A 259,968-nucleotide genomic window follows, 5' to 3' on the forward strand; every position below is an offset into this window, starting at 1 on the left:
GTTTTTGCAGTGCAGGTCGCAGCCGTACGGTTTCTCGCCCGTGTGTCCGCGCTCGTGGACGACGAGGTGCTGCAGGAGGCGGCACGACTTCCCGCAGTGGGAGCAGCGGTGCGGTTTCTCCCCGGTGTGGATGACCCGGTGCTTCTTCAGATTGTTGCGGTCGCTGAAGGCCTTGCCACACAGCGAGCACTCGAAGGGTTTCTCCCCGGTGTGGGTGTAGCGATGCGCCGCCAGCGACACTCGGACGCGGAAGCTCTTGGAGCAGACGCCGCACCGGTACGGTTTCTCTCCCGTGTGGATGCACTCGCACTGCAAAAACTCAAAATCTTACCAAGAATATTTGTCTTATTTCTAGTTAAAATGTCATTTCTAGTCAAAACAAATCTCATTCTACTTAAAATAAGACTCATCACATTAAAAAGCAGCTTGTTTTTAGACACTTTTTAACTTTTTTCAAGCAGATTTTCACTTGAAATAAGTAGAAAAATCTGACAATGGAGCAAGTTTTTCTTTCTTATTACAAGCACAAAAAAACTTGCTTTCACTGGCAGATTTTTCTACTTATTTCAAGTGAAAATTAGTTTGGAACAAGTGAAAATTATCAAAAAACTAGTTCATTTTTAGGTGATGAGTCTTATTTTAAGTGGAAAGAGATTAGTTTTGACTAGAAATGAGACATTTTGACAAGAAATAATACAAATATTCTTGGAAAGATTTTGAGTTTTTACAGTGCGTGCTGCTTCAGCTTCACCGGCTGCTTTTAAACTTTTACCTCCAGACTCAGACGCTCCTCGTCGCTCCGATGTGATGACGTGTTTCTGTTTACGCTGTGATTGTGTTTTCCGAACCCACTCGTCCTCATCTGAAACACTTCCTCTTCTTCTTCTTTTTCTTCATCACAGGAATCGATCGATGCTCCGAGCTCACCGTTCAGACCGTTCAGCCCTGGGGTTTTCATACAGTCCACCAGGAGGACGGAGATCTCCTTCAGAGCGAGGAGCGAAGACTCTGGAGGTTAAAAATAAAGATAAAGTTAATTTATGAAACACTATGAAAGCTGCAAAGAGGTCGACATTGGGAGTTGATAGTTCAGCATTTAGTCAAATCCTCCTCTCACCATAATCCCTATAGTCATAGCAGTAGGTTCATTTCCTTTAATTATCGGTGCATGTTGTTTTAAGATCGGCGGAGCAGAGACGTGAGCTGCTCAGTGAACACAATGGAAGTCATCAAACTCATCAAACTACACAATCCAACAACTCCAAAACACTCTGGTGGACAAGTTGTGACCTGCACATTCACCATGCTATGAAATAATCATTAGACAGAGTTGTATTATGAGACAAGAGTTGTTTTAGAAGCAAATGCAGCCGGGACTACATTCCAGACACGGCTGCTGGGCGGAGGGATTTCAAAAGTGAAAGTAGTTCTGAGTATTTGCTTCATGTTAGGTTAGGTTAGGTTAGGTTAGTTTATTAGTCTCCACCAGGGATAAATTTGTCGTGGAGACAGGGAACATGCTGCATACATAAAAACACATACAGTACAAAAAGAACATCAAGTTAAAAGACTGGTGGAGTAAACAGACCACTGGACAATCCTGCACATGCAGCAAGCCGACAAACGTCACATGTGTTGTAATGTTACACAGTTATACATGATGATTTCATTGTGTGGCAAATGTGCAGGTCACAACTTGTCCACCATAGCATTTTGGAGTTGTTGGATTGTGTATTTGATGAGTTTGATGAGGGAAAAGCAAAAGCACCACACGCCGTGCAAAGCTCACGTCTCTGCCCCGCCGATCTCAAAACAACATGCACTGATAATGAACCTACGGCTACTGTATGATGACTATAGGGATTATGGTGAGAGGAGGATCTGACTTTAAATGTTGAACTATCCCTTTAACCTCCTGCTGAAACCAACCACAACATGAAAACAAACCAAAACGAACCTAATCGGCCTCCGTCGGCTGGTTGCCTCGTTCGGTCCATCTGAAGGACGGACGGTCCGGCGGCGGGAGAAGAAGCCGCCATGATGCCCCGCTGCTCTGTGAGTCCGACAACATCCCTCCCTCAGGTGAGTAACAGCGTCAGTCCTCGGTTATATAAATCTGTGCAGCCAATGTCTTTGTTTAAGTTTAAATGGATTTGAAGCTCACTGTCGCTTCACGTCAGATACAAACATCCTCGGTTCGTAGTACCAAACCAGAGTGTGGCTCGTTTTAGGGTCAGAAATAATATCCCCTTGTGCTATTTCCTCTTTGTTTTTATCTATTAATGTTGTTTTTCTTTGATTCATGACGTTTTTAATTGAAGACGAAGCTCCGAGAAGCTGGAAAAAACAAACACATACAAACAAACGAAATATGTGCGAGAGGAAAGAAAAGTGTTTGTTTTTATTTCCGGGTTCAGTTTGACGGACAGATCCCGCTCAACCAATGAGAGAACGATGACGTGAAAAGGGGGCGGGATCTCTCGTGGATTTAGCACCAATCGGGTTGTCGTCTGGTTTTCAAAGAAACAGCAACTGTGTGGGACAAAAAGGATAAAACATGCGATTTTTCCTTGTATTTTTCAAGTTTTATTTTTTCAACTTCGTGTTTATTGAAAAAACAAAATGTTTTAAAACTGATTTTATCAAGTGATTAGTGATACATTTTAAGCTTTTTATGCCTGATAACTCAATTTGTAACATCACTTACTAACTGATGTTTTATTTAATTTTTTTCTTGCACTTTCCTTCAGAATTTAAATTTCACGGCACTTTATTATGCGACAACAATTGAAGAGATAATTAAGCTTTTAATTATCACTGCTTTTAATTGTAAACTAGTTAAATGATACATTAATATTTTATACTCAAAAATAATATTAATCAATAAAACACAATGTTTTGAAAAGTTTGAACTGTCCAACATTATTCACATTTGTAACTGCTGCTAAAATCTTATTGCACTAAAAGTCATTTTACTTTTCATGATTGTATTTTTGCCACTTTCACTTCTAAGTGAAACTTCATATTGATATTATGTAATGACATTTAAGTATCACAGCAGAAAAAGATATATTACAATATCAGGGGTGTTGTATACTGAATATGATAAACTTTAAATACTCATTTATGGTGTTTTCAGGTTTATTAATCTATTTAATATAAAGCACATCAAACTATAGACTTAATGACCCTGTAGAAAAAAACAGACAACACATTAAAAAAACAGATTCAGAAGAGCTCAGATGTGTCAGGACAAAGATAAAATGAAACAAACTTGTGTTAAATAATAAACTTTACTTTCTATCCAGTTGCTCTGTCTCCTGTGTGTCACTTTACCTCCAGACGACACTAGATGGCGCCACATGACAACATCTTTCCTCCTCTCTCCTCAGTGAATTTCAATCAACTCATATTTTGTGACTGTTCATTATTAAAAACCCCAAGTTTAGCTTCATGATATTCACAGTGAGTGAACGGATTCCGTGTGTTTGGATCTGTAAAAATTGTGTCATTTTGCGCGAACGTCGGTGTCAGCGTTCACGGTGAAACAAAGCATCTGTCGGTCAGTGTTAACAGCTCAGCGCCGCCGCACAAATATCTCTGTACCCAGATAAAAAACAAAAACAACAAAGGCCTGAAATAGATTCTGAGCCTTGGAGCGAAGCGACATCCAGCAGGTCCTCAGGCTGATAACGGATAAAGATTGGAACAATCATTACAGCACTGCAAGACCAACGACACACACACACATACTGTACATATATATAGATTTATACATATACACCCACAAACACAGAAATCTGTAGACTGAGTCCTTTGATAATTTGCTCTTTTGAACGTGGACATTTTTTGAAGTCCCTTTGAAGTGACTTTTACTGATGTTGTTTTTCGTTTGTGAGCTTCAGTTAATTGACTCAATTATTTCCAACTCAAACACTAGAACTGACGAATATGATGAAGAACCGGGGCAGAGACGAGCCGTCGCATCCGCGTGCCGTTAATCCTCTGGCCTCAGAGACAGTGGCTCTTTGTACGTAAACGACACATCAATCACATTTCAAGTGAGTGTGTTGTTGACGCAGAAAAGCTCCTACAACCAGATTTTATCATAATTGCTGCACTGCGTTTATTTAATCCAGGTGCTGGAGTCTAATTATCTTTTCTTTTGAATTATTTTCTGTTTTTTCTTTTGAAGCTGTCAAGTAGTATAAAAGATGAAAAACAATGAAATCCTGAACACCACTCGCAGTGAAATGCCAATTTATCAGTCATACATCACTTTGTGGAACATTTGTATTAAAAAAAAACATGTTTGAATCTATAAGAAATGTCAGAATTAATCCTTTGGTTGTTTCCTCCTCCAAGTTTCCTCTTTATCCAGAAAATATGAACAGTTTTCTGACATTTTTGATGTGTAAAGTTTGTGAACATTCGCATCAAATTTGAGGAAATGTCCTTTGAGGAGTTTTGTGCGGTTACATAAAGAACATAAACATGTCATATAAAACTGTCTTTTTTATCCTCAAACCGTTCAAAACCAGTGCCGGTCGTGCACTGTTTACATTTAATCATTTATTCTTTCCTCCCCGTATCAGAAATATGTGATCTCCGTGTGGTCACAATTATGATCCCTGCTGTCAACGTGGACGGTGTTTACACGTCAGAACCTAGTAATTACTGTAACTCCCACATGGCACGACCGTGACAAACCACTTTCACAACATGTCATCGACGCAGCGGTGAAACTGGAAAAAAAAGGAAAAAAAAGGTGACAGTCCAATGAGTGAAGGCTGCGACAGCTTCCCCTCCCGATGTTGGGCATCTGATGAAGGACTTGATGATGTGTTGTGGGAAATTGCCGTTTCTAGGTAAATCTATTTTTACCCCGTGTGTGTGTGTGTGTTTGTGTTTCTGCTTCAGCTGTGGCTTCGAAGAAAAAGAAAACATCTACTTTAAATGATTAATATCTGCATTTAATTTACATTTTCCATTTCTTCCCCCCATGTTGTGGTTGGAGCAGATTTCTATAATGGGACACGGAGAATCCTGCCTGGTGATATCAGTGAAGTGCACAATTCCATTTTCTTCAAATTGCCTCGATCAATCACTGTAAACACAGCAAAAGCCTTTTTTCGCTTTGTTGGGTTTCTGATTCATTTTCTCTGACAGGCAATGGAGTAAAATCAAATCTGCTGTGTTGGACAAAGTTGGGATTTCATCTTTTGCTGACAGCGAATCTTATTGTTTATCCTCTGAGGACCAGGAACAATTCAACCAAAACATCTGGTAGTTGTTTTCACTTCAACTTCATACTTTTTGTGCTTGAGGAACAATCCTGGGGATCGATGTCAACGTTTGTACACATCCATGTGAAGGTATTCCTCAAAGCCACCTGGGATGTAGCTTCTGGAGACCATGAATGTGTGGAGAAGACTTCAGGACTATCTTCCCATGAGTAGTCATATCACTCCAAGTTACCAAGTGTCAATGTTATGGTGGCGCAAGAGGGAAGGCTCCTTAAACTCACTGGGATTCATCCTCTGGGAACCATGAATCCCATCACAGTCCATCCCATACTTGTTAAAGTGTCAACGTAAAGGTTGTACAAGAAGAAAATGTCAAGATATCACCAAAGTCATATGGATTCATCCTCTGGGAACCATGAATCTGAACCAGAATTCATACCAATCCATCCCTTCGTCGTTGAGATGTTTCACTTTTGAGCTTCAGCTGTCAAATTCATTGGGATTCATCACCTTGGAACCATGAATGTGAACATGGATATGTCACAATTACATCCCTTATTTGTTTAGATATTTCACTCTCCTCTACAAGTGTCAACTTTATGGTTGTACCAGGGGGAGAAAATGTCAAGATATCACCGAACTCATTGGGGTTCAACCAGCCGGAAACCATGAATCTGAAACACAACTCCTCACAGTCCATCCAACATTTGTTGATATATTTTGCTCTGAGCTGAAAGTGTCGAAATTTTTGTGGAAATGGTTGTCAAATTCATTGGGGTTCATCCATGTCATGGGACTGCTCTTTAAAAATGGCATCTCTACCCATTCATTTTCTCATCTAACATCTGAGGAAGAGCCACAAGACTCGAAACGTCATGTAACTTCAATAAATCTATTTTTGCATTGGAGCTCTTTTGGTGTTGCGGACTTTTCTTTACCCTCTTGTTATGTTTTTTGGTCCATCACCCACCCAGCATTGGGCTACGAGGGTATGCATGCTGTTATTCACTTTTGTTCATCCTTGGGAACCATGAATCTGAACCAGAATATATTAGTCTATCCCTGACTCGAACCCAGAACTCGTACCAATCATTACTGATCGATTTTACCCTGAGCTCGAAAAGTCAACTTTATGATACAGAAAGAAAATGGCAAGCTAAGGTATAGCCAAACTTGATGAGCTTCAAACCCTTGGAACAATGAACCAGAATTCATCACAGTCCGTGTTGACATGTTTCAATCTGGTCCTCTAAGATCTATGTCCCTGGGACCAAACTCCCTTTCAGATTTCCTTTTCTCATTTCTCTCTGAGACGTTGATCCACAACTTTTTTTTCCCCCTGCGGTGAAAAGAAAGCACCACCAACTTGTGTCTCTCTTGCAAATTGAGCAGCTCTCCTGTGTCTTAATTAGAGAAGATGCTGTTTCAGTCGGTGAGTTTATAGAAACCTTATTCATGTAAAACACTGATTCACTGATCGACAGGTTCTCTGAGCCTTACAAAATAAAAACCCACACCTCAAAACTTAAGAACGATGTTATGAAAAGTAACTTTTTGTATAATTTTCTGATGCTAGAGTCAGAAACAAATACATAAAACCACAAATAGGTGTAAATAAAAGTACATTTCTTTCTAGAGGACACTTCTGCTCTCGAGTTTTCAAAACATAAGTACCATTAGTCTCGCCTTGTTCAGTTCCCCATGCTCATTATGGATCATCCACTTCGGTTCATTTTTATTTTGGTTGTGGGCTGGGGTACGTGGGTACACGGTGGTTTTGGCTGTTAAACACAATGTTGAGTTGGTTTGGAGATCTCTTCAGTTTATCTCATACAGAATAATGGGTTGTTGTGCTGCAGACGTCACCTCAGGAGGTTCGTCTTTGTCGTCTTTCGCAAACTTCCAGCTCACGCTTTGCTGTTTTTTCACAAGAGGTTTGAGGTAAAATAATAATGAAAGAATTAAATGAAATAAAACAAATAACATCAGAGTCATGTGATTGTAAAACCAGAACTCATCTGCTCCACTGACAACAACCACACAGTCAACAGAAGGGTGTTCGTGCACCGTTTAAAGTCACTTTTTAGTATTCAGCCTGTAAACTGAGTAGGTGGCAGTGGTTCAACACTTTGACCTCAATTTCACACATTCCCCAGTGAACATTTAGTGCACACACATCCATAAATACACACACATACTCACACACACACACACACTAACAAACACACTCACAAGCCTTCCTCGCCTCTGGTGCCCTGCAAGATTACAGAGGTTTACGTCCTCCTCCTCCTCCACCACCATCAAAACCCTTTTACAAGTTAATACCTCAGGTACACAGCAGCTTCAGCACAAACACACACACATACACATGCACGCACTGACACACACACATACATGCACACACACACAAACAGGCAGGTCAGCATTTGCACACAAATTGCCTCCTCGGTTTGTGTGTTTTCCCGAAGCCCAAGAGGATTCTCGACTTCACCACACGTTTGCAGGGAGATAGAGTCCCAGCAGGAAACCTCCTCCTCCTCTTCCTCCTCCTCCTCTTCTTCCTCCTCCTCCTCTTCTTCTTCTTCTCCTCTCAAATCATGTGAAGAACACACAGGAGAACGTCAGCTTCCTCTTTTTTGAGAGGACGGTGGATATATTTTAAGGACTTCTATGGGCTTCGTCATTTATTTGTTTGTTAATTTACTTATTATAACTTAATTACCGCGAGTGATATTTTTACAATTGTTAGGATCGATCGATCGATCGATCGATCGATCGATCGATCTATCTATCTATCTATCGTTCTATCTATCGTTCTATCTATCTATCGTTCTATCTATCGTTCTATCTATCGTTCTATCTATCGTTCTATCTGTCTATCGTTCTATCTGTCTATCGTTCTATCTATCTATCTATCTATCTATCTATCTATCTATCTATCTATCTATCTATCTATCTATCTATCTATCTATCTATCTATCACTTGTCATGTGGACTCGTAGGTAGCTCTGTGATTGGTCATTTTTGGTGATGTCATCCTAAATTATCTCTTTAAAGCTGAAACTCCTCTTCCTTTTCCTTCTTTCCTTTCCTCTCTTTCATTCCCTCCTCTCTCTCTCTCTCTCTCTCTCTCTCCATCCCCTTCTATCTGTCCTCTCCACCTCCCTCCATTTCCACGCCCCTCTGATGCTAATTGGCTTCTGATGCATATTTAATGTGTGTGTGTGGCAGATAGATTGACTTGTGTGTGTGTGTGTGTGTGTGTGTTGCTGCTGCTGCCGTCCTTTTCAGTCTGTGCACGTTGTCATGAGTCGTCTCGTCACAGGAAGTCAATTTGTCGTCCTCTTGGGTCCCGGTGGACGCTTTAATGGCAGACGGAGCGAGCAGAGGAACAGGAAGTGAGAGAGGAGAGTTATTTTTTGGCGGCGGCGGCGGCTGATGTTCTGATGTTCTGATGTTCTGTGGCGAGAAGCTTTTCCCCAAACTGTGTGAAGGCTCCAGCTTCATTAAGTGAAGTCGCAGCGTTGCTGTTGTTGTGCTGCTGGCAAACTGGGTCAGTCCTGTGTGTGTGTGTGTGTGTGTGTGTGTGTGTGTGTGTGTGTGTGTGTGTTTTCACACTAAACTGTCCTTAAAGGTCCAGTCTGTAAAATGACAAGGTGAAAATCTAAACCATTTAGATCAGCGCAAGATGGCGACACTCTCTGAAGCAAGACCCTTGTTATATGTAGATATAAAAGAAGAATTATAAGGCTACAAAAACCAAAGAGATTTTATTTTATAGCAATTATACACTGATACTAATATATTAATGGGTAGGATGTTCAGATTTTGCCAATAAACCTTGACAATTAATATGAACTGGACCTTTAAATGTGAAGAGAGTCCTGCACACAGTGACAGTGCACAAACAGACTGATTTATTTTTTCAGAGTCAGACGATGTTGTCGAGCCGTACGGCGACAAAACGACACAAATCAAAAACTTTTAAAGGAAATATTTTTATATTTTAAATATTGAGAAACCTCGTCCTCCGTTTTCTATCAATCAGTCGTCAATGTTGTTGATTTTATAGTCGACAGTTTACAACCTCAGCTCCAGTTCAATCTGATCGACAGGTTCAGTAGGTGTGTAGGTACGGTGGCTCGGATGGGACAAAACTCGGCTCTTGCTTAAAACGATGAATACTGAGTCAATTTCTACTTCTGTGATCTATTAGTGCAGTAAATGAACTTCAGTTTCACTTCTGTTGAATAGATTCGATTTGTAAATAAAGTTGACTTTTAGGGTTTACAAAGCGTGTAATTTTGATCAAATTTCCGACACTAGTTTTTCAGAATCAAAACTTTTGTCTCAATTTTCACTGCTTAAAGTTTTTAATGACATTTGTATAACCCTGGACTCAGGATGTGCAGCAATGCTAATGACCTTGGATTTAACTGCAGCATTTGACACTGTTGATCATAGGACCTTGCTGTCACGTTTGGAGCGCCATGTGGGCATAAAAGGGTCAGCCCTCATGCTGATTAGGTCATACTTGACTGATAGGAGTTTTTCTGTGCAGTTGGGCAATTTCTCTTCTGTTATGGCCCCTCTCACATGTGGAGTGCCACAGGGTTCAATTCTAGGCCCTCTGTTATTTTCATTCTACATGCTGCCTCTGGGATCTATCTTCCGTAAGCACAACATCTCCTTCCATTGTTATGCGGATGATGTGCAGATTTACCTCCCTCTTCAGCTGTCCTCTAAGGATCCTCTGAAATCTTTTCTAGCCTGTCTAGCTGACGTCAAGAGCTGGATGAGCCTGAGTCATCTTAACCTTAATGAAAATAAAACCGAGGTCACCGTATTTGGCCTTCCAGAAGGCAGCTTACAAACAATTGATGGTCAGGATGTCCTTGCTTTTAACACCACTCCTTTTATAAAAAGCCTTGGGGTAACTTTTGATAGTAAACTTGATTTTAAGAAGCAAATCAACTCAGTGGTAAAAGGGTCTTTTCACCAAATTCGTATTTTATCAAAAGTCAAGCCTTATTTATGTTTTAATGACTTGGAAAGAGTTATCCATGCCTTTGTAACATGTAGGCTCGATTTTTGTAATTCATTATATGTTGGTCTAGACCAGAGCTCACTCCGTCGCCTGCAGCTGGTGCAAAACGCTGCTGCTCGCCTTTTGACCGGAACTAAAAAACATCAACACATCACCCCTGTTCTGGCCTCCCTCCACTGGCTTCCTATCCGCTTTAGGATTGATTTTAAAGTGTTATTAATGGTTTTTAAGATTTTAACTGGTCTGGCTCCTCTATATCTAGCAGACCTTATAAAAATCCGAAATCCAGCCAGAGATCTACGGTCATCCAGTGAGTTGTTGCTGGATGCACCGAGGTCAAAATTAAAAACTAAGGGTGATCGTGCCTTCTCTGTGGCTGCTCCCAGACTATGGAACAGCCTCCCATTACATGTTAGACATGCAGGATCCATGGAGAGGTTTAAGTGCGCCTTAAAAACGCACCTTTTCTCCTTGGCCTTCGGATCCATAAGGACTTCTGATCCTGGCTAGTTTTTTGTTTAAATATCTATGTGCACTGTTGTCTATGACTACTGTAGCTGTGCACATTTGCATTTGCGTATGTGTATGTGTATGTATGCGCATATGTCCGTATATGTACTGTATATGTACATACATCTGTGTGTGAGAATGTGTGATAGTATGCATGTCATTTTTGTTTCTTGCACATGCATTTGTCTTTGTTTCTGTCTCTGCTCTATGAAGCACTTTGGACGACTGTCACAGGTCTTTTTAACTGTGCTATACAAATAAAAGTGAACTTGAACTTGAACTTGAATTTTCTTTCACTTAGAAATTAATGAAAATAAATGATGTGGTTCATGCAGCACTGGTTCTAGTTTGCACATTATTATTATTATCATCATCAAGCCCCCTGGTTGTTACCATGCTGCTGTTTTTGCTTCTTTTTTTTTATTTCCCCATAAATCAACTGAGAGAAACGTTTATTTGAATATTCAAGTCAAGTCAAGTATTCAGTCAAGTGTAAAAAAAAAAAAAATGCAAGAAAAATGTGAATTGATTAAAGCTCAACACATACACACTCACATACTCATCCTGTCGTTCGTCCATTGTCTGTAATTTATCTTCTTCTTTCTTCTCTGCTCATAAAACAGGAGAGAAATATTCAAGAATAATTAATGAGATGAGATCTTAGTCCACACTCATTCATCTTCCCTCCATCAAACACACACATACACAGCTAATTAATTTTCTCCAAGGAGCTGTACTGTACATATAACCGTCCTGCTTTCAAAGGGTTTTGTACATCTGACGCCACACACACATGAATGCACACACACACACACAGTTCATAGACAGTATAATATGTAAGATAAGGTACAATAACTTTATATAATAAATAAAGACAGGAAGTGAGTGTGACTTCTGATCGTCACACACACTCAGAGATGGACGAGTACATTTCTCAGTTAATTACAGTATGAATAAGAAATTGGTTTCAGTTTCCTTTATCCCCTCCTCCATGTGTGTGTGTGTGTGTGTGTGTGTGTGTGGGAAAGCCAGACACACACATTATGTTACCTGGAGGCCATTCAGAGATAGTTTTTTCACTTGACTACCTTTTTTTATTCCTGTGTGAGTATGTATTTAAGTGTGTGTTTGTGCGTGTGTAATGAGTTGAGGGATTTCAGAGATAACGGTGCTGATCGAGCAGGTTTTTATATTTCAAGTATAAATGTTTCTTGATTTCACACATGGCTTCGCACACGCACACACTTTCCTTCTATACTGTGTGAAATGTCCCCGACTGTTCTCAGTGTCCAGAAATGCAAAATGAAAGGAGGCGTCCATTGACTAAAAGTGTTATTCAAAGCCTCGTCGTCCCACCTCGGCGTCTCCACTCGTCATTTATCCAGGTTATGATGGTTAAAGTTGAATTAAAGTACGATGTTAGGAAGTGGAGCAGAGCTGCAAGAGAAGAATCCGATGAACCCGATGAAGAGTTAAATAAATAATAGAAACTCTCCAGGTTGCAGGAAGTTGCAGGGCGCGGTCAAAGTTCAAAGACTCCACCTGAATAATTCATGAGTTCACATGAAACCCACCGAGCTGTGATTCGTCAGATTTTGGGGGCCTGAGCGTTGATACATGGAGACGAGTTCAATCCCCAGCAGAGCGACAACAAAACAATACACACACACACTCTGCTACACACTGTGACCTACATCGTTAAGACACAGGTGGTGGTTTCACTCTGAGAGATTTAATGATTTCCCAGGGAACTGTGGGAATTTGGAAACAGACTCAGAATTTGCTGAGCTCATCAATTATGAATGGAGTGAAGAGAGAAGAGCTGAGCGCACCGCCGAGGATCGTCTTCTGCCGCCACAGCTTTTCCACTGAGGAGCAGAGATTGTTCATCTTAGACTCCAAAAACAGTGGATTTTCTTTTTTTCTTTTTTCTTTTTTTTTTAACCAAAAACGTGATGTTACTTCTCATCAGCAGTAAATCGGGCGGGGAAGCTTTGATCGAACAAGTTCAATACAATCATTGCATTATTGATCACCTTGGAGGCCTTGTGTTGGCCAGAAAAGGTGTAAAAAAAAAAAAAAAAAATCAATTTCCTCTCATTTATTCAAAGAATCAACGTTTTTCAACCTCCCCCTCTGCAGGACCTCGCTGAAAACGCTGCTTCACACTGAGCGAAGACTTCCGCAGAAAGTGAAAGTGAAAGTAAAGTCGAGTTCAGGCAGAAAACAAACAACAACACTAAACATCATTCTACTGCTGCAGGAAAAGGCTGAAGACATTTCGCATAAAACTCAATGATGGTGCGTTCCATGTATGTCGGAAGTCAGAATGACGCCTCTTCCCAGTCAGAAAAGAAGTCAGAAGTCAGAAAATTGGACGAGTAATTCAACAAAATGAATACATAATGATTTCATACTTGTAGATGTTCGATTTCATTACTAACAATTTATAACATTTTTAAAAAGCTGTGCAAACACAAAACAAAGACATGTAACAAGCCATTAGCCACTGGTAGCAACACTATTTTGATAACAACACTGTCGGGTGTTTTTGCACATACAAGAAGCATAAAGGAACCAGTGAATAGTGATTTGTGCACAGCTGACTACAATGTGAACCAATAACCAGAGAAATAAAACTGCTCAGTGTGCACCACTGTTAGTGTGAGCAGCAGCCATCATGAATTCTCATATTGGTGCTGGTCGATTGTCCAACTTTCAGAGTTGGAGATCCGACTTCAGGGGATGTTCAAGATTAAAATTTGTACTCTGAGGTCAGAAATTCAGACTTTTCCGTACAACTAGAACGCACCATGGGATCATTGGGCTTCACCCTCTGGGGACCATGAATGTCTGTCCTTCAGCCTCCTGGTCCAGGATCAGCAGAGTCATCAGGACCTGTCCTCTGGGGACCACGAATGTCAGGAATTTCAGAACAATCGATTGGACAAGTTGTTGAGATATTTTTAAAAAGGAAAAGGCGCTGGATCGAGCGATCAACTGGCATCAGCTTCTATCAAACGACTGCACAGGAGGGAAAATGTCATTTCTACATCTTGCTAACACAAGACTGGGAACATGGAAAATGCATTTTTCATTTCATGGGGCCTCTAACTCTAAATATGTCTGAACATCATGGCTCAGTTGTTCTGTTGTTGTGTGTTTAATAACTGGAACAGCCTCCCCAAGGAGAACAGAGGTCCTGAGTTCAGCGGGAACAACACAGCCTGTCTCTTTACATTATCCCGACGTCCTGAGCTTTAACCAGGCCACGGCCTCGGCTCTGTCTCCGACTTCCCTCTGCTTCACTTCTGTCTCACAGGCCTGTGGACATGCGTCTCTGCTTGTCTCTGTTGGGAGTGCATCTGCAAAGTCATTGCTATATTTAAACTGGCAGCTTAAAATTTGGTGTAAATGTGGATGAATGGTGTTAATCTACTAGGTCTGACATTACATCCAACCAAAGACAGCATCACTGATAGAGGTGGGTTGGATGAGAGAAAAGTGAGATATCAAACCACAAAGAGACAGCACTGATCATGTTATAATCTACAATAATGAGAAAGGATAACTTATATACATCCTTACTGGCTGAATCTACAGCTCATTTTCATTCATTGAGCTTTAAAGTGCTTCAATTGCACTGGAAACTAATGCCGTTAACTAATGGGGATCTATATCTATAATTTGATTATCAGGCTGATGTGTATACCTGAAAAGTCAAACCAGTTAATAAAGGCTTGTTTTAAATGGTTTTTCTACTGTTGTTACCTAGCCAATGTTAGCATTAGCAGCCATTGTTGCGTTCAGATGTCAAGAGGTTGCAATACGATCTTTGAGTAGCTACAGACCGAGGTCTGCAGCGCCTCTGTATCGGAAAGTGGAAATAACTGGTTTGCATGCTATATCTGGTTAGCCTCGTAAACCAGCCTCTCGCGGAAATGCATTTCATTTCATTTCTCGGGAGAGTCTGGCCTCATCCCCGTTGTAAGTGTTTGGAGTGAGCGGGAGCTGAGCGGGAGTAGTAGCGTTGACAGACAACCCCATTCAGACAACCCCATTCAGCCAATCAGCAAGTTGGTGTAGTGACGGGGCTTTGCACCAGTCAGTCCCTGACTGGCCAACGTGCTGTGTCAATCACAGCGGCGACGCTGATTGGCTCGGCCTTCTCAGGGTTTCAGGCCAAACGCTTGAGGCAATGAGGCCAGACTCTCCCTCAGAAATGAAATGAATTGCATTTCCGTGAGCGGTTGGTTTACGAGGCTAATATTTGGTAGAAAGAGTTGGAGAATTGCAGCTAGGGAACAGTTTGGGGGAAAGTTTGATCCTAAAAATGATGTAGCAAATCGTCCTCTAAGGCCATCTGCAGGTTTTGAACAATCAATCACATCGACTGTACAAAGAGAAATTATATTTCCCCTCCTATTTCAACAAGAGATACACCATTTTAGGAAGGTAATGATACCTTTAAAGTTTTCATTGAGTCAGCAGCATCAGCACCTGTGGTGTTCAAGGACGCTCTCCAGGATCCGGTTTCCTCTTGATTGTTATCAGGTCCAAATGCACTTTATCACAAGCGTTTCTTTTAAAGTCTCTGAGTTGAATAAAGCAACAGAGGGAAGAAACTTTTAATGACTCTCAGAGCGAGCTGACAGACAAGATAATATTGGGACAGGAAATGTGTCTCATCCACTTGAAGCTGCAGCTAAGTAGTCGCTAATATGAGATCAAAACAACTCTCACACACACACACACACACACACACACACACACACACACACACACACACACACACACACACACACACACACACACACACACACACACACACACACACACACACACACACACACACACACACACACACTAACCACACACTCTGTTGTCTCTCCCAACATCTCAAAGTAATTTAGAAGAAGAATCAGCAGTTGCTGCAGGGAAATAAAAGCAGGATGAAAGGAGAATGTTAATGATCTCATGATCTGTAGAACGTCAGCACCTCTGAACCAAACCTCTGATAGATAAAACACCTGACTTCACCCTCTTTTACAAATACAACAGATACATTAGTCGTTAGTGACTATTATCACCCACATCTCCAGTGGGTCTGGTGTTTGTTGGATGGAGTACGAGGACGTCGTCTGTTTTCATAGATAGTGAAATAAATCCGCCTCATCGTTAGGTCCAGTATAGACTGGTTTCTTTGTTTCATATCTGGTCAGTAAAATTGCACCAGAAGCTTCTTCACATTCAGATTTGAGATTTAAACAGCTTCATTTGCAGCTCACACAAGTTAAAAACTCCCAGGCAAAGTTGTTCTAGAGACAACAGATCAATACAAGTCGAATGAAATTAAAACTTTGGATTCAAGTGGATGATTTAAAGTGAGACGTGTTTATGTTTAGGAGCCTGGAAGTAGAAGTTGTGAAATACTTGCACAGAAAGTGGAAAGAAAAACAGCTTGAAGCCGCCCAAACGTGGAAGTATATCGGCAGAAGTTTTATGTTTATATCTTGTTAGCTTGCTGTGTTCATGGTAAAACAAAATTGCCGCAGGTCAAGTCAGGTCAACAACAAACTTAACAATTTTGAATCAATTCTGACTGGAACAACATATTGATTGACGTCTATAGGCGTTTACTGGATGGAGCTGCTGTGCTAGGTCCAACCACAGCACCCACGGGTGGCCAATCATGCTGAAAGCTAATTACAGTCATATTTCTTTGGAGAACAGCATGTACGCTAAATCTTGTTGGTAGAACAAAACCAAACACTGCAGAACGAAAGCAGTATTAATGTAATTTGAAGGACATATGGCACCATTAGAAAAAAAAGAAAGTTCACAAAAAGATTGTTAATTGTGAATTTTAGTGATAAAGTTTAATTTCACACCAATGGAAAGTCATGATTTCATGTAAACAGAGTACAAACTGAAGCAAAGACACAACTGGAACACACTGTGCCAGCTGAAGCCTGCGGCAAAAAAAATAAATAAATTGGTTTAAATTTGCAGTTTTTCTTCAAAGTTGTTTGTGAAATTGGACAAAAGAAACAACAAACGCTGACGTTCTTGGTCCCCCTCAGCCAAAAAACTTCCTCAATCTGTCAACAACTGGGAAAAAATAGGGAACAAAAGCCGATCTCCCCCGTCTTGCTGTTAAACTGTGTTTGAATAACTGATGCCGCTGTTTGCATTGAGCCTGTGTAGCTGTTTGAACAGATCAGTGTGTGTCTTTGTGTTTCCAGCGTGCGATGCAGCAGGGAGTCTGGATCCTCAGTTAGAACACACTACAGTTCAGTGTTTGGTGTTAACTGCATCATTGGGGACGGTTTCTGATGCTTCGCCTTTAATATTTGATTATTTCAGTGTGAATAATGGATCACTTCAGCCCATTTAAACAACATATTCCATCACTTACATCTTGTAGTGTCCATTCACACACATGTTCAGTTTTGACTGTCCACCTTCTTTTCTTTTTCTTTTAGATATCTATCAAAATTTATTCATCTAGTGTCTTTACAATTAACAAAATTAATGTCAGTCTTGGATATGGAGTGAGATATAAAGGTAAAACCAGAAGCCATGGGCGCAGATAGCACTGGGGACAGGGGGGACATGTCCCCCCCCAAATTGATCAATAAACATTACAACGATTCAAGAAGGGGGAATGCTGGAGCCTGGAGCAGATCCTTACTGAGTTGGGAAGCAAGTGGTGCGTTCAGTGCGTTCAGTTGTACTCATAAATCAGAGTTTTAAAGTCGGAAAAGCATTTAAATCTAGCATCTACAATCATAAACGTTGGGGTTTTTGTTTCACTTCATTAACTGTACATTTTTTCTAATTCAGTGTTCTAGTGACTAGTTGGACTGCAAAAAATGCCGGAAGATGTGAGAGTTACTAGAAAGAGCATTTCCATAAGGAAAATGCGTGTGAATGCTGAAGCCATAGCTGAAGCCATGCTGAATTAGCAGAAGAAATTGACAAAGAGAGGAAACGTAGGAATGAGGGTCAGCGTCAGAAGCTGTGGAGAAGTTGTGGATACTCGTGGATGGAGCGAGGATGATGCTACAGTTTTCTCTGCTTCTACTATTTATTTTCTTTTTTCTATTTTGATTCACCAGTGCAAACACGTGATTGGATCTCAACGTGGACATGGAGACGCATGTTAACGCCAGGTGTAACTGACTCCGGGGCAGTTTGTCAGCAGTTGTCTCACCTGCTCTGAGCCTCGAGGCTGTGATGACATCACCTGCCTCCATTGGTCCTGGAGCACGAGGCCCCGCCCCCTAAACCCGGCCAGTCCAAATATGGGCAGAGAGGGAGACTTCAGTTCACACAGGTTAGTGGTAGTGGTAGAGCTGCCACCTGCTGATCCGGTTCTAGTCGCTACAGCCACTGATACAAAGAGCAGTGAGGTGTTTATGGCTCTACAGATATTCTGTTGGTCTCAGGTGCTAATTATTTCCCAACACCTGGTTGTAATATGAAGCCAAAGCTAGCAGCTAAATAGCCTATCCTAGCTCGTTGAAAACAGCAGCGATACGTGCTTTCACATTGGTTTCTCCAAATCAGAAACGTTTGTAACAACACTGGAAAAAGTCTCTAGATTTGTCGCTAGTCACTTTTCACAAAAAAAGTCGCCAAGAGGGTTTGGAAAGTCGTCAGATTTAGCGAGAAAGTCGCCAAGTTGGCAACACTGGCGCCAAGTGTCGCAAATCCCCAAAGCTGCACAACCCTGCATTGCGCCACAATGCGCTGAAATTAACAATATGCAGGTGACTAGCACAAAGAGTGGAAGTCAATGGGAACGGTTAGCCTGACAGAAATTAGCATTTGAAGGTAAAACAAGCAGCAAACTGGCTCATTTTAGTAAAAACTGAGGGAATAGATGCGGGACAGAGGTGGAACCTCCAGTCTTTGTAAGCTAACCCTCTCATTTCATTAGCAGGCTATAGTCTACATCCTGAAATCTCAGTTAATTTGCAGGTAAAACTTTTCCTCCTCAGCCTCGTTCACTCTCTTCAGGGTGTTTTTGTCTTCAGAGCAGATTTACGTCAGAGGGAAGTCTAGACTGCACTCAAACGCAGCACAAACACACTCAGGGATTCTTTTATTAAAACTTTAACACTGTGTTGAATCAGTCCTGAGAAACACTCGAGAGTTGCTTTAACTTTTATTTGGGGGAGGGAGGGGGGGAGGGAGGGATGGGCAGTGAGTTCTCCCTTAGCTGATAAGACGAAGGCTTGGTTTTGGATTTTCTTATCAGCCCTCAGAAGGTCACTCTCGCCTTTTCTCTGCTGTGATTCAGCCGCCCTCAGGTTCCTGTAAGTCGGTCTGAGACGAACCCTCCTCCAGGTCCCGATGAGGTCATCATACCCACATGTTTTAAATGTCAGGTGTCATGTTCTCATCCAGAGCCGGAGCTGATAAACCCGCAACAACTGCAGATTCATTTTACCTGTGAGTGACCAGCTTTTCATCCACACCTGAAAGTAGTCCCTGAAATTATGTCCAGTGACTTCTTGTTTGAGTTGTTTTTAAAGGTTTGCACCGTCAGTAGAAACATGAAGACACAGGTAGATTAGGGAGGTGCAGAATTTGTTGTTTTTTGCGTAAAGAAGATAAACACAGAGTCCATCAGTCTGATCCTTTAATGGACGCCACCCGAGCACAGGTGTGAAGCCCCGGTGGAAACTATGTCGTCTGTCGTCTGGATTAATGAAGCTCAGGAAGCAGCGTTAAAATGTTTTGCACAAACTGTAAAAACTATTATAGCTCCAAAACCTGGTTGTAAACTTTAAGTGTGTGTGTGTGGAGCTAATGTGAGGAGGAAAGAATGAAAATGTGGTTTAATAATTCATACGGAGACAAGGAAGGAAAAGGGAAAGTGTGTGTGTGCTGAATTTTTCATCCCCGTTAGCAAATAATTGTTGTTGTTGTTTAGTTAATGAGGACAACCGCTCACAGCCAAACTTTCTTAGTTATTCTGTCGTGATGTTTTGTGAGACGTTGAAACATTTGCATGAATCTATGTTATAAAAATCACGTCATGTGGCGTGTTTCTCTACGTCTGAGCCTCTGCTATGTAAATGTCGCTGCGCTCGCCCGTGGGAGAGTTTTCCTGGCGACTCGTTTAGTCGTTGATTTGAGTCAGAACGAGTGGAGCTGGAGCTGAAACATGTTGGCAGACATGGAGCTGCTAAAACACATCTGACATCATTATTTATTTATTAATCTATTTTAAATTATCTTCATATGTTCTTATTTTTGGGTTTGAACGTCCTTCCTCCATCCAGAATGCAGAGAGTCAACATAACGAGCATTTGAAGGAGTTTATATTTTCTTTTCTTTCAGCTTCTTCATCATTCACTCATTAATTTATGTTTCTTAAGTGATGAATGAAAAGGACAAGTACTATTTACATTTATTCTTAGGATGATTTTACACAATATTACATAACTGGAGGCACCAACCAACCAATTCATTTACTCACCTTGTTCCTGAAAGATAAACCCTGTTAAAGCAGAAGTAAGTGATATATTTGTGTTAATATAAGTCTTAAATAGTTATATCTTCCGACAGCAATCACTTACATAGAGTGTTTGGACTGAAACACGGGTCTGTCAGTCACTCTGCTCTGCTCTGAGCCGAGGAGAAAACATTTATCGTATCCTACAGTTTTTATCCAATGAGGAGAGAGAACGGCATGCAGGGCTGTGTGTGCAGCCAAGGGACGCCGTGAATGTGGTGACGTAGGGACGAGGACTGTTATGGTGCGTTCAAGGAAACTCGTAACTCCGACCTGTGAAGTTGTATCAGTTTGATCTGGTACGAGTTCACGGGTCAGAAGTTACGAGTGGCCGTTATGGTGACTTTCACGGGTAAAACAGGTCAGAAAAACACGAGTGGGTTGCCTGGAACGCTACAAAGTCGTAAGTTGTGACTTGAAGCTGCAATTTATGATTTCAAAAGCCTGCCTGGAACGCAGCATTAGCGAAAACGACCGGGTCGCTTACTTCTGCTTTAATTGCATTTGTTATATATTATAACAAATGTATTAATACAGCACCACACAACCTAAAAAACAAACCCAGAGCTCGCCCATATAAAATACAGGTCAGGTCAGGTCATAGATAGAACTCCTTACCACATACAATAGGAACAAAAACACACTGTAAGAAGGTATAAGTGTGGAGCAGAATAATAAAAGAGTCATAAATTATTAAAGAGAGTAAATCTACAGCAGCAGCAGACACACACACAGTAAAAAATTTCACTGTAATGTGAACAGAAATGATGCTGTGTCTGAATCACGGCTGAATATAAAACAGTGCAAAGGTTCAGTTAGATGTGAAATCAGAGACTGTTACTGTAGCTTTTAGCATGGAGATGGGAAACACAGGAACAGCCAATAATAGCAAATATATTTATTATTTCTTTGTTTGTTTATTCTAATCTTTTCTGATCATGTTCATATTCTCTGTTCTATCCTTAGAAACTTTGTGATGTCACAACGAAGCAGTCACCAAGCCCCGCCCCCTCACCACCTGGACCCACCACCCAACAACTTGCAAGATTTGGTTTCTCTGAGTGTTTTATTCTGAAAACTGCTCTATTTTTTCAATTGTATCACTCACAAAAACTGTCAGCCAATCCGGAGAGATGCTCAGGTACTCCTCTCTTCTGATTGGCTGACACCGACCTGTTCTTACTAGAGGTACAAAGAGAAGCAATGGAAAACTACACTGAGATGTTTTTTCTTCTCATGGATCAACCCTTCAAAATAAAAGACAGGAAATGTGCGAGCTATGTTAATTCTCCGTCCAACAGAGTCTGACAGTGTTAATGAGTTTAAACTGTAGGATTACATCACTAATGAATTTAACTGTGATGTATTAAACACAAGTGTCACAGGAGCAGCTGCAGTTAATCCTTAATAAGGTGACCTGAACTCCCAGTGGGAGGCTCAAGTCTTCACCACACTTAATCTCTCTCTCTCTCTCTCTCTCTCTCTCTCTCTCTCTCTCTCTCTCTCTCTCTCTCTCTCTCTCACACACACACACACACACACACACACATCATTATCACTGTTTGGTTAATTTCTCATATAATATACATGCTGACCTTCTGCTCTTAAGGTGGAACTAATTACCTCCCAGCAGAAGAAACAATTTCACACCTTCAAAGGCCGAGACGAAGACGACAACCGGACCCGTCGACCGTCCAATGGGAACCCTCACAGTCATTCTTGCAGCACAGCCAATCAGCAAACAGACATTTAGGAGTGTTTTCATAGACGAAACGGTGCGTTCATGGTTTCCTGTTGCCTTCAAAGTCATGTGGCATATATCTGGCTGCAGTATTAACACTTTTTACACAACTGTAGATTAAATATCAAACATGTACTGTACATGAGTGTGTTTATGCAGTTTCCTTCATGAACCACGAAGAAACATGCTGCAGGTACCGTAAAGGTCTCACAGCCATTAGAGGAAAGTTTGCATGGATTATTTTCAGGGTGGAAAACGTCAGAGGCAAACAATGAGTCACAGCAGAGGGCGGACAGACTGGTGGAGATAAATGTCAGACGCCAAAAAGAGAAACAAGGACGGATGGAAAGGGGGGAGGAAGAGATGATTTAGTGTTTACAGACAGACGACAGAGCAACGTCAGAGGGAGTGGGAGGACGACGAGTCTGAGTTACAGAGAGAAAGTGTTCGACTGCTCTGGATCAGACTGTGTTGTGTTCAGAGTCCTAAATATAGACCTTGATCTAGACTTTAACCAAGAACCTGGTCTGGATCCTTTAACTGGTCTTTGAATAGTAAAATGTCTTCACCCAACGACAAAAAACCACTGTCCAAAGGTAGAAATGGTCCATGCCCCCTCCCCCAACATCAAATCACTTCACTTCGCTTTTATTTAACTCACGACCACATACATGGTATGGAGCACAAACAATGAACAATATCAATAATCAAACATAAGTGGCTGTACATTTTTTCCAGCTCCGATAATAATCTTCAAAAAGGCACCTAACTTACAAATAACTTTTAGTTTATCAGTTTACATCAGCATACAATTAGTTTAAACTTTGATGGGCAATTTACATAGCATTTTGGCAAAAACTACATCTGATAAACATCTGTACTGTGAGGAAATATCCTCACTTTGAATATGTCCCAATTCCCCAACCCCCCAAAAATAAAGAAAAGAAAATGTTCCTTATTTATACCAAATATCCAATCTTAATCCTAACACAAAACCATATCAACCCCCCCTCCCCACCAAAAAAAGCTTCTTACAGTATGTTTTCCAAATGTCCTTATTCCCGTCCCCGTAGATACCAAGATGTCCCCAGTTTATATAAATAATCTGTGTTGACAGTACAAAATGTCCTAATTCTCCAGATACTCCCACAAAAAAAGAACAACCCCAATTGTACCATTTCACAAACATCCATACTTTTATAAAATGTCCTTATTGTCCATAAACGTCCCCACTGCACATACCAATGGTTTGTACTTTTTAATTTTTTGCTTCCATGTTTTTCATAATGTCCTCTACTGTCCATAGAGACAAAAAGACACCAGTGATGTCCACATGTTCTGAAGTGTCCTGATTTCCCCTTTAACCAATTTCAGAAATGAACGTCCATCAGACTTGTTCCCAGAAAATGTTCCCTGTGGTCAAATGTCCCAATCCCCCAGTGTCCTTACCAACGTCCTCACTGTCCAGCTCTACAACAGCAACATCTATCTCCCGCAGGGACTCAATGGACCCTTTTTTTTAATCTGCTTTGGACAAAAAATTCATTAAATGACTTAAATCACCCGTAAAAGACATTTAAATGCCCATTAAGCTCCAGGACCAGAGGAACATAATTAACATATTGATGGTTTTTCCAACATGGTCAGTTTTTAATGTTTCAACAAATTAAAAAAGAAAAAAGTTGAATATTAAAAAGTGAAATCTGAAAATGGACAGTGTGATGCCTTCCGGGCCAGTGAGTCAAACAGAAGGATAAAAAAACTGTGTTGTCAGTTGAACTGAATGTGAATGTCCGTCCGTTTTCGCGTTGCGTGGTGTACAGACATCACTGAGGCCGTAGGTGCTTCAGAAAATCATCCGTGAAACGTTCGCTGACACGGATGAGCCACTAGCTGCAGGAAATTGATTTGAAAATTGGGCTTTTTTTTTAAAGCTGGAGATGACCTTATACAGTCTGAGTGTGGAGGTTGGTGCAACACACACACGCGTCTGTTCATGAAAATAGATGCTGTGAGTGCCAAATTTGGTGGACATGGTCCCATATTTTATACGCTCTGGCAACAGGGTCAAAGTTCAGCGGCTCATAAAGATACTAATATATTGAATTGAATTGAATTGTGTCAGATTCACAATTTGATCAACAGGAATATTGACATCATTTGTAATGTAAACTGTAAACAAATCGATTTATAGAAAAACAGTACAGCTGAGGTTGAAGGAAGTTCAATATGACTTCACATGAACATCAAATCTCTTGATAAACTGGTCTTGAGTCACTTTATAGTCATGAGTCATTAATGATTCACAGACTTTACACCCGTTGTCAGTTAAAATGAGGAACACATCCAGCAACAGGTATGTGATGTTTTAATTTTGCCTCTATTTTAATCTTCATAACTTAAAAATGTATCTATAACTCTTCACTATAAAAGTCTAAAGTTGTATTCATGCATTGAACATTTATACTCAGCACAATTAACAACTACAGACCTCTCCACAGGTCACAATTAATTCTGGTAAAAAAGAAAAAAGAAAAGAACCATAACTTTGACGTTTCATGTAAATATAATGACAAAATGTTCATGTCAGTCCAGGTAGTTTAGGGAAAAAAAACATTGATAGACTATCTTCTCTGTTTTCAGGTCAGTCTCAGTTATTTGGTTCATCTCAGCCAATAGAGGCAAAAATTGGTGTTGACATAATTTTGCCGTGTCACCTTGTTCCTGTCGAGGATGTTACTGCCTACATAGTGGAGTGGTCGAGGTCTGACCTGGATCCTTTTTTTACACAGAGACCAGGACGAGACAAAGGGATGAAGCAGAAAGAGAGTGAGAAAATCTCACTGTGTCAGAGTTACAGGTAGAAGAAGAAAAAATCTTTTAACTAGAAAGAGCATTTCCTAACGGAAAATGCGTGTGAATGCTGAAAGCCATTGCTGAACCATGCTGAATTAGCAGAAGAAATTGACAAAGACATGCTAAGGCAGGAATTGAATCCATGACTTCATGACTGGTAACCTGACATGCTAACCACATGGCCATAGAACACCTGAGTTACAATGAGCTTTATGTGGCAAGGTGAAGAGGGCCCGGGCGGGGATTGAACCCACACCTCCCGGGTAAGAGTCATGCGCGCTTGCCAGTCACCCAAAGGGACATCCCCTTGGCCAAGGGGAGAGATGTGACAGTTGAGGTTCCTGTCACTATGCCTCCAATTGATCATGTGCCCTGGCTACTTGGCCATGGGGATGTCCCTTTGGGTGACTGGCAAGCGCGCATGACTCTTACCCGGGAGGTGTGGGTTCAATCCCCGCCCGGGCCCTCTTCACCTTGCCACATTCATACTATCAGGAATGAAAGACTGTCCAATGACAGCTGAATAGTTGGAATTAAAAGTCAAGCAATGATGTGACATGACCAAGGCAGGAATCAAACTCATGACCTCATGATTACTTAACCTTTACTCCACCACAAAGAGCACACACTTATCAATACTTTTGTCATTCATTGTAATGTGATGATGTGCTGCAAACTGTGGTACGAGCAATCAATGAGTCTCTTAACGAACACCTGTAGCTAATTGAAAGCGGGGGAGGGGAGGTGAATTCTGCCTGTGACGTCCATTAGTGGGCAGCGCAGGACAAGAAATGATGGATACAAATCATTCAAGACTTTAGAAAGAGGTAAAGAGGAAAGGTGGGGGGGCATATACTGTATATTATCAAGGTTGCTCATGCAAGATTTGAAAATAAGCCAGACAAAGTGGTATTAGTTAAAGTTCAAAGAGGCTGACATACTAACATGACTGCTCAGGCAGGATTCAAACCAGTGGCCGCGGGGTTGGCAAGCAGCCACCTGAACCACCGGACTATAGCAATAGCTGAGGATGCTGGAGGTTGAGACTTTGATGAATGTGAGATCATTCAATGATAGCTGAAAGCTTAGCAAAATAGTAGAAAAAAACAATAAGTAGAAATAGGGGACTTCTGTACACAGTGTGACTACTCTGAATGAATTTAAACAAAGTATAATGCCACTTACAGCGAGTTACAAACTGGAGCTCCATCTGCTTGGCTCTGAAAAAAAATGAACTAGCTCCCTAGCTGCATTTAAAAATATTTAAAATTGTTCTCTAAGTCTCTGTGCATTTTTGACGACATTTTGAGACAGAAGACAAGTGTGGCTACAAACTGTTTCCAAAATAGTGTGTAGAGTGTCATTTGTAGCTTTGGTGGCAGTTTAAGAAGAAAAGTTCCAGTCGCTTTTTTGGCTCTCCTGCACTCTAGCGATGATGTCACTCACTCTAGCCAACGCCATACACACTCATTGAAAAGTGTGAAATTGGTCAGAAATGTGCATGTGCTTTTAAAGGATTTATCTCAAAAACGGTACAAGATATGAAAAAGTTGTACACAGGTTGAACAACACATTAGAAGTTTGTCTACATATCAGAATTTGAATTAAGTCTGTAGGTGAAAATATGTGGAAGCAAATGAGGTTCAAAGTAGCTTTCAGCATTCACACTAATTAAAAAAACAAAACTTTTTTCAGTGAAGGTATGAAAAAAACACTAAAGTAGTTCCAACAAGAAGGGAACAAGAGCAGCAGAGCAAACCAAGACCAAGGAGAAGCAGAAGTTCTTGTTCGGTTTCTCTTTCAAAATGAACACAGTGATTTTAAAAGCCTCACAGGAAGAAGAAGCATTGGTTCGTTCCTTGTAAATAAGGGATTTTCTTAGTTACCTCAAGTTCACGTTTGTAACAATAACGAAAGACAACTGCGTGTCACCACTCATGTGTCACATTCATGTCTTGTTGAAGACAAAAATGGTCCAACACTGAGTCTCTGTCATTATTCTACAACATTCACTGATTGATTGATGTTGCAATTCGAACATGAACAATTACAAACATCAAACGTGTGAAGACAAGAAATGTGTGTTTCCCAGTAGAAGCTGGATTTGAGCTGAGCTTCTCCTTTATCAACAAGAAGAAACGCTTAGTGAAGTTTAGTCTCATATTGTCACATCCTGTTTGACATGATCCACTTTCCTTCAAACAGAAGCTGCAGCTGAAGAACTGGACGTTACAACTGGAGTTCAGCAAGAAAAGTGGGACCATCACATTCAGACAGTCTCTCTCTTGTCAGCCAGACCAGACGCTCACTGTAAGTTTCACTTGTTAAAAGTTGTTTTATATTACATGATGCAGCTCTTCTCTGTTTTTTCCTCCTCATTTCCTGCTTAAAGGGACATTCTGACTATTTACTGCTTCACATCCATGAAGCTGGGGAAGTGATGGACGGTCAAACCTCTACAAACACTAGACTCTACAATTTCCACAGAGCAACAGAAACATGATAGGACTTTCCTCACAGCCTGAGCTGTACTCTGTGTGACAAACACACTTCATATGTCAAAGAGCTGCAGGTGAACACAGGGTTTCTGTCATGGAGAGAACAATTCACAGCTTTCATCTTCTCTAACTCTATGTTCACAGCTCTGGAAGAAAGACAGAGACAACAAAAAACCCCAACAAACTGGAGATCTGGTTAAAGCAACACCTATAAACTCCAGTGGAGAGGTCTGACATCATGTTACATTATATATACTAATATGTTATTACATCATGTTATATTCTATTTCATCCACAACCTCTAAATGCTTTTTTTTCTTTTTTCTTTTTCAGATTCTGGCGGTGCATACTCGTTGATAACTCTGAAGACGTTTGCTGATGTAGTTTAATATTGTATTTCAGGTTTTTGTGAACTTCCACACACACAAACAACACAACATACTGTGACAGTAAGACATTACATTAAAGTCATTACTGCTTATTCATGAGAAATAGATCAAAATAAAAACTGATTAATCCGTCAATAGAATATAATAAAGACAACTGTGACAATAGTTTATACAATAAAAGCTGTTTTTATTTTGGCCTCTGTTTCAGTCCACTGTCCAACAGATGGACAGAGTCTTTGGAGCTGATTTAACACAGTCTGGGGATTTTAGCAGCATTTACAATTGTCATCATCAGCTAATATTAGTTACTAAAGTTAATATTAGCACTATAGGAAATGTACAAATTCAGTTTTATTACAAATAAACATAATTACACTTTCTTATTGGTCATTTCTTCTTGAACAAACCAACTCTCTCTCTCTTCAGTCTTCACTCATTCTCCATTTGGGAGCTGTAAGACAAAATACTTAAATTTTATATCTGTGGTAAATTATGATAAACTCAATGGTCACTTTCTTCAGTAGCTGCAGTTTAAATGGGTCTGATGATGATCAGATGATGAATAAAGATCTCCCCCTGAGCTTTAGGGAACTGTAATATTTTCTAATAATTGCCCATGATTAACAAAAATGATCAATAATTTATAATTTAGGTTCGACCATCAGTCTCACCTGGACAAGTGTATAGATAATTTTCTCCTGTGGTTCCTTGGCTGCTCTGAGGTTCTGGGAAGATGTGGATCTGGATGATCCTGCTTCTGCTTCAAGACAAACAAAATTTATGTTTCATCCTAAAATATAAAATAATGTGTAAAATGACAACATACGTAATAAAACACATTTTGGACTCAGTCATTAAGACACAAAGAAACAGTTTGAGAGCTACAGAAGCCATCAACAGCCATCTATTTTTAAAAAAAAATTTTTATTGCCATTTTCTCATGATAACGGCTTATCATTTTGTTATTTTGATGTAAAAAGACATTTTCTAGGAATACAAATCATTTATTGTAGAATGTGTTGACATGGTTGCCTAGCAAAAGGGTTCACAGGTGCAATCACTCCTGTTTAAAGGAAGCTAGCAGTTGGTTAGCCACTGTATGTTGGTAGCAGGAGGCAAGCGAATCTGTCACCAGTCAACTAACGATGACTCTTGAAAATGCTACACACTGGCAGATATAACAGAATACTTTTTATTGTTTGTGGGATAATTGTTCAGAGCCATGTGTAGAACTCAGATCATTGCGAGGTGGTTCATATGATCACATCGTCCCGATTTCAGCCTTCTAGAGTTGCCAGTAGCTGTCTGTTCTGCTGCACTGAGCTGTAAACAATGACTTACCGGTAAGTTAGACTTAATGTTAATTTGTTTACTGAGCTGGACTACATTAGCCTAAACAGATGAGAGGTTGACCAACTCCCATCTATCCAGCAGCTTCAGCCAAGCTAATATTAGCTACCTATTAGCTCATAAGCAAGTTGCTATCTTGCTAAACTAACGTTAGCCTACATTTACATTTACTGCACCATGCTCAAACTGAGCAGTAGGCTACACATCACTACAGTCACACACATGCGACTTCCTGTGTCAAACCAACACAAGTCTTCTGTTATAAGAGGGGAATCGAAATAAATTAATGCATTGTCAGGAGAAAACAGACTTTATTTAATTGAAATTACAAAATAATAGTTATCGCAAGAATACTGCAATGAAATGAAAATAAATAAATACATGGCAGTTTTAATCTTCCGTAGAGAGCCTAACAAAGGTCTTTATATGTTTTAAATCATCAGTGTGTTTGTAAAGGAATTGAAACCCACATGTCACATGTTGGTGTAACTGACAGCAGAGGTCTACTGCTTCTATATCTGGTTATAAATATACTGGTGCTAAAGGGCTGAACAGGCCTCTTACCGTTCTCTGTCTGTGCTTCTCTGCTGTGGTTTGTCTCAGTGCAGACGTTCAAACTCTCACCAGCGTCAGCAGCGTCTAAAACAACAGACCACAGAGAGAGGGAGCAGAAATCATTCAGACGTTAGAGTCGACCGCTTCAACTGCCACTGACTCCTCTTCTTATTTTAACCTCCTCAGTGGTCGATGAATACGTGACTGTGTCAGAATTAGCTGCATGAGAATACAGACGTGTGAAAAGTCTTCTTGTTTTTTTAAATTGTTTTCAAGAAAAACAAGTTCACCATTGTCCTCTCTCCCATTTGTGACGACAGCATATGTCAAACTATTTAGATCATACGCATCATCATACGCAACTCCAGAAACTGAAACACAGAGAAAATGTATGAAATTGAAGGCTGACAATTGGACAGGTTAAGCAGCGCATTCATCCTGAGTCATGTTCGATATAAAATTCACCTGAGTGTGATGTTCTTGACGTCTTTGAGCAAACTGATGGAAAGAAAAGTAGAATTATTGACATAGGTAGAAAAAGGCTTTAAATCATTAACATAGGGAGAAGTAGCTGCTTCTCTGTACCTCTGTGTTCCCTAACATGGAGAAACCCAAGAAGAAGCAGGGCTACAGTTAAGATGACGATGATGACCCACTGCAGGCTGTGGAGGTTCGTAGAGTCAGAGCATTTGCAGACGAGTTCTTTCTGAGCTGGTGGACACATGATGGACATCACATATGACACATATTGTAGGACTTCCTAATAAAGTTTTAACCACTGCATATATCTGTAAATATTAACAATACAGAGGAAAAGTTTACATTTAAAATCAAATCAGCCAAGATTCTGTTTGGAAACATAAAATATATCATCAATAAAGAAAATATATTTATGGAATTTTTTCTATTTACATATTTTCAAAATAACACAACACTTCAACTTGCAAAACCATGTTGGCCCAGAAGTGTCAAATAAATGTAAAATATGACATTAATGCCTCTATATCACAATATACATTGTTTAAAGATGTAATGTATCAATAAAACATATTGGGGGATGTACTATTATTGCATCTATACATCCTGTTAAAAGTATAAATATATAGTATATAGTATTCAGTATCTTAAAAATAATTATATATCAAATGTTACATTTACATTTATTAAAAATATCTAAAACACAAATATTTTGATGATATTGAATATTTGTTGAATTTCAGGTGTTTATCTCTGATATGTTCACTTATCATGACCTACACAGATCATCTGTTTTAATATCTATAAAATACAAATGAGGAATTTTGTAAGTTGACATGCATATATTAAAAATTATTTATATTGACATTTGTTGTATTTCAGATTTCATAATTTGTATTGACTTAACAGTACAGTTTTACATACAGTATGTTAGTTTGAAGAAAAACAAAACAAAACATAAACCCAAATGGATTTTGGAAAAGATTTTACAATTCTAACAGTCCAATACGAATGATGAACATAAACAGTTCAGTCTCACCTGTGACAGTCAGTCTGCTCTCCGGTGACTCTCCAGCTCCCTGGATGCTGCACTTGTACAGTCCTTCATCAGACCTGGAGATTTTATTCATTCTGATCTCTTCTGTTGGATTGTTGTTCACTGGGACGTTGTCTTTGTAGAAAACAGCTATGATGTTGGTGGAAGTCGTCTTGTTTCTGCAGCGCAAAGTCACAGTATCTCCCTCCATCACAGGAAGAGCAGGACTCTCCAGGATCACTGAGCCACCTGAACATGTTGAAGAAGAGGAAAGTTTGATGAACAGACTTGATGTTACTCTAAATAGTAAACAAAAGAGAATTCATACAGGTGAGTTAGATTACAAGTTCAAAATAGATATAATGGCCTAAAGAAAGTACCAGTGATGGTGATGTTGATGCTGTTGCTTCGTTCTCCTCCTTCAGTCTCACACCAGTATTTTCCACTGTCTAATGAATACAGTGCAGCAGCTGTGCAGGACAACCCTGATGATGTCCTCTTCATGTCACATGCTGTAGTAAATTTCCCATCATCCCTGATCCCTCTTACCTGAGCAGAACCATTAGTTCCCTCACAATGAAAAGAAATTGACTCATGTTCAAAGAACTGCAGACGGTCTGGATCAATATGAAGAGAAGCTGCACCTGAAACTGAAAAAATAACATATTTTTCGTAAAAATGTTCCAAATTAATCATCCATATTGAGTTTTCTTATTCAGAGAAGGGATAACTGAGTAAAAAAAAAGATCAATCAAATGAATCAAAACTTAGAGATTAAAACATTTTTAATGGTTTTCCCTGTCCCTCACCACTTTGCTGAGCATAAAGACTCTGAACTTGTCTCTCCAGCAGAAGAAATTCAAGCATCACTGGAGAAACAAAGGAGCAATGTTGTAAATCAGCAACAGATGCTTTGATGAGCAGCAACATATAAAAGTGAGGGCAGAAAGAGAAGAAATGTGACACTGAGTACTCACACAGTCTGAAGCAGAGAGCTGTGACCTCCATGTCGTCTTGCTGCAGACTGAGCGTTGAGCTGAAATACAACTGAAGTAGAACGTACGTGACAACTTCCTCTTCCTGTGGAGGTTATTTCTGATGCTGCTGCAGAAGGGGGCAGAGTCTCAGAGGCTGAGATGGTCTCTCAGTCTGACATACAATAATACTGTTCTCATGGCAAAATGTAGTTGTAGAGACCAACTGTAGCAGGAAGTGGCACAGAGGGGTTTTCAAGTGTTTAATACGTCTGTGGACGTGATCTATCCAAGTCTGATAATGATAAAAGGTTATAATGATGTATAATATGCATCAATTATCATCTACCATGTCAGCAGAACATACCTGAAAGACGTAACATTGCTGATACTTGAACTGAACTCTTTGCTACTGTTGTGGACTTTTTATATGTCTTTTCATTCAGTTGTCTTACCATCACTTTATTGGACTGCTGAGATCTGAAGACACATTTCCTTCTCTTCATGTAAATACATATTTAGGATGAGTTTGAGAAACCTTGAGTTCTTCCCTTAGGTTAGAGAAGCAACACTTCAATGGATAAATACAACAAGACAAGTGAAACTCATGCACTCACAAAGTCATACTATCATATCAACTTTCATTCATATTATTGAAAGGCCTGATGGGTGTAAAAGGAACAAAACGCCCCCTACAGTAAGAGCAGGTAAAAACAGCCACGTCATGAAGCTGTATTGTTTTATCAGCTGGCAACAGGGCAAAGTTCAACTGCTCATATGATACTCAGTGAAATTGAACTGAACTGAGCTGAGATCAATGCTGAGATTTCTGCTCTTGATAAACTGGTCATGAGTCGCTTTATGGTTGTGAGTCAGTAAATAATTTAGCTACAGACTTTACACCAGTCAGTTGAAATGAGCAACACAACTAAGAGCAGGTATGTGGTGTTTAACTTAAAACTAACTCAAAAGTGTATCATAACTCTTCACTGTAACAGTCTAAATTTGTATTCATGCATTGAATGTTGATTGTTATTTAATCTTTTTGTAGTGAATCAGCTTCTAATAATAGTTTGTTAACTGGAACATTAAGTTTGGAGGTTTGACACAAACCGGTATGAGTCATTATCGTCTCACATTATGAGACAGATGAGACCTGGACATTAACAGACCGAAGCATGGAAATTATAGTCCACAATAATTTACTCAACACAAATTAAGGTACGTTTTTATGTGCTCCAATTTTTGAAAGTACAAAACTGCTTCATTTACACAATGCACAGTAGTAAGACTGATTTTTATTTTTATTTTTTCCTGGACATTTAAACATCTCTAAGAATATACTGTCAGAACTGAAAGAGTGAGTATCTGGAGTAATGGGGGGGGGGGGGGGGGGGGGGTCTTACAACAATATTTTTTTATTTTGAAATGATTTATCAATAACACTAATTTAGGTGAATTTGATGCACAGTTATGATTTTCATGTTTTCACTATTTCTCTGTGTTTCCAGACCTGTATAATGTTTCATGGGATGGCTGGACTCTCCACTCAGTCTCCACTCACAATCATCAGTGTCCTGGTCGTCCATCTTCTCCTGATGCCCTTTGTCGGAGGTAACCTCATACATAAAATATCAAAAATAAGATCACAATGATATTTGAACAAATTAAATGAGAAGTGTGAAAGGTTTAGTATTGAACCCATGAGGTCCATGAGGTTTTGCACTGCTGCTATTGCTCGGCGTTTGCGGCTGTTGCTTGCCGGTGCTAAATGCTGCTCTGGCTGCCTATGAAGATTCTTCCCATCGTTCGGATCCATGTGGTTCTGTGTGCTGTGGCGTCTCTGCTCCTGCTCCAGCTTCAGCTTCACGCTGCCTCGGTCCGTGGAGCTGTTCGAATTTCTCGTTCTTGGTGCTTTCGAGGATACAGAGCCGGGATTTTGAACCATTTCTCATGCGCTCAGACCAGGATGTTGTTAATAAGCAGCTTAGATCCTGGTTTGGTTTCTTTTAAGCATTTCAAGTTGATGGCGCTGTGCTTGTTTGTTTTATCAAGGCAGGATGTTTATCTTTTAATTTGTGCTTCCAGTCCTCATCAGATAAGAACATGGTGGACTGTTGTCAATGAGAGTCTAATCTCGTCTCTGCTCCCCATGTCTGCAGAACATACCTGAAAGAAGTATCATTGCTGATACTTGAACTGAACTCTTTGCTGCTGTTGTGGACTTTTTATATGTATTTTCAATTCAGTTGTCTTACCATCACTTTATTGCACTGCTGGGATCTGAAGACAAATTTCCTTCTCTTCATGTAAATACATATTTAGGATGAGTTTGAGAAACCTTGAGTTCTTCCCTTAGGTTAGAGAAGCAACACTTAAAGACCAATTTAACACCCAAACCACTTTTTATTTGGGTATGAAGTAGTGTTGTCGATTGATTCTGGTACAACTCTTGACATTTTAGTCAAAATATTTCAATTTGGTGTATATTGTAGTAAAAATGTAAGAGTGACTGCCCTCTATGGGTTGAAACACGGCTATTACAATCAAATTTTTCTATTGGCTGAGATGGAGGTCGATGACGTTTTGGAGGCAGCTTTTGTCACTGGCCACCAGCTCCTCAGCCAATTAGCACCGGCTGCTGCCTGCGGCTAACGGCTGCTAACAACAGGAACACACCTCATATTCCGCCACCGGAACACCTAGACACAACCATATATGGTCAGCACGTGCATATTAATTAGCCATGTGCGCTCTGTGGAGCGGCTACAAGTAACAACAAAGTGACAACGAAGACAACGGGCGGAGGGCGGGGGAAAGAAAGCGAGATACACGGCGACATCGGGCAATAAATCAGTCAGAAAAATGATCTTACATTTTAATAAGCTACAATAAAAACAAAAACCTCCCAAATCTCAACAAAAGGGAGCAGAAAGAAGAATAATCTTATGTAATCTGCCACTTTATCCCAGAAAATCTTTTTTCTTCTTCTTTTACCTAGATGTTAAAACAATGTAAAGCAGGATTTCCAGAATAGTTACCATTACTTTGCACGCCTTTCCACTACACAGTTACAGCTCTACTGGACTCGGTTTAGGTAATTTTCCATTACAGCTGAGTCCTTCACAGTTCCTCCTCAGGGCCGCGTTGTCTCGTTTTTATTCTCTCCTCTCGTCAGCTCCAAACACACGTGCACCTCGTTAACTCAGGTGACAGAATAATAACACTATAACGTAATCAATGTCGGAAAAGCGGAATGCTTGAAAAAATAGTAAAGTGCTGCTACTCCGACAATGAAAATAAAAAAGTCAGAAGAGTGGGACGCTTGAAAAATAATATTAATACCGCTATTCCGACAATTAGAAGTCAATGTCGAAATAGCGGCATGTCGGAATAGCAGCATGTAACCGGGTGGGCCTTGTCTCTGCTCCTCATCGTGGACCAGTCCCTAGCTTTACAGCCATCCCTCTCGTTCCATATTGCTCTGTTTGCTCCAGACTGGGATGCGAAGGCTCTGCTGTCAATGAGTTGCAGCCTCCCTTCATTAAGCCTCGATGGCTGGCATTCAGCCATCTCCATTATGAAGTTGCATCCGATTTCCTGCACACGGCCTCATGAGAGCGACTTCCAGCTTTACTACTGATACTGAAGCTGAAGCATACTGAAGCTAACGTACTTCTTCTCTTGGGGTTGTCATATGCACCTACAGCTGTTGTGATTGCTGATTGTTTAGGCTACATGATCAAAGGCCTACTGATTTTGCGCGTTGTTCTGTCTGCAGCCTTTGGCAACTGTTGGTCCTGAAGTAACGTCTGTGCAGCAGCAACTTTGTGCCAACCACTGTTTAAAAAATCTCCATTTGGGGCGCAGAGTGGCACAGTGGGTTAACCAGGCGCCCCATATATTGAGGCTATAGTCCTTGTGCAGGCGGCTCCGGTTCAATCCCGCATTTGACGGCCCTTTCCTGCGTGTCATTCCCCCTCTCTTTGCCTCCCCATTTCCTGTCTCTCTCAACTGTACTGTCAAATAAAGGCATGAAAAAGCCAAAAAGACTACGAGCTGTGAGAAGTTTCAGAGTCCTCCGTCCCTTCTCTGAGTTACGGGGGGGTCTGCGCAGCAGTATTTGCCCATATAATGGTTGTCAATGGATACCAACTTTCTTCGTCCAAAAAGACACACCAAAAAACATCCAAATACCTCCATACTGCTCGTCTGTAATGCCCCTCTTGTCATGCCCCGACATGAGAAATTGTTCCGCCGGTCAGTGCAAATCACGAGAGATTTGCATTGACACAGGATGAGCAGTGAACCGAGACACTGGGAGCTTCCGCTACAAACGAGCTTAAAATATAGACTTATTTAATTTTTTTCGGAACAATTTCTCATGTCGGGGCTTCAATACAAGAGGGACATTACAGACGAGCAGTTTCTTTTTCTATAATGACGTATCAAAAAACCTACACTCAAATCACATTTTCCACAAATGCTGCTCTCTCTGTTGGTTTCAGGAGACTCTTTTAAAGAATGGCCTTCTAGAGCCTAAAGAAATGCTTGATCTGCCTCAAGACAAAGGTCAACTGTGCTGTTGAACTGTGTCCCATGGTGGGGCAGTAAATGGTCTCGTAAACAGATTGTAGTTGCAGGTGTCTTGATTAATAGGAGTGCTTAAACATTCACTAATTGCTGGAATATTGTGTGTAATTTAGAAAAAAACTAATGATAAAATATCCTCTCTTTTCAGCTCAGTCTCAGTTAATTGGTTCTTCTCAGCCAATAGTGGCCACAATTGGTGGTGACATCATTTTGCCATGTCACTTTGAACCTGCTGAGGATGTTACCAGCTACGCAGTGGAGTGGTCGAGGTCTAACCTGGAACCAAGATATGTCCATGTGTGGCGTGGAGGACAGGAGCTGATAGAAATTAAACATCCATCGTACTCAAGACGAACATCACTGTTCACTGATGAACTGAAGCACGGAAACATTTCACTGAAACTGTCCAGAGTGAAACCTGCTGATGAAGGGAGATACACATGTTTCATACCGAACAATAAAAAAGAATCCTTCGTTAAGCTTCGAGTTGGTAAGTAGTGAAATACTATGTGAGCAGTTTGGTGTTGTCTTGCCAATGAAAACTTAGGGTAATCTCAGTCAGTCAGTGATATTGGATTGTACATTTATTCAGGTTTACAGATGGTGGCTCAGTGGGTGGAGGGCTTCTCCACTCTCAGAGTTTTATTTTGCATGCTCCACAATAAAAACATGGCTGACTTGGCTTGCTGATGTTTTGGATTTTTTCTCCCATTCTGCACCGTTGAGCAGGAACGGGGCAAACTCACCGTCAAGCGACAGTGTGTACAGCAGGTTCTGACGCCAGTTTTCAAAAGAGTTCACAGTTTCAATCTTGGATAGACACCATTGCTTTGGGGCTCTGTGTGAATTAGCCATGTTGCCCACTTAGCCACGTTAGCTCAGCTGCGTCTGGTTGTAGACATTACTACACTGTGATTCCCCCGACGCGGTAGTTACCGCTATGACGTCGGCAGTTGATAATATCCTCGGGTCGTGCGTTCGGGAAGCGCTGCCACCACGCCAGTAATGGAGGACGACACATATGAATCACACAACGCAGCAGGTAACGTTCGGCAGCAGCCGTTCACTGTAAACAGGGCAGGGAAGACGACGGGCAGACCGGAGGTGACGCACGGTTACTATGACAACTACAAACAATACTGGCGCAGACTGTTCTGGTCAGTAGTTCTCTGTTTTAAAGAGACTCTAGAAGTCTTCGTCCTGAAATTTTCTTGAAAGCAACTGGTGAATTAGTAAATGTTCATGTCAATGAACTTGGCAACAGGAAGATAAATGAAGTAAATTATTGCCATGACTTGAAGCTCCATGAGCGCATTGGGTTAGTGTTAGGAGGATTAGGGTAGGAACCAACTGTTGCTTAAAGCTAGCCTAGAAATCTAGCTGCACCCTAGCGGCAGCAAATATCTTTGCTCCGTAGGTGGGTCTAGAAACGAGCCATAGGAACTTTTTGAGTCTCGAACACCGTTTGTGTTCACCAATCACAGCGCTCTATCTGTTTAGAGAGTCGTTGGGCGGGCTTAACGCGATGACGACATACATTTTAATTGGCTTGTCAGGCTAACGCCATCCTGCTCTTTGCTCTGATTAGTCGTAGCGCTACCCTATTGGTGCAGAGGCAGTTTGAAGCCTTCATCCCGCCCCCTGGATTGAGCCGAGGTCTACCGGTCGTTGCCAGACTAGACATGTTAATGATATAGTCTGGCTTGTCAGGCTAGCTTAAAGCCCCTACAAATAACTTTCAGTTTGTGTTGATTTTGGCGACCCCTGTGGACAAAAGCGGTAGTGTTATGTCGGAATGGAGACTGCATTTACCATCAGTTCTAGTGCGTATTGTCGCAAAGACACTTATCTGGCTCACGCTTCTTCAGACCAACTATTTTATGAGCAATCTTGCCTCGGCTGTCTCCGGTGGAGGAGCTTCTCACTCCGTGGCTGCAGCTGTGGAACGACACGGTACGGTAGTCTGCAGGAGTCCCCTGCTGCCTGTATTTCTGACTTATTTTGAAATGTCCCTCTTGTCCACCTTCAGGTGCTGCCTCGTCACCTGTCATCAGTTTAGCAGGGACTGACAAAGACAAGGGGGGAGTGGTGTTACAGTGTGAGTCTAAAGGCTGGTATCCAGAGCCTGAGCTGCTGTGGCTGGACGCTGAGGGAAAGCTGCTCTCTGCTGGACCTACAGAGACAGTCAGAGGTCCTGATGTCCTCTATACTGTCAGCAGCAGAGTGACTGTGGAGAAGAGACACAGCAACAGCTTCACCTGTAGAGTCCAACAGAAGACCATCAACCAGACCAGAGACACTCACATTCATGTTCCAGGTCAAAACTCTACATTTAAACACTGTGTTAGTTTCAAACAGCTGAGGTCTAGTTCTACACAAACACCATCTGATCTGATTGTGTGTTGTCTCATTTCAGATGATTTATTTAAGGTCCAGTCCAGTTTTTTTCCTCTCATCACTGGCTTGGCTGTTACTTTGACTATTTTCATCATGATCATTATCTCAGTAGTCTTTTTCATCTTGAAGAGACGAAGTAAGTCACAAATGAACTACAGTGGTTTGTCAAAGTCAAGTTTCCTCACATGTGAATGGCTTCAATGGAAAGACTGAGTTAGTGGTGGGAAAAGTGTCAATTAAACCCAATTTGATTAAATCCCCACATGTTTGATTGTTAAAGTCTTATTAAGAAAAGTGAATGTATTTGTGAATGTATTTTAAAAAAATTTCTTCACACAGAGAGCAGGGGAAACCAGAGGGATGAAAGTGATGGAGGAGAAAAAGAGAGAGAGAAGCTTGTGACAGTGGAAACTGAGGATAAGAAAAAGGTAAAATACTGTAAAGAAAACAAGAAATAAACATGACCGACAAGGTTGAACATTCTACAAAATAAAAGTCTTTGTTCGGTCTCCTCTGAGGAGAAACCACATGTTACCAACCACAAGACACAGAACAGTTCAGCAACGACCTGATGCTGCATTTGATTCGATATGAGTCACTGGACAGTCAGTTCAGTCACATGTTCTTCTGATCCAGGGTCCAATCAGAGAAGAACTGAAGAAGAAGGAGGAGAAAGCTGAGCAGGAAGTAGAAACACCAAAGTTGGAGCTGGAAACCAAGAACAAGGAGGTTCAGATTTGTCTTTTACACAGAGATTTCTTTCTAGGAGCTCATTTAGTTAAAAAATGAACACTAAAAGCCTCATTCCTGATGCTGAGTCAGGACACTGTAGGCTGCAGTAAAGAAGCATCATCTTGTTCTTTTAGGTTTTTTTTCTTTCCTCTCAGCTGAAACAGAAACAAGATGACTATATGACTATAATCCCTATAGTCATAGCACTAGGTTCGTTACCTTTAATTGTCGGTGCAAGAGGGAAATACAGAGACTGCTTGATGAAAAACTGTCCCTGAAAGCAACACACATCAGCGGTTTTGCATGAATTTCCCTCTAAAACAACTCTGTGTGGTAACGTTGTGTTATTATCTCATAGCGTGGTGAATGTGCAGGTCACAACTTGTCCACCAGAGCGTTGTGGAGTTGTTGGATTGTGTATTTGATGAGTTTGATGAGGGAAACCAAGAAATCCCATGAGCCTCCGTAGCGTAGCTCTAAGCAGCTCACGGCTCTGCTCCGCCGTTCTAAAAATAGCTTTCACTGACAATTAAAGGTAACAAACCTACTGCTATGACTATAGGGATTATGGCAATAGGCCAATTCACCAAAAATGTTGAACTATCCCTTTAAAACAAAGCTGGTCCAACACTGAGTCTCTGTCCATGTCTCTGTTCAATCCCAGCTGGAGACAAACCAAGCTGAGACCAACAGGAAGAAGGAGGAAGCTGAGAGAGAAGAGGAGAAGATGAAGAAAGAGGTGGAAGAGAAGGTTCAGACAAACCTAAATGTTGTGGGTTCATGCGCTACAATAGAAACGGTAAGACTCTGTAGAGAAACTGTTCTGTCTCACATGAAGCAGCATCATGTAATAAATTATATATTCTAAATAACAACAACAAAATGTAACACAAAGCCTGGATATGTTGAGCCTCCTTCAATGCTCAGCTGAGGGAATGTGATTTATCTGCTCACTTGTTGAGCTGAGCCGTAGGAGGTCATTATATATTACGGATGAAATACACTGGAAACGGCCGCGAAACGTGTGCCCTTTCCCTCTGCCATCGTGTAAAACTTCACTTCCCTGCCTGCCACTTCTTTCTGTAATTTTGATAAGCATACACATTTGTTTTTACCAGTTTCATTTGTCTCAACAGTTAACCAGAGTAGCCTAATATCATTCTCAAGTCAGCTGCCAATCTGCAGGGACAGCGGGTGTCATAAGCGCGAGGACAAAAATGTAGCCTAAAAAGCGTCTGCTATCTATGTAACCATGGTGAGCTCCAGAGACCGAGTCTCCCTCCTTCACTCATCCGCACACCAGCGCCTTGTGCCCGGGCAGCAGGCCGGGCCAGCCCCCCCTTTAGTTCTGGAGCTTTTTTTTTTTTTTTTTTGCTTTGACAACGGCTTACCGGTCCCGTCACTTCTACCTTTTTCCAGCCAGATAACGTCCAATAGAGGGGAAAAAAATAGGACTTAACATTTTATTGGTGTCGGCTGTAACCGTTATGTTAGGATAACTAACGTTAAGTTAAAATAACGTTAACGCCAAATACAGTTATAAATAAGCTGGCACCTGTGCTGGTAGCCTATTATTTCGACCGCGTTGTACCTCGCCACTCACCGGAAACCTTTAACTTTTACAAAATAAACGAAATAGGCCTAACTTTTCTTTTTTTTTGGCAATATATCCCAAGTAACTTACCTGAAACGCACTCCGTCGACGTCTCTGGACCAAACTGACAGGAGGTCCCGCCGTCTGTGGGCAGGTCTGCGGCCGACTTAAAGCCGACGCACCAGAGACGTTTGATGAGCTGGCACAAATGAGTATCAAATTTGAAGATATTCGCCCATGGGCCGATGCTTGACAGATGTTATAAATTATAGGGCCGACGTCCAACCTCAGGCCGACGTCGGCCAGACGTACGTGTGCTATCTGGGACTAGGGGTGTCACGATTCTCCAAATCCTCGATTCGATTTGATTTTCGATTTTAGGGTCACGATTCGATTCGATTCTCAATTTTTTTTCTTTTTCTTACAGCACAGATGCCTATGCTATTTTCAGACTAGTCTAGTCTACGATCATTGGTTTCATTCATCAAAAGTTGTACAGTAAATCTTATTTCAAAAGATGGGATACATATAAGTGATGCAATTTCCATAATGTATCACATTAGGCACTAATGGTCACATTTAAACAATTTCTTTACAATTTAAAGGTAACATGCCCCCAAAAATCATGATCCAGGGGCCAAAATTGCCCCCAAGGTTTTGAAACAAATATATTTATATCTTTACATTATCATAATTTAATTTTCATTAATTTACCGTCGTGTCTCATTATTCTCCTGATGTCAGCTTAATGTAAACGAGATGATACGCGAGAGTCATGTGACAGACAGCGGGGCACAGCTGCAGCTGCTGCGCTGCCATGGACCTGATGATCAGGTCCTGATCAGACTGGTGGTGGCCCACAGTCAATCAGTCCCGGATCCTCCACCGTCACCAGATCCCCCGAAAGCCCCCGCAAATAATATATCGACAAAGTGGCAAGTTCCACCTTTTCGTCGGCTTATTATTTGCGAGTTTTTTTTTTTTTTTTTAATCTTATAACTGCAACATGCGGCTCTCAGTGCTTGTCGGTGCTGTGTAGTTAGAGCTGCGTCTCCCTCCTGTTTCCCAGGTAGGAGGGGGACAATAACCCACCAGGGCTGGGTGATAAAACGCTATAAATTGTGAAATAACTTTTCTTTGATAGAAATATGAGACGTGGTCGATAGTTTTCATTCATCCATGTTTTGGCACGCAGAGAGAGAGAGAGAGAGAGAGAGAGAGAGAGAGAGAGAGAGAGAGAGAGAGAGAGAGAGAGCGAGAGCGAGCGAGAGAGAGCGAGAGAGAGAGAGAGAGAGAGAGAGAGAGAGAGAGAGAGAGAATTAATATTACCCTCCTGACCTAGGGGTATCAGGGAGGGTCGCGATGGCCTCTGCTGCCAGGTCAGTATAGCTGTATGTCAATACAAAGAGGCAGAACGACATCGGCTTCTGTTTAGCAGGACTGCAGAATTTATTCTCACTCGTACGTTATTAACTGTAATAAAACGTGACACTTAAGCACATCAAAACAAACCCCTTTGTTTACATTTGACATTGTACCGTTTAGCTACATGTTAGCAGTTAGCAACCAACATCCAAACACGGACCTTAAAACACTTAAAACACTCAGTTGTAAAATTACTCAGTTGTAACTCTCTGTATTTTACACAAATAACTTCGATACTCTTGACTCTTGTTTTGGGACACAGACATGTACTTTAGAAAAAGTTAAACCTGCGCTATGGTATCGCGCCCAACACCAAAATACATTACATTTACATAATAAAATGAAATAAAAAAACATATTTATAGGGGTGTCTAGTTTTCTTTCTTGGTTGAACCATTTCAAACACTATTTTTAATGCACTCAGTATTTTTTTTTAGCACAAAATGAACTCAAGGTCAAGGTCAAGGTCAAGGTTTTTTATTTGTGTGCCCGTAGGGCAATTATTGTTGCAACAAGTAAAAAAGAACACAGATACAGACACACAATTAAAAAAGGGGGGGGTGGGGTAAAATACAATGTGCTGAAACAACAACAGTGGCACGACTAAAAGAGGCCAATAAATAAATAAATGACCGAAAAAGTGCATCCTTGTGCATCAGTGCAATCCTCCATATCTACATCAACATCAACATCACGAGAAACAAGAAACAGAGCCACAGAGCCACAGAATATCATTCAAACAATCAGGTACGACTCCTACCCTGGACAGAGTTCAAGAGGGAGATGGCTGTAGGGATCAAGGAGTGCTTGTACCTGTTACTTTTTATACGAGGAAGTCTGAATCTGGAACCAGAAGGCAAAAGCTGAAATTCAGAGTGCAAGGGATGGGAGCTGTCAGAAAGAATGGCATTAGCCAACTACTTTATTTTTTGTCTACAGTATGCTGTTTTTACTAATTTCTTCTCTATGAATTTAATGTATTTTTTAAAATCTTTTTTTATCCTCTACACTCAATTAACTTAGTTTTTAACCCTTTAACAGGAGGGATGTAAAAATGTGTTGAGATAAATAAAGTGCACTCATTGACAAGGCTTGACAGCTGCAACAAACACGGTGAAGCCACATGTTGCGTCGCGTCACGTCCGTGCCTGGTGTAGCGGTAAAAAACTCCACTCTGCCCCACTGACGTATCGCGTCGCGGCCGTTCCCAGTGTAGGCTACTCCTGGCGTTAGGCTTTGTACAATATCTTTTTTCTTGAAACAGAATCAAGAAGATGAACTACATCAGCTCCAGGAAGAGAAGAAGAAACAAGAAGATGTACAACAGAGACAGAAGAAGGAGCTGGAGACCAAGAACAAACAGGTTCATTAGTGATTTTCTCCAGTCCACATGTATAAGAGAAGACAGCTGAGTGTCTCCACTGAGTCATGTGTCACATTCATGTCTTTAAGACAAAGCTGGTCCAACACTGAGTCTCTGTCCATGTCTCTGTTCAATCCCAGCTGGAGACAAACCAAGCTGAGACCAACAGGAAGAAGGAGGAAGCTGAGAGAGAAGTGGAGAAGATGAAGAATCAGATGGAAGAGAAGGTTCATCTGATCATTATTAACTCTCTGTCTCCTCTACTCTTTCTCTCTGACATCAGGGTTTCCCTCAGCGTATTACAGTTGTCAACTACCAGAGCAAAGAAACATAAACTTGTTTCTTCTGTCACTGCTGCTTCATATTTTCTATCAAATGTCTCAGTGCTAAATAAATTATCCATCTCATCTCTGCTCTGTTCTCTTTCCTCTCAGTTGAAACAGAAACCAGATGACCTCCAGCAGCTCCAGGAAGAGAAGAAGAAACAAGAAGATGAACTGCAGAGACAGAAGAAGGAGCTGGAGACCAAGAACAAACAGGTTCATCTGTTCAATCAGTGATTTTCTTAGTTTCCTCCAGTCCACATGTTTGTAACAATAAGAGAAGACAGCTGAGTGTCTCCACTGAGTCATGTGTCACATTCATGTCTTTAAGACAAAGCTGGTCCAACACTGAGTCTCTGTCCATGTCTCTGTTCAATCCCAGCTGGAGACAAACCAAGCTGAGACCAACAGGAAGAAGGAGGAAGCTGAGAGAGAAGTGGAGAAGATGAAGAAAGAGGTGGAAGAGAAGGTTCAGACAGACCCAAATGTTGTGGGTTTATGTCCTACAATAGAAACGGTAAGACAGTCACCTCTGTAGAGAAACTGTTCTGTCTCACATGAAGCAGCATCATGTATTAATAAATTATTTATTCTAAATAACAACAAAAAGTAAGTTCCTCAGTAGCACTAGAGTCTGAAACAGCCACTGTTTGTAAAGCCTGAAATTCTTAACGGCAATTATTACAGTCACAAAGTGGCTCAACCTGTGACAAGATGATAAAGTCCAGCAGCTCCAGGAAGATGAGACGGAGCAAAGAGATGAAGAGCAGAGTAACAGGTTCATCTGTTCAACAACTGAACTCCTTAATTTATTTGTTTCCTGGAGTCGACATGTTTCCAACAGTAACAGAAGAAAACAGAAGACAGTGACTAAACCCAAAGCTGTGACACAGTCACTGTTCAGACTGTGAAGGAAGCAGCTCCTGAAGTGGTTTTGGTGGTAAACATCATGTTGGTGGAGTTGGTGGAGGTTTAGGAGTCAGAGAGTACAACATGCAGATAAACAACATGACTGAAGGAAACAGACTAGGCTTCTTCCAGCTGATCTTCTCATCCATCCACCTCCACTCACTGCTTCACACATCTAACTGGATGTTTCCTCCTCCATCAGACATCCAGCCACCAGAGACAGGAGGAACCAGACAAAGACTACGTCCTTATGATTGACAGACATCGAAACTATGTTGATCTCATGAACGAGTCCTCTGAGGTAAAGTTGTTGTCAGTGAAGATCAGAGAAGAAATGTGTGTTTCCCAGTAGAAGCTGGATTTGAGCTGAGCTTCTCCTTTATCAACAAGAAGAAACTCTTAGGGCCAGATCTACTAAAGGATTGCGCGTATTAAAACGTGTGCAAACTTGATTGCACGCGCAAACACATGGTGAAGCTGATCTAATAACCGGGCGCACCGAGGATTGCATCTCTCAAACGGGCAAAGTTGCACGTGCAATCCATTTAGCGTGTTTGCCTTAACGGATATGCAAAGGGTCCATGGCACTGGTCCGACCTCCCATTAGTTCGAACTCCCACTAGTTCGGCAATCGGAGTAATGAGAGTTCGAACTAATGGGAGGTCCTCATTAGTTCGAACTGGACTAGTTATTAGCATTAGTCCAACTCTCCATTCTTACCGTTCACTATGCATTTATATAATTATTCATATAGGCTCCACCTGTCAATAAGACACACATGGAAGAAGAGGTGCAGTTTATTGTGTTTCACCAACGAGGAGCTGTCATTACGCACGACTTACGCACTGCTGCGCGCTCATTAGTGTCCATAATTAAACCTTGACATTCATATCAAATCAAACTTACATTACAGACAGGTATACAGACAAGTGGATTGGGTTCTCTCTCTCTCTCCCACTCCGAACAGACAGACGGACGCAATCAGAAAGGAAACGGAGGCTGCGCATTGATCCTTTTTTCCTTTCTGGGATCAAACGGATCATGTGAATAATTAACTGCAAAACAAGCACTTCATATTAATAACATATAAGGCTCATTATGCTTCCAGCCTGTCTAGCCTCTACCTGGTGTTTTTACTAAACTTAACCAACTCCTTTCTTCATTGCCTGAACCTAACCAAAGCCAAATTTACTTTTTTTTCTCTCAGTCTGCTGTCAGCAGCAGCGGTGGCTGCAGCAGCCTCGCGCCCGTGAAGTGAGCTCAAGCCGGCCAGGTTCAGCCGTGCTCGAGCGGAGGGGGGGAGAGAAAAAAAAGTGTATTTCTTTTACTCTGTACTCTGGGAGGGGGGGCTTTGATTATCAGTTTACACATCTTGATCAGCATTTATGATGGTTGTGCGGCGTGCGCGATCTGACATGATCTGGCTCCCTTCTGGGCCGTGTGTGTGTGATGTGCGTTTCTGTGTGTTTCTGAGAGCTCTCTCTCTTTCAGTAATTCTCGTTATTTTGCTCTCTCTCACACACAGAGAGAGAGAGAGAAAGCTGCATGCTCTAGTCAATGGAAGAGCTTGTCAGAAAGTAGCGATGACAGTTTGAACTAACGGGACCACCCATTGGTTCGACCTCCTATTGGTCCGACTTGTGGTTGATTTTGTCGGAGTAACGGGAGGTCGAACCAATGGGAGGTCGGACCAGTGGGCAGTTCCCTATGCAAATATGGGTGTTTCTGCCAGAACGCGCAAAATATTGGGAGGAGTAGATGCACATAGATTTATTTAGCGCACGCAATGTAATTTACCAAACCTGAAACAGATTGCAGTGGCAGTTTTTGCGTCTTTATTTAGCACGTTTGAAAGGCAAGTCTTAACTGCCACAGCTTTGCCACAAATGGCTGCAGTTACTGAATTGATACCTTCCAGGGCAAAAGCTCAAATACTGTATCTCTGCATTTCCTCACTTCTGGGTCATTCCAGCCAACTGTAGCAGTTTTTCAGGTGTGTTAAAAGTCCTATGCCGTTTCGCAAGACGCACCTCTCTCCTTCGTGCGCTCCTCTCCTCCCTCTCCAGTACCTGGCTGCTCAGCTGAGGGACTGAGACGTCACCGCTGCCTTCACTCCGTCTGTGATATCTCTGGTCAGGGCGTTTAGACCTGAGTGGGGACCTGCTGCCCAACACTGATCACAGCAGCTCTTCCTCGTTTGTCGAGGTTTTATGATAGACCAAAATTAATTTTGTTCTCTTCTTGTTTTACCAATCACGTGGTCTCCCACGCTGCAGCTCTACAATATGTTCATTTGTCCCTCTATTAATCCATCGGATCACATTTTGATTCTGCGTTTGTGGCCATCCAGCTCTCTGTCCACACTCTCCGTGGCGGAAACGATTACCACGCGCAAAAATCTCATTGAAATACTGTGGTTTGCGTGTGTTTTCATTTAGCGTGTTACTCTTAGTAGATCACCTATTTTGCGTGCGCTAACCAAACACACAAAATTTTACTATCAGCACGCAATTTAGCGCCCGCTATCTGGGATCTTAGTAGATCAGGCCCTTGGTGAAGTTTAGTGATTATTGTCCTTCATGGTTATTTAGTCAGTCTCATGTTGTCACTTCCTGTTTGACATGATCCACTTTCCTTCAAACAGAAGCTGCAGCTGAACAACTGGAAGGTAAAACTGGAGTTCAGAAAGGAAAGACAGACCATCACATTCAAAGAGCGTCTCCTGGGGACAAAACAGAAGATCACTGTGAGTTTCACTTCACATCTGTAAGGTGCGGATATAGGAGGAGTCGAAGGTTGCAGGTAAAAAACTTAGTTACTTTATTTTCTATACTTTAACAACGATAAAATCAGGGGAAAGGGTAGGGGGAAAAGTTCTGTGTGTGGCGAGAGTGGCTTTCTCTCAGTGGCGTCTCGCAGGTGGCGCACATCAGGTCCTAATAAGCTCTGAGCGCAGACGCGCAGCGCGCGGCCTCTCCGCGGCTCCTCTGCGGCACTGTCCAGGGTACTGAAGGTGACAGGTTAATGTGACACTCAAACCGCAACAAACTCCGGGCCGATGGACGTTTAACACGTTCATCACTCCACTTCCAGATGATAAAGCAGTTGAATAGGTCTTCTTAGAATAATGTTGAAAGGTAAACGAATAGAACATGATCTTACTTTTCCATCACGGCCTTGAAACACTTCCTCCACTCGACCCATCCTCCACATGTGACGTGGCAGCCTTTCATCATGAACAAGAACAAAAATCTCCAACCTTGAATAAAGTTGATTTCACACTTCTGGTACAGTGAGCGGAACGCAACTCCATCAGATATTCTGTTTTCCATCTGTTCCAAAACTCACCCACCAGTTTGCGGCGGTAACTCCAGCGCTTCGTCAGCTGTTCTCCATCCACCTTCCTGTTGTCTGCGACCTGAACAGGCTGAGAGGGTAAAGTGGTTATTCTTTGTCCAATCAAAAAATGAGCTGGGGTGAGGGGTGATGGATCCTCAGAGTCAGTATGCAAATAAGTAAGCGGCCTTGAATTGATCACTGCTTCCACTTCTGTTAACAAAGTTTGCATCTCCTCATACGTCAGATAGGCCCTCCCAAGGACTTTCCTGATGCAGGTTTTGACGGAGCGGACAAGACGTTCCCACATCCCGCCCCACCATGCAGCTCTTTCTACAATGTATTTCCATGTGATTTTCCTTCCAGAAAAAAAGTTTTTCATATTTTCTCCTTTCATCACATTCCACAATTCCTTTAAATCCTGTTCTGCTCGCTTAAAAGTTTTAGCATTGTCAGAATAGATAGTAGAGCAGATTCCTCTTCGTGCAATAAATCTTCGAAAAGACAGTAAAAACGCATCTGTGGATAAGTCAGAGACTAGCTCCAGATGGACTGCTCGCGTAACTGCACATGTAAACAGAGCGACATACGTTTTCTGTCTGTCTGGTTTAACAAGTAAGGGACCGGCAAAATCTACACCCACCACTTCAAATGGCTGAGCCTCTGTAATACGATCACGTGGTAATGGTGCAAAGGGTTGTTGGCCAGCTTTAACCTTACTTTTACGACATATCAAACATTTTTCCAAAATTTTCTTCGTGATCTGTCTGCCTCTTACCAGCCAATACCTTTCTCTGACTTGGGTCAAGGTGTCCTGTAGACCAGAGTGCATGACGTCATCGTGGGACCTTTTTATTAACAACTCAGAAAACTTATCCTCTGACGGCAAAATCCATGGATGTTTTTGGCCATAAGCCCAATTTGCCTTTTGCAGTCGTCCTCCAACTCGCATCAGATTTTCCTCATCCAAAAAGGGTTTCAAGGTGAGAACCTTTGATGTTCTGTCCAACTCCCTCTTTGTGTCCAGTTGCCTCATTTCCTTGGAGAAACATTTCATTTGTGTCAGTCTGATCCAGTATTTTTCTGCTGCCTCAATCTCCTGAGCGCAGAGCTCTCCTCGCTGTTTCTCTGTGTTGCGCAAATTGTGCACAAATCTCCTTGCCCACGCAGTTACTCTAAGCACTTTATTTAAACTGCTGTGATTTTCCAGTTTTAGAATGGGCTCAGTTACAGAACAAACATCCTCTTCATCTTCTATTATCTGATTTTGAGCGATACACTCACCAGTCGGTAGAGGCGTGTTTGTTTCCTCCGCAGATGTCACGGCGGCTGTGCGTAACCAACTCGGCCCATTCCACCACAGCGTGTCAACTGCAAGTACCTCTGATTTGAGTCCCCGAGTTCCGTGATCAGCAGGATTTTCTTTTCCCTTGCAGTGTCTCCAGTTTTCTGGCAGCGTAAGACTCTGGATTTCTGCTACTCTGTTAGCCACGAACGGCTTCCATTGTTTTGCTGTGCTTTTAATCCAATGAACGGTAATCATCGAGTCTGTCCAGAAATGACATTTAACATTATTCAGACTTAAGATGTTACTCAAATAATTACCAAGTCTGGCGCCGATGAGGGCTCCCAGCAGTTCCAGTCGGGGCAGAGTCACTCGTTTCAGTGGAGACACTTTAGTTTTGGCAGAGATTAAACTCACAGTGCTCGTTCCATCCGGTCCAGTCGTGCGTAAATACGCAGCGGCACAGTAGGCTCGTTCACTAGCGTCACAAAACACATGAATTTCTTGCATTTCTTGAGAGTTTTTGTTCTGGTTTAATTGTTCATCATAACGTCTGTTAATTGACACTTTACTCACATCTTGCAGTTCCTCGCACCATTCCTTCCAGCATGCGGCCAAATCCGTCGGCAGCTCTTCATCCCAATCCAAGCCTCTTTCCCACATTTCTTGAAACATGATTTTTGCTCTGATAATAAATGGAGACAAGAAGCCAATGGGATCGAATATTCTTGACGCTGTTGAGAGTACTGCTCTTTTTGTGAGTTTTTTATCCTTGACATAATTCATCACCTCCGCCATTTCAAAGACGAATTCATCCGTTTCACTTTTCCAGACGAGGCCCAGGACCTTTAATGGAGTGGAATCCTTCCCTTGTTCCTGTTGTTCCTGTGACCATTTTTGTTGAAGTTCAGGACTGTTTGTTTTCCACTTACAAAGATCCATCCCCGCACTTGCCATGATTTCTCTGGCCTTTACGCACAGCTCTTCCGCTGCGTCACTGTTGTCGGCTCCACTTATGAAATCATCCACATAAAGACATTCTTTTATTGTCCGTGCGACTTCAGGATTTTCTTCTTCGTGTTGTTTCAGATGGTGACGTACAGTAGCTGCCAACAGAAAAGGACTCGATGACACTCCAAACGGGACTCTGGTCATCCTGAGTGTTTTCACCTTTATCTCCTTTTGCGACATCAGCTTGTCATCTGTCCAGAGAAATCGCAGTGCGTCTCTGTCTCTTTTGTCGAGGGAGATTTGCAGAAAGGCTGACTTAATATCTGCCATTACAGCTACTGGATATTGTCTGAATTTGATCAGAATGTTCAAAAGGTCAGGATTTAAATTTGGACCTATAAGCAGACATTCGTTTAATGAGCAGCTAAATTTCTCATGAGAGGAGGCATCGAATACAACTCTTAATTTTGTCGTAGTTCTGTCTTCTTTTATGACTGGATGATGTGGTAAATAGTACACTGGGTCATTTGTCACATTATCATTGACTATTTCCACAATATCTTCTTTTAAATAGTTTTGAATAACAGCGTCATATCTTTCAAAAAGAGTTGGATTAATTTTAAGCCTTCTCATTAGATTATCAAATCTGCCTTTAGCTGTAACATAATTTGAGGACATAGTTACATGCTCATTTTTCCAGGGCAGTCGGACTTCGTATCTGCCATCAACAAACTTCACAGTTTCTTCAAATCTTTTCAGAACTGTTTCATCTGTCTCGGAATGTAACTCTTCCTTACCTATTCCGAGTGACTCCAGTTCCCAAAAACTGCGCAACTGGTTGGAGAGCGCTTGGTCTTCCTCCACACAGACATGCAGCAGTTCAACGTCAACAGCTTCGGTGACAATATTCAGTGTGGTGACTTCTCCTTGCACAAGCCATCCAAACACACTCTCCAGCGCAACAAGTCCGTCTTCCAGCTTTTCCATTTTGCCAGTGACAATTCTCCAGTACTGGTCTCCTCCAATTAGGACTCCCAGTTCTTCTGATTCCATTCCTCTCACGGGAACATCCGCCATAGGCATTCCTTTTGACTCCAAATCATTTCTTATCGTTTCACTTGCCATTTTAATAATTGAAGAGCTCACCTTGGGCGTCTCCAGGAGCTGAACTTCGATGCTCTGATTATTTCTGATGTTCCTTAAACGCACCTTCACCTTCTTGCACATCAGTCTTTGAGGTGTTTTGGAGCCAAATACAAAAACATTCAGTGTTTCTTTACCTATTACTGGCAGGTTAAGTGCTCTGGATATGTCTTCTCGAATAAAACTACGTGAGCTACCTCCATCCAAAAGACATCTAGCCACCTGACTTTGAGTGGGTGCGTCTATCCAAACGGTAGCTGTTTGGAGTAAAACTGTACTACTCATAGAACTACTGGGAGCTGCACTTGCTATCACTGCATCTGTTGTAAGATTTCGGGCAAGTTGCTGTGTGTTTTCTTGTCTCTCTTCTGTGTGTTTTTCTTGTCGATTGGATAATTGAGGGCAGACTACTTTGTGGTGTCTTCGTCCACATTCTTCACAGGTAATTCCCTGCGTCTTACAATTACGCGCTATATGTCTGCTACCTAAACACACAAAACACTTTCCTTCTTTTCTTAATTTTTCTCTCCTCAGTTCAAGAGTCAGTTCTGTACAGTTCTTAGATCTATGATTGTTTCCTCCACAGAATACGCACCTTGGCTCATCTCTGACGCTGACAGCGTGGAACGAGGCTGTAGAGGCTGTGTAAGATCTCCTTTTTTCCGGTATTCTTCTCTCCGCATAGGACTTTTCCCATTGTTTCTCTTTATCTGGTTGTTGCACATTCTGGGTGAGATTAGCTGTTCTTTCACGACTTTCAACCTCTTTTTGGAAGAACGTCATCAGGCTTTGGACACTGAACGTGTTGTCATTATTTGCATCATCTCTTTCACTACCGTTTTGACGGGTGAACTGCAAAGCCATTTCTTCTGGTATCATCTTCATGAGAATAGGACAGAGCAAATTGCCATAACTGTCAGAGACTACTCCCATTGAGCCTAAACTGCGCACTTGTATCTCGATGTCATCATATAGCCTGCGTAAAGCTGCGACATCCCAGGCCCTTTTTACTGGTGCCAGATTTAATAGCTTATTCATATGTGCATTTATGATGAGATCTTTACGCCCAAAACGGCTGATAAGCATTTTCTTTGCATTGTCATAATTTTCGTCTGATAAAGAAAGGCCCATAACTACATTAGCTGCTGTGCCATATAAAAACGATTTCAAATATGTAAATTTATCAGACTTGGTTAGACTTGCATTCTTATCAACTGCTGTCTCAAACTGGCTCCAAAAACTTTGCCACTTACTGACATCTCCGGAAAACTTCTCCATGACCAATTTTGGCAACTTGACTGCTGGAAATCTTCTCACCTCATTGTTTGAATATTGGGAAGTCACTGAAGCTGCGCTCTCATTGTCGTCTGTATTTCTCAGGATGCGTTTTATCCTGTTCTTTCTTGACATGATTCGGTCCATGTATTCAAAGGCTGAACTAACCTCATCTTCCAAATCATCCTCTGCTGTCTCCACTTCAATGTCATGGTCACTATCCAATAAAGCTCTTTCTCTCGCCGTCAGATGTTCCAAGTATTCGTCCAGCAAATCCATGCTGGGATCCTCTTTTCCAACCTCCCGATCAATCTTGTCCAAGAGTCGTGTCGTAGCGGCCCGTACCGCTCCCCTTAGTTTCTTTTGTCTTTGCAGGTTCGACATTGTTGCTTTGTCCTATTGTCCGCGTCTTCAGCTGTTATGCATTCTTTCCGTTTCTTCTCTCGGGTTTTCGGCACCAAAATGTAAGGTGCGGATATAGGAGGAGTCGAAGGTTGCAGGTAAAAAACTTAGTTACTTTATTTTCTATACTTTAACAACGATAAAATCAGGGGAAAGGGTAGGGGGAAAAGTTCTGTGTGTGGCGAGAGTGGCTTTCTCTCAGTGGCGTCTCGCAGGTGGCGCACATCAGGTCCTAATAAGCTCTGAGCGCAGACGCGCAGCGCGCGGCCTCTCCGCGGCTCCTCTGCGGCACTGTCCAGGGTACTGAAGGTGACAGGTTAATGTGACACTCAAACCGCAACAACATCCATGAAGCTGGGGAAGTGATGGACGGTCAAACCTCTACAAACACTAGACTCTACAATTTCCACAGAGCAACAGAAACATGATAGGACTTTCCTCACAGCCTGAGCTGTACTCTGTGTGACAAACACACTTCATATGTCAAAGAGCTGCAGGTGAACACAGGGTTTCTGTCATGGAGACAACAATTCACAGCTTTCATCTTCTCTCACTCTACATTCACAGATCTGGGACAAATACAGAGACAATAAAAATCACTGGGAAACTGGAGCTCTGGTCAAAGCAACACTTATAAACTCCAGTGGAGAGGTCTGACATCATGTTACATTATATACTCTAATATGTTATTACATCATGTCTGTTTGCTCATGATATAATATGTTATTTTTATCCACAAAATCTTTTTACTTGAAACAGAAACAAGCTGAACTGCAGATTCTGATGAAGGAGCTGGAGACCAAGAACAAACAGGTTCATCTGTTCAACAACTGATTTTCTGTTTGTAACAATAAGAGAAGACAGCTGAGTGTCTCCACTGAGTCATGTGTCACATTCATGTCTTTAAGACAAAGCTGGTCCAACACTGAGTCTCTGTCCATGTCTCTGTTCAATCCCAGCTGGAGACAAACCAAGCTGAGACCAACAGGAAGAAGGAGGAAGCTGGGGGAAAAGTGGAGAAGATGAAGAAACAGATGGAAGAGAAGGTTCATCTGATCATTATTAACTCTCTGTCTCCTCTACTCTTTCTCTCTGACATCAGGGTTTCCCCCAGTGCATTACAGTGGTCAACTATCAGAGCAAAGAAACATAAACTTGTTTATTCTGTCACTGCTGCTTCATCTTTTCTATCAAATGTCTCAGTGATAAATAAATTCTCCATCTCATCTCTGCTCTGTTCTCTTTCCTCTCAGCTGAAACAGAAACCAGATGAACTCCATCAGCTCCAGGAAGAGAAGAAGAAACAAGAAGATGAACTGCAGAGACAGAAAACGGAGCTGGAGACCAAGAACAAACAGGTTCATCTGTTCAATCAGTGATTTTCTTAGTTTCCAGTCCACATGTTTGAAACAATAAGAGAAGACAGCTGAGTGTCTCCACTGAGTCATGTGTCACATTCATGTCTTTAAGACAAAGCTGGTCCAACACTGAGTCTCTGTCCATGTCTCTGTTCAATCCCAGCTGGAGACAAACCAAGCTGAGACCAACAGGAAGAAGGAGGAAGCTGAGAGAGAAGTGGAGAAGATGAAGAAACAGGTGAAATCCATGAAAGAGAGGGGGGGGGGGCGTCACCTTGCGGCCCGGCCCGGATTTGAAATCAAACGCACCCCTTCTGCTGCGGTCGAGTTGAACCGAGTTGAAAACAGCGCCACTGAGCTTCCATAGAAGGCCGCCTCAAAATTTATAATTCAGAAAAAACCCTGCAAATCGCTGGGGGCGGCACAAAATAAGGTGGGGGCGGCCGCCACGCAATTTTGAACGCAGGAAAAACCCTGATATCTGTTCAATAACTGAACTTCTTAATGTATTTGTTTCCTGGAGTCGACATGTTTCCATCAGTAACAGTAGAATCCAAAGCTGTGACACAGTCCCTGTTCAGACTGTGAAGGAAGCAGCTCCTGAAGTGGACTCTTGTGGTTTTGGTGGTAAACATCATGTTGGTGGAGTTGGTGGAGGTTTAGGAGTCAGAGAGTAAAACATGCAGATAAACAACATGACTGAAGGAAACAGACCAGCTGATCTTCTCCTCCATCCACCTCCACTCACTGCTTCACACATCTAACTGGATGTTTCCTCCTCCATCAGACACCCAGCCAGCAGAGACAGGAGGAACCAGTCAAAGGCTTCACCTTTTGGATCGACCAATGCAGCTATGTTCATCTCAAAAACGAGTCCTCTGAGGTAAAGTTGTTGTCAGTGAAGATCAGAGAAGAAATGTGTGTTTCCCAGTAGAAGCTGGATTTGAGCTGAGCTTCTCCTTTATCAACAAGAAGAAACTCTTAGTGAAGTTTAGTGATTATTGTCCTTCATGGTTATTTAGTCAGTCTCATGTTGTCACTTCCTGTTTGACATGATCCACTTTCCTTCAAACAGAAGCTGCTGCTGAAAGACTGGAAGTTACAACTGGAGTTCAGCAAGAAAAGCACCAAGAAAAGTGACACCATCACACTCAAAGAGTTTCTCCTGGAGCCACAACAGTTTACCCCTGTGAGTTTCACTTGTTGTTAAAAGTTGTTTTATATTTCTTGACGCAGCTCTTCTCTGTTTTTTCCTCCTCATTTCCTGCTTAAAGGGACGTTCTGACTATTTACTGCTTCACATCCATGAAGCTGGGGAAGTGATGGACGGTCAAACCTCTACAAACACTAGACTACAATTTCCACAGAGCAACAGAAACATGATAGGACTTTCCTCACAGCCTGAGCTGTACTCTGTGTGACAAACATACTTCATATGTCAAAGAGCTGCAGGTGAACACAGGGTTTCTGTCATGGAGAGAACAATTCACAGCTTTGATCTTCTCTCACTCTACATTCACAGATCTGGGAAAAAGAGGGAAAGTACAAACAAGGATATGGAGACCTCAAAAAAGCAACACTTATAAACCCCAGTGGACAGGTCTGACATCATGTTACATTATATACTCTGATGTTATTACATCATATTTGTCTGCTTATGTTATGTTTATTTATATTTTATCCACAACCTCTTTTTTGCTTTTTTGTTTCAGACTGTGGCAACATGTAGGCCTACACATCGATAACTCTGAAGACGTTTGCTGATAGACAAGAGCGGCATCTTTATGCAAATGAGAGTGACTGAGGCATCCTGGGTAATTTAGGGGCAGCGCCCGGCATCCCTCCAGTGAAAAGTTCAGCCTAACTGGCTTGACAAACTAACTAACAAAAAGTTGTCTATTAACAGGCTATTAACAGACAACACTTAGCCAAAACCTACCCAGTGATTCCACCAAATACGTGTAGATGTCTGGGTCAGACATTTCTGGCCACTGTGTGGAGTCATTGATCACTGTAGGAGGCTAAAGGAGCATACCGCTAGATTCATTCATTGTAATTTTTCAAGATTGCGTGAACGGTGGGTTTCAAAGAGGGTGTCAAAATAATTATAAGACATAGTGCTACAAAAGAAACACAAAATAAAACATTCAGATTGATTGAACACAAAAAGCCACTGAGTGCAATTTAAAAATGCCGGGTGCTGCCCCTAAATTATCCCAGGATGCATCAGTCATTCTCATTTGCATAGAGATGCCGCTCTGATCTATGTAGTTTAATGTTGTGTTTCAGGTTTTTATGAACTTCCACACATAATAACACAAACAACACAACACACTGTAACAGTGAGTTATTACAGTAAAGTCATTACTGCTTATATACATGAGAAACAAAGAACAGATCAAAATAAAAACTGATTCATCCTTCAATAGAATATAATAAAGACTGTGACAGTAGTTTATACTATAAAAGCTGTTTTTATTTTGTCCTCTGTTTCAAACTAAGTCCACTGTCCAACAGATGGACAGAGTCTTTGGAGCTGATTTAACACAGTCTGAGGATTTGATCATCATTCAGAGTGTTTTCGTATCTTCAGTAGTTTCTGTAAATCATTCACCGTTTGATTGTAGAACAACATCTATGTAGACATACTATTTTATAATAAAACACGTTTGTACATGCGTCGTTGCAGTTGTTTCTTTAGTTCAGTAGTTTGAGGAGAAATCTGTTCACAGGACTTTGTTGATCCTGATACAAGTGACACCTTCAGTGACCTCCTGTCACATGTGGTGATTTAGATTTAAATGCTGAGTTATGAGTTTCACTGTAAAAAAACAATAACAAATAATCCATCAAACCAAGCTGAAGCTGCTGCTGGTTTCCAGTCGTCATCAGAGTGAGACTTGATTTCCTTAAAGCTGCAGTGTCTCAGTTTATCAACTGCTCAGACTATGAAAAGCTAAAATCGGCCCTAACCAGCCCACAACGCTACAGGTTGACTGCAGGGTAAAAATACAATCACATTGTTGGGCGGGAACAATAAACAGTAAAGTTTCAGATTAAATCTCGGATTTTAAGGAATCAAGACTAGTACCCAGTCCACTAATCATGAAACAACATGTTCATGCTGCACACTGAGTCAAAGAGGAGAACTGTGATGATACCATTTGACACACGAACACAGCTCCAATCAGGATAGTAATCAACCTTATACTGTAATCATATTGTTTGGATACATTTAACAACCCCCCCATAGTTTTACTGAACAAAAACAGCTTGAAATTAGTTTAAAAAATAAGTGGTTTATGGTGCAAATTAGTGTCAGATGGATGAAGAGGAAGATGACATGTGGCAAATACATCTGTGGATCAGGACGTCTGCGTGGTAACAAGAGGAAACCGCTTCATCCAGATTAATTGGGAATTGGATTAATTATCATCCCAAATACATTTTACGTCCACAGGAGGACGGGACAGTGAAGAAGAAGAAGAAATTGGATGAAGCCAAAAAGAAAGTGGAGACCCTGGAAGAGCAGCTGAATTGGTTTGTTTCCACTTTGCTAATAATAACTGGTTTCAGTTTGTTCTGCTGCTGACTGAGTGTTGACATGAAGTGCAGCCGTGAGAACTTTCAGCTTCCTGTCTGGTTTATTTCTGCAGCTCAGACAACGTGAGTTCACATGAACTCATGGTGTCTTATTAATATAGTTGAAAACCACATCAGCCCAGAATGACTGACCCATGACGAGAACTCAGTGTTGCAGGAAAGGTCATTTAATTGATCAGGTGCATCATCCTCAACATCATTTAATTATTTGCCAACCCTTTATCAAAAGAAAAAAAATTAAAAAACAGTTTACATTCATCATTCATCGTCTGTGCTCTATATATAATGACACAATGGAACCAGGATTTCAGACATTTTTGCGTAAGTAATTTACTGATAATGAGGATTTTTGACAATATGTGACAATGTAGCTCATTTGATAAACCCCCCATTCTGAAACCCCACTGTTCCGAATGTCACTGTTCCAAATGTCCCCCCGAAACAACGCGTGACATTAACACTGTGTTGTGGCTTGTCTGTGAAACGCGCCCTGCTCAGGGACTGGGCAGATCTGTCCCACTTGCTTTCTCCCCCACTCCATTGTGGGAGATCTCCACAGAGTAAAAGAAATACACTTTTTTTTTAACCCGGCTTGAGCCCACTTAACGGTTGCGAGGCTGCTGCAGCCGCCACTTCTGCGGACAGCAGACTGGCGGAGAAAATTTTTTTTTTTTCGCTTTGGTTAGGTTTAGGCAATGAAGAAAGGAGTTGGTTAAGTTTAGTAAAAAGCCCAGGCTAGAAGCATAATGAGCGTTATATGTCATTAATATGAAGTGCTTGTTTTGCAGTTAATTCTAATTTCGTCGGAACGACTTGTAATGACACCAAAGTTATCTGGGTGAGTAAATGATCGTATTTTATGCTAGAAATAAGGTCCAGATTGTAAAAAACGGTAATTATCCTTTAAGAGCAGTTGAAGCTGAAAGACTGGTGACGCTCAGAGGGTTTTGTATTTATGCCACAGTGCTGAGGCTTGAAGAAAAGCTGCTGCTGTGGGTTAATAACAGTCTCAGGGCCGGATTTACTAAGATCCCAGATAGCGGGCGCTATATTGTTTGCGCCCTCTAAAATATTGCGTGTTTGGTTAGTGCACGCAAAACAGGTGATCTACTAAGAGTAACCCGCTAAATGAAAACACGTGCAAACCGCAATATGTAAATGAGGGTTTTGCGCTTGGTAATCGTTTCCGCCATGGAGAGAGTGGACAGAGAGCTGGACGGACGAAGGGACAGAATGACATTTGATCCGATGCAAACAATGACAGCATGTGTGTTCATCTCTCTCGCGCTCTGTTTAGATAAATAAACACAAATCGCTACAGGGCCCAACTCGTCATATAGTGAAGAACAGGCAGCAGCTGCAGCGACAATCACACACCTATAACGTGTGTGTGTATGCCGCCCATGATCCAGTGGATTAATAGAGAGCTCAGGTAGGACACACGGATCTAAACTCTCTGACCACTGACCAGAGGGATTAAAGGCGGGTGAAGGCAGCGGTGACGTGTCTCAGTCCGGGACCGGGACTGAGAGACGGAGCTGAGCAGCCAGGTACTGGAGAGGGAGGAGATGAGAGGAAAAGAGAGGAGCGCACTGCAGGGCAGACGTGCCCCGTGCGTAACGGCGCGTAAAATACTTTTAACACGGCTGAAAAACTGTTACAGAATTACCCAGACGTCAGGAAATGCAGAGATGTAAGATCACAGGGCTCTGACAGGTATCAAACCAATAAACGCATAAGTTTTGGCAAAGTTGTATCAGTTAGTACATGCTTTCAGACGTGGTAAATAAAGACGCAAAAACAGCCACCGCAATCTCTTCCTGGTTTGGTAAATCACATTGCACGCGCTAAATAAATCTATTTGCATCTACTCCTCCCAGTATTTTGCGTGTTCTGGCAGAACGCCCATATTTACATATTCATCAAGGCAAACACGCTAAATGGATCGCACGCGCTATTTTGCCCATTTGAGAGACGCAATCCTCGGTGCGTCCGGTTAGTAGATCAGGTTCCACGTGTGTTTGCGCGTGCAATCACATTTGCACACGTTTTAATACACGCAAACCTTTAGTAAATCCGGCCCTCAGTGTCTTTATTTGACTTGTGAAAACCATCTTGACACTGTTTCCTCTTCAAACCATGGTGGCGTCTGGTGGGCGGAGCTCAAGGTCTGGTTCAGGTTCTAAATTCAGAGATGAACTTCACTTCATTTTTATGTAGTTTTACTGTTGAATTAAAATTGAGAGGATTATTAAAGTTTTAAACTTGAACATGGATTACACAGAAGCATTGATTAGATGAAGAATCAGCTGTAAAACACTGATAGAGGAGTTGTCTTCATGTCTTTATGCTTGTTTAGAAATAACATTTGTTCTCTAAACTGTGGTGGTGTCTGTAGTTTCTCATGTGACCAAATGTTTTAATGACAAACTGCATCTGTAGCATCTAAATAAAACCATGAAGACGCTCTGACAGCTCTGTGTACGTGTCACGTCTCTCTGTGGTTTTTTCAGCTTTGTGACAACAGCCAGCACAAACACCTCAAGTCACACACACAGATCTAATTAAAACACACCACAGCACCGTGTGTGTGTCCTTCAAGAGGTTTCTGTGTGTCTGTTGTTGAGTTTTTTCGGCGAACGTCCAAGTTTACCAGAATGTAGTCGTGCCAGCAGCAGCAGAAGCAGAACCATTACCACAACGGTGAAGATGATCCTCATGAGGAGAAGGACATGGATGAAGTTGTCTGAGAAGAGACAAGTGTCTCTGTGGAGTTCTGCGAAGACACATAAATAAGATATTTGACAGAAAATAAGTTCTCTTTGCAATGTTCCATTCATAGCTGCAGTCATGTGCTTGGCAGACGGGGGGCTACCCCCATTCCGAAGGACCGCCATTCTGACGGTCCACCATTCCGAAATTCTGTGGGGCCGCCATTCCAAAGGTGTCAATTGCAGTGTTTTATTTTGAAAATAGTTTTGATTTTGAAAATTGACCTGATTCTCTCGTGTTTCTTTGTTTGACTTCCTGCCCGGCTTGACGCAACCACTCGCAGCAAGTAGACGAGACACCGAAACGCTCGCTGCAAGGTGCGAGCCGACTGTGGAGGTGCGCGGTGCGTGTGGTGTGAACGACACAATCTGTCCACAAAATGGACGTCGTAAAGAAACCGGCTCTGCTTCTTGGAACTTTACGATTATTCGCGGCGCTTCCGTGTCCGTTGTGTCCCCAGCTGGCTAATAATGAGTGGGCTAAAATACAAGACAAAAGAAGTACCAGTATGCTCCCCTTCGGAGATTTGATCCCCAGTCACCCATGTCGAAGACAACTGTTCTACCTAATGTATTACTGCAGCAAGCACTTCACATGCTTTTGGCCCTTCGGAATCGTGCACTGGAACTGTGTCAGACATAGGACGTAGAGATAAGACGTTGAAATTAAGATATGACTTTCATTTGACCTTCTGGGTAAAAAATCTCATCATTTCATTTTATGGGGCCACAGTGACCTTTGACCTTCTCTTGTCAGTTTGTCCTTGAGTCCAACGGTGTTGCTGAGATCTTGTGTTCATGGGGCTAAGACATGTTTTGTGAGGTCTTTACAACCATGACTGTAACCTTTGACCTTTGTCCACATCTAATCAGTTCATCTTTTTGTTGTAATGAAAGGTTACACAATATCTGAACAAATTCCAATCTTCCTTAAAATGGGGTGCGTGGCGCGGTGGTTGGAGCGGCCGCCCCATGTGGAGGCTGCAGTCTTCGGCACGGGTGTCCCCGGTTCGGGTCCCGCGCCGGGCGGACATTTCCTGTGTGTCGTTCCCCCTCTCTCTGCCTCCCCCTTTCCTGTCTATCTCACTGTGCTATCAAATAATGGCAAAATGGCCAAAAAATATATACGTTATAAAAAAAAAAATAACGGTGACTGTTATGAAACATGTTTGTCTCTCACCTGTGACAGTCAGTCTGCTCACTGCTGACTCTCCAACTCCCTGGATGCTGCACTTGTACAGTCCTTCATCACACTTGGATACTTTGTTCATTCTGATCTCTTCTGTTGGACTGTTGTTCACTGGGACGTTGTCTTTGTAGAAAACAGCTTTCAGATTGGTGAAAGTCATCTTGTTTCTGCAGCGCAGAGTCACAGGATCTCCCTCCATCACAGGAAGAGCAGGACTCTCCAGGATCACTGAGCCTCCTGAAGAACATGTTGGAGAAGAGGAAAGTTTGATGAACAGACAGTGTTACTCTCAATAGTAAACTGGAGACAAATCATACTGGCGAGTAAGATTACAAGTTAAAGATAGATATAATACCAGTGATGGTGATGTTGATGCTGTTGCTTTGTTCTCCTCCTTCAGTCTCACACCAGTATTCTCCACTGTCTGCAGGATACAGTGAAGCAGCTGTGCAGGATGACCCTGATGATGTCCTCTTCATGTCACATGCTGGAGTAAATTCTCCATCATCTCTGATCCCTCTTAACTGAGCATAATCATCAGTTCCCTCACAATGAAAAGAGATGGACTCATGTTCAAAGAACTGCAGACGGTCTGGAGTGATACGAAGAGAAGCTGCACCTGAAACTGAGAAAATAATAAAATTAGAAAAGGTTGTACAGGGTTTTATATTATTAATAGTTTTCCCTGTTCCTCACCACTTTGCTGAGCATGAAGACTCTGAACTCGTGTCTCCAGCAGAAGAAATTCAAGCATCACTGGAGAAACAAAGGAGCAATGTTGTAAATCAGCAACAGATGCTTTGATGAGCAGCAACATATAAAAGTGAGGACAGAAAGAGAAGAAATGTGACACTGAGTACTCACACAGTCTGAAGCAGAGAGCTGTGACCTCCATGTCGTCTTGCTGCAGACTGAGCGTTGAGCTGAAATACAACTGAAGTAGAACATACGTGACAACTTCCTCTTCCTGTGGAGGTTATTTCTGATGCTGCTGCACAAGGGGGGCAGGGTCTCAGAGGCTGAGGTGGTCTCTCAGTCTGAGATACAATAATATTATTCTCATGACAAAATGTGGTTGTGGAAGTTGCACAGGTGGCTTTGAGTATAATGTGTCTGTGGATGTGTTTTATCCTCGTCTGATATTGATAATGATTACAAAAGGTTATGATGATGTCATATCCTGCATCAACTATCATCATAGTTGTCTGTAGAACACAACTAAAAGAAGTATCAATCCAATTGCCTTTGCAATGCACAACCTCTGCATCAACGTGGGGAAGACAATGAAGGTGACTGTTAACTTGAGGAGGAGCTACAACTATCTCCTCCTGTCCAGATTTGTGGATCAGCTGTTGGAGGTGGTTCCCAGTTTCAAGTACATGGGAGTGAGCATTCCCAGTGACGTCACCTGGGCCTACAACACGGCCAGCACCACAGAGAAGGCCCAACAACACCTTTACTCCTTGTAAAGGCTGAAGAGGCAGCAACCCAGTCTGGATGGATTAAGTGAACCCTCTTCTACACCAATGCTGCTGTAGGACAAACCTTGAGTATTTCCCTTAGGTTAGAGAAGCAACACTTCAATGGATAAATATTGACAAGACAAGTGAAATGCATGCACTCACAAAGTCATGCTATCATGTTCATTCAAATTATTGAAAGGCCTGACGGTTGTTTAAGGAACAAAATGCCCCCTACAGTAAGAGCAGGTAAGAACAGCCACATCATGTTGTGTACTACTACTACTACACTTTGAAGCTGTATCATAGTTTTATCAAGTGATCGGTTGCCTGGCAACAGGGTCAAAGTCCCTCATAAAGATTTTCAGATTGTGGGCGTCATGTTTTTGTGTTTAAGGCTGAACTGATTTACTGATCTGTGGTCAGATTCACATTTGATCAACAAGGCCATTCACATCATTTGTAGTACTGTAAATTGTAAACAACAAAACAGCTTGGCTGAACTTGCAGTTTAGGAAGTTGAACATGATTTGAGATGAACACTGAGTCTGCTCTAGATAAACTGGCCTGGTCAGAGGTCTTTACTTTATAATCATGAGTCAGTAAATGATTTACAGACTTTAGACCTGTCGTCAGTTGAAATGAGCAACACAACTAGCAGCAGGTCAGATCAGATCAGATGAACTTTATTGTCCCCCAAAAGAGGAAATTACGTGGAAGGTACGTGGTCTTCTCAATCATTTTGCTTCTGTTTTAATTTTAAAAACCTAAAAGTGATTCTACAATAACAAAAAGTTGTATTTATGCATTGAATCTTGATTTGGTATTTAATCAATTCATAATGGACCGGCTTCTTATTAGTTTGTTAACTGAACAGAAAGTCTGGAGGTTTGACACAGGTCATTAGCTATGTGCTCAAATGTTTGAAAAAAACTGCTTCATTAACACAATGCACAGTTGTAAGGTTGATTTTTCCTGGATATGTGAATGTCTCTTAGAATATGCTGTTAAAACCGAAGGAATGGACATGGTGATATTGATTTTGTAAAAAAAAAAAAAAAGAAAGGAAAAAAAACAGCAGAGAAATTGAGTATCTGGCCTTAGAACAAGAATCTTTTATTTTGAAGTTTTTTATCATTAACACCAATTTCGGTGATTTACTGTACATTTATGATTTTCATGTTCTAATGATTTCTGTACGTTTTCAGATATGTATAATGTTTCATCAGATGGCTGAACTCTCCATTCAGTCTCCACTCACAACCATCGGTGTCCTGGTCGTCCATCTTATCCTGATTACCTTTGTTGGAGGTAACTTCATACATAAAATAAGAAAAATAAGACACAATCATTTTTCAACAAATTAAATGAGAAGTGTGAAAAGTTTAGTGTTGGACCCACAGATAAATTGATTCTTCTCTTCAACAGCATATTTCTTTAACTGCTGAAACGTTTATCTTTTGGTGCAGTCTGACAATCAAACACCTGCCCATCATCAACTGTTGGATAGAAACAATCAGGGACTGATTAGTGCACACAACTGAGCTGAGGAAACAAGAAACTGGGCAATACATTTAGAGTGACTCAGTAAATTTAGATTTTTATTATGATGTATGTCTGTTCGGTATGTCCATAGGATTAAAAGGGAGGGGGATTAAACTACTAATATGTTCCATCCTGTTAGATTCTGGTAGTTTTTTCATTATCTTGAAATCAACTTGTCACTGTTAGATTGACATCTATACATGTTATGTAGAGCCAATTAGTAAAACAAGTTAGCCTAGCTGTATAAGCTGTGTTATAAGTTACAACTGACAATGCAAAAAAAAAAAAAAAAAAAAAACAACTAATGATAGAACATCCTTTCTTTTCAGGTCAGTCTCAGTTAATTGGTTCATCTCAACCAATAGTGGCCACAATTGGTGGTGACATCATTTTGCAGTGTCACCTTGAACCTGTCGAGGATGTTACCAGCTACACAGTGGAGTGGTCGAGGTCTAACCTGGAACCAAGATATGTTCATGTGTGGCGTAGAGGCCAGGAGCTGATGAAAATGAAACATCCATCGTACTCAGGACGAACATCACTGTTCACTGATGAACTGAAGCACGGAAACATTTCACTGAAACTGTCCAGAGTGAAACCTGGTGATGAAGGGAGATACAGATGTTTCATACCAGACAATAACAAAGAATCCTCCATTGAACTTCGTGTTGGTAAGTAGTGAAATACTGTGTGAGCAGTTTGGTGTCATCTTGCCAATCAAGACTTAGGGTAATCTCAGTCAGTCAGTGATATTGGATTGTACATTTATTCAGGGAGTACTGTTGTCTGCAGACATTTGAGCATCCAAACTACTTGTCACAGGTCTACCCTCAATATGTAGATAAGATCCTGAGGTTTTAGCTTCAATATTAACTTCAACTCAATATAACACATGTTTTGTCTTATCTCTACACATTATCTTACCTCTAGGAATAAACTAATTAATTGGTGACCACAATTATCTAATAAATAATTGTGTGTATTTATCATGGAACACCATATAGAAACACCTCTGTTTACTGTAAGTGATAAGTCATTTAACCTGAAATGATAAATACACCCTGGAACTGTTTTTAAAGGTATTCACTCACTAATTATGAAGCAAAATTCAGCAACAACATAAACTTTAATGGCGCTTTCTTTTGTTTTCCTCCTCACCAACAACAAATGTTACACTGTACACTTACAATGTTACAAACTTTTCTCTACCCAAACCATACAGCATATTTTACCAACAAATTTAAATGCACAATAAGCATTTAAATTAAAAAACTTTGAAAATTCCTATCAAGCCAATGGTACATGCTGCAGTTTTTAAACTTCACCAAAATGTAGCCCCAATACTGCTGAAACTTCTTGCTAAATACATTATCAATTAATAAAAATACAATAAAAAATGACAATATTTTGGAGTCGTGGTTGATGAAGTTAGGCAAATATCAGAATTTTATCTCGAAAAATTAATTTTCTAGAACATTTTGAATTCTGCTGTTATGGGAACAACCGCAGTCAATGTAAGAGTGGCATTTTTAAACATCAGATTTTCTCTTACGAAGCAAAACACTTATCGCAAAAAAAAACAAAACAAATATTTCTATGCTGTCTAGATGCAGTTTATGTATTATCAGATTTTTGTTTAGACAACAAAATTTCTGGCATTTTGACAATTTTTTAAATCTGCTTTGACAACTGCTACCTGTTCGGTGACTCCCTGAGTCTATTTGGGAAGCCACACACCAGGTCTCACTTCCGGACAATTAGCTCAGTGAGTTATTAGCTCGTTCTTGGTGTCAGAGATGTGGGTTCAAGTCACAGCGAGAGTGATGATGACATATCAAAATGCCAGATGTCCTCAACTAGTAGCACAAGACATATAGTCCAAATGGTTGTGTTTCAGCATGATTTTAAATTTCAAAACTTTGGAACTAAATTAAAGACCGGGTAAACCAAGAATAAATATGTGTTTTAAGTGTATAATACCACAGGAAAACATATTATTAACCACTCTGTCAAATTTGGAGTATATAAAATTCTGCATCAAAGTTGTCAACAAATGAGCAGTTTTCCCTGCTTCCGGACGGTGGGGGTGTGTCGCGATGTGGTCGTGCTGCAGGCAAAGAGACCACGCCCCATGGTAGGAGAGCTGGGCTTCACTGAACGTCCCTGATACACAACCTACACATGTACATGTTGTCATGAAATAAAAACGGGAAAGTGACCTCAAACACACTCCACTGACACAGCTGATAAACCTTCAGGAAATATTTCTTACCTTCACTCTTATGCCCTGTCCCAATTCTCCCCCTAACCCTAAATATTTGCCCTAACCCTACATTTTGCGCGTTCACGTGTAGGAGTAGGGTGTCCCATTACTCTAGTAAGCAAGGGGAAGTTCGATTTTGCCCTTAAAATCAGCCCTCAAAATGTAGTGAGGTCCGATGCGGGCTTAAAACGAAGTGGAAAATGAAATTACCCGTTGTCACGCTCGATCGCCGTTTAGACAAATCTGAAATGCTTGAAGAAACATCACTATTTCTCTCTGTGTGTGTTTTGTGTCGCTACGTGTGGTATTTATTGGGGGAATCACGGTGTCACGTCAGTGGCTGCAGCTGACAGGGACAGCTGACGGCGGTTAGCTAAGCTAACGGCGGCAGCAAAGCTAACGGTGGTAGCTAAGCTAACGGTGGTAGCAGCAGGACGTCAGCTGTTAAAACCCTCCCGTTGTCGGACACGACATGAAACTACTCCTGTTAGCTCAGTCATGTTGTAACTCAGATATCCGCTGGAGAAAATATTTTTTCACGGACCGTTTATTGAGTCACTGAGTTATTAAAGTTAAACAGGTAGCTAACGGTTAGCCCGGCTAATCTCTGATAACCACGGCTAATTACAAAAATTGTTTAGACTGAGATAAACAAACACAGCCAACGCAACAGGCAACACAACAGCGGAACCGCCGGCCGGCATTATTCCTGAATGAAAATAGTAGCACGCTCCACCGGTATAATTGTAAACATGTGACGTATGTTATCACGTTCGCTACGTTCACTACACTAGTGGTGTCCCATTTCCATAGGGAAAGATTTTCTGCCGCTTTCCCTCAACGAGGGGAATTTACGGTTGAGGGCACTCAAAACCAAGTGGAAGATTTAAGGGGGAGAATTGGGACAGGGCCTTAGTGTCTAAAACAGTCCCAGCAGCTGCAGTCATCCAGCTGCAACAGGTTATAATCCACCATGCTGCTCCTGTTTACATCTCTTTACCCGTCAGCGTGTTGCATCCATATTGTGTGAAAAAAATAAATAAAGTTTTTAGCTAACGTTAGCTTAGCTTTAGCTTAGCTTTAGGTTCAAGTGTCCTGACAGGAGAAGCAGTAGCAGAGACAGTGAATTATCTCTGGACCTGGTACCGAGTCCAGACCCGGTCCAGACCGCCCGGCGCCCATGACACACGCTAATATAATAAATCCATGGACACACGGCGTCCGAGTTCATCTCGAACGAGCCTATCGACTGTGGTCCGAGCTGAGCAGCAGCCGTGTCCTGGTGGGAGGAGACCGGGGGAAACAACACGGTGGAGCAGGGAGGCTACGGCTGCTACCGCGGCTAAAACTTTTTTTTCTCTTTCACACAATGCAAACGGAGGAAACGGGCAGACCGTGAGTAACGATCAAAACGGGAATAATATCGATCAGTGGATTATTAACTGGATGACTGATGCTGCTGCTGCCTGTTTTAGACACCAGAGTGAAGGTAAGAAATGGTTTGATGATCAGCTGTGTGTCCGCTCGGACGTGTGGTGGACTGAGACCATGGCAGAGTTTTTTTTTTTTTTTACACAGTGTTTTCTGTCCGTGATTGTACAGTATGGCTGGTCTGGTCTCCCGTGTGTGTGGTTGTGTGCGTGAGTGGAGGCTGTTTAGTGGGACAGTGTGTTAATGAGGGAGACAATGGTCAAAAGACGGTGTTGTAGCTGCTGCTGCTGTGTCTGTGTGTGTGTGTGTGTGTGTGTGTAACGTTGTGAGGGGTGTGTGACCACGGAGGATTCAGCCTCTCTCCCGGTGACGGCTGTTTATCACGGTGTGAATACGTTAACGTTAGCGCTGTAAACTCGTCATATGAAGGAACAAGACAGTAGTGGTCTCCCCTGTGTGTGAACATGAACTAGGTTTAGTTAGCTGTTGCACGTGTTTCAGCTAGACTGAAGAGCAAGTGGGACGGAAAACCTCTGAAGTCAGTTGGCTGAATGTATTTATACGTAGAGCGGAGCAGGGGGCGGGTTTATGTAAGTACGGCCATCGACTTAGGCCCGCCCATTCAAAACCTGCACACAGAACAGTCTCTGAGGCCTAGCTCCTCAACGAAATGATGAATGGGAAAAATATTTTTTACATGTTTTGAGGGACACATTTAAGGCCTAATTAATATGATAAGAAGAAAAATACTGAATTTGGTTTACCCGGTCTTTAAAGCAGATCAACCATATGTGCTACTGCTTTGCAACTTTCACTTTGATTAATTTTGTGTATAAAAAAATTGCCTGGCCCTGACCATTGCTGATTATTATTTAGAATCCCACCACTTATATACTCATACCTTTTGCCTTCAGTTTAGTCCGTGCATGAGTGTATTGCTTATTATGAATTATTATTGTTGGATCCAAATGTTCATGGTTGCTCAACTCTCACTCAAGTCCACCAACAAATAACAAAGCAGAACAGTACCTTGGATAAAGGTCATATGGTCCTGAGCAGGGGCATTTCAAGACACTCTGGGGGCCCCAGAAAAGAGGTGCCCTATAGGCCCAAATTCAAGGAGATATACAATATCTTCTTCTTCAAAATACAAATCACTAACAATTTGGACAGAAAAAGCTGATCTTGAAGTTGGACAAACGCATTATTGCACTGGGAGCAATTGACCCTTTGTCAAGGCCCCGCCCCCCACGGTTACTGTTGCTAGGTTGGACAAACAATGGTCACGGAAGGGTTAACTCCCATTGGAAACCATTGAAAATTAGGCAGATTTAAATTGCTTGTAAGGAAAATTTGAATTAACTTATACATCAGAAAAATAGTGTCCATGATAGAGGACAGACGTGGCTCAATAGCGATTGAACGGGCATTACCTGACTTTTCCGAAAAATGGGGAAAAACCATTGTTTCGGTCACTCACTAGCTAGTAGCTAACGACGCTAGCTAACGTTAGCTACTAGCTAATGCTTAATCTCCGCCGATCTCCCGTTTCTCCTCGTAAAACTTCACAAAGTTCAAAAGACATTAGCATCGGTAATGTTACGTTTGCTAGATAATTATGAAGGTATTAGATCTTCTCTGTCTATGAACACGACCAGAGAGTGGACTGGAGAATGAATGAGTTTAGCACTTCAGTACAGCCAGGGAAAACGGGCTCACTTCTCATGAGGACTGCACAACAACAACAAACAAAACTATGCAATTAACCCCTGACCTATGCGCTCCCCCTAGTGGACCACCCCCAAACCCTATTATTAAGCTCAACTAAATATACATAACAGAAGGTTAAAGTAATATGTATACAGTAGCCTACATAGGCTAAGTATGTTTATTGATGTCTTGGGTTTGGGGAATGGGATAAAAATGACTCCGGGAATACGTACAGATATTGTGAGTCGCTATTGCAGGAACCCCAGGCACATTTAACCATATTGAAAAATTATAAAGTAGTTTTTGCCGAAAAACTTACTGTCTACCAATCTAGTTTCATAGGGTTTCATGCCAGAGTTGTCCAACCTTAGAATGTTGCGCAACACGTGACATGGGGAGAAGCGCTCTGATTGGTGGAACAGCAGACCAATCAGAAGGCCAACAAAGGGTCAATTAACATTGATATTGGCAGCATTCGCAGCAATGTTCAGTGTGTACAGCCATTGGCAACACCATGTTGTCATTTATACAGACTAGTACTGTCTCTGGTGGGCCCCTTCCAGCTTGGGGCCCTAGGCCATTGCCTGGGTTGCCTGTCCTGTTGCAACGCCTCTGCTCCTGAGTAGTTACCAGTCCATAGACGGTGGACCATGTGCAGGATCTGGGGGTTTGTTTCACAGGCTTGGTTTTATCCAGTGTTGCCAGATGAACTGTCAGGTGGCTCAGAACACTAATCCGATATTGTCTCTCATTATTGTATTAGCCCCAATCCGCACATGACAAAGTTTTTAAAAAGCTATTGTAGCCAATCTAGTCGTTGACAGGCCTAAGGACATATCAATTACCTCATTGACCACTTGTTGCTAATGCTGCTTTCAGATTGAATGCTGGGTCTGGATCATCAACTTCAACTCACTCGTTTAGCCTTTACTTCTTCATAGCCCGTGTTCCCCAAGAGAATATGAAACGTTAGCACACACACAGTTCTGGTCAGTGGTTTTCCTCACTGTTTTCAAGAGACTGATTCACTGAGTCTTTATGATGAAGTTGCCTTGAATGAAAGCAACTGACAAATGAGTAAATGTTCATGTAAATGAACTTGGCAATAGGAAAATATGTGAATTGTCCGCATGACTTAAAGCTCTATGAGCCCATTGGCTTAGTGTTAGCAGGGTTAGGGTAGGAATCAACTGTTGGTTTAGTTTTAAGTTGTTAATGGCGAAAGAGGAACCGTGTTTTGATGGAAAAGACTGATTCACTGGTAAGAAACTACAAATCAGCGTCAAAACAGAAAAATCCATCCATTGTCCGCCTCATTATCCGAGTCCGGGTCGTGGGGGCAGCAGTCGGAGCAGGGATCCCCAGACTTCCCTCTCCCCGGACACTTCCTCCAGCTCTTCCGGGGGGACCCCAAGGCGTTCCCAGGCCAGCCGAGTGACGTAGTCACTCCAGCGTGTCCTGGGTCTTCCTTGGGGCCTCCTCCCGGTGGGACATGCCCGGAACACCTCACGAGGGAGGCGTCCAGGGGGCATCCTATACAGGTGCCCGAGCCACCTCAGCTGGCTCCTCTGGATGTGGAGGAGCAGCGGCTCTACTCCGAGCTCCTCCCGGGTGACAGAGCTCCTCACCCTATCTCTAAGGGAGCGTCCCGCCACCCTGTGGAGGAAACTCATTTCGGCCGCTTGTATCCGGGATCCAGTTCTTTCGGTCATGACCCAGTGTTCATGACCATAGGTGAGGGTGGGAACGTAGATCGACCGGTAAATCGCGAGCTTTGCCTTTCGGCTCAGCTCCTTATTCACTTATTTTCCGGTCGAGAACCATGGCCTCGGACTTAGAGGTGCTGATTCTCATCCCAGCTGCTTCACACTCGGCTGCAAACCGCCCCAGTGCATGCTGAAGGTCCTGGCTCGAGGGAGCCAACAAGACCACATCATCTGCAAAAAGCAGAGATGAAATCAAGTGGCTCCCGAACCGTACCCCCTCCGGCACTTGGCTGCGCCTAGAAATTCTGTCCATAAAAATAATGAACAGAACCGGTGACAAAGGGCAGCCCTGCCGGAGTCCAACACGCACCGGGAACAGGTCTGACTTACTGCCGGCCATGCGAACCAAGCTCCTGCTCCGGTCATACAGGGACCGTACAGCCCTCAGCAGAGGGCCTCCGACCCCATACTCTCGGAGCACCTCCCACAGGATGCCACGTGGGACACGGTCGAAAGCCTTCTCCAAGTCCACAAAACACATGGGGACTGGTTGGGCAAACTCCCATGCGCCCTCGAGCAACCTGCGGAGGGTGTAGAGCTGGTCCAGTGTTCCACGGCCAGGACGAAAACCGCATTGTTCCTCCTGAATCCCAGGTTCGACTATCGGCCGAATTCTCCTCTCCAGCACCCTGGAATAGACTTTCCCCGGGAGGCTGAGGAATGTGATCCCCCGGTAGTTGGAACACACCCTCCGGTCCCCCTGGTCCCCCGGTCTGCCAGTCCAGGGGCACTGTCCCCGACTGCCACGCGATGCTGCAGAGGCGTGTCAGCCACGACAGCCCCGCAACATCCAGAGACTTGAGGTACTCAGGGCAGATTTCATCCACCCCTGGTGCCTTGCCACTGAGGAGCTTCCGGACTACCTCAGTGACTTCAGCTTGGGTGATGAATGAATCAACCTCTGAATCCTCAGCCTCTGCTTCCTCGACGGAAGGCGTGTTAGTGGGATTGAGGAGATCCTCGAAGTATTCCTTCCACCGCCCGACAATATCCCCAGTCGAGGTCAACAGCTCCCCTCCTCCACTGTAAACAGTGTTGGCGGGCCACTGCTTCCCCCTCCTGAGGCGCCGGATGGTTTGCCAGAATTTCCTCGAGGCCGACCGGTAGTCCTCCTAAGAAACTACAAATCAGCGTCAAAACAGAAAAATCATAATGAATATTATAATGCATTGAATTATTAGGTTCACAGTTATTCATTTGATTATCGTATTTCTGACTCTTATTTTGTTGCTCCTCTTGTCCATCTTCAGGTGCTGCCTCGTCACCTGTCATCAGTTTAGCAGGGACTGACAAAGACAAGGGGGGAGTGGTGTTACAGTGTGAGTCTAAAGGCTGGTATCCAGAGCCTGAGCTGCTGTGGCTGGACGCTGAGGGAAAGCTGCTCTCTGCTGGACCTACAGAGACAGTCAGAGGTCCTGATGTCCTCTATACTGTCAGAAGCAGAGTGACTGTGGAGAAGAGACACAGCAACAGCTTCACCTGTAGAGTCCAACAGAAGACCATCAACCAGACCAGAGACACTCACATTCATGTTCCAGGTCAAAACTCTACATTTAAACACTGTGTTAGTTTCAAACAGCTGAGGTCTAGTTCTACACAAACACCGTCTGATCTGATTGTGTGTTGTCTCATTTCAGATGTTTTCTTTAAGGTCCAGTCCAGTTCTTCTCCTGTCATCACTGGATTGGCTGTTACTTCGGCTGTTTCCATTATGATCATTATCTCACTTGTCTTTTTTATCTTGAAGAGACAAAACATCAGTAAGTCACAAATGAACTCCAGTGGTTTGTCAATGTCAAGTTTCCTCACAGGTTCAATGTGAATGGCTTCAATGGAAAGATTGAGTTAGTGGTGGGAACAGAGAAGTTCACTGTGACACTGTGTCAATTAAATCCAATTTGATTAAATTCTCACATGTTTGATTGTTAAAGTCTTATTAAGAAAAGTTTATGTATTTTTAAAAAATGTTTTGTTTTCACACAGAGAGCAGGAGAAACCAGAGGGATGAAAGTGATGGAGGAGAAAAAGAGAGAGAGAAGCTCATGACAGAGGAGACAGTGGAAACTGAGGATAAGAAAAAGGTAAAATACTGTAAAGAAAACAAGAAATAAACATGACCAACAAGGTTGAACATTCTACAAAATAAAAGTCTTTGTTCAGTCTCCTCTGAGGAGAAACCACATGTTACCAACCACAAGAAAACTTCAGCAACGACCTGATGCTGCATTTGTTTCTATGTGAGTCATTGGACAGTGAGTTCAGTCACATGTTCTTCTTCTGATCCAGAGTTCAACTATAGAAGAACTGAAGAAGAAGGAGGAGAAAGCTGAGCAGGAAGTAGTAACACTAAGGGTGGAGCTGGAGACCAAGAACAAGGAGGTTCAGATTTGTCTTTTACACAGAGATTTCTTTCCAGCAGCTCATTTAGTTAAAAACTGAACACTAAAAGCCTCATTCCTGATGCTGAGTCAGGACTCTGTAGGCTGCAGTAGAGAAGCATCATCTTGTTCTTTTAGGGTTTTTTTCTTTCTTTTCTTTCCTCTCAGCTGAAACAGAAACAAGATGACTACATGACTATAATCCCTATACTGTAGTCATAGCAGTAGGTTCATTACCTTTAATTGTCGGTGCAAGCTATTTTTAGAACGGCGGAGCAGAGCCGTGAGCTGCTCAGAGCTACGCTACGGAGGCTCATGGGATTTCTTGGTTTCCCTCATCAAACTCATCAAATACACAATCCAACAACTCCACAACGCTCTGGTGGACAAGTTGTGACCTGCACATTCACCACGCTATGAGATAATAACACAACGTTACCAGACAGAGTTGTTTAAGAGGGAAATACAGAGACTGCTTGATGAAAAACTGTCCCTGAAGGCAACACACATCAGCGGTTTTGCATGAATTTCCCTCAAAAACAACTCTGTGTGGTAACGTTGTGTTATTATCTCATAGCGTGGTGAATGTGCAGGTCACAACTTGTCCACCAGAGCGTTGTGGAGTTGTTGGATTGTGTATTTGATGAGTTTGATGAGGGAAACCAAAGAAATCCCATAATGAGCCTCCGTAGCGTAGCTCTGAGCAGCTCACGGCTCTGCTCTGCCGTTCTAAAAATAGCTTGCACTGACAATTAAAGGTAACGAACCTACTGCTATGACTATAGGGATTATGGCAATGGGCCAATTTGCCAAAATGTTGAACTATCCCTTTAAAACAAAGCTGGTCCAACACTGAGTCTCTGTCCATGTCTCTGTTCAACCCCAGCTGGAGACAAACCAAGCTGAGACCAACAGGAAGAAGGAGGAAGCTGAGAGAGAAGTGGAGAAGATGAAGAATCAGATGGAGTCCAAGGAAGAGAAGAATCAGACAAACAGAAATGTTGTGGGTTCATGCGCTACAATAGAAGCGGTAAGACAGTCACCTCTGGAGAAAAACTGTTCTGTCTCACATGAAGCAGCATCATGTATTAATAAATTATATATTCTAAATAACAACAACAACAAAATGTAACACAAAGCCTGGATATGTTGAGCCTCCTTCATGATACAGTGCTCAGCTGAGGGAATTTGATTTTTCTGTTCACTTGTTGAGCTGAGCCGTAGGAGGTCATTATATATTACGGCTGAAATACACTGGAAACGGCCGCGAAACGTGTGTCACGTGACACCCGCAGCAGCTCGCGCACATTTAGTCAATGGAAGCTCCTCCATCAGCCATGTGGGCCGTCGTGCCGGGTCTATTTTATTCCCTCTTCGCGTGGCTACGTGGCCCTCCAACAGGTAGAAAACTACAGAGAACTGTGTATAAAACAAATATATTACATTTAAAAGTGATAAAAACAAATGTCTCATGTACCAGAGGCAAAGCCAGTAGCAGTGCAACATTAAAAGGTTTGTTTTTTACATTGTGCGATGTGGATCTATGATGCTGTAGTTAAACACTCCTGTTAATTGATACCATATAATATAGTCTGCACTTGCAAACCCTTCATAGTCAGCAAATTACCTGTGAAAAAAGTACTGTCAATCCATCTTAATATTACCCTCCTGACCTAGGGGTATCAGGGAGGGTCGCGATGGCCTCTGCCACCAGGTCAGTATAGCTGTATATAAATACAAAGTGGCAGAACGACATCGGCCTCTGTTTAGCAGGACTGCAGAATTTATTCTCACACGTACGTTATTAACCGTAATAAAACGTGACACTTAAGCACATCAAAACAAAACAAAACAAACCCCTTTGTTTACATTTTACATTGTACCGTTTAGCTACATGCTAGCAGTTAGCAACAAACATCCAAACACGAACCTTAAAACACGTAAAACACTCAGTTGTAAAATTACTCAGTTGTAACTGTCTGTATTTTACATTTACATTTTACTGTATTATTAATGTATTTTTAACATCTTTTTTAACCTCTACACTCAATTAACTTAGTTATTAACCCTTTAACAGGAGGGATTTAAAAATATGTTGAGATACATAAAGTGCACTCATTGACTAGGCTTGACAGCTGCAACAAACACGGTGAAGCCTGTTGCGTTGCGTCGCGTCACGTCCGTGCCTGGTGTAGCGGTAAAAAAACTCCACTCCGCCCCACTGACGTATTGCGTCACGGCCGTTCCCAGTGTACTCCTGGCGTTAGGCTTTGTACAATATCTTTTTTTCTTGAAACAGAATCAAGAAGATGAACTCCATCAGCTCCAGGAAGAGAAGAAGAAACAAGAAGATGTACAACAGAGACAGAAGAAGGAGCTGGAGATCAAGAACAAACAGGTTCATCTGTCCAATCAGTGATTTTCTTAGTTTCCTCCAGTCCACATGTTTGTAACAATAAGAGAAGACAGCTGAGTGTCTCCACTGAGTCATGTGTCACATTCATGTCTTTAAGACAAAGCTGGTCCAACACTGAGTCTCTGTCCATGTCTCTGTTCAATCCCAGCTGGAGACAAACCAAGCTGAGACCAACAGGAAGAAGGAGGAAGTTGGGGGAAAAGTGGAGAAAGAAACAGATGGAAGAGAAGGTTCATCTGATCATTATTAACTCTCTGTCTCCTCTACTCTTTCTCTCTGACATCAAGGTTTCCCCTCAGTGCATTACAGTGGTCAACTACCAGAGCAATGAAACATCAACTAGTTTCTTCTGTCACTGCTGCTTCATCTTTTCTATCAAATGTCTCAGTGCTAAATAAATTCTCCATCTCATCTCTGCTCTGTTCTCTTTCCTCTCAGCTGAAACAGAAACAAGACGACCTCCAGCAGCTCCAGAAAGAGAAGAAGAAACAAGAAGATGAACTGCAGAGACAGAAGACGGAGCTGGAGACCAAGAACAAACAGGTTCATCTGTTCAATCAGTGATTTTCTTAGTTTCCTCCAGTCCACATGTTTGTAACAATCAGAGAAGACAGCTGAGTGTCTCCACTGAGTCATGTGTCACATTCATGTCTTTAAGACAAAGCTGGTCCAACACTGAGTCTCTGTCCATGTCTCTGTTCAATCCCAGCTGGAGACAAACCAAGCTGAGACCAACAGGAAGAAGGAGGAAGCTGAGAGAGAAGTGGAGAAGATGAAGAAAGAGGTGGAAGAGAAGGTTCAGACAAACAGAAATGTTGTGGGTTTATGTCCTACAATAGAAACGGTCAGACAGTCACCTCTGTATAAATATTTGTAAAGCCTGAAATTCTTGACGGCAATTACTACAGTCACAAAGTGGCTCAACCTGTGACAAGATGATAAAGTCCAGCAGCTCCAGGAAGATGAGACGGAGTAAAGAGATGAAGAGCAGAGTAACAGGTTCATCTGTTTTGTTTCCTGGAGTCGACATGTTTCCAACAGTAACAGTAGAATCCAAAGCTCTGGACTCTTGTGGTTTTGGTGGTAAACATCATGTTGGTGGAGTTGGTGGAGGTTTAGGAGTCAGAGAGTAAAACATGCAGATAAACAACATGACTGAAGGAAACAGACCAGCTGATCTTCTCCTCCATCCACCTCCACTCACTGCTTCACACATCTAACTGGATGTTTCCTCCTCCATCAGACATCCAGCCAGCAGAGACAGGAGGAACCAGACAAACGCTACGTCATTACGATTGACAGACATGGAAGCTATGTTGATCTCATAAACAACTCCTCTGAGGTAAAGTTGTTGTCTGAAGATCAGAGAAGAAATGTGTGTTTCCCAGTAGAAGCTGGATTTGAGCTGAGCTTCTCCTTTATCAACAAGAAGAAACTCTCAGGGCCAGATCTACTAAAGGATTGCACGTAGTAAAACCTGTGCAAACTTGATTGCACGCGCAAACACATGGTGAAGCTGATCTAATAACCGGGCGCACCGAGGATTGCATCTCTCAAACGGGCAAAGTTGCACGTGCGATCCATTTGGCGTGTTTGCCTTAACGAATATGCAAATATGGGTGTTTCTGCCAGAACGCGCAAAATATTGGGAGGAGAAGATGCAAAAAGATTTATTTAGCGCACGCAATGTAATTTACCAAACCTGAAACAGATTGCGGTGGCAGTTTTTGCGTCTTTATTTAGCACGTTTGAAAGGCAAGTCTTAACTGCCACAGCTTTGCCACAAATGGCTGCAGTTACTGAATTGATACCTTCCAGGGCAAAAGCTCAAATACTGTATCTCTGCATTTCCTCGCTTCTGGGTCATTCCAGCGAACTGTAGCAGTTTTTCAGGTGTGTTAAAAGTGTTACGCCGTTACGCAAGACGCACCTCTCTCCTTCGTGCGCTCCTCTCCTCTCGTCCCTCTCCAGTACCTGGCTGCTCAGCTGAGGGACTGAGACGTCACCGCTGCCTTCACTCCGTCTGTGATATCTCTGGTCAGGGCGTTTAGACCCGAGTGGGCACCTGCTGCCCAACACTGATAACAGCAGCTCTTCCTCGTTTGCCGAGGTTTTATGATAAACCAAAATTTATTTTGTTCTCTTCTTGTTTTACTAATCACATGGTCTCCCACGTTTCTTCTGCTGCAGCTCTACAATATGTTTATTTGTCCCTTTATTAATCCGTCACATCACATTTTCATTCTGCGTTTGTGGCCATCCAGCTCTCTGTCCACACTCTCCATGGCGGAAACGATTACCACGGGCAAAAAACTCATTGAAATACTGTGGTTTGCACGTGTTGTCATTTAGCGTGTTACTCTTAGTAGATCACCTATTTAGCGTGCACTAAGCAAACACGCAATATTTTACTAGGAGCACGCTATCTGGGATCTTAGTAGATCAGGCCCTTAGTGAAGTTTAATGATTATTGTCCTTCATGGTTATTTAGTCAGTCTCATGTTGTCACTTCCTGTTTGACATGATCCACTTTCCTTCAAACAGAAGCTGCAACTGAAAGACTGGAAGTTAAAACTGGAGTTCAGCAAGGAAAGACAGATCATCACACTCAAGGAGCGTCTCCTGGGGACAAAACAGAAGATCACTGTGAGTTTCACTTGTTGTTAAAAGTTGTTTTACATTTCTTGATGCAGCTCTTCTCTGTTTTGTCCTCCTCATTTCCTGCTTAAAGGGACATTCTGACTATTTACTGCTTCACATCCATGAAGCTGGGGAAGTGATGGACGGTCAAACCTCTACAAACACTAGACTCTACAATTTCCACAGAGCAACAGAAACATGATAGGACTTTCCTCACAGCCTGAGCTGTACTCTGTGTGACAAACACACTTCATATGTCAAAGAGCTGCAGGTGAACACAGGGTTTCTGTCATGGAGACAACAATTCACAGCTTTCATCTTCTCTCACTCTACATTCACAGATCTGGGACAAATACAGAGACAATAAAAATCACTGGGAAACTGGAGCTCTGGTCAAAGCAACACTTATAAACCCCAGTGGAGAGGTCTGACATCATGTTACATTATATACTCTAATATGTTATTACATCACGTCTGTTTGCTTATAATATGTTATTTTTATCCACAAAATCTTTTTACTTGAAACAGAAACAAGCTGAACTGCAGATTCTGATGAAGGAGCTGGAGACCAAGAACAAACAGGTTCATCTGTTCAACAACTGATTTTCTGTTTGTAACAATAAGAGAAGACAGCTGAGTGTCTCCACTGAGTCATGTGTCACATTCATGTCTTTAAGACAAAGCTGGTCCAACACTGAGTCTCTGTCCATGTCTCTGTTCAACCCCAGCTGGAGACAAACCAAGCTGAGACCAACAGGAAGAAGGAGGAAGCTGAGAGCGAAGTGGGGAAGATGAAGAAACAGGTGGAAGAGAAGGTTCAGACAGACCTAAATGCTGTGAATTCATGTCCTATAATAGAAACGGTAAGACACATGAAGCAGCATTTTGTATTAATAAATTATTTATTCTAAATAACAACAAAAAGTAAGTTCCTCAGCAGCACTATAGTCTGAAACAGCCTGAAATTCTTCACAATAACTACATCACAAAGTGGCTCAACCTGTGATAAGATGATAAAGTCCAGCAGCTCCAGGGAGATGAGACGGAGCAAAGAGATGAAGAGCAGAGAACAAACAGGTTCATCTGTTCAACAACTGAACTCCTTAATGTATTTGTTTCCTGGAGTCGACATGTTTCCAACAGTATCAGAAGAATCCAAAGCTGTGACACAGTCCCTGTTCATACTGTGAAGGAAGCAGCTCCTGAAGTGGACTCTTGTGGTTTTGGTGGTAAACATCATGTTGGTGGAGTTGGTGGAGGTTTAGGAGTCAGAGAGTAAAACATGCAGATAAACAACATGACTGAAGGAAACAGACCAGCTGATCTTCTCCTCCATCCACCTCCACTCACTGCTTCACACATCTAACTGGATGTTTCCTCCTCCATCAGACATCCAGCCAGCAGAGCCAGGATGAACCAGACAAACGCTTCATCTTTTGGATCGACCAATACGGTGATGTTGTTCTCAGAAACGACTCCTCTGAGGTAAAGTTGTTGTCAGTGAAGATCAGAGAAGAAATGTGTGTTTCCCAGTAGAAGCTGGATTTGAGCTGAGCTTCTCCTTTATCAACAAGAAGAAACTCTCAGTGAAGTTTAGTGATTATTGTCCTTCATGGTTATTCAGTCTCATGTTGTCACTTCCTGTTTGACTTCCACTTTCCTTCAAACAGAAGCTGCAGCTGAAGAACTGGAAGTTACAACTGGAGTTCAGCAAGAAAAGCACCAAGAAAAGAGAAACCATCACACTCGAAGAGTTTCTCCTGGAGACAAAACAGTTTATCCCTGTGAGTTTCACTTGTTGTTAAAAGTTGTTTTATATTTCTTGACACAGCTCTTCTCTGTTTTTTCCTCCTCATTTCCTGCTTAAAGGGACATTCTGACTATTTACTGCTTCACATCCATGAAGCTGGGGAAGTGATGGACTGTCAAACCTCTACAAACACTAGACTCTACAATTTCCACAGAGCAACAGAAACATGATAGGACTTTCCTCACAGCCTGAGCTGTACTCTGTGTGACAAACACACTTCATATGTCAAAGAGCTGCAGGTGAACACAGGGTTTCTGTCATGGAGAGAACAATTCACAGCTTTCATCTTCTCTAACTCTACATTCACAGATCTGGGAAAAAGAGGGAAAGTACAAAGGATATGGAGAACTCAAAAAAGCAACACTTATAAACCCCAGTGGACAGGTCTGACATCATGTTACATTATATACTATGTTATTACATCACATCTGTGTGATTATGTTTAATTTATTCATATTTTATCCACAACCTCTTTTTTGCTTTTTTGTTTCAGACTGTGGCGACATGTAGGCCTACTCGTTGATAACTCTGAAGACGTTTGCTGATGTAGTTTAATATTGTGTTTCAGGTTTTTATGAACTTCCACACATAATAACACAAACAACACAACACACTGTAACAATGAGACATTACAGTAAAGTCATTACTGCTTACACATGAGAAACAAAGAACAGATCAAAATAAAAACTGATTCATCCTTCAATAGAATAGAATAAAGACAGTGAGGGCGACTGTGACAGTAGTTTATACAATAAAAGCTGTTTTTATTTTGTCCTCTGTTTCAAACTAAGTCCACTGTCCAACAGCTGGACAGAGTCTTTGGAGCTGATTTAACACAGTCTGAGGATGTGATCATCATTCAGAGTGTTTTCATATCTTCACTTTCTGTAAATCATTCACGGTTTGATTGTAGAACAACATCTATGTAGACATCATGTCATTTTTATTATTATTATTTTTTAATAAAACACGTTTGTACATGAGTCGTTGCAGTTGATTCTTTAGTTCAGTGGTTTGAGGAGAAATCTGCTCACAGGACTTTGTTGATCCTGATACAAGTGACACCTTCAGGATCACACCTGAGTTCTTCTGTCACATGTGGTGATTTAGTTGATATTTTATTTTACAGAAATGTAGCTAATATTAAACACTGCAGGAAATGCTGCTTAGTGAGTTTCAATGTAAAAAAACAAACTATTCATCAGTGAGAGTGAGACTTGGGCCGAATTCCGATTCTCCCCTTAGCCCTAGGCCCTAACCCTTCGTTTTGCGCGTTCACGTGAAGTGGTAGGGGTGTCCCAATTCTGGTTCAGACGAGGGTTAGGGGGAAGTGGTCTGGCTATCTCGCCCTCGAAACGGAGATTTTTCAGGGGCACACTACGGACCGAGGGCTATGGCAAGTTTCCCAGAATGCATCTTGTGGCAACCGGCAGCTGATTTACTTCTCACTGTAGCGCTGTTATTACGTCATTTTGTTAAGTTTTAATATTTTTTCATGCGAGAAAGTAGCTGTTTAGATCCCCAATGTGCGGTCGGTTTATCCACATGAGGCTGTTTAGACGTTTGCTCCGATGTTTTTCGGAGAAGTGAAGCTCCACGTTGGAGCCTCCACCTGTGGAGCAGATCAGCGGCTCGTCACGGAGACACCACCCCGTCCGGAGAGCTTGTCAGCCGGCCAACCTCCCGACCTCGTCCCAGTAGAAAAGACGGACGCTAATTAACTTACCCGCAGGGTTTTAAAGGTTTACCGCCGCGTAGTTACATTCTTTTTAGGAGATAAATGCTCATCTCATTGATGAAATGTAACAATTGTCGCATTAATTTGTTTGAATTAAAAGTGAAGCTTCATTTGTTTTGGACACAGAAGCAGCACTGCCTGGGGGATCTGTAGCCTATACAGAAATCACCACATTTACATCAATAAATAAATGTTTTACAATGAACCGATCATTCTTCATTAAATTTTATTTTATTAAGTTAACGTGGTTCTGAATAGAGGATTTGTGGCAAAAGCTTGTCACATCTGCTTATATGAAAGCCAGCAGAGACGACTGATGACGCATGTGATTGTTGAAGTGGTGTCCCAATTCGTAGGAGTTGACTTTCAACCCTACCCCTTGTAGCTCCGTTTCAAGGGCAAGGGTTAAGGGCTAGGGGTAGGGGTAGGGATGAAAAATAGAATCGAAATTGGGCCTTGATTTCCTTAAAGCTGCAGTGTCTCTGTTTATCAACTGCTCAGACTAAAGAGTCATTGATCTGAGTCATGATGGTTTTAATTGCAGCTGTAATATTTTACACTGGTGATCACCAGGCTCAAAGTTCACTTCAGTACAAACACACTCATAGTCAAACTGTTTAATCATTGATTGATTATTTAATGTCAAATCTGAAAATGTCTTTATGAATGAGGTTTTAATTTCTGCAGCTGTTTCATCCTCCAGTCAGTTTCTTCAGTGTTTAGAGACCAATCAGCAGCTGTTACTGATCAATATACTGAACAATTACATGAAATTCTACAACTGATAAACCAGAGCCAGAAATAAAGGTCAGTGATCTGTTAATGATTCATAAACTCTATCAGAGCAGTGGATATGACATCCACCAGACAACAGGTTGAACAAAGCTGGATGATATGATTGTTCTTATATTGGTATATGTGATATATGTGAATCAAATTCAGTTTTTATGAATAGAGCTTGAAAAAAAACACTTAAAAAATGTACAGTTTCATTACATACAATTAACATGATTTTTGATTTTGAAACTTTATTATCTTCAGTCTTCATTTGTGAGTCTTTTGCACTGTAAGACAAAAAGATTCTATCAGTGGTTAATTATGACAAACTCAATGGTCAATTACTCAGCTTTTTTGCCTTCTTGGTCTTTCTTAGATTATCAGATGATGAATAAATAAGAAACAAAAATCTCACCCTGAGCTTTTTGACCTTCTATATTTTCTATACGCATGATTCAGAAAATCATCAGTTGCTTCTACATCTGGTTATAAATATACTGGTGGTGACAGAGTGAAGGTCTGAACAGGCCTCTTACCGTTCTCTGTCTGTGCTTCTCTGCTGTGGTTTGTCTCAGTGCAGACGTTCAAACTCTCACCAGCGTCAGCAGCGTCTAAAACAACAGACCACAGAGAGAGGGAACAGAAATCATTGTTTCCTCATCGTTAGAGTCGACCGCCTCAACTGCCACTGACTCCTCTTCTTATTTTAACCTCCTCAGTGGTCGACCTAGACGATGAACACCTGAATCTTAAAATAAGTTTCATCAGAATACAGACGTGTGAAAACTCTTGTTGTGTGTTTCACATTGTGTTGAAGAAAAAACAAAGTGGAGTTCACCTCCGTCCTTTTCCTTTTTGTGACAGATGCATATGTCACGACTGCATACGTCAAACTATCCAGATCATCTGCATCGTCCACTCCAGAAACTGAAACACAGAAAATGTAAATTCTTAACAGACTGAAGGCTGAAAGATTATACAGATACACTTTATATATTATTCATCTGAGTCAAATTAGTTAGATAACTCACCTGAGTGTGACGTTCTTGACGTCATTGAGCAAACTGATGGAAAGAAAAGTAAAATTATTGACATCAATAGAAAAAAATAATTGTCATACAGTATATTAGATAGAGAAGTAGCTGCTTCTCTGTACCATCATATGGGAGAAACCCCAGCAGCAGCATCAGCAGCAGCATCAGGGCTACAGCAGAGACGACGATGATGATGACCCACTGCAGGTTGTGGAGGTTTGTAGAGCCAGAGTTTTCGGAGACGAGTTCTTTCTGAGCTGGTGGACACATGATGGAAACTGAATGTGCTGCAACTTCACATATGACACCTGCTGTAGGACTTTCTAGTTTCTTAAAATAATATATGGTTAAGACACAATCATATATTCACGCCGACAGAGAGCCGATTAAAGGACAATTCCAGGCGAATTCAACTCTGGGGTGTATTTTCATATCATTTTAGGTCTAAAAGTATGAATCTGAAGATTTTCAGTTTAATTGCTCCTGTTTTACGGTAGTTGCATCTGTCCCCGCATCGCCACGGCAGCAATGAATGGGAGTGGATGTAAGTTCCGCTGTTTAGGCTGTTTCCATCCCTCAAAGCCGCAATTTTTTTCCACAGACAGCATCAGATGGCGACTCAAACATGCACCGAGAAGTTTATTTACTTCAAGCAAGCCGACATGTTTGTAAAACTAGATCTAATTCAAAGTTTCCCGGAGTCTCGCGCGAGACCCAGTTGCCGTGCGCGGTGTATTCAGGTGCAGTGGGAAAAGCTACCGTTTGTGTCATAAACACAGGAATATCAACTCTTGACTTGCTTCAAGTAAAAAAAACTTCTTGGCGCATGTTTGAGTAGCCACCTGACGCTGTCTGTGGAAAAAAATGTACACTTCAAGCAAGTAAAGAGTTGATATTCCTGTGTTTATGACACAAGCGGTAGCTCCCACTGCGACTGAATACACCAGCACTGCAACTTCGGGCTCGCGCGAGACTCCGGGAGACTTTGAATTAGATCTAGTTTTACAAACATGCCGGCTTGCTTGAAGTAAATAAACTTCTCGGTGCATGTTTGAGTAGCCATCTGACGCTGTCTGTGGAAAAAAATTGCGGCTTTGAGGGCTGGAAACAGCCTAAACAGCGGAACTTACATCCACTCCCATTCATTGCTGCCGTGGGGATGCGGGGACAGATGCAACTACCGTAAAACAGGAGCAATTAAACTGAAAATCTTCAGATTCATTCTTTTAGACCTAAAATGATATGAAAATACACCCCAGAGTTGAATTCACCTGGAATTGTCCTTTAAAGTACCCGCAGAGGTTTACCGCCGGCTGGTTTAATTCTTTTAAGGAGATGAATGTTGGTCTCATTGATTAGTTGTTGAATGTTTGTTTGGATGTTGATTAGTTTGTTTGAATGAAAAGTGAAGCTTCATATGTTAGCTGGACAGAAGAGCAGAAATCACCACCTATAGATCAATAAATAAATGTTTTACAATGAACCGATCAGTCTACACTAAATTTAATTTAGATAGAAAATACAACAGAGGGAAATTCGGTCTAGCCAACTTCACAGGAGAGAAACTGTGTTCAAAGTTTAACAAAATCCATTAAAATAGTCTTTGAATTTAAATATACTTTTTTTGTGTTCATTCTACATTAATTTGATTATTTTATGAGCTTGAGTCTTTAGTAGAAAATGCAAATAATTTATTGATAAATTAATCAATAATCGTGATTAATTAGTTCAGATTTCATCCTTATTTTTTATGGGCTGAACCCTACATGCATACTATACTGTATACCTAAGAAAAAAAAATCAACATTCAACAAGTACTGTACATATATTCTATGTACAATTTTCCATAAACCCAATTGATGTTTAGATGACTTCTAATGTACAATGTACAATCTCCAACAGTCTCTGGCTTTATGAATAATAAACGTGTTTTGTTCATTTAGTAACAGTTCAGTCTCACCTGTGACAGTCAGTCTGCTCTCTGGTGACTCTCCAGCTCCCTGGACGCTGCACTTGTACAGTCCTTCATCAGACTTGGAGACTTTATTCATTCTGATCTCTTCTGTTGGATTGTTGTTCACTGGAACGTTGTCTTTATAGAAAACAGCTTTCAGATTGGTGGAAGTCATCTTGTTTCTGCAGCGCAGAGTCACAGGATCTCCCTCCATCACAGGAAGAGCAGGACTCTCCAGGATCACTGAGCCACCTGAGGAACATGTTGAAGAAGAGGAAAGTTTGATGAACAGACTGTGTTACTCTGAGTAGAAAACTAAAGAGAATTCATACAGGTGAGTTAGATTACAAGTAAATATAATGGCTTAAAAAAACAAAAGTACCAGTGACAATGATGTTGATGCTGTCGCTTCGTTCTCCTCCTTCAGTCTCACACCAGTATTCTCCACTGTCTGATGAATACAGTGCAGCAGCTGTGCAGGACAAACCTGATGATGTCCTCTTCATGAAACAAAATTCCCCATTGGCCCTGATCCCTTTTAACTGAGCAGAACCATCAGTCCCGTCACAATGAAAAGAGACAGACTCATGGTCAAAGAACTGCAGACGGTCTGGAGTGATACGAAGAGAAGCTGCACCTGGAACTGAGAAAAAAGTAAAATATTTCTATTTAAAAAGGTTCCAAATTAATCATCAATATTCAGATTTCTTATTTAGAGAAGGATGAACTGAGTTTTTTTTTTTTTAAAGATCAATCAAATGAATGAAAACTTAGAAATTAAAACAATTTTAATGGTTATCCCTGTTCCTCACCATTTTGCTGAGCATAAAGACTCTGAACTCGTGTCTCCAGCAGAAGAAATTCAAGCATCACTGGAGAAACAAAGGAGCAATGTTGTAAATCAGCAACAGATGCTTTGATGAGCAGCAACATATCAAAGTGAGGACAGAAAGAGAAGAAATGTGACACTGAGTACTCACACAGTCTGAAGCAGAGAGCTGTGACCTCCATGTCGTCTTGCTGCAGACTGAGCGTTGAGCTGAAATACAACTGAAGTAGAACGTACGTGACAACTTCCTCTTCCTGTGGAGGTTATTTCTGATGCTGCTGCAGAAGGGGGGCAGGGTCTAAGAGGCCTCAGTCGTCTCTCAGTCTCAGATACAATAATATTGTTTTCATGGCAAAATGTGGTAGACACCAACTGTAGCAGGAAGTGGTACAGACGGGGTTTTGAGTGTTTAATGCGTCTCTGGACGTGATCTATCCAAGTCTGATTATGATAACGGTGATAAAAGGTTGTGATGATACACATGATACACCATGTAAAGGCTGAAGAGGCAGCAGCAACCCAGTCCTGGCATTGTGTTATTGTTGTGTGGTGATGAGAGTCCTCAAATCCTGCATCACAGTGACATATGGAAACTTCTCTGCTGCTCTGCTGACAAGATGGCACTGCAGAGTGTGGGAAAATCTGTCAGATGTCCATCCCTGGAGCAGAGCTTCACCACCCACCCAGTCAACAGACTGTTTGCCCAGCTGAAGTCCTGAGACTGACAAACCCATTGCCTCATTAACTGAACTCTTTGCTGCTGTTGTGGACTTTTTATATGCTGCTGTATTTTTCATTCAGTTGTCTTACCATCACTTTTTTTGCACTGCTGGGATCTAAAGACAAATTTCCTTCTCTTCATGTAAAACATATTTAGAATGAGTTTGAGAAACCTTGAATTCTTCCCTTTGAGAAGCAACACTTCAATGGATAAATACTACAAGACAAGTGAAACTCATGCACTGGCAAAGTCATGCTATCATGTCAACTTTCATTCATATTATTGAAAGGCCTGATGGGTGTAAAAGGAACAAAACACCCCCCACAGTAAGAGCAGGTAAGAACAGCCACGTCATGAGGCTGTATTGTTTTATCAGCTGGCAACAGGGCAAAGTTCAGCTGCTCATATGAAACTCAGTGAAATTGAACTGAACTCAACTGAGATCAATGCTGAGATTTCTGCTCTTGATAAACTGGTCATGAGTTGCTTTATGGCTGTGAGTCAGTAAATGATTTACACACTTTACACCAGTCAGTTGAAATGAGCAACACAACTAGCAACAGGTACGTGGTGTTTCTTCTATTTAAACTTAAAACGGACTCAAAAGTGTATCATAACTCTTCACTGTAACAGTCTAAAGTTGTATTCATGCATTGAATGTTCATTGTTATTTAATCCTTTCGTAGTGAATCAGCTTCTAATAATAGTTTGTTAACTGGAACATTAAGTTTGGAAGTTTGACACAAACCGGTCAGATATGAAGAGTCATTATCGTCTCACATGATGAGACAGATGAGACCTGGACATTAACAGACCGAAGCATGGAAATTATAGTCCACAATAATTTACTCAACACAAATTAAGGTAGGTTTTTATGTGCTCCAGTTTTTGAAACTACAAAACTGCTTCATTTACACAATGCCCAGTAGCAAGGCTGATTTTTTTCCTTTTTTTTTCCTGGACATGTAAACGTCTCTAAGAATATACTGTCAGATCTGAAAGAGTGAGTATCTGGAGTAATAGGGGGGGGGGTCTGTTTCATCAGATGGCTGGACTCTTCACTCAGTCTCCACTCACAGTCGTCAGTGTCCTGGTCGTCCATCTTCTCCTGATGCCTTTTCTCGGAGGTAACCTCATATACATAAAATATCAAAAATCACAATGATAGGCGAGAGGTTTTGCCCTGCTGCTATTGCTCGGCGTTTGCGGCTGTTGCTTGCCGGTGCTAAATGCTGCTCTGGCTGCCTATGAAGTTTCTTCCCATAGTTCAGATTACCAATTCCACTTGGTCTGGTCGCATGAGCAAACTTGATAATGCATATATGCCCCCACCTATTCTGTTTACCTCTTTCAATCTTGGTTTGTGTTAACATGTTTCTTGTTTATACCACGGCTCTAAGATTGATTTGAATTAACCTCCCCTCCCCCGCCTTCAATTGGTTACAGGTGTTCGTTATCTCATTGATTACTCGTACCACAGTTTGCAGCACATCATCACATTACAATGAATGACAACAGTCTTGAAAGCAGTGTGCTCTCTGTGGCTGAGTGGCAGAGCAAAGGTTTAATGATCATGAGGTCATGTGTTCAATACCTGCCTCAGTCATTTCACATTATTGCTTCACTTCTGATTCCAACTAATCACCTGTCATTGGACAGTCTTTGATTCCTCATAGTATAAAGCTCATTGTAACTCAGGTCCTCTGTCGCCATATGGTTAGTGTGTCAGGTTACTACTCATGAAGTTGTGGGTTCAATTCCTGCCTTAGACATGTTTCTTGCATGTCATTCAGCATGTCTTTGTCAATTTATTCTGCTGATTCAGCATGGTTCAGCGATGGCTTTCAGCACTCACACACATTTTCCGAAATGCAGTTTCTAGTTGCCTTTTGTGCTGCATCTTTGAGATGATTTCCTGGAGGATTTTCCTGCCTCACCCCCAGCTCACAGTATTTGAACTGTAAGGGATATTTTCATCTCACGGAGTGCTTCTAGCCTATCTGAGGAATCACTGGCCTCAGCCTCTTCTGTGTCAAAAAGGGTCACCCCGAGTGGAGCTCGTCTTTCTGTCGGGTCATCCAGTGCCTGTCCGACGTTAGATTCTGGTCCCTCTTTTAGAGCAGTGAAATGGCTTTTTGTTTTCTATAATGACGTATCAAAAAACCTCCACTCGAATCGCATTTTCCACAGACGTTGCTCCCTCTGTTGGTTTCGGGGGCTTCTTTTAACAAATGGCCTTCTAGAGCCTAAAGAAATGCTTGATCTGCCTCAGGATCACAGGTCAACTGTGCTGTTTGAACCGTCTCTCATAGTGGGGCAGTAAATTGTCTCGTAAACATATTGTAGCTGCAGGTATCTTGATTAATAGGAGTGCTCTAATAAACTTGCCATTAATTACTTTGTCAGTTGTTGCAGCAACATTTACCAAACGTTCACCAATTTCTGGAATATTGTGTGTAATTATGAAAAAACTAATGATAGAATATCCTTTCTTTTCAGGTCAGTCTCAGTTAATTGGTTCATCGCAGCCAATAGTGGCCACAATTGGTGGTGACATCATTTTGCCATGTCACCTTGAACCTGCCGAGGATGTTACCAGCTACACAGTGGAGTGGTCCAGGTCTGACCTGCAACCAAGATATGTTCATGTGTGGCGTAGAGGCCAGGAACTGATAGAAATTAAACATCCATCGTACTCAAGACGAACATCACTGTTCACTGATGAACTGAAGCATGGAAACATTTCACTGAAACTGTCCAGATTGAAACCTGCTGATGAAGGGAGATACAGATGTTTCATACCAGACAATAAAAAAGAATCCTTCGTTGAACTTCATGTTGGTAAGTAGTGAAATACTGTGTGAGCAGTTTGGTGTCATCTTGCCAATGAAGTCAAAGCTGGTTTTCAAGGAAAACAAACAAAAAAAGAAACAAAGAAATAACTAAACAAAACTAACTTGACTGGAAAGAAAACAAAAATCAACTAAAACTATTTATAATCAAGACGCTAAATCAAACAAGGTAACCGAAAGTACACAAAATATATTTAAAGGGGACCTATTATGCTCCTTTTTGCACCAACTAACATAGTTCCTGGGTGTCTTAAATACATGTCTGTGACGTGCTTCGGTCAAAATACCCCAAAGATCAAACATCACACCATTCTCAAAAACAGGGCTCTGCAAAACGGTCTGTTTCAGTGGCCCCTCCCTTTAAATGCAAATGAACCACTCCCTCAGCATTGCGTTACCATGACGATGTCTACTACTAGTACCTATACTGATTTGGCCAAAATGTAGTATGCAAACAAAAGCTAAATCTGCAGTAGGCAAATTGCCAGATCTCCAGTCTGCATCTGACCAGTCTACATTGTGTAATGAAATGTGCCCATGACCGTCTCACCCTAACCAAAGATGGTATAGAGTAGTCTTTGCCATGTAGGCTACTGTAACCATGTAACATGTAATATAACTTCATAAAATGTTTTAAAAATATATGCAGACTGGTCAGTTCATTGTAAAACAGTTATTTATTGATGTAAATGTGGTGATTTGTGCACATAGACTACAGAGCTCCACAGCACTGCACCTCCTCTCCTCCTCCTTCTCACAGCTCCATTTTTCATTCAAACTAATTCAACTGCCACAATTGTAAGATTTCATCAATGAGACCAACATTTATCTCCTAAAAACAATAACCACACGGTGGTAAACTTCTAAAAAACCTGCGGGTATGTTCATTAGCGATGGTTTTCACTACCGCGATGAGCACGGACGTCTGCCCGGCCAAGGAGGCCTGCAGACGGGCTCTGCCTGTGTGAGGAGCCGCTGCAGCTTCAGAGCTCCGGTGCTCCGGTGGTCCAGCGTTACGTCGGTCCGGCGAACAACGTCGCACCGGCGGTACGTCGCTGCTCACACAGGTACAGCTTCACTTACAAGAAACGTCCTACATAAAACTCAGTAAAGTGACGCTACAGCGCTAAAACATGCAGGGAAAAAGCAGGAAGTAGTCCGCTCCGCTCTCCGCTGTGACACCAGGCACAACAGAGCAGCATGGGAGGAGGCGGGGCCGGCTGGAGCAGAGACCTCGGCATGATCATGTAGGGGAGTCGCTGTGATGTCGATGCGAGCTCATGTCAAAAAAAGTCAGCGCAACCGAGTGTAACAGGTGTGCAGAGAAATCCAAGAGAAATCCCAATCATCTAGCAGGGTTTACCTCCAAATGCATTAACCTCATGATATGACACTTCCACAGCCTCTAGAACCATTATCCAACATTTTAAACATATATAAAAGTCTGAAAAGCTGGAAAAGCATAATAGGTCCCCTTTAACAAAGGGGCAAAAACAGCAGTGGCTAGAGTTCAGACTGTTCTGGTCAGTGGTTCTCTGTTTTCAAGAGACTCTAAAAGTCTTTGTTCTGAAATTTCCTTCAGAGCAACTGGTGGATGAGTAAATGTTCATGTCAATGAACTTGGCAACAGGAAAATAGGTAAATTATTGCCATGACTTAAAGCTCCATGAGTGCATTGGGTTAGTGTTAGGAGGGTTAGGGTAGGAACCAACTGTTGCTTAAAGCCCCTACAAAGAACTTTCGTTTTGTGTTGATTTTGGCGACGCCTGTGGACAAAAGCGGTAGTGTTTTGTCAGAATGAAGACTGCATTTCCCATGAGTTCTAGCGCATATTGTCGTAAAGACACTTATCTGGCTCACGTGTCAGGGCTCCAGACAAACTATTTTGTGAGCAATTTTGCCTCACTGGTTTGAATCCCCGCTGAGCAGTCTTGTTAGTGTCAGCCACTTTGAACTTTAACCAATTCCACTTGGTCTGGTCGCATGAGCAAACTTGATAATGCATATATGCCCCCACCTATTCTCTTTACCTCTTTCAATCTTGGTTTGTGTTAACATGTTTCTTGTTTATACCACGGCTCTAAGATTGATTTGAATTAACCTCCCCTCCCCCGCCTTCAATTGGTTACAGGTGTTCGTTATCTCATTGATTACTCGTACCACAGTTTGCAGCACATCATCACATTACAATGAATGACAACAGTCTTGAAAGCAGTGTGCTCTCTGTGGCTGAGTGGCAGAGCAAAGGTTTAATGATCATGAGGTCATGTGTTCAATACCTGCCTCAGTCATTTCACATTATTGCTTCACTTCTGATTCCAACTAATCACCTGTCATTGGACAGTCTTTGATTCCTCATAGTATAAAGCTCATTGTAACTCAGGTCCTCTGTCGCCATATGGTTAGTGTGTCAGGTTACTACTCATGAAGTTGTGGGTTCAATTCCTGCCTTAGACATGTTTCTTGCATGTCATTCAGCATGTCTTTGTCAATTTATTCTGCTGATTCAGCATGGTTCAGCGATGGCTTTCAGCACTCACACACATTTTCCGAAATGCAGTTTCTAGTTGCCTTTTGTGCTGCATCTTTGAGATGATTTCCTGGAGGATTTTCCTGCCTCACCCCCAGCTCACAGTATTTGAACTGTAAGGGATATTTTCATCTCACGGAGTGCTTCTAGCCTATCTGAGGAATCACTGGCCTCAGCCTCTTCTGTGTCAAAAAGGGTCACCCCGAGTGGAGCTCGTCTTTCTGTCGGGTCATCCAGTGCCTGTCCGACGTTAGATTCTGGTCCCTCTTTTAGAGCAGTGAAATGGCTTTTTGTTTTCTATAATGACGTATCAAAAAACCTCCACTCGAATCGCATTTTCCACAGACGTTGCTCCCTCTGTTGGTTTCGGGGGCTTCTTTTAACAAATGGCCTTCTAGAGCCTAAAGAAATGCTTGATCTGCCTCAGGATCACAGGTCAACTGTGCTGTTTGAACCGTCTCTCATAGTGGGGCAGTAAATTGTCTCGTAAACATATTGTAGCTGCAGGTATCTTGATTAATAGGAGTGCTCTAATAAACTTGCCATTAATTACTTTGTCAGTTGTTGCAGCAACATTTACCAAACGTTCACCAATTGCTGGAATATTGTGTGTAATTATGAAAAAACTAATGATAGAATATCCTTTCTTTTCAGGTCAGTCTCAGTTAATTGGTTCATCGCAGCCAATAGTGGCCACAATTGGTGGTGACATCATTTTGCCATGTCACCTTGAACCTGCCGAGGATGTTACCAGCTACACAGTGGAGTGGTCCAGGTCTGACCTGCAACCAAGATATGTTCATGTGTGGCGTAGAGGACAGGAACTGATAGAAATTAAACATCCATCGTACTCAAGACGAACATCACTGTTCACTGATGAACTGAAGCATGGAAACATTTCACTGAAACTGTCCAGATTGAAACCTGCTGATGAAGGGAGATACAGATGTTTCATACCAGACAATAAAAAAGAATCCTTCGTTGAACTTCATGTTGGTAAGTAGTGAAATACTGTGTGAGCAGTTTGGTGTCATCTTGCCAATGAAGTCAAAGCTGGTTTTCAAGGAAAACAAACAAAAAAAGAAACAAAGAAATAACTAAACAAAACTAACTTGACTGGAAAGAAAACAAAAATCAACTAAAACTATTTATAATCAAGACGCTAAATCAAACAAGGTAACCGAAAGTACACAAAATATATTTAAAGGGGACCTATTATGCTCCTTTTTGCACCAACTAACATAGTTCCTGGGTGTCTTAAATACATGTCTGTGACGTGCTTCGGTCAAAATACCCCAAAGATCAAACATCACACCATTCTCAAAAACAGGGCTCTGCAAAACGGTCTGTTTCAGTGGCCCCTCCCTTTAAATGCAAATGAACCACTCCCTCAGCATTGCGTTACCATGACGATGTCTACTACTAGTACCTATACTGATTTGGCCAAAATGTAGTATGCAAACAAAAGCTAAATCTGCAGTAGGCAAATTGCCAGATCTCCAGTCTGCATCTGACCAGTCTACATTGTGTAATGAAATGTGCCCATGACCGTCTCACCCTAACCAAAGATGGTATAGAGTAGTCTTTGCCATGTAGGCTACTGTAACCATGTAACATGTAATATAACTTCATAAAATGTTTTAAAAATATATGCAGACTGGTCAGTTCATTGTAAAACAGTTATTTATTGATGTAAATGTGGTGATTTGTGCACATAGACTACAGAGCTCCACAGCACTGCACCTCCTCTCCTCCTCCTTCTCACAGCTCCATTTTTCATTCAAACTAATTCAACTGCCACAATTGTAAGATTTCATCAATGAGACCAACATTTATCTCCTAAAAACAATAACCACACGGTGGTAAACTTCTAAAAAACCTGCGGGTATGTTTATTAGCGATGGTTTTCACTACCGCGATGAGCACGGACGTCTGCCCGGCCAAGGAGGCCTGCAGACGGGCTCTGCCTGTGTGAGGAGCCGCTGCAGCTTCAGAGCTCCGGTGCTCCGGTGGTCCAGCGTTACGTCGGTCCGGCGAACAACGTCGCACCGGCGGTACGTCGCTGCTCACACAGGTAGGGGAGAGTGGGGTAATGTGAGACACCGGGTAATGTGAGACACCCCCTATATCTAGAAAACGGAACACATTTATGGTCATCTGACCATTATGTTTTCAAGCCCCTTCCATTTCCCAATGGCTATGAAGAAGAGGACCTCATGATGCTGTGGAAAGCATGTTTTTTTCACAAAAATATGATTTTTGCATGTAAAAGTAAATTTTCTTGCTGTCAACTTAATCAACTGTTGTGCCAAAGCCAATTGATTCAGGTAGAAAAACTTCTATGATACATGATGATGAACTACCAACACATAAAACCATGTGTTGATGCTGGCTGAAAATTAGCCGGAATTTCTAAGAGAGGTCATTTTTTCTAAAATGGGGGTGTTGGGGTAAAGTGAGACAAATGCTGCGGGGTAAAGTGAGACCATGGATGTATTATAATAAATCCATGAGTGAGACTGTGAGCACACCACACACAAAGATTTACACTAGAATCTCGTCCCCCAAGCCAGAAATCTCGCGTGATCAATGATCTGTAGCCACACTGCTTTGTTATGCTAGGTGCTCTCAGTCAGCTCACTTTTTTATTGGTTAATTAACTCAATTTTAGTCACATTCCACTTTGTCGGCTCCCCCCACACACAAGAGGACTTTTGATCAAAATGGTCACGATTGTCGGGGCCTACAATCTGACCCCCAGACTATCTAACAGGTTCTATCTGTCATTTGAATGTTAATTAAAACATTTTGTGTTGTATCTGATTTTGGTTTTGAGGCACTTTGTGTTGAGAAAACAAAAGTGCTTAATTGACCAATCCCCATGATTCTGCTACTAGTCCGACATTAGATCTGGGAAGTGTGGTTGTCAAGCTAGCTGTCAGGATTCTAACTGTTACAACATGTGTTGTTATGGTAGTTTCAGAGTGGAAAAAGTAAATGGATCAGTTTACCCCATTGATTTTTCTAGTTTGTCTCAGTTTACCCCTGACCTGGGGTAAAGTGAGACACAAGACCACTTTTTTTAAAACAATCATATTTTCACTGTCCTTCGTCCTAAATACATTCTGATAATTTCCATTGCTAGGCAACATCCTGAATTAATGAGAAATGTGTAAATTTTACTGATAAATCATTTTAGCTCGCTTAGAGGGGAGCAAATGTAAAAAGTGTCTCACTTTACCCCACTCTCCCCTACAGCTTCACTTACATGAAACGTCCTACATAAAACTCAGTAAAGTGACGCTACAGCGCTAAAACATGCAGGGAAAAAGCAGGAAGTAGTCCGCTCCGCTCTCCGCTGTGACACCAGGCACAACAGAGCAGCATGGGAGGAGGCGGGGCCGGCTGGAGCAGAGACCTCGGCATGATCATGTAGGGGAGTCGCCGTGATGTCGATGCGAGCTCATGTCAAAAAAAAGTCAGCGCAACCGAGTGTAACAGGTGTGCAGAGAAATCCAAGAGAAATCCCAATCATCTAGCAGGGTTTACCTCCAAATGCATTAACCTCATGATATGACACTTCCACAGCCTCTAGAACCATTATCCAACATTTTAAACATATATAAAAGTCTGAAAAGCTGGAAAAGCATAATAGGTCCTCTTTAACAAAGGGGCAAAAACAGCAGTGGCTAGAGTTCAGACTGTTCTGGTCAGTGGTTCTCTGTTTTCAAGAGACTCTAAAAGTCTTTGTTCTGAAATTTCCTTCAGAGCAACTGGTGGATGAGTAAATGTTCATGTCAATGAACTTGGCAACAGGAAAATAGGTAAATTATTGCCATGACTTAAAGCTCCATGAGTGCATTGGGTTAGTGTTAGGAGGGTTAGGGTAGGAACCAACTGTTGCTTAAAGCCCCTACAAAGAACTTTCGTTTTGTGTTGATTTTGGCGACGCCTGTGGACAAAAGCGGTAGTGTTTTGTCAGAATGAAGACTGCATTTCCCATGAGTTCTAGCGCATATTGTCGTAAAGACACTTATCTGGCTCACGTGTCAGGGCTCCAGACAAACTATTTTGTGAGCAATTTTGCCTCACTGGTTTGAATCCCCGCTGAGCAGTCTTGTTAGTGTCAGCCACTTTGAACTTTAACCAATTCCACTTGGTCTGGTCGCATGAGCAAACTTGATAATGCATATGCGCCCCCACCTATTCTCTTTACCTCTTTCAATCTTGGTTTGTGTTAACATGTTTCTTGTTTATACCACGGCTCTAAGATTGATTTGCACTGGAACTGAAAACCAAGAATGCAGCAGAGAAAAGCAAAGCTCTTGAATGATTTGTATTCATCATTTCTTGTCCTGCGCTGCCCACTGATGGATGTGACAGGCAGAATTAACCTCCCCTCCTCCGCCTTCAATTGGTTACAGGTGTTTGTTATCTCATTGATTACTCACACCACAGTTTGAAGCATATCATCACATTACAATGAATGACAACAGTCAGGTTACCACTCATGACGTTGTGCGTTCAGTTCCTGCCTTAGACATGTTTCTTGCATGTCATTCCGCATGTCAGGGCTCCAGACAAACTATTGTGTGAGCAATTTTGCCTCAGCTGTCTCTGGTGGAGGATCTTCTCACTCCGTGGCTGCAGCTGTGGCACGACACGGTAGCCTACGGTAGTCTGCAGGAGTTTCCTGCTGCCTGTATTTCTGACTCTTATTTTGAAATGTTCCTCTTGTCCAGGTTCAGGTGCTCCCTCGTCACCTGTCATGAGTTTAGCAGGGACTGACAAAGACAAGGGGGGAGTGGTGTTACAGTGTGAGTCTAAAGGCTGGTATCCAGAGCCTGAGCTGCTCTGGCTGGACGCTGAGGGAAAGCTGCTCTCTGCTGGACCTACAGAGACAGTCAGAGGTCCTGATGTCCTCTATACTGTCAGCAGCAGAGTGACTGTGGAGAAGAGACACAGCAACAGCTTCACCTGTAGAGTCCAACAGAAGACCATCAACCAGACCAGAGACACTCACATTCATGTTCCAGGTCAAAACTCTACATTTAAACACTGTGTTAGTTTCAAACAGCTGAGGTCTAGTTCTACACAAACACCATCTGATCTGATTGTGTGTTGTCTCATTTCAGATGATTTCTTTAAGGTCCAGTCCAGTTGTTCTCCTGTCATCACTGGATTGGCTGTTACTTTGGCTGTTTCCATCATGATCATTATCTCACTTGTCTTTTTTATCTTGAAGAGACAAAACATCAGTAAGTCACAAATGAACTGAAATGTGACACAGGTTCAATGTGAATGGCTTCAATGGAAAGACTGAGTTAGTGGTGGGAACAGAAAAGTTCACTGTGACATGTGACACTGTGTCAATTAAATCCACTTTGATTAAATTCTCACACGTTTAATTGCTAAAATCTTATTAAGAAAAGTGAATGCATTTTTTTTATGTTTTGTTTTCACACAGAGAGCAGGAGAAACCAGAAGGAAAGTGGTGGAGGAGAAAGAGAGAGAGAGAAGCTCATGACAGAGGAGACAGTGGAAACTGAGAATGAGAAAAAGGTAAAATACAGTAAAGAAAATAAGAAATATTAACATGACTGACAAGGCTGAACATCCTACAAAATAAAAGTCTTTACAAATGTTCAGTCTCCTCTGAGGAGAAACCACATGTTACCAACCACAAGACACAGAAACGTTCAGCAACGACCTGATGCTGCATTTGTTTCTATATGAGTCATTGGACAGTCAGTTCAGTCACATGTTCTTTTTCTGATCCAGAGTCCTACCACAGAAGAACTGAAGGAGAAGAAGAAGAAAAAGAAGAAGAAGAAAGCTGATCAGGAAGTAGAAACACTAAAGGTTTTACATGGAGATTTCTTCCCAGCAGCTCATTTAGTTAAAAACCAAACACTAAAAGCCTCATTCCTAACACTAGGGACACTGTAGGCTGCACAGCAAAGAAGCATCATTTTGTTTTTCTTCTTGTTTTTTTCTGCAGCTCATCTCTGCTGTTGTTGCTCTGTTCTCTTTCCTCTCCGCTGAAACAGAAACCAGATGAACTCCATCAGCTCCAGGAAGAAAAGAAGAAACAAGAAGATGAACTGCAGAGACAGAAGAAGGAGCTGGAGACCAAGAACCAACAGGTTCATCTGTTCAATCAGTGATTTTCTTAGTTTCCTCCAGTCCACATGTTTGTAACAATAAGAGAAGACAGCTGAGTGTCTCCTCTGAGTCGTGTCATATTCATGTTTTTAAGACAAAGCTGGTCCAACACGGAGTCCATAAAACTAATATAACAGACTAATTTCAGTTTGTCCTTCAGCGTCTCAGTTTGTTCAGGTCAGTGGTTTTAAAGGTTGACTATGTAGAATTACAAGAACAACAACAGAAAAAGAATTCCAGCAGTTGATTGCCAGACCGTTGCTAGGTAAAACGGGCCGTTGCTAGGGACTCCGCTCTGATCAGAGGACAGCAGAGGAGGAGAACTATGCAGGATATTTACCTTATGTTTCATTTTTACCGTCAGTAACAGCATAATAAATGACTTGTAGCTTGTTACAGGGACAGTGGAGGCTCTCTGCCTTCCACACCGCTGCTGCTCAGAGCCTCCGCTGTCACTGCTCTCGTCAAGTTGGAAAAAAAAAAAAAAAAAGGGGGCTCGGTGGCACTGAAAGTCCGCGACAGTAAACGTGTTTATGAAAGATAAGACTACACAAATACACCCATCCTAACAAGTATATGATAATCCATTGACCCACCGATTGATTATTAAAAAGGCTTGGTTGGAAACAAACGCATACGACCGGGAGGAGGCAGGAAATCAGCGGAGAACTGAGCCACATGTCGGCTACAGGCAGGTACGAATGTAAACAGAACGTTGACAGAAAGTCATTGTCGAGCCCGTCAAAATAATTAAAAATAATAATTCAGACTAAAAAATTTTTTTTTTATGGAAAAGCAATACTTTCATTCCGTACCCCTCTAAAGGCCCCGTGGATGTATTATTTTAGAAAAAATATAGCTTTTAATAAATATTCTACATATTCAACCTTTAAACATGAAGAAATTAAGATGCCTCTCATCTGGTCTTCATCTCCTCTCTCCTCCCAGATCAAAGTGAAACAAGCTGAGCTGCAGCAGCTCAGTGAAGACAATCAGAGGACAGAGGACGAGCTGAAGGTGCTGAAGGAAAAGCTGAACATCAACAACTCAGAGGTTTATTTCTTCATATTGATCCTTCAGCATTGATTCACATGTCTAGTTGATTTTCTTCATCTGTCCTCCACTCAGTGACATGATGTCTCAGATAAAGTCCACTGGCTGTATAATGAGCTCCTGGGTTGTAGAATTGAACAGAGACTTTAAAGTGGTCATCATGTCTCTGTCTGTCCCTCCCTCCTCCCTCACAGCTGCAGGAGATCAGAAACACACCAAACTGGTCTCTCCTCCATCCTCTAGTAAGTCCTGACGTCATGAACCCAGTGAAACTCTGTGATGTTCCTCATGAACTAAACACCAAAGTCATTGATGATCTCATCAGCTTTTCTCAGCTGTAGACTGTGAATGAGATCAACACTGAGACACAGACTGATTCTCTGCTGCTTGTTGCTTCACTTTCTTCATGAACTTCATCAACACAACATCTGAACTGGTTCAGTCTCCTCTGAGGAGAAACCACATGTTACCAACCACAAGACACAGAAAAGTTCAGCAACGACCTGATGCTGCATTTGTTTCTATATGAGTCATTGGACAGTCAGTTCAGTCACATGTTCTTCTTCTGATCCAGAGTCCATCCAAAGGAGAACTGAAGGAGAAGAAGAAGAAGAAGAAGGAGGAAGTAGAAACATTGAGGGACACGCTGGAGACCAAGGAGACTGAGCTCCTGACAAAGACCAAGGAGGTTCTGAAGATTTTTATTTAGTTTCTTTTGATCGTTGTCTCTTGCTGTTTTACACCAAATTTTCTGGGGAGTTTTCACAGCAGCTCTTCACACTTTTTCTTTCTTTTTTTGTCTTTTCTCTGCAGTTGTCAGAAAAACAATCTGAACTCCTGCAGCAGATCCTGGATCACTTTCAGATAACGAACCTGGAGACCTTGAATGCAATGGTTTGTATTGTACTTTTAACAGTGTTAAAGTGAAGCAAGATGTCATGGTGCCGAGCCACAAACCCCCTTGCTAATGTTAGTGCATCCCTGGTCAGCCTCCCTCTCAGGAGCCTCCAACACCACCACCCTTCCCCTCACATGAACATCAGTGACTCTCTATCAATCGCTCTATGACACACCATGAGACTGAATCATAACAATATAGGAAAAGAAAAGGAGCAAAGTTTAACATCTTCAAAGCTCAAAGTAAATCCTTTGACCAACCTGAGGGATTTTTTTTCCAAACTAACAGACTGTAAGAAACATCATTTGTCGTCATGTGTCATCTCCATCTGATAGTTGTTTAATCACAGTGAAATACTTCATTTTTAAGAAAATGTTTAACAAACTCATCCTGAAATATGTTTAATATTGTTTTAAAGGAACAAAAGTATAATTCCTCCAATACCCGGTGAAAAACAGTAACATTTTCTGTCTCATTTTACCATAAAAAATCTGAAATAATGAAATAAATCTCCAGCTCATCTCTGCTCTGTTCTCGTTCCTCTCAGCTGAAACAGAAACAAGATGAACTCCAGCAGCTCCAGAGAGAGAAGAATAAACAAGAAGATGAACTGCAGAGACAGAAGACGGAGCTGGAGACCAAGAACAAACAGGTTCATCTGTTCAATCAGTGGTTTTCTTAGTTTCCTCCAGTCCACATGTTTGTAACAATAGGAGAAGACAGCTGAGTGTCTCCACTGAGTCATGTGTCACATTAATGTCTTTAAGACAAAGCTGGTCCAACACCGAGTCTCTGTCCATGTCTCTGTTCAATCCCAGCTGGAGACAAACCAAGCTGAGACCAACAGGAAGAAGGAGGAAGCTGAGAGAGAAGTGGAGAAGATGAAGAAAGAGGTGGAGAAGATGAAGAAACAGATGGAAGAGAAGGTTCAGATAAACCTAAATGTTTTCATGTCATACAATGGTAACACATGAAACAGTAAAACAGTCACCTCTGTAGTGAAACTGTTCTGTCTCACATGAAGTAGCATTATGTATTAATAAACGATTTATTCTAAATAACAACAACAAAATGTAACACACAAATATATGTTGAGTCTCATTCATGATACAGCACTCAGCTGAGGGAATGTGATTTATCTGCCCACCTGTTGAGCTGAGCTTAGGAGGTGATTATATATTAGGTTATACAGTATAAAGTTGTGCGCTCGCAGCATGACAGATATCAGCCGCGTTTCCACTGCAGGAGTTCCTGGTAAAAGGAGGGGGTAGGAACTTCTACAGAAACCGTCCTCTCTCTTGGCCCTCTGCGTGGCCGTGTCTCCACTGCTGACAGGACCCACCGGGCTCTGATGGAGACATGCGACAGCTTCGATCATTGCGTGGTTGTTGTGCAGGGTTTTTTTTTTTACTGCTCTTTTTGTAGTTGTTTTCTGTCAGTATAGACGCTTTCTTAAAAAGAAAAAAAATGCTGTCTCGATCGTCACGTAATCCCGCGATCGCCTATTTACCACTCTTTTTTTTAAAACAAGGCCTACTGCTACTCTCGTCTTTTACTAAGTTATTCTCTTTTTTTACGGCCGTTTTAGTAACGTTGGGGTCTTAAAATGCCACTTATTTTGAGTCTTTCTCTTAGCGTCACATGATCCTGCTTTGAGTCTGACCAGTCAGCACAGAGTAAATCTCAAGCCCCACCAGGACTTCTTCAGGGCCGATCCGAGTACCTACCCCCAGGCAGGGACTCCGTTCGGCCCCTTAAAATTCCTGTAAGCGGCCCTGTGGGGGAGGTTCCTCCAGTGGAGACACGCACCAACGGGACCGGCCCCGTAAAATTACCCCGAAGTTCCTGCAGTGGAAACGCGCCTATCCACCTCCACTCACTGCTTCACACATTTTTCCTCCTCCATCAGATGTCCAACCAGCAGAGACAGGACGAACCAGACAAAGGCTTCACTTTTTCAAATGACCATTTTGGCGATGTTGTTCTCAGAAACGAGTCCTCTGAGGTAAAGTTGAAGATCAGAGAAGAAATGTGTGTTTCCCAGTAGAAGCTGGATTTGAGCTGAGCTTCTCCTTTATCAACAAGAAGAAACTCTTAGTGAAGTTTAGTGATTATTGTCCTTCATGGTTATTTAGTCAGTCTCATGTTGTCACTTCCTGTTTGACATGATCCACTTTCCTTCAAACAGAAGCTGCTGCTGAAAGACTGGAGGTTAGAACTGGAGTTCACCAAGAAAAGTGAAACCATCACACTCAGAGAGTTTCTCCTGGAGTTACAACAGACGATCCCTGTGAGTTTCACTTGTTGTTAAAAAGTTGTTTTACATTTCTTGATGCAGCTGTTCTCTGTTTTTTTCCTCCTCATTTCCTGCTTAAAGGGACATTCTGACTATTTACTGCTTCACATCCATGAAGCTGGGGAAGTGATGGACGGTCAAACCTCTACACACACTAGACTCTACCATTTCCACAGAGCAACAGAAACATGATAGGACTTTCCTCACAGCCTGAGCTGTACTCTGTGTGACAAACACACTTCATATGTCAAAGAGCTGCAGGTGAACACAGGGTTTCTGTCATGGAGACAACAATTCACAGCTTTCATCTTCTCTAACTCTACATTCACAGATCTGGAAGAATAGCAAACCCTCAGAGACTGGAGATCTGGTTAGAGCAACACTTATAAACCCCAGTGAAGAGGTCTGACATCATGTTACATTATATACTCAAACATGTTATTACATCACATCTGTCTGCTTATGTTATATTTTGGACTTTTTATCCACAACCTCTTTTTACTTGGAACAGAAACAAGAAGATGAACTACAGAGACAGAAGAAGGAGCTGGAGACCAAGAACCAACAGGTTCATCTGTTCAATCAGTGATTTCCTTAGTTTCCTCCAGTCCACATGTTTGTAACAATAAGAGAAGACAGCTGAGTGTCTCCACTGAGTCATGTGTCACATTCATGTCTTTAAGACAAAGCTGGTCCAACACTGAGTCTCTGTCCATGTCTCTGTTCAACCCCAGCTGGAGACAAACCAAGCTGAGACCAACAGGAAGAAGGAGGAAGCTGAGGGAGAAGTGGAGAAGATGAAGAAAGAGGTGGAGAAGATGAAGAAACAGATGGAAGAGAAGGTTCAGAAAAACCTAAATGTCTAACAATTATTACAGTCTCAACCTGTGACCAGTTCCATATGAATTCACTCAAAACCAATCCAACATCACCAACCAAGTTCACTTAAAGCTCTGGGAGTCAGGAGTACAGTGGCCTTGAGGTGCAAATCACAACAGAAAATCAGAAAACACAACAACAAATTACTAAACTTTTTCTTTTCTTTTTTGTTGTTGTGTTTATCACAACAGAAAATCAGAAAACACAACAACAAATTACTAAACTTTTTCTTTTCTTTTTTGTTGTTGTGTTTAGTAATTTGTCGTTGTGTTTAGTAATTTGTCATTGTGTTTTCTGATTTGCTGTTGTGATTTGCACCTCAGGGCCACCGTGGTGGTGACTAAGCTGTCACTGTGACCACACAGTCTAAATGAGGAAGACTATGAAACAGGATGATGCTGTGTTGAAGCCTTGCTCTGTTCTCTCTCCTCTCAGACGCAGGAGGAACAAGGTGATGAAGTCCAGCAGCTCCAAGGAGATGAGAAGGAGCAAAGAGATGAAGAGCAGAGTTCATCTGAGAAGCAGGAGGCCGAGAACAAACAGGTTCATCTGTTCAATAACTTAACTTCTTAATTCATTTGTTTCCTGGAGTCGACATGTTTCCATCAGTAACAGAAGAAAAAAGAAGACATTGACTTAACACAAAGCTGCAACACAGTCAGTACTTTTACATGCAGAGCTTAAAGCAGAAGTAAGCGATCCGGCCGTTTTGGCTAATGCTGCGTTCCAGGCAGGCTTTTGAAACCGTAAATTACAGCTTCAAGTCACAACTTAGCGTTCAAGGCAACCCACTCGTGTTTTTCTGACCTGTTTTACCTGTGAAAGTCACTATAACGGCCACTCGTAACTTCCGACCCGTGAACTCGCACCAGATCGAACTGGTACGACTTCACAGGTCGGAAAAACACGAGTTACGGGTTGCCTTGAACGCACCATAACGTCTTGTCAGCCGATGGAGTTAGCAGCCCCCGCCATCATCGTGGATTGGCCCTCGTCCCTACGTCACCACATTCACGGCGTCCCTTGGCTGCACACACAGCCCTGCATGCCGTTGTCTCTCCTCATTGTATAAAACTTGTAGGATACGAGAAACGTTTTCTCCTGGGCTCAGAGCAGAGCAGAGTGACTGACAGACCCTTGTTTCAGACCAAACACTCTATGTGATTGCTGTCGGAAGATATAACTATTTAAGACTGATATTAACACGAAAATATCGCTTACTTCTGCTTTAATCGAGCTATGCTCAAAATTAGATTTTGGCGTCAAGTCGGGTTTCTGTCATGGAGAGAACAATTAACAGCTTTGATCTTCTCTAACTCTATGTTCACAGCTCTGGAAGAGTAAAAAACCCCAGGAAACTGGAGATCTGGTTAAAGCAACACTTATAAACTCCAGTGGAGAGGTCTGACACCATGTTACATTATTTACTCAAATATGTTATTACATCAGATCTTTCTGCTTATGCTATATTTTGACCTTTTATCCACAACCTCTTTTTTGCTGATGTCTTTTTCAGACTTGGGCGACATGTACTCGTCCATAACCTTGAGGCAGGGGCGCCGCTAGGGATTCTGGGCCCCATGAAAAGAATCTTTACAGGGCCCCCAACATAGCGGCAAAATTTTTTGATGCTATTTTACATACAATTATGCATTTTAACGGTATTGTTGACTATTGTTTTGAGAGTGTATTATTATTATTATTATTATTATTATTATTATTATTATTATTATTATTATTATTATTATTATTATTATTATTATTATTTCAACACACACAGCTGCTTACCTCCTTCCTCATGTGGGGCCACTGAGGCTGGTTCAGGGGCAGTGGGAGTTGGGGGCTCTGTTTCAAACTAAGTCCACTGTCCAACAGATGGACAGAGGCTTTGGAGCTGAATTAACACAGTCTGAGGATTTGATCATCATTCAGTTTCATATCTTCACTTTCTGTAAATCATTCACCGTTGGATTGTAGAACAACATCTGTGTAGACGTCATGTAATTTTTATTATTATTATTTCTTAATAAAACACATTTGTACATGAGTTGTTGCAGTTGATTCTTTAGTTCAGTAGTTTGAGGAGAAATCTGTTCACAGGACTTTGTTGATCCTGATACAAGTGACACCTTCAGGGCCACACCTGAGATTTTCTGTCACATGGTGACTAAGTTGATATTTTATTTTCCAGAAATGTAGCTAATATTAAGCACTACAGGAAATTATGAGTTTTATTGTAAAAAAAAAACCAAATCATCCATCAAACCAAGCTGAAGCTCCTGCTGCTGGTTTCCAGTCGTCATCAGAGTGAGACTTGATTTCCTTAAAGCTGCAGTGTCTCAGTTTATCAACTGCTCAGACTATGAAAATCTAAAATCAGCCCTAACCAGCCCACAACGCTACAGGTTGACTGCGGGGTAAAAATACAATCTCATTGTTGGGGGGAAACAATAAACAGTAAAATTTCAGGGCCCTAGTTTGGTGGCGCAACGCAGGTGGCGCAAGGTAGCGCAGCCGGTGTAATGCAAGTTTGGACCAGCGCAGCCTAGCACAAGGTCAGATTGGCAGATTGGCAGATTGGCAGATCGCGCTGCGCTGAGATAGGCGTGGCCGCGCAGCAGGGGGAGGCGTCACAGATTCAGCTTGGTGCAGTGGAAGTTTCGTGCGAAAATGTCCCACCGAGGTTGCGCTGAAAGCTCGCCACCTCAAACCAGGTCTAGTCTCAGCGCAGGGCGAAGCGCAGCAGGTGCAGTGGAAGTTTGACTGACTGACCTGCAGTGCACACACGTCACCAAGACCTCACAGGCAGATCTCCACAGTTCCAGGCACATTTCAATGCAATAAATATCCACAATAACCACTATTTAATGCAACTAATGGAATCAACAGTGAATTTATATCTACATAGATTGTCCCGTCACATCTGACGTCAGATCAAAGCAGAGATCAAAGGCTGTCGGCACGAGTAATGGAAACTCCACCTGAATTAACACAGCAGGGACGAACTGGCACTGAAAAGCAGCTGTGGATGTCCCAAGAGCAGGACTGAGGGTGGAGGAGGACTGCATGTCACTGCCGTGTTGAGATACACACTGCCGTTGAGATGATCGCTTTATTTATTTATTTACTTATTAATTTATTAGAGGGCGAGCAACCGCGTCGTCACGCGGCCGTAATGAAAAACAAAACACAAATCATCATCTCTTAGCCCACCACAACAGCCTCGGTATCAGATAGTCAGTATATAGCCTACTACAGTATACTCAGCATCTCTATCACAGAAAAAAAGAGAGGAGGACAGAGAGAGAGAGAGCCTCTCTCTCTCTCTCTCTCTCTCTGTCCTCCTCTCTTTTTTTCTGTCCGTTACGCTGATTTCATCCCGCATGGTGTTTGTCTATGTTGTGATTAGTGTAGGCTACACCTCTCATCTTTCTTACACAGGGTTTGAATAAATGTGGGTTTCTTTATTAGTTTATTAGTTGTTGTTTTTTACTCTAAACAGCGGTTCTCAGTGTATCAGATCAATCCTGGTTAACGATATTAGTAAACTCATTATTGGTCACTCTGAGCTCAGACCTCCGGACCAAAACAGCTGTTTCCTCCTGGGAGAGGTTCGGCCTCTGGCGTCGCTGTCTCCTCCGTCCATGTCAAAGTATAAAATGACAAACTCGCGGCGCAGTTAAAGGTGAGGAGAGGAGCTCATTTGATTGGTGAAGATCCGAATCGGCTGTGTTAATCCCACTTCTCCTCCTCCTGTCTCCCTCCCGCCCTCTCTCCTCCCCCTTTGCCGTTTGCGCTGGTCAGACTGCGCTGCCCACCAAACTTGCGAAATGGACCTGGACACGCCTCGTTGGCGTGGCGAAGCTGCGCTGCACTTAGACTTCGCTCGGTCCGGGAAACTAGGTTTTTTTTTTTGCAACATTCAATAAAATGTAGCTGCAGTCAGGTGCTTGCCAGACGGGGGGCGACCCCCATTCCGAAGTTCCGCCATTCTGAAAATTTCCGAAGGTGTCAATCGTGGTCTTTTATTTTGAAAATTGTTTTAATTTTGAAAGTTGACCGAATTCTCTCATGTTTCTTTGTTTGACACGATCGCTCGCAGCAAATAGACCTGGCACTGAAACGATCGATGCAGGGCGCGAACCGGTGCAGGTGGTGTGAACAACACAATCGGTTAAAATGGGCACCGTAAAGAAACTGGCTCTTCTTCTTGGCGCTTCGCAACTATTAGCGCCGCTTTCGTGTCCGTTATGTCCCCAGCCGGCTACTAATGTGCATAATGAGTGGGCTAAAATAGTGGTCTAGGAAACTAGGGCCCTCAGAGTAAATCTTGGATGGTAAGGAATCAAGACTAGTACCCAGTCCACTGATCATGAAACAACATGTTCATGCTGCACATTGGACAACCCTGACGATGCATATAAACCATTTTACAGCTCCAATCAGGATAGTTAATCAAATTTATGATCATATTGTTTGGATACATTCAACACACCACTCACCTTTTTTAAGGATTATAGTTTTCTTTTTTGATGCAACCAAGTGTACTCACATAGCTATAGTTTTAATTAACAAAAAATGGCTTGGTTAAAAATTCAGTGTTTATGGTGCAAATCAGATGGAAGGTATGAAGAGGAAGATGACATTTGGCAAATAATATATGTGGACCAGAACATCTGTGTGGTAACAAGACTAAAGGAAATGACCTGGTTATGATTCATAAACTCTATCAGAGCGGTTTGTAGTGACAGTGAAGCGCATTTTCAGTGAAAAAAAAAAATCCTCTTCATCCAGATTAATTGGGAATTGGATTAATTATCATAGCAACTACATTTTAAGTCCACACGAGTGTTGCAGGAAAGGTAATTTAATTGATCAGGTGCATCATCCTCAACATAATTTCATTATTATTTTCCATATTATTATTATTTTACATTCATCACTCATCGTCTATGCTCTATACATAATAATGACACAATGGAAACAGGATTTCAGATATTTTCACAGCTTTATTACAAAGATATTTACTAATTATAAGGATTTTTGACAATATGTGATAATGCAGCTCATTTGAGAGAGAGAAGAACAGTATATGTTCAAGAAAACAGTACAACAGAACAACATGGTAAACACTTGTAGCATGTAGCAAGCAAGTAAATAAACAAACAGTGTAATCATTAAGAGCAGTTAAAGCTGAAAGACTGGTGACGCTCAGAGGGTTTTGTATTTATACCACAGTACTGAGGCTTGAAGAAAAGCTGCTGCTGTGGGTTAATAACAGTCTCAGTGTCTTTATTTGACTTGTGAAAACCATCTTGACACTGTTTCCTCTTCAGACCATCGTGATGTCTGGTGGGCGGGGCCCAAGGTCTGGTTCAGGTTTCTAAATTCAGAGATGAACTTCAGATCATTTTTCATGTGTGAAAAGTGTTGAATTGAAATTGAGAGGATTATTAAAGTTTAAAACATGTCTAACTTCAACATTGATTACACAGAGGCATTGATTAGATGAACCTAAAAACACTGATAGAGGAGTTGTCTTCATGTCTTTATGCTTGTTTAAAAGTAACATTTGTTCTCTAAACTGTGGTCATGTCATAATAGTTTCACATGTGATGAAACGTGTTTTAATGACAAACTGCATCTGTAGCATCTAAATAAAACCCTGAAGACGCTCTGACAGCTCCGTGTACGTGTCTCGTCTCTCTGTAGTTTTCCAGCTTCGTGACAACAACCAGCACAAACACCTCAAGTCTTTCAAGAGGTTTCTGTTTTTCTGTCGTCAAGTTTTTTCGGCGAACGTCCGAGTTTCCCAAAGTGAAGTCGTGCCAGCAGCAGCAGCTGCAGAACCATTACCACAACGGTTAAGATGATCCTCATGAGGAGAAGGACATGGATGAAGTTGTCTGAGAAGAGACGAGTGTCTCTAGACGTGTCTCTGTGGAGTTCTGCAAAGACGACAGAAATAAAGTATTTGACAGAAAAGGAGTTCTCTTTGCATTGTTCAATAAAATGTAGCTGCAGTCAGGTGCTTGTCAGACATAGGATGTAGAGATGAGACATTTGACTCTCTGGGTAAAAAATGTCATCATTACATTTTATGGGGCCACAATGACCTTTAAAAACAAGACTCTATTCAGTTTGTCCTTGAGTCCAACAGTGTTGCTGGGATCTTGTGTTCACCGTGGAAAGGCATTTGTCGGAGTCTCGCCCCTTTACTGTAATATCCCTTTTCAGATTTTTTATTTTTGAATTTTTTTGTTTGTTTTAAAACTAAGGAAAACAAAACTTGGTGGAAAGGTTGTGGTTCTGATTTCATGCCTTTGACCTTTGTCCACATCTTTTTGTTATAATGAAAGGTTACACAACATTTGAACAAATTCCAACCTTCATTAAAACGGGTTGGACTGTTATGAAACATGTTTGTCTCTCACCTGTGACAGTCAGTCTGCTCTCTGGTGACTCTCCTGCTCCCTGGATGCTGCACTTGTACAGTCCTTCAACAAACCTGGAGACTTTGTTCATTCTGATCTCTTCTGTTGGATTCTTGTTCATTGGGACGTTGTCTTTGTAGAAAACAGCTTTCAGGTTGGTGGAAGTCATCTTGTTTCTGCAGCGCAGAGTCACAGTATCTCCCTCCATCACAGGAAGTGCAGGACTCTCCAGGATCACTGAGCCTCCTGAAGAACATGTTGAAGAAGAGGAAAGTTTGATGAACAGACTTGGTGTTACTCTAAATAGAAAACCAAAGAGAATTTTTAAAGTTGAGTAAGATTACAAGTTCAAAATCATATAATGGCTTAAAAAAGTACCAGTGACAATGACGTTGATTCTGTTGCTTCTTTCTCCTCCTTCAGTCTCACACCAGTATTCTCCACTGTCTGCGGGATACAGTGCAGTAGCTCTGCAGCACGAACCTGATGATGTCCTCTCCATGATGCATGCTGGAGTAAATCCTCCATCATCCCTGGATCCTCTTAACTGAGCATAACCATCAGTCCCGTCACAATGAAAAGAGACACGCTCAAGTTCAAAGAACTGCAGACGGTCTGGAGTGATACGAAGAGAAGCTGCACCTGAAACTGAGAAAATAATAACATATCTTTCTTTAAAAATGTTCCAAATTAATCATCCATATTGAGTTTTCTTATTCGGGGAAGGATGAACTGAGTTTTTTTTTTTTAATCTATCAAATGAATTTTAAAAAAAGAAATTCAAGCATCACTGGAGAAACAAAGGAGCAATGTTGTAAATCAGCAACAGATGCTTTGTCCTTGAGTTCAACGGTGTTGCTGGGATCTTGTGTTCATGGGGCTAAAACATGTTTTGTGAGGTCTTTACAACCATGACTGTAACCTTTGACCTTTGTCCACATCTAATCAGGAGGTGAACCTAACCATAATGATTTGCCAACGCCGAAATGATGCTGTTTGGCGATTTAGATATTCTACACAGACAGATGAACATGAGGTTCCTGAGTACAGCAGAGCATGTAAACACACCAACACTCACAAACATTTGGCTAGCACAGGGGTTTTCAAAGTGTGAGGCGCGCCTCCCTTGGGGGGCGCCAGAGAGTTTGAGGGGAGGCGCGACATGAGAAAAAGAAAAAAAGAAAAACTGAAAACATTCAAACAAAAGATGAGTTACATGTCACTTGCACATAGGGCTAAATGATTAATGTTTTTGCACTAGCCTATAGTTTGCAATTATATATATATATATAATATTATTATACTGCGGTATGATAAAACACGATCTTGTAACACACAGACTGCGATTATGCTCGACTGATGTGTCAGAGAGCAGTCTCACCCCCGACGCGTCATGACGCTTGGTCAGGGCCCTTTCGCGTTGTGCACTGACGCCCAAGGTCCCAATGCAATCCCCTCCACGGCGATATGTGACGCTCAGAGCGAGTGATCAGAGAGACTGTGTTGCAGGGAGAGCGGAGCTAAGCTGGCCTCGGCTGAATGTAGCACTAGTACGTCGGCTGTGGAACTATTCTGGTTAGAAAAAGAAGAGCGTCAGGTGCTGCGCAGCCACAGCGTCAGGTATAACTTCATATGAACGCAGCTCAAAGCGACCTGGTGTCTCTCACTCAGATAAATACATTGGATCAGCAGTAGCACCGCGTGTCCTAACGCATAAAGCCGCAATATACCGCTCCTAAAAAAAAAAAAAAAAAAGATGCACGTCGCGGCGGAGCTGACCAGATGAACAGCTGACATGTGGTCAAGACGTACAGAGACCTGTCACAGTGTCACCTGTGCATTGATAAACTTCAACCTCAGACTGTCTGCTTCCTAGATGATCACACGGAGAGCATGAAGCTGCTTGTGTGATGAGTGTGTTACAGAGTTCTATATGTTTAGGTTTATTCGTCAGTGCTTTATGTTGTCATGATAATTAATATATGCTGAGAAACAAGCTTGTAAATCAAACAAATCCTACAGGAAAGACCAATGTATGTTTGGCGCACAGCTGTTTATTTTTCATTAAGGGGGGCTCACTCTCTCACACTTTGAAAAGCAGCATTGAAAAGCAGCATCCTCAGGCCATCATTATATGCCACCTTGAGTCTCTGCATAAAGCTGCTTTTGTAGTGCCGCCACAAGTGGGCAGTATACAAATTCCAACCTTCATTAAAATGGGGTGGACTGCTATGAAACATGTTTGTCTCTCACCTGTGACAGTCAGTCTGCTCTCTGGTGACTCTCCAGCTCCCTGGATGCTGCACTTGTACAGTCCTTCAACAAACCTGGAGACGTTGTTCATTCTGATCTCTTCTGTTGGACTGTTGTTCATAGTGACGTTGCCTTTGTAGAAAACAGCTTTAAGGTTGGTGGAAGTCGTCTTGTTTCTGCAGCGCAGAGTCACAGTATCTCCCTCCATCACAGGAAGAGCAGGACTCTCCAGGATCACTGAGCCACCTGAAGAACATTTATACAGGTGAGTGACACATTAGATGCATGAAGGTAGGGATAGATTAAAGGTAGCAATTTCTAAATAAAGAAAAAGAGGCAAATTAAGTGAACAAATATTTTCTGTGACAGATCAACTCTTTGTCAAAGAGTAGAAGTTCTGGAGATGACTGGTAAAGATAGATTACATCAGGTGATTGTTTAATTGTCACACACACTATCACTAGATAGATTCAGTTTCATCATGAGGGGTCCTTAATGACAAATACAATATTCATGAAAAATTACATTGATGAATCCATAAAATTAAAAACCCCAACCACCATACATGAAAAGTGACTAAATCCCTGCACATTTAGCACAAATCTGCAAAAATCTGTATAATTTGTGGATTTACAATATAAAACAGGCTCAATAGATTGTAATCCTTTGATTTTCATTCTGGACAAACACTAAGAGAAACTACTGATTATTCCATGTTCACAGTAGATCTGTAGTGGATTCAGAAGAAATACGAACGTACCAGTGATGGTGATGTTGATGCTGTTGCTTCTTTCTCCTCCTTCAGTCTCACACCAGTATTCTCCACTGTCTGATGGATACAGTGCAGCAGCTGTGCAGGACGAAGCTGATGATGTCCTCTTCATGACGCATGCTGGAGTAAATGCTCCATCATCCCTGCTCCCTCTTAACTGAGCAGAACCATCAGTTCCCTCACAATTAAAAGAGACAGACTCATGGTCAAAGAACTGCAGACGGTCTGGAGTGATACGAAGAGAAGCTGCACCTGAAAGTCCACACATAAAATATCCAAAAGTTGGTATTTTGATATTCATCACAAGAGGAACTAATTTAAGTGACATAGATCAGTCTTGTGATTTCTTTTTTTTTTTTTTTTTACAGGATGTAGTATTAGCTGAACTCATTTTTTTTTAACTCCCACTTCAAATTTGTAAAGTTCATTAGTGAAACTCTGTGAAACAAATCTTCAGGCAGACAAGAATGATGTAGAAAAACTAGAAAAATTTCCTCTGGGATATTTTGATAGGGTTACGGGGGGCTACTGCCTGGCATGCTATCTCTGTCAAAATGGGAATCAAACCCACGACAGGTCAAGATAGACCTGATCAGACACATGATCATCTTTCACTGAGACTGATATGGAAGAGAGAAATGTGGAGAAAAAGAAGGATTTTCTGTCTCTGCACTGGTCTCACATTTGGGCTTATTCTGACAAAACGGTAACTACTATCAGAAAAAAACACAGACCATCATTGCTGTAAGGACTTCCTGAACAATTTGGTGTCATTTTGGTGTTTCTACTATAAAACATCGGTCCGTTCTGCTTCTCTCAGAAAATCTTTGTATTGGAGTCAATGAGGAGCAGAGACAGATGTGGCCGTACTTAGAGGCTGATAATTCAAATTCTGTAAGTCTCTCTGATATTTTGAGCACATTGTGAGAGACAGAACAAGTTTGTCTACAAATTTGTACGTTTTTTTGCGATTTACAACATGAACAATTTGTATTCTGTAAATTAAAGTAATAGCACACAGATCCCGATCAAGACACACATTTCGATACTGTATATACTTTGCCTATTACATTACTGAAACAAAATTTGGTACGGAAGATGAAGAAGAAGAAGAAGAAGAAGAAAAAACCCACAGTTCGGGGCCGTGGCCCTAATAAGGAGTTCCTCACCATTTTGTTGAGCATCAAGACTCTGAACTCGTGTCTCCAGCAGAAGAAATTCAAGCATCACTGGAGAAACAAAGGAGCAATGTTGTAAATCAGCAACAGATGCTTTGATGAGCAGCAACATATAAAAGTGAGGACAGAAAGAGAAGAAATGTGACACTGAGTACTCACACAGTCTGAAGCAGAGAGCTGTGACCTCCATGTCGTCTTGCTGCAGACTGAGCGTTGAGCTGAAATACAACTGAAGTATAACGTACGTGACAACTTCCTCTTCCTGTGGAGGTTATTTCTGATGCTGCTGCAGAAGGGGGGCAGGGTCTCAGAGGCTGAGGTGGGCTCTCAGTGTTGAGACACTATGAGGAAGGATCAACCATCCCTGCACCTCTGTCTTCATGGCAAAATAAGTTGTCACTGTGATGATGTCATAACCTGCTAGAGACAAACACCAAACTACCAAATGAAGCAGTGACATAAATAAACCTCATGTTGTTTGCAGAGGACAGCTCAAACAAGAATCAATATTCTTTACTTTGGTAAAAGAAGCAACACTTTAACACTTCAGACGATCACCAAGACAAGTAAAACTAAATTCAAAATTGTCACATTAACTCTATGAAACCATTTTTATTTTAATTTACCACTAAAACAACTTTGTCTGGTAACGTTGTGTTATTATCTCATAGTGTGGTGAATGTGCAGGTCACAACTTGTCCACCAGAGTGTTGTGGAGTTGTTGGATTGTGTATTTGATGAGTTTGATGAGGGAAACCAAGAAATCCCATAATGAGCCTCCGTAGCGTAGCTCTGAGCAGCTCTTCTAAAAGTAGCTTGCACTAACAATTAAAGGTAACAAACAATTAAAGGTAACAAACCTACCTCATCCTCCTCGACCTCACAGCAGCCTTCGACACCATTAACCACTCCATCCTGCTCTCCCGTCTGGAATCCTCTCTCCACATCACTGGCACAGCGCTCTCCTGGTTTCACTCCTACCTCACCAACCGACAACAGTTCATCAGCATCAACAACTGCACCTCCACCACCGCTCCTCTGTCACAAGGTGTCCCCCAGGGGTCGGTGCTTGGTCCCCTCCTCTTCATCCTCTACATCCTCCCCCTTGGCCAGATCATCCGTCAACATGGACTCCATTTTCACTGTTACGCCGACGATATCCAACTGTACATCTCCACCAAAGCCATCACCAACAACACCCACTCCACACTCAGCAACTGTCTCACAGAAATTAAATCTTGGATGCAAAAAAACTATCTTCAACTGAACAGTGACAAATCGGACATAATCATCATTGACCCCACATCCCGCATTAAAGCCAGCCACAACTTCTCCCTCACCTTTGATAACTGCACTTTGTCTCCCTCATCCCACACCCGCAACCTAGGAATCATCTTCGACAGTAAGCTAAGGTTTGACCTCCACATCAATCACATCACCAGGACCGCCTTCTTCCACCTCAAGAACATCGCCCGTCTCCGCCCCTCACTCACCTTCTCTGCTGCAGAAACCCTCATCCATGCATTCATCACATCCAGACTGGACTATTGCAACAGCATCCTCTATGGTTCACCATCCAAACTCCTCAATAAACTGCAATACATCCAGAACTCAGCCGCACGCCTGCTCACCCACACCCGCTCCAGAGATCACATCACCCCCGTCCTCCGTGACCTGCACTGGCTGCCCATCACTCACCGCATACAGTTCAAAATCCTCCTCCTCACACACAAAGCACTTAATAACCTGCACCCCCCCCCCCCACACCTCACAGACCTGCTCCATCACCACACCCCCTCCCGCGACCTCCGCTCATCCGAAGGAAACATCCTGTCACTACCCACACGGACCAAGCACCGAACCTGGGGGGACAGAGCCTTCTCCATCACTGCCCCCTCCCTCTGGAACTCACTCCCCAAACCCATCCGCACCTGCACTCATCTCCCAACATTCAAGACCATGTTAAAAACACACCTTTTTGAATCAGCTTTTAATACATAATTTCTGTGTGTGTTTTATATTGTTTTCTATGTTTTATACTGTCGTTGCTGCTTTTAATTGAATGTCTTGTGTTCTTAACTGCATTCATTGTATGTAAAGTGTCTTTGAGCTTTTGGAAAAGCGCTTATAAATACAATTTATTATTAGGGCCACGGGCAATCGCACCGGGCACTACTGTTATTGTGTGGATTTTTTCCTAGTTATTTTCTTTCTTCATCTTCCGGACGGTTTTCGATTCGCTACTAGTCCTGCAACTCGAAGAGTTGCAGGCCAAATTATATATCAAAACGTGCGGCTTGATCGGGATCGGGGGGCTATTACTTTTCTCAACAGTTTACGAATTTTTCGCGACGTAAGTCGCGAAAAACTGCGCAAAATTTTTGCATGTAAGTCAATGGGACGGGCGGAAAAAAAAGACCGAAAAAGACCAATCATTGGAGTTTAACAAACGTCTACTGCTCAGGCATACTTTCACCTAGAGACTCCATTTAAACTTTAAACAGTAGACACAAGTCTTGTGTATTGTCGTATTACTCCACGTTTTGATAGGTCATATAGTTTTTGATCAATCCCTGTTCAAGGACCATGATCATTCTTGGAGAAATTATGAGATTATAATGGGTGTGTATTGGACGGAATGTTCGTGTCAGAGTGCGTGACATCATCGGTTAGAGTGGGAGAGATGCCAGAAAAACTCCAGATTTTTTCTCTTTCCAAACTCGGCCCGGCCACAATTTACACTCTACACACATCATTTTTTCAGAATTTGTAAGACAAACTTGTTATCTCTCTTATCATCTGCTCAAAATATCAGAGAGACTTACAGAATTTAAACTCTGAGCCTCTAAGTGCGGCCACGTCTGTCTCTGCTCCTCATTGAGTCCAATACAAATATTTTCTGAGAGAAGCAGAACGGCCTGATGTTTTAAAACTGCCAGCGTCGCCAAAATATTTACTGTAGAAACACCAAATCGTACCAACATTTTCAGTAAGTCCTTAGAGCAACGTTGATCTGTGTTTTGTTCTGATAGGAGTTACCGTTTTGTCATGCTGAGCCTAATTGTGAGACCGGTGCAGAGGCAGAAAATGGCTCTTTTTCTCCACGTTTCTGTCTGTCTCAGCCTGCGGGGGCCCCTATCGCCGTGGTAACCTCTTTGATCCTCAGGCCAGGGCTCGTTAACTTCATAAACAATCCACCTGGCGCTCGTTTAAATGTTTATAAACACTGACACAGCTAAATCAGACTGACACAGGATGCAGCTACTAACTAACTATGTGTCAAGTCAGTCACACACACACACACAGACTCTAGAGCCAGCTTCATGTGATTACAGTCACACACACACACACACACAAACACACACACACCTTCATGTGATTAAAACACAGTTAACGTGCAACAGAATTTAAACTTAAACCATGATTTAATCTGGTTTTAAAGTTAAACCTTGTTGGTGTCAAATGCGTCAAATGCCTCTCGTGGGAGCAGCTGATAGAGTCCCCCCCAGCTGAAAGCAGCCCACCCCACCAGCCAGAGGGTCCAGGACCATAGGGACTGCAGTGGAGGAAGGCTGCCTTAACACCCTGCACAATGGCACCCAGTACACAGAAGTTAGACAGGACCAGTCAGCCCATCACCTGGTCCGTTCAACAAATCAGTTTATGCTACTGTGATTTATGTAGCCTAGTTAAATACTACAGTAATCATCATAGTGTATTGGCAGGAAAGACCATTTAAATCTGTATCAAATATCGATTAATGAATTAATCGATAATTTGCATGTTGGTCTTGGTTAAGTACCACCTTGAAAAAAAAAACAATGTTTTGTTGCTTAAGCTATTCAGTCATTCAATGGTATACTAAAATCCATGTGAAAAAAATGCTTCTCACTGTTCTCAGGTCAAATATTTATATGCAATTAAAATGCAATTAATTGCGATTAATTACAAAGCCTCTAATTAATTAGATGAATTGTTTTAATTGAGTCCTGGCCCTATTACACAAGATAAACACACACACACACACACACACACACACACACACACACACACACACACACACACACACACACACACACACACACACACACACACACACACACAGTTAACCTAATGTGGTTACAGCTCCTCCATATCAGTGCTTTTAGAAAGATGATCATGTGTCTGTCTGATCAGCTCTGTCTTGACCTTAAGATCGTGGGTTTGATTCCCATGTTGACAGAGATGGCAAAATCGGCAGTAGCCGTGGCCCATTCAAAATTTCCCGAGAGGAAATTTTCTAGTTATTATTATTATTACTATGACTATAGGGATTATGGCAATGGGCCAATTTGCAAAAATGTTGAACTATCCCTTTAGAGGCTTGATTGATGTAAAAAGAACAAAACTCCCCCTACAGGAAGAGCAGGTAAAAACAGCCACCTCATGTCTATACTACACTTTGAAGCTTTATTGTTTTATCAGCTGATCAGTTGCCTGGCAACAGGGTCAAAGTTCAGACACTCAGTGAAATTGAACTCTGAACATTATGTTTGTGTTTAAAGCTGAACTGATTTACTGGTCTGTGGTCAGATTCACATTTTCACCAACATGGACATTTACATCATTTGTATTGTAAATTGTAAACAACAAAACAACTTGACTGAACTGAAGTTTTGGAAGTTCAACATGATTTGAGATCAACACTGAGTTTTCTATTCTTGATAAACTGGTCTTTAGTCACTTTATGGTCGTGAGTCAGTAAATGATTCACAGACTTCAGACCTGTCGTCAGTTGAAATGAGCAACACAACTAGCAACAGTTACGTGGTGTTCTCAATCATTTTGCTTCTTTTTTCAATGTAATAACATTAAAATGTTGTATTCATGCATTGATCATTGATTGTTATTTATTTCATTCATATTATTGTCTCACATGAACTGTTACAGATGAGACATGAACAGACTGTAGCATCGAAAATCGTGTACTTACAGGTCCTTGTTACACTTGTAATAAGAAATGCCAAAGTCTCTCATTGCACAAGCATTTCACAAGTGTAACAAGGACCTGTAAGTACACGAAAATACACTATGTATTTACAATGTAAGTACATGTTATTACATACGGTTACATAGGTAATTACACTGTAATTAATTAGGTAGATACACATGACCAAGGACCCCTTAAAATAAAGTGTTACCCAAATGAGCTACAGTGGTTTGTCAAAGTCAAGTTTCCTCACAGGTTTAATGTGAATGGCTTCAATGGAAAGACTGAGTTAGTGGTGGGAACAGAGAAGTTCACTGTGACACTGTGTCAATTAAATCCAATTTGATTAAATTCTCACATGTTTGATTGTTAAAGTCTTATTAAGAAAACTGAATGTATTTCTTTAAAATGTTTTGTTTTCACACACAAAGCAGGAGAAACCAGAGGGATGAAAGTGATGGAGGAGAAAGAGTGAGAAAGAAGCTCATGACAGAGGAGACAGTGGAAACTGAGAATGAGAAAAGGGTAAAATGAAAAAAAAAAGAAATTTAAACATGACCGACAAGGTTGAACATCCTACAAAATAGAAGTCTTTACAAATGAGGAGGAACCACATGCTACCAACCACAAGACACAGATAAGTAAGAAGAAGATGCAGGCGGGAGCTGAGCAGGAAGTGGAATCTCTGAAGGTGGAGCTGAAGACCAAGGAGACAAAGATTTGTGTCTTTTTAAAAAAGAGGTTTCTTTCAACCAGCTCACTGTTTCTGTTTCCAGCTTCATTTAGTTAAAAACTGAACACTAAAATTCAGGACACTGTAGGCTGAATTCTGGATGTTGTTGGTTCAAAGAACAAAAACAGCTTCTTTTTTTCCCTGTTTTTCTATACTATTCACTATACTATATGTTATTACATAACATCTTTATGTTTTATATTTGTTAATCTTATCCACAACCTATTTTTTTGCTTTTTTGTTACAGACCGTGGGCTCTAATTTCGTAGACCAGGTGCAGGCGCGGCCTAGGTGCAGCGCAGAGAAGAACGGCGCGCCAATGGGGGGGGGGGGGCGTGTCCAGGCGCATCTTGACAATTCTGTGCACAGCAAGTGGGAGGAGAGAAGGCATGGAGTGGGACAAGAGGAGGAGAGAAGGAGTGAGTGGCAAATGAGCAAGAGAGAAGGCGTGAGTGGGACACGAGGAGGAAAGACGGCGAGGAGTGGGACGCGAGCAGGAGAGACGCCGTGGAGTGGGACGCGAGGAGGAAAGACGGCGTGGAGTGGGATTAACACAGCCAATTCAGATCTTTACCAATCAGATGAGCTCTTCTCCTCATCTTTAACTGCGGCTATGCACACTGCAACTTCGTCACTTTATGCTTCGACAGCGAGGCCAAAGGCCAAACCTCTCCCAAGAGGAAAGAGGGGTTTTGGTCCGGGAGGTCCAGAGGTAGAATCAGGAGTTTAATAATATTGTTAATAAGGTTTTGACCTGATACACTGGGAACCGTTGCCCAGTGTAAAAAGAAAAAAACCTACTTATGAAGACACTTCCATTTAGTAACCCATATTTAAACCCTGTGTAAGAGGTGTACACTGATACAACGCAAACAAACACCATGCATAACAGGGATGGAATCAGAAGCAAAGGACGGATTGCCGAGCGTCTTTCTCTCTCTCTCTATCTGTCCATCTCTTTTTTATCTTTTTTTTGTGATGAGATGACAGATGCTGAATATAGACTACTCACCATCTGATGCTGAGGCTGTTGTGGTTGGCTGAGAGAGTTAGTTAGTCAACTTTTAGGCTCTTTAAAGTATCCTGTAATGTTTGTAAAAACCTTGGCTATTACCTCTTCTATGCTTGTAAAAATTGTGGCTATTAATTATTTTTATGCATGTAAAAATCCTGGCTGTTAACTCTTGTATGTTCTTGTTCTTGCTGGATGTCTGTATAGTTGTGCCTATTTGCTATTGTCCTTTGTCTTTTCTCCTTTACAGCCCTCCTGCCCCCTCCCCTCAAGAAGCGTATCTCTCTTGTCAGGCCATCATTGTAAATAGAAACTTGTTCTTAATTGATTCCGCTTGGTTAAATAAAGGTTAAATAAAATAAAGTTGGCTTCACAGATAATTTAGTCATGCTGAGTTTCCATGACGCATGCCAACATCCTTTGATCTGATGTCAGATGTGACAGGACAATCAAATTCACGTGTTGATTCCATTAGTTGCATTAAATAGTGTTTGTTGTAATTTTTTATTGCATTTAAATGTGCTTGGAACTGTGTAAAGGTCTTGGTGACGTGCGCCGGTCAGCCAAACTACCACTGCCCCGGCTGCCCCTCACCTTGTGCCGAGAGTAGACCTGGTTGGAGCTGGCGGGCTTTCTCTCGGCACAGCTTTTTGGCACGAAACTTCCACTGCGCCAAGCTGGATCTGTCACACACTCGGTGCGCCGCGTTCTACCAAATTGCCAGATTCGCTGCGCCTGTTGTTACGTCTGCCGGCTGCGCCACCCTGCGCTGCGCCACGAAACTAGAGGCCTGTGGATGAGGATACACAAAAATGTAGGCCCTATGTTCCCACTGGACTCTCTCTACCTATCTGGACTCTATCTATCTGGCCTGTCTAGCCTCTACCGGGTCTTTTTACTAAACTTAAAGGGATAGTTCACCCTAGAATGATATTTCGCTCATTATCTACTCACCCTCATGTTGACTAAGGGCTGGAAGAATTATCAGAGTCCTCCGTCCCTTCTCTGAGTTACAGGGGGTCTTGGCGTCGCAGTGCATTTCAATGCAATGGTTGCAAAGGGACACCAGAGCTCTTCGTAAAAAAAACACACACAAAAAAACATCCAAATACCTCCATGATGCTCGTATGTAATGTCCGTCTTGTGCTGAAGCCCCAAATTGCGTAATTGTCCCGAAAAAAATTAAATAAGTCCACATTCCAAGCATGTTTGTAGCATTAGCTCCCTAGTGTTTGTTGTCCGGTCTTCCGCTGCCAGCGCGCATGCGCAATGTTCGCACTGAGACCGACTCGCTTCCTTGTTTACCCCGGCAAAGTGAGCCAGCCCCTGCTGCCGGCGAAGGACCAGAACCGCCGTGAAACGAGACAAGAAGAAGAAGAAGAAGAAGAAGAAGAAGAAGGTTTATAAACCGTCTTTGGAAGAAGAAGAAAAAGAAGAAGGAGAGGAAAAAGGAGGAGGAGAAGAGTAGCCTGCCTTACACCGGCATTTCTTTTTTGCCATCCAAAATGGTTCTCGTCTGTTCCTACCCTGGATGCTTCAACCAAGAAAAGCTTCTGAAGTGGAGAACCGGGAATACATCTTTCCACCGGCTGCCATTGCAAGACCCATATAGACTCCAACTGTGGCTATTGGCGCTTCGCATGGACCCTGACCTTCCATTGCAAGTACTCAAACACCACCGTGTTTGTAGTGAACATTTTTCACCAGATGATTTACGAAGAAACCCAATAGGACGGATGTGTTTGAAATCAACCGCTGTTCCGAACACAACGCTACCAGAGGTGTGTACAACAACTTTACGTTTTTACAAGCTATATACATTATGCTGCTATGGCTAAACAAGCTACTTCTGAACTAGCACGGTGCTACTACTACCTACCAGTGCAAACTTAGAAAGTGGCTTCAGAGCAACCTGAAGTTGTATGTTCTGTGCAATAAACGTCATTAGTGTAACTTACACAATAGGGCTGACCCGATTATCATATTTTGATAATCGAAGCTTTGACGGCCGGGTGGGGGGGTGGGGGGGGGGGGAGTTGGGGCAGACTAAAGTTGAGACAAAACCTTTGCCTTTTTATGGGTAACCATGTTCTAAAACACATAGATCTGGCAAAGGAGAAAAATATTTTCTGAACCCACTGACCCACTGACTAAGGCTGTGCTTGACTGATTGCTAGTAAAAGAAATAACCAGAAACATAATTGCCACTGAAACCAATGTAAATGTTTCCAGGAGGGACAGGCCAGCAGCGCCCCACACGTTCCTGCTGCAACAGAGACCCAAGACATAGAGACCTCCTGGTCTCCTGGTCATACTCAGAAGTATCATGAAGGGTTACTTGTGTTGCTCACAAGTCCCCAAGCTGCAGACAAGACAACATCAAGGACCTACATAGCCCGTCCCCCAACATGGTCATTTCAAACTGTAAGTACTCTCACATTATCACATGCAACTCAATTGCAACATAAAAAAGGAATTGTATTTTTTGCACAGATTTCAGTGTGAGGTATTACTAATACATGTCCTGTACTATGAGTTGATCAAAGACCTGACCAAAGACCTGGCCTTTCTGTGAGATAAAAGTATTACACTTACCATTATGTTGTTTGATGACATTAAGTTTAACTTATCTTATGTGTGTTTTTAAAAGAGTACAGATGATCCTTCATTTAATCCTGCTGCGGAAGACACTGAAGTTGAGGATTTATCATTCACTCCACCTCTACAATCAACGCCAGTGAAGATGAAGCAGAGACACCTAACTGATCAGACAGCTCACTCGCATATACAACAGCTAACGCTCAAAAGTCCAGAAAGTCAGGGAGCCCGAAAACGTCCATCAAGATTAGGGACATACTATGCCCTTGCACCAAGTTGGTCATATGAAACTGTAAGTACTTGCCACTGCATACTCACTTACTGTATAAAATATCAAGCCTTACTGACTAAGCCCTTTCAGACATTGATATTATGTCACTAAATTGCAACTTATTAAAATTTTGAATCTTAATTGGCTTTATAAAACTTGTATCAATGAATAATAGTTTGTGTCGATTAGTCAAAGCCACTGTTATTAACAAGTGCTGTCATTTTTATTTACTCCTACAAAGGATATACAAGTGCAGGGTCAACCTGAAAGAATGGAGCACAGTTTAGAGCATGACATCAGCATGTCCTCAGTAGATGTCCCTCCCGCCCGCACCCGAGACCACAGCTTTGTTCCTAGTTCAACCGGCACTTCAACTCCTAGTTCAGAAGAATCCGGGGAAACGGTGACTTGGAAAGAAAGGAAATGGATTGTCAACCAGTCCAGACTGATGCAGCTTTTTGAAAACTGCCATCAATGTGGAGGGACGATCCTCGAACCTCGTGTCTCCTCCACCGGTAGCCAAGTCCGGGTCGAATGGGACTGCCTAAATGGACACAGTGGAATTTGGACTTCCTGTCCTGATGTTCGCGGAATGCCAGAAAATAATCTTCTTCTTTCTGCATCTACACTTTTCACTGGTGCTACATACACTACCATTGCTGATTGGGCTGAACTGCTCAACCTCCAAACGCCAAAGAAAACAACATATTATTCAATACAGTCTTCATATCTCATCCCTGCCATTGATATGAAGTACAAAGAGCAACACCAGGCCATCATGGAACGTCTGCTTCAGACACAAACAGGGGTGCATGTGTCTGGAGATGGGAGATCAGACAGGTAAATAATTATATCAACCCTCTCAATCATTAAAATGTAGTTGTGTAAATGCAAATATCTAGCACTAGAAATTAAAATAAGATATACTGAAAATGTATAATGTTATGCTGTCCCTAAATCTTACAGCCCGGGCTACTCTGCAAAGTACAACACCTACAGCTTCATGGATGATGAAACAAAGGAAATAATCCAGTTTGATTTAGTGCAGGCAAGTATTACATTGAAAAAGAGATATTTTTTTATTTCCCTTGTTGAAATGAAAAGAAATATTTGCCTTTTGGCTTCTGGAAACTACGCCCTGTCCAGGAAGCTTTTATCAGAGTCACAAAGACAACATTATAATACATTTTATAGTAATTATAATAGTCATCAAGAGAAATGTTTCTGTGTGTTTCCCAATTAGATAAAAAGTAACTTCCTACTTCTTTATAATATTTTTAACTGCTCATCTGAGGAATTAATAGCCTAAGTAATTATGTTTCAATAAACAGGTGACTGAGGCATCCAGCTCTGTAGCAATGGAGTCGGTGGGATTTCGAAGAGGGCTGAATTATCTCCTGGAGCGTGGTGTGGAGATGGAGGTGGTGACCACGGACAGATCACCATCTATAAGGAAGATAATGCGGGAAGATTACAAAGAGATTCATCACGAGTTTGACATATGGCACGTTGTGAAAGGTATTAAATGGGTCTGGGCTTTTAGTCATTCATGCTCATATTTGTGTCTTGTCAGAGTGATCTAATGAAATCTGTGTTTGTTTCTAGGCCTCATGAAGAAAATATTGACAGCATCTAACCGGAAGGATAACCGTGACCTTCAGCCTTGGATCAAATCCATATGCAACCACTTATGGTATGCATGTGCAACCTGTGGGAGTGACCCAGATGTGAGTATCATCAAATATATTCTGTTAGGGTTTGGGGTTTTACATTGCTGGCAATTTAGTGTCACTGTAAGTTCCCTCTCTGTTTCTTTTTCCCTATATGTGATTGAATTTATTGAATAACTTTTTTTTATTTTAAAACATTTTATGCAGAGTTTGACAAAAAAGTGGAAGGCACTGCTACACCACATCTGCGGCGTGCACCGTTGGGAGGAGGATGGAGAACAGAAGACTTGCCAGCACGGCGACCTCAGTCCAGAAGAACAGAGACGCAAGAGGTGGCTGCAGAAAGACTCTCCTGCTTTCAAGACCTTGGCTTCTTTCGTTCTTGACAAACGTTTGATGCAGGACCTGAGGCACATGGCTCTATTCAAACACACAGGTTTGTGTTTCCTGTGCTAGTGTTGCTATGTTTTATTTCTTTTTCCTTAGACATTATTGATCAGTAAAAAAAAATAATTCTGAATTCGTTTTCTTAGGCAAGCTAGAGGTGTTCCATTCTGCACTACTGAAGTACAGTGAGAAGAGACTTCACTTCCACTACTCCTCCATGAAAGCTCGCACCCAACTTGCCATAATGGACCACAACGAGAACGCTCAGCGTGAACAAGCTACCACAGCTTCCGGTATGATGCCTGAAATAGTAAATAATAATAAATGAGGAAAATTATTATGTTTTTGTGAAGTAACACAGGTCAAACTTTTCTTTTTCTTTTTTTTGTTCAGATCATACATAGTCAGTTGTGAGCAAATTCTGAGTCTGATATATAATTTATGAATAATGTACTTTATGCTTTCTTTCTTTTCAGGGGATCCAAGATTCAATGTGGTTTTCCCAAAACAGTCTAAGGAATGGGTGGCCAAAAAAATCTATGTTCCTCCAACACAGAAATTTAGACAAAATCTGGTGGAGGAAGTTCTTCAGCTACGCTTGGAGCCATCAGTCATATTCAAGGACCCCACGTCACATGCACCACATCCCCCATTGCCTCCCAATATTGCCTCAAAAATGAAGCCTGACAAGCAAGATGTGATTGAAAAACATAAAAGTCGCTTTAGCTTGAAATTGTAATGTTTATGTTGACCAGCGTAGCTCTGTCCTGAACTGTCCAGCACAAAGGCTGCTACGGGCAGAAAATTGCAGCCAAACAATAACTCTAAAACTCAAGTAAAACAGATTGAAGGGCCACTGTTTTTTGCTCTTGTTCTTGTGATGTTTGATTATGAAAAATGTCATAATAAAGTTGGAAAAAGGGCTGTTCATTCTGATTTAAAATGTTTTATTCAAACTTATTTATATTCACAAAATACAACACCAGGTATCCTGTACTTCTCACAAAAAAATACTAAAGTTAACTTATTGTTTATTCACAAACTACAACACCAGGTATCCTGTACTTCTCACAAAAAATACTAAAGTGAAATTATTTATAATGGTTTATTCACAAACTGTAACACCAAGTTTCCTGTACTTCTCAGAAGAAATAACAAAGTGCTGAATGAATTATTCAAAGATGTAACAGTGTCAAAAAGAACATTTTAGTGACATCCATGTTGGGGTGTGTGTGTGGAGGGGGTGGGGGGATCATTGAAGAAGTTCTTCAAAAGCTAATTCTGGCTCTTTGAATCCCACATACAGTCCAGTGGGGGAGGGATAGGCGTCCCGAATGGTTCCAACGATGCAGGAGGGCAAGACTTTCCTGTTTTTTCTGCCTAGTAATTGGCCTTTCAGAACCCATTCCAACACCACCCGATAAGCCACCAATCTGCACTGTCTGTAAAAGAAAATGAGAAAATACATTATTTAAAATAAATGAAACGACAATAGATTGTAGCACTAGCCTAGGTTAGCAAGCTACTGTAGTGAGCAAGGAGCTGCGGTGAAAAAAAGACGTTTTATTATCAATTATCAAAGAATTACATTACTTACTGCTCTGAAAGCTGGCCACTTGGTCCTTCGGGCCTCGATCGTTTCTTCCAGTTGACTCGAGAACTGTGAAACATCATCTCGAGAACACCACGGGTCAGTAATGGTGGAAACTCCTGGTGATCGGTTATACACGGTGTCGGTGGAGCATCAGTTTCGTCTGAGGAGATGTTCAGATTCTCAAGTGTAGGTATCGCAAGTTCCCAGTCAGCGCAACACAGACTTTCCTCGTCTGTTGGCATTGGCTTGCATTTAGTACAAGTACACCACCAGGTTTCCCGTGCTCGGCTTCTGTATTCAGCTGGCTGTGAGTCTGGTTCACCTGTGGCAGCCATGGCAGCCGCAGCAGCAGCCGTAGCTGCTGCTTCGTCCTGTTGCCTGAGTTCCTCCTCTGTCCATTCTGGCTCGTACAAATACGGCTCAGCAAAGAAATGCAGCTCGTCCTCCACATCAAAATCTTCAGCCATGGCTAAAATATGTTTTAAGAGGCCAAAATTGCACGAAAAAGTGTTGTCCCGGTGCAAGGCAGGCTATTACGGACTGCTTCTAGTCCTTCGCCGGGGTAAACAAGGAAGCGAGTCGGTCTCAGTGCGAACCTTGCGCATGCGCGCTGGCAGCGGAATACCGGACAACAAACACTAGGGAGCTAATGCTACAAACATGCTTGGAATGTGGACTTATTTAATTTTTTTCGGGACAATTACGCAATTTGGGGCTTCAGCACAAGACGGACATTACATACGAGCATCATGGAGGTATTTGGATGTTTTTTTGTGTGTGTTTTTTTTACGAAGGGCTCTCGTGTCCCTTTGCAACCATTGCATTGAAATGCACTGCGACGCCAAGACCCCCTGTAACTCAGAGAAGGGACGGAGGACTCTGATAATTCTTCCAGCCCTTAGTCAACATGAGGGTGAGTAGATAATGAGCGAAATATCATTCTAGGGTGAACTATCCCTTTAACCAACTCTTTTCTTCATTGCCTAAACCCAACCAATGGTGGGACCAAAGGGCTGTGGGAACATAGGGCCTAATTTTCAGTGACAACAAAAGTTAGAAATGTGGGAACATAGGGCTGTGGGAACATAGGGCTGTGGGAACATAGGAATGACCCCTGCTGATGTAGTTTAGTATTATGTTTGAGGTTTTTATGAACTTCCACACATAATAACACAAACAACACAACACACTGTAACAGTGAGACATTACAGTAAAGTCATTACTGCACATGAAAAATAAAGAATAGATCAAAGTAAAAATGTATTAATCCGTCAATAGAATATAATAAAGACAGTGAGGGCGACTGTGACAGTAGTTTATACAATAAAAGCTGTTTTTATTTTGTCCCCTGTTTCAAACTAAGTCCACTGTCCAACAGATGGACAGAGTCTCTGGAGCTGATTTAACACAGTCTGAGGATTAGATCATCATTCAGAGTGTTTTCATATCTTCACTTTCTGTAAATCATTCACCGTTTGATTGTAGAACAACATCTGTGTAGACGTCATGTCATTTTTATTATTCTTATTTTTTAATAAAACACATTTGTACGACTCATTGCAGTTGATTCTTTATTTCAGTGGTTTGAGGAGAAATCTGCTCACAAATGCTGATTTGTGAGTTTCACTGTGAAAAAAAACAACCAAATCATCCATCAAACCAAGGTGAAGCTGCTGCTGCTGGTTTCCAGTCGTCATCAGAGTGAGACTTGATTTCCTTAAAGCTGCAGTGTCTCAGTTTATCAACTGCTCAGACTAAAGAGTCATTGATCTGAGTCATGATGGTTTTAATTGCAGCTGTAATATTTTACACTGATGATCATCAGGCTCAAAGTTCACTTCAGGACAAACACACTCAGAGTGAAACTTTTAATCACTGAATAATTGATTACCAGTAATATGTCAAGTCTGAAAAATGAACTTTTAATGTTTGTAGCTACTTCACCCTTTAATCAGCTTCTTCAGTGTTTAGAGATCAATCAACAGCTGTTACTGATCAATACACTGAACGATTACATGCAATTCTACAACTGATCAACTAGAGCAAGAAATAAAGGTCAACGATCTGTTAATGATTCATAAATCAGTAATAGATCCACCAGAGCGATGGATATGAAATCCACCAAACAACATGTTGTTCTTACAACATGATTTTGAAACTTTATTATGGGTCATTTCTCCTTCAACAAACCATCTCTCTCTTCAGTCTTCACTCGTGTCTTTTTTCTGTAAACTGTGAGACAAAATACACAAAACATTATATTGGTTAATTATTACAAACTCAACAGTCACTTACTCAATATTTCACTGAGCTTCAAACAGTGTCCATCTCAGTTGAATGGGTCTTATTTTTTAGAGTATTAGATTATGAAAATAGAAATAATAAAGATCTCACCCTGAGATTTGAGGAACTGTAATATTTTCTAATACTTACCAAATGATCAATAATTAATCAGTTAGGTTCAACCATCAGTCTCACCTGAACACTTGCATAGACAATTCCCTCCTGTGGTTCTTTGGCTGCTCTGAGGTTCTGGGAAGACGTGGATCTGGATGATCCTGGTTCTGCTTTGGAAACAAACAGAATTTGCGTTTCATCTTAAAATATAAAATAATGTGTAAAATGACACCTCAAATAATAAAACATATTTTGGTCACAGCCATTAATACAAAAATAAACCATTTGATAGCTACGGAAAATGAGAATGGCTATATTATATTCATTTTTTAAAATTGTATTGCTATTTTCTCGTATAGCTACTATTTTGTTATCTTGGTATAACAAAGACCTTTTAGTTCAGAAGAGAGAGCACATCTCTCCCACTTTAGCTTCTCTCCACTGGCTTCCTGTAGGATTTAGAATAGACTTCAAAATCCTTCTGCTGACTTATAAGGCTCTTAATGATAAAGCTCCGTCCTATCTGAAAGAACTAATCATTCCTTACTGTCCTACCAGAGCACTCCGCTCCCAGAATGCAGGTCTAGTGACTCCCAGTATCTCTAAAAACAGACTGGGAGGTAGAGTCTTCAGTTACCGGGCTCCTTTACTGTGGAACCAGCTCTCTCCATGGGTCAAAGAGGCAGACACTCTAACTACATTTAAGTCTAGACTTAAGACCTTCCTTTATGACAGGGCTTTTAGTTAGGGCTGGTTCAGGTAGCTCTGAACCATTTTATAGCTACGCTGCTATAGGCTTAGACTGCTGGGGACACATCTGGTTACACAGAGCCCTCTCCTCTCCTCTCCTCTCCTCTCCTCTCCTCTCCTCTCCTCTCCTCTCCTCTCCTCTCCTCTCCTCTCCTCTCCTTCCCCCCCCCCCCCCCTTTCCCCTGCTGTTTAACCGGCCTGCCCTCTCTTCCTATGAACCAGTCCTCCCATTAAGTTGGCCTGCTCTCCCTGCCTTCCCTCCCACCGGAAGCTGCCTCCATCAGCTCTTCTTAACATTTCTATGTTTCCCACATTCTGTGTTATAAATTATAAACTGTAAACTGTTTTCTTGTCTGTAACAACATCTATTGCACGTCTGTCCGTCCTGGGTGAGGGATCCCTCCTCTGTTGCTCACCCTGAGGTTTCTCCGATTTTTCCCTGTTAAAAGGGTTTACCATGGAGTTTTTCCTCAGTGGATGTGAGGGTCTAAGGGCAGAGGATGTTGTTATGATGCCATGTAAAGCCCTTTGAGACAAACTGTTTTTGCCTTGCCTTGCCTTTTATGGTAAGAGAAATAATTTATTGCAGAATATATGGCCATTCTAGGCTTCCACAGAGAGCCTTACACTGGTCTATATATTTTAAACCGTGAGTATGTTTGTTAATGGTACATGTTGGTGTGACTGACAGTAGACGTCTCCTGCTTCTATATCTGGTTATAAATATACTGATGCTAAAGGTCTGAACAGGCCTCTTACCGTTCTCTGTCTGTGCTTCTCTGCTGTGGTTTGTCTCAGTGCAGACATTCAAACTCTCACCAGTGTCAGCAGCGTCTAAAACAACAGACCACAGAGAGAGGGAGCAGAAATCATTCAGACGTTAGAGTCGACCGCTTCAACTGCCACTGACTCCTCTTCTTATTTTAACCTCCTCAGTGGTCGACCTAGACGATGAACACCTGAATCTTAAAATAAGTTTCATCAGAATACAGACGTGTGAAAACTCTTGTTGGGTGTTTCACATGAAAATCTAGTTCACCTTTGTCCTTTCTCTTCTTTATGACAACGGCTGCATACGTCAAACTATTTGGATCATCTGCATCGTTCACTCCAGAAACTTAAATACATAGAGAATGCATGAAATTATTAACAGACTGAAGGCTGGCAGGTGGACTGGTCTGATTATATATACACACTGTACTTTATCATCTGAGACACATTAGTTAGATAACTCACCTGAGTCTGATGTTCTTGACGTTATTGAGCAAACTGATGGATAGAAAAGTAAAATGATTGACATCAATAGAAAAAGATCTTAAATCATTGTCATACAGTATATTACAGGGAGAGGTATTTGCTTCTCTGCACCTCTGTGTTTGCTAACATGGAGAAACCCCAGCAGCAGCAGCACCAGCAGCAGCATCAGGGCTACAGTCGAGACGATGATGATGATCCACTGCAGGTTGTGGAGGTTTGTAGAGTCAGGGTCTTCTGTTCTGAGTTCTTTCTGAGCTGCTGGAAACATGATGGAAACTGAATGCACTGCAACTTCACATATGACACCTGCTGTAGGACTTTCTAGATTTTTAACAATATAGAGTTTTAACCACTGTAAAGATCTGTAAGTATTAACAAAACAGAGGAAAAGTTATCTTCACACAGTCTGTGAAGTTATGTTTCCTGTTCAGGGACATAAAATAGTATATCTTCAATGAATACAATATATTTAAGGATTTTTTCATATTTACATAGTTTCAAAAATATCCTTGATAGAACATTGTATTCGATTTAAACAGGATCTATATTTACCTCATATGGCAGTTTTGTTGAATGGATGTATGTTTACAATGAACATGGTTCATGTACACAATTTATGAAACACAAAATTATGGCTGAAATAATATCTGTACATTTTAAAAACATACATAACACTATAACTGGCAAAAAAAATTTGGTCTAGATCCTGTAAAGAAATGTCGAATAGATGTAAAATACTGTATGACATAAATGCTTCTATATTGAGATGTATTCGTATATGGATTAGAGATGTTGCAGTGTAACATATTAGGGGATTTACTATTATACTATGTGAATGTGCCTAAAGTTAGCTGAGATAGGCTCCAGCTCACCCCTGACCCTAAGCAGTATAGAAAATGAATGAACAATTATGGTATCTATACATCCTGTTAATAGTAAAGAAATATTTTAGAAATAATAAAAAATCTCAAATTCTGTACATTTACATTCATTAAAAAATATCTATAACATGAATATTTTTGATGACATTAAAAAATGTTATATGTTGAATTTCAGTTTTGTTTCAAAGATTATATACTTTTTTTTACTCATATGTTCATATATCATGACCTTTATAGCTCCTGTATTTTAATATATTTAAAATACATAGCAGGAATTGTGTACGTTGACATACGCATACAAAATGGATATGGTATTATTTGATTATTTGTTGTATTTTAAATTTCATCATTTCTTTTGACTAAACATATATACATTATGTCAATTTATAACATTATTGCCATTTTTTTTTATATATATTTGTGTATTTTTTTAAACACATATTTTACACATATTTTTCACAGTATAATAACAATAACAGTTTACATTTATATAGTGCTTTTTTATACAATACCCGATACCCCAAGTGCTAAACCATTATCACTCATGCAACATTCACACCGGGGGGTGGTAAACTACAACTCTAGCCACAGCTAAAACATATCTACAAACCCAAATAGATTGTAGAAAAGATTTTACAATTCTTATATACAATCTTCAACAGTCCCTGACTGTACAAATACTGTAGTTCAGTCTCACCTGTGACAGTCAGTCTGCTCTCTGGTGACTCTCCAGCTCCCTGGATGCTGCACTTGTACAGTCCTTCATCAAACTTGGAGACTTTGTTCATTCTCATCTCTTCTGTTGGACTCTTGTTCATTGTGACGTTGTCTTTGTAGAAAACAGCTTTCAGGTTGGTGGAAGTCGTCTTGTTTCTGCAGCGCAGAGTCACAGTATCTCCCTCCATCACAGGAAGAGCAGGACTCTCCAGGATCACTGAGCCTCCTGAAGAACATGTTGAAGAAGAGGAAAGTTTGATGAACAGAATTGGTGTTACTCTAAATAGTAAACTAAAGAGAATTCATACAGGTGAGTTGGAATTGAAATTCAAAATAGATATAATGGCTTAAAAAAGTACCAGTGACAATGATGTTAATGCTGTTGCTTCTTTTTCTTCCTTCAGTCTCACACCAGTATTCTCCACTGTCTGGTGAATACAGTGCAGCAGCTCTGCAGGACGAACCTGATGATGTCCTCTTTATGACACATATTGTAGTAAGTTCCCCATTGGCCCTAATCCCTCTTACCTGAGCAGAACCATGAGTTCCCTCACAATGAAAAGAGACACGCTCAAGCTCAAAGAACTGCAGACGGTCTGGAGTGATACGAAGAGAAGCTGCAGCTGAAACTGAGAAAAAAAATACAATACAATTATTTTCTTAGGAGTGTTCCAAATTAATCATCAATATTCAGTTTTCTTTTTTTTAAATTTTTTTTTATTCATTTATTTTTCATTTTTCCTTTGATGTTTTTCACTAAAAAATGTCATAAATGTTGCAGGAACGTGCCAGTGACTGATAAGATATGTGCTGGAATATGTACTTAAATTCTGCAATAAAGTATTAAAAAATAAATAAATAAATAAAATAAAAAATTCAGTTTTCTTATCCAGGGAAGGATGAACTGAGTTTAAACATAAATAAATGAATCTAAACTTAGAAATGAATATTTTTAAAGGTTTTCCCTGTTCCTCACCACTTTGCTGAGCGTAAAGACTCTGAACTTGTGTCTCCAGCAGAAGAAATTCAAGCATCACTGGAGAAACAAAGGAGCAATGTTGTAAATCAGCAACAGATGCTTTGATGAGCAGCAACATATAAAAGTGCAGACAGAAAGAGAAGAAATGTGACACTGAGTACTCACACAGTCTGAAGCAGAGAGCTGTGACCTCCATGTCGTCTTGCTGCAGACTGAGTGTTGAGCTGAAATACAACTGAAGTAGAATGTACGTGACAACTTCCTCTTCCTGTGGAGGTTATTTCTGATGCTGCTGCAGAAGGGGGGCAGGGTCTTAGAGGCCTCAGTCGTCTCTCAGTCTGACATACAACAATACTGTTTTCATGGCAAAATGTGGTTGTGGAATTGGTACAGGTGTCTTTGAGTATTTAATGCATTTGTGGATGTGTTTTATCCAAGTCTGATAATGATAATAAAAATAAAAGGTTATGATGATGTCATAACCTGCATCAACTATCATCATAGTTGTCTACAGAACACAACTGAAAGAAGTATCAACCCAATTGCCTTTGCAACGCACAACCTCTGCATCAACGTGGAGAAGATAAAGGAGGTGTGTACCTGGGAGTGAACATTTGCAGGGACGTCACCTGGGCCTACAACACAGCCAACACCATAGAGAAGGCCCAACAACAACTTATTCCTTGTAAAGGCTGAAAAGGCAGCAACCCAGTCTGGACAAATGAAGTGAACCCTCTTCTAGACTAATGTTGCTGTATAACCTTGAGTTCTTCCCTTAGGTTAGAGAAGCAACACTTCAATGGATAAATCCTACAAGACAAGTGAAACTCATGCACTCACAAAGTCATACTATCATGTCAACTTTCATTCATATTATTGAAAGGCCTGATGGGTGTAAAAAGAACAAAACACCCCCTACAGTAAGAACAGGTAAGAACAGCCACGTCATGTTGTGTACTACTACTACACTTTGAAGCTGTATTATAGGTGTATCAACTGATCAGTTGCCTGGCAACAGGGTCAAAGTCCCTCATAAATATATTCAGATTTAAATTAAAGCAGAAGTAAGCAGAATATTTGTGTTAATATAAGTCTTAAATAGTTCTATCTTCCGACAGCAATCACTTATATAGAGTGTTTGGTCTGAAACACGGGTCTGTCAGTCGCTCTGCTCTGCTGTAAGCCGAGGAGAAAACTTTCCTTGTATCCTACAACCTTTATCCAATGAGGAGAGAGAACGGCATAAAGGGGCGGTCCTCTCTGTGTGTGCAGCCAAGGGATGCGCGTACATGTGGTGACGTAGGGACGAGGACGGGGACTGCTAACTCCATCTGCTGACAGGAAGTTAGGCAAAACCACCGGATCGCTTACTTCTGCTTTAAACTCTGGGCATCATGTTTTTATGCTTAAGGCTGAACTGATTTACTGATCTGTGTTCAGATTCACATTTGGTCAACACAGCCATTCACATATAAATTGTAAACAACATAACAGCTTGGTTGAACTTGAAGTTTAGAAAGTGGAACATGATTTGAGATGAACACTGAGTCTGTTCTAGATAAACTGGTCTGGTCAGAGGTCTTTACTTTATAATCATGAGTCAGTAAATGATTTACAGATTTCAGACCTGTCGTCAGTTGAAATGAGCAACACAACTAGCAGCAGGTACGTGGTTTTCTCAATCATTTTGCTTCTGTTTTAATCTTAAAAAACTTAAAAGTGAATCTCAAAATGAATCACAAAAAGTTGCATTCATGCATTGAACGTTGATTGTTATTTAATTGGGGTAATGAATCGGCTTCTTATTAGAGTTTGTTAACTGCCCTGAAGGCCTGGAGGTTTGAGACAAATATGTCAGGTATTAAGACATTATTTTCTCACTAGACAGATGGACATGAACAGAGTGTAGCATAATTATTGTCCACAATAATTTATGCAGCACAAGTTACCAGCCACAGAGCTCTCCACATGTCATTAGCTATGTGCTCAGATGTTTGAAACTACAAAACTGCTTCATTACACAATGCACAGAAGCAAGGCTGATCTTTTCCGGGACATACTGTATGTAATGGTTTCCGTACGTTTCCAGATCTGCATAATGTTTCATCAGATGGCTGAACTCTCCATTCAGTCACCACTCACAACCATCAGTGTCCTGGTCGTTCATCTTCTCCTGATGCCCTTTGCTGGAGGTAACCTCAAGATACAATGATTTTTGAACAAATTAAATGAGAAGTGTGAAAAGTTCAGTGTTGGACCGACGGATGAATTGTTTTTTCCTTTTAACAGCAAATTTCTGTAACTGCTGGAACATTTCTCTTTTGATGCAGTCTGAAGAAACAATCAGAGATTGACTATAGTGCACCCATCAGACTTGAGCAAACAAGAAACCTGCTGTTACATTTAGAGAGACTCAGTCAATTTAGATTTTTATTCTGATCTGTTCAGTATCTTCATAGGATTCAAAGGGAGGAGGACTAAACTTCTTGTTCCATCACGTTATTTTAGTAGTTTTTTCATGATCTTGAAATCAACCTCGCCTTACTTGGAATTACGTTTCAAATTCCCTCTTACATAGATGTTATTGCATCCTGTCTGATGTATAAAGGGCATGACTGAGATGTAAGGCAAGGCACGCCAAGGCAATTTTATTTGTATAGCCCATTTTTACTAGGCTACTATGCTATTTTATGATAGTCTATGTTAGACCACCATTGGTCATGATCACTGCATGAGTGAGCATAGCCTCTGTTACAACTTCCTCAGTTTAAGTATATACATGTATGTAGAGCTAATTAGTATAACAAGCTAGCCCAGCTGTCTAAACTGTGTTATACAACTGATGATGCAACAATGTGTTTAGAAAAAACTAATGAGAGAATATCTCTTCTTTTCAGGTCAGTCTCAGTTAATTGGTTCATCTCAGCCAATAGTGGCCACAATTGGTGGTGACATCATTTTGCCATGTCACCTTGAACCTGCTGAGGATGTTACCAGCTACGCAGTGGAGTGGTCGAGGTCTAACCTGGAACCAAGATTCGTCCATGTGTGGCGTATAGGTCGGGAACTCGCAGATATGAAACATCCATCGTACTCAGGACGAACATCACTGTTCACTGATGAACTGAAGCACGGAAACATTTCACTGAAACTGTCCAGAGTGACGCTTGTTGATGAAGGAAGATACAGATGTTTCATACCAAACGAGGAAACTGAATCCATCATTGAGCTTCATGTTGGTAAGTAGTGAAATACCATGCGAGTAGTTTGGTGTCGTCTTGTCAGGATCATCTCAACTGTTAGTCAGTGATATTGGATTGTATAACAAAAGTTACAAACAAAAGTTATAGGTCCCACATTATGCTGTTTTTTGACCACTTCACATGTCTAAGCAGTCCAACCACATTGTATCCGTAGTGTATTGCCCCCAAATCAATCTGTGGTTCTAAATGTCAGCAATCTAAAAGTAGCTCTCAAGAGCTCTCCTAAGAACAAGCCATTTCTCTCTATTTTTACGCCCCAGAACTTTGTTGGCCCGGAGGGGCATAACAATGGACCCAAACACAAGGACAAAGGCACTAAATTAACTAAAAGGAGATTTAATATAAAATACAAACAAAATAGAACAAACAAAAGCCAATGATGGGAGGCAGGCAGCCCAGCAGTCCCCTCGCACTGCCCTTCACCGCTTTCTGGGGCCAGCTGCAGGGTTTTTACTCTGGACCAGGTGAGCCTCGTTTGGCTGTTTGAGGCCTGGGTGGACACAAGGCCGAACCCCTTCCGGCCGTAACACTATCTATCTATCTATCTATCTATCTATCTATCTATCTATCTATCTATCTATCTATCTATCTATCTATCTATCTATCTATCTATCTATCTATCTATCTAATAAGATGTGTAAACAACGTCTACTCCACACCTGTCAACTCTGTCAAATAAAAAAACAAGTAAAACTGAGGCGCAGTGCAAACTCTGCAAGGTGCGGACTGTGATGAGGAGCTGTACCAGAGAATATTGATGTGGTTTTATGCCGAGAGAGGAGGCCTTGCCCTCATCTAGATGTGCTGTCATTCCATGACCAGGACTTATGTAATTGAACAGTACCACTGTGAAGATAAGTGGTCTTACTGTCGCTGTTCTGGAAAAATCTCAGTGGTTGGAGCTCACCTTTAGACTGGCCCAGGGGCAGGACCAAAGAAGTAGCAGGAGGTGGATCAAGCCGATGTTGACGTGAAGAGCAACTTTATTTCCAACTGGCCCGTTTAGGCACATGATCTTAAAAAAGGGAAGGAATTCATTAAAGGTTAAAGAGAATGCTTATGTTGAACGCTTATTACTGTGAAAGCTATATTTTTTTCAAAAGTGATACATCCACCTCTGCCAATATATTTTATGAAATATATGAATGAAATAAGTTACAGAAAAAAGAGGCTTCAGGACATGTCAATCAGCTCACTGACCTCTACTTAATCACTGACTTGTCACTTATTCAGCCTTTACTTCTTGTGTTCCCCTAAGGAATATGATCCGTTAGCACACATGGTCAGTGGTTCTCGTCTCTGTTTTTAAGAGACTCTTTAAAAAATCATGAGACTTTGTGATGAAGTTGCCTTGAATAAAATCAACTAACTGATGAGAAAACGTTCATGTAAATTAACTTGGCAACAGGAAAATATGTGAATTGTCTGCATGACCTCAAGCTCCATGAGCGCATTGGCTTAGTGTTAGGAGGGTTGGAGTAGGAACCAACTGTTGCTTTAGTTTTAAGCTGTTAATGGCCAAAGAGGAACAGTGGTTTGATGTAAAAGACTGATTCACTAGTGAGAAACTACAATTCAGGGTCAAAAATTAAACAGAAAAATTACAATTAATATTATTATGCATATTCATCATAGTATTGAATCATTAACTTCATAGTTATTAATTTGATGATTGTATTGGTGAGCATTGTTTGAAATGTCCATCTCCAGGTGCTGCCTCGTCACCTGTCATCAGTGTAGCAGGGACTGACAAAGACAAGGGGGGAGTGGTGTTACAGTGTAAGTCTAAAGGCTGGTATCCAGAGCCTGAGCTGCTGTGGCTGGACGCTGAGGGAAAGCTGCTCTCTGCTGGACCTACAGAGACAGTCAGAGGTCCTGATGTCCTCTATACTGTCAGCAGCAGAGTGACTGTGGAGAAGAGACACAGCAACAGCTTCACCTGTAGAGTCCAACAGAAGACCATCAACCAGACCAGAGACACTCACATTCATGTTCCAGGTCAAAACTCTACATTTAAACACTGTGTTAGGCCTAGTCCACACGAGCCCGGGTATTTTTGAAACCGTGAACATATGTTCCCGGTTGTATGTCCTGTCCACACGCAACCGTGCTTTTGGAAACCTGAAACCGTGGTTTTTTGAAACCGGAGTCCAGGGTGGGGTTTTCGGCCGGGGTTGGTTTCACCGAGTGCGTGTGGACACTGCAACCGTGATTGTCTTTCTCGTTTACGTCATAGCTGCACACGTGCTGATGTAAACACTGCCAGCCCGCAGAGGTTGTTTGCAGCGGTTTGCAGAAGTTGACGTGAGCTCGCAAAAATGGAGGTGACAAAGTGGATTTTTATTATTTCACTTTAATTTTTTTTCTTTTTTTACATCATCTAAATGCTAGGCTATTTGTATAGTTTTTCGATGAGAAAAATATAACGAAACGGTCGTCAGGGCGATCCTCTTGTCAGCTCCAAACTCACCCTCAATCACAGACCACAGCTGGTTTTCCACACAGCATCATTTACAGTAACAAGTGACGCTACAGATCAGCGGGGGCTGCCGGTGTGTTTTTTAATTACAGAACTACAGTAGCGCCGCAGTTTCTTATTCCCCACCTTGTTTGATTGAGAGTTTTTCGGGATGATTTTCATGAATGAACAGGCAATAGCCTATGTCACTGTCAGACCGGGTACGACGGGGGGGGGGGGGGACGGGGACGAGATGAACGGAACGAGCCAAAAGCCGAAAATGTATACGTGACGTCCACGGTCGATATAAAGTGGATATGTTTCATTCATCCATGTTTTGACACACAACAGCCAGTGATAATGATTTGCGCCGCACCGACAGTCATGTGGCTCAGCAGCCAGGTGATGCACACAGCACAACAACACAGCACACAACAACACACAGCACAAGAGTCAAGACACAGCGCAGCAACAGCAACATGCAGGCTGCTGCAGCAGTGCACGTCAAAGGGACACCGCCGAAAATAAAATAAATAGGCTACACGTAGTTTTTAAATTGTTTTTGCGCATGTTTTCATCCATAAAATGACCAAAAATGAACACTATAAGCGGATTTCTTGATAACGAATTATTTAAACAGCATTTGTATAGAAATGATTCCGTCCCAAGCCTTTTGATCCATAAGCGGTTTCCACTGTATTTTGATTGGTTAAAACAGCCTTCCACACGTGCATTGCGTCACTTGGTAGCGGATTCCACTGTTGCGTGTGTACGCAGTGTTTTTATTACACCACTCGTATGGACGCGGAGCAAAACTCCGGTTTCAAAAATACCCGGGCTCGTGTGGACTAGGCCTTAGTTTCAAACAGCTGAGGTCTAGTTCTACACAAACACCATCTGATCTGATTGTGTGTTGTCTCATTTCAGATGATTTCTTTAAGGTCCAGTCCAGTTCTTCTCCTGTCATCACTGGCTTGGTTGTTACTTTGGCTGTTTTGATTATTCTCTCAGTTGTCTTTTTCATCTGGAAGAGAAAAAACATCATCAGTAAGTCACAAATGAACTATAATGGTTTGACAAAGTCAAGTTTCCTCACAGGTTCAATGTGAATGGCTTCAATGGAAAGACTGAGTTAGTGGTGGGAACAGAGGAGTTCACTTTGTCAATTCAATTCACCTTTATTTCTATCACAGTAAACTAAGTGAATAGATTATTATTTTCTCTACACAGAGACCATGAGAAGACAAAGGGATCAAGAAACAATAGAGCGAGAGAAGCTCAGGCCGGAGAAACAGGTAGAACAAGATCCTGATCTCTATGTTTTTGTAAAAAAAAAAATCAGGGATTTTGTTATTTATCTCTAATTAAAGCAGAGGTAAGGTGAATATTTGTGTTAATATAAGTCTTAAATAGTTGTATCTTCTGACAGCAATCACTTATATAGAGTGTTTGGTCTGAAACACGGGTCTGTCAGTCACTCTGCTCTGCTGTAAGCCGAGGAGAAAACTTTCCTTGTATCCTACAACCTTTATCCAATGAGGAGAGAGAACGGCATAAAGGGGCGGTCCTCTCTGTGTGTGCAGCCAAGGGATGCGCGTGAATGTGGTGACGTAGGGACGAGGGCGGGGACTGCTAACTCCATCTGCTGACAGGAAGTTAGCCAAAACCACCGGATCGCTTCCTTCTGCTTTAAAGACTCTTTATTTATTCATTCAACTACAAACCTATGTCTAATAACAACAGAAGGTCGCGGAGGTTTTCCAGAGATTAATGTAAACATTCTCCATCTCATCTCTGCTCTGTTCTCGTTCCTCTCAGCTGAAACAGAAAGATGATGTGGTATATTGATGTGTTGATGAAAAGAAGGGATCACCGCCGACACGTCTTCACTTGCATTCAAAAAGTAGTTTATTAACAAGAAGAAGAACAGTGTACAAAGAATGCCGAATCCTGGAGCATCTCATGGTGCCAATGTGAGACCTCTCTCTCTCAACCCAAAAACCTTCCCTTTTTATATGTTGGCTTATCTCCAACACTCCACCTTCTCCGGACAGAGAGAAACCTCCCGTCCAGATGTCCAATGACCTTTGACCTGACCCTTTAACTTTTAGGCTAGCGAATAACCCCATGTCCTGTATCCCATTAGAGAAGACAACTGGGTCATTCAGTCGTCTTGGACCATGCCTATCCCCTTAGGTCAGATGACTTCTAAGCAAATTGTGGAACCCATGAAGTAGAGCATCTGTCCAGACACTCCTTCAGTTCCAAACAAGGCACACATACAAAAAAGTATATATAATGGTAATAACAAGATATTAAAACTAAGAACATTAAGGAGTATAATATACTACATATTTCCCCCCTTCGAGGCTCGTAGAGTCTCGACACACAAAAGTTAACATACACTGAAATGATTATCATGAAATTAACAGATATTCATATACTTATAACAGAACAATCATTAGCAATAAAACAATTTGTGGAGTGTGAGAGCGAAAACCTGCCAGGCAGCCAATCTTCCTTAAAGTTTCCATCAAACAATCAAGACAGGAAATTCTCTCACGGTCCCTCTGCCTTAGGCAACCACTGTTTAGCACTCCAAACCAATTAGAAAAGAAGAAATTCTTAAAACTTGAATGAAACAATTCAGTAGATACATATGAAAACCTCAGACAAATAAAATCAAAACAGTATCCAATTTCAGGCTGGTCAACCCATCGGATCCTCCATTGGACCTATCCCTGCCTAACATTACTCTCCCTAAACGTCAAAAGAAAAAGAAAACATCTGAGGCTTCAATATCCACATACTAGCAAAACATACAATAGTGAATACATATCATCATAAAAGACATCAAACTTTAATATCAAAAATGCATACAATAAAAACACCAAATTACACTGCAGTTCTTCCACAGTGTCAATCTTCAATGTGGTCAAAATACTTAAGTGTCCATGTTCAGGGCCCTTCAATTCATTCACATTCTTCATGTTTAGATGTCTGAATCTCCTCATAACATCTGGGTCCCCGAACAGTCTGGCACTTTCACAGTGATCTCTCTCCTATATGTTCTAGGAGGGAGAGAAAAAACAAACCAGGATCTTTGCAACAGCAAATACATTTCAAACATCAAATGCACATAAACACATAAATTCCTATATTTTTACAAAATCAGTTTTGCAATTTTATCCACAGACTCTCATCCATTATCCAAGCAGAAGTCCCCTCCTGCTCATGACTTCTCTTCACAAAAATGTGGCAAAAACCTTACAAAATTTTGACAAAAACTTGGTTAACTTGGCAAGTGACTGAGCATCCACCTGGTTATAACCCAAACAATCTATTTAAGCAAATAAAATTCATACTATAACCTCCCCCCTTGCAACATGGGCCAACCCATGTGCTTCTTGAATCGTCAGACCTAAAAGGTCTGAGAGCACTATTATCAATCCTTCATGATTCTCCAAAGACCAATAGAATCTTAAGCATCACCTCGGTCTATCCACAACTATTTCTTTATTTCAAGAACAGCTTCCTGTTTGTAATTATCTCAACTTTCTAAGGTAACCATACAACTTCACACTGTGTAAATTAAGCTCTTTGAATATACTGTATGTTACTGCAATAAGTGTAGTAAGCTTGCTAAATTTCTAATTTTTCCTTGTATTATTTAATTATACATTTTACACTGGAACTTTAAGAGGCAGCAGCCTCACACCTTGGCTCAAATTGGACCGTTGACCTGAGTGAGTAGTGGATCCCACACTTACACTGCAGACACACAATTTTCTTACCATGTCATGTTCTGTCCTATTTAATTTTATTATGAGAAAGCCAGTTTTGTGGATAATTGAGTGAGTCTTGATAACATATTCTTTATTTATTTATTTTTCCCAACAGTAAACCAACTAATCAACATTTACCAACACAATGAGTTTAAACATACTAAGAAAGATTTCTTATGCAGGCCTACGTTTCATTTTATTACACTATGGCAATAACAATAATTCTTAACTATATAAAGGAAAAGATGGAGAATGACAAACAACAACTGTTTAGACTTCAAATTTCTGCTCATACTACATGTTACTCCCAAAGCAGTGCAATTTTACTTTCTTTACTTTAGCATCTGATGCATGTCAGTTTGGTCAATAAATGTTAAACTACAACTTATGAATTCTATGAGGTTTCATCATTACCATCAACAAAAATCAAAACAATACAACACATGAGTGTTGAAGAGTGGCTGTTCAACACTGCAACATTAACCTCATTCAGACAAGTATAAGTCAAAATATGTCCTTATCCTGATGTTGATATTTTACCCTGCACTTCCTACATGTTTACATCTTGTTTTAATAATATGCCAGCCAATGCAATGGACAGTTGAGACAGAAGGAGAACAAATTAACTGTTTTTAACGCTAGTGTCATCACAGAACACAAAGCATCTCTTCCCAAAAGTACAGATAGGTATATGCTCCTGATACCAGTATAGGTATTGTAGTTTTTTTGATTTTTTGTAGCAGAGCTCAATTGATATTGTAAGAGGTACCACCTGACACCTCCCTTTCAGATTTTCTGGGCATCCCTAGAATCCTAGCTGCGGACCCCTGAGAGGGTTCAACAGTCCTCGGAATGTCATTAGCTGACCTCTGAAGCCTCCTCTTGGGATTCCTCTGAAATTCCCTCTGAAATTTCCTCCTCCTAGTTTGTTACACTCACGGGCAAAATGTCCAAGCAGTCCACAGATATAACACACTTCAGGACTTTGTTGAAAATTTGGACTGAAGTTTCCCCTTGCTCTCCCTACATTTCCTCGACCTCTTCCTCTCCATGCCTGCTGCTGCAGACCAAAGGTCGGCTGTGCATTATAAACAAAAGGTACCGCTGCACAAGGCTGTGGTGTCTGGAACTGATTTGGCTGTGACTGCAGCTGTGGCTGTGGCTGTGACTGTGACATGGGCTGACTTATCTCAGACTGGTTCTGCATAACTACTGCCTGCTTCTTCTCCTTCTTCTTATTATCTACCAACTGAATCTGGTTTAACTGTCTAAGGATCTCCTGATCTTGGCCCTCCTGTTCATGCTCTTTCTTTCTATACAGCTCTACTTGGTATGCTATGTGATCTGTATAAACACTCTTTATCATGCTCCCTAGACCAACCACTTCTGCTAATTTACTCCTCACTGACAGAGGCAACCCCTTCTGAATCTTAGCTCGCAAGATTGATTGTTCCATCTGACTCTCCTCTGGATCACTCCCTGTAACATTTCTCCACATCTGATGCGCTCTTGACACATAAGATCTTGGATTTTCTTCTTGTCCTAATGGTTCAACAAGAATATTATCAGGGTGTACATTTGTTGGAAATGTATCTCTTAACGCTCTATACAGTCGACCTCTATTTGCTCCAAACAGCTCTGAATCGTTCACAGTAGATCCCACATATCGATTATATCCAGCTTTCTGTAAAATCTCTTCCATGGCTGGAACCCCAATAATGTTTACCAGAAGTCTCTTAAAGTCTCCCATGGTAGGCTTTGTCCCCAACATAATCTCCTTCAACTTTAAAATCCAAGGATGTGCTCCATCCTGAAGAATGGGTAATTGGTCAAATAAATCTTGCATAACTGTATCATCCCAAGATTTATACACCAGATTCTGTCCTCTGATAACCACTGGACAGATCTTATCAGACTTATCTTCCTCCCTTGCTGATTTTTGGGAGGCTTTTTTCAATAACTTTTTCTTTTGCATTTGCAAGTCCTGTAATTGTTCCTGTAACAATCTCCGGCCTTTTGGTGTGGTGTATTGGTCCAAATATTTAAGGCATTGATCTATACTTTTATCAATCCTACTCAAAGTTTGTCGTCTCTCTTCTTCTTCCCTAGAAACATGTTTTTTCTTGGTATGCCTTCTTGAAAATGAAGGACTCTCACTCGCCAAATCTCCATTACTATCACTATTCTCATTTTCATCTTCGCTTTCCCTTTCACTTTCTTCTCTTAGATCTGTCTTCCTTTCTGTTCCACCTCTTCTTCTTTCTGCTCTAGCCAATAACCTTCTAACTGCTGAATCATATCCTCCCACAGCTTTTTCCTCATCACTCTGATCTTCCTCCTCCTGACTAATTACTGGGAGCTGAGGATACATTTCCCTAAACTCCTCCTCCTTCTCATAAGGTGGGGGTCTCTGTACTGGGACCACATGTGAGAGGAGTATATCAATCTCTGCCATCAACTTTTCTACTTTCTTAACATTCTTCTCTACTTCCTCTTGAACCTTATCTTTCTCCTCCTTCTTAGCCTTTGCCCATTGCTGTCCCTCTCTCTCAAACAGCTGGAGCATGTCAAACTCCGTCTGTCTCTTCTGTTTACGCTTCTCTCCCTTTTCCCCTTTCTTCTCACCTGCCTTATATGTGGACACAAGCACCTGCATTGTTTTAATTACATCTGGGTTAAAAGTCCCTACGACTGGCCATGGTTGGTCAACATTAGACCAACGCCCATGCCACTTCTCTGACATTTCTGCTATACCTTTAATTAAGGGATTATTCTTTTGGACAACTTCAACAGGAGTGATTACTTTTGGATTGTCTATTTTTGGCATTTTGATATTATTTTCTAATTCAATTTAACCAAATTAACTTTATTCTATTTTATTGTGATTTTTATTATATCTAATGAATTACTACTAATTGTATTTTAATTACTTATGCTCCTTTAATTGTCACAGTTGATAAAAAACAGATGAAAAGATTTACCAACTTCAGAAATCAAAAGAGAGTTCTATAGGTAAAAATTCACAACGCCAGGTCCACACACAAAGCTCTTCAACCACAAAATCAACCATCTTTACCCAGCAATAACCAAACCAAATCACAAGCCAACAACAAAATCTCACACAAACCAAACACTATTATCCCATTAATGAAATGATCAGTCCTTTGCCAAGCTTTCTTCTAATTAACTACAACATATGTATGATGCAGGTGTATGTACTAAATGTAAATGAGTGTACTATTATCAATCAAACTGAATATGCATCAACAATGTCAACTATAAATGTATGCACAGAGGTATAAATGCAGATACATTTGTCAGAAAGAGTTTGTGGATAAAATCAAACTGGCCTTTATCACTGGATCCAGATGCATGCGCTGTTGTCCGCAAGCCTCAGTCCCTGTGATGCAAACCAGCTGTCCTTTCTCCTCCAGACACACCCTTTGTCCTTTTGCCTCCTCTTTGAACTCTCACACCATGAAAGGAAGACAGACAAATAGTTCAGTGTTTTATAAAATCACTAGATACACAAAACACATTCCTACTGCAAGTTTTTCCTTTCTTTCAAAAATTCTGTATTATAACTTTAGAACGTTATAATTTTCATAGAAACATTCTCACTTTAAATAAGTGTTTTCCCAAAATTAATCAGGCTTTATCAAAAAATTCTCCACCACACAAAAAGTTCTTCTTCCGGGGTTCATAAGTTTCTTACAGATTTATTTTCCCAACAGTCCCCTTAAATAGAGGCTCATAGCAAGTTAATCACAAAGTCCCCTTAGAAGATTCTTAAGGTTTATTTCTTATTAAACATCCTTTAAAGGTTCATATTTGTAAAAACTTAAAGAATATATAATTATATATATAATATAACATGTTATAACTTACTCAAACTTCTTATTCTTATACTTTATTCACTCTTATACCTTATTCAACATACACTCAATCATATCAATTACTCATAAACTTTATTCACAAAAGAAAATCAGTCTTCACACACACACACAAAAATGGGGATTTAACAAACAAACACAAAACATTAAGGTGATCACATATGTATTAAAGCTTCTTTCTTTCTCTTTATTTTTTACTTCTTTTTAACTTTATTTTATTCTTTAAGTATCCCCCATTTACTTTATTCCTTACCCCAAAATGTCCCTTTATTTTACCTATTTTTTACTCAAAAAATCCCTTCAGTTAACCCTCTTTAACCCCTTTATTTTAGTTAACCCTCTTTAACCCCAGTTCCTTTAAACCCACTAAGACCAATTCTTAACTTATATTATTACCCATTACTTAATCCCCTTTTTACCCCTTTTCTTTACCTACCCATTTTACCCCAAATGTCCTATTTTAGTTTTACCCCAAATTCCCTATTTCCCCCTTTTTGCGTTGCCAGCAGCGCAAACAAAAACCAAAAACCAAATTTTGAAAAATTTAGAACGATAATCAACTTCCAATCATCAAAGCAACAATCACCCACACAAATCCTTTAACGGTGTGACCCAACAGCAGACAGACAACAGCTCCACCAAACAAACCAGCACACAATATTGTGAAAAACTCACACTTTTCAGAAGCCCAGATCGATGCAGGAGCCGGCTGATTAAAGCTGAAGAAAAACTGAAGAGCCACAAACACGTCCAAGTACGTGACGCCAAAATTGTGGTATATTGATGTGTTGATGAAAAGAAGGGATCACCGCCGACACGTCTTCACTTGCATTCAAAAAGTAGTTTATTAACAAGAAGAAGAACAGTGTACAAAGAATGCCGAATCCTGGAGCATCTCATGGTGCCAATGTGAGACCTCTCTCTCTCAACCCAAAAACCTTCCCTTTTTATATGTTGGCTTATCTCCAACACTCCACCTTCTCCGGACAGAGAGAAACCTCCCGTCCAGATGTCCAATGACCTTTGACCTGACCCTTTAACTTTTAGGCTAGCGAATAACCCCATGTCCTGTATCCCATTAGAGAAGACAACTGGGTCATTCAGTCGTCTTGGACCATGCCTATCCCCTTAGGTCAGATGACTTCTAAGCAAATTGTGGAACCCATGAAGTAGAGCATCTGTCCAGACACTCCTTCAGTTCCAAACAAGGCACACATACAAAAAAGTATATATAATGGTAATAACAAGATATTAAAACTAAGAACATTAAGGAGTATAATATACTACAATGATCTCCAGCAGCTCCAGGAAGAGAAGAAGAAACAAGAAGATGAACTGCAGAGACAGAAGATGGAGCTGGAGATCAAGAACAAACAGGTCCATCTGTTCAACAACTAAACTGAGATGAGAATCCACACAGACCTAAATGTTGTGTCTTCAATCACTAAATCAAATCAATCATCTCTCTTCTTCTCTGTCCTTCCTCCCAGTTGGAGCAGCAGCTCCAGGAAGAGAAGAAGAAGCTGGAGGAGAAGATCAGAGAGGTTCATGTTTCTACCTAAATCAATGAGCTGTCTCTTCTTTCTCTTTATCTACTTCATACAACACTGAGACAGAAATAACTGTGTGAAGCTCAAGAGTCTCTAGAGAGAAGAAGGAAATCTGTTCATTGTCCTGAGAGACACAATCTGATCAACACTCTCAACAGCTTTTATCATGAAGATGTCTGTCATCTGGTCTTCGTCTCCTCTCTCCTGCCAGATTAACACTGAGCTGCTGAAGCTCATTGAAGACAATCAGAGGACAGAGGACGAGCTGAAGGAGCTGAAGGAAAATCTGAAGACCAAGAAGTCAGAGGTTTATTTCTTCATATTGATCCTTCAGCATTGATTCACATGTCTAGTTGATTTCCTTCATCTCACCTCCACTCAGTGACATGATGTCTCAGATAAAGTCCACTGGCTGTATAATGAGCTCCTGGGTTGTAGAACTGAACAGAGACTTTAAAGTGGTCATCATGTCTCTGTCTGTCTCTCCCTCCTCCCTCACAGCTGCAGACAATCAGAAACACACCAACCTGGTCTCTCCTCCATCTTCTAGTAAGTCCTGATGTCATGAACCCAGTGAAACTCTGTGATGTTCCTCATGAACTAAACACCAAAGTCATTGATGATCTCATCAGCTTTTCTCAGCTGTAGACTGTGAATGAGATCAACACTGAGACACAGACTGATTCTCTGCTGCTTGTTGCTTCACTTTCTTCATCAACTTCATCAACACAATGAACTGGTTCAGTCTCCTCTGTGGAGAAACCACAACCACAAGACACAGAAAAGTTCAGCAACCACCTGATGTTGCATTTGTTTCTATATGAGTCATTGGACAGTGAGTTCAGTCACATGTTCTTCTTCTAATCCAGGGTCCAACCAAAGAAGAACTGAAGAAGAGGGAGGAAGCTGTGCAGGAAGTAGAAACACTGGAGAACGAGCTGAAGACCAAGGAGACTGAACTGGTTCAGTCTCCTCTGTGGAGAAACCACAACCACAAGACACAGAAAAGTTCAGCAACCACCTGATGTTGCATTTGTTTCTATATGAGTCATTGGACAGTGAGTTCAGTCACATGTTCTTCTTCTAATCCAGGGTCCAACCAAAGAAGAACTGAAGAAGAGGGAGGAAGCTGTGCAGGAAGTAGAAACACTGGAGAACGAGCTGAAGACCAAGGAGACTGAGCTCCAGACCAAGAACAATGAGGTTCAGAAGATCTTTGTTTAGTTTCCTTTGACCTCTGTCACTGGCTGTTTAACACTGAATTAAATAATTTAAATTTGTGTCAAAAACAAAATGTAAGAAAATCATGATGTTCGGTTTACATACAAGAACAGGTTGGTCAGACAAAGACTGGTTTTAGATAAACAGAAACAAAAAGAACATTCTGTGTTGTCATTAAATGTTCTCTGGAAATATTCAACATGAATAATCAAAAAGAAAATCTCAGTTTAAAAACATATTTCATGGGAAGTATTTACAGCAGCTCTAACTTTATTTTTATTTTTCATTTGTGTCTCTGATCTTGTTGTTTGTCTTTTCTCTCCAGTTCTTTAAAAAACAATCTGAGCTGCTGCAGCTGATCCTGGATCACTTTCACACACCGGAGAAGAACCAGGAGACCTTGATGACAACGGTTTGTATTTAACAGTGTTAAAGTGAAGTAAGATGTTATGGTAGCCCCCCCCCCCCCCCCCCTGCAGTGTTAGTGCATCCCAGTGTCTCATTCTCCATGTGGCGCCCTCTCCCTTCCTGCTCAGCTAAAAGGTCCCAGCCTTCCTTTCAGGATCCTCGAAGACCACCACCCTTCCCCTCACATGTGCATTAGTGACACCCTGTGAATCGCTCTACGACACCACATGAGACTGAATGATACATAACAAAGGAGGACTGTAATGTTGTGCCTCACTCCTTATGCTGCATCAGGACGTTGTATTTTTAATTCTGGATGTTGCTGGGAACAAAAATATAATTCCCCCTATACCCAGTGGCAAACAATAACATTTTCTGTCCCATTTTTACCACCAACATTTGAAATGAAATTAAAACATTCACCATCTGATCTCTGCTCTGTTTTCTTTCCTCTCAGCTGAAACAGAAACAAGATGAACTCCAGCAGCTCCAGGAAGAGAAGAAGAAACAAGAAGATGAACTGCAGAGACAGAAGACGGAGCTGGAGATCAAGAACAAAGAGGTTCACCTGTTCAACAACTAAACTGAGATTGACATGTCTAGTTGATTTTCTTCATCTCTCCTCCACTCAGTGACATGATGTCTCAGATAAAGTCCACTGGCTGTATAATGAGCTCCTGGGTTGTAGAACTGAACAGAGACTTTAAAGTGGTCATCATGTCTCTGTCTGTCTCTCCCTCCTCCCTCACAGCTGGAGTTGCTCAGAAACCCAACAACCTGGTCTCACCTCAGTCCTCTAGTAAGTCCTGACATCATGAACCCAGTGAAACTCTGTGATGTTCCTCATGAACTAAACACCAAAGTCATTGATGATCTCATCAGCTTTTCTCAGCTGTAGACTGTGAATGAGATCAACACTGAGACACAGACTGATTCTCTGCTGCTTGTTGCTTCACTTTCTTCGTCAACTTCATGAACACAACATCTGAACTGGTTCAGTCTCCTCTGAGGAGAAACCACATGTTACCAACCACAAGACACAGAAAAGTTCAGCAACGACCTGATGCTGCATTTGTTTCTATATGAGTCATTGGACAGTCAGTTCAGTCACATGTTCTTCTTCTGATCCAGGATCCAGCCAAAAGAGAACTGAAGAAGAAGAAGGAGAAAGCTGAGCAGGAAGTAGAAACACTGGAGAAGGAGCTGGAGACCAAAGAGACTGAGCTCCAGACCAAGACCAAGGAGGTTCAGAACATTTTTGTTTAGTTTCCTTTGACCTCTGTCACTGGCTGTTTAACACTGAATTAAATTATTTCGATTTAAAGTTAAGTTAATGTTAAAGATACTTTAATAATACATTACAATGTTACCGGCAGCGGAAGACAACACAAGACCACAAACACAATATTGCACAACCTGTTACAAACTTGTGTCAGTTTGTGTCGAAAACAAGACAGACAAAGACTGGTTTTAGATAAACAAAAGCAAAAAGAATCCTGTGTTTTCATTAAATGGAAATATTCAACATGAATAATCTAAAAGTCTAGAAAATCTAAAATCTAAAATCTCAGTTTAAAAACATATTTTCTGGGAAGTATTTACAGCAGCTCTAACTTTAATTTAGTTTTTCATTTGCGTCTCAGATCTTGTTTTTGTTTTCTCTCCAGTTGGTAGAAAAACAATCTGAGCTGCTGCAGCTGATCCTGGATCACTTTCACACACTGGAGAAGAAACAGGAGACCTCGATGACAACGGTTCGTATTTGTATTTTTTACACTTGTAAAGTGAAGAAAGAAGAAATGGAAAAGAGGAGAGCTGCTGGCATCTAACGGCTTAAAAACTCAAAGTGAATAGTTGTAAAACCTAAAACAAACCACCCATAGATGAAAAGTCCACCCTCTGTCCAAACAGGTGAAATTGCGTTGAGATTTTTTTCCACATATCAATTTAATAAATATTTGCCCTCTCACCTCTGTGTGTCTCTTCTACCACCAGAAACATTATATGAAACATGATGTGTCATGACCGTCATGCTTATGAAAATGTGAAGAACTTATATTCATGATTTTGTAACATAAGATATGTTTAGACAAGGATCTTAGCTAGTCATATATAAGGAGAGGGGGTGGGAGTTTATAAGTTTTACTTCTTCTCACTCCTTTTCGAATATGTATTCTATATTTCATGTTTAAATGTTTTGTCTTATTCTCTTTTTTTATTATTATTTTATTTTCATATTTGAAATAAACACTTCAATCAATCAATCAATCGATCTATGAACCCCAGAGGAGAGGTCTGACATCATGTTACATTATATACTCTAATATGTTATTACATCACATCTGTCTGCTTATGTTATATTTATTTATATTTTATCCACAACCACTTTTTTGCTTTTTTGTTACAGATTGTGGCAGAATGTACAGTATGCGACGATAACTCTGAGGACATTTGCTGATGTAGTTTAATATTGTGTTTCAGGTTTTTATGAACTTCCACACATAATAACACAAACAACACAACACACTGTAACAGTGAGTTATTACAGTAAAGTCATTACTGCTTATACACATGAGAAACAAAGAATAGATCAAAAATAAAAACTGATTCATCCACCAATAGAATATAATAAAGACAGTGAGGGCGACTGTGACAGTAGTTTATACAATAAAAGCTGTTTTTGTTTTGTCCTCTGTTTCAAACTAAGTCCACTGTCCAACAGATGGACAGAGTCTTTGGAGCTGATTTAACACAGTCTGAGGATCTGATCATCATTCAGAGTGTTTTCATATCTTCACTTTCTGTAAATAATTCACAGTTTGATTGTAGAACAACATCTGTGTAGACGTCATGTCATTTTTATTATTACTATTTTTTTAATAAAACTCGTTTGTACTACTCATTGCAGTTGATTCTTTATTTCAGTAGTTTGTTGTTGATCCTGATACAAGTGACACCTTCAGGGTCACACCTGAGATTTTCTGTCACTTGTGCTGATTTAGTTGATAATTTATTTTTTACAGAAATGTGGCTAATATTAAACACTACAGGAAATGCTGAGTTATGAGTTTCATTGTAAACAAAACAAATCATCCATCAAACCAAGCTGAAGCTCCTGCTGCTGGTTTCCAGTCGTCATCAGAGTGAGACTTGATTTCCTTAAAGCTGCAGTGTCTCAGTTTATCAACTGCTCAGACTAAAGAGTCATTGATCTGAGTCATGATGGTTTTAATTGCAGCTGTAATATTTTACACTGGTGATCACCAGGCTCAAAGTTCACTTCAGCACAAACACACTCATAGTGAAACTTTTAATCATTGATTAATTCATTACCGGTAATATGTAAAGTCTGAAAACGTCTGTATGAATGAGGTTTTAATGTTTGCAGCTACTTCACCCTCCAGTCAGTTTCTTCAGAGTTTAGAGACCAATCAGCAGCTGTTACTGATCAATATACTGAACGATTAGTACATGAAATTCTACAACTGATCAACTAACCCTAACCCAACTACAAATGATCACCAAAACTAGATGATATGATTGTTCTTATATTATACTGTATATGTGAATTAAATTCAGTTTTTATGAATAAAGCTTGGAGAAAAAAAACACTTAAAAATGTACAATTTTATTACATACAATTAACATGATTTTTGATTTTGAAACTTTATTATCGGTCATTTCTCCTTCAACAAACCAACTCTCTCTTCAGTCTTCATTTGTGAGTCTTTTGCACTGTAAGACAAAATACATCAAGATTATATCTGTGGTTAATTATGACAAAATCAACGGTCAATTACTCAACTTTTCACTGAGCTTTCTTCATTGGCCTTCTTGGTTGAATGGATCTTTCTCAGGTTATTAGGTGATGAAAAAATAAGTAAAAAAGATCTCACCCTGAGTTTTAGGGAACTTCTATATTTTCCAATACATACGCATGATTCAGAAAATCATCAGTTGCTTCTACATCTGGTTATAAATACTCCAGCGGGCAGAGTGAAGGTCTGAACAGGCCTCTTACCGTTTTCTGTCTGTGCTTCTCTGCTGTGGTTTGTCTCAGTGCAGACGTTCAAACTCTCACCAGTGTCAGCAGCGTCTAAAACAACAGACCACAGAGAGAGGAAGCAGAAATCATTCAGACGTTAGAGTCGACCGCTTCAACTGCCACTGACTCCTCTTCTTATTTTAACCTCCTCAGTGGTCGACCTAGATGATGAACACCTGAATCTTAAAATAAGTTTCATCAGAACAAAGACGTGTGAAAAGTCTTGTTGTGTGTTTCACATTGTGTTGAAGAAAAAACAAAGTGGAGTTCACCTCCGTCCTTTTCCTTTTTGTGACAGATGCATATGTCACGACTGCATACGTCAAACTATCCAGATCATCTGCATCGTCAACTCCAGAAACTGAAACACAGAAAATGTGTGAAAGGTTGTATATACACTCTGTACTTTATATCTAGATCATCTGAATCAAATTAGTTAAAACTCACCTGAGTCTGATGTCCTTGATGTCTTTGAGCAAACTGATGGAAAGAAAAGTAAAATTATTGACATCAGTAGAAAAAGACTTTAAATCATTGTCATACAGTATATTAGAGAGAGAGAAGCTGGTTCTCTGTACCATCGTGTGGGATGAACCCCAGCATCAGCAGCAGCAGCAGCAGCATCAGGGCAACAGCCAAGACAATGATGATGATGATGATCCACTGCAGACTACGATGGTTTGTAGAGTCAGAGTCATTGGAGACGAGTTCTTTCTGAGCTGGTGGACACATGATGGAAACTGAACGTGATGCAACTTCACATATGACAACTGCTGTAGAACTAGATTCTTAAAATAATATATGGTTAAGACACAATCACATATTCAAACACTACTTCAAATATCTGTAAATATTAACAATACAGAAGAACCTTCAGTTAATAAAATACATTCATGAACTTTTATTTATTTATATATTTAAAATATCCTTAGGACAAATGTGACAAAGGCTGTGTTAAATAGGCCAATATTTTCTTATTCAATTTACAACATTTCAGGATGGAGGTCAGTAACTATAATATCCGTAAATATTAAAATCACACAAGAAGCCTTAACTTCCAAAATAATTCAGAAAGTCAAATATTAGTGCTGTCAAAGTTGACACGTTCATTTTCGTGATTCATTTTCAACATTTAATGCGTTAAAAAAAAGTAACGCCATTACTTAACCTTTGTTAACCTTGTTTTGTATGTAGGTCTACTACGCCGACAGCTTTAAGCTGTAGCGCTGCGTCACTTTAAGTTTTAACATGTTTTCATCCAAGTAAGCGTTTAGATCCCCAATATGCGGTTAGTTTATCCAAATGACGCCTGTTTGGAAACTTGCTCCGACGTTTGGGAGAAGTGTGGGAGCCTTTTGATCAGTTGACAGCCCTAATATTATACAATAGTAGTATATGATGAACATGGTATTATATGTAGTTCTTAAAACAGGCAGAGCAATTGTTGTTGGTGATTTCAACATTCATGTGGACAATGTTAATGACAGTCTTGGTTCTGCATTCATTTCACTATTAGACTCAGTAGGCTTCTGCCAGTGTGTGCATGAACCAACTCATTGCTTTAATCATACCTTAGACCTTGTACTGACATATGGTATTGAAGTTGATCATCTAACAGTTTTTCCACATGTTCCGCTCCTATCTGACCATTACTTGATCACTTTTGAACTTTCAATAACTGGCAACACAACAACAGGCAAATACTATTATTCAAGATCTCTTTCTGATGATACTTCAAGTAAATTTGCAGAACTGATTCCACTAGCTCTGGGTTCAATACCTTGTCTCAACACATTTGAGGTCTCTCCAGTCACATATAGCCCTTCCCAAATTGATGACTTTGTGGATAGAGTTTCAAATTCACTACGTACAACACTAGACTCTATTGCTCCTTTGAAAAGAAAGATGCTTAAGCACAGTAACACTGCCCCATGGTACAATTCTCAGACTCGAAAATTAAAACAAGAGACACGCAGATTAGAGAGGAAATGGCGCTCTTCTAAACTGGAGGAATCACGAGTACTGTGGCAGGATACCCTCAAATTATACAAGAAGGAACTTCATGCTGCTAGGGCAGCCTATTACTCAGTTTTAATCGAGAACAACAAAAATAATCCAAGGTTTCTTTTCAGTACTGTTGCCAGGCTGACACAGAGCCAGTGCTCTGCTGATTCAGCTATTCCTATAAGCTTAACAAGTAATGATTTTATGAATTTTTTTAATAATAAAACTTTATCTATAAGAGAGAAAGTCAAGACATTACTGCCCTCTTGTAACACTGACAATGCAAACTCTGTTTCAGCTACAGGACCAGCTAACCACCTTCATTGCTTCAAACCATAGGGCCTCAGCAATTAATATCAGTAATCACCTCCTCCAGATCAGCTACTTGTTTCCTTGACCCTATTCCCACTAAATTACTCAAAGACATGTTACCCCAGGTTAGCACTTTTCTGTTAGATATGATTAACCCCTCACTTTTAACAGGCTATGTACCACAATCCTTCAAAGTAGCTGCAATCAAACCTCTCCTTAAAAAGCCCACGCTTGATCCGGAGGTTCTGGCTAACTATAGGCCAATTTCTAACCTTCCCTTTCTTTCTAAAGTCTTGGAGAAGGTGGTAGCAGATCAATTAAATGAGTTTTTACAGAATAATAGTCTATTTGAAATGTTTCAATCAGGTTTTCGTAGGCACCACAGCACAGAGTCTGCTCTGGTTAAAGTCACGAATGACCTTTTAATTGCATCAGATGAGGGATGTCTATCTGTACTTGTTCTGCTTGATCTTAGCGCGGCTTTCGATACCGTTGATCATCAAATTCTAATAGAGAGACTCGACACACTAATTGGTATCAAAGGTACTGCACTAAGCTGGTTTAGATCCTACCTTTCTAACAGAACTCAGTTTGTACATGTTAACGATGAATCCTCTTTGTACACCAAAGTGAGCTATGGCGTTCCACAAGGATCAGTACTTGGCCCAATTTTATTCATTTTATATCTGCTTCCTCTTGGTAGCGTTATTAAAAAATATGATATTAATTTTCATTGTTATGCGGACGACGTTCAGTTATACTTATCTTTTAAACCTAACGAAACCAACAAAATTTCTAAACTTCAAGCTTGTCTGCAGGATATTAAAATATGGATGACTCGTAACTTTCTGCTGCTCAACTCAGATAAGACTGAAGTTATTGTACTAGGTCCTAAACATCTTAGAAAACAACTAGTCAATGATACTGTTACTTTAAATGACATCTCTTTAACTTCAGCCCTCACGGTTAGAAATCTTGGTGTTATTTTTGATCAGAATTTATCATTTGACTCTCACATTAAAGAAATCTCAAGAACCGCCTTTTTTCATCTGCGTAACATTTCCAAAATCAGATCCCTTCTATCTCTACAGGACGCAGAAAAATTAATTCATGCATTTGTGACCTCACGACTTGACTACTGTAACTCTTTACTGTCGGGTTGTCCGAGTAAGTCACTTAGGCCACTTCAATTAGTTCAAAACACTGCTGCCCGTGTCCTGACTGGGACGAGAAAAAGAGACCATATCTCTCCTGTCTTGGCCTCTCTTCACTGGCTCCCAGTAACTGCTAGGATAGATTTTAAAGTTCTCCTCCTAACATATAAAGCACTACATGGTCAGGCACCCTCATATCTTGAGGACCTTATAGTTCCCTACCACCCAAATAAGACTCTGCGATCCCAAAATGCAGGCTTCCTGGCTGTGCCCAGAGTATTAAAAAGTAGTATGGGAGGCAGGGCTTTCTGCTATCGGGCCCCACTTCTCTGGAATAAACTTCCAATTCAAATTCGTGGGGCAGATACTCTTTCTATTTTTAAAAATCGACTTAAAACATTCCTTTTTAATAGAGCATATAACTAGGGATCTGACTATGGTATCTTTTATCTTTTTATTTTTATTTTTTTCCTCAAATTGATTTGTTTTTAACTTGGCTTAATTTTATTGATTGTTTTGTTTTATCACTACTACTGTTTTATTGTCACTGTGTATTTTTACTGCCTGATTGTTGATTGATATTGTTTTTAATTGTTTGATTTGTTTAAAGCACCTTGAGATGCATTTCATGTATGAAAGGTGCTATATAAATAAAATTATTATTATTATTATTATATGTTGTATTTCAGATTTCATCTTATAACTTTTTACAGGCTGAACCCTAGGCCTGCATGTATACTTACATACTGTATACCTAAGGAAAACAATTCAATGCAAGTAAATATATTGTATGTACAATTTTCCATAAATAAATGATGTTTAGATGACTTCTAATGTACAATGTACAATCTCCAATAATAAATAATAAACATATTTTGTTCATTAGTAACTGTTCAGTCTCACCTGTGACAGTCAGTCTGCTCTCTGGTGACTCTCCAGCTCCCTGGATGTACTTGTACAATCCTTCATCAGACTTGGAGACGTTCATCGTCACCTCCATGGCAGCACTGTTGGTCACCACTTTTCCATTTTTGTAGAAAACAGCTTTCAGGTTGGTGGAAGTCGTCTTGTTTCTGCAGCGCAGAGTCACAGGATCTCCCTCCATCACAGGAAGAGCAGGACTCTCCAGGATCACTGAGCCACCTGAAGAAAATGTGAGTGAAACATTAGAAGCATGAAAATATGTACATTTGTCCTGTATCTGTTTTTTCCCCATCTGCAATATAAAATAGGCTCAGTGGGTTGTTATCTTCATTCTGGACAAACACTAAGAGAAACCTCAGATTATTGCATGTTCACAGTAGATCTGTAGGGGAATCAGAAGAACAATGAACGTACCAGTGATGGTGATGTCAATTAAGTTGCTTCTTTCTCCTCCGTCAGTCTCACACCAGTATTCTCCACTGTCTGATGGATAAGCTCTGTCAATGCTGCAGGATGACCCTGATGATGTCCTGTTCATGACACATGCTGTAGGTGACAAGATACCGTTCCAGACTTTTCTGAACTGAGCAGAACCATCTGTGCCATCACAATGAATAGAAACAGACTCGTGTTCAAAGAACTGCAGACGGTCTATTGTGATACGAAGAGAAGTTGCACCTGAAAGTTCACAAATAAAACATCAAAACGTTGGTATTTGAATATCCATCACCAGAAAAGCTACATTTAAATGGATCAACATTCATCAGTCTTGTGACCTATACAATAATACAGACTATGTTTATCTTTTCTTTCTTTTTTTTTTTTTTTTTTGCAAGTGATGTGCTGGTATTTAAAGGAATTCGAAGCATTAAGTGATCGTTTTTAACTCACAGAAAAACTAAAATCTCAAAACAGTTTTAGATCAACAAGCTTCCACAAATCTTCAGACAGACAGAATGATGCATAAAACAATCTTCATAGTTTATATAGCCTATATATTAAACATGATCAAAAAGGAGTTCTTCACCACTTTGTTGAGCATAAAGACTCTGAACTCGTGTCTCCAGCAGAAGAAATTCAAGCATCACTGGAGAAACAAAGGAGCAATGTTGTAAATGAGCAACAGATGCTTTGATGAGCAGCAACATCTAAAAGTGAGGACAGAAAGAGATGAAATGTGACACTGAGTACTCACACAGTCTGAAGCAGAGAGCTGTGACCTCCATGTCGTCTTGCTGCAGACTGAGCGTTGAGCTGAAATACAACTGAAGTAGAACGTACGTGACAACTTCCTCTTCCTGTGGAGGTTATTTCTGATGCTGCTGCAGAAGGGGGGGCAGCGTCTCAGAGGCTGAGGTGGTCTCTGACTCTGTGAGGGAGAATCAACCATCACTGCACCTCTGTCTTCATGGCAAAATATGTTGTCAATGTGATGATGTCATAACCTGCAAGAGACAGACACCAAACTACCAAATAAAGCAAGTGACATAGATGATCCTTATATTGTTTGCAGAGCACAGCTCAAACAAGAATCAACATTCTTTACTTTGATAAAACAAGCAACACTTGAGACGATCACCAAGACAAGTAAAACTAATACATTCAAAATTGTCACATTAACTCTATGACACCAATTTTATTTTAATTTCCCTCTACAACAACTCTGTGTGGTAACGTTGTGTTATTATCTCATAGCGTGGTGAATGTGCAGGTCACAACTTGTCCACCAGAGCGTTGTGGAGTTGTTGGATTGTGTATTTGATGAGTTTGATGAGGGACGGGGACCTGTAACGTTCACCTCCATTGTGTTCACTGAGCAGCTCACATCTCTGCCCCGCCCATCTCAAAACAACATGTACCGATAATTAAAGGTAATGAACCTACTGCTATGACTATAGGGATTATGGTGAGGAGGATCTGACTGAATGTTAAACTATCCCTTGTCACCAAAGTGACCAGACAGTATTTCTCTACTTACCAACAAGAAGCTCAACGTAGGATTCAGTTCCCTTGTTTGTGATGAAACATCTGTATCTCCCTTCATCACCAGGTTTCACTCTGGACAGTTTCAGTGAAATGTTTCCGTGCTTCAGTTCATCAGTGAACAGTGAAATCCTCTGAGCAGCTCATGACTCTGCTCTGCCGTTCTAAAAATAGCTTGCACTGACAATTAAAGGTAACAAACCTACTGCTATGACTATAGGGATTATGGTGAGAGGAGGATCTGACTAAATGTTGAACTATCCCTTTAAAGGCTTGATGGATGTAAAAAGAACAAAACTCCCCCTACAGTAAGAGCAGGTAAAAACAGTTACCACTTGATGTGTACTACACTTTGAAGCTTTATTGTTTTATCAGCTGATCAGTTGCCTGGCAACAGGGTCAAAGTTCAGACACTCAGTGAAATTGAACTCTGAACATTATGTTTGTGTTTAAAGCTGAACTGATTTACTGATCTGTGGTCAGATTCACATTTAGATCAACAGGGACATTTACATCATTTGTATTATAAATTGTAAACAACAAATCAACTTGACTGAACTGAAGTTTTTGAAGTTCAACATGATCAATAGAGATAGAGAACAAGATCAATACTAAGTTTTCTGCTGAAACTGGTCTTAAGTCACTTTATGGTCGTGAACAGTAAATGATTTAAACTTTACACCTGTCGTCAGTTGAAATGAGCAACACAACTAGCAACAGGTACGTGGTCTTTAATGTTGCTTCTATTTTCAATGTAATAACATAAAAATGTTGCATTGATCATTGATTGTTATTTATTTATTTCGTATTATTGTCTCACATGAACTGTTACAGATGAGACATGAACAGACTGTAGAATGGAAATTATCATCCACGATTGTAAACTCAAAAGGTTGTTATGTGAAACTGCTTTGCACAATTGCACGGTAGCAAGGCTGGTTTTCCTGGATATGCAAACGTCTCTAAGAATATACTGTTAAAACTGAAAGAATGGAAATGTTGATTGAATTTAGTTAAAATTTAAAGGAACATATTCCGAAATATGGAACAATAAAACACAGGAGGACGTAACTTTTTTATTTGCTGTAACTTCAATTAAAACCAGTATAAGTACTCATTCGAGTATCTGGAGTAATAGCGTCCTTAAAACAAGAATCTTTTATTTTGAAATTTTCTCAGGAGTTTATTTTTGACTGGATTATAATTTAATAATTTAATTTAATAATTTATCATGAACACAAATTTCACAGTGAACTGCATAATGTGTCATCAGATGGCTGGATTCTCCATTCAGTCTCCACTCACAACCATCAGTGTCCTGGTCGTCCATCTTCTCATGCTGCCCCATGTTGGAGGTAACTTCAATACTAAGTTAAATTAACTGTTTCCTGTAAATATAATGAAAAAAATATTCATGTCTGTCCTGATAGTTCAGAAAAAAACAACTAATTATAGAATATATTATCTCTTTTCAGGTCAGTCTCTGTTAGTTGTTCCCTCTCAGCCAATAGTGGCCACAGTTGGCGATGACATCATTTTGCCGTGTCACCTTGAACCAGCTGAGGATGTTACTGCCAACACAGTGGAGTGGTCGAGGTCTGACCTGAAGCCAAGGTTTGTCCATGTGCGACGTGGAGGTCAGGAGCTCGCAGATATGAAACATCCATCGTACTCAGGACGAACATCACTGTTCACTGATGAACTGAAGCACGGAAACATTTCACTGAAACTGTCCAGAGTGAAACCTGCTGATGAAGGGAGATACAGATGTTTCATCACAAACAAGCGAACTGAATCCTTTGTTGAGCTTCTTGTTGGTAAGTAGTGAAATACTGTCTGGTCACTTTGGTCCTTAGTTAAAGGGTTAGTTCAACATTTAGTCAGATTCTCATATCACCATAATCCCTATAGTCATTACCATTAATTATCGGTGCATGTTGTTTTTAGAACGGCGGAGCAGAGCCGTGAGCTGCTCAGAGCTACGCTACGGAGGCTCATGGGATTTCTTGGTTTCCCTCATCAAACTCATCAAATACACAATCCAACAACTCCAAAACGCTCTGGTGGTTGTTGAGCTGCATATTCACCACGCTATGAAATAATCATGTAAATGCAAATGCAGCCAGAATTACATTCTTGAAATCACGCCGCCCAGCAGCCAAGTCTGGAAGACCAAGACCTTCAGTCTTGACAAGGGAAAGACAGGCTTGAGTACCACAACACTCTCTGTTAGGACACAAAGCAATCTTATGCCAGCTCCACTCAACTCGACAAGACTCAGCTTTAGTACCAGGTAGGCAAGGCAAGGCAATTTTATTTGTATAGCCCGTTTTTACAAACAGTTTGTCTCAAAGGGCTTTACATGGCATCGTAGCAGCATCCTCTGTCCTTAGACCCTCACATCCACTGAGGAAAAACTCCGCGGAAAACCCTTTTAACAGGGAAAAATCGGAGAAACCTCAGGGTGAGCAACAGAGGAGGGATCCCTCACCCAGGACGGACAGACGTGCAATAGATGTTGTTACAGACAAGAAAACAGTTTACAGTTTGTCACAGAATGTGCGAAATATGGAAATGTTAGCAGGAGTTGATGAAGGCAGTCTCTGCTGAGGGGGGGGGGGGGCTGGCCAGCTCGATGGGAGGACTGGGTGGTAGACTGGTCCATGGGAAGGGAGGGGAGGCCGGTCTAACAGCAGGGGAAAGGGGTGGGAGGGGCGATGCAGGCGGAGGCTGGTGCAGAGAGATGGAGCTCCGGTGGATCTGCGGAAACACGGAGAGAGTGCGAGACACCAAGGCCAAACTACAAAGTACAACAGAAAATGGCAGTTCAAGAATATACTGAGGAGAGGAGAGGAGAGGAGAGGGAAGGAGAGGAGAGGAGAGGAGAGGAGAGGAGAGGAGAGGAGAGGAGAGGAGAGGAGAGGAGAGGAGAGGAGAGGAAAGGAGAGGAGAGGAGGGGAAAGGAGAGGGCTCTGTGTAGCCAGATGTGTCCCCAGCAGTCTAAGCCTATAGCAGCGTAGCTATAAAATGGTTCAGAGCTACCTGAACCAGCCCTAACTAAAAGCCCTGTCATAAAGGAAGGTCTTAAGTCTAGACTTAAATGTAGTTAGAGTGTCTGCCTCTCTGACCCATGGAGAGAGCTGGTTCCACAGTAAAGGAGCCCGGTAACTGAAGGCTCTACCTCCCAGTCTGTTTTTAGAGATACTGGGAGTCACTAACAGACCTGCGTTCTGGGAGCGGAGTGCTCTGGTAGGACAGTAAGGAATGATTAGTTCTTTCAGATAGGATGGAGCTTTATCATTAAGAGCCTTATAAGTTAGCAGAAGGATTTTGAATTCTATTCTAAATCCTACAGGAAGCCAGTGGAGAGAAGCTAAGGTGGGAGAGATGTGCTCTCTCTTCCTAACTCCTCTCAAAACCCTTGCTGCGGCATTCTGGACCAGCTGGAGACTCTTTAGAGAGTTTTTCGGACATCCTGACAGGAGAGAGTTGCAGTAGTCTAGCCTAGAAGTGATAAATGCATGTACTAGCTACTAGGTACTATTCCACAATGTCATCTTCTGTGCAACACACATACCAATGACATAAATGTCTGGACCTCCTCGATTGACCACTGCATGTTTTTTGAGACTGCCATTTCCTGAAATGAACTGAACTGACTGACAAATTGCGATCACTGTGAAAGCTTGTCTGTTTAAAAATGGCCGACAAGTGTTTGAGCTGTGCATTAATGATACAATGATGATTATTTCTGACCAATCAGTGGTCTGCAGTGTTTGCACTTGCGTTGTTTGGTACTTAATGGAAACCCAAAAAGGCCAAGTCGAGTTGAGTCGAGTCGAGTCACGTTCACAGGTGGAATCACTTCCACCAACAGGCAGTTAGCAGGAGGTTAGTCGCTGTATGTTGTTATTGGCGGGAAGCTGATAAAGCGAGTCACAAGTTCACATACCATATGTGGAAATGACTACACATCTACACTCCTGAAACTGCCACTCCCTCAGAGTTAAGTGTTTTCAGGTGGCTTCAGTTGGTTTGACAAATCATGTCATCTGTAATCCCTCATGTGGCGCAATAGTTAAGTGTGTGATCCCCAGAGTCGTCAGAAAAATCTGCTGAAGCCAGTTGGTTAGTGTGAACCCAAAGTCTTTTCTAGATCAGCAACGACTGTGAAAATCTTGTAGTGTGTCAACCAGCATTCCGACACGCATTATTGGCTTTATTACATTTAAAATGGCCAAAATTATTACGTTATTGGCTGTTATTACGTTATTGGCCGTTATTACGTTTTTGGTTGCTACACCCCCCCACTCCAAAACACTGCTATTCCGAACGTCCCCCCGAAACACCGCTGTTCCAACACCCACGCCCGCCCGCAGCTGTCCGTGGTGCTGAACCGGCTGACATTGTTTACATTCTGTGTTGCGCTGTGAAACACGCACTGCTCAAAGACTGGGCAGATCTGTCCTTGCTTTCTCCCCCACTCCGTTGAGGGACATCTCCCACAGTGTAAAAGAAATACACGTTACGAAGAATGGAAGTCTGTTTTCGGAAAGGCGGGGTGTAACCCCCCCAGTTTTAGGTGTTAGTGTTAGGAGGGTTAGGGAAGGAACCAACTGTTGGTTAAGTTTGAAGTCGTCAATGGTATTCAGCTTCATGGGTATTCATTTGATATGATTTGATATGATATGATATTGAAATGTCCCTCTTGTTTATCTTCAGGTGCTGCCTCGTCACCTGTCATCAGTTTAGCAGGGACTGACAAAGACAAGGGGGGAGTGGTGTTACAGTGTGAGTCTAAAGGCTGGTATCCAGAGCCTGAGCTGCTGTGGCTGGACGCTGAGGGAAAGCTGCTCTCTGCTGGACCTACAGAGACAGTCAGAGGTCCTGATGTCCTCTATACTGTCAGCAGCAGAGTGACTGTGGAGAAGAGACACAGCAACAGCTTCACATGTAGAGTCCAACAGAAGACCATCAACCAGACCAGAGACACTCACATTCATGTTCCAGGTCAAAACTCTACATTTAAACACTGTGTTAGTTTCAAACAGCTGAGGTCTAGTTCTACACAAACACCATCTGATCTGATTGTGTGTTGTCTCATTTCAGATGATTTCTTTAAGGTCCAGTCCAGTTATTCTCCTGTCATCACTGGCTTGGCTGTTATTTTGGCTGTTTCCATCATGATCATTATCTCACTTGTCTTTTATGTGTTGAAGAAGAGACAAATCATCAGTAAGTCACAAATGAACTACTGTGGTTTGTCGATGTCAAGTTTCCTCACAGGTTCAATGTGAATGGCTTCAATAGAAAGACTGAGTTAGTGGTGGGAACAGAGAAGTTCACTGTGACGTGTGACACTGTGTCAGTGAAATTTAATTTGTGTGTCCGGTGTTTAATTTTTAATCACTGGAATCAAAGTGGAAGATTTTGTTTTTTTGTCATTTTGTTTCCTGTATTATTTTTACAGAGACCAAGACAGTTAAACAGGACGAAGAAAACGGTACACAGGTAAAATAGGAAAAACATTTAATTCAACAGACAAGACTATTTGCTGCTTCATACTTTCTATCAATGGAATCTATAATAATAAAAAATCTCCATCTAATCTTTTCTCTGTTTTCTTTCCTCTCGGATGAAACAGAAACCAGTAGAACTCCAGCAGCTCCTGGAAGAGAAGAAGAAACCAGAAGATGAACTGCAGAGACAGAAGAAGCAGCTGGAGACCAAGAACAAACAGGTTCATCTGTTCAACAACTAAACTGAGATGAGAATCCACACAGACCTAAATGTTGTGTCTTCATTCACTAAATCAAATCACTCATCTCCCTTCTTCTCTGTCCTTCCTCCCAGTTGGAGCAGCAGCTCCAGGAAGAGAAGAAGAAGCTGGAGGAGAAGATCAGAGAGGTTCATGTTTCTACCTAAATCAATGAGCTGTCTCTTCTTCTCTCTCTTTATCTACTTCATACAACACTGAGACAGGAAATAATGTAACATGTTACTGTTCATGAATGTTTATTTGTTGCACTTATGAACACAAGTAAAAACCGATGAGAATAGCATTCATCTATTAATGTTTATTATAATGTTACACTGTATTGTCTTTCTGAAGCTTAAACAGTGAAACTGTCCCACATTATCTTTGGTCAGATGGAAAATCAGCAGAGACAGATAAAATGATCAAATCATTAAGCTCATCTCTGCTCTGCTCTCTTTCCTCTCAGCTGAAAAATAAAGAAGATGAACTCCAGGCAGAGAAGAAGAAACTAGAAGATGAACTCCAGAAAGAGAAGAAGAAACAAGAAGATGAACTGCAGAAACAGAAGAAGGAGCTGGAAACCAAGAACCAACAGGTTCATCTGTTCAACAACTAAACTGAGATGAGAATCCACACAGACCTAAATGTTGTGTCTTCATTCACTAAATCAAATCAATCATCTCTCTTCTCTCTGTCCTTCCTCCCAGTTGGAGAAGCAGCTCCAGGATGAGAAGAAGAAGCTGGAGGAGAAGATCAGAGAGGTTCATGTTTCTACCTAAATCAATGAGCTGTCTCTTCTTCTCTCTCTTTATCTACTTCATACAACACTGAGACCCTCAAGAGTCTCTAGAGAGAAGAAGGAAATCTGTCAATTGTCCTGAAAGACACTCTCAACAGCTTTTAAAATGTTAACATGAAGATGTCTGTCATCTGGTCTTCATCTCCTCTCTCCTCCCAGATTATAAAGAAACAAGCTGAGCTGCTGAAGCTCAGTGTAGATGAACAGAGGACGGAGGACAAGCTGAAGGAGCTGAAGGAAAAGCTGAAGACCAATAACTCTGAGGTTTATTTCTTCATATTGATCCTTCAGCATTGATTCACATGTCTAGTTGATTTTCTTCATCTCACCTCCACTCAGTGACATGATGTCTCAGATAAAGTCCACTGGCTGTATAATGAGCTCCTGGGTTGTAGAACTGAACAGAGACTTTAAAGTGGTCATCATGTCTCTGTCTGTCTCTCCTCCTCCCTCACAGCTGGAGGAGATCAAGGATGAACTAGCCAAGTATTCCATGGTTTCTTTGGTAAGTCCTGACATCATGAACCCAGTGAAACTCTGTGATGTTCCTCATAAACTAAACACCAAAGTCATTGATGATCTCATCAGCTTTTCTCAGCTGTAGACTGTGAATGAGATCAACACTGAGACACAGACTGATTCTCTGCTGCTTGTTGCTTCACTTTCTTCATCAACTTCATCAACACAACATCTGAACTGGTTCAGTCTCCTCTGAGGAGAAACCACATGTTACCAACCACAATAGAAATAGAAATAGAAATAGAAAATATACACAGAAAAGTTCAGCAACGACCTGATGCTGCATTTGTTTCTATATGAGTCATTGGACAGTGAGTTCAGTCACATGTTCTTCTTCTGATCCAGAGTCCAACCAAAAGAGAACTGAAGAAGAAGAAGGAGGAAGCTGAGCAGGAAGTAAAAACACTGGAGAACGCGCTGAAGAACAAGGAGACTGAGCTCCAGACCAAGATCAAGGAGGTTCTGAAGATCTTTGTTTAGTTTCCTTTGACCTCTGTCACTGGCTGTTTAACACTGAATTAAATAATTTAAATTTGTGTCAAAAACAAAATGTAAGAAAATCATGATGTTTGGTTTAAAGACAAGAACAGGTTGGTCAGACAAAGACTGGTTTTAGATAAACAGAAACAAAAAGAACATTCTGTGTCATTAAATGTTCTCTGGAAATATTCAACATGAATAATCAAAAAGAAAATCTTAGTTTTAAAACATATTTCCTGGGAAGTATTTACAGCAGCTCTAACTTTATTTTTATTTTTCATTTGTGTCCAGTGGCGGCTGGTGCTAAAATAAATTGGGGGGGGGGGCGTCAGATAAATAAGATAAATAAAGAGCATTGCTAACTTCACATCCAGCAGTAAACAGCAGTCAGCAGCGGATCTCTCCCTCTGTACAAACGCTCCGTTCTGATCCAGCTCCACTGGACTTTCAAAGTAAAGGTGACGCCAGGCTAAATAGAGAAACAGCGGCGCCTTTATAGCCATTTTAGGATGAAACTCTGAACATAACCTGCGGCCACCGCCATTGTCTCCTGTCTTGTTGTTGTGTGTCTGATCCGTGTGCACGCGGGTGCGTCTGTAACAGCTCCGCTGCCAGGGGAGTGACTTTGATTGACAGGTCAGGTATCATGAATCAATCCGATTGGATGAAAAAACGACCCAAACGCGCTGATTGGCCACGGGCGCAGAGAGCTGCGCCCGGAGGAGAATCTTGAAGTGACCAATTAGAGACCAGCGTGAAGTCACATGGAAGCCAAAAGTTTAAGAGCCCACATACACACTCATTAGGCCGGCGCCCCTCGCTATTGAAATGTATGAAACAACCCAGAATAAACCCAATATGGAATGGAAAGGCTTACACATTTCAAAGTAAAACCCATTGTATGAGTGAATACTGAACAGATATGGTAATTACTTTTTATTATGTTATTTATGTTTACTGTGTCTACACTTTTTTCCTGAAATTTTGATGGGGGCGGCGCCCTAGCGCCCCCTATTGACCGGCCGCCACTGTTTGTGTCTCTGATCTTGTTTTTTGTCTTTTCTCTCCAGTTCTTTAAAAAACAATCTGAGCTGCTGCAGCTGATCCTGGATCACTTTCACACATTGGAGAACAAGCAGGAGACCTCAATGACAACGGTTTGTATTTAACAGTGTTAAAGTGAAGCAACATGTTATGGTACCCCCCCCCCCCCCCCCCCCCGTGCAATGTTAGTGCATCCCAGTGTCTGATTCTCCGTGTGGCGTCCTCTCCCTTCCTGCTCAGCTAAAAGGTCCCAGCCTCCCTTTCAGGATCCTCGAAGACCACTACCCTTCCCCTCACGTGTGCATCAGTGACACCCTGTGAATCGCTCTACGACACCACATGAGACTGAATCATACATAACAAAGGAGGATTGTAATTTTGTGCCTCACTCCTTATGCTGCGTCAGGACACTGTATTTTTAATTCTGGATGTTGCTGGGAACAAAAATATAATTCCCTCAATACCCAGTGGCAAACGATAACATTTTCTGTCTCATTTTTACCTCCAAAATTTGAAATGAAATTAAAACATTCACCATCTCATCTCTGCTCCGTTCTCGTTCCTCTCAGCTGAAACAGAAACAAGATGAACTCCAGCAGCTCCAGGAAGAGAAGAAGAAACAAGAAGATGAACTGCAGAGACAGAAGAAGGAGCTGGAGTTCGAGAAGAGACAGGTTCATCTGTTCAACAACTAAACTGAGATTCACATGTCTAGTTGATTTTCTTCTTCTCTCCTCCACTCAGTGACATGATGTCTCAGATAAAGTCCACTGGCTGTATAATGAGCTCCTGGGTTGTAGAACTGAACAGAGACTTTAAAGTGGTCATCTGTCTCTCCCTCCTCCCTCACAGCTGGAGATGATCAGAAACCCAACAACCTGGTCTCACCTCAGTCCTCTAGTAAGTCCTGACCTCATGAACCCAGTGAAACTCTGTGATTTTCCTCATGAACTAAACACCAAAGTCATTGATGATCTCATCAGCTTTTCTCAGCTGTAGACTGTGAATGAGATCAACACTGAGACACAGACTGATTCTCTGCTGCTTGTTGCTTCACTTTCTTCATCAACTTCATGAACACAACATCTGAACTGGTTCAGTCTCCTCTGAGGAGAAACCACATGTTACCAACCACAAGACACAGAAAAGTTCAGCAACGACCTGATGCTGCATTTGTTTCTATATGAGTCATTGGACAGTGAGTTCAGTCACATGTTCTTCATTTGATCCAGGATTCAGCCAGAGGAAAACTGAAGAAGAAGGAGGAGGAAGCTGAACAGGAAGTAGAAATACTGGAGATGGAGCTGGAGACCAAGGAGACTGAGCTCCAGACCAAGATCAAGGAGGTTCAGAAGATTTTTGTTTAGTTTCCTTTGACCTCTGTCGCTTTCTGTTTAACACTGAATTAAATTATTTTGATTTAAAGTTAAGTTAAGTTAAAGATACTTTATTAATATATTACAATGTTACCAGCAGCGGAAGACAACACAAGTCCACAAACACGCATCATGCACAAAAATACACAATAACAACAATATTGCACAACCCGTTACAAACTTGTGTCAGTTTGTGTCGAAAACAAGACAGACAAAGATTGGTTTTAGATAAACAAAAGCAAAAAGAATCCTGTCTTTTCATTAAATGGAAATATTCAACATGAATAATCTAAAAGTCTAGAAAATCTAAAATCTAAAATCTAAAATCTAAAAATCTCAGTTTAAAAACATATTTTCTGGGAAGTATTTACAGGAGCTCTAACTTTAATTTAGTTTTTCATTTGCGTCTCTGATCTTGTTTTTGTTTTCTCTCCAGTTGTTACAAAAACATTCTGAGCTGCTGCAGCTGATCCTGGATCACTTTCACACACTGGAGAAGAACCAGGAGACCTCGATGACAACGGTTCGTATTTGTACTTTTTACACTTGTAAAGTGAAGAAAGAAGAAATGGAAAAGAGGAGAGCTGCTGGAATCTAACGGCTTAAAAACTCAAAGTGAATAGTTGTAAACCACCCATGGATGAAAAGTCCATCCTCTGTCCAAACAGGTGAAAATGCGTTGATAATTTTTTTCCACGTATCAATTGTAATAAATATTTGCCTTCTCACCTCTGTGTGTCTCTTCTACCTCCAGAAACATTATATGAAACATGATGTGTCGTGATCGTCATGCTTATGAAAATGTGAAGAAATTTACTTTCAAGAAAATGTGAAACAAACTCATGGATGGAGATTCATAAACAACATGAGTGAAGGAAACAGACCAGGCTTCTTCCAGCTGATCTTCTCCTCCATCCACCTCCACTCACTGCTTCACACATCTAACTGGATGTTTCCTCCTCCATCAGACATCCAGCCAGCAGAGACAGGATGAACCAGACAAAGGCTTCACCTTTTGGATTGACACATTTGGAAAATCTGTTTTTCTCAGTAACGAGTCCACTAAGGTAAAGTTGTTGTCTGAAGATCAGAGAAGAAATGTGTGTTTCCCAGTAGAAGCTGGATTTGAGCTGAGCTTCTCCTTTACCAAAAAGAAGAAACTCTTAGTGAAGTTTAGTGATTATTGTCCTTCATGGTTATTTAGTCAGTCTCATGTTGTCACTTCCTGTTTGACATGATCCACTTTACTTCAAACAGAAGCTGCAGGTGAAGAACTGCAAGTTACAACTGGAGTTCACCAAGAAAAGTGAAATCATCACAATCACAGAGCTTCTCCTGGAGCCAGGACAGACAATCCCTGTGAGTTTCACTTGTTGTTAAAAGTTGTTTTACAGCTCTTCTCTGTTTTTTTCCTCCTCATTTCCTGCTTAAAGGGACATTCTGACTATTTACTGCTTCACATCCATGAAGCTGGGGAAGTGATGGATGGTCAAACCTCTACAAACACTAGACTCTACAATTTCCACAGAGCAACAGAAACATGATAGGACTTTCCTCACAGCCTGAGCTGTACTCTGTGTGACAAACACACTTCATATGTCAAAGAGCTGCAGGTGAACACAGGGTTTCTGTCACGGAGAGAACAATTCACAGCTTTCATCTTCTCTAACTCTATGTTCACAGATCTGGGAAAAAGAGGGAAAGTACAAACAAGGATATGGAGACCTCAAAAAAGCAACACTTATAAACTCCAGTGGAGAGGTCTGACATCATGTTACATTATATACTCTAATATGTTATTACATCACATCTGTCTGATTATGTTATATTTATTTATATTTGTAACCACAACCTCTTTTTTGCTTTTTGTTTCAGACTGTGAGGACATGTACTCGTCGATAACTCTGAAGACGTTTGCTGATGTAGTTTAATATTGTTTCAGGTTTTTATGAACTTCCACACATAATAACACAAACAACACAACACACTGTAACAGTGAGACATTACTGTGAAGTCATTACTGCTTATACACATGAGAAACAAAGAATAGATCAAAATAAAAACTGATTCATCCTTCAATAGAATATAATAAAGACAGTGAGGACGACTGTGACAGTAGTTTATACAATAAAAGCTGTTTTTATTTTGTCCTCTGTTTCAAACTAAGTCCACTGTCCAACAGATGGACAGAGTCTTTGGAGCTGATTTAACACAGTCTGAGGATCTGATCATCATTCAGAGTGTTTTCATATCTTCACTTTCTGTAAATCATTCACCGTTTGATTGTAGAACAACATCTGTGTGTAGACATCATGTCATTTTATTATTATTTTTTAATAAAACACGTTTGTACAGTCGTTGCAGTTGATTCTTTAGTTCAGTGGTTTGAGGAGAAATCTGCTCACAGGACTTTGTTGATCCTGATACAAGTGACACCTTCAGGGTCACACCTGAGATTTTCTGCCACATGTGATTTAGTTGAAATTAGAAATGTAGCTAATATTAAACACTACAGGAAATGCTAAGTTAGGAGTTTCATTGTAAAAAAAACAAACAATCATCCATCAAACCAAGCTGAAGCTCCTGCTGCTGGTTTCCAGTCGTCATCAGAGTGAGACTTGATTTCCTTAAAGCTGCAGTGTCTCAGTTTATCAACTGCTCAGGCTAAATCGGCCCTAACCAGCCCACAACGCTACAGGTTGACTGCAGGATAAAAATACAATCTCATTGTTGGCGGGTGGGCAATAAACTGTAAAGTTTCAGAGTAAATCCTGGATGGTAAGGAATTAAGACTAGTACCCAGTCCACTAATCATGAAACAACATGTTTATGCTGCACATTGAGTTAAAGAGGAGAACCGTGACAATACATAGAAACCATTTGACACATACAAACTCAGCTCCAATCAGGATAGTTACTCAAACTTATTTGATATATTGTTGGATACATTTTACACCCCACTCACCTTTTTAAGGATCATAGTTTTATTAATATAGTTGAAAACCACATCAGCCCAGAATGACTGACCCACGACGAGAAGTGTTGCAGGAGAGTTCATTTAATTGATCAGGTGCATCATCCTCATCATCATTTAATTATTATTTTCCTCAATAAACTGAACCACACGGTAATTGTTCTGACACGCCAACCCTTTATCAAAAACAAAAGAGTTTACATTCATCATTCATCGTCTATGCTCTGTACATAATAATGACGCAATGGAAACCGGATTTCAGACATTTTCACAGCTTTATTACAAAGAAATTTACTAATTATAAGGATTTTTTGACAATATGTGACAATGCAGCTCATTTAAGAGAGAGTTTTTATGCCACAGTACTGAGGCTTGAAGAAAAGCTGCTGCTGCGGGTTAATAACAGTCTCAGTGTCTTTATTTGACTTGTGAAAACCATCTTGACACTGTATCCTCTTCAGACCATCTTGATGTCTGGTGGGCGGGGCTCAAGGCCTGGTTCAGGTTCTAAATTCAGAGATGAACTTCAGATCATTCTTTATGTGTGAAAAGTGTTGAATTAAAATTGAGAGGATTATTAAAGTTTAAAATGTGTCTAACTTCAACATTGATTACACAGAGGCATTGATTAGATGGAGAATCAGCTGTAAAAACACTGATAGGAGTTATCTTCATGTCTATGCTTGTTTAAAAGTAACATTTGTTCTCTAAACTGTGGTGGTGTCTTTAGTTTCACATGTGACTAAATGTGTCTTAATGACAAACTGCATCTGTAGCATCTAAATAAAACCCTGAAGACGCTCTGACAGAGCTCCGTGCACGTGTCTTGTCTCTCTGTGGTTTTTTCAGCTTTGTGACAACAGCCAGCACAAAAACCTCAAGTCACACACACAGATCAAATTAAAACACACCACAGCACCGTGTGTATGTCCTTCAAGAGGTTTCTGTGTTTCTATCGTTGAGTTTTTTCGGCGAACGTCCGAGTTTCCCAAAGTGAAGTCGTGCCAGCAGCAGCAACAGCAGAACCATTACCACAACAGTGAAGATGATCCTCATGAGGAGAAGGACATGGATGAAGTTGTCTGAGAAGAGACAAGTGTCTCTAGACGTGTCCGTACAAGTGTCTCTGTGGAGTTCTGTGAAGACAACAGAAATAAGATATTTGACAGAAAAGGAGTTATCTTTGCAATGTTCAATAAAATCTAGCTGCAGTCAGGTGCTTGTCAGACGGGGGGCGACCCTCATTCCTACCTACTGTACTACTGTAGCAAGCCCTTCACATGCTTTACCCAGCACACTTAACTAACCAACCTTTCGAAATGGCAGACCCTGTTTTAGGTTTGGAATGACGCCCCTTTTTCAAAAGGACCGGAATTCCGAAACATGAAAGTAAACTTTCTGAATTCCGGCCCTTCGGAATGGCGCACTGGAGCCGTGTCAGACATAGGACATAGAGATAAGACATTTGGCCTTCTGGGTAAAAAATGTCATCATTATTACATTTTATGGGGCCACAGTGACCTTTGACATTCAAAGACAAGACACTAGTCAGTTTGTCCTTGTGTCCAACGGTGTTGCTGGGATCTTGTGTTCATGGGGCCAAAACATTTTTTGTGAGGCCTTTACAACCATGACTGTCACCTTTGACCTTTCTCCAAATCTAATCATTTCATCTTTTTGTTGTAATGAAAGGTTACACAAAATTTGAACAAATTTCAACCTTCATTAAAACAGGGTGGACTGTTATGAAACATGTTTGTCTCTCACCTGTGACAGTCAGTCTGCTCTCTGGTGACTCTCCAGCTCCCTGGATGCTGCACTTGTACAGTCCTTCATCACACTTGGAGACTTTGTTCATTCTGATCTCTTGTGTTCGACTGTTTTTCATTGTGACGCTGTCTTTGTAGAAAACAGTTTTCAGGTTGGTGGAAGTCGTCTCGTTTCTGCAGCGCAGAGTCACAGGATCTCCCTCCATCACAGGAAGAGCAGGACTCTCCAGGATCACTGAGCCCTCTGAAGAACATGTTGAAGAAGAGGAAAGTTTGATGAACAGAATTGATGTTACTCTAAATAGTAAACTAAACAGAATTCATACAGGTGAGTTACAAGTTCAAAATAGATATAATGACTTTGAAAAAAAGAGTACCAGTGACAATGATGTTGATGCTGTTGCTTCTTCCTCCTCCTTCAGTCTCACACCAGTATTCTCCACTGTCTGCGGGATACAGTGCAGCAGCTGTGCAGGACGAGCCTGATGATGTCCTCTTCATGACACATATTGTAGTAAGTTCCCCATCATCCCTGATCCCTCTTAACTGAGCAGAACCATCAGTTCCCTCACAATGAAAAGAGACACGCTCAAGGTCAAAAAACTGCAGACGGTCTGGAGTGATACGAAGAGAAGCTGCACCTGAAACTGAGAGAAGAATAACATATTTTTCAGGGAAGAATGAACTAAGTTTATTTATTTAAATCAAAACGTTTGAACATTTTTAATGGTTTTCCCTGTTCCTCACCACTTTGCTGAGCATAAAGACTCTGAACTTGTGTCTCCAGCAGAAGAAATTCAAGCATCACTGGAGAAACAAAGGAGCAATGTTGTAAATCAGCAACAGATGCTTTGATGAGCAGCAACATATAAAAGTGAGGACAGAAAGAGAAGAAATGTGACACTGAGTACTCACACAGTCTGAAGCAGAGAGCTGTGACCTCCATGTCGTCTTGCTGCAGACTGAGCGTTGAGCTGAAATACAACTGAAGTAGAACGTACGTGACAACTTCCTCTTCCTGTGGAGGTTATTTCTGATGCTGCTGCAGAAGGGGGGCAGGCTCTCAGATGCTGAAGTGGTCTCTCAGTCTGAGATACAATAATATTGTTCTCATGACAAAATGTGGTTGTGGATATGTTTTATCCATGTCTGATAATGATAATGATTACAAAAGGTTATGATGATGCCATAACCTGCATCAACTGCCGTCATAGTTGCAATGCACAACCTCTCAATGTGGAGAAGACGAAGGAGGTGATAGCAGCTGTTGGAGGTGGTTCCCAGTTTCAAGTACGTGGGAGTGAACATTTGCAGTGACGTCACTTGGGCCTACAACACGACCAGCATCATAGAGAAGGCCCAACAACCCAGTCTGGACAAATTAAGTGAACCCTCTTCTAATGCTGCTGTAGGACAAACCTTGAATTCTTCCCTTAGGTTAGAGAAGCAACACTTCAATGGATAAATTCTACAAAGTGAAACTCATGCATTCACAAAGTCACTATCATGATATCTGTCATTCATATTATTGAAAGGCCTGATGGGAGTAAAAGGAACAAAACGCCCCCTACAGTAAGAGCAGGTAAGAACAGCCATGTCATGTTGTGTACTACTACTACTACACATTGCAGCTTTATTATTTTCAGATTCAGATTCACATCATTTGTACTGTAAATTGTACACAACAACAACAACAACATACGAGCTTGGTTGAACTTGAAGTTTAGGAAGTTGAACATGATTTGAGATGATAAATCTGAGGCTTTCTGTTCTAGATAAACTGGTCTGGTCAGAGGTCTTTACTTTATGATCATGAGTCAGTAAATGATTTACAGATTTCAGACCTGTCGTCAGTTGAAATGATCAACACAACTAGCAGCAGGTACGTGGCCTTCTCAAACATTTTGCTTCTGTTTTAATTTTGAAAACCTAAAAGTGAATCTACTCTAACAGTCTAAAGTTGTATTCATGCATTGAATGTTGATTGCTATTTAATCTAATTTGTAATGAATCGGCTTCTTAACATAGTTTGTTAACTAAACTGAAAGTCTGGAGGTTTGACACAAACCGGTCAGATATTAAGAAACTATCATGGACTAGACAGATGGACATGAACAGAGTGTAGCATGTAAATTATTGTCCACAATAATTTATGCTGCACAAATTACCAGCCACAGAGCTCTCCACAGGTCGTTAGCTATGTGCTTAAATGTTTGAAACTACAAAACTGCTTCATTTGCACAATGCACAGTAGCAAGGTTGATTTTTTCAGGGATATGTAAATGTATCTTAGAATATCGGAGGATGAAGAACAAAGGAGGAAGTTTCATTTTAAACACCCGTTTGCATGGACAACTTTGTAGTCAAACTATGGAACAGTGTTGTGGGTAACGCGTTACAAAGTAACGCGTTAGAGTACTTTAATTACTTTTTTCATGTAACGTGTAATGTAACGCGTTAGTTTCGTGAGTTGAGCAATCAATAACTTTGTTATTTTTTAAAAAAGTAATCCGTTACTTTTCGCCGGATAAGGAAAAGAAAATCCTGACTGCAGCCTGCTTTTTGTCAGACAGACTACTGTGCAACCTGCGGATGTGTCAGCCGAGGTGCACTGTTGTGATGCGTCTGTGCCCTGCTGACCTACGTTACCTATGTGTCTGTGTGTGCGCGTGCGTTTCAATTCGCCGGCGAAAAGGACAAGAGCATAACTATAAAATGCACACTCTGCGTTGGTGATAAGCTTCTATCGACCGCAAAAACATTTACATGGACCAGCTCCACGTACGGACCTGCTTCACCAGCAACAGTGCTTTTTTTTTTTACTTTTATTACACACAAGGCAGGAAGTTCACGTCTCGCCAGCCTCCCTCCTCTCCACATGTGAGTCCCCCGTTCAAACTGACAGACAGATCGAGCAGTGAAGCCGCTGAGAGGGATTCACGGCAATTCCTGAATTTTGATCAGTTCTGCGATCAAAAAAAAAAAAAAAAACCCGCTATGTGGCATATTTCTTTCCTGTTATTGTTATCCTGTAGAGTTAATTTGGTTGGATGACTGATGTTATTCGTCAGGACGTGCATTTAAAAGAGGCTGTGTGTCTGTCAGTTAAGTTGCAGCATGTGCGAGGCGCGCTGCAAAAGGCTTTTAATTTTTGGTAACGCATGAGTACTCTAACGCGTTACTTTTATTCATAGGTAACGCAGTAACATAACTGATTACTTTTAATTGATGGTAACGTTGTAACTTAATTAACTACTTTCAAAAGTAACTATACCCAACACTGCTATGGAACTCTCAAAGTATTGAATTGAAGACCTGTACGAATGAAAATGCTAAAGGAAATGTTCTGTTTGATCTGTTGTTGTTGTTGTTGTTGTTGTTTTGTTTTATGGTAAGAATGTTGCTTAGTGACAGATTACTAGAATAATTAGATATTAGGGTTAGGGTTAACCCTAACCCTATTGAGTGAGGGGCAGGCAATATAAGATGTATCTTCTCCCTGCTCCCTTCCAACCAATGAATAAGAAATGTTGTGATTTGCCATGATATGGTCAAATTGTGAAATTACCTTGGCTGGAATAAAAAGAAAGAAAGAAAGAAAGAAAAAAAGAAAGAAAGAAAGAAAGAAAGAAAGAAAGAAAGAAAGAAAGAATTTATCATTAACACCAATTTCGGTGAGTTTGCTGTACAGTTATGATTTTCATGTTCTAATGATTTCAGTACATTTTCAGATCTACATAATGTTTCATCAGATGGCTGAACTCTCCATTCAGTCTCCACTCACAACCATCAGTGTCCTGGTCGTCCATCTTCTCCTGATGCCCTTTGTTGGAGGTAACCTCAACCATAAAATTATAACTGCTGCGCAGCGATGGTTGGGGCCGGGCAACTTTTTTTTAAAGACAAAATTTGGAAATTTCAATGTGACAGTTGCAAAACCGTAGCACATACGTTTGATCTGTTATGAATTTATTTTCAAAGTTTTGAAATTAGATAGAATAGATACATGCTGTAACACCAACAGACTATTTTCTTGTGTTACTAGTTGTGGACATCCAGTGTTTCCCCCAGAAAAGTTTTTAGTTAAGGTGGTATGTGTCTTGTTTTTAACGATGAAGTGTTTTGCATTAGGTTTTACAGATTTTGAAAATAACAGAATAATGGACTTCATAATTTGTAATGAGTTTGAGTGCACAAAAGTTTCAGCAGTATTGGGGCGACATTTTGGTGAAAGTTGCAAACGTTGGTTTGGTAGAAATTTTAAAAGTTTTAAAATTTAAACATTGACTGTAGTGCTTCCCATGAGATCAGAATTGAAAATGTTCTCGAAAATTTAGATTTTGAGATAAAATTCTTATATTTGCCAAACTTCATCAACCACGACTCCAAAATATTGTCTTTTTTTTCAAGAAGATTGAAAATATATTTAGCAAGAATTGGATCTATATGTTCACAGTACTGTTTACAGACAAACGTCTACATGCACCGTAGGCTCAATTTTCGATAAATCAAAAATCTGTGTGGATCGTTTGTAAAGTCCAGTATGGAGATGCTCTCCAGCAAGTTTGGTGTCAATTGAGCAAAAATTATGGGAGCAGATAGGTTCAATTAAGTTTTACAGATTTTGAAAAGAAACAGAGTGATGGACTTCATAACTTGTAATGAGTTTAAGTGGACAAAAGTTTCAGCAGTATTGGGGTGACATTTTGGTGAAGTTTCAAAACTGTAGCATGTGCCGTTGCTGCCCGACCCCTAATAATAAAAATAAGACACAATGATCTTTTAACATATTAAATGAGAAGTGTGAAAAATTTAGTGTTGGACCCACAGATAAATTGATTCTTCTCTGCAACAGCAAATTTCTGTAACTGCTGAAACGTTTCTCTTTCGGTGCAGTCTGACAATCAAACACCTCATCAACTGTTGGAAAGAAACAATTAGGGACTGATTAGTGTACACAACTGAGTTGAGGAAACAAGAAACTGGGCAATACATTTAGAGTGACTCAGTACATTTTGATTTTTATTCTGGTGTATGATGTACTGTATGTCTGTTCAGTATCTTCGTAGGATTAAAAGGGAGGAGGACTAAACTACTTCTATGTTCCATCCTGTTAGATTCTAGTATTTTTTTTCATTATCTTGAAATCAACTTGTCACTGTTAGATTGACATCTATATATCCACCTTTTTACGAACGTCAAAAACGTAAGCCTGTTTTGCCGGTTTTGCTCTTCCGGTGCAATTTTATGTTTACGTTTCCATGGTTTCGGTAGACGCAGTAAATGCATGGATTTTTTTTTTTTTTCAAAGAAAATCTGTAAAGCGCATGGATCATCACACCAGCTTTTAACAGTGGATATCACACAAACTGACATCCGTGTTAAAAGCCAGCGTTACGTAATAGATCCATGTGTTTACCGCAACTATGACAACAACTGACCATGGAAACGTAAACGTACAATTCCACCAAACCGGCAAAACCGGCTTCCGGGTTTGACCATAGATGACGTTGAGAAACTTGTGGATACATGTATGTAGAGCTATTTAGTAGAACAAGTTAGCCTAGCTGTCTAAACGATGTTATACAACTGACGATGCAATGATGTGTTTAGAAAAAACTATCCATCCATCCATCCATCCATCCATTGTCCGCCGCATTATCCGAGTCCGGGTCGCGGGGGCAGCAGTCGGAGCAGGGATCCCCAGACTTCCCTCTCCCCGGACACTTCCTCCAGCTCTTCCGGGGGGACCCCAAGGCGTTCCCAGGCCAGCCGAGTGACGTAGTCACCCCAGCGTGTCCTGGGTCTTCCTCGGGGCCTCCTCCCGGTGGGACATGCCCGGAACACCTCACGAGGGAGGCGTCCAGGGGGCATCCTATACAGGTGCCCGAGCCACCTCAGCTGACTCCTCTCGATGTGGAGGAGCAGCGGCTCTACTCCGAGCTCCTCCCGGGTGACAGAGCTCCTCACCCTATCTCTAAGGGAGCGCCCCGCCACCCTGCGGAGGAAACTCATTTCGGCCGCTTGTATCCGGGATCCTGTCCTTTCGGTCATGACCCAGAGTTCATGACCATAGGTGAGGGTGGGAACGTAGATCGACCGGTAAATCGAGAGCTTTGCCTTTCGGCTCAGCTCCTTCTTCACCACGACGGACCGATACAATGACGGCATTAGTGCGGCCGCCGCACCGATCCACCTGTCAATCTCGCGCTCCGTTCTCCCCTCACTCGTGAACAAGACCCCAAGATACTTAAACTCCTCCACCTGAGGCAGGAACTCTCCCCCGACCTGGAGGGTGCAAGCCACCTTTTTCCGGTCGAGAACCATGGCCTCGGACTTAGAGGTGCTGATTCTCATCCCAGCTGCTTCACACTCGGCTGCAAACCGCCCCAGTGCATGCTGAAGGTCCTGGCTCGAGGGAGCCAACAAGACCACATTGTCCATTATGGACCACACACTGTCCATAAAGATAATGAACAGAACCGGTGACAAAGGGCAGCCCTGCCGGAGTCCAACACGCACCGGGAACAGGTCTGACTTACTGCCGGCCATGCGAACCAAGCTCCTGCTCCGGTCATACAGGGACCATACAGCCCTCAGCAGAGGGCCTCCGATCCCATACTCTCGGAGCACCTCGGGTCTGGGAAAAGTTCGGGGAGGCCATGGAGGAGGACTACCGGTCGGCCTCGAGGAAATTCTAGAAAAAACTAATGAGAGAATATCTTTTCTTTTCAGGTCAGCCTCAGTTAATTGGTTCATCTCAGCCAATAGAGGCCACAATTGGTGGTGACAGAATTTTGCCGTGTCACCTTGAACCTGCTGAGGATGTTACCAGCTACACAGTGGAGTGGTCGAGGTCTGACCTGCAGCCAAGATATGTCCATGTGTGGCGTGCCGGTCAGGAGCTGATAAAAATGAAACATCCATCATTCTCAGGACGAACATCACTGTTCACTGATGAACTGAAGCACGGAAACATTTCACTGAAACTGTCCAGAGTGAAACCTGGTGATGAAGGGAGATACAGATGTTACATACCAGACAATAAAAAAGAATCCTTCATTGAACTTCGTGTTGGTAAGTAGAGTGAGTAGTGTGAGTACTGTGTGAGCAGTTTGGTGTGGTCCAGTCAGTGAAGACTGAGGATAATCTCAGTCAGTGATATTGGATTGTACATTTGTTCAGGGAGTACGGTTGTCTGCAAACATTGAAGCATCCAAACTACTTGTCACCGGTCTACCCTTAACACATTTTTGTCTTACACGTTATCTTACAGTACCTCTAGGAATAAATTAATTATTTGGTGACAACAATTTTCTCTCTTTTCTTTTTATTAAGGAGTTCATCATACAACACAAAAAACAAGACAAACACAAGTAAAATAGAAAATAAACATTTCACGTCTTATGCAATTTGGGATCACGAGCCCCCAGCTAACCACGCACACTAACTACCTAACTTCACCTACCTACCCTTACCAACTATACCTTTCCTAGCAGTGATGGGCCCGGGCCATCATTTCTTGTCCTGCGCTGCCCACTATGGGACTTCACTGGCAGAATTAACCTCCCCTACCCCGCCTTCAATTGGTTACAGGTGTTCGTTATCGCATTAATTACTCGTACCACAGTTTGCTGCACATCATCACATTACAATAAATGACAACAGTCTTGGAAACAGTGTGTTCTCTGTGGCTGAGTGGCAGAATAAAGGTTTAGTGATCATGAGGTCATGGGTTCGATGGGTCCATATGGTTAGTGTGTCAGGTTACCACTCATGAAGTCACGGGTTCAATTCCTGCCTAATGCCCTATTCGCACGGGATTAGTATTACCTGGGGACGTCTGGTAATTTGTAAATTACCCCCCCACGTCTGTGTTTCTTGCGGTGCATTCGCACGGGATAAGTGATGTCTGTATTTTTACTCGAATTTACTGACATGGAGGCTCCGATATGACGTCAAAGCTGTGCAATGTGCACGTCGTAACATCCGCTGCTGCATGGACCGCGGAACGCATCTGGACAAGGGGGGGGCATAACTTCAAGTCAAGTGGGGGGTGTCCTTGTACCGGGGGTTACTGTTACCAAGGATACGGAAATAAAAGTAGCGAAGCTCCGGACAGAGTTGCGGTGATTGTATCCAGTTTATGAAACATTATGAAAACACATGAGTCTATCACAACAACAGATTTTCCGGGATCGATCAAATCTATTGGATCATCACGCTGATTATCCATACCAGAGGTAGGCTGCCGGTTCTCACAGCCCGGACTTCTGACAATAGTTTTTTTTTGGAGGGTGTGTGTGTGTGCGCCTAGCGGACCCGTCTATAGAGACACGCGTCTATATGGGACAGGCTTTTATTTAATTTAGAACAAACCTTTATATGCTCAGCAAAGATGGAAAATATAGGCTATAGCCTAATATAATAAAATGGTTCTGTTGTTTGGCCACTGTTTAAAAGAGTCAGAATATAAGGAAAGAATCGTATCCAGAGCAGCATCATTTACAAGTTTAATCAGCACCAATTAAACTTCTTCTAAATAAACGTAAACATTTAATAACTCGGGTCTGGTCGGACCGCAGGCTTCTTTTTTTTTCTTCATCACAGGAGAAATAAGGCGTGCGCTGCGCTGCGCTCACCTCGCTACTCTCTGCGGTGCTCTGGTTGTGATTTGTCTGCTGCCTTGAATCCGCCTTTTATACGTGCGCCTTCACAGATTCACAGGCATGACGTATTGATAAACAATGCACTTGATAGACTCACGAATTCAAATCGAAATGCAGCAGTTATTGGCAGCAGTGAAGGTGTGTGGTGGTGGTGACTTGGCTCTTAAAAACACATATACAACAAAAAATGCCCCTCAATTACTGAGATGCAGATTCGCACGGGACTAGTTTTACCACGGGACGTCGGTCTTTGGTGAAATATAGTAGGTAATTTGCGGGGGAAATTTTACTTACTTTTTTACTGACATGGCGCATTCGCACGGGATTAAGATCACAGACGTCCTCCGCAATTATTACAAATTACCAGAGGTCCCCAGGTAAAACTAATCCCGTGCGAATAGGGCTTTAGACATGTTTCTTGCATGTCATTCCGCATGTCTTTGTCAATTTATTCTGCTAATTCAACATGGTTCAGCAATGGCTTTCAGCATTCACACGCATTTTCCGTCAGGAAATGCTGTTTCTAGTTTTTCTAATTAATACTTATATTTATCATGTAACAACATACATATATATATATTAATACTTAGTTGTAGACAGAGCAGCCGCGCACATCCAGTAAAAAAGGTGCTGGACTCAATAAAACAGGATAAACAAAAAGTGCAGGCTTAAGCCTGAAGAAGAGCATGTGGCTCGAAACGTTACTTGTTGGATGTGCTAAATAAATGCACTAAAAAGGGTGCTCAAGTGTGCTGACTTTCTCTTTTTGTACGTAGATACATACAACAAAAAAATCCTAATCATTAGCTTCACAGGTATTCATTTGATGGTTGTATTTCTGGCTCTTATTTTGAAATGTTCCTGTTAATCTCCAGGTGCTGCCTCGTCACCTGTCATCAGTTTAGCAGGGACTGACAAAGACAAGGGGGGAGTGGTGTTACAGTGTGAGTCTAAAGGCTGGTATCCAGAGCCTGAGCTGCTGTGGCTGGACGCTGAGGGAAAGCTGCTCTCTGCTGGACCTACAGAGACAGTCAGAGGTCCTGATGTCCTCTATACTGTCAGCAGCAGAGTGACTGTGGAGAAGAGACACAGCAACAGCTTCACCTGTAGAGTCCAACAGAAGACCATCAACCAGACCAGAGACACTCACATTCATGTTCTAGGTCAAAACTCTACATTTAAACACTGTTAGTTTCAAACAGCTGAGTTCTAGTTCTACACAAACACCATCTGATCTGATTGTGTGTTGTCTCATTTCAGATGATTTCTTTAAGGTCCAGTCCAGTTCTTCTGTCATCACTGGCTTGGTTGTTACTTTGGCTGTTTCCATCATGGTCATTATCTCACTTGTCTTTTTTATCTTGAAGAGACAAAACATCAGTAAGTCACAAATGAACTAAGTGGTTTTTCAAAGTCAAGTTTCCTCACAGGTTCAATGTAAATGGCTTCAATGGAAAGACTGAGTTAGTGGTGGAGACAGAGAAGTTCACTGTGACACTGTCAATTAAATCCAATTTGATTAAATTCTCACATGTTTGATTGTTAAAGTCTTATTAAGAAAAGTGAATATATTTTTTAAAAAAAAGTTTTGTTTTTACACAGAGCCCAGGATGAACCAGAGGGATGAAAGTGGTGGAGGAGAAAAAGTGAGAGAGAAGCTCATGACGGAGGAGAAAATGGAAACTGAGGATAAGAAAAAGGTAAAATACTGAAAAGAAAATAAGAAATATAAACATGATCGACAACATTGAACATCCTACAAAGTAAAAGTCTGTACAAAAGTTCAGTCTCCTCTGAGGATAAACTACATGTTACCAAAGTTTAGCAACGACCTGATGCTGCATTTGTTTCTATTTGAGTCACTGGACAGTGAGTTAAGTCACATGTTCTTCATTCGATCCAGAGTCCAACCAGAGAAGAACTGAAGGAGAAGAAAAAGAAGAAGAAGAAGGAGGAAGCTGAGCAGGAAGTAGAAACACTAAGGTTGGAGCTGGAGACCAAGAACAAGGAGGTTCAGATTTGTCTTTTACACAGAGATTTCTTTCCAGCAGCTCATTTAGTTAAAGGGATAGTTCAACATTTTTGAAAATTGGCCCATCGCCATGATCCCCCTAGTAATAGCAGTAGGTTCGTTACCTTTAATTGTTGGTCCAAGCTGCTTTTAGATCGGGGGAGAAGAATACCGAGCGGCGCAGCTACACTACGGAGGCTAATGGAATTTCTTGGTTTTGCTCATCAAACTCAGCAAATACACAACCAAAAAACTCAAAAACGCTGTGGTGGACAAGTTGTGACCTGCACATTTACCACGCTATGAGATAATAGCGGAAAGTTAAGAGAAGTGAAGCAAATACTCGGAACTACTTTCTTCAGTGAACCACTGGTCGGAGGGACACAGTGTGCGCACCTCAGCCAGTGCCGTAGTATACGGACGTATCTGCAGTAAACAGGCGCTTTTGAAATCACTCCGCCGAGCAGCCGTCTAGAGTGTAAAGTCCGACTTTGCCTCTAAAACAACTCCATCTCGCAACTTTCCGCTATTATCTCATAGCGTGGTGAATGTGCAGGTCACAACTTGTCCACCACAGCGTTTTTGAGTTTTTTGGTTGTGTATTTGCTGAGTTTGATGAGCAAAACCAAGAAATTCCATTAGCCTCCGTAGTGTAGCTGCGCCGCTCAGTATTCTTCTCCCCCGATCTAAAAGCAGCTTGGACCAACAATTAAAGGTAACGAACCTACTGCTATTACTAGGGGGATCATGGCGATGGGCCAATTTTCAAAAATGTTGAACTATCCCTTTAAGAACTGAACACTAAAAGCCTCACTCCTGACGCTGAGTCACTGTAGGCTGCACAGCAAAGAAGCATCATCTTGTTTTTTTTTTCTTTCTTTTTTTTCTCCAGCTCATCTTTGCTCTGTTCTCTTTCCTCTCAGCTGAAACAGAAACAAGATGAACTGCAGCAGCTCCAGGAAGAGAAGAAGAAACAAGAAGATCTGCAGAGACAGGTAAAGGAAATGGAGAGAACAAACAGTTTCTTAGTTTCCTCTAGTCCACATGTTTGTAACAATAAGAGAAGACAGCTGAGTGTCTCCACTGAGTCATGACGTCACATTCATATCTTTAAGACAAAGCTGGTCCAACACCGCGTCCATATAACTAACGTAACTGACTGATTTCAGTTTGTTCTTCAGCGTCTCACTAACAGTCAGTTTGTTCAGGTCAGTGGTTTTAAAACATGAAGAAATGAAGATGTCTGTCATCTGGTCTTCATCTTCTCTCTCCTCCCAGATTAAAGAGAAGCACACTGATCTGCTGCAGCTCAGTGAAGACAATCAGAGGATGGAGGACGAGCTGAAGGAGCTGAAGGAAAAGCTGAAGGCCAAGAACTCAGAGGTTTATTTCTTCATATTGATCCTTCAGCATTGATTCACATGGGCGGCTGTGGCTCAGGTGGTAGAGGTATTCAAGGCTCCTCCCTGTCTGCATGTCGAAGTGTCCTTGGGCAAGACACTGAACCCACACCTGCCCTGTGTGAATGTGTGTGAATGATTATCTCCCAAAGCCCGTCTACGAACAGTGCTGTATGAATGTGTGTGAAAGGGTGAATGCAACCATTACAGTGTAAAGCTCTTTGAATGGTCAGAGTGACTAGAAAAGCGCTGTATAGGTGCAAGTCCATTTACCATTTACATGTCTAGTTGATGTTCAGATAAAGTCCACTGGCTGTATAATGAGCTCCTGGGTTGTAGAATTGAACAGAGACTTTAAAGTGTCATCATGTCTCTGTCTCCTCCCTCACAGCTGCAGAGGATCAGAAACACACCAACCCGGTCTCTCCTCAGTCCTCTAGTAAGTCCTGACATTATGAACCCAGTGAAACTCTGTGATGTTCCTCATGAACTAAACACCAAAGTCGTTGATGATCTCATCAGCTGTTCTCAGCTGTAGACTGTGAATGAGATCAACACTGAGACACATCAACACAACATCTGAACTGGTTCAGTCTCCTCTGAGGAGAAACCACATGTTACCAACCACAAGACACAGACAAGTTCAGCAACCACCTGATGCTGCATTAGTTTCTATATGAGTCATTGGACAGTGAGTTCAGTCACATGTTCTTCATTTGATCCAGAATCCACCCAAGGAGGAACTGGAGAAGAGGAAGAAGAAGGAGGAGGAAGCTGAGCAGGAAGTAGAAAGACTGGAGATGGAGCTGAAGACCAAGGAGACTGAGCTCCAGACCAAGACCAAGGAGGTTCAGAAGATTTTTGTTTAGTTTTCTTCGACGTCTGTCGCTTGCTGTTTAACACTGAATTAAATCATTTAAATTTGCGTCGAAAACAATATGTAAGAAAATCATGTTGTTTGGTTTAAAGACAAGGGCAGGTTGGTCAGACAAAGACTGGTTTCAGAATAGAAAAGAACATCCTGTGTGTTTTTTTCTTTTTCTGAACTGTATGTTGTCATTACATGTTCTCTGGAAATATTCAACATGAATAATCTAAAACAAAAATATTGTCAGTTTACAAACAGATTTTCTCGGAAGTATTTACAGCAGCTCTAACTTTAATTTTGTTTTTCATTTGCGTCTCTGATCTTGTTTCTTTTCTTTTCTTTTCTCTCCAGTTCTTTAAAAAACAATCTGAGCTGCTGCAGCTGATCCTGGATCACTTTCACACACCGGAGAAGAACCAGGAGACCTTGATGACAACGGTTTGTATTTAACATTGTTAAAGTGAAGCAAGATGTTATGGTAGTGAGCCCCCCCCCCATATATATTCTATTCAATTCTACCCATGCCTAAGGGTTCACTCGGTACAGTGACATGTGAAATCTAGTGCACAGTGTAAAAAAAACCAGATAAACAACATGAGTGAAGGAAACTGTTGTGATGTTCAGACCAGGCTTCTTCCAGCTGATCTTCTCCTCCATCCACCTCCACTCAACTGCTTCACACATCTAACTGAAAATGGAGCTGAAACCATGACCAAGGAGGTTCAGATTTGTGTCTTTTACACAAATATGTCTTAACAGTTACATAAAAACTGAACAAAGTGATTTTAAAAGCCTCACTCCTTATGCTGCATCAGGACATTGTACTTTTTAATTCTGGATGTTGCTGTGTTAAAGAAATAAAAGTAGAATTCCCCCAATACCTAGTGGCAAACAATAACATTTCCTGTCTCATTTTTACCACTAAAATCTGAAATAATGAAAAAAATTATCCAGCTCATCTCTGCTCTGTTCCCTTTCCTCTCAGTTGAAACAAAATCAAGATGAACTCCAGCAGCTCCAGGAAGAGAAGAAGAAACAAGAAGATGAACATCAGAGACAGAAGAAGGAGCTGGAGACCAAGAACCAACAGGTTCATCTGTTCAACAACTAAACTGAGATGAGAATCCACACAGACCTAAATGTTGTGTCTTCATTCACTAAATCACATCAATCATCTCTCTTCTTCTCTGTCCTTCCTCCCAGTTGGAGAAGCAGCTCCAGGAAGAGAAGAAGAAGCTGGAGGAGAAGATAAGAGAGGTTCATGTTTCTACCTAAATCAATGAGCTGTCTCTTCTTCTCTCTCTTTATCTACTTTTACAACACTGAGACAGGAAATAACTGTGACATGTTCCTTCCTGTTACTGTAGCCTACATGACTGTTGATCCACTGTTGATTTGTAGCAGATGAATACACGTGAATGCTGATGAGAACAACATTCATCTGTTTATTATATTGTTGTTACGTTTTATTGTGTTTTTAATGCTTAAGTAGTAAAACTCTCCCACATTATCTTTGGTCAGATGGAAAATCAGCAGAGACAGAAGAAGGAGCTGGAGACCAAGAACAATCAGGTTCATCTATTCAACATCAGATTCCTGTTTCCTGATCTACTGTATATGTGTTTATAAAAATCTTTTTTTCAGGTTTATTCAACTACAAACCTAATGTCTAATAACAACAGAAGCTCACTGATTGTATCCAGAGATGTAAACATTCACCATCTCATCTCTGCTCTGTTCTCACAGAAACCAGATGAACTCCAGCAGCTCCAGGAAGAGAAGAAGAAACAAGAAGATGAACTGCAGAGACAGAAGAAGGAGCTGGAGACCAAGAACCAACAGGTTCATCTGTTCAACAACTAAACTGAGATTCACATGTCTAGTTGATTTTCTTCTTCTCTCCTCCACTCAGTGACATGATGTCTTAGATAAAGTCCACTGGCTGTATAATGAGCTCCTGGGTTGTAGAATTGAACCGAGACTTTAAAGTGTCATCATGTCTCTGTCTGTTTCTCCTCCTCCCTCACAGCTGCAGAGGATCAGAAACACACCACCCTGGTCTCTCACCTATCTTCTAGTAAGTCCTGACGTCATGAACCCAGTGAAACTCTGTGATGTTCCTCATGAACTAAACACCAAAGTCATTGATGATCTCATCAGCTTTTCTCAGCTGTAGACTGTGAATGAGATCAACACTGAGACACAGACTGATTATCTGCTGCTTGTTGCTTCACTTTCTTCATCAACTTCATCAACACAACATCTGAACTGGTTCAGTCTCCTCTGAGGAGAAACCACATGTTACCAACCACAAGACACAGAAAAGTTCAGCAACCACCTGATGCTGCATTTGTTTCTATATGAGTCATTGGACAGTCAGTTCAGTCACATGTTCTTCTTCTGATCCAGGGTCCAACCAAAGAAGAAGTGAAGAAGAAGAAGGAGGAAGTTGAACAGGAAGTAGAAAGACTGAAGGAGAAGTTGAAGACCACAGAGACGGTGCTTCAGGCCAAGAACAAGGAGGTTGAGAACATTTTTGTTTAGTTTTCTTTGACCTCTGTTGCGTGCTGTTTAACACTGAATGAAATTATTTTAGTTCGTGCTAATTCATCATTCATGGTTTTTCATTTGTGTCTTTTCTGTCCAGTTGTCAGAAAAACGATCTGAGCTGCTGCAGCTGAACCAGACACCGGAGAAGAACCAGGAGACCTCGATGACAACGGTTTGTATTTGTGCTTTTTACACTGGTAAAGCGAAGAAAGAAAAAAGGAGAGCTGCTGGAACCTGATGGCTTAAAAGCTCAAAGTGAATAGTTGTCAAACCTAAAACAAACCACCCATGGATGAAAAGTCCATCCTCTGTACAATCAAGTGGAAATGTATTGAGATGATTTCCCACGTATCGATTTTGATGTTCAGACCAGGCTTCTTCTTCCTCAATCCACCTCCACTCACTGCTTTACACATGTAACTGGATGTTTCCTCCTCCATCAGACATCCAGCCAGCAGAGACAGGATGAACCAGACAAAGTCTTCACCTTTTGGATTAACCAATACAGCAATGTTGATCTCAGAAACGACTCCTCTGAGGTAAAGTTGTTTTCTGAAGATCAGAGAAGAAATGTGTGAAGCCTAGTAGAAGCTGGATTTGAGTTCAGCTTCTCCTTTATCAACAAGAAGAAACTCTTAAATATCCCTTTCCCACTGGTCAAAAAACCTGTTTAACCCTTTTGGTGGCAGTGGGAAAGGCGCACCGAGCCGGGTCAAACGACTCGGTAAGCGACACGGGTTAAAATCGCCTTAAATCTGCTCGGCTCCGATCGGCTTGCAGTGGGAACACCAGACCCCTGTCAACCCGCTAATTTACGTGATGACGCTGAGCGTTACGTGACACCACGTCATCGCGCCGGTCGCGTCTCATATCACGTACCAAAACAAAGCTCTGCTCTCATTCGAGACTGGGCCACTGACCAAAAACGATTGAAAAACAAAAGAAGCAACAGTCTGTTTAACTGACGTGTTGTGCGGACATCCGTCACGGCCGAGGCAGACTGGCTGTCCTCCGCGGTCCTGGTGCTCCAGGTCAGCCAGACGCCTCGTCTGCCTCGGCGGACGGACACTCCGCGGCGGACGGCTGTGGCATGACACTGTGTTTCTTGCCCCGTGGATGAAAGCGGGGCGGCTGGTTTATGCTCTGTCTGGTCCCCCAGCGGGGGGGGCAGACTTGGCTCATTTTGGTCAATGGGAAAGGGGCCAAATGCCGATTGTTAGCGGGTCGACCCGCGTTTAAAAAACTTGCGTCGACCCGCTAATTTTAGTGGGACAACGGCTTTAGTGAATTTCAAAGGAGGTTAAATCGAAAGCAACTGGACTTAGTTATTTGTCTAGGAAGACGTTTCACCTCTCATCCAAGAGGCTTCATCAGTTCATGTAGCAACTGACCAGGCTGGGACTGGTCCAACGGGAGCGTGCCTATGTTCCCACAGCCCTATGTTCCCACAGCCCTATGTTCCCACGGCCCTATGTTCCCACAGTTCTAAGGTTTTCCTCAAAATTAGGCCCTATGTTCCCACTGGACTCTCTCTACCTATCTGGACTCTATCTATCTAGCCTGTCTAGCCTCTACCGGGTCTTTTTACTAAACTTAACCAACTCTTTTCTTCATTGCCTAAACCCAACCAATGGTGGGACCAAAGGGCTGTGGGAACATAGGGCCTAATTTTCAGTGACAACAAAAGTTAGAAATGTGGGAACATAGGGCTGTGGGAACATAGGGCTGTGGGAACATAGGAATGACCCCGGTCCAACTATCTGGTGTGGAGACTCACTATTTAACCTCTTGTGTGGGCGTTCACAAGGGTCACAGCATGAAAAGTGGGATTTTCGTCCACGTAAACGCCTGCAGATTTCCCTAATTACCGGCAATTAACGACAATTTATGGACTGCAAACGTCGCGTTCGTCCGTGCCACATACTGACGGAAACGAACCACTGGTGGAGGGGCTAATTAGCATATGAATCGCGGCGAAACAGCGCCTGGTCAGAAGGTGTTAATGGCTCTAATCAGCATATGAACAGTAGCGGCCAGGCGGGGCTTGAATGGCCTCACTCAGTATTGGTTGAAACCACTACTCTTAAACCAGAAAAATGACTCGGGATTGGTTGATATGTATACTTTTAAACTAGGAAAATGACTTGTGATTGGTTGATATGTATACTTTTAAACTAGGAAAATGACTCGTGATTGGTTGATATATAGGCTACTTTTAAATTAGGAAAATGACTCCTAATTGGTTGAAATATACACATTGTTATCCTATGGACATGAATTTATTGAGCAAAGAAAAATTGCCAGCAACATGTTTATTCACAGAAAGAGCTTTATTGGCATAAATAATAATAAAAAATGTATGTATACATAGCACAAAACACAACACACAGCAGTCTCCTCCATGATCCTACGGCACAGCTCTGTTTGCTGCGTCTGGGCTGTAGGTAACAGATGACATTCTTTTTTAATTTTGTCCATGTTGTAAACGTCTGTGGTGTGTTGCCCTGTATTCAGGATTTGCCCCTGAATGTGAGGCTGCAGAGCTCCAGAGAACTTTTCACAGCTTCCGTCTGCGCTGCAAGTATAAGACAGTAACACTTAGGCACAGCATTAACATGCATCCCCTTACATTGAACAGTAAGCAGAAAGTAGTAACAATACAGTTACTTACACACAATAGTGTCTTTATCGGCATCAGGCACAGTGGTCACGAGGTCAGTCTGTGAAAACAAAATGTACGGTTAAGATGAGTATCTGTTTTACGTTTTTCCTTATGCAGCAGAATGAACACATAGCCTATTATTTAAATATTACCCTTGCTCTGGTTTGTAGCTCCTCCAAGTTGCCTCAGAGTTGTGAAGACGGCGTACTGCATCCTGTAAATACACAGAAACACAGTTTGATAAAGCAACACACTGGTTCAGGCTACTTTTAGCTTGGGCTACGGAAAGAAAGCTTTACTTTGAGGCTACTAGCTTAGCAAGCAGGAACCGAACATATTCTTACCGCAATTTGGGGATTGCATCCGTCTTTTCCTCTTAGAGTTGGGCTCCTCTGGCCTGTTTTTCATCTCCAAGGCAGTCAGTCCGAGTCTGTGTCGGCGGTAGTTATCTGACGAGACAGCCCACTAACAGTGTTCAAAACTAACAGTTCACTCCTCTTGTCGGTGTGCCGACTTACTGTGGAAAGGTGTTCGTGTCCATGCAGAGGAGTTGAGGGGGAGGCGAAGTTAAGACGCTGTCCAGCCATAGTAGTCAACGAATCAGCAAAGTTAGAAAAAGTTGTGAAGAAGTCTGTTTACTCCTTGTAGCCTCGCATCACCAGGCTCTTCAGACAAGCGAAGAACTCCTTGCAAGTACTTCCGTGTTAGTCCCGCCCATGACCTCACGTGATTGGATGAGGACCCGGAGTCTCGTCGGGTCCTCCAATCACAGGGGAGTTCATTGTTATATGGAAGAACTCGCGAGATGTGGTTTGCCCATCTCTCGACACTCATTCCAAACTATATGTTCAAAGTTGTATTCATTTAGACAAACCTGGGAAAAGTCCTGGGAAATAGTGTCCCATTTAAATTGTCTAGTTAAAATGCGGTTGCTTTTCACTGTTGTGGTTGTTGTATTAATCTTTTTTACATAACATTGTAGTAGATAACACATTTTACATAATTTTTAAAAACCTATTTAGATGATGATTAAAGTCAATTTGTTTGTTTTTTCTCTGAATATATTTCTTTTAAAATAGTTGGGTTTTTTTTTTTTTGTTTGTTGTTGTTTTTTTACATATGGCCCTAATACACCAGCGTACTTCTCAGTATTGACAAAAATGTGTTAAAATTCAAATGCATAAAAACTTTTTGTGGATGTTTTAAATTGACAGTGGGTTTTATAAGGATTAAAATGAAGTTAATACCTTTTAGAAAAATCTTACCTGGAATAACACTCCTCCTGCTACCAAGCTACGCTGATTTGCATTTGTATAGCTCACAGCATGATCATTTACATGTTAAAGCCTTCCCTTGAATTAGGGAGAGGGGGGTGATGGGGGGGAAACTGCCCAGCACAATTTCTGACAATTCACGACAATTCCCGACAGTTGTGGGTGTTTCCTGCAAATTGTCGTATGCAGTCGCAAACCTGAACTTCCACGACAATCTACAGTGTCGCTAACTGTCGAAAATCCCACTTTTCATGCAGTGGGTGATGATGTCACTGGTTCCCTTTTTGTGCTCCAAGTGCCAACGACAGTCGTTTAAATGACTGCCTTTGATGGATGGCTTTAGTGAAGTTTAGTGATTATTGTCCTTCATGGTTATTTAGTCAGTCTCATGTTGTCACTTCCTGTTTGACATGATCCACTTTCCTTCAAACAGAAGCTGAAACTGAAGAACTGGATGTTACATCTGGAGTTCACCAAGAAAAGTGAAACCATCCCACTCAAAGAGCATCTCCTGGACCCAAAGCAGACGAAGACTGTGAGTTTCACTTGTTGTTAAAAGTTGTTTTATATTTCATGATGCAGCTCTTCTCTGTTTTCCCTCCTCATTTCCTGCTTAAAGGGGCATTCTGACTATTTACTGCTTCACATCCATGAAGCTGGGGAAGTGATGGACGGTCAAACCTCTACAAACACTAGACGCTACAATTTCCACAGAGCAACAGAAACATGATAGGACTTTCCTCACAGCCTGAGCTGTACTCTGTGTGACAAACACACTTCATAGTATGTCAAAGAGCTGCAGGTGAACACCGGGTTTCTGTCATGGAGAGAACAATTCACAGCTTTCATCTTCTCTAATTCTACATTCACAGGTCTGGGACAAAGACAGAGACAACAAAAACCCCCAACAAACTGGAGATCTGGTTAAAGCAACACTGAAAAGCCCCATAGGAGAGGTCTGACATCATGTTACATTATGTTATTACATCACATCTGTCTGATTATGATATATTTATTTATATTTTATCCACAACCTCTTTTTTGCTTTTTTGTTTCAGACTGTGGCGACATGTACTCGTCAACAACCCTGAAGACGTTTGCTGATGTAGTTTAATATTGTTTCAGGTTTTTATGAACTTCCACACATAATAACACAAACAACACAACACACTGTAACAGTGAGACATTACAGTAAAGTCATTACTATACACATGAGAAACAACGAACAGATAAAAATAAATATTGATTAATCCGTCAATAGAATATAATAAAGACAGTGAGACTGTGACAGTAGTTTATACAATAAAAGCTGTTTTTATTTTGTCCTCTGTTTCAAACTAAGTCCACTGTCCAACAGATGGACAGAGTCTTTGGAGCTGATTTAACACAGTCTGAGGATTTGATCATCATTCAGAGTGTTTTCATATCTTCAGTAGTTTCTGTAAATCATTCACTGTTTGATTGTAGAACAACATCTGTGTAGACGTCATGTCATTTTTATTATTATTTTTTTTTAATAAAACACATTTGTACATGAGTTGTTGCAGTTGATTCTTTAGTTCAGTGGTTTGAGGAGAAATCTGTTTACAGGACTTTGTTGATCCTGATACAGTGACACCTTCAGGGTCACACCTGAGTTCTTCTGTCACATGTGGTGATTTAGTTGATCTTTTATTCTGTAGAAATGTAGCTAATATTAAACACTACAGGAAATGCTGCTTCGTGAGTTTCAATGTAAAAAACAAACAAACTATCCATCAGTGAGAGTGAGACTTGATTTCCTTAAAGCTGCAGTGTCTCAGTTTATCAACTGCTCAGACTGAAGAGTCATTGATCTGAGTCATGATGGTTTTAATTGCAGCTGTAATATTTTACACTGGTGATCACCAGGCTCAAAGTTCACTTCAGGACAAACACACTCATAGTGAAACTGTTTAATCAATGATTGATTAATTAATATGTCAAATCTGAAAATGTCTGTATGAATGAGGTTTTAATTTCTGCAGCTATTTCACCCTCCAGTCAGATTCTTCAGTGTTTAGAGACCAATCAGCTGCTGTTACTGATCAATACACTGAACAATTACATGAAATTCTACAACTGATCAACCAGAGCAGGAAATAAAGGTCAGTGATCTGTTAATGATTCATAAACTCTATCAGAGCAGTGGATATGCAGTCCACCAGACAACAGGTTGAACAAAGCTGGATGATATGATTGTTCTTATATTGGTATATGTGATATATGTGAATCAAATTCAGTTTTTATGAATAGAGCTTGAAAAGAAAACACTTGTGTAAATGTACAGTTCTATTACATACAATTAACATGATTTTTGATTTTGAAACTTCATTATCAGTCATTTCTCCTTCAACAAACCAACTCTCTCTTCAGTCTTCATTTGTGAGTCTTTTGCACTGTAAGACCAAATATATAAAGATTATATCTGTGGTTAATTATGACAAACTCAACGGTCAATTACTCAGCTTTTCACTGAGCTTTCTAAATTGGCCTTCTTGGTTGAATGGATCTTTCTTAGGGTTATCAAATGATGAATAAATAAGTAATAAAGATCTCACCCTGAGCTTTAGAGAACTTCTATATTTTCTAATACATACGCATGATTCAGAAAATCATCAGTTGCTTCTACATCTGGTTATAAATATAGTGGTGGTGGCAGAGTGAAGGTCTGAACAGGCCTCTTACCGTTCTCTGTCTGTGCTTCTCTGCTGTGGTTTGTCTCAGTGCAGACGTTCAAACTCTCACCAGCGTCAGCAGCGTCTAAAACAACAGACCACAGAGAGAGGGAGCAGAAATCATTCAGACGTTAGAGTCGACCGCTTCAACTGCCACTGACTCCTCTTCTTATTTTAACCTCCTCAGTGGTCGACCAAGATGATGAACACCTGAATCTTAAAATAAGTTTAATCATAATACAGACGTGTGAAAACTCTTGTTGTGTGTTTCACATTGTGTTGAAGAAAAAACAAAGTCGAGTTCACCTCCGTCCTTTTCCTTTTTGTGACGGTCGCATATGTCACAACTGCATACGTCAAACTATCGAGATCATCTGCATCGTCCACTCCAGAAACTGAAACACAGAAAATGTAAATTATTACCAGACTGAAGGCTGACAGGTGGACAGATACACTTTATATCTTGATCATCTGTCAAATTAGTTAGAAAATTCACCTGAGTCTGTTGTTCTTGACGTCTTTGAGCAAACTGATGGAAAGAAAAGTAAAATTATTGACATCAATAGAAACAGACTTTAAATCATTGTCATACAGTATATTAGAGAGAGAGAAGCTGCTTCTCTGTACCATCATGTGGGAGAAACCCCAGCAGCAGCAGCAGCAGCAGGGCAACAGCCAAGACGATGATGATGATCCACTGCAGGCTGTGGAGGTTTGTAGAGTCAGAGTCATTGGAGACGAGGTCTTTCTGAGCTGGTGGACACATGATGGAAACTGAATGTGCTGCAACTTCACATATAACACCTGCTGTAGGACTTTCTAGTTTCTTAACAAAGAGTTTTAACCAGTGTAAAGATCTGTAAGTATTAACAATACAAAGGAAAAGTTATCATCACACTGTCTGTGAAGTTATGTTTCCTGTTCAGAAACATAAAATGCATCTTCAATGAAGAAGATATATTGTATCTTTAATTCTGACACTTGATGATCATACTGTGTACTTGTTTATACAGTAATTATGTTTGGTTTTGCTTTTATGCTTGTTTTGCTTGGTCGGTGTTGCTGTTGTGTTGTTCTATCTCTGTAATCAGGGTGTCATAGAAAAAGAGAGCCTGCTCTCAATTGGCTTCCCTGAATAAATAAAGTTTGAAATGAAATGAAATGAAATATTTAAAGGGACAACGAGGAGTTTTGGAAAAGCGAAGTGTTTCACACTACATTTGTGAGCCTCCGCGCGCACCGTACATTTCTTTGACCGGCGCAAGACAGACTCGTGTTTTCATTCATCAAAAATTAAAGTCAGAGGTTCAAAGAGGTTCACATACCATCGTAGTTCCGACCATAAACGGCGATTCTGCGGCGTTATTCTCATAACTCGCCACGAAGGAAACGCTGGTCGGCTCGACCAGCATTTCCGCCACCACTAATAATAACAAAATAACGATAGTGACAGATCGATATATTTAGCGAAAATGGAGCCATTAACAAGTGTGGGTAGCGGAGATTCATCCACATTAACGTGAGACTTTTTTATAACCGAATAGAAACTCCTCGTTGTCCCTTTAAGGATTACTTCTATATTTACATATATTTTCAAAAATATCTTTGATAGAACATTGTATTTGATTTAAACTGTATTTATATTTACATACATATGGCAGATTTGTTGAATGCATGTATGTCTACAATGTAAACATATTTAAACATGGTTCATGTACACAATTTCAGAAACACAAAATTATAGCTAAAATAATATCTGTAAATATTAAAAACATACACAACACTTTAACTTGCAAACTCACTTTGGTCCAGATCCTGTAAAGACATGTCAAATAGATACTGTATGACATACGTAAATGCTTCTATATTGAGATATACTCATATATGGATTAGAGATGTTGCAGCGTAACATATCAGGGGATGTACTATTATACTACATGTATACGATGTGAAGCTGAGATCCAGCTTGCCCGCGACCCTAAGCGGTATAGAAAATTAATGAATGAATGAACTATTATGGCATCTATACATCCTGTTAATAGTAAAGAATATTATTTTAGAAATAATAAAAAAGATCAAATTATATATATTTTGATGACATTGAGAATGTTATATGTTGAATTTCAGTTTTGTTTAATATTATGTAAATAATATATTTATTGTAATATGTAATATTAATATATTTAAAATACATAGCAGAAATTTTGTATGTTGACATACGTATATACAAAATATATCTGATGAATATGGTATTATTTGTTGTATTTCAAATTTCATCATTTTTATTAACTATAGTGAAAAAAAAAATAATGTAAATTAATAACATTATTGCCAGTTTTAAATATATATTTGTGTAGATTTTTTAACACATATTTTACATACAGTTTTACATAGTATAATAACAATAACGGTTTACAATTATAAAGTGTTTTTTTTAACGATACCAGATACCCATAGCGCTTAGAGAAACCGTTATCACTTTTTACAATTACAATTTTTATATACAATCTTCAACAGTCCCTGACTGTACAAATAATAAACATTTTTTGACTATTTACTAAAGGTCCAGTCTCACCTGTGACAGTCAGTCTGCTCTCTGGTGACTCTCCAGCTCCCTGGATGCTGCACTTGTACAGTCCTTCAACAAACCTGGAGACGTTCATCTTCACCTCCATGGCAGCACTGTTGGTCATTGATGTTCCATCTTTGTAGAAAACAGCTTTCATGTTGGTGGAAGTTGTCTTGTTTCTGCAGCACAGAGTCACAGTATCTCCCTCCATCACAGGAAGAGCAGGACTCTCCAGGATCACTGAGCCCTCTGAAGAACATGTTGGAGAAGAGGGAAGTTTGATAAACAGACTTGGTGTTACTCTAAATAGTAAACTGAAGGGAATTCATACAGGTGAGTTAGATTACAAGTTCAAAATAGATATAATGGCTTAAAAAAACGTACCAGTGACAATGATGTTGATGCTGTTGCTTCTTTTTCTTCCGTCAGTCTCACACCAGTATTCTCCACTGTCTGATGAATACAGTGCAGCAGCTGTGCAAGATGAACCTGATGATGTCCTCTTCATGACACATGCTGGAGTAAATTCTCCATCATCCTTTATCCCTTGTAACTGAGCAGAACCATCAGTCCCGTCACAATGAAAAGAGATGGACTCATGTTCAAAGAACTGCAGACGGTCTGGAGTGATACGAAGAAAAGCTGCACCTGAAACTCAGGGCCGGCCCTGTACATCTGGGGGCCCTAAGCAGGATAAAATTGGGGGCCCTGCCTCACAGTGTATATATGTACCATCAAATATTCATAAAACCAGCTACCGTATGCAACCCTTGCATATTTTATTGTACCTCTATCAACATGATGGCGAGCAGATATTTTATTACTAATTAGAGTCACTGAAACACTTAAAGCTGTCTAATTGCACTTGTCATTTTTTCTTCTACTTTGTTTTTGTCTGAATGTTAATGTTAATATTGTGAATGGCAATAGGTGGCTCCAAACATGCAGTATTAAATCACTACTTTTGATGTAGCAGAAAGATAAAAGATTCTACAAAAGATTACAGTTTGAACAGATTTATTTTCTTTAAATTATCTGTACAGCTAAATTCTAGAACCCTTAAAACAAAACTTCAGTTGAGAAGAAGATAGAGGATGTTGGTTGGTCAGCAGCATCATCAGCAGTAACCATTGGAGCTGTGGAGAAGATTAGTAGAATTTTTTTAGCCACTTGTGTACACACAATTTAATTTTCCAACAGAGATAAACATATTGTGGCAACAAACAAGAAACTTACCAACTGTATGACTGGAACCAGCCACAGGGGATGAGGATGTGGCAACATGACATATCTAATCAGCCATTAATAAATGGGTGATTGATCCTTTATCCCCTCACAGGAAAACAGCTGTTATCTTTTCACTGTAAACAGACCTTAAAATCAGCCAGGACATGTGAACTGCAGCAGGCTGGTACATGTAGCAGCTAGCCAGCTAAGTGAGCTAACACAAGCACCGACATGTTTTTTCGGCTAAACGTTCATCTGGTAAACATAACATTAATTAGCCTTACCTTGTCCTTGTTTTTTTTTCATCCTCGACCTTCTTCTTTTTCCTATTTTCCGCACCTGACGGATATATCTTTTAGGACATCGTCGCTGTCCAAAAGCTAATCACCTCCTCGCAAATCGCGATCTCAGTGAGTGAGTGAGGGAGGGAGGGAGGGGGTGGTGCGCGCTCGTTACCGGAGAACGGCCACAGTCTGCGTTACGTATGCGTGTCACGGTCATTGTTGCCAGTTGGGTCAAGGGTTACACGTTGCCGTTGTCAGAGACGGTTAGACAAATGATTGAGCAAAGTTTGGGGGCCCCCTAGTGGCTGCGGGGCCCTAAGCAGCTGCTTAGTTCGCTTATAGGGAGGGCCGGCTCTGCTGAAACTGAGAAAACAATAACATACTTTTCTTTAAAAAGGTTCCAAATGAATCATCAATATTCTGTTTTCTTATTCAGCGAAGGATGAACTGAGTTTAAACATAAATAAATAAATAAATCTAAACTTAGAAATGAACATTTTAAAGGTTTTCCCGGTTCCTCACCACTTTGCTGAGCATAAAGACTCTGAACTTGTGTCTCCAGCAGAAGAAATTCCAGCATCACTGGAGAAACAAAGGAGCAATGTTGTAAATCAGCAACAGATGCTTTGATGAGCAGCAACATATCAAAGTGAGGACAGAAAGAGAAGAAATGTGACACTGAGTACTCACACAGTCTGAAGCAGAGAGCTGTGACCTCCATGTCGTCTTGCTGCAGACTGAGCGTTGAGCTGAAATACAACTGAAGTAGAACGTACGTGACAACTTCCTCTTCCTGTGGAGGTTATTTCTGATGCTGCTGCAGAAGGGGGGCAGGGTCTCAGAGGCTGAGGTGGTCTCTCAGTCTTGACACACTATGAGGGAGGATCAACTATACCTGCACCTCTGTCTTAGTGGCAAAATGTGATGATGTCATAACCTGCTAGAGACAGACACCAAACTACCAAATAAAGCCAGTGACATAAATGATCCTCATGTTGTTTGCAGAGCACAGCTCAAAAAAGAATCAATATTCTTTACTTAAACACTTTAACACGTTAGATTATCACCAAGACAAGTAAAACTAATACCTTTAATAACATCACATTAACTCTTTGTCACCAATTTAATTCAAAGGCCTGAGGGATGTAAAAAGAAAAAAACACCCCCTACAGTAGTAGCAGCTAAAAACAGTCACCATGATGTATACTACTGCCTGGCTGGCATTGGGATCTTAGGATCAGTGGTGCTGCACTCTCCTGGTTCACATCCTACCTCACTGACCGTCAACAATTCGTGCAACTAAGGAAACACAAGTCTGGGTGTTCGGGTGTTTCACTGAGTGTCCCCCAGGGGTCAGTCTTGGGTCCACTTCTCTTCACCATCTACCAACTCCCGCTGGGCACACTCCTCCGTCACCATGGGGTCCATTTTCATTGCTACGCTGATGACACTCAGGTCTACATCTCCACCAAACCCGCCGCTGCCATCCCTCCCACCTCCCTCATCACCTGCCTTGACGGCATCCGGAGCTGGATGAACAGGAACTTCCTGAAACTCAACGGCAATAAAACAGAGGCCCTGCTCATCTGCTCCAAATCCACCCTCGCCAAATCACAACACACCCCAGCTCCACCCATCATCATCGACGGTTTCCCTGTACCCTTCTCCCACCAAGTCAAGAGCCTCGGCGTCATCCTGGACAACACCCTCTCATTCGCATCCCATATTCAAAACATCACCCGGACTGCATTCTTCCTCCTCCTCAACATCTCCAGACTCCGCCCATCACTGACCCAATCCAGCACTGAAATCCTGGTTCACTCATTTGTCACAACACACATAGACTACTGCAACGCCCTCCTCACAGGACTCCCCACCAAACACATCAACAGACTGCAAATCATCCAGAACTCGGCCGCCCGGATCATCACCCACACCAAATCATCTGACCACATCACCCCTGTCCTCATCCTACTTCACTGGCTCCCGGTACAATACCACATCCAATATAAAATCCTACTCCTCACCCACAAAGCTCTCCACAACCTAGCCCCCACCTACCTCTGCGACCTCCTTAAAGCAGAAGTAAGCGGAATATCTGTGTTAATATAAGTCTTAAATAGTTACATCTTCCGACGGCAATCACTTACATAGAGTGTTTGGTCTGAAACACGGGTCTGTCAGTCACTCTGCTCTGCTGTAAGCCGAGGAGAAAACTTCTTGTATACTTCCTTGTATCCTACAACCTTTATCCAATGAGGAGAGAGAATGAAGGGCTGTGTGTGCAGCCAAGGGATGCGCGTGAATGTGGTGACGTAGGGACGAGGACCAATAGATCCATGACGAGGGCGGGGGCTGCTAACTCCATCGGCTGACAAGAAGTTAGCCAAAACGACCGGATCGCTTACTTCTGCTTTAATGAATACACTCCATCCCGCTCCCTCCGTTCAACCTCTGCTGGACTACTACCTATCCCCACATCACGCCTCAGTACCATGGGTGTCCAATCATTCAGCTGTTCAGCACCCAGGCTCTGGAACTCTCTCCCCCCACACATAAGACAGTCAGATACTATCACAACCTTCAAGTCACAACTCAAAACCCACCTGTTCAACCTTGCATACAATTTATAACTGGACACTGTCTTGATTGTTCTGTTCTTGTTTTTGTTTTTTTCACGATGTCTTGTTTTTAATGATGTTTATGATTTTTATAATAATTAATTGAAATAATTAATTTGAAACATAATCTTGATCAAAAATAATAAAATCATCAACCAGCCTATTGAACCAGCTAAGACCATCTCAAACCATCAACCAGCCTAAACTGGTCTAAGCTGTTTTTTCAGTAGGGTTAACTCTTTGCCATTGATAAATAACCAAACACTCCCTACAAAAAGATAAAAATATATATATTTTTTACAATTCAACGAATCATGTCAAGCACATCTGTATAGATTTATATTTTTATATTTAAAATGAATCATGTCAAGCTCAACTGTATAGATTTATATTTTTATATTTAAAATGAATCCTGTCAATCTCAACTGTATATTTTTATATTTTAATGAATCATGTTAATTCCAGCTATATAGATTATATATAGAATCATGTCTAACCCTGTAACTATGTAAATGTACTTTTCCTGTTATCTAATGGTCCTCTGTCTTTTTGGACTTTTTATGTTAATTTGTTGTATTGTTTTGGGGACTACGGATGTAATTTAGCACATGTGCTAAATCCGGTGTATTTACTGTGGGTACTCTAGCACTCACTGACCATTAATATGCATTGTCCCAATCAAATAAACAAATAAAGTAAAGTAAATAAAGTAGGTAAAAACAGCCAACTCATGACGTATATTACTCCACCTTGCAGCTGTTTTATCTGATAAACGTATGTGTTGCCTGGCAGCAGGCTCAAAGTTCAGTATCTCATAAAGATAAATGAACTACTAACGTCATGTTTGTGTATAAAGCTGAACTGGTTTACTGATCTGTGGTCAGATTCACATTTTGATCAGCAAGAACATTTACATCATTTGTAATGTAAATTGTAAACAACTAAGTTTATAGAAAAACAGCTCAGCTGAGGTTGAAGGAAGTTCTACGCGACTTCAGATGAACATTACATCTGATAAATCTCTTGATAAACTGGTCTTGAGTCACTTCATGGTCATGAGTCATGACTTACAGACTCTACACCTGTCGTCAGTTCAAATGAGCAACACATCTAGCAACAGGTACGTGGTGTTCTCAATATTTTTTCTTCTATTTTAATCTTAACAACTTAAAAGTGAATCAATAACTCTTCACTATAACAATCTAAAGTTGTAGCCATTCATTGAACATTGATTGTTATATTATCCTTTCATCGTGAATCAGGTTCTAAATATAGATTGTTAACTGAAAAGGAAGTTCAGAGGTTTGACACAAATCTGTCAGATATTAAGAGATACTATTGTCTCACATGAACTATATGAGACCTGCACATTAACAGACTGTATAATGGAAATTATCGTCCACAATAATTTGGACGCTCTCCACAAGTTGTTATCAAATTGTTTCGATTGCACAATGCACTGCAGCATGGCTGATTTTTACATGGATATGTAAACATCTCTAAGAATATACTGTTTTTTCTATCTTATTGTTGTGTGATGTTTATTCTTCTTGTCTTATTCTGTTTCTCTTTTTTTTTATATACTGTTGCTATTTGCTTCTGCACAAATGTAAATTTCTCCCACTGCGGGACAAATAAAGGAATCTTAACTTAACTTGACTTAAACCTGAAAGAATAGACATGTTAATGTTGATTTGGTTACAAATGAGATGGTCAAATATTCTAAGACCAGTAGACTTGACTTCTCATATGACGGACTCTGGAGAGACTCTGACTCCGTCGCCTGAGACCACAAGCCCAGCATTCTGTGAACCCCCTGCAGTTTGCGTACCGGGAGAACATTGGGGTGGACGATGCAATCATGTTGCATGGGATTTACTCCTTCCTGGATAAGCCTGGGCAATATGTGAGACTGCTGTTTCTTGACTTCTCCAGTGCTTTCAACACAATTCAACCCAGAATTCTGAGAGGAAAGCTGGAGAAGATGGGTGTAGATCCAACCATCATGTTGTGGGTCTATAACTATCTTGCAGAGCGGCCACAGTATGTGAGGCTGGGGAATTGCATGCCAGACACAGTGGTGAGCAGTGAGGGAGTACCACAGGGTACACCTTACCTCTTCACACTGTTCACTGCTGATTTTACATCTAAATGTGAATCTTGGCATGTTCAGAAGGAGTCGAGGATATGGCCATCGAGGGGACAGGAAGATGAATACAGGGACCTGGTGGAGGTGTTCCCGGACTGGTTCAACAAGAACTACTTGTTGCTTAATACATTAAAGACCAAAGAAATGATTATTGACTTTGGCAGGTCCAAGAGATCCTTACGGCCTGTGACTGTGGATGGGGTGGACATTGAGTGGGTTCAGTCATGCAAGTACCCTGGAGTACACATTGATGACAGGTTGGATTGTTCTGTTGTACACAAGTGTTGTGTACAAAAAGACAGAAAGCAGGCTCTTCTTTTTGAGAAGACTCAGGTCCTTTGACTTCTGTAATGTAATTCTGTGCATGTTCTGTCAGTCCATTCTTGCAGGCGTTACATTCTTTGCCATTGTCTTCTGGGGTAACAACATCAAGGTCAGGGACAGGAACAGACTAGACAAGCTCATCAAGAAATGTAGCTATGTGATGGGACAGGGAGCGAAGCTGGAGCTATAAAATGAGAATCTTTTATTTTGAAGGCTGCTCAGAATTTATTTTTTGACTGAAAGACTGAGTTAGTGGTGGGAACAGAGAAGTTCACTGTGACAATGAGTCAATTAAACTGAACTTGATTAAAATTTGACTTTTAATCTGTCAAACAGTGTAGTAAAGTAAGTACTGTTTTGTTTTGTAATTGTAACTGTTTTGTTTTTACACAGACATGAAGAGAAACCAGAGGGATGAAACTCATGTAGGAGAAAGAGAGGAGACAGAGGAAGCAGTGGAGACAATGAGACTGGTAAAATATGGGAAAAGATGAAAGCAAGAAAAGAAAAAAGTAAAGAGTGAAAGAAAGAATTTCATATGGAGGATAACTAGTAAATAAAGAGTTAAAATGAGACTTTTGCCATAATCCCTATAGTCGTAGCAGTAGGTTCGTTACCTTTAATTGTCGGTGCAAGGTATTTTTCGAACGGCGAAGCAGAGCCGTGAGCTGCTCAGAGCTACGCTACGGAGGCTCATGGAATTTCTTGGTTTCCCTCATCAAACTCATCAATTACACAATCCAACAACTCCACAACGCTCTGGTGGACAAGTTGTGAGCTGCACATTCACCACACTATGAGATAATAACAGAACGTTACCAGACAGAGTTGTTTTAGAGGGAAATACATGATGAAAAACTGTCCCTGAAGGCAACGCACATCAGCGGTTTTGCATGAATTTCCCTCTAAAACAACTCTGTCTGGTAACGTTGTGTTATTATCTCATAGCGTGGTGAATGTGCAGGTCACAACTTGTCCACCAGAGCGTTGTGGAGTTGTTGGATTGTGTATTTGATGAGTTTGATGAGGGAAACCAAGACACATGAGCCTCCGTAGCGTAGCTCTGAGCAGCTCGCGGCTCTGCTCCGCCGTTCTAAAAATAGCTTGAACCGACAATTAAAGGTAACGAACCTACTGCTATGACTATAGGGGTTATGGCAATGGGCCAATTTGGCAAAATGTTGAACTATCCCTTTAAATAACCAGATATCCAAGCAGGAGAGGAGAGAGGAAGCAGGTAACATTGTGAAAACCACAAAAGAGCAGCCAAAGATCATGAAGTTAGTTTGTCTATACCTAACTAACAAACTAACAAACAGACTGATTTCAGTTTGTTCTTCAGCGTCTCACTAACAGTCATTTTTTTTCAGATCAGTGGTTTTAAACATGTAGAAATGGAGATGTCTGTCATCTGGTCTTCATCTTCTCTCCCTTCGCAGATCAAAGAGAAACAAGCTGAGCTGCTGCAGCTCAGTGAAGACAATCAGAGGATGGAGGACGAGCTGAAGGAGCTGAAGAAAGAGCTGAAGATCAACAACTCAGAGGTTTATTTCTTCATATTGATCACATGTCTAGTTGATTTTCTTCATCTCACCTCCACTCAGTGACATGATGTCTCAGATAAAGTCCACTGGTTGTATAATGAGCTCCTGGGTTGTATAATTGAACAAAGACTTTAAAGGAGTCTGGAGTTTTTTTCGTTCCACTTCCTAAACAAAACATTCAAACTAAACCCTTCCTCTTGGGCTCAACTGTGTAGCCTCCTGCCCCTGACAGCAGCGGTTGTCGGGACTGCAAAGGAAAGGAAATACAGTCCGAGTGAAGCGATGGAGCCGTGGGCCGATAGCCGGACGTCACCAACAACCGGAGCCTCCAGTGTTATGTTGTAACGAGCAGGAGGGCCGTTGTGGTGAGCTGGGAAGAGGGTGTTAGCGAACAACTCATGCCAGTCTTCGTTCCCCAACACACCCACAATACCAGACATAAACACCTCATTGTAGGCAAAAAACGTAAACTAATAGGAACCAGTATGAGTGTGGTGTGTCGGGGACCACAGATATGGAATGAGCTGAGTGACAGCCTCAAAACATCACAATCTATCTCCTTGTTTAAACGCCATCTAAAGGAACAATTGCTAAACTCATATACATAAATGCACACCCTGGGATTACAAACTGCTTGTTAAGTGTTTGTTGTGTTATATATAGTATGTTAAATGTATGTAAGTGTCAAGTGCATGTAAATGTGTATACTGTGTGTCGAATGTATGTCTCATGTATGTCAAATGGCTCCTACCATAGCTTCCTCAGGAGACCAATTCACATACCAAAAATTGGCCACAATATGACCTATCAAATGAATTATGATTTTTGTGTGTGAATAAGGCACTACTTCTACTGCTACTAACCGCTACCGCTAGCCAAAGTTACCATCAAGCTAGCTCACCACAACGGCCCTAATACTTGTTACCATTCGAGGCTTTAGTTGTCGGTGACGGCCAGATACCCGGCCATAATGCCAAGGCAAGGAATCCAGCGCTTCAATCAGTCTGTATTTATTTTTCTTTGTGGTGTTGCTGCCCAGAGAGAGTAAGAGAGAGAAAGAGAGAGACGAACATCCGGGACAGCTAGTGCGGCTAGCAGCCCTGAGCCTCCTACTCTGCTGCATAGCTTCACCTGAGCTCCGTCATTGGCTGGAGAGAAAACACAGACTCAACAACAAAACAAAGCAAAAGACTAAAATACAGGCAGAAGGAGGGGGCGCTGCAGACACAGCCCCCACCACACAGGACTAGAAACCCATAGGTGATGATTAAGATGGATTTCATTTGTATAAGTCTAGTGTTTATTCTTAGGCAGAAAACTCCAGATTCAACCTTTAAAGTGGTCATCATGTCTCTGTCTGTCTCTCCCTCCTCCTTCACAGCTGGAGAAGATGAAAAACACACCAACCCGGTCCCTCAGCCTTCATCTAGTAAGTCCTGACATCCATGAACCCAGTGAAACTCTGTGATGTTCCTCATGAACTAAACACCAAAGTCATTGATGATCTCATCAGCTTTTCTCAGCTGTAGACTGTGAATGAGATCAACACTGAGACACAGACTGATTCTCTGCTGCTTGTTGCTTGACTTTCTTCATGAACTTCATGAACACAACATCTGAACTAATTCAGTCTCCTCTGAGGAGAAACCACATGTTACCAACCACAAGACACAGAAAAGTTCAGCAACGACCTGATGCTGCATTTGTTTCTATATGAGTCATTGGACAGTGAGTTCAGTCACATGTTCTTCTTCTGATCCAGAGTTCAACCAGAAGAGAACTGGAGAGGAGGAGGGAGAAAGCTGAGCAGGAAATAGAAAAACTGAAGAAAGAGGAAATAGAAACACTCAAGAACGAGCTGAAGAAGAAGAAGACTGAGGTCCACGCCAACACTAAGCAGGTTCAGAAGATTTTCTTTTAGTTTTCTTTTTGCAGAAAATCATGTTGTTTGGTTTAAAGACAAAAACAGGTTGGTCAGACAAAGACTGTGGTTTTAGAGAAACAGAAACAGCAAAAAGAGAACATCCTGTGTTTTTTGTTTGTTTTGTTTTGTGTTTTCGTTCTCTATTAACTGCATTAAATGTTCTCTGGAATATTGGACAAGAATAATCTAAAAGAAAAATATTCTCAGTTTGAAAAAACAAAACAAAAAAACATAATTTCTGGGGAGTTCGTACAGCAACTGTTACTGTCATTTGGTTTTTTGAGTCTCTGATCCTGTGTGTCTTTTCTCTCTAGTTATTAAAGACACAAACTGGGTTCCTGCAGCTGATCCTGAATCACTTTCAGACACTGGAGCAGGACGTGATAACCTCGATGATAACAGTTTGTATTTGTACTTTTTGTTGTTAAAGTGAAGTCTATTTTTATTGCACTTTTTTTTTTTTCTCTTATCACAATTTTGGATGTTTTTAGAATTTTTGTCCTGAATTTGAATGTCCTGTCTCGTCTTAAATGTGTCAACAAATTAAGACCTATATAAACCTAAACCTAAAACAAAAAACCTGTGAATGAAAAAGTTTTCAAGTCCCTCCTCGTACTACGGTGTACATTTTAGGACATCCTCAGGTGTCAGGCTTCAGCCTCGGACTTTAGATGAAAAGGCATGAGGTCTTTGGAAAACCACTGTCAGGTGTCCACTAAACAGCCTCAGAAAAAAGTCGTCAGACCAAAAAGCGTCAGAAAAAAAGGCGTCAGACCAAAAGGTGTCAGAAAAAAGGCGTCAGACCAAAAGGCGTCAAGAAAAAGGCATCAGAAAAAAGACGTCAGACCAAAAGGCGTCACAAAAAAGGCGTCAGAACAAAAGACGTCAGAAAAAAGGCGTCAGAAAAAAGACATCAGAAAAAAAGGCGTCAGAAAAAAGGCGTCAGAAAAAAGATGTCAGAAAAAAGGTGTCAGAAAAAAGACGTCACACCAAAAGGCATCACAAAAAAGGCGTCAGAACAAAAGACGTCAGAAAAAAGGCGTCAGAAAAAAGACGTCAGAAAAAAGGCGTCAGAAAAAAAGACGTCAGAAAAAAGACGTCAGAAAAAAAGGCGTCAGGAAAAAGACGTCAGAAAAAAGGTGTCAGAAAAAAGACGTCAGACCAAAAGGCGTCAGAAAAAGACGTCAGAAAAAAGGTGTCAGAAAAAAGACGTCAGAAAAAAAGGCGTCAGAAAAAAGACGTCAGAAAAAAGGCATCAGAAAAAAGGTGTCAGAAAAAAGACGTCAGAAAAAAGGTGTCAGAAAAAGACATCAGAAAAAAGGTGTCAGAAAAAAGACGTCAGAAAAAAGGCATCAGACCAAAAGGTGTCAGAAAAAAGGTGTCGGAAAAAAAGACATCAGATTAAAAACTGACTGTTTCCATTTCTTCAAACTTTGATTTAACAGTCTGCAGACCATACTTTTTTTTTTGCTGCTGTAAAATTAAAAACATCATGTTTTTAAATGTGACATGATAATTAGCACATACTAATTTCTTGTTATGTGTTATGTAATTGCTCATCAAAGCTTTCTGCATAAATGTATTTATCCACATACAATCATTGAAACTGAAATTGTTGAATATTTAAATAGGCTATAACTTTATTTATAGGTTAAAATGGTGTAAATTCACGTCACATAACAAAACATGATGTTTTTCATCCTAGAGCAGTAGAAACAACAACAATAGCAATAAAAGTAAACCGTCAACACTCATGTCATGACGACATATCCACGCTGTTCTGGCAGAAGCGCTGCACAAAGGAAAATCGCGCGCAAGCTGGAGCCCTCCCATTCACACCAGATGCGCATTTCTCCATACCGGTCAACCAGCGCCTCTGCCTGTGTGTAGGCTGTGTGGGTCTGTGGCTGCGTGTGTAGTGTATGTGTGGGTCGACTGTGGCTGTGTGTGTGTGTATGTGTTGCCTAGGTATGTGCGTGTGTTCATCTTTCTTATGCTCTGTTTAGGTATATAAACACAAATAGATCACAAACGCAAACACACGGCTATTGTATTTGTCAATCGCAGTATTTTATTTTGAAAATTGCTTTAATCTTGAAAATTAACCGAATTCTCTTGTGTTTCTTTGGGTAACTTCCTGCCCAGATTGATGCGATCGTTCGCGACTCACACACAAAATAGACCAAAACGATCGCTGCAGGGTGCGAGCCGGCTGCGGAGGTGCGCGCCGCGGTGCATCTGGTGTGAACAACACAATCGGTTAACAAGGGCGCCGGTAGGAAACAGACTCCGTTCCGCGTCTATTCGTGGCTCTTCCGCGTCCGGTGTGAACCTGGCGTTACATATCGGAGACGCGTGTTCCTTTCGGGTGCAGACTCTTTTCTGCACGACAGCTCGTTACCGGTGTCGTGTTTCGATGATGTCATTAAATACAGCGATAGATAAATAATTTACTAGTCTGCCCCCCCCTCCAAAAAAAAAAAGCCCCAACTGAATCAAAGTTTGACACCTTTAGACCAAAAGGTGTCAAACTTTGATTCAGTTGGGGCTTTTTTTTCTGACATATTTTTTTCTGACACCTTTTTTCTGACGTCTTTTTTCTGACACCTTTTTTCTGACGCCTTTTTTCTGATGCCTTTTGGTCTGACGTCTTTTTTCTGACACCTTTTTTCTGACGCCTTCTTTCTGATGCCTTTTGGTCTGACGCCTTTTTTCGGACACCTTTTTTCTGACGTCTTTTTTCTGACACCTTTTTTCTGACGTCTTTTTTTCTGACGCCTTTTGGTCTGACGTCTTTTGTTCTGACGTCTTTTTTCTGACGCCTTTTGGTCTGACGCTTTTTTTTGACACCTTTTTTCTGACGTCTTTTTTCTGACAAAGACAGCTTTTTTTCTGACACCTTTTTTCTGACGTCTTTTTTTCTGACGCCTTTTTTCTGACGTCTTTTGTTCTGACGCCTTTTTTCTGACGCCTTTTGGTATGACGACTTTTTTTCTGATGCCTTTTGGTCTGACGACTTTTGGTCTGACGCTTTTTGGTCTGACAACTTTTTTCTGAGGCTGTTTAGTGGACACCTGACAGAGGTTTTCCTAAGACCTTATGCCTTTTCATCTAAAGTCTGAGGCTGAAGCCTGACACCTGAGGATGTCCTAAAATGTACACCGTACTACTCTGTCCGATCAATGGAAATGTATCCAGACTCTCAAACAAAAGGTTTATCATCTCACCTCTGTGTCTCTGTTCTCACCAAGTCTGAAGAAGAGAAGAGAAATGGGAGGAAGGAAATGTGAAGAACTTTAGTGAAAAAAAGAAAAACATTTTAATGTGTATCTCCACTCTCATCAAGAAACCAGGGTTCTTCCAGCTGATCTTCTCCTCCATCTCACACATCTGATGTTTCCTCCTCCATCAGACATCCAGCCAGCAGAGACTGGATGAATCAGACAACGGCTATCACATTGGGAGTGACTCATCAGGAGAAAATCTTCATCTCAGAAACGAGTCCTCTGAGGTAAAGTTGTCTCAGTTTATGACAGAGGAGACAGTGAAAACTGAGGATGACAAAAAGGTTTAAGCAAAAGGGTAAAAAACATAAGAAATAGAAAAATGTCAAGGTGAAAATCCTACAGGTCTCTACAAAGGTTCAGTCTCCTCTGAGGAGAAACCACATGTTACCAACCACCAGACACAGAAAAGGTCCTCCTTGGTCTTGGTCTGGAGCTCACACTAAAAGCCTCACTCCTGATGCTGTGACAGGGCACTGCAGTCTAGATTCTGGATGTTGTTGGGTTCAAGAAACAAAACTACAGTATAAGAGCAAAGAAGCATTCTTCTGTCACTGCTGCTTTATATTTTCTACCAAATGACTCAGTAATAAACATAATTTCTACTCTGGCCTCTTTCCTCTCCGCTGAAACAGAAACAAGATGAACTCCAGCAGTTCCAGAAAGAGAAGAAGAAACAAGAAGATGAACTGCAGAGACAGAAGAAGGAGCTGGAGACCAAGAACAAACAGGTTCATCTGGTAAATAAATGGAGTGAAGCCTGTGAGCTAGTTCAGGCAGCCAACTCGAGCTGCGCTGCGTCACTCTCATGACATCATACACACACCCTCTCAATCTGGCGGTCTATTTAAGATGGGTGACTTACCCATCGTCCTCTTTGCTCATCTATGACACAGCAGCATCTCAGTGCTACCATATTTTCTTCACCAGCATCCACCTGTAGGCTCCGGGTTAAAATAGTCGGAGTCGGAGCCTTGACGCCAAACTCAAATGTATAATGAAGCTGCAATAAACATGGTTAATCGTGAGTTGAGAATCCACAGACCTAAATGTTGTGTCTTCTCTCCTCGTCTCTGTCCTTCCTCCCAGTTGGAGAAGCAGCTCCAGGAAGAGAAGAAGAAGAGGGAGGAGGTTGAGACCTTGATGAAGAAGCAGCAGGAGAAGATCAGACAGGTTCATGTTTCTACCTAAATCAATGAGCTGTCTCTTCATCTCTCTCTTTATGTATTTAAAGGTAGGGTCTGGAGTTTTGTTCGTTGCAGTTTGTAAACAAAACATTGAAACTCAGCCCCTCCTCTCGGGCTAAGCCGTGTAGCCTCCTGCCCCAGACTGCAGCAGTTATCAGGACCTCAAAGGACAGTAAATACAATCTGAGTGAAGCGCTAGAGCCGTGGGCCGATTAGCCGACCATTCGCCAACAACGGGAGCAGTGTTATGTTGTTATGCCGTTGTGGTGAGCTTGGAAGAAGGTGTTTGCGGTGGATGCTAACCGCTACCGCTAGCCGAAGTTAGCATTGAGCTAGTGTAGCCGATGTCATATCTGGCCCTCTGCGTTGTGTTTCTCACGGCCTGCCCTAGGTGGAGTTTGAACCCTGGTCTCCTGCACGGCAGGCGACGATGCAAACCGCTTTGCCAAGAGGTTAACAACCGCTTGGCAAGTTGGTTAGCACGTCCTTTATGGGTGAGTGAGTGCACCTCCGTTACACTAGCGCACTACAATGGCCCCCGTATTTGTTACCACTTGAGGCTTTAATTGGCGGTGACGGTTGGGAATCGGTCCGCGGATCCAGCGCTTCACTCAGACTGTATTTATTTTTCTTTGTGGTCCTGACTGCTGCTGCTGAGAGAGAGAGACGTGCTAGCACTCGTTAGCATCAGAGACAGCTAGTGCAGCTAGCAGCCCTGAGCTACTACTCTGCTGCACGTAGCTTCACCTGAGCTCCGTCATTGGCTGGAGAGAAAACACCTGAGCTCCATCATTGGCTGGAGAGAAAAAACACAGACTCTCTCACTCTCCACCCAGAAACGTCCACGTGCACAACAAAACCTGAACAAAACAAAGCAAAAGACCAAAATACTGCAGGCACAGCCCCCACCACACAGGACTAGAAGCCAATAGGTGATGATTAAGACGGATTTCATTTGTATAAGGCTAATGTTTATTTTTGGACACAAAACTCCAGACCCAACCTTTAACTGTAACATGTTACTGTTCATGAATGTTTATTTGTAGCAGTTACGAACACAAGTAAAAATGCTGAGAATTCAGAATTCTTAGTAGGACTACTGTAGGTGTTACAATCCCTAATGATTCAGCTCAATGCTTGTCCTGAGTGGGTTGATCTTGATGATGACCACTTAGTGATGTTTCCTCCACTGCGGCACATCTTCAGTTGTGTACAAATCTATTAATGTTTATTATATATTGTTACATTTTATTGTCTTTCTGAAGCTTTAAATAGTAAAACCGTCCCACTTTATCTTTGGTCAGATGGAAAATCAGCAGAGAGTCCTGCAGAGACAGAAGACGGTGCTGGAGACCAAGAACAAACAGGTTAATCTGTTCAATCAGTGATTGTTTGTAACAATAAGAGTTTAAGTTTGTAACACTAAGTCATGTGTCACATTCATGTCTTTAAGACAAAGCTGGTCCAACACTGAGTCTCTGTCCATGTCTCTGTTCAATCCCAGCTGGAGACAAACCAAGCTGAGACCAACAGGAAGAAGGAGGAAGCCAAGAGAGAAGTGGAGAAGCTGATGAAACAGATGGAGTCCATGTGAGAGAAGGATCATTATGAACTCTCTGTGTCCTCTACTCTTTCTCTCTGTATCTATATGTAACACTATTAACAGCTTAAATATTCTCCAACCCACTTGCATGGATGGAGACAGAGCATCAAGAATGCATATACTGTATATGTATAGAGCTTTTTTTTTAATTATATTTTTGGGGCTTTTGCCCAAAAAACAGAGTCAGGTAGTTGAGAGAGACAGGAAACTGGGAGACAGAGAGAGAGGGACAGACATGGAGCAAAGGGCCAACAGCATCAGGATTTGAGACGGGGCCGGCTGCTCCACCCACTGAGCTAAACAACGACCCATACAAACCTTCATACACACGTCTTCCTTCAGCGTTGAGCTCTCCAACTCTCTGCTCAGACCTGTCATTGAAAATCTGCTGCTGGAGCCAAACAGCATAATTACACATGGAGCAACACAACACAACTTGAAGCTCAGCCATGTACACACACAGACACACACACAGGAAGCAGCAGCAGGAGGTGTGTGTGGACTTTCTGTTCTGACACATTCACATTTTCACTGTGACGATCAAAACTTTTCTCTTGTTGCCTGTAAATCTGACTCCTCTGTCTTATTAAAGTCACATTTTACACCTTGTTAACGTCTCTGCGATGATTTTATATCATAGATGTCACATTATAAGCAGAAGAAGAAATAAACTCGTCAGCACAGAGATGATGTCATCAGTTATTGTCCAATCAGAGCTCTTCGTCCTGTTGCACATTTATTCACAGTTTCAATTTTCCATTTTGTTGGTTTTTAATGAAAGAAAATCAAACTTTTCTTTAACTGATCACACACACACACACACACACACACACACACACACACACACACACACACACACACACACACACACACACACACACACATTGAACGGCGCTCTCATTTATCTGCTCATTATCTGTTTCCACACGTTTTCGTCAGAGAAGCTGCTGAAGTGAAACAATGCTTTCTGTTTTGTCAGGTCAAGTGGAGGCGTCGGTGTCACACACACACACACACACACATGGACACGCACACACACACCTCTTTTTTTCCCATGTGACACCGTCGACATTGAGGAACATGTGTAAGAACGGTTGCAGAGCGGCTCCAGCAGCTGCAGCCGCTGAACAAAAGCTTCACAATCATCACGGAGCATTTTTCATTTTCTTCTTAATCCGAAGCTGCCGTTCCCGCGCCAGCTTCCTGTTCTCTACTGGATCGCTGTCAAATTAACCCGGGAAAACCACTGACACGCTTCTGCTGCCACTCTAAAACACACACACACACACACACACACACACACACACACACACACACACACACACACACACACACACACACACACACACACGCGCACACACACACACACACACACACACACACACACACTCTCTCTCTCTCTTTTTCTTTTTGTTTTGTTTTTTCTTTATCGCTGCAAAACCATTTCCAGTCTTGGAACGACTCTTGATTTTCATTGCAGGCTGAAATGAAGTGAAACCAGCGGTGGAAAAACATGAGAAATGCTTTTCTGGGAAACAGTCGGCGATAAAAAAGAAAAAAAAACAAAACACAATTTGTGGTCGATGATCTACAACTGGTCATATTTTCTCAAAGTCAGATTTGATTTGTCGGATGTGATTTCCTGCAGCACAGAAACAGTTGAAGTGAACAAAGTGCAGAGGAAAGAGAAGCTGCAGAGAGACGAGGTTGAAAAAATGAGTCCAAGTGACGTCGCTTGGGCCTGAGAGAGGAGAGGGGGGGGGGGGGGGGGGGGTCTTCAGCAAAATGACAGCCAACTGAATCCTCTAATTAAGCGATCAGTGAGCAGCAGGGGAGCGGGGCCGAGCGGGGACTTGGCCGAGCTCAGAGACAAACGAGCCTCGAAGCGATGACGACGACTTCTTTTGTTTGAGAGTGAAAAACAAAAACAAAAACACCGGCAGCTCTGGACGGAGGACGACAGAATTTAGTTTAGCTTCGTTGAATTGCACCTTCTCCTCGGTTCAAATGCGTGAAACGAGGGGAAAAAAAGAAACAAACAAACTCCAGCCTGAGTGACTGTGCAGCATTTGTCCGTCCAAACACGAGGATCTGCTGAGGACTGATACTCCAAACCCTCCAGAGCTCAAACATAAAAACCTTTTCAGCTCAAGAGGCTTGAACTGTTGTTGTGACAAAACTGAAGCTTCAACACTTACTTCGGTTTGTCGGTTATGAAATGACTCAACGGCTGAAAATATGGAACATTAGTAACGTCTGAACACGTCGAACAGGATCAAACAATCAACAGAAAGAAGGACACTTTGATCCTTTATCAGAAGGTAATAAACCAGATAAACACACCAACATCTGCTCGGCTGGGACACTCAAACGCTGATTTACAAACATCTGTTTGCTGCTTTTCCTCCGCAAGGTACCGGCTCAACTCGACTCTACTCAGCAGTTCTGGTTTCCTGTTGTGGATAGAACCTGGTCCCTTTGTTTAATGTCTATTGAGTCCCATTTCAACTGAAGAAGTTAAATTAAGGTGGCGGAAACTTTACAGGAACGTCCCCTAGGCCGACATGTCTCCACGACGTCATCAATGTGCAACAGTTTCAACAGTTTTGACTGAGCTATGTTTGTTGTGCGGCAGTTTTTCCTTTTACTGCTCTTGTTATTTAGGCCTATGTGTTATTTATATGTTAGTAAACATTTTCTAGTAAGAACAAAAACACACACATCCCAAAAAGCGTGAGGCTAGGTGCAGGTCCACAAAAGGAGATAAAGGTAGAGAAAGAATTAGACCGAAATGTCTGATGAAGGTGATGTTTGATGTCTGATGAAGGGCTGAGCCCGAAACATTACCACTTGGTGTGTGACAATAAATTGTCACGGGAGCAACTACTAGTGTGCGGTCTTCTTCTTTCTCTACAAGTAAACATTTTCTACTAATGCTCTTTTTCTGTTGAGTTTTAAAAATGCTGCTTTTATACCCTACACGGTTCCAGTGCGCCATTCCGAACGTTTACTTTTACGTTTTGGAATGCCGGCCAAAGGGGCGCCATTCTGAACCTGAAAAAAAGGTCTGCCATTTCAAAAGGTTGCTTAGCACTTAAATGTGCTGGGTAAAGCTTGTGTAGTGCTTGCAGTGGTTGTACAGTGGGTAGAGCAGTTTCCCTCGGCATGGGTGACTGGGGATCAAATCCCAGAAGGGATGCACACTGGTTCTGTTTTTTTGTCTTGTATATTCCGTGGCCGGCAGCGATCGTTTCGGCATCTGGTCTATTTGCTGTTAGTGATCGTGTCAAGCCAGGCAGGAAGTCAAACAAAGAAACTCTTCTCAATTTTCAAAATTAAAACAACGCAGTGATTGACACCTTCAGAATGGTGGCCGCTTGGAAATCCGGAATGAGGGACCTTCAATTTTTGGAATGGGGGTAAACGTTCTGGGTAAACCTCCATCGGGGGTGGTTCCTGCTCCTCCATAAAAATACCCAAAATGCAAACAGGAGTCAGCCAAGTTGATGTTGCTATCAGCGTTGGGAAAAGAGGAACCGCTGACCAAAAGTTGAGTTGAGTTGTGTCGGCGCCAAGCAACAACGTCACCAGCTCCATTGACCTGAGCCTCCAGATCCAGTGACAGGGAAATAAAACCAATGAACTCACCATTTAAATCAACCGTTTTCATTTTGACTTTTTGTTGACGAGTCCAGACGAAGTAAATATGCAAAAAAAAAAAAAACTCTTGACATGTACAGTTTTGTGGAAGTCGCTTCAATAATCAGGTCTTAAAGGTCAGAAGCCTCTGTCTCCAGCTGTGACTCATGATCACCAGCAGTCAGCAGCTTCTACGGAGGAAACAACACGTCAGAAAAAAAATGTACATTTGATTAGATTCTCTTGAGAAATGATGGAAGATAATTACAGGCAGGAAGCAGTAATTCAGCCGATCAGTGTGATCATTGCCTGTGTAATTAGCATAATTTCCTGCACTTTGCTAAATTGGTTGAAAAATGTTGACGGCTACAATCGGTTGTCTGAGCCTCCCGCCACCTCTCAGACACACACACTTCCTGCTCGACAGACATCAACAAGGAAACACACACATCTCTAAGACTTCAGATTGGAGTTGTTTCCATGGTAACGTGTGAATCAATTAGGCCTCCATGCACAGATGCAAACACAAATTATTCAGATGTAAATCTTAGAGGCGAAAATCAAACATATGATTGATCTTCTCAGTTCGTCCGCCGCTTCTTGGTCTGAGTCTTTGGTTCTTCAGCAGATCTGGAACATACAGTATGTCGGCCTGAAGGTTGATGAGTCACTGAATGACACAGACAGACCCAATCAGCCACTTTATTACTAACAACTGTGATGACGAAGAGAAGAAACGTTTCTGTAGGAAACAAGAATCAGGTTGATGTTGAAACTCAACAGCGGCTTATTGACATGGTGACCTTTAGTGGATGATTCTGACGTTGGATGTAAGTCTCTTTAACGTGAAGGAATAGTTCACCAAAAAATGAAGTTCAGTCATAAGTGACTCACCCTCATGCTGATGAATAGTCTGGAGTAGCTTTTTTTTCCTCAAAGTGCATCTGGAGACCCGGGAGGCCGGTTCATAGTCCAACGAAAACTTTATATGAGATTAATAGGGCCCGACGTCCATAAAACTACACAAAAACCATTTAATATTCCCCCACACTGCTCGTCCACTGCAATCCAAGTGTCCTGAAGGGAGATAGTCCAGAGTTTACTGGAAACTACGTCATTTAGGACATTTTTACAGTCCAGACTATCTCCCTTCAGGACACTTGAATTTCAGTGGACGAGCAGTGTGGAGGAATATTACAAGATTTTTGTGTGATTTTATAGACGTTTTTGTGTCGGGCGCTATTGACTCTCATATAAGGAGTTCAGTGGACTAGGAACCGGCCTCCCGGGTCTCCAGATGCACTTTGAGGAATAAAAAGCTACTACGGAGTATTCATCAGCATGAGGGGGAGTCACTAATGACTGAATTTCATTTTTTGGTGAACTCGTATCATATTGTATCGTATCACTGTACGTCAACGTGTGGCCTCGCTATAAGGAGCTAGCTAGCGAACTGTTCACGGAAGAGGAAAACGCTGAAGAGACCGAAGAAAACGCTGAAAGAGGAAGAGATGATGATGAAGAAGAAGAGCCAAGCAAGAGTCAGTGACGCCTACTTCAGTTTGTCAACAAACGCATGTTTACCTCTGGAAAGGTGATTACACTCCAGGACTGTAGGTGGAGCCAAAGAGCTGAGAAACCAAATTCTAGTAGATCGTCATTATTTCAACTTTGACATTAATATTTTGCAGCTGACATACTATATTAAACTGTCTTCCCTGCATGTTAACATGTCTATAAACTTTTGTCTGATAGACAGTGAACCTCACGGACAGTGAACAAACAAACAAAGACACAAGTCCAGAGTGAGGACACAGGAATTTAACAGAGACTGATGGACGGAGCTGAGACAACTTGTTCTTCTCGGATCCACATGGACGAGGAGCTTCACTTCACACTGACTCACATGATGTCTGAGATCAATAATGTCTGACAGTTGATATGTCATCACTTCAGCAGAACGGTCGACAACAACAACAACAACATTCAACTGACAAAATGAAATTCTGAAGTTTAGGCAGCGACACAGAAAAGGTGATTAAACTTTCTTTGACTGTACTTTTCTCAGCTGAATAAAAGTCTTGCTTTCATGAGCGTTTGGTGTCAGGTTTTTACTCTTTCTTTTCTCTTTTGTCGCTTTAACTGTTTAGTTTTTTCAAAGTGACGTCTGTTTTCTCACATTTGCATATTGACAATATTAATTTACTGTAGCAGTGGATTTACCTCGGAGGGAAACAAAGAGCTTTTTAAAAAATGACCGTCTTACTTGTGATTTGTTATTTTTCTACTTCTTACAGTGACACATGGGTTCCCATCTGAAACTGCAACTTTCAGTGTTGACTCTTTCCTGCTTTTATTTCAAACATGTATCCTCCACTCCTACTTCCTCACACTCAGCTCAAAGGGAGAAGATGATGGCTTCAGGTTCGTCCTCTGGGATTAAATGTTTCCAACAGAAGGTAAATATATATAGATATGCATACATATACTATGCTGTTTCTATAGCTGCCAGCCAATCAGAGGTGTTTGTTACTGGAGGGAATTCACAGTGCTGGAAAACAATGAGAGCAGAGGAGCGGGTGGAGGTGTGGATGGATCTCAGAAGCTCGTTTATTAATAAAAGTCCTAATGATAAAAACCCTGGAGGAGACGCTGCACTGTCACTGGAGCTGCTCATGAATAATAATGGAGGAGAGAGCGGACGGCCGCTGGTTTCATCTGAATACAGAGTGAATGGGAACGGGAAAACCATCTCTTTAACGCCTTGAACCCTGGAAATATCTGCAGGAAATGAAACGGGAGAGAAGACGAAATCCGGCACGTTACCCCCCCTTGGCTTCCAGGTTATTTAGCATAACAAGCAATTATATTTCTAATGAAGAGCCAGGTTGAGGAGCTTTATGGCTATTATTGGCACAGCTGGAGAACGTCCTTGACCAATTAAAAAAAAAGGCTAAAATTACCTACGGGTTATTATTAACTCCAGGTCCTGGAGGAAAGCTCAGGATCAGTGAGAGCTGATTAATGCAGACTGGAAGTGAATGTTTGTTTTACACTGTGAAATGTTGTAGAACTACCGTTTCACAATAACAGACTAATAAATGACTAAATGCAGCTTGAAAATTGATTTGATTAATTTGATTGTTGTATTTTATGCATTTTTATCACCAAGTATGCATCATGTTGTGACTGCTATTTTGAAAAGTGGTGTATTTAAAATGTAGCCTTTTTTATCTGTTTACATTTTTATACTAAAATCTGATCTTTACTGTCTTTTATTGACATTAAAAAAATAATGTCATTTTATTTTGTGGATATTATTATGAAATTATACACTGCAAGTGTTTTGTTTTGTTCTGAATGAATTGTTTGTTTTGTGAAATATTGAAGAATGAAGAAAAAAGAAAAGTTTTATAATATTGATAAAATGATATATTAAATTGCAATTTTAAAAAGTAGAAAATATCATAGAATGATTGAAATTCAAGGAAAAGAGAAAAATGGAGCAAGAAAAACAGAAATGGTATAAAAAGTAGCAGAATTAGGAAAAAATATGGAAAACTGAAAAAAAGAGAAAAAATTAAGGATAACGTAATACAAATGAAATCATTCAAAAAAGTAGACAATCTGTCAGAAAAACTAGAGCTAATCAAAATAATACATAGATATTTTTTCATTCATCATATGTGTTTGTATTCCGATGAAATCAGTGCTGTTTTACAGTGACACTCTTCACTTTAGCTGCACATCTTTGTTTTATATATTTATGAAACACAAACAACCTACAACCTATTATCCATTATACATATCCATTATTATTCATATCCATAATTATAAAAACAAAAACAAAAGAACAACCTACAAACAGCAGCAGCTCTGACATCATCACCACAGAGCAGGAAGTGAACTGTCCGATCCAAGTTAAGAGCTGGAATCTGGTTCATATCTTCATGAACATGGCTGCAGGTGGGAGGCTGACCTGCTGACACAGCGCTCCGGGTTTTCTTTTAGGTTTTTTTTTTTTTCCCCCACTTTCACCCACAATCTGTGAGGCTGACACATGAGAGTTGTGTATTTTCTGCATGAACGATTCGTCATCATCAGCTTTAACTGTGAGAAAAACGTCTGTGACCAGATTCAACGTGTCGGAGCTTTAATATCAATTTGTTGTTTGTCACGGCTGAGTTTCCCATCCGTCAGCACAACAAAGAGAAACGAGCACAAAAACAGCTGGGAAACGGTTTCCCACTGTTTAATAAACTTCTGGAAGTCTGGAAATGATGAAGTAGAATTAAACATGTGAATGAAATGAACTCTGTGACCACGGAAACTGACATTGACACACAACACACACACAGAGTCAGATATCCATCACTTTAGGGGCCATCCCATCGACCGGCTGTACATTAATGTCCAGAGGACGTTTCCTGACCTCGACCTCCACGCAGATTTAGCCCCGAATCAGTCGACCATGACAGTCGGTCTGGACTGGTTCTGCTTTGAAGCTCACATCACCTGAACAACACACACACACACAGAAACACACACACACACTGCATGTGGGTCACTGTTAAACTGATCGGGACACGGTTCACAGTCTGCTAATTGGTGAAACTGTTTGTTTTCTGTCTGTTAAGTGGAGACTGAAGGAATGTGCTTGTTTCTGCATATTTATGTGTGTGCGTGTGTGTGTGTTTGTGTGGTGACAAATTATTGATGTTTTCTTGGCCGCCCCGGTGTGGGACTGTGTGACAAGTTTCACACTGAGCCGAGCCTGAGGGGACAGTTGTTAGGCCTCAGATCTGACAGACTCACACCAGCAGAAAAACACTCGCCGGAGGAAAGTGACAGGACTCTGGTGCAAACGGCGGCAGCAGCGTAGAGGGGGGGGGGGGGGGGGGGGGGGGGGGGTTAGGGGGCAGCAGCAGGAGAAGGGGTAGTTGTAGTTGTAGGAAGAGAAGCAAAATCAAGTTTAATTTCACCGCACATTTCAGAACAGCTGTTAATGTTTGTTTCATGAAGCAAGAAAGAAAACTAGAAAAAAAATCAATACGAGACAGAAAAGTTGAAAAGGAAAGTTGAAAAAAACAAACAGAATAAAGCAAAAAAGGGGATTCATGTTGATAGGAGACAAAACATCAAAGAGGAAAATAGGGAAAACGTTTTAAAAAAGAAAAAAAGTTGAAAAGGGAAGATGAAAAGGTAGAGCAATGAGGACGGAACAAATAAATAAGGTGATAAAAAAAATGAGTAGAGGGGAAAAAACAAAAGTTAGAACAAAAAATTAGTTGAAAAGGGGAAAAAAGTTGAAAAAAGTAAAAAAGTTGAAAAGGGAAAACAAAAAAAATTTAAAGGTAGAGCAATGAGGACAGAATATATAAATGTAATATAAAATAAAGGTAATAAAACAAAATAAGTAAAGGGGAAAAAACTAAAGTTCGAACAGAAAAATTGTTGAAAAGGGAAACAGATAAGAAAAAAAGAAAAAAAACATGAATATAAAAAAGACGTAATTAAAAGAAAAACAGGAAAAAATAGAATAAAATTTAAAAAAGTGTAAAAGTATAAAATGTAAAAGTTTTTTTTTTTTTTTAAAAGAAGAAAAAGGAAACATTAATAGACAAAGGAAAACCAGCGAAAAAGCTGGAAAACAGAAAAATAAATTATTGGTTAAAGGAAATGCAGTTGTTTGAGATGAAGCTTCTCCATTTTATTTTTTTGTTAACAATTTTTAATTCATTTTTCATATCAACATATAGCAAAAAAAAAAAAAGGAAATCAGTATAATAAAATAAAAGCTTCTCCATTTAACTTCTCTCCTCAGTAAAAGGCTTCAACAGCAGCAGACGTTCTGATTGGTTCATCTAGTTTATTTGTGTCACAGCTGATGGAAGTAAAAAGTGGAATTGCACGTGGAGGACGGTCGTTACTGCAGCCAATCAGAGGACTGAACCGTGTGTTTCACCTGAAGCTTCAATCATCCGTCGGTGACCTACTTCTCTGAGCTCCATTAAACCAATCGATACTTCACTGACACCGTTATGGATCCGTCTGGCACTAAACTCTGAACTCACTCGTCTCAATCACAGTTCACTGAACCAACAGGAACAGATTCTTACTTCCTGTGTTGACATCAAACCTCCAGGTCGTTTATCAGCTTTAACTACGTCACATCTCACTCCGGCCTGGATGCGTTCGCTGCTGCTCGAGGCCTCGGACACATTTCAAACATTTCACACGGTGTTTATTATCAGAGTTCCCAGGTCTGGTACTTATCTTCTGGCTCCCTTCCACTTTATTTTTTACTTTCTATCACACTGGCTGAGTCTCCGTGTAGAGCTGTGAGCTGGTGTTACATCAGGACTTCAGTCTGACTGATTGTGTCTTTTTACAGTTCAATCACTCTCACACTTTATCACGTTCCCCCAGTGAGTGTGATATGAAAGAGTTTACTGTCAGATTTCACTGCCTCCATGTTTACAGCTGCTGTTGCTCAAAGTCACAGGGAGAAGTAGGCAACATAAAATCAATAAAAACTTAATTTTCAAAAGTGATATGATGCAACAGCAGCAGGACACTGTTAAAAACAAAACATCAACATAATTTTACACCGTTAGGAATCAAAAACAGCAAATTATTGATCAATTATACAAACTATAATTACTAGATGTTTCAGGTGATAATATTAGACGGTTACCTTGTCTCAATGTTTCTCTCATTTCAGTCAGTCCTTGTGTTGATTTGGACGTCAAAAAGAGTCTTTGGTTTTTTAAAAAGAAGAAACTTAATGAGAAAAATCTATTTTGAAAGAAAAAAGACACATTTCCAAATTGTGATTTTCAAATATTTTTCTGCCATTAGATGTTTTTCTGCCTCAGGTGGCTCCATCTAAACCTTCACAATTCATTAAACTCTTTTTCAAATCTTTATTATTGATCTTTTTATTATTTCCGCCGTTTTTCCGTCTCTATCTAACTAGTTTCATTGTAGTTTTGTCCGACTCTCAATATAATGGCAAAAAAAGTAACGACCATAAAAATGAAATTCTTTTTTCACAACCACTTCATCGATTGGGATGTTTTCACAAAATGAAACTAGATGATGAGGTTACAGTCTCTTCTGAGGTAACACTGTCTGTGGATTAGAGATACACAACACGACACATACCATACAATGTAAACACAATGTAAACACATCACACTTTCATGAGCTGCTTTCTAGGGGTGGGAGAAAAAATCGATTCACATAAATATTGCGATAATTTTTTTGACAATTTTTAAATCGATTTTTTTTTGAAAAATATATATTTTTTTTTTTTTTTGCAAAAAAATTTTTTGGGGGGAATCTTTTTAAATATTATATTATTAAATATATATTTTTTAGCCTTTTTTACATACAGAGAGTACAGGTTTTGAAAAGGGTTTAAGTTCACTTTATAATGGAGTATGTTGATTTATAAGCTCCTACAGTATTTGTGTGCAGATAAATGTTAAAAATGCTAAAGACTAAAAATCGAGAGAATCTGCAATATCGTAGAATCGTAATTTAAATCGAATCGCCATCCAAAAAATCATAGAAGAATCGAATCAGGAGAAAAGCATATCGTCCCAGCCCAACTGCTTTCCCACAGAGACAGGAACTGTCCCGACCTCGGCAGGAACCGGACGTCTGGCCGTGTCTGTGTGAGTCTGTGTGTGTGTGTGTGTGTGTGTGTGTGTGTTTGTTTTGGCACCAAGCCGAGTGCCGCGACCAGGTGTCTCATCAATACATGATGAGCTGCAGTGTGTTGTTGTAGCCACTTAGCTCTGACGTTGTCCTACACCGTGTCAGGTCACACCGACTCTTGTCTCTGTGAATGCTTTGTTCTCTCCACTCTTTTGTTTTTGTGTTCGTCCGTTTTGTTTAGTTTTGTTTTGTGTTTATTTTAATTTCAGGGACTGACTCAGGTTTTGGACTCGGCGGAGACTCGGCCGGCCAACACATGTTGTTAATCTGCTGTCACCATTCACTGGCTATTGAAAGGCATTTGTTTTGAACCACGGCCAAAACCAGGACAATTATTGGGTTTGGTGTGTGTCTGTGTGTGTGCGTTCTTGTACATTTGTCTTTGTGAGGACTCATTCAAACCATAAGAGACATTTTGAGAAAATGCTGTTGGGTTTTCTGGGGGGAATTGAAAAACTAGAGGAACTAAAACGTGAGGAAATTAGATTCTCTGTGGAAAATGAGGAGATTTAGTGAAGTGACGACCATGTAAACATAATATTTGGACATATTCTGTAAAGTGAAGTTGTTTCGACCATCTTACTCAGTCAGACACTTGCATCAGCAGTTTTTTTCCGTCCCAAGAACCTCAAAAGAAATTGGTAGACGTGCTTTCAAACACATAGCCCCCTCTGACTGGAATAATTTACCACCATCTATTAGATCTGTCACTTCTTTCCATCTGTTCAAGACCTCACTAATGTCCTTGTTTCAGACCCCCTGCTGTTGCTATTAGTTTTTATTTTCCTTTTATTTATTTCCATGTATCTTGTGATATCTTATCTTGCCCTTGTGATGGGGTTATGGGCTGATGGGGTATGGTGGGAGGGATTTGGGAGCTGTTGTGCACACTTTAAGTGTATGTTTTGTGTTGTGTGTATGTGATTGTATTGTATTGTATTGTATTGTCTGATTGTTTTGATGTATAGGACCCCCTGGAAGACGAGATGATGCATCTCAAGGGGTTATCCCTTAATAAATTTGAAATTTGAAATTTTTAATGCAAGAAATGACTCTAACAATGGATGAAGTTGATGTTTTTGTTTGGTAACGGAAGAAATGTACAACACACTTCGCCACCAAGTGGAGACTTTAACACTAAATGTCCTGGTTTGGACTTCAACCTCTGGCTGGTTGAAGAAAACACAACATTTGAGTTAAGGAACTTTTCTCATTAACACACACACACACAAAAGAAACTCTGCTTTGTAGTTTTCTATAGAATCGGTCTAGAGGGGACGCTGCAGCTGTGGTTGATGTCTCCCATCGATGTGAGGACGTCGTCCACCCGAGGACATTAATATATACAGAGACTCATAACCTCAGAACTTCACAGCTGCTTTCAAACAAAAACTTAAAAGACCTTGGTTTCATAGAGATTTCAGTCTTTTTGGGTGCTGCAGTCTAATAAGGACTGAACCACCTCCACAAAGGCCTGTAGCCTCCACACACACTCTCTGAACTGTGTGTTGTGTAGAACTTCTTGGCCTTGTGCATCAGGTGGGTCTTTTAATGCATATTGCCTTCACTAAAGCTCCTTTAATAATGCATGTGCCTTAAATGGACTTCAGTAACACTGAGTGTTCTTAATAAAACTGAGTTTCTTTTCACCTCATGAAGGTGAAAATGTGAAGAAAGTGAAAGTCAGAGCTGCTTATGAAACGTTGAGCTGACATCACGACAGATGATAATTGAACGACCTCTTTGAGAACTTGAGTGAAGTCCATGTGGTGATGAAGAGATGTGATTAAAAGCCCAAGAAAACTTCTAATGAATCTGTCAATCTGAGGTTGAAAAGTCAAGGAAGGTAACAAAAAGAAAAATTTGATAACAGCTTTTTTTTTGATGGACTTTGAATCAGATGTGGCAGAAACAGAAGAAGTGGAGATCTGGAGAACAGTAATCAACTGCTCTGAGAACAGCAGCATGTCCTTGTGTCAGCAGCGTAAATGGAGTTTCTCGCTTTGAAGTCGACGTTATTACAAAGCGTGTGAAGAGTTCAATAATATCCCTCATTGATGCGTCGGCACACAGTCTCCTAGACCTGCTTTTTCTTCTTTTCTCCACGGACCTCAATTATCAAAACTACTCACTTACTATTCAAGTGTGAACTCGTTCTGAACCTGCTGCATTAGTGTCTCCGCACCGAGACGCCTTGCACACAAAGTGAAGTGTGATTTCATTGTCGAGGAGTGACGGCTGTAACAAAGATCAGCCGTGTGTTTCATTTTCAGACAAATCCAGTGACTCATTGTCCAACAGACCGATATTGATGGTCCTCTAGAGCCACGCTGCAGGCGATCTCTATAGAAAAAAAAAGGGAGTAGAGGATCAGGGAGGAGGTGAAGCTGAAAGGTTGGGGAGGTGGAGAAAGATGAAAGTGAAGAGGAAGATGGATTATTAACTAAAACTAGCAGTGGAAATATAATTTATTTTTACAAGAATTCAACTAAAAAACTACATTGAACAATGCAAAACTAACTAAAACTAAACTGAATTGCAGATAAAATTAGTTTTCATTTCCTGAGAAACGGCTAAATGTAGAAAACAGCACAGACTATTTCCAGTCCGACCCTCCAGAAGGATTACAGTAAATGTATCATGATTAGGACGGATGTGGTTTGAACTAAAAGAGAAAAATCACACTAATTTGAAAGTTCATCTTTGGAGCTCTCACAGAGAAGTTTCTATTAATCAAGGCTTCGTCCTGATAACTGAAATACTGTACTTTCTCCATTATAAGCCAACACAAACGTGCTTCGTAACCCATAATCTTTTGTTTATGACGGTTAAGACTACACAAACACACGTTGTAACATCGTATATGTTATGTAACGTTATCCACCGCTCCATTTATTGATTTTTCGCCGGCTTTGTTGTAAACAGATGCACATGGAGGAGAGGAGCGTAACCAAAACAGAAGAAAAGCGAATGGACTTGCACAGTTCCCTACTGTCTTTCTGTGTAAATATCTCATGTTACAACATGAAAACCTGCGGCTTATATTCGAGTTCGGCCTATATGTACAAAATGTATTTTCTTTTAAAATTTAGCTGGTGCAGCTACAGGTGCAGTCAATAGTTCAAAAATTACAGTACTAAAACTAAATAAAAACTCAACTCAAACTGCTTCATCACTTGTTGAACTAACTTAGAGTGCTGCAATAAGAGTAACGTCACTTTCATTGAGTTCTATGGTAAGCCTCATGCGCCCCTAGGGGCAGCATATGGGTATTGCAAACGTGCCTAGAAAACCCATTCACTACAATTAGTATGTGTGTTGCCCACTTGTTTCTAAATTGATGAAAACGGCCTTGTTTTTAGGTGTCTTGGTCATATCAAATTACACTTATATATTATAAAATGCAGATTGTAACATTAATGTAGACAACTGTTTTTTTGTTTTTTGTTTTTTACTGTGTTAATGTTTATCTGTAAGGGGTCCACAATGATGCCATTAATATGGGTGAGCTAGAAATGTCTTTAAATTATTGAAAATACCACATTTACTCGTTCGCCAACAATGTCAGTTCTTGGGCACTTTTGCAACACCCATATTCCGCCACCAGGAGGCACTTCCACTTACTTACTAAACTGAATTTAAAAAAGAAGCAAACTGAAAATAAAAACGTATGAAAACTGTAAAACTGTAATAACCTTGGGAGGAACCAGAGGATAAAGAGGTTGAAGCCTGTTGTTTCTTACATAGTGTAAAGAAGAGTGTCGACTGTGTCTTTGTCTCATTGTTGTATCTCAGCATCATGACACATTACACCACGAGGATCTGATGAGATTTTCTTCCATACAAAAACCTTTTTTTAACCGAAGCATAGCGAGCGGTTCTCACAGTCCACCGGCTCTTTTATTCCGTCCCCCTCATGGGAAATCGCTCAGCATTATCATTATACGCACCTTTTATATACGTCAAACCAAGTCAAACCAATCTGTCCCCTGCAGCTCCGTAATTCAGTCTCAGCGGCCGCCGGCCCGAGTCATTACGCTGCAGAATGAAATTGGAATCCAGTGTTCGGTGGTAAAGGTCAGAGCCATTGATTCTGTCCCCTAATACCAACCATTATCCCATCAGCTCAAGTCAACTGGGAATGTATGGACTGAAATAAGCTATTACTCTCTGTCTCCCTCTGTGTGGACTCCCCCCACACCTCCTCCTCCTCCTTCCTCCATGTTCTTGCCCTCTTCCCTTATCACTGTCAACGTGATCCATCTCCTCCTGTTTACTCTCACCACCTTTTCCATCAATAACTCCTTCCCTTTCTATTTCCCTCTTCCCTCGTGTGTCCGTCTTGTCTCTACCTCCCAGGAAGCGCCATCCTCTGTAATCTTCTTCTATCTTCTTCTGTCTTATGTCAATACCCGCTGATGTAACAATTACACCCCGGCCAGAGCTTTCTAAAGCCTCACGCTGGTGTAACGAGCGACCGATCCATCAGCGGCCGCCATGGGGGATCCTCATCCTCATCAGGGGACGTTTTGATAGAAACCCCTTTGTGTGATGTGTGTTGGTAAATGGGTGATGTTAAAAAAGTCAGAAATAAACATTGTACAAATACAGCTTTGGTCTCCACGGATCATTTTCTGTTTAAACAAAGAAAAACTCACCAGTTTACACTTTATTTAGGCTTCAAATTCTGCAACCCAAAACTTTGGATTAGTTTGGAGCCAGGGAGCAGCTCAGTCTGACCTTCAGAAACCTGAGTGTCGTTCAGTTCATTTCAGTTTGAATCCAGATATACTTTGAAAACCCATTGATCAAACATTTGCTGTGTCTCAATTCGAATACTTCCGTACTTACACCAACTATTTTGAGTATGTAAGTCCTGGATGGTGCACTCAGAACGGTCAAAAGGTTGAATGTGGAACGATGGACACTTACCACCCTCGGTGATCGCCGTCTTGGCTACATAGCGAAATATAATACATATATATATAATGTTTAATATGTAAACCAACATAATGGTAGGCCAATGTTGTTATGATGCCATGCAAAGCCCTCTCAGACAAACAGTTTGTGAAAATGGGCTATACTAATAAAATTGCCTTGCCAATGATTTCTAACGCCGAATCACCACTGCGCATTAACCAGGCGGCGCACACAAGCTAAAAAAAAGTATGAGTAAGTCATTTATTATCGCTAATTGAGATTACAAACTATATAAGCCAGTAAATGTTTTGACGAGCGCCAGAGTGTCCAAAAAAAAGAAGACATTGGCGACCATTGCAGTAATTTTTTTCTGGTAAATGACATTTTTTTTAACAATAACTATTGAAATGTGTGCACTACAGAAGTAAGTACATAGTTTACATAGTATACTACATGACAGTGAACTCATGGAAGTATTCAAATTGAGACACAGTTTGAGTTCAGACATGTGTTGTGTCTTTTTCTTCAGTGGTTTAATGGGAGCGACTGGATATTCAGAGGCACTTGTTGAATATCTGGATGCAGCAGGTGCACTACTATCAATATTTATAGCTCTGAATGTCCCGTATTTGTGTCTTATCACATATTTAATACGATGTATGACAAGTGTAATTTTTTCTTGTTGCACCCGACTGCTCCCTTGATGTGCTGCAGACAACGAGACGTTCAGGTTCAATCAGGTGTTTGGTTCTCGCCGTGAGTGTCGGCGGATGAGTCACCTTGTGTGCATGTTTGTGCACGGATGTGTGAAAGTGTGAGTCATGAAGTGGGCTAAAAGCTGACCCCCAAGAATGACTCTGCATTTGTTGTGTGTTCATGATGTTCATCCCGACGCTTCACACTGAGCTCCCTCTGAGGAGCAAGGACGGCTGAGTTCTGGCTCTTTAATCTGAGTTTTTGTGTAGTGACCTTGGTGAGTCTGGAGAACGACGAGCTGTTTTACCTCACACGCTCAGACCCATCATTAAACAGCTGTGTTTTGCATCGTCAGCTTTCGCAGGCTCCATCAGAGCAGAGAGGAAACAGCAACTGGCTGGAAGGGCAAAGCAGTTTCTGAGCTACTGGGATTGTTTCCATGAATGTCAATTAACAACTATCTAAAGTCCAGAAGTGATGATTTTGAACTCTTGACTAATTAATCTTTTTCAGATTTAATTAAATTTGGGGACATGAGCCGGAGTCGTTTCATGGATGACGGCAAGTCTAAGAGAAACATGAAACTGGGCTTTAGGAGACATTTACGTCGTCAGTCCTCATTCATTGTCCCTCATGTCCTTTCCTGTCACTGCTGTCCCCTTTCAAAATAAAGGCGGAATAATTAAAAACTTAAGATCTTTTGAAAGAAGACAAAAACTGAATGAAAGTTTGAATTAAATTGAATAAAAAGTTTTGATAAATATTTCCACCTCATACAACCCTTACCTTTTAAAACACCACAGCTAAACTAGATTATGTGTTTAAATGAATGGATATGAGTTAATTAGAAATGAAAGGGAGCTCAATGTGTCATTGTTTTATAACAAGCACTTGCTAATTTGGCAACATGCTTATCTGTGATAGATTAAATATGACTTTAATCAGCTAATTATTCGTTTTCAAGCATGAAAACTGGAACAAAACTGAATAATTGCACTTTTTTTTGTTCTTCCATCCATTGTTTCCTTAAATGTGTTTGTTTTTTTCTCTTTTTCACTTCATTTTTTTAACAAAATGGAAAAAAAAAGAATCAGTAACACACACAAAGAAGAGGTGTGATATCATATCCCCCCTTTTGTCAGTAGTCTCCAGATGTTACATTAGATCATCTCTCACATTTAGAAACTGTGTGTTTTATCATCTGTATTGTCACACACAGGGAGGAAAACTGATGGTGACTGAACATCGGTCGAGAAAACAACTGATATTTCTGCTGAAGTGGATCACACCTGGTCCTGGAGCCGCCAGATGGGGTCGGGTGTGAACGTGAGGCGGACGCCGGTGGTTGTGAACACAGTGTTCAATTGTAAAAAAAAAAAAAAAAAAAAAGAAAGAAAGAAAGAAAACAGACTGTGCTGTGAAGCTGGAGGTGGTTGAAAATAAAAACACTAGACACTGGAGGATGGTCCTGCAGCTGCGACCCAGCCTACAGTGACACTGGAGATAAATGGAGCTGTGTAATCTCCATTTAACTTCATATTGTGATAAATATATACAAAACACCAAACATACATCAAATCCTGGTAATAACAACAATTCATTTTGGCGTCAAACTCATTTCAAAGTGATTAATAGTTTGCTAAATTTGTTGCAAAAAACCTCTTGAATGTTAAGGATCTTTATGCAAAGTAAGTCACAGTGCTGCATTATAATTACATAGACACCCACCTACTGCTGATCCAGTACAAATTTTAAGTAGATCATCAATTATGAAGACCAGAGCTCATAGTTGCTGTTTGTTTATAGTAGAAACATCGGTCGCAGCTGCAGAAACTTTTGAATCCAGTGTGTAAAACAATCAGAATATAACAGAACTAAATGTGACGGACACAAATCTGCCAATCTGTATTCGTGGCGCGCTGCTCCTTGGATAACGAGCTGCACTCGAGCCATTTGCATGATGTTGCATATCAAGATGGAAAGTTGTCCAACTCCTAGTCGCCATGGAGACCTGCGTCCTCACATACTTATGCAGCTAATTAGGACCTGAAAGTTAACTTATTAAATCTGAGCCACAGCCATGCAAATAAACCCCACGGACCACCTACACACACATACCGGTTCTACTGCATTTATGGGGACCCGGTACTGATACTACAGTACCAGGACCCAAACACAAAACCAGGACCAAAACCCTGATGTTAACCCCAAATCTAGACCCACAAACAGGCCTTTGACCTCTGAAAAGCAGTCGAACACCACATGTATAGCAATAACCTGGTCCCCACAAATATAGTAAAACAAGACCACATACACACACACACACAATAAGAAAGAGGCCACAGGAGTGTTTGTGCTTGAGAATAGTACATCGGTTGTTGGACACAGGTAAAGGCCAACAGTTTGTGCTTGGTTACAGTCTTTCACACGGTCAATATTTACACAGAGTTACACATGTAGAACATTACAGCCATGTTACAAAGCAGTTTACATTCATGTTTAATAAAAGGTCAAGCAGCATCTGTGTCCTCCCGTCACAAACCTCATCAGAAACGCATCAGAACTTTGTCAACGAGAAACAAAAAATATCTGTTGGAACAATTTCCTCAAAATGAACCAAAAGGAAAATCCAAAAAAAAGAATTTAAAGGTGAGGTTCGTAACATTTTTCATGTCATCTTGTTTACTTCCTGTCCTCAAAGTTTATCCCAGGCAGCTGTAGCATGAGTACTGTTAGTGAATGTTAATGAAAAAAGAGTTGGTGAGTCAATTTGCTCATTAGCATGACATTTGTCAGTGAGTTAGCTTGCTGGTTAATTAGCTTTCTTGCATGCTTCTATCTATTTATGTTTAGTTGAGGCCGGGCAATTCGATTGCAGGTACTAAAGAGCGTATTGGCGGGTTAATTCACAAGTTATAAAGCTAGTTTGACCTTTGTCAATGTGTTAGCTTGCTTTTTAGCCTCCTGGTTGGTTTTCTGCATTAGCTTTGACACTTCTGTTTTCTTTCTTTTAAAGCTGAGTACCATGCCAATATAAACACAAAGTAAGTGCTAGTTAGTTTGCTCATTTGGCTAGTTAGCTTTGGCAATGGATTAGCTTGCTGGTTAGACTGCGTTGTTTTATGCTATATAATTAGGTTTGTTTGAAGCTAAGTTGTTACTAAGCATTAAGGAGCTGATCAGCAGGTTATAAACAAGGTAACAAGTTAGAAAAGTATAAAAGTTTTTATTTTTACCAGATCTTTTCTGGCAAAAGTTCCTCTTTTCTATTTAACCAGGAGAGTTTTATGTCCAAAACCTTGAAGTGCTCTGGTGAATTGGACTTTTTACTTTGAAGACCTTTCGGCCCCAAAACAACTCCCAATTCCCAACTCTGTTGACAAGAGTGGGCAATAACCTGTCCATGCACTGCATTGTGGGATAGCTTTGGGGTTTCAGAGTAAACCAGATGACGTCAAAGTGTCTTTACCTCTGCTTCCATGTGAAAGTAACACTCCACAAAACTGAACTGGAAAATCGTCCAAACTTAAATCCAGGGATTTGAACACTGTCTTTTAACTAAAGCACATTATGGTTTAATTTTTAAATGACCAACTTTGAACATGATGTTTTTTGTTTTTTTTCAGGTGGATACAGTCAAGTGCATGTTTAAAATATAAAGTGAGAACAACATCTCAGCTGTTCCAAAACAAAACCTTTCATTGAAAAACTCCGGTTTGCTTTTTTTTTGTTTTTGTTTTTTTGTGGGGAACATTTGTGACTTTGCACTTAGTGAAACCAAAACAAAACAGACACGTCTCATAGTTATTTCATGTTTGTCCTTGGAGAGAGAGAGAGACACCATTTCAGCTTTTTGAGGCATGCATTAATAGGGAAAGAGAGACAGACGAGGAGCTGAAACCAGGACGGAGATAAACAGCTGGTATAAGGTTCAGGGGAGGGAAGGGAACAGAGGGATTGTGGGATTGCAGGTTGAACGAGGTCATGACGCAGCTCAGACAGAGCAAGAGAGAGAAAGAAAGAGACAATCAAGGAATGTAAAAAAAGGTCAAGACGAGAGAGGGCCACAGGCCGAGTCGTGGAAAAGGAAGGATTTCATCTTCAGTCGTCAGTTCATGAAACAGTTTCAACTAATTCCTGCCCTGATGTCGCTTCACATTGTGTTTAGACACAATTAATTTGTTGACACAGCTCCTGCCAGAGTGAAAGACTGCTGTAATTAGGATATGGCAATTAAAAAGTAAACACAAAAACGGAACGACCTTGGGTAATGACAATTTAAACAATGGGTTTAATCTGCCAAATGAAAATGAAGACCTCGCTGCAGGAGTGTGTTAAAACTCAATCAGCTGATCGCAAACTGAAACGAATGGAGATGAGTTTGTTCACATTAGCAGATGGTGACGTGTTGATGCAGTGGCTCATGGACTAAGACAAAGGTCAAGTTAATGAACGTGACCTGGAGAAGGTAGAAGGATGTGAAAACTGAATAAACTTTATTTGTTTATTTGTTTTATAAACTTTTCAATAATTGCTTGGTTTCATCATTGGGAACTTGGAGATCTAGAGGTTTAGATACTGAAACTGACCTTCTACTTCTTTCCCATGAGCACATCCACATCCTGGATTCAGCCAGAACTCAGATTGAAGAGCTCCAACAGCCTCTAACTCATGTATTTATGATGGGTAATAAATGTCTCATGGGGTCGCGGTGGTCTGGCTGGAGGGGCAGTGAGAACAAACTAAAAGTGTGTTTGATACGAGCAGCAACACACACGTGCAGTGTGTTTGGAGATATATCAGACGGCCACGTTGTGTTGCTTTCATGGCCTCGGGCTGCAAAACAAACATCTCAAACCTGAACACTTCACCTCGGCTCATCATTTTAATTCAGAGTTCTGACTGAAACATGTCCCTTGTCCTTTCTCTGGCTACTGAGGTTTTTTCAAGAAGAGAAATTGACATAAAGTAAAAGTTTAACATCGGACATAAATCTGATCATTAATCTGAAGCGATGGAGGTCACGGAGTCGACTGAAGAGAAGTTAAAGTTTTAAACAAACCTTCAGGCTACATTTGCCACAATTAGCATTTGAATCTCCAAACCAACTGTTGGTGCTGAAGGTGCATTGGGTCTCATTCATAAGACATGAGCAGCACAAATTTGTGTGTAAACAGTGTGCAGCGGGAAATTTACGTGTATTTCCGCATTCATCAATCTTTTAGTAGCTACTCAAAATCTATGCCTGCTTCTGACTGTGTGTAGCAGTTGTGTAAATGTATGAATGCACATAAATACTGCTCACCACTGTTGGAAATTACAATTTTAATTCATATTGCTCTCTGTTATGTTGAAAATACCGATGCCGATGAGCAGAAATATTTGGAGAGTTTCACGAATGAGACCCATTGTGGGTAACGTAGGCAACAGATTCCCCCAATGTAGAAGAATGTATGGAATATAAAAGTTTGGCAACATTGTGACATCACAAAACAAATTTTTGGCCTTAACTTACTAAAATAAAGTGATGACATCTACTATCCCAAAGGTCAAAGGCCAACACCACCGTGACATCTTGAGACTAGAAGTGGTTGGAGGAGGAAACGACAGACTGAGCCAAAAAATAAATCAATGAATTTAATTAAAGTCTTTTAAGGCCTTTAACTTCTGATGGTGTTGAATTAACGCCAGTTTTATTTTCTGTTTGCTGGGAAGTAAAAAGCTGAGCTCAGACTCTGTTGCCGTGAAGTCTTTGATAGTTTTTACCTGGGAAAATGAATTAACTGAACGATTTTTACATCAATATGAACCAAGATGTTTTAATCATCTTCTCTTCTTGTTGTGTCATGAATCTTAAACTGTGCCAGAGAAGGAAATGTGAGCTGAGACCAAACCAGATCATCATCATCATCAGAGTGTAAAACAGACGAGCTGAAGAAAATCCAACCTGAAAGAACCAAAGAAACGAGTGATGCAATAAAAGTAAAAAAATCACTTGAGCTCTTGTTTTTGTTTTGTGTTGTTTGGTTTTTTTTGTTGTTTTTGTATTTTTTCAAACATTCATGTGTCCGTTTGTAGCCGACTCTGTTCCTCTTAGCTCCGCTCTTGAAGGAACATCAAGTATTTTTCTTTTCGCCTCATTATCCCACATTTCTCTCTTTTCCCGCCTCCCACTGATCCTCTCATTGCTTCCTCCCCTCCTGCCCCATCTCGTATTCCTTTGCTCTCCGTCCTTCATCTGCTAAAAAAAAAAGAGAGAAAGAGAAAACGGAGCGGCTCCCTTTGATGTGAAGGAGTTGTATTTTTTTTATTTTTTTGACCACTCTCTCCTTCTCTTCCCCTTCATCAACTCCGCTTTTTTATTCTTAAGTCTCGCATCTCGTCTCCTTTTGTCCACCTCGCTCGTTTCTAATTCACGCTCCGACATCCGGCTCCTCTGGTGGAAAATCCACATCAAACACTTTTTTCATTTACATTAAACGTTTGCATCATGCACTCATCCTTTTTCTGGGAGTTTTTTTTTTCTCTCCGGCCTTCAGTTTTTTATTTTTTTATTTTATCCCTCTGCTCTTTAAATCCTGGTGTCCATGCCGCGCCCCTCCCCCGTCTTGTAAGCCACTCTGGGTTTAATGTAGGAGCTAAATGCTTCAGGAGTTGGATGAGTGATGGAGTAAAAGCCCTGTGTTGGACGGATTTGCATCAAAGTCCGAGGTCGTTTTTTTTTAATCTTTCCGGAAACAGTTTTCACAGAATCGAGCGGAAACCGAATCCGGCGCTCAAAAACGAACCTTCACAATAAAAGTCCTTTAAGTGTCGTAGTGAGGTCACGTCCACAAAGAAGCGGCGGCGGCGGCGTTGTCGGCGGTAACGGAGAGAGAACTCGCCATCGCTGTGTCATTAAACAGCTGCCCTGCTGTCATTCTTCTCCGTCTTTTCTTCTAATCCCCGGCTCATCTTCGCCGCCTCCTCCTCCTCTATTTTTGGGTTTCCAAAACTCTTATAAATCCCCCGTCGGCTTCTTCTTCCTCCTCGCTCTGTCGTTTCTATTTTCTCTCACGTCTTTTATCTCCTCTGTTTCCCTCTCTCTCTCTCTCTCTCTCCGTGTTGAATCCTGCTCCTCTTCTTGTCTTCGGGGGAACAAACGATTTTTCCTGACAATGATTTTCACTCCTTTCGTTCCTTCTTCTGTCTCTCCATCATTGTCTTATCATCATCTCTCCTCCGTCACCCTCTTCTTCCTTTTCTTTTCTTTTCTTCCCTCCGGCTCTCACACGTCGGTGGCGTTGAGGCGGGTCGACACCACGTCCTGCGTCTCCAGCACTATCTTCTTTGCTCTTCCTCCTCCTCCACCTCCTCCTCCTCCTCCTCCCCCGCCCCCGACCGGGTGGATGCTGTCCAGCCGGCCGCCCCTCCCCCTCTCGCCGCCGCCGCGCCGACGACACTTGAAGACGGCGAGGAAGGCGGCGCGGTAGTTGCGGTTCATCCAGCCGTACAGCAGCGGGTTGGCGAAGGTGGAGCACATGGCGACCACGTGGAAGACGGTGTAGAGCAGGCGGAAGTCGCGCATGTCCAGCACCGAGCTGTCGATGTCGGTGGCCAGCTGGAAGGCGTGGAAGGGCAGCCAGCTGACGGCGAACACCACCACCATGGTCACCAGCATCTTGGTGGTCTTGCGGCGGCGGCGGTGGCGCTCCGAGCCGGCGCTGCCGCTGTTCTCGGCCGGGCTGACGTGGCCGCGCAGCTTGGACCAGATGCGGGCGTAGGCGAAGGAGATGATGGACAGCGGCAGGAAGTACTGCAGGATCAACATGGAGATGCTGTAGACGGTGCCGTCGGTGCTTTTCCCCGGCCACTTCTCCGTACACACCTGCAGACGGAAAGACAGGGTTCAGAAAAGTACAAATGATACGATTGATTAGATCTGGATGTCGTTTATATGATTAAAGGGATAGTTCAACATTTTGGCAAATTGGCCCATTGCCATAATCCCTATAGTCATAGCAGTAGGTTCGTTACCTTTAACTGTCGGTGCAAGCTATTTTTAGAACGGCGGAGCAGAGCCGTGAGCTGCTCAGAGCTACGCTACGGAGGCTCATGGGATTTCTTGGTCAAATACACAATCCAACAGCTCCAAAACGCTCTGGTGGACAAGTTGTGACCTGCACATTCACCACGCTATGAGATAATAACAGAACGTTACCAGACAGAGTTGTTTTAGAGGCAAATTCATGCAATTCATGCGTTTTTCATCACGCAGTCTCTGTATTTCCCTCTAAAACAACTCTGTGTGGTAACGTTGTGTTATTATCTCATAGCGTGGTGAATGTGCAGCTCACAACTTGTCCACCAGAGCGTTGTGGAGTTGTTGGATTGTGTATTTGATGAGTTTGATGAGGGAAATCAAGAAATCCCATAATGAGCCTCCGTAGCGTAGCTCTGAGCAGCTCACGGCTCTGCTCCGCCGTTCTAAAAATAGCTTGCACTGACAATTAAAGGTAACGAACCTACTGCTACGACTATAGGGATTATGGCAATGGGCACAATTTGCCAAACTGTTGAACTATCCCTTTAAATCTGATTTATTCAGGTTTCTTTAAATGAGTCGAGGTCAAAGCTGTGGCTTTTACTAGACCATGAAATGAGACGTTCAGGTCCACTGAGGAGTTTTAAACTCTCTGTTTGTGACAGTTTTATCATTTGATGTTGACTCGAGCTGAAAGATAATAAAAACATTTACCATTATGACTCTCAGTGCTGCAATGAATCATGGGAAATGTTGGCTCCACCAGTTTGAAGCCTCCTCGCCCTGAAGCGACTAAATGAGGCTTGAGATGAGATTATTTTGTCGACCAGACTCATTTACATTCATTAAGTTTAATATATGAATTTAGATTAAATGAGTTTAATTCAGATTGATTGATTTGGTTTAATGTGTTTTATATAATTATCAGATTGAATGAGTCTAATTTAGCCTTTCTTTCATTTGAGTTCAGGTTTGATTTGTTTCTTTTACTTTAGGTAAAACTTCTACATAATTAGAGTAAATACATCAGTATATGAGCCTTATTTAGTTTTAATTAGACTTTCACATACATTATAGATCATTATAGATTGAATTAGTTTTATATTTGATTTAGATGGGAGTTGGAAGGACTTGGAACATTTTATTTTTGCAGCAGCAAACAAAAGGAGCTGAATAATAAAAAGTCAAACAGCCATACATAACCCAAAATAATGAAGCAACGGTTTCAATATTACCCTGAAAAAGATAAAAAACAAAAACAAAGAGAAGATGTGACTTCAGCAGCGTTTAGTGGAGGACGGATGAGAGCAGGATGAAAGGGAACGGAGATAATATGAAAATATGATAATGTGAGAGAGTGAAATCTGAAACAAATGAGTCAAATAAGACAATGGTGCTGAAATATTAACCAGAGAGGAGGAAGGAGAGAGGGAGGGAGGGAGTGAAAGGAAAAGATAAGAGAGGGAAAAGAGAAAGGTTAAAGGAGGTGGAGAAGGAGGTGATGAAAAGAGTGAGGAAAGAAAGGGATGGAAGGAAAGAAAGAGAGAGATGAAAGACATGAAGAGGAGGCAGCGAGGACGGAGATCAAAGCGACGAATGAGGAGGGAGTGTTTGATTCAGAGACACAGTGCTACAGGTGTGAGTGTGTGTGTGTGTGTGTGTGTGTGTGTGTGTGTGTGTGTGTGTGTGAGAGTGTGAGTGTGAGTGTGAGTGTGAGTGTGAGTGTGTGTGTGTGTGTGTGTGTGTGTGTGTGTGTGTGTGTGTGTGTGTGTGTGTGTGTGTGTGTGTGTGTGTGTGTGTGTGTGTGTGTGTGTGTGTGTGTGTACCTGTATAGTGTGTCCTGGCTCCAGCGTGAAGGAGCCGTACTCTCTGAAGATGGCCAGGGGGCTGGCCAGCACGGCGCTCAGCACCCAGGTCAGCGCTATCACCCCGAAACACACGTCCTTCCGCATCCTGGTCTCCAGGTGGTACACGATGCACCTGCAACACACACACACACAACACAGTTACACAACGCCGCGGGTCTGAGTCCACCTTTAGAGCAGGAAGACACTGGTGCACATCAGTCATGAATAATGGAGGACGTCTGTGAATGAGCAGCTACAAGAACTGAAACCTCCTGATTCTTGTAAATGTTCAATAATCTGCAGAGTTTCCTGCTTCTTCTCTGACACGTGAAGGAAATAATGAATCTCCAGAATCTCTAGGACCCCGAGGAAACATGATGAAGCAGCGTTTTGCTGTTTTTCTGTTCTTTTCGTTCCCTGATGTGAGTTTTATGAACTTCCTTCAATGGTAAAGTCCTACGATGCAACTTCCTGCCTGGACAGGAAGTAGGAACCATGATTGCAGTGGTCCCATAGACTGTAAAAAGAATGGACGTAGCATCCGTGACGTCACCCATTGGTGAGTCGTTTTTGTGACTCAAATATGGCGGCCTGAACAGCGCCATGTTGGATTGGCCGGCCAAGAACCCACCCACTGGCCACGAAGCAGCTGTCTCCAGACCGCTCCGGACCTGTCACTCAACGTTAACCTAATAATAGTAAAACGGTAGAGTAAAAAAAAAATCACCCCCCTCAGAGTGTGTGCGGGGGTAGAAACTATCGATTGAGACCAAAAACCGTGCTGACACCAGGCTTTTAACATGTTTATTGAGGATGTAAAGTCGGCGATTTTAACATGGGGGTCTATGGAGAATGCTGCTTTCTGACACCAGCCCCCAGAGGAAGCCGAGGGGATTGCAGTTTTTTGATCGCGGAAGTGAGCTTCACTTCTCAGACCGACAACTGCCCCCTTGGGTGGTCCATTAAAACTTAGACGTCTGATTTTCCAAGTTTTCAGTCAGCTTTGTTACGACACACACTTTGTGAAGTCAGATGAATTTCAGTAACTCTGAACTAACAATCCAATATGGCCGCCCCAAGCGCCAACAGTGAATAAAAGCTGAACGTCATAGTGTTTATCTCACACTTTGTCTGTTTTTGTGTTGTTAAATTCATCTTAGCAGCAGTGTTGTACAGCTTCGACATGTTGTGATGTTGCTTTCATGCACAAACTATTAGCTAACAAAATAGAGCTGCTTTCACCACTGGGAACCAACTTGTCAACTTCCTATTTGGACTGGAAGTCCAGCACAAGGATTGATCCTCAGGAGAGCATGAAAACTGGAGACACATTTCAGCTGAGAACCTGTCGGGGGCTCTGAAGGAAAAAAATTCTGACAGATATCTTGTAAATCTGTCAGAAACAGTTGTTCAGATTTTCCAGCTGCGTCTCTCCTGAGCTGTGGGGGAGTAGCAGCAGCAACAACAGACCTCAGGCTTTACAAAGGAAATGAGATGTACTGTATGAAAATGTTGCAGCTGAAGCCACAGTCCTGGTTGGATCAGATGTAAATCAGACACGGTGACTAAGACCAGCTTGTTTTCTCTGGACCGGAGCTGTAGGTGGTTTTTAATGTGTTGTGGATGAACCGTCCACAGCAGGTGGAGGTGGAGGTGGAGGTGTGTGGGCTGATGACACAGCCACAGCTCCGTCATTTACAACAACTCCACAACAGCAAAAGGAAAGTGACACAACAGGAATCATCATCTGCTCACACCGACATGTATATTTATAAAGTTACAGTATCAGCTAAAGGTCGTTATCACACCGTTGTGCTGCTATAGGAGCGTCTATAGGTACAAAAAAGCACAACATTTTGAAATACAAATAAGTTATTTCTGAAACTTTTACTTTCATGGTAACTACAGTAATGATGTGGTTAAAGTTCCTGGATAAAAAAAATGGCTTCATGGGGACTGAAGTCCTAGACTTTGTCTCTTTGTATGACGGTGCTGCACATTTCTCTTTGCATCTGTCACAACAACATCAACCACTAGGTGTTGACTTGGCAACAAAACTTAACTAAGGGTCATAGAAAAAGAAAGTTTCTCATCTCTTGGTTACATTGTTAGACTCCTTATCCATGAAAAAGTTGGTTCTGCACTTATGATTCAAGTTTAACTCATTATTGTTCTTATCGTTATAACCAACAACAAAATATCATAATTTTAACCAGAGCATTTTGGAATTCAGTGAAAGAAATTGTTTTTGTTTTGTTTTGTTTAAATAGAGGTTCCTGACAAAGTCAAAAAGCCTTGATGCTATAAACAAATTCATGTGGTACTTTTATGCATTAAAAACTTGAAAACGGTTCACTGGTGACCCGGACACAAGAGGAAGGTTAAGTAAAGTTATTTTTTGAACAGAGTTAATGCCTCCAAACATTCTTTTCATGTCAAGCTCATTGCCAAGAAGACTGCTTATATAATAGTAGCGGTAATGTGGAGTTCTGTGTGGACGGAAGATTGACGCTACAGACTCTATAGTCTTTACGATGTAGGCTACCTATCACCTCTTTGGGATCAATGTTGCAACATACGGGATCATCCCTATGTTCCCGGGGTCCTATGTTCCCCACTTTGTATGGGACCGGGGAACATTCCCTGCTTTTCCCCAAAAGGGTCCTATGTTCCCCGCTGTGTCCAGACCAGGAAACATAGGACCGTTTTTTAGAAAAAGAGTTCTATGTTCCCTGCTTTTCCCCCCTTTTTTGTGACTTTGATTGAGAAGTGTAATTGTCCCATTGGTTGGGTTTAGGCAATGAAGAAAGGAGTTGATTAAGTTTAGTAAAAAGACCAGGTAGAGGCTAGACAGGCCAGATAGATAGAGTCCAGGTAAGTAGAGAGAATCCATCAACCAGTAACAGTGGTTAACATAGGACCCTTTTTCAAAAAGAGGGTCCTACATTCCCCGAGTGGGGAACATAGGACCCGGGGAACATAGGTACGCTACCGCAACATACAGGTACATACATGACAGACTGGACTGGACTGGACCTGAGCTCCATCTCTGCTCTGCCAGTTTAACTCTAAACTCTGCATCCGACTCTTCTCAAACTGAAGGAAAAACAGTTCATTAGACCCCGAGCCAAACTTCAGCAGAGACCCACTCAGTCCTACTCAGCAGCAGCAGCAGCAGCAGCAGTGACAAGCAGGAGACGGATGAACTCGTTACGCTGCTGCTCAGGTTCCTTGTTGTGGCCTCCACTCAGCAATAAAGCTGAGCTGAGCTGTAAACGTCCTGGCAGCTTCGCCCGCGCTCACAAACCAAACCAGCCAACTGGGTCTCTGTGGGCTCCTGGCGGCCGTCTGTTCCTTGTTTTGCCGATTGGATCAAACGCCGGCGAAGCTGCTTTTAGCTTTCCACCGTCCCAGCTGAGACAGGAACCTGAGAGGGAACGTCTTCTGTGGCCGCCGCCGCCGTCGCCACTGTGACCTCTTTAGAAGAAAGGAAGTTGCCTTTTCTTTTCCTCTGGAGTTTTTGGGGACAACGCTTTGACTCTCTCTCTCTCTGCTGTTCCTGTTTGATTCACACAAACTCACCAGACTCATTTACATCTGCAGCCAAGTTTACTCTCTGCTCTTCCAACAGAGCGGCGGGTGATTATTCTGCCGGTGGCCGCGCAGTTAGTCACCGTGCTGCGTGTACAGACAGAGCCGGAGGAGAGAACTCGCTTTAATGAAGCTCGTTATGTTAATATCTGCTGACGATTAAATAGCAACACTTCGTCCTCGCCCAAACTACGCAGCAGACACAACACTGATGAAATTACATTACATCCAATTATGCTCCTGTAAATGTATTATCATGTTGTTTTTTTCAGAGCTGCACTGCTTCATGTTTCTGTACGAACAAAGGTTTACAGAGGTTGTGTGAGAAGGGATTCACTTGTAGCAACGAAGCCACAACCCTCAGTTGGCGTGTTAGCCTCTCAGTTAGCGTGTTAGCATCTCTCAACTCCATGTTTGGGTTTAAACCGACTTCTAATGTCCCAGTTATGTAAGTTAGTTAGCTTTAGGCTACATTTTTAACTATTTTATTGATGAATCTTACAGGATTGTTTTGTGCAAGTAGAAGAATTGAAATTTAAAATTGGCCTGCTTTTTTATTTGTGTGTTAGCATCACCCTTGTTTCCAAGGTAGCCTATTTTGGATCATTACACAAACTATAATGTAATAACAACAGGTTTTGTTCAGCAGGATCTTCAGTAATGAATCAATCTAACCCTAACCCAATGCTGTTAAAGTAAGAGGCTAATACAAGGCTTTAAAGGCAACATATTATGGAAATATCACTTTTTGAAGGCTCTTTGGGTGTTTGTCTTGCCTTCTGGCCCCAAAATGTGAGAATTGACAGAATAATCTGTAATTATCTGGCTCCCGAGATTGAAATCCATGTGGTGTTACGAGCTGTTCCCAATATTGCCAACTCCTCGGTAAGCAAAGTCGCTATTGGCTGTCGTAAAAGTCGCTAGAAGTCGCTAAATGACGTTATTACCTCAGGGGGTGGGGGTAAGGAGGGACATGGACATGTTTTTAATTTGCATTTGATTTTTTGGGGGGCATTTTATACCTTTAATTTGAAAAGGCAAGGCAATTTTATCTGTATAGCCCATTTTTACTGACATTTTGTCTCTAAGGCCTTTACACAGCATTATGACAACATCCTGTCTTAGAATAATAACAGAATCATTTGAGCACAAACTTGAACCTCTACATCAAAAATCCAGAGACTTAGAAAGACAGAAACAGTAAGTTTTTATCATTTTCAGAGCCTGAAACTTTGGCTCACAGGAGCTCAGGCACAGTGAAGTTTTAAAACTTTGTTTCACATTGAACCTGTCGGTGTGTTAACAGTTGCCTAATTGACTGAGTGGCGAACACGGGGCGCAGATGCTCAGGACTTGAAATGTTTTCACTTCTGGTTTTATCCGTCAGGAACCATCTGCCAAAACAGAAAGAAAGAAAACACAAAAACAAAAAGGAAACGCTTTGTAGCCGGCGTCCATCTGCAGTCCCCGGACAGGTGGTGGAGACAAGAGACAGAAATAATGAAACCAGACTGTCGGAGCTCCAAGAACATCTCACAGGACCAAATGTGTGTTTTTAAAAAGATGTGTTCAAAGGTGTGTGTGTGTGTGTGTGCTTTGTAGGAACTTTACTTAAATGGTGAATATTTAATTTCCATGTCCGGGCTCGGCTCATTAACGCTCGTTTCAATCCGACACTGATGAGTTGAGTTTCACTTCCAGCAGCTTTAAGGGTCAGACAGGTCAGAGTTATTCAGATGAGACCGATGTTCATCTGAAACCCGGTCGCTCTGCTGCTCTGCTGCTCTGCTGTTCTCCACTCCCACGATCCAGCCGCCCCTCGAACGCCTCACCGTGCCATAGCAACAGAGCAGGAGAGCGTCGTCCTGCTGCGTTCAAATGCACTGGTTTATTTTTACACCAGAGCGTGAGAGTCTGAAAACTCTGACAATGTCAAATATAACTCCAAGTTACAACCAGATGATGGACTCATGATGTATGGAGCTAGAACCATCTCATAATGAATACATTCAGACATAAATTAATAAATGCACAAAATGTATTTGGGGATTTACATACATGTGACTCAAGACACAAATGCATTTGTGAATCTTCCTTTGTGTAATTATTAATTTCTGTGTGTGTTTATTCATTATGAGACTGTTGTAGCTCCAACGCTCCAATCATCTGCATGTTTTGTTGACGTCGCTCACAATTTTAAATTGCAAGACGTAAAAATCATCGTGTTATTTCCTGTTGTTGTCGAATCAGCTGCTAGCTTGTTATATGTATATATAGGATATATATATGTGTGTTTTGTGTTTTAATGTGACTTTAGATACACACACACACCATCTTCTTGGCTTTTATTTTGAAATATTTACCTTTACTTTCCTGGCAGCTGATTGATATCTGTTGATTTTTCAATTCAACAAGGAAAAATTTAAATAAATGAATCTACAAAAAACTAATGTGGACTTTTTCTTCCACTTGGACTGTGGGTTGTTTTGTTTTCCACCTGTTTCCCGTTTCCTGTTTTTTCAGGTACTTCCTGGTCACCTCAATTTAAACTGAATGAACCCGAGTTAAAGTTTCAGCTCCACTTTTCTCGGCTCTAACGGTGCGTTCACACCGGGCGCGAGTAAAATATTCGCCCTATAATATTCGCTCTACTCGCTCGAGTTTGCCCGCTGGAATATTTGTTTTTACTCGCGGCATTCGCGCGAATATTTCACATTTTCGCTTCATTCGCGCCGCCGGCACAAATTTGCGTCCATTCGCGTCTGTACATTGACTTTGTATGTAATCTGATCGCACGAAAAATGTGCCTCGCGCCTGGTGTGAACACGCCATAACTGAGTTGATCTTAGTAAATGTCCCAATTTTTCTTTTTCATTTTCAAATGTTTTTTTATTTTGTCGAAGACACTGAGACGTTCAACATTGCCAAAAATAAAAAACAAACAACTGCAATCTTTAACATTCCCAACCTCCTCCAACATAAAAACTCCGCCCACCTGTGGCGGTCCAGGGCGATGACATTGAGCGTCACCGTAGAGACGTGCACGGCGAGGCCCTGGGCGTACGGCAGCAGGAAACACAGCGTGCTGCCGAACTTCCACTCCCCCTGCAGCGTGTAGACCAGGGTGAAGGGCAGACACAGAGTGTTGACCAGCAGGTCGGCTGCAGAGAGACACACACACACACAAATACATACAAACAGACACACAAAATGATAAAGTTAAATTATTTGCATCTTTACATTGTGTCACTTTGTGATGAACAAAGACGAGTTCTCATAGAAAAACAGTTGTTTTCTTTATCTGCTCAGACAAACAGGTCGTCTGAGGACACACACACACACACAAACACACACACAGATAAAACAACTGGTGAACATCACAAACAGAGAGAGAGACCATCTGTTCCCAACAGGTCACATGATCGACACATCGGTCCGTGTGAGCGTCGACAGCTGCTGAACGACGACGACGATGATGATGAATTGTTTTTTTCCCCGTGGGGCCCTGAACGCATCACGCTCTGGAAGCAGTTTGACTTTTAGGGACAAAAAACCTCAGAAACATCACTATGACCCTGACCTTTGACCTTTGACCTTTGAGGACCAAAATATCACAATTTAACAGTGTGTGTGTGTGTGTGTGTGTGTGTGTGTGTGTGTGTGTGTGTGTGTTTCCCTACAGGCGCTACACAAGATGACAACAGACTGACGTCGGTCGACTCCGCGAGGACGAGACCTCGGAGCAAAGTTCAGGTCATGTCAGACAAAAACTGTCCACACTGATGACATCATCCACCCCCCCCCCCCCCCCCCCCCCCGCCCTCTAAACTCCCCTAATTTCATCTTTCTACTTCCTGTTACGCTTCAGGACAGAGGGAGGGAGAGAAGAGAGACAGCTCTTCATCAGCACACACACACAGGGTATATAAATGTATACTTTTTTTTATTTTTTTTTATTTGATTCTTTGAGTTGTATTTGTTTTGTTTCATTGATTCTTGAGGCTTTGGCAGCATAGTTCTTGTTACATTGATGCCATTCAATTAAATTTGAATTTAATTTGAGCAAGATAGATAGATAGATAGATAGATAGATAGATAGATAGATAGATAGATAGATAGATAGATAGATAGATAGATAAATAGATAGATACTTTATTTATCCCGAAGGAAATTCAGTTTCTCAGCTGCACAATAAACAGTCATTCAACAGCAAGACATAAAGGAGGAGAGGGGGGGAGGAGAAGAGAGAGAGAAGAGAAAAAGGGAGAGAAAAAGAAGAGACAGAGAGAGAGAGAGAGAGAGAGAGAGAGAGAAGAGAGAAAGGACAAATTGAGATACTGAGAGATGAGTTTGTTTGTCACATGATCAAAGGTCACTGTGGATCACTCGCTCCGTTTCCATGACAACTTGTCAGTCCAGATTAAAGCCAGACTTTGAAAAAGAAAACACGTTAAAATGTAAAAAAAAAAACGTGTCAGTGACTCGAACTCAGTGAATCAAAGAAGGAGAAGAAGGAAATGCAGCTCCACACGTAAACACACTGCAAAAACTCAAAATCTTACCAAGAATATTTGTCTTATTTCTAGTCAAAATTTAATTTTTTGTCAAAACAAATTTCATTCTACTTAAAATAGGACTCATCACATTAAAAAGTAGCTTGTTTTTAGACTTTTTACTTCTTTCAAGCACATTTTCACTTGAAATAAGTAGAAAAATCTGATAGTGGATCAAGTTTTTCTTTCTTATTACGAGCACAAAAAACCTAATTTCACTGGCAGATTTTTCTACTTATTTCAAGTGAAAATTTGTTTCAAACAAGTGAAAATGATCTAAAACAAGTTAATTTTTAGGTGATGAGTCTTATTTTAAGTGGAAAGAGATTAGTTTTGACTAGAAATGAGACATTTGGACAAGAAATAAGACAAATATTCTTGGAAAGATTTTGAGTTGCAGTGCAGACCTACAACAACACAACGACAAAACTTCCTCCCTGTCGTCCAATCGAACGGCCTCGCTGGGCTGTAACCGTAGCAACCGTTAACCGTGGCGGCGAAGGATAGTGACTTCGTCGTCGGCAGCAATAAAAACCTCTAATGACTAATGAAACGCTGGAGGGCTTTTAATTTGAAGGAGTTAGCTACAGGAAGTGGGACCGACGCTACGTCTCAGAAGGAAAAGTGTTTTGGCGACTCGGTCTGAACGTTTTTAACTAAATTGTCCCTCCTCTGCCTCCGTAGCCTCATGAATATATAATTAATGTTTCCTGTTTATGAATTGTTCATGTTGTTTACGTCACGTCGAGCCGTTTGTTTCCCACTTTGTTTCTCAGTGTTTTAAGCATCAAACCTCAACGTCTCGTCACCTTCAGAGTGTTTGAGAAAAACAGCAGAACAAAGAGAAACATCAAAGTGAAGAGAAGCAGCAGCTTTAACGGAGACGGTGGCGTCTGTCCACGTCTCTGTGAGGACACACACACACACACACACACACACACACACACACACACACACACACACACACACACACACACACACACACACACTGAGTTTTACTTAGTTCATAATTTAACGTCCAAAACTTGTAAAACTCAAAAGGCAAAACAGCAAATTAATATTTTTAGTCCAGGACACGGCCATCAGTGTGTGTGTGTGTGTGTATTTACTAATGATAGCCGGCAGTTCAGTTTTACGCTGCATCCAGTTTTAATTTTTTTATATATAGTTTTCAGAACAACTGACACTCGGGGCAACACACACACAAACACACACTCATGTACAACTAAAACACACACACACACACACACACACACACACACACACACACACACACACACACACACACACACACACACACACACACACACACACATTGGGGTTGGTTGGTTTCTTATTTCCTAACAGCTGCAGCCGAGACGGGAGGGAACAAATTCACCAGGAGGCTTCGTTCGTTTTAATTTGAAATTCCCCCCTCACCAGATGCAGCGATGGCAGCTACGCACACACACACACACACACACACACACACACACACACACACACACACACACACACACACACACAAACACACTGGAGGACGTGTGGGTCAGTGAGTCAGAGACACAGGAAACTGGATTCCTCCAGAAAACAAAAACATTTTCAACATCAGCAGCTTCTTCTATTTATCTAGAGTCAGGAAGGAGAAAAAAAAGAAGAAAGAAGATGGAAAAGATGAATTAAAAAGAAGATGAAAAAGACAAAGAAGAAGAAAAAGGAGAAGAAGAAGACGAAGAAGGAGAAGAAAAAGATGAATAAAAAATATGAGGAAGAAAAAGGAGAAGAAAAAGAAAAAAGGAGAAGATGAAGAAGAAAGGAGAAGAAGAAAAAGAAGAAAAAATGAGAAGATGAAGAAGACGAAGAAGAAAAAGATGAATAAAAAAGATGAAGAAGACAAAGAAGAAAAAGAAGGAGAAGAAGAAAAAGAAGAAAAAAGGAGAAGATGAAGAAGACGAATACGATGAAGACAAAGAAAAAGAAAAAGGAGAAGAACAAAAAGAAGAAGAAAAAAGACGAAGATGAAGAAAAAGGAGAAGAAAAAAGGACAAGATGAAGAAGAAGATGATGATGAAGATGAAGAAGACGAAGAAAAAAAAAGGAGAAACGAAAAATGAAGATGAAGAAAAAAATATGAAAAAGAAGAAAAAAGGAGAAGATGAAGAAGGAAAAGATGAAGAAGAAAAGTGAAGAAGAAGAAAAGAAGAAGGAGAAGATGAAGGAGAAGATGAAGAAGGGGGAGAAGAAAACGACTATGTGGAGGTCAGTGGAGTGAAGTCTCTCTTCATGACTGGATCATCTGATGCTGTAGTTACAGCGTGTAGAGAGGAGCCGAGGTCAGATGATCAGTGGAGTTGGACCTTCATTTAATGTCTTTAAAGTGAAGGACGTTGGGAAAAAAGGGAATTTTTAAAGAGACGTTTTAATCTGTATGTTGAGTCTCCAGCTGTGTCTCTGTCCGTGGTCCTGAACTTCGTCCTCCAGCTCGTCGCTGTCCAGGGTCCTGAAGTTTCTCCTCCTCCTCCCCGACAGTCGATGAACTTTGAGCTCGTTCTGACTTCGTAGTCGTTTCAACTTCAAATGTTTTTGGTTCTTTTTTTTTTTTTTTACTTTTTCAGAGGCTCCAGAGTCTCAGCGTGAAGCGTCTTCACACACACTGCTGCTGCTGCTGCTGCTGCTGCTGCTGCTGCTGCTGCTGCTGCCGTCTCACACTGTCTCTCTCACACTGTCTCTATAACACTGTCTCTCTAACACTGTCCTATAATGAGAGTAGAGGCAAGAAAAAAAAAACAAAATATCCCCAAGAAGAGAAAGAAGACACCAGCTTCGTCTTCATGTCCATCGTATGGAAGCTAATGCTGGTCTGGTTTTAGTCCGGTTAGTATTAAACTGGTCTGGGGACAGTTCCTTAACTGTGGAGACAAGAAAACCTGGTTCCAACGTTGGCACCAAATCTGAACCCTGTCCCCTGGTCCTGATGTTTTTTTTTTTTTCTCTGAACTTGTCACTCTCCCTGATCCTCATGTCTCTGAACTCATCACTGTCCCTGAAGTCTCCTTCTCTAAACTCGTCCCTCTCCGTGGTGCTGAAGTCTCTGAACTCGTCTCTGTCCTTTCCAGAACTTGTTTCTCACCGTGGTCCTGAAATTTCCCTCTCGACTCGTCACTCTCCCTGAAGTCTCCTGCTCTGAACTGAAGTCTCTGAACTTGTCTCTGTCCCTGAAGTCTCTGAACTTGTCTCTATCTCTGGTCCTGAAGTCTTTGAATTTGTCTCTGTCTCTGGCCCTTAAGTCTCTAAAATCGTTTCCAGAACTCGTTTCTCGCCGTGGTCCTGGAATTTCTCTCTTGACTCGTCACTCTCCCAGATGTCTCCTTCCCTGAACTCGTCCCTCTCCGTGGTCCTGAAGTCTCTGAACTTGTCTCTGTCCTTTCCAGAACTCATTTCTCACCGTCGTCCTGAAATTTCCCTCTCGACTCATCACTCTACCTGAAGTCAATTTCAATTTCAATTTCAATTTCACAAGCTTTATTGGCATGACTGTCATTACAATATTGCCAAAGCGTTACAAAAATGGTAAAATAACACATACAACATAAAGAAATAAACAGATAATATAATAATAAAGATGATACTAATGAACAAACAGTGTAGATGTCATTTAGCAGGTAAAACTCAACAGGAGCAGGAGCAGCTGCTCATATAGAGGAGCTCATGTTGAGCAGCTCTTCTCTCTCCTTCTCCTTCTGAGTCTGAGTCTCCTTCTCTGAACTCGTCTCTGTCCTTCCCAGAACTCTGTCCTATCTCACCGTCGTCCTGAAATTTCTCTCTTAACTCGTCACTCTCCCTGAAGTCTCCTGCTCTGAACTCGTCTCTGTCCCTGGTCCTGAAGTCTCCTCCGCTGAACCCGTCCCTCCAGTCTCTCCTGGCTGCACGTGGGCCGGGGACATCGTACCCATCCAGCCGTGCTTGTTTACTCGGTGTTACCGTTACATTTGCTCTCCCTGGAGTGTGTGTTAAGAGGAGTGTGTGTTAAGAGGAGAATGTATCAGTGTGTTTCTCTCAGACAGCCGAGCTCGTTTCCTCCTCCTCCTGCTCCACTTCACAGCCCATTACCCCTCACTCTTTATGCATCTTATTTATTAGCTTGTCTGCACACGTGTTGTTCAATAATGATCCCATTTATTAGTTTAGTTGTTTTCATGTTAATTCATGCGTTTATATTATAATGTGTTTACTCTGTTGTCCATGTTGATGTGTTCTGCACGTTTTAATTGAACTTCTCACTCCTGTTCTTTCAGTGTTTCGAATTAAAACGCCCACAGTGACTCTGAAAACATGATTCAATCTTTGAACCGGTGTGAATCTTTCAAACAATCATCCATCGTGTGCCGCTTCACAGGCAGGAGGGAACTTGTGAATCTCGCCTCTTCACCCTCGTCTCGTTAGAAACGAGCCGAAGCAACAACAACACTATGTGGTCCAAGCTGTCCGTCCTCGTTGCTCCACGTTGAGCAGATGATCGGTGAAGTGTCGGTCGCGGCTTCTGTTGTCGCCGGCCAGCGTCCTGTGTGATGTCCGAGGTCAGAGTTGAGACGAGCGCCGGCTCATTAAAACTCACACGGTTTAATCCCTCTCTCTCCCCCGGTGGAAGCGCGGAGGAAACGACGCGCCGCCGCTCCGGCCTCGCGGCTGTTTGATGTCTCAGATACGATCGACTCATTTTGTCTTATCGAGATGTGACTGGGACCTTTTGTGAGGCTCGAGCTGAGTCAGAGTTTACAACAATACAGCTGGAACGAGTGGAGCTGGGTTTTTAGAAACACTAAGATCTAACCCATCAGTACAGACACAGTGTTTAAAGGGATAGTTTAACATTTTGGCAAATTGGCCCATTGTCATAATCCCTCATAGCAGTAGGTTGGTTTTCAAACTCATCAAATACACAATCCAACAACTCCACAACGCTCTGGTGGACAAGTTGTGACCTGCACATTCACCACGCTATGAGATAATAACACAACGTTACCAGACAGAGTTGTTTTAGAGGGAAATTCATGCATGCGTTGCCTTCAGGGACAGTTTTTCATCAAGCAGTCTCTGTATTTCCCTCTAAAACAACTCTGTGTGGTAACGTTGTGTTATTATCTCATAGCGTGGTGAATGTGCAGGTCACAACTTGTCCACCAGAGCGTTGTGGAGTTGTTGGATTGTGTATTTGATGAGTTTGATAAGGATAACCAAGAAATCCCATGAGCCTCCGTAGCGTTGCTCTGAGCAGCTCGCGGCTCTGCTCCGCCGTTCTAAAAATAGCTTGCACCGACAATTAAAGGTAACAAACCTACTGCTATGACTAGGGGTTGAAATGTTGAACTATCCCTTTAAGGTGAACTGTAAGTTAACATGTGACTCTGCCTCCCACCAGTGAAGATGTTTCTAAAACTGTAAAACATTTGTACATTTCGGCACCGCTGGTGCGTTCAAGGACCTCACAGTGAAGCAAAAATAAACAAATGCTCCTGTCTTAATTCTGGTGTCTATTCCTGTATTTGAAGACTCATTGTCTCCCGTTTCTAAGGCTC

General features: G+C 41.3%; 8 protein-coding genes and 3 long non-coding RNA genes across 17 annotated transcripts in view; 7 read left to right on the forward strand and 4 right to left on the reverse strand.

Moving 5' to 3' along the window:
* The first annotated feature begins 27,623 nt into the window (after positions 1-27,623).
* Positions 27,624-57,702, forward strand: LOC311001396. Its single transcript, XR_014596171.1, has 3 exons — positions 27,624-27,655; positions 27,761-27,829; positions 57,584-57,702. It is a non-coding gene; the product is annotated as an uncharacterized lncRNA (long non-coding RNA).
* On the reverse strand, positions 28,233-31,738 carry LOC311001468 (uncharacterized protein; the record flags this gene model as incomplete). Its single annotated transcript, XM_083992556.1, has 8 exons — positions 28,233-28,267; positions 28,488-28,573; positions 29,731-29,805; positions 30,012-30,092; positions 30,187-30,219; positions 30,307-30,432; positions 31,238-31,483; positions 31,615-31,738. The coding sequence occupies 8 exons, from the start codon at positions 31,736-31,738 to the stop codon at positions 28,250-28,252; spliced, it is 789 nt and encodes a 262-aa protein (XP_083848682.1). The 3' UTR covers positions 28,233-28,249.
* On the forward strand, positions 33,121-39,160 carry LOC311001391. Its single transcript, XR_014596167.1, has 4 exons — positions 33,121-33,146; positions 33,720-33,822; positions 36,950-37,291; positions 38,831-39,160. It is a non-coding gene; the product is annotated as an uncharacterized lncRNA (long non-coding RNA).
* Positions 57,703-77,719: 20,017 nt separating the features above from the next.
* LOC311001374 (uncharacterized protein) lies at positions 77,720-176,127 on the forward strand. The gene is made up of 8 exons (XM_083992456.1): positions 77,720-77,808; positions 102,124-102,171; positions 173,687-173,800; positions 174,267-174,353; positions 174,799-174,897; positions 175,088-175,189; positions 175,514-175,591; positions 175,706-176,127. Exons 3-8 carry the CDS (start codon positions 173,753-173,755, stop codon positions 175,730-175,732), a joined length of 441 nt encoding a protein of 146 aa, XP_083848582.1. The 5' UTR covers positions 77,720-77,808; positions 102,124-102,171; positions 173,687-173,752; the 3' UTR covers positions 175,733-176,127.
* On the forward strand, positions 89,768-220,028 carry LOC311001324 (uncharacterized protein). Of its 7 annotated transcripts, XM_083992380.1 has the most exons (16): positions 89,768-89,811; positions 138,433-138,519; positions 182,305-182,407; positions 185,309-185,650; positions 188,118-188,405; positions 188,503-188,622; positions 188,845-188,942; positions 211,317-211,421; positions 212,803-212,850; positions 213,184-213,321; positions 213,660-213,746; positions 216,758-216,856; positions 217,265-217,369; positions 217,719-217,802; positions 219,121-219,183; positions 219,321-220,028. In XM_083992380.1, exons 3-16 carry the CDS (start codon positions 182,314-182,316, stop codon positions 219,408-219,410), a joined length of 1,761 nt encoding a protein of 586 aa, XP_083848506.1. In that variant the 5' UTR covers positions 89,768-89,811; positions 138,433-138,519; positions 182,305-182,313; the 3' UTR covers positions 219,411-220,028. The 7 variants fall into 7 exon arrangements, with proteins under 7 accessions (XP_083848506.1, XP_083848503.1, XP_083848505.1 ...); XM_083992377.1 differs by lacking the exons at positions 89,768-89,811; positions 138,433-138,519 and adding an exon at positions 121,194-121,445; XM_083992379.1 differs by lacking the exons at positions 89,768-89,811; positions 138,433-138,519 and adding an exon at positions 164,529-164,574.
* LOC311001469 (Fc receptor-like protein 5) lies at positions 111,760-136,874 on the reverse strand (the record flags this gene model as incomplete). The annotated part of the gene is made up of 4 exons (XM_083992557.1): positions 136,852-136,874; positions 115,450-115,713; positions 112,437-112,682; positions 111,760-111,950 (listed from the first exon to the last, which is right to left on the reverse strand). Exons 2-4 carry the CDS (start codon positions 115,571-115,573, stop codon positions 111,760-111,762), a joined length of 561 nt encoding a protein of 186 aa, XP_083848683.1. The 5' UTR covers positions 115,574-115,713; positions 136,852-136,874.
* Positions 151,976-171,325, forward strand: LOC311001470 (uncharacterized protein; the record flags this gene model as incomplete). The annotated part of the gene is made up of 6 exons (XM_083992558.1): positions 151,976-152,110; positions 152,673-152,765; positions 152,896-153,006; positions 153,350-153,436; positions 153,890-154,231; positions 171,276-171,325. 5 exons carry the CDS (start codon positions 151,976-151,978, stop codon positions 154,013-154,015), a joined length of 552 nt encoding a protein of 183 aa, XP_083848684.1. The 3' UTR covers positions 154,016-154,231; positions 171,276-171,325.
* On the forward strand, positions 165,106-172,775 carry LOC311001471 (butyrophilin subfamily 3 member A2-like; the record flags this gene model as incomplete). Its single annotated transcript, XM_083992559.1, has 10 exons — positions 165,106-165,209; positions 165,330-165,671; positions 168,577-168,864; positions 168,964-169,089; positions 169,325-169,365; positions 169,499-169,594; positions 170,571-170,675; positions 170,869-170,916; positions 171,276-171,389; positions 172,695-172,775. The coding sequence occupies exons 1-10, from the start codon at positions 165,116-165,118 to the stop codon at positions 172,773-172,775; spliced, it is 1,335 nt and encodes a 444-aa protein (XP_083848685.1). The 5' UTR covers positions 165,106-165,115.
* On the forward strand, positions 169,495-198,661 carry LOC311001373 (uncharacterized protein). Its single transcript, XM_083992455.1, has 8 exons — positions 169,495-169,594; positions 170,320-170,373; positions 170,571-170,675; positions 191,379-191,501; positions 191,873-191,959; positions 192,507-192,611; positions 194,515-194,610; positions 198,441-198,661. Exons 4-8 carry the CDS (start codon positions 191,454-191,456, stop codon positions 198,561-198,563), a joined length of 459 nt encoding a protein of 152 aa, XP_083848581.1. The 5' UTR covers positions 169,495-169,594; positions 170,320-170,373; positions 170,571-170,675; positions 191,379-191,453; the 3' UTR covers positions 198,564-198,661.
* On the reverse strand, positions 196,428-196,929 carry LOC311001682. Its single transcript, XR_014596194.1, has 3 exons — positions 196,886-196,929; positions 196,743-196,791; positions 196,428-196,646 (listed from the first exon to the last, which is right to left on the reverse strand). It is a non-coding gene; the product is annotated as an uncharacterized lncRNA (long non-coding RNA).
* A 23,638-nt stretch (positions 220,029-243,666) lies between the features above and the next one.
* The window catches only part of npy2rl (neuropeptide Y receptor Y2, like), a gene marked incomplete at both ends in the record, with an annotated part of 20,444 nt that continues 4,142 nt past the window's right edge, over positions 243,667-259,968 (reverse strand). The window contains 3 exons of the mRNA XM_083992636.1: positions 243,667-244,266; positions 246,249-246,402; positions 252,856-253,021. Of these exons, the coding sequence (XP_083848762.1) occupies positions 243,667-244,266; positions 246,249-246,402; positions 252,856-253,021 (920 nt within the window). The remainder of the gene's footprint in view (positions 244,267-246,248; positions 246,403-252,855; positions 253,022-259,968) is intronic.

The sequence above is a fragment of the Trachurus trachurus genome, assembly GCF_905171665.1.
Source record: "Trachurus trachurus genome assembly, chromosome: 18".
NCBI classification, from domain to species: domain Eukaryota; kingdom Metazoa; phylum Chordata; class Actinopteri; order Carangiformes; family Carangidae; genus Trachurus; species Trachurus trachurus.

Coding starts and splice junctions, on each gene's coding strand:
- LOC311001324 (XM_083992377.1), top strand. CDS start 121,419: ATGAGCAACACAACTAGCAACAGTTAC. Junction 188,623..188,844: donor CTTGAAGAGACAAAACATCA/GTAAGTCACAAA, acceptor GTTTTTACACAG/AGCCCAGGATGAACCAGAGG. Junction 212,851..213,183: donor GGTCCCTCAGCCTTCATCTA/GTAAGTCCTGAC, acceptor CTTCTGATCCAG/AGTTCAACCAGAAGAGAACT.
- LOC311001374 (XM_083992456.1), top strand. CDS start 173,753: ATGGAGCTGGAGACCAAGGAGACTGAGCTCCAGACCAAGATCAAGGAG. Junction 173,801..174,266: donor TCCAGACCAAGATCAAGGAG/GTTCAGAAGATT, acceptor TTTTCTCTCCAG/TTGTTACAAAAACATTCTGA. Junction 174,898..175,087: donor TCAGTAACGAGTCCACTAAG/GTAAAGTTGTTG, acceptor TACTTCAAACAG/AAGCTGCAGGTGAAGAACTG.
- LOC311001373 (XM_083992455.1), top strand. CDS start 191,454: ATGGAGCTGAAGACCAAGGAGACTGAGCTCCAGACCAAGACCAAGGAG. Junction 191,502..191,872: donor TCCAGACCAAGACCAAGGAG/GTTCAGAAGATT, acceptor TTTTCTCTCCAG/TTCTTTAAAAAACAATCTGA. Junction 191,960..192,506: donor AGGAGACCTTGATGACAACG/GTTTGTATTTAA, acceptor CTTTCCTCTCAG/TTGAAACAAAATCAAGATGA.